Raw genomic sequence first — 214,156 nt, 5'->3', positions numbered from 1 at the left:
TCACACCCCCTGAAGTGGAATGAAATATTTATGAGAACACGGCGAAGATAACAATGTTGAAGCGTGGTGGATATTACTTTCGCCGGGTCGCCCTGCATGCATATCACTCTTCCATTTTCCAAACTGCCCCCACACTTATCGCAAATAGGTGGCGCTGTCAGTCAAACGTAACCATCGCTATATAAGGGCGGCGCAACTGTCATGACAGAGAGAGACGGTCGAGGTCAGGCAGTCAGATTTCAAGAGAGGCGAGAGGGAGAATTGAATTAAAGTGACTGCAGGCGGCGACGGGGGGGCTCTCGCCGCCGCGTCTTTATGGCGCCTGTGGATCTTCTGATCACCAATTAAGAGACGCCAGCAGCCAAATGTTTCTCATGCGAGTCACTTTGTGGCACCGGAGTAAATGTTAAGAGGGGATGTGGGAAATAATCAGCACGCACACCGTTCCAATAGAGGAGAAAGAGGAGCAATGTTTCAAATGTGGCTGAAGCTCATCAAGTCGTAAAAAAAAAAAAAGCCCACAGTCACAGCCTTGGACGGAGGAGGGGAAATAATTGAGATGACATTTAGATCAGGCCATCAGCTCTTTCTTGTTCGGGGTTCTAATAAGCGACTTGCAGGAGGTTTCAGCCGCAGGTGTTTTACTGCCATTAACCCCAGCCAGTCCCGGTCGCCCAGGAAGCCCACTGAGCCGGTGGCAACACAGTGGAATGTCAGCACCTATGATGCACAAGGTCCCTCTCTGTCCTCCCCTGCAAGTGACCCAGTGGGTCAAAGTAATGTCCCGTTGATAAAGTGGTTGTTTAGTGAGGTTTCACGGCTCCCACTGCAGTTCACTGCTGCTGAAATGCTACGTCTGGACGTGCCTGGAGAACATCTTGTTTAAATAATGTCAAAGTGTCGTATGTTCACTCTAACTCGAGCAGCATCAGTGCAGCAATGTTAATTATGGCTTGTTGCCTGTTTGCTGGATGGCCGAAGTTGAGAGGAAAAATTCTTTGTATTTCATTGTTGAAAGTCAAAATCTGTTTGGTTGATGATGATGAAGCTCTTTCTCAATAGGTTTCTCTATTTTTTAAAATCCAGGAACTGATGGTCCAAAATGTTTGTTTTTTTAAACCTGCAAATAGATCATCAGTCAAACACACCAACCCTGATAATCGGCAAAAATGCTTATCAAAAACTTGTCATTTCAGTTGACAAATGGGGTAGATATGAAGATAATATCACAGGTAGACAATGCATAGACCTCGCGTTGAAACAACCAGCTGAAAGTGTTTGAAGCTGCCTGAAGTTTAATAAGGCAGCAAAACCTCAAAACACAAGCGCCAAACATCTTTGAATTATCACAAATACAAAGTCAAGAACTTATCGAGATGTTGACAGCTGCACTTTGTGTCGCAGTTTACCTGTACATCAATGCGTACTGTAATTAGCTGCAAGACCCTTATCCAAACAGCCAGGTCCAGACACGTCATGAAGTTCAACTGAAGGTCCCCATTGAAAAGCACAGCAACATTTTTACACTAATAGAGATACCAAAGCAAGAATCATTTCCTACGTTCCAGTCCCATTCACAAAATAACCACTTGAGGACCTTGAGACAGAACACCAAATGTAATCAACCAATCAATCAGCTCAGTCTGCTGCAGTGAGCTCAGTTAAACATTCAAAATTGCGGAAGCAGCATAAAGCATCAGTGAAATTGCGCGGCAGCAGACGGTTCCAAAGATTCAGGGGCACCGTTTCTATTGATTTTTGCATGAAAGATGCATAAAAATCTATTGCGAAACTGTGGGCAACAAGAAACAGTTGATGCGTAAGAGTCCGTCTTGTAAAAATATACCGACGTGTGAATGAGGAAAAATAAATCAATAAGTAAACACTGATATCACACATTTAACATAAATGCTGACGGTCATGGTTTCTATTGACAAAATTTCAAAATTACAAAAGATGTTGTGGAGCCAAAAGAGAGTTCTTAAAATGAATCAAAAAATGTGTGGAAGCCTACAGGATATATCTGTATCCTGTGCCCCCCTTTGAACCTCTGAGATCAGTTATTAGGGACCCGAGGATGGTTGCCAAGGCGGAGAGGCTAATATTTGTTTTGCCCTCTGGGTACTTTCCAATACTGCTACTGTTTCCACTGTGCCAAATGGTTTGATATCAGCGAATCCTTTGCTGCCTCCAATAGCATCGAGCAAAGATTGGGTTTTGAGAAACAAGCTAAGCAGAGAGGTGATGAAAGGGGGGGAAAGCCGGACCCTCGTACTTTAAAACTATTTTCTTTCTGCCGAGTCACGATTTCAAAAATCTACATTTCCTGCAAGAATGCGCTTTGAGAATGTCCAGCTAGCGGTGTGTAATAGGTCTGTGGGATTCGGGCTGGCGTCTGTTTGCAGCCCCGTCGGAGGTGTAGCAATTGATGTCGCAGAAATAACACACGTTTCTCAGGTCTACCTGGGATCACTGCATGATGAATGGAGGGGAAAATTGCCTTTAGCAGGAACAAAAGTCGGCCGAACGGAAAACACCCGCTCGGAAATATGCTAATTCTGTTTGTTTACATGTAAGACTGCCACAACCTCTGCAGGTTTGATGGTGTGTGTTATTCACAAACCCAAACTCTGTCATTGACTTCTTGATTTAGTGGCAAAAAAAAGTCCCCTGGCAGGCAGATTTAAGGAAGCAGTGCTTGAGAATGAAAGAGCTGAGCCTTTTATTTAAGCCACAGCCGTGTTTCTTCAACATTTCTGTTTTTCCTTCCTTTTATGACTCATCCATTGTTGAGGGAAGAAAAAGATCACATCCAGCATTTAAGCAAAACACAGAATGCAGAAATACATAAATGATATGTTTCAAGTTGGTCGAGGGCCCGCTTACCCGTGGACAAATGCTTCAGTGATCAAAGTGAAAGAAAGAGAAAATTGGTCTCACAAGGAGGTGGAAACAATCTGTCTCTCTGCCTGTGTTAAAGCATGCATCATCGTTGGAAGTCAAGGCAGAGAGAGGCAAGCAGTCGCAAGATGGTAAGGTGTGAACGTGCCTTTCTTCTACACACACACACACGACAGTGTGAATTTTGAATCACAAAATTATAACTTCATACATAATTTATACACACCGATAACTTTATCTTTCACTGGAAGTCACATCTGCATTTTGTGACTCCTTCAAAAACGACAGTTTCCTGTGGAATTTCCTCAGTCATCATTCATCAGTACTAATATTGGATTATTGCCGTTGCCCCTGAAATATGGTGCTCATAAAATAACAGAAAGTTGTCCCTGACAGCCTAATGGCGTTGTTGATGTGTCGGTCAGGGTGAAACTGTCTTTGCTGGCAAGCCAGAGGGAACTTTTCTTCAATAATTTGAATTTATTTCATATATCCATCTGGCAGAGAGCCCACTGAAAGCTGATTGGGTGAACCGTCGGTCAATAATGCTCACTCAGAATCGTTACTGCCGGCTTTAGGCCGCCTGTCGCTAGCGTTTCTTGAACTGAACCTCTCGTCCCTTTAAATCAAAAGGCAGGTGGTAAGACCATAGAAAGCTGATTTTGAATCCATGCACATTTATTTTCCTCTGGTGGTAAACTCTCTGGTTCATATTGTCAGCTTTTTCAGTCACTTGTGTATTATTATTATGCCCTGCACTGAACACTGCAGCTCGGGCTGCGAGCGGGGCTTTAGCCTTGTCTCACTGTCACACCAGCTGTTGCCCCTCTTCCTGTTGGCCATAACAGTCTCACAAGGCTATTAATTGGCAGTCCTTCAGCTTGATTAAAGGACAACTGCTTGCCACTGACAGCCGAGAAATGCCTACAGGTGAAGTGCTTGTAGCAGCAGATGGCAGCATGTGTTGGCTTTGCCCCTGCTGTTGTCCCGGCTAATGAATTAGGCTTGTCAGCTTATACTGGAGACAAACCAAACCTGCATGAGAAAAATAAATAAATAAATAAATAAAAAAACACACATTCCACAGTGTTTGTGGATGCCTACTCTGAGATAGGTATGAGGCAGAGACTCCTTGGGAGTTTGGAATTTCTTTAGCTATAATCAATTAATAAATTTCACAAATATAATATTATAATTTCAAGAGTTTGTTGTGCATATATACCATCCACTGAGTCAGACTTTGGACTATAGTGTGAAAATAGTGAAAAGTCATCTAACTAAGTTTCATTTTGAGGGAAAACAAGTACAAATGATGGCAGCATTCACAGACACTGAGGCCTCCAACGAGGAAGATAGCAGCCGAAGAACTTCTCTGATAGTATTTGAAAGTGTCCCACCAGTATGGCAGGCTCATTAAAATGCCAGCACAAAATGCTTGTGAACATTTTCATTCTTCTGATTGTATCTGTTCTCCTAAACCATTCACCGGCTTTCACTGATCCATTATGATTTGTTTGAGACCGTGTATACAGTAATGTTGTCTGTGGAAATCGATACATACTTAACACTGTTTTTCTTTTGTCTGAAGCCTTTTCACGTGTCCATGTTTGCTCTGCTTGTCTATTCACACGCAGAAGCACTCCATTATTTCTCGGCACTTTCTATCACCCTCTGCGAAAGGCCAACCAACCTTCTTTTTTGTCTGTTCAATGGCCATCGCCATTGCTTGGCGTCATATTGGAGCAAACTCATCCATTCGGCTGCATTTAAAAAAAAAAATAAAAAAATCATATTCCTAAATCTATGTGGTACACTTTTAAAAGTAATGTACCACTTTTTTGTGGAAATGAAGCATCAAGGACAAACAGGAAGCTCCTAATCTAATTTTGTGGCCTCAGGAGCACGCACGCACGCACACACACACACACACACACACTCACAGATCTGCTTAAGCCAGGCAGATATTAAAAGTAAAATTGTCAAAACTCTCTTGTGAGCACACTTGCCTCGTATGTATGATAATGAATGACTGTCTCAGCAAAACAAACCCCGAGCAGCAGGAAAGTTGAAAGGCCAGAGGCTCAAATGAACCTCGCAGTCCCGGGAGATTCGCCCCTCCTCTGCCTCCTCGATGCATTTCCTCATCCTCCTTACCGTTCTGATATCTTCTTAAGACAGAAGTCAGCGTTTGCAACAACATGGTTCGTCAACGCTCGCTACCTCAGGCAGCGTGTTTGTGTTTTATTTAGTGTGTTTGAGAGCCAGTGGAGATAAATATGTTTGTGGGCGCGTGAGCTTTGTCCTCAGTTTGAATGACAAGAGACAAAAAAAAAAAATAAAAAATCATAATGCCAGCTTAGCACATTGTTATCTTATTATTCAGAAAATGAAACTTTTAGAAAATTAGCTATGTAAACGCAGGGAAATGCAAAGCATGTGCATTCAGCCCAACTTCTGCCCCTTGAATGCTTTTCTACTGCACAGATTGTAAAGCGCCGACTCATAATAGACTCTGTTGCCTTGGTCCTTGTATGCAAATACCGTATGGAATCTTTACTGAATCCTGTGGATTCACACCACACATTTATCTGAGTAGAGCCCAGAGGAGGGAAGAGTTGGCCTCATAAACAAAAAACAACTGCAGGTGGTAAGTGGACTCATTTTACACCGATCACCTTACAAGCAGACAAAATATTTCCTGATATTTGAGACAGGAAGCAATAGCTTGGAGTTTGCTATAAGTAAACGGGATGACATTACACAGCTGATGCTCTCACACTGAATGATAAGGTGCAGTGGTTTTGAACAAATTCAGTTAAGTAATCTTCAGTCAGCTCAATCAACTTCTATTTGTACAGCGCTAAAACACATCCAAAGGAGTCTCAGAGTGTTTGAACTGAACTGAACACTCCAGAGTAGAACAATCTTACTATATTTTCATTCCTTAAAATGTCTGAGCTAGAAATGCGTGTTTGTAGACTGGAGTTCTTGGCTTGAGTTCAGGTTGGTGGATTGGAAACTGGTGGAAAGAAAGCAGGGCTGAGGACTCGGTTGGTGGCAGGAGCTGGGAGTGACCAAAGTCGGAAAATGTGGACAATCACAACTTGCAGAAAGTAGATGAAGCAACAGCCTGGTGAGATGTTCAATGGAGTACGATGGAGTGACAGTGGGAACCAGCTCCTGTACATCAAAACACCATTTTCAAAGCCCGTCCCTCGCTAATATATCTGTCAGCTGATCTCCCAAGAGTTTCCAGAAGCCGTTTAAATGTTTTAAAAGTGAACAACACAGACATCCAAGTATAGATAACTGAAACTAGTAGATCAATGGACATCTGAATCCTTGGAGAACTGATGAGTGGACATTTTGCACGTTTGTATAAGTTTATCAATACACACCGGTATTGTGGTTGGCAAGTTATTGTTTTCCCAGGAGATAAAAAAAAGTTTCCATGAGTCCTTGATAGTAAGTAAGATTCAAGCTACCAAATTTCAACTAAATAAGGCGAGCCAAGTTTAACATCGTATGCAATGACGTAGTCACAGTCTAAGAATGTAACTCATCCTCCAGGTAAATTGTCAAAAGGTGTCTGATGTTTGCGTTCAATGTTGCATCGATGTTCATGCATTTCACAATACTCTGCAAACATGCAACTTCATCCATCCGTCGGTCTTCATCATCTGCACTTAGGGTCACAAGGGCACCGGATTGAAGCCAAAATCTCTACTGCAGTTTGTTTTTGATGCAGAGAGTCATTGAGTCCCGAAAATCTGCTGCCTCTGCAGCATCCACACTAGACTTGCAAGTTGCCTCCTCCTTTATTTGTTCCTTGTCTTCTATGGCTTTAAATTTTTGCTTGCAGCTGTGGATCCCTGCTAAAAATGGACACTACCGTAATTAGTTTTGAAGTGAAAGGACTGCAACCCTGGAACTCTCAGCAATACAGCTGCCTCGCAATGTTTTTTTTGTGAAAAACAAGTTTAAGCACAAAGAGATCAGCTCACTTTTCTTCAACAAAACAATTTTCGAACTAACATGGAAATACAGGCCAAGACTATCCTTTTAAGTGTGACTTTGACTTTGACTCTGTTGCACAATAATCGACAGCTCAAAGTCAATTTAGGATTAAATCCTGAAACAGCCCATATGGCCCAAATGAAACAATATGCTGCAATCATTAATAATTTCCATCAAGATGGATAAAATGACTGTGTAAATATAAAAGGGGATATGGCTAATGATGATTTACCACACAACGGTTTAATCGCTTTGGCTCTGTGAAGCCGTTAAAAATCTTTTCCCCTGCTAATTTTTACACCCTAATCTGAAATAAAGCATCAGCGTCAATGCCTCCAGATGCTAAGAGCTGATTGAATTCCAACAATTTAGTGTTCAACCTTACATTAACTACCTACTTAATGCACACTCATGAGCAGTCTTCAAGGTGATCACACAAGGTGTGAAGGTTCATTGGCTTCAGTCTTTAGTGTTGTACCCTCACATGTCAATCAATAGCTGCGCAATTTTTACCCCTAGAATTGCGCAAAATCTAAATATCGCAATAAAAAACTGGTAATGGAAACGCCTAAACTTGGAAAAAAAAACTCTCAAATATGACTAAAAGGTTTTTACGCTCTCATGAGATGGTTTTTCAGACGTATCGCTATAGAGGTATATGTCAAAAGTGTCATGGAAACACCTTTTTCGCTTTTACACGTCACCGGACGTGACGTATGGGTCACTTGACCAGATCACTAAAAGTGAAAATGGCGTGTTATGATCGGACGAAGGAGGAGACAGAATATTATTAATACAAGTCATTACGAGAAAAACAAAGCAACTTGACAGCAAACAAACATAAACAAACAAGAACAAACATAATTCTCGTAAATGTTACGAGACGAGATTTTACGAGAATTACGTTCCACGCGAATTACGAGAATTCTCGCGGAACGAGATTTTCTGAGAATTACGGCTTATGTGTTTCACACCATTCAATGGAAAGACCTGCAAATCGCAATTGTACCTTGTCGAAATTCTAGAAATATAGCTTTTATTTTTTTTTTCAAAAAACTGTAATGGAAACACAGCTACTGTCTTAGATATTGGGACTCACTGTTTAGTTTCTGTTTGCCAATAACCTTTATTTCGCTTGACGCTATACTTCCAATTTCATCAAAAGTAATGCAGCACAAGAGGCCTCGATGTTATGATCCATGGTTTCCATTTCCCCACTAGCACAAAGTGATCAGAGTGAAGGCTGGCAAAGTTGCCGCCATGTCTACTCCATTGTCTCCTTGGGAGGTTTGGCACCAGATGTGTCTTCTTTTTTCGAAAGCCACTTGTATTTTCAAATCAGCCTTTGGGATGTTCTTCCAGATTGGTTGTCTTGATGGGATATGGGCGGTGGGTGGCTTGAAAATATCTGCGTTTGGTCTTTTCGAGCATCTTGTCAGTAAGTGGGTCTCGGCAGTTGTGCCGGGGAAGGCATGAATGTTGCAGGATTTCGTGGTGGGAAAATCGTTTGTGTCACAATGGGGTGATGACCGACCCCAATGGCAAACCATTTTCCTGTTGTTGGCAAGCCCTCCCGGCTTTCATGAATTTCAGCAGAAGGCTATTTTTTTTTTTTTTTTGCAAACCAATGTTGTACACAGCTGTGAGATAAATGAATACTGTCCCTGTCATTAGTTTGTGCTCAAAACCACTTTGAACGAAAGTTGTTGACCAGGCCTGCAGAAGCAGGCCTGGTCAATGCAGAGAATCTCTTCTACTCTTGAGGATACACGTTGCAGTATAAAGGGTTTGATAATTTGGAGTGGGACCGACTGTATTTGTCTAAAATTATATTGTAGTTTTGTTTTGATTTTTGTCAAGACAAGGGTCTTGTCCCTTCCCTTGAGCCTTGTCTTGAAAAAAGAAAAAATTAAAGTATGAAAAACAAAGACATAATGAACATAATTGAACTATTATGAAAAAAAATATACATTACCAAATAAAATTGTTCAAGTTAGGACCTCCATTAGGCCCATAACAAAGCAACAACTCTAGGTTTCCACTCTCACTTTGACTCTCAATTGGCAGTGGGCGGAGCTTGCGCGCGCACGTGGATGTACATACATCTGGCTGACTGACTCAGTGATTCAACACATGTAACTCCTGTTGCCCGTCATTAATGCATTGTCACGTGTTGTCTTTATTATTGCTGTTGTTATAATATTGTCGTCGAGCCATTGTTGTTGCTTGTTACTGTGGAAGACAGATGCGACATCTGCTCTGCGCACCCATCTTGAATTGGATCATGTGTGTGTTGGCTGTGCAAAAGCACCGAATGATCAAACTCGACACAAAGGAAATTATGGGGTCACTTAGTCGCAGTCTGCTCTTTGCTTTGTGCCTGAAAATACTAATGACCAGTCAGTGCTGCTTTGCTCCAATTATCCACACAAACAAATCTGTGTCTGTGTCTAGCGTGCAGAGGACCTTAAGTCATCTGAACTCTTAAGCTTTGTGTAACAGGCAATTGTTTAACTCAGAGGAAGATGGTCCTAGAAATGACAATTTATAAATGGCATCGTCGCAAATGTCTTGTTCTGGTTAATCCTTTCAGAACAGCAAGAAATTCTATTTATCCATTTACATATGCAAGTAATGTGGATCTGAAAGGACAAGTGTAGAATTTCACAATTCAAATTAATCCGTTTATTTAATATTTTACTTTGTCCTGTCGATGGCATCGTTTTTTCCTCCTTTATTCCCGACTGCACAGCTGTTGTTTTTTTTTACCCTGCTACGTAACTGATGTCTTTCGTTGAATATAAATTACAGGAATTGTTCCAGGTTGCTTTATTTATTATCTATGTTTTGAATAATGAATAATCTGGAGACACTTTGTGAGGCTGCCGTGTATGTGCACACCGCATTATTGGAATCATTAAAATGTAAATAAACAATCAGTCCAATAGATTATATGGATATTTGATTTGCTCTCTTGGCTAGCCAGCCATAAACATGTGCATTTGCTGCTGTCTTTAAATTACTGCTTGAGCTGCAGTGTTTTATTGGTTTTCCTTCAATGCATTCATATGTCACCATGTTACCAGGTTTAGTATATTTAGAGCGCTAAATTCCTTTTGCACTGCTGCTGTAATATTGAAATGATTGAAAGAGGAATCCCTCTGTGGTATGAGAAAAAGTTATTGGATTTCAGTTTTAAATGCATTGTTCTTTATGCAAATTATTTGTTTTCAATTAGTGACAAACAAAGGTGGGGAAAATGACAATAATAATAAAAAAAAAAGAGCGGGCTAAAAGAGAGAAGCATAAGGCGAGAAATTAATTCAGCTTGATTAAACGATCGTCTGCGAGCCACTGGAAGCATTGAGTAGGATGTTATTTCCCCCACATCCCCTTTTTAAATAGCCTTTGTCTTCACACATTGCCTCACATCCTGCTGCACAGCTGCTGTTTATAATATTGAGTGTGTTTGAGTCTGATTTGGCCCTCTGTTCCTGCAGATGGGTCTTTTCAGATACGCACTTCATCCATCTCAGGGCACAAGACCTTGTTTTAATATTTTGTGAGGCTTGTTTGCCTTCTCGGTCCGTGACTCACCTGCGCACACGCACACACACGCACACACACACACACACACACACACACACACACACTCTCTCTCTAGCCTACCTACAGACCAGCTTGTTCCCAGTGATTTTTTTTTTCTTTTGAAATATTCCACGATGATATTTGGGATTGTGTAGAATGTGAAGGTCGTCTTTTTTCAATGTTAGTGGCCAGAGGAGTGAGTCACATGTGTAAAGGCGGTGCGAAGAAAGACATAAGATGTCATATATCTGATTTAACATCCGATCAGATTATTTTACAGACAACTTTGTTTGTTGGCTACCAGTGTTGGCGTGAACATCGTCATACTGGCTGTCTTAGGTGACAATGACTTAAAGTTTGGCAGGCAAATGGTTTATTTTTTCTTAATGTTTAGATTGAGAACTCGACATGCTTGTTGCCGAGGACCTCCTTTTTGCTGCGCCACAAACAACTTTGGTTCACTGGCAAGTTTGTGGAGTGGGAGGCTGAGGGAAGAAGAGCTGCAGTCTGAAATCTGAGCCCTGAATGGAATAATTTTACAAACTGTACTGTTAATGTGTCATATAAATCTTTTTTATTTTTTATTTAATTTTTTTAAATAAGTAATCTTAATTATAGTATTTTATCACAGTATTCCCCATTTGGTGCAAAAAAAATGAATGTATGTACACTATAGGAAAAAAAGTTAAACGATTGGAATTTGAAGATTTTGACCATACTTAAAAAAGTTACAGTTTAATATTATTTCCCATAATTGCCAATAGATCCATTTAGCAGGAAGGGCAGCATGGTGGCTAAAAGGCACTTCATTTGCCTTTTTCTCCATCCTCGATGACCCCAAACTGACTTGTTTCCCTTTCGAAATCAAACTTGAAACCATTTACTGCAGAAATTACATTTGTTTCTCATTAAGAAAAAAAAAAAAAAAAAAAAAGCAGTGACTATACACAAAGACGGATTAATGCTTGTGGAGACAGACAAGACGGGCTCTCATTGAAACGTACATAAACACAACATGCTGTTAGTGGGGTCGGCAAAAAAAAGGACACTGTAGCTATCAACAGCTCCCATTGAGAGTTTTTTTTTTTTTTTTTTTAACTGGTGTTCAGACTTGCTAACAGGGTGCAGCGGGAACGCAACACAGGGCTAAAGACTGCAAGCAATTTTCGCAGCAGTTCATCCAGTTAAACTACGTCTGTCGGAAATGTTGTTTTACTGTCTTGCTTGAAACAAAGCTGAGTTGGAGTTTTCATTGTCTTAACCTGAAATTAACTTTGTGTTTTGCTTCAGCGCAGGAGGGGAGGAGGAGGGGGACGGGGGTCCTGCACCGCCGAGCCGACCCCTCAACCCCGGAAGCTACTCAACGGCGGCGCATCTTCAACGGCTTTTGAATGGGAAATAGCGGCAGCCACTGCACGTCTCTCAGCTTTCGGTTTCACTGGAGCTCCCCGTTTTTGCTTGAAAAAAAAAAAAAAGTTTTAAAGGACTTAATTCATGCTGAGCAGCCATTCAACCACACATGCTGTTGCTAGGCTACGGCGGCGCACTGATGCGCTGGGTTGAGCGGGAAGCCAGCGGTCACTCCTTGTTAGAGATCTGTCACATTGAATTTCTATAAATGTGAAATATGGCCGCAGAAGTTAAATGTGGGTGACGTGCTTTACAAAGAACACATGGTTGAAACATTAGGCCGAACAAATGAAGTGTGATTCAAAATGATTTTTTTTTTTGTCATGTAGACTTTATTTTCAATGTACTGTAATGAGCAGGTTAAGGCTGTGAGCCTGTTGCTGCAAATCAATCCATTTCCCTGCTGCCCCTGCCTCAGCCTGTCTACAAGGGAAGGGCTGGAGTTGCCATCTGATTCATCCCGTCAAGAGGGGGCGCTCACTTTAATACTCAGGAATATAAAACTCAACAGCCGGGGTGTCAATAGGGGAAATGAATGGTGCCGTCAACTTTAACACAGGCGATTAATGAAAACAATTACAGCGTTGCTATTTTTGAATGGAAATTAATCACATGGCTGCACTCCAGTAGCAGGCGCTGTTGCAAAATGGCTGCCGAACGCTGCTAAACAGCAAGAGAATAATAGCTGGTGGGGTAAATACAGGGGGAAAGATGGAAGAGAGCGGTGCGCTGAACAGCAACATCCTGTACCAAAGGTTTCCAGATGGGCACTTGGGTTCCCTGCAGCCAGCAAACGCACCGCAACGTCAGAAAACACATTGCTGCTTTATTGCCTCTTTAATTAAGCTACACTTTGTCAGAGACAGTGTTTTCCTGTCAAAGTGTCTGCCACCTCGTTTTGTCAATTTTAATCAATTGACAGCAATATTAAGAAGATCATTTTTCATAGGTGACTTTTAAACAGTTTCAATTTTAGGTTAAATCTGAGAATATAAACTAAGTTATTCATTGTTAAAAATAATCACACTGATCATATTCGCTAGGGCAGCACAACCTCCACTGTAATATTGGATGGCATTTACATACGATTATTAGAGACAACAGATTATGATGGTAATTTTTCTCGATCAACACAGTTTCATCAGTGGGTCAGAACCTGACAGTGAATGTGACAGTGGGAGCAAGTTTGTTAGACAAACTGTCGTTTCAGGCCCCAATTATTCACATATTAGCAGGTCTAATGGAGAAGGTATGAAGGTTCTCCAATCCTTGATGACAGATTAAAGTATCAATTAAATTGGTATATTAACCCATTTGTCTTTTCTTTCCAATTTTATCTGTCCTACTGACAATTTTGCCCAATAATATTATTATTTCTACATACTTTAGTTATCAACCTCAAGGCTTAGACAGCATTTCCCCCCTTGCCCTTTGCCACCATTTCTGCTCACCAAAGATAAGAATAACGTTGCAAATATCCTCTACCAAACATTATTTTTTCCACTGTGGCAAAAGACTGGAGGGGAAGGGGAGAAGATGTAAGAGGCACGGTGACAGAGAGACAAATGAGCGTTGATTAGCCATTGTGAAGACCACCTCGGTTCTACCCTCTATTCAAACGATTTTCAATGCTGCGTGCTGATGCCGTAAAAGTGTATTCAGGGTTTTTTTGTTTTTTTGTTTTTTTTTTAATGAGCAGAGATTCACTTCAATGGGGCCTGTGCACTTTTTCATAATCAGACTTTGGCCATTGTGTTGCCAGTCACTGCAGCAACAACAGCGGCAGCAGCAGCAAATCCACATTAAAGACTGACGAAATAACATAAGAAAAACTGCATACCTGCTGTAGGACTGACTGGCTTTTGTGAGGCGACGACAGGTTGGGATAAATTGTGTAATAAATCACGTTCTTCGGACGAAAAAGTGCCTCGAACATGGACACACATAAACTACCGAGTTAACACAAGTCTGCGTTGTAGCTTAAATGCGGGAGCTTGTGTAGGATGATAGCAAGTAGCAACTGCTACAGGGGAAAACACTTGTGTGTGTGCGCGCGCGTGCGTGTTTCTATTCTTGAGTGGTGCACGAAATCTCAACAGTTCATGAGCGACACCGAATACGACCTGACTGTGATACGGTCACAGGCCCCCACGCTGCAGGCTAAGTGATTAAGATGTTTTCAGTGGATAAGATAATAACTGTGATTTGTTCCTTCCTTTATTTAATGAGTCATTTTGCTCCCCAGCACAGATCACGGGAAAACCTGGGGAAAGAGTCATCACGCAGACTCTTAAAAGTGCTATTGGACTTTCTGTCAGCGCTTGTGAAATGCCTCTTAACCGTTGTATATGTAAACACATGCTGTTGAAGTCATCGGGTTTGGATGTAAGTACGGCTCTGCCTTGAGTTTTGGGCTTTTAAATTCTGTGCTCCAAGGACACATGAAGAGTAAAACCCGCTGCCGGGGACCACTAATGACCTCTTGGCGCTCTTGGAAATGTAAATGCAGGAAAAGTTCAATAGGGCTCCTTTATAAACAACATGCAAATGACCAATCAGGAACATAATTTAAAAAAATATATAAAAAATCCGCCCTCGCTGCTGATTGCATGTTTCTTCCGCCGCCCCCCCAAAAAACTCAGGAAAAATAATTTGATGCTGAAAAAACAAAAACAACATCAAATTTGAGACGAGTGTTTTAACCTCGCTGTGGCGGCGCCGATTTGCATTTCACCGAGGAGGAGCAGTCGCATTTCATGGCTTACAACTGAGGCATGTTAATGCCAGGTGCAAATCAGGTAGCGTTGTTGTGAAATGAATCTGGTTACAGACCTTGGCTGACAGCACGAACCCTCCCGGCACATTGCTGTTTCGTTAATAGTTGCTGTTGGGACTGAGAGTGACCCGACACCCACATTCTCACCCCAGTCTCTGATCTGGAATTTGCCGGCAGGCGGCCTTTTCTGCCCGTCTGCGGCGAAGGCTGCAGGACAACAAGCACTTTGAACAAGGAGGGCTGTGAAGGCAAAGTGGGAGCGCGTTCGTCTCTTCTCTTTTCCAATCTCCGCTTGGGATCGGCTTCCCCCATTAGCGCCTTTCCGTGAAGACTTTTAAGAGCCCATGAAGAAGAATATCAGATGAGAAGATTTGCTGAAATGTTACTCAAAATACTTTCCCCCGATTCTCAATCAAGTTAACTCACTCCTTCAAGGTCATCTATTTTGAATATCAAACAAAGCACAGAATATTTGTAAGGAAACAGACTGAATAAACATAATGACAATCTGGCATAACAAAAATTCTTCCTACAGGACCTCTGTGCTATTTCCGCTGTTAATGCAGCATCCAGTCACTGCCACGGTCAATACCAGCTAAGCTACAAGAATACTTACAAAGTGTTTATTTCTAGACAGTAATTCTTTCTGCGGGTTTTTTGTTTCACGCCGCTTCTTCCAGTATAGCCTCATAGCCCCGTCCTAAAGACGTAACCAAGCTCTACACAGCCTCATCCATTTGCATCGGTTTTTAGTTTTCATTTCAAGCAACTTTTCTAATGTTTGCTTGAATGGGCAGTAATAGTTTGCCCAAACAGTTTACCTACAGCATGCCAAATTGGAGGAGGCATATGGCTTGGCCCGACTTGCAATGGCTGTCTATGAAAGAGCAACACAAGCAGTTGAAAATACCCACCAGTGGGGTTTTTTTTCACCACTAGAGGGCAGAGTGGAGCACAGCACGTAAACCAAAGCATCTCATCTCGACGAACATCTACTGAGCGGGTAAGTTGATGATGAAAGGTTGAGTGATGATGCAAGTATGTAACATCACAAGCACGTGACCTTGGAGTGAAAGGGCTAGACATGCTAATGTTCGTTAAAAGTAAGCAGGACATAGAACCCTGAATCCAGTTGCCTTCTGCTGCCAAAGCTCTGCTACCAATTGGCGTTTCCAAGGGGACCGCTATCGGTGACAGACATGCCTACACAGAATTCTGCGACAGAACAGAACAGAAGGCGACGTTCCAGATTGAAGAGCCTATGCAACATAATTCTAGCCCAATGTCACCGTTCATTTGGAGCTTGTTGAAGGCTATTCACACGTCTGCGTGCTACTCAACACAGGAGTTACTGTCAACTCAACATCCCACAAATCAATATTCTCAGTATACACGCTTCTAATTGTCCTATACATAGTTAATTATTTTCCTGATTGCTATATCATCCCTTTGCTAAAAGACCTCACCTCATCTTCTTCATCGTCAGCCTTCTGTTGGCAGAAGGTCATAGGACCGTTTGCATCTCAACTCCCTCCAGCTATGTAATATTTGCCAGAGTTGGTTTAAAATCCCTGGTCTTATTGAAAGTCATAATCTTGTTCAAACAAATAATATTGACCCTAATTCAACCAAATCCAATATATATTTATCCCTAAAAGCTCTAAGATAGCGCCACACGGAGAAATGCAAGGAGAAGCTTTCGCCCTGCTAACAACGAATAACAGTGTCGTCCTGTCTGTGGCAAAAACAGAACAGCTGTGCACTGGGCAACTTTTAAAACGTGAAATTGGTTACTTGGACACAAGTACGTACACAAAAATAGGGTTCGGGACGGAATAAAAGATGGCTTTGTTCGTCCAAATAGCGTGATATTCATTATTAGTTCAGGCACAGCCCTTGTTTTCAGGAGTCGCTGTTTGGTTTGTGGTTTGTGTGTCTTTAGACAAATTCTTTGGCACACACACAGCCAGAGGGATTTGGTTAAACACTGAGACTGTGGGAATTTTCATGTCATTAATCTTCAGCCCGGGAAAGAGAAGCCATGTTGGAAAAGAATGTAATAAAAGTGAAATGGCTGATTGGTTCCTGAGCTGGGGACACCCAATGACTTGAATTTATTAAAATTTGTTTATTTTTTTTTCCAGCATGTAGAACTAGAAGTATTTCCTGTTGTTTCAATTACAACTATTAAAGTAGCTGATGCAGTTGTACAACGAGTTAGGGCCTTCGGGACAACACAGCAAGCATACATGACCCTTGCGGTCGATCAGTGTGAGTCACAGAAAATTCTCTAAACACAAGCTTGCAGTTACAGTCCGTGTTTTGCCTGCCAACGATTAGAAACCTTTGGCTCCAAATAAACATCAGATTTTTCTTGCATTTGTAATTCCTTGTTTTTTCTTCCAATATGATTTCATCCTCATCCTTCCTTTCAAAGCCAATGGGGCGTACCATCAGTAGTGAGTAATAAGGCAAATTATACATATATTTATATATTTTTTGCTTTTATATTCCCCTTTGTGATCTTTCCATGGTCTTTCTGTTGCTTGGAGCTTAGGTCTCTTGGGTTTTTTTTTCACACTTGGTCTTTCACAGCCCTCAAAGGGACCTCTGACCAATGAGGGAACGCTCACACCAGGCAATCCGTATCGTGCCCGAGCAAGTTTGATGCCTTAAGTACGGTTCGCTTGACTAGTGTGAGTACTTTGTGCTGTGTTTTCCTTGTTATGTTCCTTGTTCATAGGCGAGACCTAGAGCAGGGGGGAGGAAGCAGTGGAGGTGAGACGAGCTCTCCAGCAGTGAAGAAAATTGCCTGTAGCCACTTTAACTGAACCATACATCACAAACAGCTTGGAAAGGCGGCGACACACTTACGAAACCAGTAAGTGTGCCCCTACTTTGACCCACCGCCCCATCCACACTGTTCTGGACCCCTACGGTGCCTCTTGCCTACGGTGGACCCACAAGGGGGAAGACCGATGTCCCGGCTTTGGGCTGGGCCCGACTGAGCCCCATCCGCACGGGCCTGACCACCAGGTGTCGCCAGCCAGCCCCACCCACAGGCCTGGCACCAGAGTGGGGACCCAGTAACCCTCTGGACAGAGGTCATCTCAACTGCTCTATGTCTAGCTCTTCACCCAGGACCAATTTTCCACAGGAGACCCTACCAGGGGTGAAATGCCCCTGACAATCAGCTCCTAGGATCCACGAGACACTCAAACTCCTCCACCAGGGTCAGGTTAGTTAATATTGATTAAGAAAAGTGAACAGCATAATATTTTGGAAGTGGTATCACGCTGATTTGCTTCCGATTCACACATGATATGTGATATGACTACAATTTCCTTGCCATCTCTTCATTTCTGTGCGTACATGACTGAAATAAATGACCAATCCAATCATTCAGTCAGTCCTCAGACAGCGACAAGGGCAGCAGCTCTAACATTACCTGACCAGAATAGCCCCTGTTAGAACGGGAGAGCCAGAGGACAAAGCAACAGCTGATGCTCAGGAGCTTCTTGGGAGATGGCAGAATAATAGTTTAATAGAAAAACCTCAAGTGAATGTACAAAGTTTGATACAAATTGGGGGAAGCTTATTGCAATTACTAGAGTTTTATAATAGGTTTTGGTTTACTCTGATCAGCAACCATATATATATATCAAAACATTAATACAGAGTTGTGTCACACTGGGGAGTATGAATATAAAAAAATAATATAATCCCAAAATAAATATGCAAACTGAGATAGTGTCTTGTGTGCCAACCAGTCCTAATCCCTGTTTGCGCTGGAGAGGAACAAAAAGATAATAATGATAAAATATTAATTATACTTTTTTTTTTTTGCATGAACAAATTAATCAAAAGTTCAGAACTCAAATCAATGGAGAATGAATTCAAACAGCCGAAGAAAGGAGAAAGAAACAGACTCTTTATTGAAGTTACGACTTGCGAGTGATGATAGACTGAACATTCATTTGTCTGTCAAGCAGAAAGGACGTTATTCTGAGCCCAGGCAACACCTGCCTACCCAGCCACAATGCAGACACCTGCTTTGGGTATTTTTCATCTTTGCCAACAGTTTTTAGCTAATTACTCAGATGTGCCTCCGTTTTTGCAATATGCTAACTGAATAAACACAATGAAAAATGATCGAATCATCACCTCGCCACCTGTTCACTGCAGCGTGGGGAGAACACAAAGAAAGTTTTCCTTCCCTCAAGTTTTATGAGAGCTTAATTGTAACAGCAGGGGTTCTGCAGGTGGGACAGACTGCTTCATCTTTTATTCATCCAACGTGAGCGCTTTTAGCTCTTGCCTGCACCCGTGACGAGGCTGGAGCACTTTATCAAGTTTGAGCAAAGTTACAGTTCAGTCAGTCTTTTCTCATTCCTCGAACAAATCAGCAGCACAAGTGTTCAGGTTCTGAATTGAATTTCAATTTTGAGTTCTATTTAATCGTATTTCACTCGGATTACCCTTAATGCTATTTTCTTATCTTCGTATATTAAATACAGAATATATAGTACTATAAGGTCTTGTCGCATCTTGTTAGGGGTTCTGCGAAATATATATTTGTGGCAAAATCAAAAGAAAAAAAAATTGTAATCTCATATTTTCATGTTAAAGTGGTTAAATATCCCTCTGGTTATCTTCAGAATTATTTTGTTTTCCTGTTGGTCAGAATTTCAGCAGGCTACGTTATCATTCATCCCCTGCAGCAGGAGTGCGTCAACAATTCTTTTTTTTGGAGGCACAATACAGGCTGGGCGGTCCAGTAAGTAAACAAGGAGCAGGTAAACAACACATTGGTTTCTGTGATCTCACTTTGTGCTCTAGATATCATGGTGCAACTGTATTTTGAGGCACTCGCAGCTCCTTTCACTACGGAGCTGCATTCTAGACCGAAAAAAAGAGTAGATTCTGTCAAAATGCAGACTTTACCGCGCTAGTTTCACAATGACATGGAAAACTTCCAGGAGACTTTAAACGCTTTTGCATGAAAGACGGAAACCATTGCAGCGCCCTGATGAATTAACTCCTGTCTATCGCACTGCTTCAAGGTTGCAGATGTTGTGTGGTCAGGGAGGTTGTTCTGCACACCTCAGTTTTTACCAGTGCTCATTTGAGTCACCGTGGCCTTTCTATGATATCCACCCAGTCTGCCCATTCTGACCTCTGGCAACAAGGCATTTACCTTCACACAGCTGCCACCCGCTGGATATTTTCTCCTTTGGTCACCTACAAAGTCAGTCAGTCTGCTCTCTGATGCCGACTTTGAACTTGAGTCAGTGGTCTACCTGATGTCCGTAATTCTGATTGCATTGAGTTGCTCACATCGTGACGGACACCGGCCGGTAATATGGGTCAACTTGTCATGACAAAGTATTGCAGAACTGTTCCGATGGTCCAAACAGAGCGGTTCACGTCGCTTGCTGAAAATGATGCTTAATCTGATTAAAACACAAACACAAAAAACAAAAAAGACAAAAAAATAGAAAACATTAATTTTGAAAATATACTTTTTAATCAAATGATTTCATCTTTCGCCAACACGTTTATTTATCCTGGTGTTGGGACTTTAATTTGATTGAATTGATTGATTATAATTAAATTGTATGTTATGGTCTTCATAATTGATCTTAATTGATGCCTTATTGTGTGGGAGAAAGGGTGAGTGGGTGAACGATTTAATTTCATATAAACGCAATATTAGACTATTAAATTATTCAGTTGTGCCACAAACAGAAGGTAAACTTTTCTACACAAGGCATCGACACACAGGGCCTTCAATTTGATTCCATTTTTATTCCCACCCTGCGCTCAGAGTCAAGCATGCATAAGCTCATTGTGGCAGATCAATACTAAGTGTGCGGACGGCTCCTTAATGGCCATTTAATAGCTCTCGTCTTTATGAGGGAATTAATTGGGTACAGTACCGTGGGCGCTCTTCAGAAAGCAGCCAGCACAACGCTTGGATCGCTCAACCTTTGAATTCCTCATCTGTGACATTAGTTTTCTGTCCTGACCTGTTAGGCATATAATAACGCTACTGCTGCAGCCTGACTGGCTTTTATCGTCGCGTGCTTTTAAAGCCTATGTATGCATGTGGAATCACTGATGCAAACACAAATTTCCAGCCGCTAGCACACAACTCCGGGGTCGATTTATAATCTCCAAGATGACTTTCCTATAGTCCGCTGCTCCGCTTATTGCCCTTCCATGTAATTTGATATCAGGGAAATTAAAAAGTGATTGCACTGGGGTTTTGCTGCGGCCCACCGATACACACAGACACACAAAGAAGGTGCTAATAGTCTGGCGTAATCAGCTCGGAAGATGATGATGTGATGTTTCTGTTCGCACCCAATCACTTGATGGCGCCTCATTTCAGTTTCATGGCCGAGGACGCGCAACTGATGGAAATCACATTTTAAAATCAACCCGACATGTTTGCACATTTCATCGCCGTCATAATTTGGGGTTTATTGATGACGTGAAAACCATTCTGCTCCGACGGGCTGAGGAAAATCCGATGTTTAATTTCCTGTAGATTGTGATGTCGAGCTTGTGCGGTGGTGGTACAGCAGGTTAAGTCAACTGCTGAATGACAGCGTAAATTACTCTTCCGGCAACAGCTGATGACTGTTCAGATACGGCCGGAATATTCTGCCTGTGCGTTTCCTTTAAAATAGTTGAAGTGCGGGTGTGCACTTTTTTTTGCAATTGAGTAAACATCTGGGAGTGGGAATGATCTTTGGACATTGCTGTCCATACATTGATGCTGCTACCCTTTTTCTTTCCCTTTCCTTTCCTCTTAAGACACAGTGTAATCTTCATCCAATGAAAAGAAAATATGACCGCGGTAGGTCTTCATCTGTCTCCTCCTCCTCTAGCTGTTCCCTTCAGGGGTGGCCGTAGTGGATCCAGGATCCTCTGCCTCCACCTCAACCTGTGATTTACTTCCACCATCTGACGCCATCTTCTCCTTCACTGAATCCACGCGTATCCACTTGGGTCGTCTTCAAGGCCAACTATAGAAACGTTGAATAGTGTTTGCTCTCGCCAGCATTTTGTTTGTTTTCCTTGGAGTTGTATCAGAGGTCACATACAGATATGTAAACATACACACACACACACACACACTTTGGGACCAGTCTCTTTAAACCCTACAGATGGCAATAATGATATGGTGCCTGCCTGGCAGCAACAACCATGTCATGTTAAAAGTCACTTAAATCCCCTATTTTCATTATGTTGCATTCTTCTGCATTGAGTTACTGACGTGTGATTGGCGGATTTGCCATTTGCGTTAAATAACTAAAAATATTACTGAATATAGTGGCCACAGTTGAATCAAGCGGGCATATTATCAAAGGAATGAAATCCAACATCAAAAACACTTGAACGCACCACAGAGAGATTTAAATGTGATCTAATAATTTACTCTTTCATTTTTTTTCTATTATGTCAATGCTCACATCACTGCCGTCAGCAACAAGCAGACATGTTTTTCCAAGAGTAACTCTGGGGGATCAGAGGCCTGAAGGCACCACGGCAGCAGGATGCAGGAGCAGCACCTTGTGTTAACTCAAGATGATCTGAGTGGCAGTTAATGTTTGCTCCAGGTCGCTTGTCTCTGACCTTTTCCTCTGCTTTCCATCATGAAAGCTGGGCGTGCGGTGTCTGAATGTCAATCATCAGTTGAATCCAGTTTGATAAATGTCATGTGTTCCTTATCGGTTGTTTGTTTGCCTTTGTACACAGGCCTCTGGTGGAGAATCTGAGCATTCTGTCGCGGAGAGAGGACAGCACAGATCCTAATCTGTGACTTTCATAATGTAATCTTTCATGTTAAGGTGTATACAAAGTCTCTGTATTGCGAAATAATAATAACAATAATAATAATAATAATAATAATAATAATAATAATAATACTTGTGAATTAATTCCAACAAATATTGAACAAGCCAGTTATATATTTTAAAATCTATTTAATACCAACAGTGGTGGAGCCCTTACTTCTTCTACAGCGTTAAAATGAAAACGGATGCTTTACAAATGCAATCTCATCTCATCCATCATAAATGTTAAAGCAGAGGCTGTGTCTACTGCCAGTCTCTCTTTGCCAGAGGGCCCCTCCCAGCCAACAGAACCTTTTTTTTTACGCTGGTTGAGGAGGCCGAGGAAGCATGAAATGTTACTGCGCTGTCAACAAAATGTCCAGCGTGAGGAGGTCTGAAGCCTCTGTGCTACAGCGCTGCTGCCATTGAAATAGAATAGCTGCTGGGTCAATAAAGAACATTATCTAATGCTTAGTTGTTCCTGATGGTGAAGATTGACGCATTGTCTTTCAGTGTTTTTTTCACGTTGAGCGTTGTGTTTTTGGCACATGGACTCACCGTGCTGTTGAGTTTTACACGTCATAGCCGCGGTAATAATCACCCTGGCGCTTAAAATGAAATGTGTGACCCACATATATCTAAACATGATCGTTGGCTTGGCAGACACACTTGTCGTGATACTCTTGACGCACATAATAGACAATAAATTGAGCAACGCATGATAAAATCAAACTTTAGATATATACACCTAACCACAAACGTGGCTCCTTTGAATATTTTCTGCACGCCACGTTGTCAGAATTTATGAGATGTCAAATCAACTTACACGTATACAAGCAGTCTTAAGCAAATTGATTGGGAACTTAATGTGTTTTGACGTGTTCCAAGATGAAAACTCTGCACGCACTAGCCTAACAGCAGGCTAATGGCCTTGGGGGTTAGCAGCTAGTCGCTAGACCAATCAGACACGCTACCTCGGCTACGTGCTGCCCACACATGTAGCACCGCCTGTACACACTTGAACAAGGCCCAGCCAATTTCATGGCAATTTGGCAACGGCATATTTATAGTTTGTAATAAAAATAAATAAATAAATCCCTGCTATTTATGCTTTTTGTTGTCAATAAGACTGGAGGTCCTTACAGACCGGGAGCCAATTTGCGAGGTGAATAATTATCTTTTTTTTTTTTTTTTTTTTAAGAAACCTCTGGAAAAAGCGGCCATAATTTTTTTCACTTGTGTCGAATTTTGCGGAGGCGAAAAGGCGAATGGCTGGCAGCTTAATTGTATATTGAGTTACCTGCAAGTAACTAATGATACACAATAGCACAGCCATCATTGACTGCTGTCTAGTCCTTGCAAGTCCAGGAGCAACGGGTGTTTGTTTTTTTCCCTTTTCCTTTTGGAAAAAAGGGAAACGTGCAACAGTGCTGCTGTTTAACGGAGCCTGAAAATAAACAGGATGAATGAAAAACTATGTTTAAAGGCTTCAAAATTGGAGTGGGATCGTAAAACTTTAACATCTTTAGGCCATAAAAGTGCAGTGAAAGCCGTAACCATTCAGATTTACTGTTTAATCTACTTCCATTGAACTGCGTTGTTGCACGTGCACTGGCAATAAAGGCATTCCGTTCAAATCATAGTACTAATTTACCTCAGTGCCTCTCTTTCTTCATGTTCACTCATTTCTAAACTCAATCCAGTCTTTGCTTACTGCAACTCCCAACTCGAGCCTTCGTCCCTTCTACTCTCTCTCTCTCTCTCTCTCTTTTTGCAACTTGTTTCCCTCCTCTCGAGGACGGCCAGGACCTTCAGATTCTCCAAACATGCAGGCGTTTCTGAAACTCGCCGGAGCGTTCTCTGCCAAGTGACCTTGTCTGCACTGCGAGGATGGCAACGCTCATCATAGCGTTGGGAAAAAAAAGACTTTGGATATAATTCAAGGTAATATTATCCCCCCAAAATGCTACCCCCTGCTCTCCCTCATGATGGGTGCCACTGATTTGCATAGCGGACACGCAGGTTTCCGCCCACAAAACTAACAGACTGCATTCAAATGAAATCCCTCCATCCCCGTGTGTGTGTTTAGCATTTGTTTAGCTTATTTTTGCCGCTTGCTGTGTGCGAAAGTACAAACGTATCTCCGGCCTCCAATGGTGCCTCGCAGGCTGAGTGCCTTAAAAGCCCAGCGGCACTCATCACAGCCGAAGCTGACGAATGAATGCGGCCGACTGTCTGGCGACGCATTGATTGCTTTTTCACCACGGGCGCCCGCGAGCGAATCAAACTTTCCTCACGGAGCCGATGGGGAAAACGACCAAGCGCTCCGTTCAGCCATGCCAGGTAGAACCACGTGCGTGAGTAAGTATTATTAGGCACGTTAGCAGCGTTAGCAGCTCTTAGCTAACCCTGCACAGGTACGTGCCTGGAGAAGTCCAACCTGCGAGCTTCGCAAAGCGGGTAACGCGGGCCGACACGAGCGCACGTGACGGATATCGACGCGCACGCGAGCACAACGCGGCACAGCTGCTGCGGCATCTGGGCCATTAAGTAAATTAGACGTTTTTAAGAGAGTTGTGGGAAGGATTTTTCGGCACTTTAAGAGGATGTTGACAGCTTGAACACAGAGACGCACAGGAGCAAGCAGAGCGTCGGAGTCACAGGGAACATCGCACCCAGTTCACAGCCAATCCATCCAGGCCAAGCGGAGCCTTCCACTGCAATTAACACCTTCCATTCCTTCCAACTCCTCTTCTTTTTTTTTCTTTTTTTCTCTGCTGATTGGCTTCATCTGGCGGCAGATAATTGCATGTTTGACTTCTCGCCGAACAACTAAGCATCCATTTCCAAGCGCCGGAGCATTTTGGTTGTTTTCATTGCTCCTCTATAAAGTCTTGTCCAAAAATCCTTTCTGTGTGCGTGTCAGTGCTCTGCTGCTGTGTGAGCAACAGCGCAAGAATAAAATGTACTTGTGTCGCGAGTGCCTTTGGGGAGGGTTCGAAGATTATCCAAAGAGTAGATGGTACGGAGAGGCATAAAGTATAATATGAAAACTTTGGTATTAGCATCTTTTATATGGACTTGTGCAAACTTTTGCAAGCTTATGTCATTGCAACCATTTTTTAATGAATTGCACTTTATAAGTTAGTCCAATTACACTGCAGTTTTTTATTATGTATCCCTGAAATATATGCAGGTTAAGCAGGCGGAATAGTCTAAAAAAAAAAAAAATGCAGAGCTTGAAAGCTTAAAAATACTTTTTTTTCCTCTCACAAATCAATAGAGAATCAGTTTTTAATAAACACATATATTTCAAAAAAATCAAGTGTCCCTCAGATTGCAATTCAAGTGTGGGATCTATGGAGCCAAATAATTATCGATGCTGCACACGCCCTCGTAAATGCACCAAAATAGAAGCAGCTGACATCAGGCGACATTTCGCAACTTTGCCTCCCCAAAAGTTCCCAAAATTTACTCTTTCTCCTTCGGCCACGGCTTCCCTGCCGGTAGCGTTCCGTTTGCCGCCCCCATCCCCCAGTGTGCCGCCTCCGGTCGGCTGAGCTGGGCTGAGAGCTCTCTCCCTCAGACTCCGAGGCCTTTTCAGATCTAAAATCAACTTTAAACAGAATCATATGGAGCGTTGATGGGAAAATAAATCGCACGTCGAGCGAGAAACTGCACACTTCACAGAGAATGTGGCAGCTCATTTGCTGCAGATGCTCCAGAGTTGTCGGGCCGGAACAGACGGACGCGTCGCTGTGAGAATCTCCCCTGCTCGACATTCCCTTCACCTTCCCGCTGCACTGTGACTGGCCGCCGAGAGAGACGGCAAGGGGGGGGGGGGAAGATGATCGGTGATGTTATCAGAGAGCAACTCTGTCGAGGCGGAGAAGATGTCTCCACGAGCGTGACTAAACTCCATCCACACAGGGGATATCTTCAGAGGGGCCTCATTAAACTCTGCTTATGTGTCCCGTCTCAACCGCTTCATCCCACGGAATATTTCTCTACACGCAGCCGTTTGGAAACATGGTAATGCATGAATGATAATGAAAAAAAAAAGGTTGACAACTTATTTTGCTCTCCTTTACTTTTTCATCGGCAGCAAACCTTCCAACACGGAAGTGACAAAAACTTGCATTAGTATTATTATAACCATTGCTAACATCAGGTGCTGTCCAAATGTCCGATTTTTTTTTTTTTTTGGGGGGGGGGGGGGGGTTTAAAACGGACCAGAAGCTCACCTTGACCACTGACCTTGAAACTTCAGAACAGGTATCCACAGACCAATGGGTGACGTCAGGTTGACTCCAACCATCTTTATAAACACCCATTGATTTCTACACACGCATCACTGGGTGACTGAATGAGTGAATTGAATGAACCTGATTCTTTTCAGGAAGTGACTCAAATATATAAAAGCTGCTTTTGGACCAAAACTGGCTTAAACTGGAGGAAAACTGAACAGAGGTCAGCCAAGGTCGGCTAAGATAAAAACCCACGCAAGTAATTCCTGCCGTAAACATCAACAGATTCGCTTCTGAAGAACCAGTGCAGCCATGTAACAGTTTAAGATCATCATTGATCAACCTTAATTATAATATATGTCCATGTTCAGTAAAAAAAAAAAAAATATCTAAGATGATTTGTTGCAAGGGATAGTCCAACCATTTCTGAAAATTCCACTGTTGCAATAAACCATTTAGTCATATGAGTAGGTACATACCATTTAATTACCAGTGCTTTCTTTTGCAGTAATTAAAGTACCACTGCTTACTGTTACATTGCTTATTTTAGCAGTCAGATGAGCTGCTGGTCCAACAAGGTGAAATCTGTTTGACATGCAAACTCATATAAAAAAAAGAGGAATCGAGGGGGGCAGCAAGGCCTCCAGGGTGCAGACACAAGTCGCTGACACCTGGCAGCTTGACAACAGCACATACAGGACGGTTGCACCAGCTCTGAAGAGGACTTTGCCTTCAGGGGTGACAGGACACGCACCAAGGAGAAGAAGAGAGGCGAAGCGGCGGAAGAGCCAGACAGAGCCGGGCCGCCGCCGTGAGGAGGGATGGTGGGGGGGGTGTCGCGATGGAGTGCTTCGAAAAACGGGCGGCTGTTCCCATCGCTGAAATTAAATGAAATTCAACCCAGCTTTTCTCATTTCCCCCAGAGATTAGTGAGCGAGGCTCATCAGTGTCCACAGCGTGTGTTCTCAGCTGTCTCGCAAGAGGAGCAGCACTTGGATTTATTTTCTTGTCGTCTTTCTCACAAGAGGTGGGGGTGGGGGGTGGGGGGTTCGGGGGAGGGAGGGCCACGTCCTTGCGGAGAGATGAGTCACATGTTTAGCCAGTCGCGGTAAAGTGATACTCAAATATTTGTCGTCGACCCCTCGAGAGATTCAGCGGCTGTGATTGATTTTCTCAGACTCTGACTTCACTTGGCATCATGGGGACACAACAGAATTAAAAAAAGTAGCAATTCATTGATTCCCCCCCACCCCACCCTTGAAACACACCACAAAGAGTGACAATAATTGGGATAAAGTACATTTTCAAGGGATTCCAAAGACTTTTTTTTTCCATGTATAGTTCATTTGAATGATCTGTATGGTAACTGTGTGTCACACGCCTGTCAGTCTTGCCTGCTGGGTCCAGTGTGCCCTTGGCTGGCGCGGAGCTGGGGCCCGTTTCCACCTGATTCACACACCTGCACACCCGTCCCTGGCCATGAGCTTTAGCCTACTGTTGCTAACCGACGCAAATAAATCCTCCTTTCTTATCCATCTGGTGTTGCACTTGGGTCCTTACCTGACATGTTACACTGCGGTGATGGCACCTGGGACTGATGGTGTAATTGATCGAAACTGTGTCAGTCGCATGACTCACCTTGTGAGTCCAGGTCTGAGGAAGGAACGTTATCATATTTTAACCGATTGCCCATATTCGATCAATTTTTCAATTTGTTTGTAAGTTAAGAGAAAAATTGAGCCAATGGATTCCTTATGAAAAAAAAAAATGTACCCAAAAACCTGGCATGCCGGATGAACAATTTCACCCTTGGGATGAATCATTACGCATATGAACCCGGAGAGAACATTTGTAAAGGGGAGGAGGAGAGGAGCGAGCTTTTGTCACACGTTCACACTGGAAACGTTGGAGAGAGGAAGAGCTGCAGGCGATTTAATTGTCAGCCGTAAATATCTCATCTAACATCTTCATCTAATCTATGATTGAAACAAAAATTGACAGTCTCTCGCAGTGAGCGCTGCCCTTTTCAAACCTTCGATCTATCTCGCCTCAGATTAAGGGCAGCACGGGGGGGGGGAGGGAGTCCGTTATCATCTCTTGACATATTGGCTCGTGGGAAAGCAGGCTGATCAAACACACTTTGAAGGCTCTGACCAGAAAAAAAAATAAGAAATAAAAATTGATTAAAATGCTGTGAAATAAATACACTGACGAGCGGACGGGTAGCAGCTTTGCACGGGGCCGGTATCACATAATTTTTCTTTTCACATGAGTGAAAGACTGAGCAACAGTCACTGCCCCGGGCTGATGTCTAAACGGTGAGAGATAAGTGTGCGTATTCAACATTTTGGGAAATTACACTGACCTGACCTCTTCAAAACCACATCCACTGATAATTAAAAGTTTTTAATTATCATAGCAATAGGCAAATTTGCCAAAATGTTCAGCAGCAAATGGAGAAACATTATAGAGTTAATATGCAGTTCAGCGTTAAAGCTAAATTCTTGGTAAACACAATCGGGGGGTGGGGGACACACAAGGGGAAGCTATTTATGTTACGCTTGTTATGCTTTTCACATTAAAATGCTGTCAGCCCTGATATATTGCTGTTGGAGCTGAATCAATGATAATTTCTTTAGCAGCGTGCATTGTTTGCGACTCATAGTTGCCTCCTCCTCGCAGTCTTCAAAGCAGTTTCCAATAGTTGTTCCTCACAAAGGTTCACCCCACCTCTTAATCCATAACGGAAGCTGATTGGCTGTGGAATCCAGTGAGATTATGCAACTAATTTGATAAGCAGCCTGGTGGATGTTTTTCAAGGGGCACAAGCTGTGTTTCAGAATTGGTCTCTGGGAAGTTTGGCTGCAGAGTGCCACTCTACAGTGGAATTAGTTAGTGTGCTCGTGTCTTATTTCCACAAGTTAACATTATGCTTCTAGGGGAACCTGAATCATTATCACACTTGTGTTACTTCTTTTCTTTTAATATTTACTTCTTTTTTTTTAAAGAATTGACACTGGAGAAAAATTAATTATTTGCATAGATTTTAGACTGTGCGCAAAAAAAAAAGAACATTTTCTGCTTGAATTTATTCACACAACAACTAGGTGCTAAAATGACTACACCATTTAAAGCTGCGTTTTTATCACTGAGGTTTCACAGCTTTTGAGGTTCTTGTCATGTCATGTACTTTGTAAACTTGCTTGTTGCCTGTTTGTCATTTTTTTTATTCTGATTTTCTGAGTGATACTGCCTTTCGGTTGTTGTTATCTTTAAAAAAAAAAAAAAAAATTGGTTAGGCGGAGTCACGGATGGTAAGGCTGTGTGATACTATATAATTTGATATCAGTCAGATACCTTGCATGCATGGACAGTATCACCAACACTGGTTCTTTTTTATATTGCCACTTTCTATATTGCTTTTTGTAGTTCTTGCTGATACAGTTCAATGCACTGACATAACTACTCACATAGCTGCGCAGGTTGAGAGGATCCGTGAGCTGGTAGATAATGTAGCAGGATGACGATGAGGCTCGTTGTTGTCCATGCAATCACACAGGTCCAGCACACCGAGCCAAGTCCGTCCATACTGGTGATTGTAATCCCGATTTGCGTCACCATTCACCTTCAGCTTCAGTGGCTCCTCTTTTCCTCCTTTGCCTCAAGTGACAGCTGACTCCTGGCTTTTCCTGCAACTGCCCTTGCATTCGAAAGTCCTTAAAATACTTTTCCATGTCTCAAAACTGATAACAAATGGGCAAATATTATGTAACCGGGTGTTAAACGTTTGGTTCTTCTTTTTATTTTATTATGTTGTTGTGGATAGCTGCCACCAGGCGGCATTCTACCGTTCGCTGGGTGTTGCAGAGTTCTTTTGTTCTACGTTTTTCTTTCTTTTTTTTTTTTAAGATACGCGAGCAAGAAAGGGAGATGAGAGTTCGGTCATGAATGTCAAAGTTGCGCCATGTGTTCACGGAGTCGTGACGGCATAAAGCAAAGCCAGTATGGTCATCAGGAGGTGAGGTTGCCCTGTGTATGAGTGAGTGTGCGTTAGCCCGTGTATAAATGCTAAAACGGCTAATCGTGGGAGCTAAGCGTGACTCTAAGTGTTTGATATCTTAGTTAAAGGTGACTGTGTCGAGTGGATGAAGCATCTCCACGAGTGACTGTAATCCACACAGTGTAAGTCAATTTTTTTTTGCATTATTTATGGAAATGTGTTCTGCATTCTGCAGTGTGTGAGGGGATTGGGTTTTGATTGTCTTTCTTTTTATGTTTGTCCCTCTCCAGCCACTGCCGTATTTTTTTTTTTGTTTGTTGTATTTTTTTCTTTTTCTTTTGTGTACTTTTACGACTCTAAGAGGAGGCATTTTTTTGGTTGCCATTAAAATATCAAAGACACACCTGTCCCCTGATTTTTTGTTGTACGTCGGTGCATGCAGTTTTTGCCGGCTACATTAAAAAAAAAAAAAAAAAAAAAAGATATCAATAAAGCAGCACTTGCAACACTGCGTTAAAATATGTGTCAGCAAAATGCGAGGAATTTTTCCCACCGCACCACAGCCCACACTCGTCACATGCAGGTGAGGTCACAGGTGAGTCCACTCGAGCAACCTCTCCTTTCATTCACTTCAACTTCAGTTCCATCCGCAAAGTCTCTTCCAATTGGCCCATAGTTCATCAGTCAAACAAACTTAAACTACATTGGCTCCTTCGACAGGAAGAAAACAACAACAGATAAAGCAAAGGATTCTGGGTCATGTAGTGTTCATTTACTCACAGGGAGAAAATGCAAACCCCACACAGAATGGCCCCAGGCCCGGGGTCCAACTGACCACCTTCTTCTTATTCACCCCCAGATGTAAGTTATATGAGTTAAAGGTCCAGTGTCATCTAAAATGTAACCACTTGATGGCACTGTTTCTTTTCAAAATCTCCAAATATTACACACTTCACCTTTAAAGCTGAGATGATTGATGAACTAGTGCTTTGTATGACAAAATACAACCAATAGTGAGAGGGATTAAAACTCATTGCATATACAATGGCCCTCACCCATATTGATATAAATCTTACCTGTTGTTCAACCTATGGTGGCATTACTCACAAATGTAAAAAAAAAAATAAACAAATAAAAAAGCCTGAACTTTTGTCCATTTTGCAGTGTAATAAAATGACAAAGTTGCCTGATTTTGATTTGTTTGCTGTAATTATTTGGTTTTCTTATGAAAAGGCACTGGCCAATACAGGCGTTGGCAGGACTTTCTGCAAACAGATTATACTCATCACTGCTGAAACAAACACATTTTCACTTCAGATTCGCACCAGCTGCCAACTCGCTTTTTCAGCCGCAGAGTCTCTTTCCAAACAGCGGCTCTAACTGCACTGGCACCTCCACCCTCGCACTTTGTCATATCTTGTTATGCAGGAAACATTGGTGTGTAATTGATTGTTGGTGCCAATCAGTACAAGAGTAAGCCCCAACAAAATGTATGTTGTTGTTTTGGTTTTTTTTGTAAGAGAAAGTCTTTTTTCTTGTTTTTGCCAACAGGAGCATCATTTTGATTCACAATCCAACCCCAGGCTGAAGTCCAAATGACAGAACCTAATGAATTTGTATTGAACCAGCCCTGCGGGCTCTAAGGACTCAGTGGTGGCTGTTTATTTCTGTGCTGATACCTCGCTCGGATACTGCAGTCATACCAACATAGCGAGTTCGCTGGGTAAATACCAACATGGGTGTGGAGAGAGCGATTTCTCACCTTCTGCTGCTTTCATTTTTTAGCTTTCAAGAATCTAATGTGTGCGGTTTTAGTTGAATTGAATGCAGAAGTTTAAGGGATGTGAGGCAATCCGTAAGAGGCACAAGTATGATCCAGTCCTCACTCATCCAACCCCTTTGTGACAGTAGCTCGTACATTTTCTGTGTTTATCTCATTTAGTGAAGCGCAGAGGCAGGAAACATCTCCCTGATTTATATCTCTGAATTTCTAACACCCCAAACAAAATAAATAATTCACAATTCCTCCGCTGGGATTTGATTTGAACCATCAGCCATTAGGTTCTCTGTCATTATGGACGAATCCTTTGCAGCAGTCACACAGAACAACTGGGATAATTGTTGTGGTTTTAATGAAAATGGCAGAGGCCTGCCAGGTTCCATTTCATTTAACTGCTGACTGCTGAAACAATACCAAAGAAGAAGAAGGGCCAAAACCAAACATTTAGAATGCCATTCCAATTCCGTGCTTTGTCTCTTTGCGGCGGCGGCACAGAAAAAGCTGAACACACAATGGCCGAGGCACTCAAAAGCTATTCACATACAGAAATGCCGTCACCGCTGAGCAAGCGCGCATTATTGAAAGTATGGAGGCTTCAACGCAGTTGGTTTGGTAATAGAATATAATTCAATAAAAGTGCATTTCAGTTTCACAATGGCACAAATTTGAATTGCAGCACCAAATGATAGAATGCGATGCACTTTGCTGTGACGCTCCCTCCCCCGCGTTGTCCGCATTGTCATCACGGTCACATACGTTTCCCAAATGCGATTTCACTTTGGAGCTGGTGGAAATCACGCGATGACATCCAGGCCAATCAGAGAGCGAGAGATCCATGCACCGGTTTGCTTCTGCTGGTGGCTCTTGCTCTCGTTAAAATGCACTGCAGCTGACAGATGTAAAACACAATCAAAGCAGAGCAACAGAAGTCATCTCCATTGTGACACCACTGATTTGACTGTTTGTGTCTCTCAGCTGAGTCATATTGCTCAATGCTCAGTGGCCTCTGCCAAACACCCCTCAATGAAGCTGTGGGAGGACCAACATCTTCCAAACTGATTCCAAGACAGGCTGTTGTCAGACCGAGCTCCAAATGTTGCGCCTCCTAGCTGTCAAAGCCAGTGAAAAGTCGATTGGAGTTGCGAGGGAGACCCAGCGGGGTCAGTTCATAGCCTGACACAACACTTCAATATAAAGTCGGTCATAGTCGAAACATCACAGGCCACTGGGACCCATCAACTATTTGGATGTGCTACTTGCGCTGGCAGTTCATGCATTTCACACCCAGGCCTTCGATAGCTGTGTTTCCATTATAGTTTTTCTCAAAACAAAAGCAATATTTTTAAAAATTTAAAAAGTAAAAATTAGACTTTTATAAGTGGATGGTGAAGTCCCAGCTGTTTTTTCATCTGGCATTTTCATTGTTTGATCCAGCAGGCCTTCACAACCTTGGGTTCCCCAGATGATGGATAGCCGTCGTGGCAGAAATTTAATGACTATGATATTTTTGTCTTGGTTTTAAAACAGAAGCTGTCAAGCAGTTTCAAGGAAGCCTGATTCATCACGGTCTTGGGACCGGAGATAGTTTGCTTGAAAATTCTGACAGTGTCAGAAATTTGGGACGAACGTCTGAGAGTGCGGCCTAATGACACACTGGTGCTGGACCCAGACAGACAGTTCCGTTTGCCATGGAGGCAAAGCGCATCAAATAAAGACATATGGGGTGCTGAGAAAGTGAACAACCTTGTGGAGTTAAGGGCAAGGAATCCATCCGTGCTGAGCTTTCATTTCATTTCTTGCCCGACCGCGGCGGCTTAGATGGACGGCGCAAGCTGATGACCTTTTGTTCGTGTGCATTGACGTGGAGCCGTGTAAGTCGAAGCCTTTGGGTTTGCGCCTTCGTCTGCGCACGGCAAACTTCAGCTCCCACCCAAGTTCATTAAATCCATGTAGCTTACAGTCGAGAGAGAAAGAGAGCAACATTCACTCCAACTTCTGCTTGGTCCAAGTGAATTAGTTTCTTTTTGATTTGTGCTCTTTTTTGCAAATATTTCAATATGAAAATGTTTAGTTGTTTTTTTTTTTACATTGTTTAAATAACCATATGTGAATTTAATCCTAAATCCAGTTGGTTGCCTTCTGTTGCCAGAACTCCACCTTCATTCCACTCCTTCACAGTGAGGACCGCTATAAATGACGGACCTCTTCTTATTCGACAAAGTAAAATTTGCATATTTTAGCAGTTCTGTGTCTGCAGGTCTGTCTGTGATGTTCTTTCCCAAGGGTGGCAACCCTTGGAAACACAACACGGTAACAGAGTTCTGGTAAGCCTCCAAATTCAGGGTTAAATCTAGCATAATGTTAGCTAAAATTAGCATATCCAACTCGTTTACTCAGTGTTTTTTTTATCTGGTAGGAGGCAATGAAATAACACCACTATCGAGCTTCACATAACAATTTTTCGCCTTATATCTGACAATTATTACCCCTTTCTCTTCTAAATGTTCTGAAAGATCTACAATTTTCCAGTTTCCAATTGACATTAGTATCATTTGAAAAGAAATTTGTGAGACACTAAAAAAAAAGTTTTACTTTCTGAACCGGCGCTTCGGGCTCACGCACTGATCCTAGATTAAGGCGTATCAGTTCAAACAGCTCTAAGCCACTATTCTGTATGTCTTCGGGGTGAAGAGCACTCTGTGTGTTGCCGCTGCCAGTGGATGTGATGGATCCTTCCCTGGTGGCATTCTAAAGAAGCCGTGACTCTTTGATTGCGAGGCAGTGGCATCAAAACCTGACATTCACGTCAGCGCTTGATGTCTCTTCACAGCCCGTCGCTGTTTAATATTGCTAAAGTGTTTTTGGGCAACTTTTCTTTTTTTTCCTTCCCGTCAGGAAGTACCAACATTCAACGCCTGATCAAGATCAAGATGACGCACAAAGCATGCCGTTTCATCTCCTGACGGGAACAGCCGAAGGCGCGTCACCAATTTCCGTCTGGTAAGATGTTTGTTGACTCTTATGACTTTATTAAGACTTCACGTACACAGACGTGCGCACGTGCAGCCCAAGAGTAGGGCCCGAGTGGAAAACCCAAGGCTACGCTCAGTGATTTATCTATTCAATAGCCGACAAGATGATCATTCTTCTCCATTTGGCTGCGTTAGCCCTGAGTGAAACACTGTCCCGCAGAATAGTAAATAAGAAATGAGGAACGAGGGAGCGGAAAAAGGAGTGGAACTACAATACTGGGTGTGACCTTCCACCGGCTGACGACGCCCATCGCCTGGTGGTGAAAATACGCAAGGCACATAAATCATTTCTCCGTGCGGAATTTACAGGCCGATAGAAACCAGGTGGGGAAAAGAGCTGAATGAGAAACACTTGTGTACATCTCACTTTTTTAGGGGGGGGGGGGGGGTCGTCTGTCACAGTGCCATACTGCCCCTCCATCCCTCATCCCTCACCTCTTATTCCTTTGTTCCTCTGACTCTGCTGTCTTGTCTTCCAGCCTTTGCTTTGATCCACCCTCAGAGACTTTCCCCACACCTGTTGTATGGAAAATGTGTCTCTTTGCTCTGCCAAGATGAATCTCTTAACCACTGCGTACTGCTCTTAACATGAAAACCCACAAAATGCATTAATGTCTGAGTCTCATTTTTCTTTTAATCTGTGCAATGAAATCTCTTGTGAAAAAAAAAATGATGTATTTCAACTAGATACCAATGAAAGCGAACAACCCCGGATTAACTCCTGCACAGACCTGAGAAGTTTACAACATTAGGTTTTATTGCTCCAATCAACACGCAACTGTTTGAATTCATTTCATTTGTGTCACTTTAACAGCCATGAGGTATAGCGCTCTGTTGTGAAACCTGCTCTCTGCAGTTGTGAGGAGCTTTTAGGAGCCTTTGTGCAACACGTGGACACCAGACCCATGTCCTCTTCAGAGCATTTGGCCAAATGTTTTGGATTATGTGAATCGCCGGAGCACTTTGAGCGGCAGTGATTTCCAGGAAATTTTCAGATGATCAATTCCCAATCTATTAGCTATTTTTGACTATATTTTGATTACAGAAAAGTAGGACACTTTACCTGGTTGGTATGGATAGAAAAAAAGTTTTTTTTTTATTATTATTATTATTTTATCACGTTTTATCAAGAAACGCATGACGCCCAGGGCAGGATGTGAATGTCCCGGTCACCCAACAACTCAACATGTCTATTTCTTTGTCGACAGTTCGTATGCTAGGAGGGAAAAACTGTCACTTTCCCTTAAAATCCTAAACGTCTTTTCTGTCCGTACAGCAGATTCAGCAAACAGCTTCGCTAACAAGGATTTAACAACAGTAATAATAAATTGTTTGTCCCCTGATTAGCATCTCTGTTTTCTGTCAACAACTCAAACTCAACTGAAGCAATATTCATTTTCTTTTCTAATTTATTCATCATGCAGAGTAGGAACAAAAACAAGCACAAAACAAACTCCTCAACAGGCTCACGGTGGAATAAAAATTATAATAATTATGATAATTGAGGTTAATTAGGCACAAGTCAATCATCTTCCAGACACAATTTCACTTTAAATCTGTGTCTGTGTACACTTTGAGCATTAGTAAACCATCAGTGAACATTTGGTGAATCTTTTCTACATTACTATATCTAGCTACTACATCTATCAATTCATTTATTTTTTTGAAATGGTAACACACATACGCTACACACACTACACACACGACAACCGCATTGTAGAAATTCACAAAATTGTTTTCTGTTTGCCTCAGGGGGGTTTTATCACAATATTTAAATGTTGATAAAAGAAATGTTTTTTTGTTTTTTTTGTTGATGTCGAATTGAAACCTTTGTATTTTTCATTATAGGCGGGACACACTTGTACCTGGCGTCTGTCCTGCTGAAAGCCTCCATTAAAAAAAACACTGATCCAGAGCTCTTAGTGCTTTGTTTGGTATCCATGTAAATTCTGCAATGGTTTCTCATCATCTACCAATATCCCCTTGGTGCCCGTCACCTTTTTTCTTTGTTTACTTGTATTAACCGTCATAATTGCCTCCAATACGCTGTCTCCCATTCACTGGCTCTCCGCCGCGCTGCCGCTCCTCTGCCCCCGAAAACAGCCATGAATCAATGCGGCGATAACATCGATAGGTTCTCACTGGGAGAGATGATTCGATTATGTGTGCAGCCGAGAGCAGAAAATAGGCGTAGAAGTTAAAGGTTGAGCTACTGGTCGCTGCCGCGGCTCGGAGCCGGAGAGCAGAAAGAGCAGAGGGAGGCCAGTTCATGTGATTTAGAGGGGAAGCCGCGGCACTTGGATGTAATTCACTTCGCCCTCTCCAGAGGAATCTATTTACCCCCTTCCTGCAATTATGGAGCCGAGTTTCCTCTCCCAACACGTTTGGCTGCCTTGTGTGTGTTTTCGTGCATGCGAGAGCTCACGCAAACACACGAGTGCCACGAAGCCACTACGCTCTGTTATAAATCCCTCATTAAGTGCTCTGGTGTTTTTCCTTTCTCCCCCTCCCCCCAACCTCCGCTATGTTCTGGCAGTCGTGGATGTTTATCCTTGCGCGGCATTATTAGCTTTGAGTTGTGGAAACAAACATGGAGCCTCATTCACCCCCACAGCTCACAGAGACACGGGGAGCCAGAAATACAGAATAGAAAAAAATAACTCAGACCAAAGGCTGTTGTTTCTGCTTTGGAAGACATTTCTGCTGACAGACATCAGACACAGTTGATTGACTGATTTTATTTTATTTTATTTTACTTCATTAGAAAGGAGGAACTGAAAAAGGACCAAAAATCTGACCTCTGACCTTTTGGAGTTTCTTGTGTGTCTTCCTGCATAAAAGCCTCTAAAAAAGCGTTTGGAAAAGAAGCTTCAGCTTTAATGGGAATTCAACAAACTCGTATCGTATCCCATTTAAACAAACCAATCAGAGTTTTTACTGCCTGTGAAACCAGGTGACACTAGCTATGGGGCTATCATTAGTTTGAGGGGTGACACATTATCAACGTAGTGTGAGCCCTGATGCACCACATTAAGTAAACTCTGCTTGGAGTGAATTGAAAACATAGTGAAAAGCCTCCAGTGTTGTTCTTTGCTCTTCTTTCAAAATAAATGTAAGAAAGGCCTCTATGACAGCATACATGCTAATATTTTAGCATTAGCTAGGCCGGCTGTCACTTCCTGCTTTCCAGGAAGTGGTTGCTTCCTGATTTGTAGTTTTGATACAGCCAGAGAGAAACTGATTGCTGATGAAATTCAATGCAATCCTAAAATTGCTTGACAACACTTTGTAATGGGAAATGGCAAGACAGATGAGTGAAACTTTGTAATTTTCTAGATCCACCTGATATACAGGTCGTGCACTAGGACATTTATGGAAATAGATGTAACTGTTATCTAATAGCAGAGTAACAAATGTTTTCAATAGGCCCTTTCCCAGTTCCATATGCAGGGGCGGGGGGAAATCCACTCAAAGCATTCATAAGCTCCTCTACTTCTATGTTTTTCTCTTCTTAAGTCTTTGGGTAAATAATTTGGGTAAAAGCCAGCCAACCATGAAATGCATAAGCCGTCATTTTTAATAAATGGTGTGTTCATTTGCATGGCAAGAAATTGAAAAGGTCACTTTTTCTAATAGGGCTCCTTTAATATGTGCAATCAGACTTCGTTATTGAACCCTCAAAAAGTTTTTCTTTCTTTTTTTATGCCACCTTGGCCAGTCAATGAAGTGTATCATCCTCGCATTACAAGGCAATGCAAGTAAGCCATTAGCAGCAAATGTTCCCCTTCCTGTTGCTCAATAATTAAGCCCTGAGCAGGAAATCATTAGAGAGTCTTAAAGGTTGAGATTGTGGAAAACATTAGCATTCTGGTCACAAACAGAAGACAGGCAAGAGGGAGTTTTTCCCTCCGCCAGCCACTTCAATGGCAAAGCTGGGGTCAGAGCAGCAGGTCAAATGTGAAGTTTCTCTTCTCCTTTATCCGTGACCCTTTTTTCGTGGGCTGTGTTCCATCTTCCATTTGGATGATCACCCATTGCTACAACTGCTGGTGACTGTGTCTTCATTCTTCCATGCAGGAAGACTGTGCTTGGCTGAGTCGTACGTCTAGATTGCTTTTATATCTACCACACATTGTATTTTTGAATTGCAAAAAAAAAAAAATACTAATACTAATGATAAGACTGGTAGCTTGACAACGCACACTTTTGTTGGTGGTGGACTCTCAAGCTTTACAGTTTGTGGATCTGGTTGTGTTTAGAACACTTCATTTTATGTTTGGAGCACATCGTAAACCACTTTCAGATTGTATCCAAGGGTTGTTCAACATGACTACATACCCACAAAAGGGAAAACATATTTTTGAGAGTATATGTGCCAGTGTTTTAGAGGATAAATGTGACAGTACATTGAAAGAAAGCAAAAGTATGGGTGTTTTAAATTGGTCTCAAAATCAAAACATTAGAAAGATGTGAAAGAACTGAGCAATGTGAACCTCATACCAATTCATGTATTTGGATCATTTTTTTCTTAGTTTGCATGAGAAGCAGCTCTAGCTCTGTCTCTCTCTCTCTCTCTCTCTCTCTCTCTCTCTCTCTCTCTCACTCTCTCCCTCTCTCTCTGTCTCTCTCTCCCCCGTTCTCTCAAAAATATAATCTAACTTTTTTCGACGTGACTGATTGAAATGAAATTTAGGTTGACTGAACGTGTCATAAATAAGAAAGGGGTCGCAAAAAAGCCTTTAGGTTTTTGTCTACATTCGTTTTGTTATTTTCAGTCAGAGTACAAAAGACAATGAAGGAATATTGTAATGTTTTAATCATGGATGCACGGGAAAATGAATAAGAAGCAAAACTGAGCCGGGCTGAACTGGGGTTTTTTCAGCATGTCTTCTTTGCCGGAGGCGTTGTGAATTTGATTTCAGCCTTCTGGGAATCATGGGGACAAAAACATTTCTGACAAACTTGATCTTTCAATAGATGGAAACAACTTGAAATCATGTGTCACTATTTGTTCATCAGAACAAATTTAAAGTTGTGAATTGAATGGGGGCAGGGGGTATTATATAGACAGAGAAATATGTTAAAATTTCAGTGGAGGACTGTGACTCAATCACACACTAACTCCATTTCTGCCCCTCGGGGACTCACAGTCTTATCTGTTATACCAAAATATAATCTGCAGCTGCTCCACTGACAAAGAACATGAGCCTGTGTAAACTTCAACTTTGTGTGAACTGTATGGGAAGTCTCAGCGGGAGCGGAACACTGTGCAGTCCACTTTGCCTGACTGCGAGTATTCTCTATTAGTTTCAATTTATGCCTTTGTTTGGGATTATCATGGTTCAGTGTCTTCCGTAAGCAGTAAAATGTGCTCGGCTGTTTCATTCATTGACAAATAACGACCAAACGAAAAAAAAAAAAGCCCTCACGTTAGCAGCACCAGCAGCCCCCCCAACCCACCCCCATCAATATACAAGCTAATCGACACAGCCAAAGCAAGCCACAGAACCAAAATCCAATTTAGACCTTGCCCGCCTCACACATACTTGTAAAGATGAAAATGATGTTCGCAAAGTAATGAAAAGTTTAAATTGCAAAAGCCCTGATAATATTGATTGGTTGCCGTTCCCTCAGCGGGGCGTACTTTACGGGGCCGGTGGCTCTTGATGGCTTTGTTATTCTCCCCCCCCCCCCCCCCCCCCCCCCCGTCTGAACTCCAGCGGGTCAAAACGTGGGTGTGTGAATGGCAGTGTGCGTTAGTGTTGCGGCGACCTCCTAAACAGCCCCGCCACGCCGTCCCACTGTAGTAAAATATGTGACCCTGAAAATGACTGCATGTCTAATGAATATAAATGTTCCCTAAAAATCCTATCAAGTGCATTAATAATCTGGCCGACTTCTCCTTGAATTGACCATATAACGGAATTCACCGAGGGCGTCAGTCTTTGATTAATGGCAAACCCCTCTATCATGTGCTGTTTTGTGCTCGTAAGCGCGCCTGTGTAAACCATTGCGTGTCCATAAAGATGGATGTCATTGGGGCTCATTTAAAGTGTCGTAAATTTTGATCGTACCGGCGTGGCAGGTTGCAGCATTGAATATAAACCTGGCCTGTGTGTGTCAGCAGACGAGACCAGCCGAGCTAACGCCTTGTAGTTATCGTAGGTCACAGTGGCAGCCGTAGCATTTCACGCCCATGTCCGACTTTGTCCTACCTGAATTAATAAACCTCATATTACCGTCGATATAACACCATGGCTTCAGAATCCATGCAGAGTCACACTTATACATTACATCGCCTTTATAGAGGCTAGTAAAGCGACACTTTATATCCAGGGCTTATAAAAACCTCAATAAGCTCACATTCACAAGAGTAGGAAACTAAGAAGGGAGGATACAAAAACAAAAGGCAATTATAAGAGATTAGTCGACAAAGTTTTAATGAGTCTGCTAAAAGTGTGCGACGTGAGCTTGAACAAGTTTGTCCACTGTTTCCTATACACGCCACACAACAACGAGACGACAACGGAATAAACCGCTCGTGGAAAATCAAAGTGAGAAAAAAATCACCTGCGACTACAGAGAATAACTGTATTATCATATAAACGGTAAAAAAAATAGATATACTTATTTGTATTTTGTATGTTTAGGTCTCTGGTAGCTCACAATATGCCGCTCACTGCCACTTGAGGTCAATCTGGTCTTTGAGTGAAGATCATATGTGCATTTTATTGAGATTTATGTGCTAAATAATGGTGTGAAACATTGGCCAAATTTGAAATACATTTTGAAAATATTGAGATAGGAGTCGGCGTCAAGTCACTTGATGGAGTGCAACAGTTCCACAGGAATGGACTTGAAAATAGAAAGCATTAAAAAAAACAAAAACAAAAAAAACAACCCCGGATAGATGAGGATGCCAGTTGGCACCAAATCACATTCAAGGAGGAAAATGATTGACAGCTTCATACTGGACCCAACGGCTGCAAGGTTCTGAAACTTTGACTTCGAGTCATCAGCACCATCGCGATCGATGGCGTGATATCTCACTGATACTTCAGACACGTCGACCGTCCTTGAATAGGTATCAGTTGTGCAACCACATGGATTGTGTGCACGCTGGTTGACAATGAGAGGTAATAAATTAGCACCAACTTGCAGGATCGCACGTACCTCGCTGTGCAGCCGGCGGAGTGCAGCAGCAGCAGCAGTCAGCCTCCAGCTGAAGACACGGCTCTGCGAAAATAGGAGAAAAAGAAGTGCTGGAGAGGGTGATTGATAGATGAGATGCGTGCAGTAATAGAGGGGTGACAATTGAAAAGTTGGTGTGTGTGTGTGTGTGTGTGTATGTGTGTTGCCAGGGAAGGGGAGTGGTAAATGGATGCAGCCCTCAGGGGTTTTATAAGAAAATATATCTGCTTTACACTGTGCTGTCAGAGAAGGGGACAGAGTGGCAGTAACATGCTGCCAGTCAGGGGGCCCGTGTTGACACTGTGGAAGTAATTACAACATCGTCCAGTGTTGGGTGTTGTTTAGGAGAGGGGAGAGTCCACTATCTTCAGCCAGCGTGTTACACGCTGTACGCTTTGCAGTTGACAAAATCGAAAAAATCGCTAAGATTCGGACGTCTTGGAGCTGCGCGTCTCCGTTTACCGCTCACGCATGAACCAGAAATGCCCGCTCACGCATGGACCAGAAATGCCCGCTCACGCAAAAATGCATGAAAGAGTGTGACATAATCTGGCTTTGACATTATTTTGACTTTCCTGAGGACTCCGTGAGTCTGTGAGTCCCACAGTGCCATCTACTGGTGATGGGTTTTTGGTCTCTTTTCGATGGGGCCACAGGCCTGAACAAAAGAGAGGATTAATAGATATTTCCAGGCCCTGCTGTGCTTCAGTACGCAGCATTTTAGATATTAGCCAAATGCGTCAATGTTATTATAGAAGTTTTGCTCCGTTTGTTTTTTTTAATGTTGACCTTGTAGTGCAGTACTCGCCACAAAAGGTCCTTTGTTCCCACTGAGTAGGAGGACTTTGAAGAAGATAGAATCAAAATAGCAATATGTAGCATTGTCAAGCTAATGAAACTAAGGACAGATTTCCATTTACCCACTGCAACAACTGCACTGAACTCCCTGGTTGTGTGTAGAAAAAGCAAGACATACACAACTGGGTTGCCAACAAGGTCTACATGCACTTCAGACGTGAGAAGTAGGCCAGCTGACAGGGCCTGACAGAGTCACCCATGGGAGAAACAGGAGGAGCCCGGTTTTAGTGGCTGGATCATTGTAGCAGGACAGTATCACCCTCAAGGCTGGTGGCCAAGTCAAGGGTTTTGAGTTTATACAGCACTTTCTGTGTGTGTGTGTGAGACTCTGACCATCAGACTGTTTCCAGAGCAGCTCACCAAGGCTCAGAGGACGGGCACGTGAAGACAATCGGAGGATAACGAAGGACACGTTTAAAGTGAGAAATTGCTTCGGGGAGTTTCCATTGTGACGGAGGACGGTCACGGGGAGGTAGTGAAGGCAGGGCCAGAGTGCAGACGAAGATCGGGTTGCAGTTGGAAAAAAAATGAAATGTTTATTTCAAAACAGAACTTCACACAAAGTGTCCTCGTAGGGGTTGCAAAAACAAAAATCCTCACAAAACCAGACCACGCACCCGACTTTTACACAGGCTGTGGGAAGCAGACGACCCGACACAAACAAAGTGAGACAAGGACTATTTATACAAGAGGGCAGGGGACCGCAGGTCAGAACAATCAAGGGCAGGACCGACAACGATGCGCAGGTGAAACTCATGCCACCAAATAAAGAGGGAAAACGTCAACAGGAAGTAAATTTCAGGGAACACAAGGGGAGACGAGACTATTAAAATAAAAGAGGGAAACACTAAAACAGCAGACCGGGACGGAGACGGCATTCATTTTGTGTCCTCTCTTGTTATAAATCTAGGATCTATGAGTTACAGCAGAATAAAAGTATTGCCCGGCGACTAATGTTGGGGTGGTTGTACCAGGTCGGATGAAGGTCAGTCATGCAGTGCGCCTGTTTAGAAAATAATGTGATATTATAAAAACTGTACAAGTTTACTCTCTTATTTAGTTACCATATCATGTTGTCACTTTAAAAAAAAAAAAAAAAAAAAGACGTATCAGAGTGCTTTGGTTGAGGTTAGGGGCTAACTGATCTAATCTGAAAAAAAACTGGATGTTGTCACTGGTGATGTGAGTCACCACCTGGAGCCGGGCCTCTTCCACTGTAAAGTAACACGAGGCGTGAAGATGTGATGGCCTCTGCGCTCCAGGTGCTCCTTGCGTGCGACGTCTGAAGATGATTTAAGTGACACATAAAGATGACGGACGTCTTTCAGCGGGTTTTTGTACACGTCGGTCCAGCGATGAAGGGAAAAGGAAACCGCAACGGGAGAGAAACAGTAGCATCCTCCTTGTGAATGGGTTGCGCAACGGTGTTGCCTGCAGCGGATTACGGTTTTGAGCGCAAACTCCAAGGAAACGAACGTGAGTTTGCGTGGAAAATAAAAACTGACGTTCAAGACAACGTAGAGATACAGGACAGACTCCGTCCCGTGTCGAGTCAAAACGGAATGCGCCGTTCCATTGTCAAATACGGCACAATCCTGTATTTCAAGGGACGCACATTCACATTCACGTTCAGGGACTAAAGCCGCAGGTGTCCAATGACGCCGCAAGTGCGCCAGCTGACGTCATTATCCGCTAAGCTAGCGAAAACGCTCTCCCCGCTACGGCGTCACATTTTAATCATTCCCCCTCTCCTCTCCTCTCCTCAATATAGAACTGTAATTACAGTGTCTCCTTTTTCTTATAAGCAGATAAGACTTTCATAATGGCTCCCCAGAGAGCCTGTTCAAACTTAATTAACGCTGGCTAAACAGTCCTCTCTCTCCCCCAGTCTCTCACATCCTATATCTCTCTCTACCCGCATCCCCCTTCCTCCCCTTTTTTCTCTCTATTTGTCTCTCTTCTTCTTATTAGACAATGGCTGCTTCTGGGGGTAGGAGGCCGTCTGTCATTGATAAGTGCTAGAAAGCCAGCGCACGGGAAAATGAAAGCTAGACTCGACATGGGCTTGATTTATAAAGAAAGGCGGGAGTGGGGGCTGGGGGGGGGGTGTTCTTGTTGGCCCCCAAGTGTGGGTTTATTTTGTGTGTGTGTGTGTGTGTGTGTGTGTGTGCGTGCGTGCGTGCCTTTTGTGCAATTCCTCTGAGCAGTGTAAGCCCTGAAATCAGGCCCTGATCTCCATTTGAGTAGCCCGCTCTTTTAATTCCCATTTGTTTGACTTAGAGAGATTAGCCATTAATTACTGGCTAGAGAAATTTCAGCACACACACAAAACCACACACAATGTGCGTTCATTAAATCTGCGCTACCACACGGACCAAGGCAGAATACCACGGAGCTGAGAAAGCATTGTCCAGCAGGACACACACACACGCACACACACACACACACACACAAGCTCACTGCAGGCTGGAAGATGCTGTTCTGGGAGAAAATTGGCAGGTTTTAGCTGAGTGTAACATCAAGCTGCAGCATGAGAGCACGGGGGTATTAGCACAGACAGACAATCTGGCCAAAGCCGAGGCAAGTTGAAGACTATCACAAACACAAGGCACCTGAGTAAGCAGAAAACAGGCTGCTCGGGTGTTTGCACAGAGCCCGTCGGAGCTCTCTAAGACCCTTTACATCATCCCCTCCTTCTGTTTTCAAGGTCCAAGCGAGCCCCCCCTGCTCCCCATCTCCCCGAGCCCAGAACACATCTGGCAAAGATAAACGTAATCTTGCTCGGATTAATTTTTACCTCTTCACAGCTGATTGAATTATTTGTAAAATCCAGAATGATTTTGTTTGAAGGGAAACACTTGAAGCCACAAACAGGAGCTCCGTATGCAGAAGCTTGTCGCTGATTGTTTTCCATTTAAAGTGCTGCTCAATGGACAAGAAGAATGAGCGATTGGAGTTGTACTCACTCGCATGGCTGTAGCAATTATTGCAATTGCCGAATTCACCAAAATGTTGAACTATACCTTTACGCTGGATGATTTGCAATTATGTGAAAAAAGGGATTTCGAAGGCAGGGCCTTGCTGACATATGAAGCACATAGTTCGCTACAGAGGGTAATGCTGGTAACTGTGCCTTGGCAACTGTTGTACTAAAGCAATATCACACTCAAGGTTGTTTTATGTTAGACTGAATATCAACACACTGTATCAGCACGTTCAACATTCCTGATTATATTCTCAACAACACTCACTCAACATTTCTTTTCTTTCTTTTTTTGCTCCCGGTCTTCTCCTGTGATATTTCGTCAAGGAGACATTTATACAAGGAGTCTGCACCATTAATATAGGGCAAGCGTTTCCTTGGCAGAAATCATTCTACCCACGTTTTATATGTATTGTTACTCGTGTATCAGCAAATGAATATGGAATAATAGCAAATAAAATGTCAACGGGGCTGCAGGTCCACTTGTTAAAGGGTCGTTGTACAAAGCGCGGTCAAACAGTGATGGCGGCAGAGCGTGAGAAAGATGTGCACTGCATGTGGATGCTGCCCTCTTGTGGTCAAAAAGCTATTCACGCCTCTTACAATTTTGAGGCCTTTTTTTTTTCTAACTTGCAATTCAAAGGAGAATATTGTAATTATTGCATAACATAACACATTGGTAACACAATGGCGTGGTGATAAATACAAGGTGGACTGTGTTCTTGCTCCCTGTTGGTCTGTCGCTTTGTTTTGTAGGTTTTCTTGCAATAAATGACGTTTTTACTCTGTATCATGTGCTATTGACTAATGAGAAGTTCCTCACGACTGTCTTAATGTCCAAAAGAAAATTAATGTTTATAAATGAACGAGGGAGGGTGTGTTGAAAAGTTCTTTGACTCTGATTTTGTGTCAATTTTTATCACTCAGTCACCTCTTATATCCCGTATCGACACAGTGGGAGTTATCACGCTCATTTCTCATTAAAGTATTACGTTTATTTAAAAAAAAAAAAAAAAAAGTGAAAATTTAAATATGTTCTATTATTGTTTTTCATGTTGCGTTATAACACTGGGTGTGTCTTTTGGCCCCCCCCCGCCCCCCCCCCCCCCCCCCCCCCCACTCTGTGGTTTCACCCATTTAAAACCCCTCCCCAAGAGGATAACGGAAGCACAACGCAAGCACTCGCGAATTGTCATTTTTCTTTATTGTTTTAAAGTCACCAAAAAGTTTTCTGCATAACTACATCCAATAGCATCCACTGTTGTCGACACGGCGACCTCATCCACCACCGAGTGACGACAGCGTGACATCATCGGCGCCACCTTTGATGAAGCGGCTCAAACGGCAGTAAAGAAACTACTACTGACAGCCCGTCCGTCCCCGCCCCCCTGGAGTCCGTCGCCAATAAAAAGCGTCTCGCCGCTACCCGTGTAAAGCACAAACATTGCACATCAAATGAGAGCAATAGCATCACGTCTCCTTCTCAACACTGCTGCTTGCTGCTCGAGGAATCCCGCCCAGCCCCCGGCCCTCTCTCCGACGGGAAGGTAAACAAAATGAGTGTCTCGACCACCACGCATGGCTTTATACACTGAGCGATGGGGTAGAAGTGTGACGGCTTACTGCAGGTCCGTCGTGATGAGACCAGTCGAAAGCACCAATAGCACCGAGTCACGTGACGCTGCAGTTACTGTCTAATCTCACCTTTGCGTCATTTGGCCTGGAAACCTTACACAGTGAACGTCGTCCTTGCACTGGCCTGCGTCTGAGGAGCAGTTTGAAAAGGCCGTCAACGCCCCCAACCCAAAAAATAAATAGATAAATAAAAATCTGTGCTTCTTCTCACTTCTAACGTTCATGTCTGACACAATGCGACTATTAAATGTGTTGTCAAAGCCGGCAAGTAAGCGGTCTACATTGCTTTTGATTCCTTTTCGAGATATTCAAAATTCAAAAAATACACAAGTACAAAGTGATCCGTTTCAGCCCATCCCCCCCACCCCCCGACCTTTAGAAACGTTTGACCGACCAGCTGAGTTGTCCACTTTGTTTCTTTGAAGATTCTCAATACATGTAAATCTACGTACAATGCCATTTAAAAAAAGGAAAAAAAAAAAAAAAAAAAAAAACTGTTTTAGAAGTGAGGCCCCCAAAACTCCACTTTGTATCACTGTATGTATAAGATGTCAACTCCAATTGCCTGAAGTTCCTACGCTAAAGCTCGACCCGGTTTCGCCATAACCTAATCTACATGGGATCTTTAATACTATATATTTTGCTGTCTTTTTTTATTTTTTACTGGAAATATTTTTATTATTTTATTGTCATTTTTATAATTGTTTCTGGATATAAATCATCTGCACATTTGATGATCTAAAACAGCTGCATTTGGCTGCTCTCTGCCGCGGTGCTGGCTCCTCATGAAAGTGCTCGTTTCAAGTTACACTATACTCTATAGACTATATCTCTACATTGCTATCTACGCCCGGCCTCGTCCAAAATACTCTTGTTTGGTATCATCTGCCACCGTTCGCAGTCACACTTGTTTGTCTCGGCTGTACCTACTTCCACTTGGTGAAGTTCATATATGGCTATAATCTCCCTTAGATCCACCGAAACGATGGAGAGGTGACATACAGCATTTTCTCCCAGATCCCCAAAATACTCCTCAGAAAAAAATGAGGCTGAATAGAATTTCGGCTGTGACATTCCTCGTACTCGAAACAAACAAATAAACCCCCCAAAAAACACCACTATTTCGACTAATATGGCTACAATATATTAGATTTTTTTTTTCGAACGTAAAGAATGTCGTCGCGGCAGCTTGACGAGAGCCTTCCCGCAATCCGACGCTCCTTTGTAAAATTTTACCTGCTGTGTGTTTTTTTTTTTTTTTTACCCCCTCCGTATTAATATTATATGCAAAAAGATGATGCGGACGATACATACAGATATGTGCGCGCATGAGAGGGGGCCGGGAAGTTCAAGGGAAACTCCCGTTTACACAGTAAGGGAAAGAAAATCAGCGGAGGGGAAGGGGGGGGGAAGAGCGGAGCAACGTCAAGCTGAGTATCCTTCCCGCAGCACTTTGCATAAATCTCGTCATTAAATCATCTGCTATGTACAACAATACGTTAAAACCGTAACATACGCCTCAGCTGAGCCCAGCAAGTCCCTTGACCCTTGACCCTTTCTTCACCGAGACCAAACTAGCAGAAATCTGAAGAAATCCTTTCGGTAGAATACAGTGAGACACCTTTCAAGTAAAAGAACTGCTTTTCTCTGGAATACAGCTCACGACAGACCCCGGTCGAGTTGAGAAGACCGCTTTCTGCTCCGGCGGACCCAGGTCTGTCTCTTTTTCTGCCTGTCTGTCTGTCTGTCTGCCTGTCTGTCTGTCTGTCTGTCTGGCGGCTGGCGGACAGTGATGGACAGAACATGGAGACAAACTCTTGTTTTCGTTGCCGAATACGATGGAGGAAGTAAAGCAAACAAAGTCATTCCTTCGGGAAAAAAGTACAGAAATGCCATCATAACCACAGACAACTAAGCCGCTGATTTCTCGCTGAAAGTCTTTTTTTTTTTTTTGTCTGGAAAAAAAAAACACTGCTGGAGTGAGAGGTAAACACCCACAACGTCTTTTTTTTTTTTTTGTACAGTAACCCCTTTGCAATAATCAAAGCACGTAAATAAAAGACGAAAGCACACAAATACTGAAGAACTAAAATTAAGACGGCTCAAGACGAGAATTTTTTTTGTTGTCGTCGTTCTTACATTGCTTTTTCGCACTGGAGTTTAAAGTACACATAGTAACCAGCTGCAAATGGGGTTTTACAAGGAATTTAGTAATCGTCAGAAAAAAACAACAAAAACAAAAACAAACAAAAAGCACAGTTTTAAGTCAGTCCAGCTTTTCCTGGCTTCACGGTGGACATTTCCGATAAAGGAAAGTCCGGGACGGTCGCGAACGGACCAGTTCAGAGAGAGGACACTGCTGGCCGTGGCTGGGCCCCTGCTGTGGTCGGAGTGCAGTCCGCCGGCGGGAGCTGAGAGGGGAGCGCGGCAGAGCGGGTGAAGGCCGCCCTCGGTCACGCTGTTATCATGTGGGCACAGCTCGGCTCAGCAGTGTGAGGGTGGCCTGTACAGTGGTGCTCTCCACAGAGGGAGCTGGCGAGGGCCACACTGTCAGTCACTCCAGAGTGAGGGGGGGAGGGGGGAGGTAGGAGAGGGGGGAGGTAGGGGTGGGGACGGAAGAATATTTGTACAGGCGGAGGGGCTGAAGCAGGGCCTGGAACCAGGGAGGAGGCGCTGCTAAAGATAGAGGGGCTCAGGACCAGGAGGAAGGAAATAGAGGCCAAGCCAGGAAGGATCAGGGCTGGGGGTCCGCAGGGGATCGAGGTGGAGGTGTCGGGCTGAAGTGAAGAGGGGGAGATAAAAGCCCAAGGGGGATTTTTTTTTTTATTCGATTTTTTGGGGTTTCCCCGAGGGAGGAAGGTCAGTTCTCTGCCCGTCCAAGGAGGAGACACCTGAGGAGAGACACACAAGCAGCGGATCAGATTCAGGCTGAACTTGACGGACGGCGGTGTTTAGAACAGGAATGTTTGGAACGTGCCCATGCACATGGACGCACGGACACACACACACACACACACACATATACACACACACTTGCTGTTAAGGCTGTCAATTTCCCCCCAGTGGGATGAATCAATGTCCATCTAAACTCCCCATGGCCACCACATTTACACAACATGTATTTTACATTATATATGCCATATTTCCCAGCACATTGACAAAGGGACTGTGCTATTTTTTTCCTCCATTTGTACAAATGCATGTAAAAGTCAAATGAATAGCACACGTAAGGCAACAAGACGAGCTGATCGACAAAGGAAACACGATTGCAACCACATGTCCAGGACTCCAAACTGGCTACTTTTTGGCAGCAGTAAAAACAACCAGAACCTAAAATACATTTAAAAAAGAATAAAAGAAACAGTCCTTGAACGCTGTTTTGTTGAAACATTATTGTGCCTTGTTTTGGTGTTGCGTTCCCTGTTGTAAGGCATTTCATTAGGAGAGCAAAAGCATGATTTGTGCGACAAGATCAATTTCTGCTCGCAGCAACACAACAGAACACCTGCACTGAACAAACCCCCCCCCCAAAAAAAAACAAAACAAAACATCATAACTGAATCTCTCCAGTGTGGACATTAAAAGACAAGCTTGTAATAATAAGGCAAATTCCATTAGGCACCTCTGAATTATCTATTAGTCTTAAATAATTCATGAGAAGAAGAAAAATGACAGCGCAGCCCATCAAAATAATTTATGCCCACTAACTAGTTGCCTGACTGGCTCGCCAGTAATTCTTGTTCTCGGTGCAGTTCGCTCACATTTTGATTAAAAATGGAACAAAGAAATAAAAATACAAAAAAAGAATGAGCAATTGGCTCTTTGGAACACTGGACTGTTTAGCAAGAAAATTAAACACAGAACAAACACACTGTTGATAGGAACACGCACGAGATACAAATTCAACCGATAGATTCTGTGGAGCTCATTTTTATTGACTGTGCTGACAAATTTGTATAGACAGAGAGTGCAACACTAGCCTACGTGCCAATGTTTGCTCGGCACACAAAGTAGAGGCAGAACGTGGAGGCGATTAAGATTTTGTACTGGCGGGCTAAGCCAGGTAGCTACAACTGCCCAATGCTGCTGGAGCTGCATCAAAATTGCTTCAGTGAAATTTCTGTCGGGCGCAAAGTGAAAACGAGCCGCCTAATGAAAAAAACCCTTCTCGTGCTTTGTTTTCAATGTGAAGTCGTCATCTCAGTCTTCTCGATAACACTGCTGCTACTGCTGCATAGATATGCGGACGGATCTATTTTAACACAGCCGCTCTCTCCCCCTCTCATCTCATCTTTTGTCTTCCTCCGGGGCTTTTTAAGGGCGTCTTGCAGCAGTTGCCTTCTGCTTCCTGCGCAATTAAAGGGAAGCCGACGGACTCTGGAAGCCTGAGGTGGATAGAAAACGTCTTGCGTCGGGAGTCGCCAGCTCTCCCGTCGTCGTCGGTTCGATTATTAATCTGAAAACATTATTACACGACGTGATTGTGTAGCTAAATATGGCAGCTCGCTTGAATCTGACCAAAGCCCTCATCTTATTTGATTTGATTTTAGATTGCAAGGCTCATTTGCTCACCCTCCCTCTCCCGAGCTTGCCAGTGAACTACGGTGGCCTGCGCACGCAAACCTGCATCTACCTTCTTCTTCGTTGGTTTATCTGAGGACGCAAGCGTTCACCCTAAATACGAAACGCGCTGGCTTGTCCACACTGGGCTCCCTTAGGAAATACGACGGTGCAAGATGGCAAAACTGGGAGCAAGACCCTTAAGCTTATCTATTCTATGGGCAGAAAACCAAAAGATTTTTATTGTACTGCGAGTGTGAACTTCAATAGAAACAAGTCCTTAAAGTTCCCTTTTTTTCTTTGAGCTCAGTGCCTTTAATCTGCTTAATCGTCCTGCTGGAATCAGTTTCATCTGTTGCTCAGCTCGGTTAGAAGGTCGCACGACAACATCAGCGACAACAACAACAATGACCACGACAACACGAAGCAGCGACGTTGACCCACCACGCTGCTGGTTCCCACTCGGCGACGGAGCTTCAGCAGATGGTTTCGAGATGGCGCGAGTTCTGTTGGGAGAGGGGGAAGAACAGCTTCACGCACCCGTCCAAAAGAAGGAAGAAAAACAGGTGGTTAGGAGCAGTGCGTGCGTCTCACAGGCGTGTCGTTCCACTGCCGCGGCAGGTCCTCCGGCTCGGGCGGGTAGGACATCCAGGAGGGGCTGCGGTACGAGGACGGCGGCGACATGACGAAGTAGTCGGAGTAGCCCGGGCGGTTGGCCGAGATGGCGTAGACGGCTGTGATCGGGTTCCCTGCGGCGCGTAAGGGGGGATTTAACCCACAACCTCCCAGCGGAAGTCTGGCGTGCGGCGGCGCCGCCTCACCTGAGTAGTTGGTGATGGACTGGTCGACGGTGACGGTGGGGAAGGGCGTCCTGGACAGCGGCAGGTAGGGGCCGCCGTTGTGCTGCTGGGCCTGGAGGTCGGAGGCGTCGGACACGCGAGGCTTCAGGCTGACGTCGGGGGTGGAGCTGTGGAGACAGCGAGGAGAGTCCGTCAGTCCGTCAGTCAGTCAGCGGCCGTCCTCCACGTCTGCCTCCGTTTCACCTCTGCAATCTCTTCATGTCCTCTTTCACTACGTCCATAAATCTCCTCTCTGCTCTTCCTCCAGGCCGTTGGTTCTCAACGGGTGGAGTCGCATAGTCCTTATCATGAAGTTTCTAAAGGTGCACCTAAACATCTCTAGACTTTATGTAGACTTCCACTCATATATTAACTCTCCCCACTGTGTTCATGTCCAAACCATCTCAGCCTCTCTGGCTTTATCTCCAAAACCTCTAACGTGTTCTCATGTCCCTCTCATGTCCTCAGTCCTGATCACGTCCATCCTGGTCACTACCAGGGAGAAGCTCAATGAGATAATAATCAGAACGCAGGTGTGAGATAATTCTACTCTGCATCCAAAGATTACGCAATATAAATATCAACAGTCGTGCGCTTGTTGTTCCAGAGCAGTTTTTGGAGCCCGGCGAGGCAGCGTTCCCCAGCCTTGACGTCAACATCTATTGAATAACAGTTTACTGCAATCAATAAATCGGTGATGTGGTTTTATCCAGCACAACACTGTGATTCAATCCAACTAGATCGGATTCTGCCTGCCATTTACCCCCTGGCTTGCTGCACCCGGAACAAGCACGCACCTGCGATTTCATCAGGGCGACGCAGCGAGTGATGTAACAGCACCATAAATGACAAGCAGAGAAAGAGGTGTTTGTCCTGCAACCAGGTGGAGGCCGACCTCGTGCTGGGCTCTGGTTATTACGCTCACTGGAGGCTCAGTTCGGTCTTGCCGTGCTGTAAACTCTTTTTTTTTTTGACAACCCTCTACATATTTCTGGTGTACTGACAACACGTTACCATGTCTGTTTCCACTACTGCAACGCTCGACAGATAGATAGATAGATAGATGTACTTTATTGAACCCAAACTGGGAAACTACACTGTAGCACTAAAAACCATCTCTGACAGAATTTTTGTATTTTCTGTGAAATGCTTTACATCCCATTCCCCCTCCTCTGCGTCTGCAGGCTGTAGGCTTGAAACCAGCTGCAGCAGGAGACTGGAGGACAAATGACGACACGCAGATGCACGCTACAGAGGAATTGGAAATTTGATTGCATCACCCTCCCTCTCTCAGAGTACAGAGCACCAAATTAAAATTAAATTAAAATAAACGTACAAACCAAATAAATCACAATTATCAATATTCACAATAACAATAATTCGATTTTTTTTAATTTTTTTTATTCCTGTTTCAATTTTTTTCTTTCTCTCTCTCTCTCGTCACTCCAACTCGTCGCAGCACGTCAAACGCAGTTCGTTCACAGTCTGCCCGCTAGGTGGCGATCACCTCCCTCTTTTTGACGCACAGCGGCGGAGCTGGAGCTGTCTATCGCTTCCCGCAACGGAGAAGTGCCCAGCAACAAAGCGCGCACAGGCCCTGCATTTAAATAAGGAAGCGGCTCAGTTCAAACGGTGCAGACTAACATAAAAAACCTGAGAGAGAGAGAGAGACAGGGAGAGAGGGAGAGAGGGCGGGATGTGGAGGGCAGCAAGTTCAAATGATGCTGATTAAAATTCCGCTGCTCCCCCCACCACCACCTCCTCCCTGTGTTCACTCTGTTTGCACAGTTAATATTTTCATCCGGCACCGAGTTTAGTCCCAGCTCTGCATTTTTGATTGGTTGAGGGAAAATGCAGAGGGGCAGTTTCAACTCTTCTGTGTGACCGTTGCCTTTAAATTTGACCTCTGTGAGATGAGTTCCCTGCTTCAACCCACTGAGTGGATGCGTGTTGGTTTGTTTTTCAACCCGTGTAATCAGAGACTCCATCTCATTCACACAGATGACACACCATGTAATTTATTTATCTATTTCAATTTCCCCTTCCCCCCCCCCCCCCCCCCCCCCCCCCATTTCAGCTGTAGCCACGTTGTCAGTATGTTGATAGCTGTACATTCAACTGTCCATACGATGTAAATATCTTCATTTTTATTTTTATTGCCGTATTTCTTTGAATCAAAACAAATTTTCATCTTTTTTTTGCACAATACAGTTGCTGTAATTATGCACATTTCCCCACTGTGGGATTAATAAAGGCATTCTATTCTATTCCACTCTAGTCTATTGATTTGTGGGGGTCTTACCGTCGTAGTGAGGTTCCAGGGGGTGGTCCCGGTCTGGAGGGGATCAGAGGTGGAGGAGAGCCGATACCCATATCAGGAAGCTGTGTGAAGCGGAAACCCTGCAGGAGGCAAAGACACACACAGGGTATAGATGCGACACAACACTGGAAATGCACAAGACGAACGGACGGACGTACCGGTCCGTGCGATCGCGCGGATGTCTGATTTGCGACAGAACGACAGAAACAGACTGAAGCCGCGCAGGGCAATTTTTTATTTGCTGCTGTGTGTTCAGCCTCTAAACACTATAATCCCTGCAAAGCTGCTCCCTCGCTGATGAGCTGTTGACAATGCACCGACTGACAGCACTAACTGCAGCTCTCAGGATCTGAAGCTATATATGTGTGTGTGTGTGTGTGTGTGTGTGTGAGTGTGTGTGTGTGTGTGTGTGTGTGCGTGTGCGCGCTTGCGTGTTCTGAAATATATGCAAAAGCCAAATACCGACATGCTCAGAGAGGTTCTCTGAGAGTGTGTGTGTGTGTGTGCGTGTGTGTGTGTATTTTTAACCAGTACAAACACTTCTTTTAGTCACATATAACCTTGCACACTCACCCTGCTGTTTGCTGTCTCTGAATTGGGCTATTTAATTGGGTAAACCTTTAAACATGAAGTAAAAGCTCCTGCTGGGGGTAATAAAATAATCCGAGACAAATTTATATAAATATACATATATATATATACATATATATATAAACTCTGATGCCTTTTTTATTTCATTTTTTCCATTGTATGAATATTTAAAAGGAATTAAGAGAATAACGAAATAATACTGTTAAGATTACACTATTTCGAAACGGTTTAAATTTTGAAATAGTTACACTTCCATAACATTTCCAACAGGGGAACTTGTAATTGCTCATCTATTATATCTATTCATACTCTGAACTGTCAACTCACACTGTACTTCTACCCCCCCTTTGTTGCTCACCGGTTTGGGCAGGCTGCACTGGTGCATGTCCTCGTAGCCGACGCTCCTCTGCCTGCCTCCGCAGGGATGGTTCATGGTCCCCGGGGCGCTGGTCACCCCGTCGCTGTAGTGGCTGGTGTGGGACGGGTTGTAGGCCCTGTGGCCGCGGTGGTGGTGGTGGTGGTGGCTGCGGAGAGAGTGAGAGAGAGGAGCGTTAGCAGGAACTGTTAGGCCCGTCGGGCATTCTTGAGGTTGTTTTGGCGCCCTCTCTGGCAGCCAATGGAAAATTGCACCAGAGGGTGGGTTGAGGGCCTGATGTGAGTTGTTGCATGTGTTTGAAAGCATTTGCCTGCAAGTTGTTTACGTCTGTATCATTGCTGCACATGTCACATGATTGTTTGTCAGTATCTAACGGGCTAATGCTAATTAGCCATTGCCATTAGGGTGGGTGTTTGTTTTGACATTTTGTCGTCATTTTTACAGCACTGTGTTCCATGTTGAGTGTAGAAATAATACACATTTAATATTGTTGATATCATGAACATTAGTCATTCATTGTAGCACATCATTTGTTCATTAAATGATATAAGCAATAAAAAAAAAATCTAAGTTTGGGAGCCAAAAGAGCCACCGGCTCTTTTTAGTGAGCCGAGCCAAAAGAAACGGTTCTCTGAAAAGATTCAGAACTCCCATTATTAAAAGGAATAAAAAGGAAAAAAAAAAAAAGCCAGGCATGCAAGCCCAATATTCAAACAGACAATGTTGACTTTGTTTTGTTGCGAACAAGCCCGCGGTGGGGATTTGAAAAATCACTGTCGGGGCTCTGAACTCAAAGAGAACTACAGAGAAGTTTACTTGGTAGGGGGAGACGGGGGGTCGTGGTCCGGAGGCGCCAGGCTGAAAGCGTTGCCCAGCAACATGTGCATCTGCGTGCGGACCTCGTCGATGGACGGCTGCGAGCTGAGCGAGGACGAGTCGGAGCCGCGGTGAGCCCTCACGCCCAGGCTGCCGGTGCCGGTGCCGGTGGACCCGGCGCCGTAGCCCAGGGAGCTCATCAGGCGGTCCACGTTGGTCTCCTCGTAGGGCTCCGGTTCACCCTGCGAAAAGGCAGGCACGCACGCGCGCAGACACACACACACACACACACACACACACATAATGTCAATTTAGCATTAATTTACTAAGAGCAAGTGCTTAAAACATATTATTGCACAAACCACCAAACGTCTTGATCAAGTCACTATGTCGAGATGATCAGAAGCCCAAGGCCGCAGAGTTTCACCTTGACAACTAAAAAAACTACATGTGGGCAATAATTGTTGTATTTAACGTGGTTGGGTACAGAGGTGGGAAGAAACAAAGTACAAATACTTTGCTAACGTACTTCAGACAAAATAGCACACTGCTGGAATGATGTGAGGACGTGGATGGTTTGTTACGATGTCACTGCAGATCCCTTGTGTGAAACCACGTGTGGCCTCTCCCACATCGTTTGTTATAAATGTCAAGGAGATGTTAAGGAAATGTAATTCAAGATGTCAGTCACATTTGATTGTCAATCCCATTGTCGTTAACTGTAAAACTATTTTTGAGACAGTATGAATGGCATTAACTAAAATGTAACTTGGGAACTAAAAAAGCAATGTGACTGTATTGGCCGGCAGCAACTCTGTATTTTTCTCGTTAATTTTGCTGCTGTTTTTTTGTTGTTGTTTTTTATGTAAGTTTGTTTGTTACTAATAAAAAAAAATAAGCTTGTAAAATGATTTCTTGTGAGACAGGGGCAGATTAATTCAGATTATTCTTCTTTCTGCTCCCTTTCATTCCAGATGATGGAAACCTTTTTTTTTTTTTTTTTTTTTACCTTAATTTGTTTTGTTTTTTTATAAATTAATGAAATAAACAATAAACTTTTTTTTTTTTTTTGTCCTTGTTGATTTTCTTTGGGTTTTTTTTTTTGTTTGTCTCATTTGTTGTAATCTGCATGCCGGCCATCGCAGTAACAACACACGAAGAACTGTATAATTGGCTTAACAGCATGAACAGAAAATAATAATAATAAAAAAAAAAAAAACATAGCTGCAGAAATTGTTTTAACGAGCTTGCAAGAATGACCTTCAGTCAGCACCCGAAAGAATTGTAAAAACATTGTGTGCTTGTCCTGACAAAGAGGTAGAAACCAACTCCGCCCCACACACACACACACACACACACACACACACACACACACACACACACAGCCAATACCGACGCAGGGAACTCGGCGGGAGGCTGCGAAAACAGAAAAGGGCGCCAACACGTTAAAAGGGAGGGCGATAACATTTGAGCTAACGCAAACAGACGCGCTCTGTTCATCCTTGTTGCCACTTTAACAGTTTGCTGCATCCAGGCCTCCGTTATCCAGTCCCCATCGGAATCCATGAGCAGGCTGTAATCATATTCACAGTCATTGACATTCAGCAAGGTAGCGCCGCCACCGCCACTACTGCGCTGCCGCAGCGGCATAAAGATCTCTCTCTCTATCCCTCTCTCTCTATCCCTCTCTCTCTCCTCTCCCTCTCTATCACTTCCCATTTTATCTGCAGCTCCCTCACTCTTTCTCCCTCTCCCCACCGCTGTTGCTGCTGCTGTTGCTAAAATGGAGGAATCACTTCCCTCTTATCTTTTTGTCCTTTTTCTCCCCCTCTGTCTTACAACCCCCCCGCCCCTCCATCCTCCTTTATCTTTCCGTTTGCCGCAGATTCATAAAGTTCACGGAGGGGCGGCTCCGTTAATCCTCCCCCCCCGCCCCCCCAGCCGGCGCGAGCTGGGAGCGTCACGGCGACGGCGGAGGAGAGGATTAACGTTACAGATTCTCTCGGCAGATTACGTTATTTTTTTTATTATTTCGAACAACCGACGCCACGTGTTAGATCGGGGGGTGGCCAAACTACAGTCCCGGGGCCATATGCGGCCCGTTAAGCATTTAATCTGGGCGGCCGAACTCGAAGAAATGACATTAACAGTGAGTAAGTCATAAAATAGCTGCATTTCATCATGAGGTGGGTTCACCAAAACACTCCATCCATCTGCTCCTGCTCCGTCCCCCCTCTGTCACATTTTAGAACCCATTGTGGCCCCACCAGTCAAACAGTTTGCCCAGCCCCATGACAGATTGTCGTCACTCTCTGTGTTCGGCCGGGTCAGAGGTCAAACGTGAGCTCCCCCTGTGTCACAAAGCATTCTGGGTAAGCCAAAGACACTTTGCACGTTCCTGTCCAAATTTCACGCAAAACGACACACACACCTGTAATTTGGCTGCATTTTTTTTTTTTTTTGTTACTCATTGTTTTTTTTTGTTTTGTTTTTAAGGCACAATCTGCTTCGGGCATTACTTGCGCTTCTACTCACATCATAGCCATTGTTCCGGATGCCCCTCCTGGACCTCTCTCTCAGCACCAGCAGGTCCATCTCTGTCTCCACGGGACTCGGGCTGCTCAGGGACTGCCGGCTCCAGTAAGTAGGCTCCCTTGGGTGGGAGTACCTGAAGCACACATGAACACGTTTTCAGACAAGCGGTTGCAGTTGTAGCTTCACAGCAGCATACGTTTGCGCACACATAATGTGACGTGGTGGCAATAAGCGAAACGTAAAAAAAAAAATTAAACAAAAAAAAAAATTTGATGTTCAGGGAACATCAGGTGTGGCAGCTTTTTAAAAATACAGTGTGTTGGCCAAGAAAAGTGAAAACAGAGTTTCAGTGTTGTCTATATCTATCCATCTATCTATCTATCTATCTATCTATCTATCTATCTATCTATCTATCTATCTATCTATAATCACATCTCATTATATCTACTATTCTCTCATTTGTAAAATGGCCATCACAATATTTCCACTTATTTTTTTTTTTAGTTGTTGCTTTTTCTCCCCCTAAAGTGTTTCATTAACTGAATCGCAGGAAAAGGCAAAAACACAATTTGAACAAAGGTGCAAAGTTGCACATTTTATTCCGACGACGTCACACGTTCGGAATGCTGATCCACTGCCGCCTCCGGCGACAACCTCCCACCGCTCCTAGTTTCTCACCTCTTGTGGCACCCGGCGAACGAAGCCCTCTTCTCCTCGGCGGTCATCGGCTCTTTGACTCCGCCGTCGTGCCGACCGTGCCGGCCGTCGCGGTGGCCGTGGCTGTGGCTGCCGCCCTCCGACAGCGAGAATTCTCCGTAGCCCTTCCTCCGGGCCTTCTGACGCAGTTTGTTCCTGTAGTGCTCGATGTCCGACTTCTGCTTCAGCCCGCCATGGTTCGCCTGCAAAACGGCCCAGCCGAGCGTGAAACCCGAGCAGACAACGGCGCTGGAACGACCGAATGAGCGCCGCATTAAATGTTGTGATTAATTTAGCTTTCAAGTCGAGAAACATTTCATGGCTAAAGAGAAAAAAAAAAAAACTTGGGGGTGGGGGGGCGGGGGGGGAGGATCCTTGTGGTCTCACAAACATTCCCCGCAGCTCAATAGTCAGACTGGCTGTCACGCAGTAAACATGATATTTTCTGCTAATGTGCACCGATCAATTACAGATGAAGTGGAAAACCGGAGAGTCCCTGAGGGGATTTAATACGTTCAGGGATAATTTATCAGCAGCCTGTCTGTGCACATGTCTCAGCTGCAGAAATGTCCCGTTGGATTCAAGAGGGCAAAGAAGTCCCTCTTATTCCCCAAGCCACGTTGTGAGGCAATGTTTTGAAACTTTTGCGATAACAGTTACTAGCTGCGTTTCCATTACCCCTTAGAATTGCGCAAAACCTAAATATGGGGGGGGGGGGGGGGGACTGTTAATGGAAACGCTTTAATTTGGAAAAACCTGAGGAAACCTGTCATGGAAACACACTTTTCGCATTTACACGTTACCGGACGTGACGTACAGGGGTCACGTGACCAGTTCACTTCAAGTGAAAACGCTAAATGTTTTTCTCCCCCACCCTCCTCAAAGTAGGATCTCCGGGGGACGAGATCTTTCGAGAATTACGGCTTATGCAGTTCACGCCATTCAATGAAAACACCTGCAAATCGCAGTTCTTAGTTTGTCGAAATTTTAGAATTATCAATGGTTATCAACACAGCTACACATTTAAGCACAAGTGCTTCCAGTTTGGCGACGGCCGTCTGCCGGTAACGAGACTCTCCGGCCTAGTCAGTGAACTGCACACAAACCCCTGACAAGTTTTTTTTCTTTCTTCGGTGGCTGAAAGTGTGTGCCAAGACCAGCTTTCTGCAAACTGGGTCTTCCCGATGTCACAACGTGCACTGCAGCCTCACCTCCCCGTTGAGCACCACCGAGTCCTGGCTGTGGGAGGAGGAGGAGGGGTAGGAGTAGGTTGGCTGTGCCGTCATGGGCTTGATGGTGATGAGACGCAGGGAGCTGGAGTGATCTTCATAGGGGTCTGAGGAGGACAGAGCAAGAGAAATAGGTGGAACACACACACACACACACACACACACACACACACACACATTAGTCACGAGACAGTTTCATCCAAACTTTAAATTTCTGTCAGTCACGAGGGGAACACCCGTCAAACAACAAAGCGCTTTCTGCCATTCTGCCTAAATTGATTTCATTTGACTGCGCCGAGCGCTCCTTATTTGTTTATTGTTTTTAAGAAAGAAATGGAGTTTTGGGGGCTGAGGGAGTTTGGGATTTTCATACAGCGGCAAGTTAAATCTCTTGCCTTACTCCCACGCATGATGTTTGCCTTATTTAGTTTCAGCATTGCGACCGACAGACACGTACAAGGGAGCCGTTTGCTCCCCATCCCGGCAATACCCGAAACTACTGCTCTAATTAGTGTCTCTCTTGCTTCAGTTTACGCTCCTACCGACTGTCCTTGAACGCCATCTGTCCCTGGTAACGTTTTTCCAGCCTCTCGCCATCTGATCTGCTGTTTTAATGGCTTTGAAATTGTGAATGAATCGAATCCAACACGGGAGATTAAACCAAAAAATGTATAAATACTACATTCGCGAGCACCAAACAGCACTGCACTCCCAACTGCAACATGGGGTGCAGCAAATCGAATATTGACTACATTTTATATGAAGCTGCTGGATTATGGAGGAAACAGATGTGAGAAGATGATATGATTCTTTCTGAGGCAAAAATCATCCCACGTTTTCCTAACATTGCTATGTGCAGCTAAGTCCACCTTTTCTCTAGTTTTTGAAAGTTTGCGCAAACAGTTTCCAGAAATAATTCTGGAAATTTTGCCCTTTGTGATGTCACAAAGCAAATCAATGTCACTCTGACACCTATTCAAGGATAAGAGACCACCTAATGCGCCTAAAGCTAAATACTCTGCTTAGCAATCAACTGAGATTTTAGGATAGATAATGATGCCAAACTGCGGCACTGGAGTCCAAGATGAAAATGAAAAATGAAATAGACATGATCGCCGTTCATACATTTTAACAGTCAAAATACGAAGTTAGCAAAGTTTTAATTTTTTAATTTTTTACGTTTTACGAGAAAATGAAAGTCTTTGTGGCGATGCTGCGGTTATTGTGTGGAGCAGCAGATGGACAGACATTGTTGTGTTGCTCAGCGTGACTCAGCGTCGGACTGACATCATACGGCAAACAACTGTTTGGTTTGTGGGGTCACAACAGTGTTGCTGTGAACTCCCCCTCTGAACCCGCCGCTGTCACCCTTCATCCCGGCTGCAGCGGGAGTCAGGTGGGTCAGCGGGGGTCAGCGGGGGGTCAGCGGAGGTGGCGACACGCGAGCAGCGCAGGCTGCGAACCGAACTGGGAGCGGCGACAATGCATGAAAGTAATGTGCACTCAGAAACAAGTGGCTGCGCACAGGCCACGGAGAGAAGCCAAACGCAGGCGCTGCTGTTTTAAAGGGAGAGTTCCACATTTTGGCAAATGTTCAACATTTAACTTATTGCTACAATGCCTATAGTCATAGGTATAGGTAGTATAGGTACATACATTAGATCCCCTTTGCCAGGTTCCCACAGCCATGGAAAAGCTGGAAAAGTTGTGGAGTTTGCAAGTTACATTTTGTAGGCCTGGAATTTTGTAAAATCCCTTAAAAGTTTTGGAAAAGTCATGAAATTTGACTGTGCCCCTTGTAAACTAGCAGACTTTGTTTGTTGTTTGAACCCTTATGTAGGTTATGCTCCAGTGCCGTGAACACAATGAGCCTAGCTGACGATCACCATTACTAGCGAACACTGTCTGTATTTTTTTATGTTTTAAACAATCTTTGTACAATGAGGTAATTGACAAAGGTTCATATGTTTTTAAGTATGAAAATTCTGTACTTATAGGTAACGGAAGGTCGTGGAGAAAAAAAAAAGTTTTTTGAAATTTTGTCAGTGGAAAAAAGTGGATCAAAGCAGGGTACCTTTGATCATCAGTGGCTGTTGTTTTGAGGTCCGGTCGGGGGCAGAGACACCAGCTGCTCTTTGAACATATTGGAGGTGAACGGTTCAGGTCTCTCCCCCTCAAAAACTCATTAAATACACAATCCAGCAACTCCAAAACTCGTGGCCATGCTGTGACCTGCACATTCACCACACTATGAAATAATAATGAGTGATTGTTAGGACAGGGTTGTTTTCCAGAAAAATGTTTAGCTGGAACGACATTTTCAGACATGCCTGAGTGATTTCAAGAGCGCAACGCGTAAGTGCAGCTACTCCCGTCATTAAAACAACATATATTGTTGATTAGATTGTTTATGGTATCCAGAAACCAAGTGGCTATGGCCCTGTCTGAGGTCTGACCCCCCCCCCACCCCCGGATTTGAAAACACCAGGCACTGACAATTAAAGGGAATCTACCGACTCATGTTCAACTATCCCTTTAAAACGCATCAAAGCTGTTTTCCCTGAAATAGCCAAGCGCAGTGAACGTCTCGCTTCGTTCGTGTCAACAAAATATACATCTTTCAATTGCCGGAAATAAATCAAGCTCACTCCGCACAAACTGTAACTAAAGGCAATTTGTTTGGGCGCACGAGGAGATAAACAGTGTGACTCAAGCGGCAATCTGCTTGCTGACACGTCTCTGGCTTTACCGCTTCACACTCGTCACGATAATAGAGATGAGTTCAGGTTTTTTTTTTTTTTATCTGCAGCGCTCACAGCATGGATGCGAAGTGATTAAGCTGGCCCCTTTTCATGAATACATTAATAAACAAATAAATAAATAAATGTACGAATAGAAGGCTGCAATGATGAGAAATAAAAAATACTCCCCATTTGCATCACGTGGCTTAGTTTGAGGAAGTGGTTCTCAACTGGTGGAGTCTTCAGGACCCAAAAATTGATAAAAAAAAAAAAAAACGCGATAAAAAAAGAAGCTAGTTCAACTTATATTGTTTCATAAACACTTATTTATATGTCAGCATTATGTACATAACTGTAAATAATACAACTGTTCATACAATGTAAATATCTTGTTTTCTTGCCCTACAAATATTTTATTTTATTTTTTATTTTTTTATGTTTAATTAATGTAACTTTTCCCTCTCATTTGCACTATTTTTCTTTGCTGTAATTATGCAAATTTCCCCAATGTGGGATTCATTTCGGCGTTCTATTCTACTCTATTCTATATCTAGTAAATCATTTATTCAAATTATTTAATTGAATTGTGTATCCAACATTTTCTGGGGGGGGGGGAACTGGGCACGATGCCGCGACCCAATCAAAACTCTGAAATGGGTCGCGATCCACCAGTTGAGAAACGCCGGCTTAAGGGATGAAAATCAGGCGACTTTTTTTTTTCCCCCTCCTGATTTGACAATGCTGCTGCTGCTGCTGCTGCTGCTGCTGCTGCTGCTGCTGCACCTCGTCAGGTCACCGAATGTTCCCCCCGAGCCGATAAGACGCGCCGCCTCATCTCAGACACATTGTCTTGACTCGCTCGCTCGCTCGCTCGCTGGCGGGCGCCCGACGTCTCCCATTTTAGACCTCCCCCCGCCTGCCCCCCCGCGCCCCGCAGTGTCTCCTTGCTGCTGATAGTCGGGCCGGGCCCTAATGAGTTTCACCTGTGTCTCGTTACCTGTCTCCCGCTGACTATATATAGTCGTTGTCGAGCTCCGCTTTTCAACCGAGCCCTCCGGCTCGCCTCCCGGTGAAATCCTCCTCGCGATTGTCAAACTCGTGTGTTTTATGCTTTTTTTCTTTCGCACAGCAGATTTGCCGCCGCGCTGTCAAATTTTGTTCACGAAGCGCCCCTTTTTTTTCTTCGCGGAAGGAAAAGCGTCACAACAGGGCCGCCGGATTCGTGTTTTAAAGTAGCTCGCCTTGCCGCGCATTAATAGCAGTGTCGGGGTTACATAACGACTAACCATGTTACTTCATTTAATCAAGATTTTGTCGACCTCCAAAATTTCCACGTTGAACCTCAAGATGCATCTGACATCTGTTTTGAGTACTGTCGGAAACTGAGCACTGTCAAGTTTAAACAGCTGAGATCGCTTTTCTAAAAATTTAAAGGAGTAGGCAAAATGTAATTAGTTACATCATTTAATGATATAAAGCAATTGAAATAGTTATGGTAGCGCTGTTGCCTCACACAGCAAGAAGGTTGTGGGTTCGATTCCGGGCCTGAAGTTCGCATGCCCTCCCTGTGTCTGCGTGGGTTCTGTCCGGGTTCTCCAGCTTCCTCCCACAGTCCAAAAACATGCATGTGAGGTGAATTGGAAACTCTAAATAGTCTGTAGGTGTGTGCGAGTGGTTGTCACCCTGCCTTCCCCCTGTGACTGCTGGGAGAGGCTCCAGCAGACCCCCGCAACCCTGAGCTCAGGAAGAGGCGGGCATTGAAAATGGATGGTTGCACAGGTCGGTTGTAACTGGTGGTTACTTGACTTATTGTCTTCAATCACACTGCCAATTCTGACCTCTGACCCCTGACATCAACAAGGCACTTTTCTCCACATTGGACCATTTTCTCCCTACTGGAAGCTTTCTCTGCGAACCCTCAGGATGGCTGCGCTGGTTTCGGGAGATACTCAGACCAGCTCGTCCGGCATCAACAACCAGATTCAAAGTCACTCAAATCCCAATTTCTTCCCCAATTCCGAGATTCACTTCAGCGAATCATCTTCAGCACTTGTAAATTCCTAAACGCTGCTGCCATTAACACTGCACCTGCTAATGTGGCTGATCAGATAATAAAAAAGAAAAAGATAATGTTCCCTTAGTTCACTTACACACACACACACACACACACACACACACAGACACACACACACACACACATGCTGTGAGAACATGACGTTACCGTCGGCGTTGGGGAACTTTTTTTTCTTGCTCTCCCTGAGCGACACGCCGGTGTAAATAATAAGGAGAAACCACTCAGCTGCGCCCTCCAAATGACATAACAGCCATCGTGAAAGCAGCAAGAAAAGTTCCTCTGCCGCAGGTGAGCGCCTGAGCAAAACTCTACCTTTGACTCGCAGGAGGTTGTTGTTGCACATCGTCGAGAATTGCCGTGTTTCATACCTCGTTTCCGTTTCTCCTGAGCTGCACTTCACCTTCGTTGGGAGTTCTTCTTCACGTTGCATTTCATCTACGAATTTCAAACCTTTCAAAAGTCTCCCTTTTTCTCCAAGCGCTGTAAGCTCCGCCCATCAACGCGGATTCGCTCTTGCAAGCCAAAACCGGGTGACGTCAAACGTGACTTTTAGAATCCTGGAAAATCGAAGTGAACGCAGCAGCGGAGGTGCAGTGTTGACAGGGGGCTCGGTGAAAAGTGAATGAGAGGTCTCCTCGGGGGATTATTGATGGCCAAGAACCACGGCGGGCACGAATCGACGCGCCAACGGTCATGAGGACAAACAACGCGGCAGCGGCAGGCAGGCGTAGCAATTCGTTATTATGTTATGTTATTTCCACCGTTAACCCGGGGACGTTTACAGTGATTTCTTTCAATTCAATTACTCATCCGTATTAAGACATTGATCACGTTAATGATTCCTCACAATTATTATCAACAATGACTGAACGAGGTTGGACACAGAGAATATCAATATTCTTTACTTCTATTCATCTCAGCCAACGTTTGAATTATCACATGATCACTTCAACAACATTTCTGTAAATATTTGTACTTATTATATGTCTGATCTATTTTATCCATTTGAATTTATTTTTGGCAACACCATACCTTATTGCTATACATTTTGTTGTATATCTTATACAATGAGAGTGAAGGCTATCTATCTATCTAGCAATCCATCCATCCATCATCCATCCATCTGATAGGAAAACTGTCCTAGTGTAGTTAACCTAAGCTTCTCCAGACTTCATGTATAACAAAATATTTATGATTATTTTATTTTGAAGATATTGTCATTTTCAAATAGCCCGAGCCACCGTGTGTGGTGACCCTTGATTTAAATATTATAATTCTGAATGATTCCCTGTTTACTGAAATAAGAAGATCTCAGGAAATTTACATGAGGCCTAAATTCACTCTGGCCGACGCCGCGCTAACATTTTCTTTCCAGCGCCGCCCGTGTTTGACAGGGACCCAGGTGATGCCGACTGAGCGCAGTTTCAGAGACGTGACCCCCGCGGTTGTTTATTTCCGTGCAGACACTTCCTCTGATGGATCCCTTCTGTCAGCCTCAGCTCATCCCTAACCTCTCCCGATTCATCGTCCACCTCCTTCCCTCCTTCAATTCATTCCAATACTCTGAATATCTGTCAAACGAGACGCCGGCGGTGTTTCATTTTACCGGCTGGGCTTTCGGCTGGGCTCCGCCGCCGCGTCTCCTGACTGAATAATGGGGACGAATCTGAGCGCCGCTGCTTTGACGGCGGCCTCGTTATTCCCGAGTACGAACCGCATGCTGCGAGTTGTTTTTTTACACCTGATGTGACGCGACTTTCCTCTCCGTCTCTTTCATCTCGACCGTAAAGTGCACCCGCCGCATGTCGTTGCTTACCGATCCCGAAACGTAAATTAAAATGAAGTCTTGTCAGGTTAAAAAAAAAAAAAAAAAAACAGCACCGTTAAAGAGACACAGGCGAACCTGGAACCGTTTCTCCCCCGCTTGTTTCGTCCGACATTCTTTGAGCGCGTGTGACAGTAGCGAGTGTGTTGTTGTGCGTCATCGCCGGCCGTCCCACAATGCAGCAGGCTGAGTCACTGTGGGAACGAGTGTGTTCCTTCACATCGTCAGCTCGCATCAATAGTCATTTTGAGCAACGCCTCTTTGGAGATTTGTGTTCTTTTTCTCTTGATTTACAGGGTTTCAGTTGGGCGGGAACTTATGTTCTTGACATTGTTTCCGGTGGGGCTCGCTTTAGCTGAGGTACCGGCCTGCTTTCTAAAACTAGGCTCCCCGAATCCAAGATGGTGGCCCATTCATTTGAACGAAGTTGCTAACCCAGCGCACACGTGAAACAGTCTTTGACTTCTGCATTAATGGGCCCAGAGAGCACTGCCCAGTAGTGTCACTTTCCATCATGCCTCTGTAACTCACATAATCTATCAATTATTTTTAAGGACGCCCACCTGACAGTGCATTTCGTATTTAGGGCAGCTAACTAGAAGCAAGACCCCTGCTCTGTGTATCTTCTTACACACGAAATCCAAGTTACTATTGTTGCACTGCGAGTACACACTTATATCCATGTCATTTATGGACAATGGACATTGTGTGAAGCTTTTACTCATCTAAAAATCATAAAGCAAGCCAAATTTTCCAACCTGGACCTTTAAAAGACCAAACAACGCCACAGCGTCACTCTGGCTTCCTGCTGTAGGAACATATTTCTGTGGCGTCCTCGCACTATTTTAATAGCAGCTGCACTTCCATTGTGTTCCATTACACAAGTACACTTTGTACACACGTTGCATTGTTTACTTGCTGAGAGTTTTTTTTTCTTCTTTTTTATGTCACTTTCTTCACTAGAGAGACGAAAAGAAGGAGAAAAATTCCTCATACGTGTCGCATACTTGGGGAATAAAGCTGATTGTGCACCTCCTCCTCCTCCTCCTCCTCCTCCTCCTCCTCCTCCTCCTCCTCCTCCTACACCTACTCCTCCTCCTTACCGTTAGCGCTCCTCTTGTGCAGCTCCTCCTTGCCGTTCTTGCTGCTGCCACCCGTCGCCGTCCTCCGGGCCGACGAGCTCTTGCTGGTGTTGAGCTTCCCGGAGCCGTTGCTCGACATGGAGCCGTCCTCCTCGCTTGGCAACCGCCTTCCGTATCCATGGCAACACAGAGAAGCGAGAAGCAGGGAGAGGAGAGGGGGGAAACGATAGGTTAGCCTCAGAAAAAAAACAAATCATCAGGCACATCACCTCGCAATGAATGCGAAGCTGGAGAGCCACTTTATAATAATAAGAAATCTGCAGGAGAGTGAGTCGTTTGCTGCTGTAATGCGGTTTAAAAAAAAAAAAAAAAAAGGCAAATCAAACAGTAACAGCCGAGACTGAAAACGACCTGCTCAACATGGGCCAGAAGGTGACTGTTGTGAGTTGCGTGTCAGAGTTGTGATCACTTTGAAATGTGGAGCTTTGCTGTGAGTTTGGCCGCTCTGGTCAGACCTCCAACCACTTGTGATTCTGTCGCTGTTGTTGTTGTTTTGTTTTTTTTATCTTGCGTTCAAAGCTTGAATCAAAGCGATTCCCGCTGTCAGCATCCATCACTTGTTTATAAAGCCGTACTGATGATGGATAATCTGTCTTCAAACAAGTTAAGCCGCTCAAAGTACTCCGGAGTTATTGCCAATTTACTGAGAGCAAACACCACCGGCCCTCCGGTCGATTTGATTTGTGCGTCTGTGTGTGTGTGTGTGTGTGTGTGTGTGTGTCTGTGTCAACTTTTGATCTCTTTGCAGTTGTTGCTAGTGCGGCTTTTTTTTGTTTTTTTCCAACCCTAACCCTTTTTTTTTAATCGTCTGTTGCAATGTACTTTTGCAAGACTTTTCCAAAGGAGGAATTCTTTTCAAGGGGATTATTATAGAGACCAGCATTGAAGCAGATATATTCTCCAATTCCCCTATTGTTTCATAAAATACACGATCTGTATTTGTTTCTCATACAAAGTGGGTGAAGTGGGGGGCGTGAACATAAAGACATCTTGGCTCCTCCAACACAACGGCAGGTGTGTAAAACTGAAGGTGCACGAGTCAAAGGTGCACAAACCATCATATGACTGCTGTATGATTTTGTCTTTCCTCCTGCTCAATACTACCTGCTCAAAAACAACAACAACTTGTGGATAATTTGACCAACGACGCAGGTGCAAATGTGACAGCATGGTTAACGGTCTCTCGGTGCAGAGTTTCTGCTCCGGAAAAACATTAGCAGAAGGCTCAATTAATAACAGAGTGATCCCCACCAATAAGCCTCCCTGCCACCTCATTTCAGGTGGAGGCCACTGGAGAGCAGCAGCGCCACCTTTCTCCGATTAAGGGGTCAAACGTGCTCAAGTGAGCTTAAATTGCACTCACCTCTTCTTACTGTTAATGTGGCATTTAGTTTGCAGTTGTGATGACTCGACTAAAAGTCGGTGGGGAGGAACAAAGCGACAAACCTGCTCTTTAGTCTTGTGTTTAAAGGATACAAATAATGTTCGCAGTAACTCCTTTATTATATTGTTATAGTTGCAGTTGCTTGAGGCGAAGATATTTATTGTAGTTCAATATAAAAGTGGATGATATTTTAGAGGGAGATTATTTGGCTTTCAGGTCACTGTTCAGTTTGTTTTCAACACAGAGAAAAATAAAAACACTGAGAATATTGCTTCCAAACATCCAAAAATGGTTCAGTGCTCATCGCTAGTACAGTTTGGCTGTACTGCATTTGAAAAAAAAAAAAAACCCACTATAGTATCATGTAGCAAAGCTGTTAAAATGGATCCAGGGGCTCATGCAAGACCTCCGGTCAGTTCAGCCCAGATTATTCTGTCACAACTTTTTCATTTTTGCATCATCAAACAAATGTGTTGTTTTGCTAATGGCAAAAAAAAATGTAGTTTTTACTTAAGTACACTTCAGAAATTGTACTTCCTTACGTTTACTTTAGTAAAGGAAATGGATTCGTACTTTCACTTTACTTCAAAAATTCTCTTTACCAAGTATCTGTCATTTCAGGTAGAGAACCTGAATACTTTAGCCACTTCTGCTGTACTGAGGCGGAGGGAAATATATAGGACAAACGCTGAGCAGCGACGGTGATCTCATCCAGCCTGATCTCATCGGGCAGGTTGTTCGGCAGCCTGGACGGAAAAACCCTCGGATGTGTCTGAACAATCTCACGGAGACACGTGCGCACACTCGACTTGAAGAGCAACAACAGCGATGCAACAATGTGACAACGTGTGAAGCGTGAATGCCGCCGTCTTCGCTCCTACCACACACACACACACACACACACACACACACACACACACACACACACACACACACACACACACGTAGACACGCAGAAGACAAATGCAGGCGCGCGCTAACACAGCCGGGAGGCACGTGAGCCGCAGCGGTCACACGGCCTGACAGGCTCGTCCACAGGTGGTGTCGGAGGCATCGGCAGCAGTGGACACCGGGCCGTGGGGCAGGACGGCACCTCACCCACCTTCGTGAGAGGGGGTGGAGCACACGCACGGTGGAGCACGCGCATGCAGCAGGCGGTCAGCAGTTGGCGCGGACTAAAGTGTTACATTACCCAGTCTCTAGCCCAGGGGTGGGCAAACTTTTTGACTGTTGGGACCACAATGGGTTCTGAAATTTGACACAGGGGCCGGAGCAGGAGCGGATGGATGGAGTGTACTGGTGACTAACATCATAGGAGGAAAAATATATCATGGGATCAGTAGAAAACATGTGGTTTAATGTCAATTGAAAATGAACAAAAGCATTATAACAAAATGTGTCTTAGAAGCCCCACGATATTTAGCTCTTTATTGAAATGACTCTTCAAACAATGAAAAAAATAGATGAATTATTGTTATTTTATGACTTACTTACTATTAATAGAATTTTTTCAAGTTTGGCCGGCCGGTTTTAAAAGCTTATCGGGCCGCATATGGCCCCCCGAGCCGCAGTTTGCCCATGCCTGCTCTAGACCAGGATGGGGGAGTTGGAGACGGTGCCTTCAGTCATTGCTCTTTCAATGTATGCAGTCAATAATTCAGTGACTGCAGCAGAGACCATATGGATCCGCAGTGAAAGTGAATTAGAAGCTTTCTGGGACAGAGAGAACTGCAAAGGAGGAATTTTTAATTTTTAAACTGACTTTAAGCAGTTTAATTAGCAACTGTGTATACGTATGATTGGCTCACAAAATACAACACGACATGCTGCATGTTTCACGGCATTCACCCTAACTGGCTTGCTGTATGTCATGCGGAAGCGAGCTGCGTGTGCCTAATGGGAACGGCTGCACTGTGTCAGCTGCACATACAGTATGTTGTCCCATGCAATATGTACTGTATACGTCCAAACCCACAAGCTGTGCTGGCAGCGAGTGGAGCTTCCACCTGACAGGAACTGACCGGGTCTGTCAGTGCATCATAAAGACATGATCTCTGTGTAGCTCCTTATAAAGAAAGTACAACTCTGTCAGATCTGTCTTTGCTTTAAAGATTTTTGTACTTATACAGAGAGGAAGTAGATTTAATTTATTTTAATCATACATTTAATGCATTTTTATACTCTCAAAAATGTATCGTTTGTCATTATTTCAATCTCAATTTAATTTCAGTGAGTGTGGTTCAATAAAAAGCCTCTCTCAAGAAAACGGCATCATTCGAGACAGCTTCTATTTTGAGGAAAACTTTGCACTCTCACTCGGAGTAATTTTAGCCATTTTCTAATCAGAGCAAAAAAAATATACAAAATGTGTTATGGACAACGTGACCAGTTTGTGTCGTCCTGGGTGTTTTGATAAGGAGCGGGGACAAGTGGCCCCTGGCATTAACAGATGTGTCTGGGCGGATGATGAGAACAAAATGTTCCTCGTCCTCATTTAGCGCCCCCCCCCCAAAAAAAAACAAAATCTCTTGACAGTATTTCATGAAATCCTCTCTCCGTTCTTCAGCTGGTTTGATCACCGCTGTTTTTCCCAGCAGACACGTTGTGCCGTCCTCTGATGTAACTACTTTTTATGTGGCCTCGTGGATTTGTTTTTGGACCGGCTAACTGAAACGCGGCACTAGAATTTTTATGTTTTTTTTAATTTTTCATAAAGTAAATTTCCCAAAGTTTTAATGGTTCAATAAGTACATACTTCAGTCGTTTGTCACGCTTCGACCCGACTGGTTATGCAATCCACTGCACACAGGGGATAGCGGAGATGATGAGCAAGATTTAATAAGAGAGATAAAAATCTGACGTGCAGGATTTAAATAATCAATGTGTTTTGGCTGCAGCGTGCACATGTGCAGCCATTGATCGGTTTTAGTGTAGAGTCATCACCACTTCCATGGTTTCTGTAATGTAATATGATGGTGATGTGCTAGATTGTTTCCTCATTAAGGATGCATTCATGAACGGGCAGTGAAATGGCGGTTCAATCATCAATAACACATTTACAAATGAATTGTAAATGTACAGAAATGTCTTATTCATAACCAGGTTCCTACACAGTAAGGTGCATGAGCTGATGATGACTAAGTCACATACAAACAATGTGGACGCAGCATTTAAAAAAAAAAAAAAAAAAAATTCAATCATATATTATATCAATTATATGTTTACAAATGTATACAAATGTTTATTCATGATTTTTTTTTGTCAAGATCTACTAATAGCTGATAAATGTTTTGCAATTGAAGCTGTAATGTATTGAATAATCATTTACAAATGTACATATTTTGTTTATTCATGATTAGTTGATGATCCACTGCTAATGGCTTATGTGTCATAAATGCTGGTTATTACTATCAAGTGCTACCAGAAGGAAGTGCAATGAGTCGAGGAGAAAGTGGCATCAGCCACAAATCTTGTTTTCACCAAGACGCTTCACTCTGCTCTCATCTCCTGGCTATTTCTGACTTCTGGTCTTATTCCCTGTTCAGTAACTACCGCAGTAGCCCTCGCGCAACTGCATCCTTTGTAGTTGGTCTGCTTTGAAAAATAAATACAGACATTCAAATAAAATGCTTCCTAACGTTCTAATTACCGTCAACCAAGGGGAGTTTTTTTCTTTGTTTGTTGTTTTTTTTAACCTTCACCGGCTGCTCTGAGAGGGTTTTAACTGGCTCAGCATTACTTATACAATACATACCTATATATGACGAGGTTGCTGAGGCTGATTATCGCACTACCCCTGCAGGACTTTCTTTTTAATTCACTTTCATCATTGTTACACTAAAATGCTCCCTCTGGCAGGGCCGTCGCCAAGACTCTGAATATTCATGTGTTTATCCTCCTCGAGAAGCAGAGCACAACTAATTCCACCTCCATTCATTTAGCGGCGTGTAAATATGACGCCGTGCTTATCCGAATTAGCATTTCTGAGAAGGGGGCCATGATGCATCTCATCTGTCACTTCCTTAAGGACTGACGTCCCCCGCTGACTGAGCTTGAGCGGGTGGGTGAGCGTGTGGGCGTAGCCTGTAGTAGAGAAACGTCTGGGGATGGCGAAAAAGTTAAGAAATTCAGTTTCCAACATTCTGCTGGAAATATGTTTTTTCACTGTGGCGCATGGCTCAGATAAATACAGCTAATCCCTGTGCAGGCTACGGGGGATAAAAGTGTTTTGCACATTTTTGGGTAATTTAAAAGTGTGATTCTGACAAACGCACAAAAACATTTTCCCTCCGCCTGCAAACAAAGGACCGTTGCGTCGGAGAAGACGCAGAATAGAAGGGGAAGAAAGATGCGTGGTTTGAAAAAAATAAAATAAAAAGCCAATCTAATGAAATCTAATGAAAAAATGTGATTGGCTGCAGTAAAATTCTTCTACAATATCCATCGTCAGTATTTGCTATGAGATCACCAAAGCTGGATAATCACAACAGCACAATACGCCTCAACTACAAATCAGTTGTTTTTCTGCCGACTCATTGGTTTTTGGTCTGTTTGCACTGTTTGGAAGTGACTTTACTTTGACATGAAGCCTGAGTGAGGTTAGGTAAAGGCAGGCTCGGGGGAACTGGGTCACTTGTTTTATCCGGTGCCGAAGAAACTTTAAAAAAAAACAAGAAAACAAGGATAAATCCTCTCACGGCACCTTGGCGACGTGTCTGCACTACAAGGTAAAACAGGCAGAATGAAACAGACACAATATTCATAGATAGATACCGCAATACCACAAAATGCAAGCAATACGTCCATATTTGTGGCATTTTTTTTTTTTTTGTGACGCTTTTATGAGACAGAGGAGGCATTTGACAAAAATCAGAGAAAAACAAAACATACAGTTTTGTTGTGTTATTTGTTATTTGTCTTGTAGTAAAGCAAAACAAACAATGGTACAAATTTATTATTTTTTTTAAACCTATTTGTGATGATTGATGACACACGACAGCGCGTAATATAATAACATAGAATTTACACATTTAAACATTGTTTGTTTGTTTGTAACCTGCTAGAATAAATAAAACATGGTTCACACTTAACTGTTTTTTGTTGTTGTTGTTTTTTTTGTTTTGCTTTTGCAACGTCAGCGCTGCGCCATCGAAATTCCGCTTTGCAGAAAGAAGCCGAACGTCATTTGTAATTCCAAAGATCAGTCCCAGACGTCTGAGGGGCCGTTTTCTTTTTGCCCTGGGCGTCAGTGTGCAATGAGGCGGCGGCGGCGGCGGCGGCGGCGGCGGCGGCGACTGATTGTGCCTCCGCCTCAGTTCCAGCTGGCATCCGCTCTGAGAGGGTCGGACGACGCCGAACCCAACAGTCAAGCCGACGACAAAATGGTACCAGGCCTCCGTCACGGCTCCCGCAGGCCCTGCGTCATTTGAACTGGTAAATGTGCATCATCAACCCTAATGGCCCCTTCACTCGCAGCGGGATCTTCGGGTGCATTACGTCTCTCAGATCTGGACCCGCGTTAAATTCTATCGAGTGCGCCTCCGCCGTGCAGACGGAAGAGCCATTTGCATGTACATCCTGTGATGACGCCGCACATCGTTATTCCGCTCGCAGGCTTGGAGGACACACGCGGTCAGACCGGGAGGGGATTTGGCATCGATCACGGCTTGAACTTTCTTTGCCTGTCTGTCCTGGCGGATCTCCTTTAAACGGCCAAAATCCCCCTGGGACGCCCGTTGGTCTGACTGCATTATATTCTTCGATGCGAGGCATTAGGAGAGCGAGTTAATCCCGTTGTTACTTTTCTCCCGTTTGTTTCCAATCGGGTTTAGTGCCGTGGCGGTTACCAATTGTTCTGGCGGGAGGAGGAGCAGCAGCATCATCGGGGAGCGTCTGTGCCATTAAAGGATGATGTTTGATGGGCTGTGCAGTTTTCTCTCGACCGATGGTTTCATTTGATTTCTGTCAGAACTGTAACCGGGACCCGAGGGGGTCAGGGGTGGGGGATGAAGGGATGAGAGGTTTCCGGCATAATATGTCCATAATTTCATCTGTCACATTCAATGCTGGGCCTGATCGATGTGTGTCACAGATAATAGGTGTTACGTAACCTTTCATGCCAATTCCTGGTTCCTGTCTGTGTTTAAAAAAGCTGTCCATCTGGGAAACAGCCAATAGAAAGCTATTGGCGGTCCCTTTAAAAAATAGGCCAGTCAGATTTTAATGACAATGGGAGCACTTTATGCTGTAGCAAAAGACGACAACAACTGCCGCACTACTCTTGTGCTTTACTTTGAATGAGGAAATAATGTCTCATTCTGAGGAAGTTGATGCTTTGGCTGAAGCCATTCTTTTTGCTGACTGTTCATGTTCTGACTATTGACTGTTTAAAAAGATGGGCAGAGTCATCGTGGTGAGTTAATAACAGTTCTGAAGCCGAGAACAGAATGTCATTCTTCATTCTCGTCTTGAGTTTCCGGTTCGCCCTGGAAACTGGAAGATTACACCTGTGGTTGTGTGGGTGACACCATGAGTGCTGTAAGCCGACTACACTTGGCGACTAAAGTAGAGATATGAGGATATGAGGACTTGCTTATATACATACTTTTTTTTAGATTTAGAGCAACAAAAAAAAATATATAACTGTCAAAAAAACAATAGAAAAAAACAATTGAACCAGTTTGTAAAGGTATGAATTTAGTGCTGGTTCATTATTGACACTGTCACTTTTAGTCTTTCCGCAACCAATTTTGGCGGCCCCTGCTGGCCAAATGATAGAAGGCATGTTTTAGCAGTTTCACATTGGCATCGTTCTTGAAACCGCAACCTCTGTCCATCTTTTAATGCAGTCAGTGGTGTGGTTTCTTGAGTGAGTGCTTGTTCACCTCACAGAATCACTTCATACTGAAAAAGTGTGATCCTTTGAAGTGATGTGCGAAATAAACACAGGCTTGTAAACTATAAAAGCTTCCCATCAGTCACTGGTTCGGACCAGTTAAGCCTTCCTTTATACACCGAAATGCTCCTCGTTGTTTCCCCTTTTTGTCCCCATTGCTTCCCCACCGGCAGACACGCGGCACCGGTCTCATGAATCACAGCCACGACGAGCGGCGTCTCCAAACAAGTCTTCCTTGTCACTGGATTTGTCCCCCCGATCGCGTCAGTCAGCCTGAGCCCACGCTGCTTACCGTCGGCTTCTCTCTGGCTTAACCAGCAAACAGCGCCTGCTCCCGCTCAGAATCTCGGGGTTCTGTTCCCCGGCTTGTTCGCTGATTGAAACAGCTGCTCGGGAACTTTGCGGTGCCCTCCCTCCCTCCCCCCGCCACCGCGACGAGGCCTCCAGCTGAGAACAGTATGTTCGCCGGGCTCATTACCGCCTGTGCGTCCCTGCGCAGAATCACAAGGCTGCCGGGGCCGAGGTTCAGCGGGCGCTGCCAAAACATCCACGTTTACACGGGACGCCCGCGTGCGGACAGTCGGCGCTCTGTGAAAGTAGCACCAGCTGCGCTACACAAGTCTGTCAATAGCACGCAGCGATAGAACTCGATGTGCTTTCTGCACTCAGCCTTGTTCACAATCTCCAAGCTGGCTCACGCTGATCGGGACGATCTGTTAAAAAGTTTGTCTTTTTTTTTTTTGAAATTGCTGGGGGTTTTTTTAGTCAGATGAAGAAACTCACATTTGTCACCCGACTCCGGCTCTTTCCAGCTTCACGCAGTGTTAAAGCCTCTTTAGGCATCAGTTCTCCTGCCAACTTGGTCGTCAAAGTGTTTTCAGCACCAGTAGGCAGCCGTTCATTGTAAAATAGCCCTGGGACATACTGCGCTCTGCCTCGCCAGCACTTATCGACAGACGGCGTGAGCAAGAATTGGACAGCTTTGGAACTTAATCACTCGTGAAATGAGCAAAACTTGTATTTTTTCATTCTTTAAATTCTGTTGTCTCAGTTTTGAGATGACGTAGTGATCATCGCCAAACACAAAATAAAGACATAAGGGCACAAAGAGCGAAGCAAGTCACCGGCGTCGCTGTCTTACCCTCCTTTGTGAATGTCTGCAGACGGAGGCCTCTTGATGGACGCCCCGTCCTGGTGGACCTTCTTATCCAATGACAGCGACAGTGGAGCGTCTCGCACCGGCAGCCCCAACACCAGAGTCTCCTTGGTAACAGAGACCGAGTCATCACCGGTCCGGCCCATGTGTTTCTTGGCGTAGTCAAAGCCCTGGACAGGCTGATAGGGGAGAAAGAAGAGAGAGAAAAATACACATATTAGACATCAAACTGGAGATTTCAAAATGTTCCACTGATTGTTCAAAGGAAATAAGTTGCTGTTTTTCCAAGTGCACGTCGGACTGACGCCACTTGATGCATTAAAACAGCTGGCTAGCAGTTCCCTGCACATGAAGCGCATGCAAGAGCAGCAAAAAGGCATCACGTGATATAGTTTCCCCCGGCACACTGCAGCTTCTTTTCCTACATATCACAGGCTGATACGATGGGGAAATAGTGCAAGACAAGGCCATGAACAACCAACAATACAGAGCAATGACGGATGAGGCATCCAGCACACAAGCACACCACACGAGGCTTAAAGTAAACCACGGCAACTGATGTGAGTAGCATCCCAATGGTATATTTTGGCATTAACCACCAATGACAACTGAGCAATTAAAGCCCCGGGGTGTTAATGTTATTCTCCAGGAAAATTCCGAGAAAGCACTAAATATTAACAGCAACGTCTTATTTTTGGGAAATTTCAGGTGAGTCGTGTTTTTTTTTTTTTTTTTTTTTTTTTTAATATAATAAATTTAATTTGTGTAAATGAGTGCATTATCTGCGTTTCAATGAAGGTAAAAGCAAATTTAAAGGCAACTGGTGAATCACAGTCAGGGATCACAAAAACAAAAGTTTTGTCGTGCATCATTACTTGTGGTTGCAGATGCTGGGCAACATTTACATGCCAGTCATTAGCAACACGCTGACATTACAAGACAGTCAGATCATCTTTCTGCAGGAAAAAAAAAAAAAGAAAGGTGATTTATAGATTTATATTACTTGTTGTGCTGTTGTGTATATCTGTGTTTTTTGTACTTGTTTCTTTTTTTTAATATGGACCTGAGTCTGGAATAAAGCATAGCATATTATATATTCTGTTTAACTGTTATTCTGGCATGATGAGTCTCTATCTATCCATCCATCCATCTTTCTATACTACAGTGTGACTAATGAAGAATGGATTGCAGTATGGTTGAGGATTGGATTGTCTTTCAGCATGTAGTAAAAAACGAATTCTGATTCATCCATGTTTTCATATTTGCATGAAAAACAACAAATGGATTTTGCCAACACTGATCTGATCAACAGCTCCGCCACCACAGTGAAGCATTCTCAGAGATCTCATTTGCCTTGGCTAAAGCACAGGGGAGCCCAACACAGCACAACTGATGTCACACTTGCACGTACACGACTCGCTCTCCTGAATATTAAAGAACAAAACCCAGATAAGTGTTACTTCCATTTTAGATTAAGGTAATTGGATGGACATCCCTCCCAGAAGCAGGATTTATCTGCGTGGGCGGCATAATAGAGGGTTGGAAAAAAAAATAAACAAATAATCAAGCTGAACAGCACCTTTGAAGTCGAGGGGCCTTTGGCAAAAAAAAAAAAGACAAAGAGGGAAGCAGCAGAAGACGTGTTCTGCTGAAGCCTCCCAGGCCGAGACACATTCACTGGGAGACTAAACGCCTTTCGACGGAAAACGAGGAGAGAAAGACGGTGTTGACGTTACACCCCCCCCGACCCTTGCCGCCGCTGGATTCCCTCCCCTCCTCCACCAATCCCACCCCATTTCTATTTTGAGCGGGCTCTGAAATGGGACGCCCATAACGCGCCTGACAATGCGAGCCCAACTGCGGAGTGCATGTAAGGTTAGGGCGGCGTGGGCGTCCAGCTGACGGCCCATTTTAATAATTCATCGGCCACGCACCCCGCCGCGCCGTCGAGCAAAGCTCTCAAGCGCACGTGGCCCACGCCGTGGACGGCTGTCCGGGCGCGAGGGGAGGCTGTTAGGCACGCTCGCGTAACCGACACACGCGCGCACGGGCGGTTGGGGGTCGGACGTGAGGGGCGGTGTCGGCACGGCGGGAAATATGGCGGGGGTCGTGCTAGCATGCGAGCAAAAGTGTGCATCCTTGAGCGGCGGGCTGACGGGATGTGCGGCGACACGGCGGCTGTGTGTGTGTGTGTGTGTGTGTGTGTGTGTGTGTGTGTGTGTGTGTGTGTGTGTGTGTGTGTGTGTGCGTGCGCGCGGAGAGCAGGGAAAACGTCCATTAGCCTCGTAGCGGTCGCAGGTCGTGCCTGTAGCCTGTGTAGCTGCGGTCAACGACGCTGAAGTTGGCACCACATTGGCCGCGGTGCTTCTTAGGTTTCGAATCCACTCAACTTTGTCCTAGAGACGTAGGGCCACTTGATTTGTCATCAGGATCCCTCAAGAAGCGCCCACACCAAATTTGGGGCTTCTAGAATGTGAGGAACCCCTCACCCTAATTTCAGCCTTAAGCGTAACCCTAACCCTAATTTCAGACTTAACGCTAACCTTAATGCCATACAAGTCTGTGGGGGTCAAAGTTCAACTTTGTCCTAGAGACTCTGTGACACTTGCTTTTTCATCAGGAGCCCCCAAGACACACCCACGTCAAATTTGGGGCTTCTAGCGCGTGAGGAACATTTTGGACTCCAAAGTTGACAACTTTGCCATTGACATCACAGTATTTTTCAGTTTTTCAGGTGGATTATTTCCAAGGTCATACAGTAGAAATGGACATGTGAGGTATCATTGTAAAGCATGGGAGCTAGGGTCAATGGCAAAGTTGTCAACTTTGGAGTCCCCCCAAAAGGCCAATAATGATTTCCCTTGAAATATGTCACCTGATTGTGATAGCAGAGCATTTCTACTGTATCATTTTGGAAAAAATGTTCCAGGTGGAGTCGAAACCTAAGAAGCGCCGTGGAAGCACCGCGGCGAATGTGGTGCCAACTTCAGCGTCGTCTGCGGTCATCTGTGCGTGTGTCTGCGACGTGCCGATCGACGGTGGGATGCAAGCGAGACACAACCAACAATGCACACCACACGTTTAAAGACATTGGTGAACATCATTGATGAGTTTAACGTCCAGGTCGCGGCCGTGCTGTGTCAGTGCTAGTAAAATTCATTAATTGCAATTCTTTGTGAAATTAAGGGTCAGTAATCATTTAGGGAGTCAAAAAGTGAATCGATTAATCTAAAAATATAATTGCTAGCTTATCATTTAAAAAGCAACTGTTTTGGCAAACCTGAATAAATATGTACGTTTATTTCCATTTACTTGACAATGGGCCTGGATTTTGTTCTTGGGGAAACAAGGCGCTTCGAAGAAAGTGAGTGTAATCCGAACCCTACGGCAGTAAGAACAAGCAAGTGTAGGTTTATCTATATTAACATTGGTGAAGATTTCCTATTCTCTAACTCAGAGGACTGATGGAAGGTCACACAGAAAACATTAAAGAAATGTAAACGACTACAGTAACAATTTAGAATAAAAGCAGTCACGTGGACATCTCAGGTGATAACTTATCGCCGCTCCTATATGTGAGTCATGATCTCACCCTGGCTCCGCCCCTGGGCCCGAGAGATGACCACGCGATGCGTCACCCGGTGGCTGATGTGTCGCGTACACGCGGCAGTATGGATTCTATGGAGCGACAGAGCCGGAGGGCCGTAACCTTGAAAAGCGCGGCTGACATTTCACGGCTCTCCTCTTTACCGCAGCGGCGGCGGCGGCGGCTGCTCAAGGTCTGCTGCGTCGCTTCTCCTCCGCCACTTGCTCTCACACGTCCACCTTTTGCCTTCCTCACGTTCCCCCCTTCAATCAGCCCCCCGCCAAATGCACGCCGACTTAACAAAGGGCTGCGTTTCATCCTGCGTGAGTGCTTCGTTTTAATGAGGGTCCGGGCTGCAGACACAGCCGGTGCCGTGGCAAGACACGGGTGTAGATTTTGTTGTTTCGTTTTTTTTTACGTCTTTCCTTTTCCTCTGCACCGTCATTTAGAAACTAGAAGCCGCTGATAAAGGGTTTTTTTGTTGTTGTTGTTGTTGTTGTCTTTTTTAAAGTTCCACAGGAGGACGTAGCACCAGCAAATGGTCTCCCTCTTACTGCGTCCCTTGTTCGGGCTATTCAACGGAAGCTTGCGCTGGGGTCTAATTTTAACTCGGAGCAACAGACAAACAGCAGCTTGATGGGGTAGAGCAGATGGATGAGATATGCTCAATTCCCCCCGCGGCCACAGTGATTTAAATTCAGCTCCGGCAGGGTGACTCGAGGAAGCACGCGTCCAAGGAGCACGCGTGCTTAGATGCGGGGGGGACGAAAAAAAAAACCCTGGATATTAAAATCTAAAGTGAAGCTGGCTGGCTGGCTTGCCCAGCAGCACGGCGCTCGGCCAGAAGCAGGTGGAGGCGATGACGCAGAAGAAACACAAGTTGCCTCCAGTTCAAGAAGGTGTCTTTCATCTCGTGCAAATGAGAAATTGATTTTTTTTTTTTCTTCTTTTTTTGGACCTCGACCATTCCACCAATTGAACACCGTTATCGCATGAGAACAACAAGGCAAAGCGTTCAAAGCCATTCAAAAAATAATAAATAAATAAACGGACAGGCTGTACAGAAGTCATGACAGGTAATGAAGTGAGTCCAGGTCTGCAAAATGACTCCCGAATGCCTAAATCCACATGCAGAGACAGCGAGTGGCCCCGTATTGATCGGCAGCTTTAGCTGTCCTGCTCGCTGACTGATAAGCCCAGCGGTTTAGTGACGCGTCTCTCCCTCTCTCACACACGCAGTAGATTAATATGGAGTCACAAGTCAACAAGTCAGCATTGGGTTGGTCTTTGGTCAATATTCCTACCCTGGAGTTTGCATGTTGGGCACTTCTGAGGAAACTGAAAGCAGGTCAGGCCAGGTTTGGCTGACAATTCCGTCATATTGGCAACAGGGACAAATGTGTTTATCTTTCCTGATATAAGTAACCGTACGATTGTTACTGTATCTGTCTATAGAAAATGCAATTTATCAAATTATTATTATTACAATATTGTGTGTTTCTCTTTCTTTTGCACTGTGCACCTTATGCTTCATATGCACCATCTGTTTGTCTGTAACTGTGTTACCAGTGACTAAGGGACATGCACAAGAATTCTAGTGCACCCGTTTTAACCCGTTTTTAACTTGACCAATTGGCAATAAACTCTACTCTCGGTCTGGTGAATTTGGCTTGGTTCCTATGGATGTACATTGACTTTGGGGCATTAATTGCGGAGACTAACTAAATAACAAGCATTGTTCTAGATATGACAGAATTCAGTTGAGGCTGTTTATTCTGGCAAGTTCCGCCGAGCACCTGAGAAAGACGAGTGCAGCCTCCAAATAAAGCAACTCCACAAGCCACTAATGACTGGCGAAGGGGGAGCCATTCCCTAAATTCGACATTTATTTACATTCCCCTTTATTACTGTCTTACGGCTCTTCACACTGAGGAACGATGCTCAATACAAGCAGAGGGAGGCGTTGATTTCCAGAGGTCTTACAACAGCTCTCCAGGGACAAGCACGGGAAGAGCTTTCCTTAAAACGGACACAAAATCATTTCACCGACGCTCAAAAAAATTCATCTGCCTTTAAGTTTGGCGTGTCGCCACGAGCCCTTCCCAAACTAAAACTAAATGCCCGAGTAAATTATTTATCTCGTTTACTCATGCATGCCACCGCTGGAGACTGGAAAAAAGGATAAATACTGGCGCGGTTAAGAACAGCGATCGCAAGCCTCACGGCGCCACTCGTGAGATCATTTCGGAGTCTGTGAATATTTCATTAAGCCCCCCCCCCCCTTTAAACACAAGACAAACAACACTGCACGTTCGGAGATGTTTGTTAGTTCTCGTAAAGTCCACACGGCGTTTCCAGGGACGGACTAATAAGGCGGCTGCGTATCTCGTCTTTCACATCGCGCTCCGTCACCTGTCGGTGAAGTCCCGCCTCCCATCATCCATCACATCGCTCGCCCCGCTTGACCTCCCGAGGGGACGGGCGAGGCAAAAATAACCTACACATCTGCTCCCACAAAGCCGCAAGTACCACGGGGGACGAAGGCGTCTGCATTCTCCTTTCCCATTCTGTCGCCACCGCTCTTCTTTTTTTCATCTAGCCATGACATAGCAGCCGTGCCGTGTATGAATATTAAAGAAAGAAAGAAAGAAAGGAAAGAAATTGGGTTGATTGTCCATACAGGGCTCCTGCTGTGCCACCCAGGGATGAAGTGGCTACAGCAGAGAGGATAAAGGGATCAGCTTGAAGGAGAGAGGAACTGGCACACAGGCAGTCTGGGCTGGTGACACAAGCCTGAGTCACTCACTCGCGGATGCTGCAGCACAAAAATAGACTCTGGTTCGGTTGTGCAGGTGTTTCGGTGACTCAATATTGCGAGACAAAGGCAGAACTCAGCTGGTACCTGTTTGCATTGGCCTCTCTATGTTAATTCAGCCCATTGATTCGAACCGAAGAGACAAAGCTTTTATTCAGAGCGTGCAAATGTTGCACCCCCCCACCCCCCAACACACACACACACACACACACACACACACACACTTCCTTCCTGGCTGGCCTCTCTCTCCGTATTGATCTCTCGTAGGCCGCTGGAGATGGTGTTTGCAGCACGAAACGCCCCATGCAAGATTTTTCTCTTTTTTTTTTCCTTCTTCTTTTTCTTTTTTTTACCCAGCAACAGCCACAGGCAGCAACACACAAAAATAAACAGCCAACAACAATGGCGATTGGGCAGAGTTTGATGCACACAGCCGTCCAGCCGCTAAGTCATTCATGAATGTGCCTGGCCGGAGCCTTAGAGAATACCTGGTGGTGATAACTGCCCTCCCTTCGATAGGAGGAGGTCTAGACGGGGAGAGAGTCAGAGGGACAAGGTCAGGGAGGAGTTAGTGATGTCATAAATAAAACAGGACAGAAACAAGGCAGACAGGGTAGGACACGGTGCAGGACAGTTTGGTGCGGTACAGTAGGGCGTCACAGGATACATAGACACACTGATAAAACAGGATAAAGGCTTTAAAGGGAGGGGGGGGGTTAGTAAGTGCACATGAACCTCTGCCTCTCCGTCAGCAGAAATATTTGTGTTTCCAAGGGGACACCTATCAGTGACGGACCTGCATCCGACAAAAGAATTCTGCTAAAAAAAAAAATGCAAGCGGTTTCGATTTGTTTTAACCGGATTTGGATGAATAACATTAAACAGTATTCAGGTGTAGGCAGCCAGGTCCATCACTGATAACGGTCCCCCTGGAAACACGACATGGTAACACAGTTCTGGTAACAGAAAGAGACCCTTCAGATTTAGGATCGTGTCCAGCATAATTTTAGCGAATGTTAGCATGTTAGCATGTCCAGTTATTGAAATTTTCAAACAATCCCAATTTCTTTTGGCTCCTATTCGATGGTGAAGTTTTACAATCTGAATCACTGCTGTCAGATGTAACTTTTATGCAAAATATGTTTTACTCTTTGCTATTTTGTCTATTCACTAATATTTTTGCATTGAAACCACAAAATGTGTAAAATTATTTATTTTTCTCTTGCTTGTCTCCTTGCTTTGTCAAAGGCATAAGTGCAGACACTACAAAAAAAAAAGATTGACTGGCAATACCCAAAGATGTTTTATATTAACACAGTGTGCGGTTAGAAGTTCAACACACCATTGTATAAACAGCATCAGGATAAATTTGATAAAATTGTCAGAAAGGGGCCTCTTAGGCTGCAGAACTCAGATCCTCTTACGTCATTTTCCAGCGCCATACACAACCCAGAGCAGCATACTGGGTTTGTTTTTTTGAAATCAGTCCACAGAATGCCTCAGGAACATCAGAAACATTGCGCGGACATTTGTGAAGCAAGTTCTGCTTCTGCTGCTCAGAGTGAGGGAGGAAAAAAAAAAAAAGTGGTCAAGTCTTTGATTTTTCTTTGATCTGGAGACAAAAATATTCTCTCTGTTGATTTATTCATTGCTCCAGGGTGCCCGGTATCAAAAGTTTGTGTGCAAATGTTGATCTAAGATCACACTGTATCCAGAGCAGGATTAATTGGACGGTTTTATCAAAGTGTGGCAGGACATGTTTCTGCGGATAAAGGCTCATCATCACGGGATCTGATGCGAAACACACTTTGAGAGAGACGATTCTGAGCAGCGCTGAGTCACAATCGCAAGTCCACTCTGAGCAAATGAGGCTGCCAGCATGTTGCTTGTTTGCCACTTGACTGACCGCAGCTCCACGGGCGTCTGTTGTGCTGGCATTGTGTGTTACACAATGTCCAAGTACACTGTTCGACCCGACTGGAGCAGCTGGGAGCGATTTCATCGCTGCCATCATTTAAAACCATTGATTTTTATTTAATCTCAGATGAGTTAATGTTCAGTGAGCGCCATTATTGTGAAAGGGTCAACGTCACCCTAAGGTTCGCTTCCAATTCACTTAGCCTGTTCCATTTCATCTTGGCCGATTAGTCTTTGCTGCATGCTTGATTAGCAATGACTGTGGAAAGGGGGGTTGGGGGGGGGGGGCGGGGGGGTTGTGCAGTAAGAAAATGAATGGGTGAGCTCCACCCCTGCAGGGTTGCATTATTCTGACGAGAGGGAGCGACTTCAACCCAAAATGCTTCTTCTGAATTCTTATAAACCGTTTTTAAAAACCAAATTCTGATGTTTAATTTGCAATTCGGAAGCCACGAAGAAATAAAAACGATGTTGAAATGAAAGAAGTTGAAGCGAGGATGTGGAAAACAAACAAGGTGAAGGAGTTACCTTGGAGCGCGCTTTGAACGTCCTGAAGGGGCCCGTTTTGAAGATGACCCTGTTCCTCTGGCAAAAGATGAAGGCGACCATCCCAATCACCACCAGCAGCAGGAAGAGAGGCGTCAGAACAGCCATGATCCACAGGTTATCCGGAGGCGTCTTCACCACAGCTGAAAGTAGACCAGGTGTCATTTAGAGCAGACCCCGCGGGGAAAAAAATAGTCGAAATGAAAACGAAAAAAAAATCACTCTCACACCGTTTTATTTGTTAAATCTAAATTAGCAAAAAAAAAAAGATGCTTTTAAGTATAGTTTGCTACCTTGTGGCCTTATTTTAAATGCCGTGTAGTAAGAGCAGCAGTAGAGGACACACACCTAGTTGTTCAATAATGAATCCAAATCTTGACATTATGTAACGGTCTTAAAAGCTGAATTTATCAATAACGTATGAGATCTCAGAAGATGTCTTGATTTTGCTGCATTAGGGTGAGACGGGGCCATGAGTCTCAGGCATATCTGGGTTAACTCCCCTGTAGCTGTGCAAATTAAATAAATAAACACATGAATAAATAAATGATGCACACCAGTGCGTTGCGCCCAAAAAAGCCAGTAGGCGTGTTTTTTACCTCCAAAAAAATACTATTAATGTATCTAAAGAAGAAACGATGCAGTGGTTCTCCTTCTTGTTCAAAAAAAAATACTTTAAAGGACCACATTGAAAAAAAATGTTTTTCTACTAGTAAATCGTCCCCCAAAAAAGACAAAAAAAATCAAATATGCTGATGATATGTTGTTCTTTCAGTTTGAATTACTCACACTCTTTGTTACCACTGAGCATTGAACAAAACGAACTGCACGACGCCGCACTCAGTTTCGGGTTGAGCACGGAGGAGCTGCCATGGTGATTGGCCGGCCTCCAGTTTGGTAATTACAGATTGCAGGGAGATGCGCGGGGTGAAAGTCGAGAGGGAAGCACTGTCCCCTCTGTCGACTGAAGCCTGGCCACTGATCTCCGACAGACATTACAACAAACATTAGCGCACGCTAACAACCGCTTCCAGCCGGGAGCCTCGAGCCAAGCGCTGATTTTGAAAGACTTTGGTTATTTCTTTTTTTTTATTATTATTTTGTATCGCTGCCCTAAAGCACTGCTGATTTTATAGGGGAATTATAGAAATTATGGAGATTTATGGAAAACCCCGATGCAGTAAACTGAGACTGTCACGCTTCAGTTCAGCAGATAAACCCCTGAAGAGCAGTTCAACCGGGACTCTTCTGAGGGGTTTGTGTGTCGCAGCAGCAGCTGCCGCTGAATAGAAAGTGCAGAACCATATGAGCATGGATATGATTAATTACTGAAACAACAAAAAAAGAATTCATAATAACTATATAAACATTTCAATGGAAAAACAGAGAACTGACACTGTGCACAGTTTCTTTTCAACTCATTAAGTCTCGACTGAATGCAGGTGAAGTTTTACCACGAGAACATAAATGATTCACGTCAAAAGTCATAACACCTGTGTGTGTGTGTGTGTGTGTGTGTGAGGGGGAGAGATTAAGGTGAAATATGTCTTACAGTTGAAAAGAAAGAACATATAGTCTGACATTTCTGACACCCTTTTACCTCCATTTTGACTGCCGGGTCAAATTGACCCGAACAGTATCTATGTAATATAAACATGCAGGGGGTGGTTGCAAATATGTGAGAAAAAACATTTTCATATTATATGTCGTTTACACTAATTAAGGCAAGCAGAAGAAGTTTCATACTGAGAAAATATTTTTAACTGTATTTCCCAGATCCTCAAACTTTAAAACGGGTCAATTTGACCCGTAACATAACAGGAGTGTTAAGTACACAGCAATCTTAACCTCATGTTTGTTGTCTTCCCTCTACAATCCCAGTTCGCACTCCGCTGCAATCGCTCGCATACAACTGTAGCATGACACCTCACTAGAAGAGCAAGCTTACGTTCAGCCTGCACTTGCACAAAGTAGCCCAGGGTCAGAGCCATGGTCTGGGAGTCCAGGCTGCTGAGGGTCTTGGCAGCGTTGGTGCCGCTCAGCGGCGCTCCGTTCTTCTGGACGTAGTAGGTCATCTCTGCTGGGTTCTTGGGACCAGGAAGACGCCTCATACTGACCATCTGAAGATGACAGTCAGTGGTCACAATCAAGCAGCTAGTGGTCTGGCTGTGTCTTAATACATATATATATAAATAAATACATACATACATATATACATGTATTTATATATAAGTACATACGTATATGCATTTATACATGAATACATCCATATGTATATACATATCTGTATTGTGCATATACATATGTGTATTTATATAAATACATGTATATACACAAATACATATATATACACACACACATACATACCTATGCACATATACATATATATGCGTGTACATATATATATATATATATATATATATATATATATATATATATATATATACACACACACACACACAAAGCAACATTGCAAGATTTGTATTGTATATACATACACACACATATATATATATAGATATATATATGTGTGTATATATGTATATATATAAGTATATATATATATGTGTGTATATATATATATATAGATATATATATGTGTGTATATATGTATATATATAAGTATATATATATATATATGTGTGTATATATAGATATATAGATATATATATGTGTGTATATATGTATATATATAAGTATATATATATATATATATATATGTGTGTATATATATATATAGATATATATATGTGTGTATATATGTATATATAAGTATATATATATATGTGTGTATATATATATATATATAGATATATATATGTGTGTATATATGTATATATATAAGTATATATATATATGTGTGTATATATATATATATATATAGATATATATATGTGTGTATATATGTATATATATAAGTATATATATATATATATATATGTGTATATATAGATATATAGATATATATATGTGTGTATATATGTATATATATAAGTATATATATATATATGTGTGTATATATATATATATATATATATATATATATATATATATATATATATACATATATACATATATATATATATATATATATATATACACAATACAAATCTTGTAATGTTGCTTTGTTGCTTTGTGGATGTATTTGTTAAAGGTCAACACAACAAGTTTCATCTCCTGCCAGATTAGATTTTGAAATTGTCCATCTCTCCTGACCGAGGCATTCAAAGACCCTGCCGTGTCGCGCAATGGTCCGTCACATTTACGAAACCGGCGCCGCCTCAAATGACCGCAAAGAGTCGTCAACCTGCGAGATAACTGCACTCGGGCAAAAGACACTCAAGGATAACTGAGTCATTTGAAATCTCAATTTCCTTTCATCGCACATCGCACACAATTTTCTTCCCTCTAATTTGGCAAACACATCACAGGGTTTAATCAAGTTCTGGTAATTTGATTTTGTCATAAAAAAAAAAAGAAAAAAAGATGGGGCAGTGCGTGGCATTACAGGCTGGTTGATTCCTCCTCACACTGCGAAAAAAAATCACCCCCTCCTCCTCCCATATCTGGAGCCTCTCCTCCCCCGTCTCCTGCTCCTGCTTCCATAAAATTAGTCATCTGCGACTTCCCATAAAACCACAAGGGTGTAAAAGGCGTAAAGCCCAAGAGGAGTCAATCGCCGTCTTAATTTGCGCAGCATGGAACAGTAAGCAGAAAGGGGACGAAACATCCACAACATATGACCTGTCAACTGTGCCAAAAATACAGCCTGTCCTAAATCTACGTGGAGCGCTCAATGCGAGCAGAAACGCTGACGCTGCATGCTTTGAAATGGCCTGTGCCTTAAATCAAACGCATGTGATTTGCACGCACGTTTCTCATCGTTTTTACAATCGAGTTGTCATTCGGGTGAGACGGGCGGTGCTGTGGCTTAAACAGCTCAAAGCAAGAAGGTCGTGCCCTCGATGCCTGGTCCTTTGGTCATTCCTGTATGGAATTTGCAGTGGAGGAGGAGGAGGATAACAGCAAATATTCCAAAGCAGCAGAGAACAGTGGCCTCATTTGTCTTTAAATGCAATGTAAAGTGTATATATGCAGTATATATAGAATCTTAATCTGCATTATTTGATGTACTGACAAAAAAAAATTAAGTAAAAAAAAAAAAAGCACTAAGCCAATCGTTGATTAATGACTTCAAATAGGATGGCAAATGTTCTCGAGCGGTGGATTTTAGACTTAGGAAAAATAAGAAACTTTTATTTTGCCCAAAATAATGGAATAATGGTCCACCTGATGTGAACCTGTGAATGTCAGTTGTTCACAGCAGCCAGTTTGCAGGGGGTAATGACATTACCACAAAATCTGTGGCGGTACTTTCATGCGTGCAGGGCTCGCTAACGCGCGCAACCAGGCCAATGATCCTTGTAAACATCACACCTGCTAACAACATCTGCACGTTTGACGCAGCGGTGGGTGGCGGCGGCGACATGAGCGTTCAGCCACGAGCACGCTCATCGCGTCGTTGGAGCCCGCTAAAGCGGGTGAGAAAAAATGCGTTCACACGTGCCTGCACGGTGTATCCTCCCACGTTGGTGGCCCGGCGAGCTCGGGCCGTCCGAGGGCCCTGGCGACCCGCGACCAGGAAGAGCTCGGCCAGCCGCTGCTCCATCAGGCTGGCGAAGCTCTGGTAGTTGGCCTCCAAGGAGGAGCTGTCGACGTCCTGGATCACTGTTGAGGACAGGCGACAATGAACAGAGGTGGGATTTAGAGGGGGTCGAGGATGGGGAGCCTACGATACGCATTGCTGCCACGCTAGAAAAAAAAACAGGGCCCAGTATCACGTTATAACATGAAACTATCACGATTTCACATGACAATTTTTTACGTTATAACGCGATACTATCAAGTTATTTCCTGATCATTTTCACGTTTTTTTGTGAAAGTTTCACGTTATAAAGTAAAAAAAAAAAAAAATCTCGTAAAAATGTGAAACTATCACGTTATGTCGTGATATTCTTCACGTTATAACATGATACTACCACGCAATGTTCCCATTTTTACGGGAGAATTATCATGAAAGAACATGACAGTATCACCTTATAAAAGGAAAATCATCACGTAAAAACGCAATAGTTTCACGTTGTAACGTGATACTGAGCCCTGTTTTTTTTTTTTCTGGCAGCAATGCACTTCCGTAGGAGGGGACGATTGAAGGAATAGAAAAAGAAGGAGGGTGAAGAGAGAACATTTTCGTTCTTTTGGGGGGAAAGTATGAAGGAGTGATGAGGATGGCGAACAACAGTCGGGGGAAGGAGTGGGACGCTGGGAGGGACTGGATGAGCATCCCTGCTATTTTAAAGCTGCTCATTCAGAAACCTCAATTATAGCAACAATGACGCACATCTCCTGCTGAAATGAACACACGCACGTACGCGCGCACACACACACACACACACACACACACACACACTGGGGCATCAGTCACACACATGATGTGATGTGATGTGAAGTGATCTCTATTTTCTGCCCCAGTCAGGGAGCTGTGAATTATACATCAATGGGTTTTTCGCAGGGAAAAGTAAAAGGGCCAAAAGACATTGGGAGCGCGGAGCACCAACAGCGTTGGGCTGAGGGATCAGTGCGGCTCGAGATAAGGCCCCGGTCGGTCACCCGGCGGCAACTTTCGTTTTGTTTTTGTTTTCTGTTTTTTTTGTCCGTGCACACACGAGCGGAAAGCAGCAGAGGTTTACCTGTTATCACCCAGTACTTCTTTGTCGCCATCGACGTGTTGAGATTGTGGTATTCAAGGGCTGCAGGGAAGAGCAGACAGAGAGGGTTTGTTAAACTTGACTCTGAGATAGATAGATAGATAGATAGATAGATAGATAGATAGATAGATAGATAGTCCTCTGACGATGCTTCTGCTGGGACAACAGCGCAAGTCGAGTGATGAATTATTATTTGTTTGCCTTTCTCCCTGCATGAATGTATCCTTCAATGTGATGAATCATATTATACATCATATTAGACAAACCAGTCTGTCTATTTCAGCCAATTTTGTCACGGAAGGCAGCTGCTCCGATATTTTGTCACGGACAATTTGAAACACTGCCAGGTTCATTTTTCACTAATGAGACCTTATAAAAGATGAACTATCAAATGTATGAATGTTGCGTTTTTTTTGATTTTGTTCGTTTTTTTAAGCGCTCATCACCATCATTTTCATTCCCTCATCTTTTACTCCCACCAAAACAACTGATAATGATATTCCAACGGTCCAATTTAATGCAAGCTGTTGTCTAATGGCTCATTAAAATGCCAATTTATGAATAATATAACACAGACAAACACTCTGCTTTAATATTTATGAATTAGTGGCCGGCCTGTACAAAATGACAAGCTTGAAATTGGATAAATTGTCCAAATGGATTCAGATACAGACTCTGTTTGGTATGAAACACGATCTGATGGATGACATGTTGTTTTTGGACAATTACAGAATCAGAAGCCACCCGCACAGCTCGAGACTGGCATGTGATGTAGGTGACTGTACAAAAAGAACTTCCACTTGGAGACTTGAGAGTGATTCTAAATGCAGTCTCCGTAGTGTTGCACTCATTTTTGCCCAAGATCTTTGGGCAAAGGTCTTTTTTTTCCACCGCTGTACGTTAACAAAAACACTGTTTAAAGTCAGATAAATGTGCAAAGTCCAGTCCATCAAAGTCTGCATCATTATAAAGGCACCTGGGTTAGCACATCACTCTTAGGTCTCTGTCGCAGAGAATATGATCGGACCGTCAGTGGGCTTCGTGGTGAAGTGTAACCCAGTCGGCTGAACTCTTTGTGAACTCAGAGTTGGTTGTCGTGTACGTCACTAGCTTGCTTTGACAGCCTGTCCACCACCAGACAGTGGCGCGTGGGGCTTTGACTGAGCCACCGAACCAAGCGATAACGCCAGTATTTCATTGAGTCTACTGTCTGTCTGGGATCCTGTAGTGTCAGGACAGCCCCGTCTCCCTCCACAAGTCCAGGGGGCAGTATGGAGCAGGAGGGTGAAGAAATAGTCAGCCAAAAAAAAGCTGAATAACTTCAATTAGTTGATTTAAGTGAATGAATAAAATCCTACTGTTTGCAAGGTAGATAAGCGCAGACTCACTTTTGGGGTGTAAGAAAACTCTACTTTTATTTTTTGTTTATCAGCAGCTTTCTCCTTCGCACCTGCCTCATTACCTGTTTCCCTGTCAGCCAATTTATTCCTTCCATTGCCGGTGACTGTCTGCTTCTGTCTCTATCAGCTCGCCGTCCCCTCAGTCTGTTGACCTCTCCGGGTCCCAATCATCTGTCAACCTATCTTTCTTTATTTCCCATCTGCCCGCTTCACCATCTGTCTCTACGGCTGTCTCCGAGCCGACTGTCTGCGAGCGACGAGCGATCGGCTCCAGTCGGTGGATGGGCGGTTAATACCAGCCGGTGTCTGCCACCACCGCCGTCACCGCCTCGTTCCATTAAAGCAAACACGCTCACGCATGATGAGTTCGTCCGCAGCTGGAACAACCTTGCTGAAAACGATTTAGATGAATTGGGCGCCATTGTTAAAGGGATAGTTTTGGCAACATTTTTTGGCAAATTCGCCTATTGCTATAATTCCCGCAGTCATGGTAGAAGGTAGATTCCGTTTCACTATCAGTGCCTGATGTTCAGATATCAGGGGCTTGGAGCAGAGACACACAGTCTAAAACAAAAAAACACAATCCAACACTCTTGTGGCACTCTTGTGGACAAGCGGTGACCTGCAACATTCACCACGCGACGAAATAATAATAATGTAACATTACGAGACTGAGGTGTTTTCAATGCGAATGCAAAGCCGGAGCTGCATTCCAGGTGTACCTGGTGTTTGGTGCAGCTACAACAATACAATACGTTTGTTGAGAAGAAGTTCACGTCTGATCATGATAGACATTGTGGTGGATAGTGAAGATGATTTCTTTACCGGCCGAGACCCAGGCTGTTTTGATCAGCCTGGGTCTCGGTGATCCTGTGCGGTCACTGCAACCCCACCCCCCCCAACTGCACCGAGACATGACTGGACAAGTCACGGGAGTGTCTGTGTTTGTTTACGGCTATTCTTACACTGCCCATTAATCTTCATCTTTCCACCTTCCCCAAGCAATTTTCTGAGTGTTGCGCCATTAGTGTGAGGGAAACTGTTTTAAGGGGGACCTGCAGGGATTTTTTTAGAAAAAAAAATTTGATGCCAAGTGGGTTTGGATGTGACCATTTGACATGTGATGTTAAAAGCCCTTCGGGTGTTGAGAGCCCGCGCTAATACATCCTAATCTAATCCCAACAGGCTAAAATTAGCTCATTCTGAGGGCACATGCAACGGACTGCCTTTGGTGTGATTCAGATGATAGGAGCTGTACAGCTGTTGGCCCTTTAGAAAATCTCACAGATGTCAGAGTCAGAGTGGAATACACCCAGAGCTGAGGCGACGTATTTTATTCATTTATATTTTTGTCTGTGTTCTTCCTATTAGTCACGCAGCAGTTTTGGATACAGTCGGAAAATTTGTCTAACAGGTACAGAAGGTCGGTGGTGTCCAGAGGTTTCAATGTAAAATTGCATTGAGGTTTCTTAGTCTCCAGAACTGATATATATAGTTGCACAGTGCAAAGGGCAGAAGGTTCAGGTTGTAGTTGTAATTTTCTGAGGCCTGATGTCACATTTTACTATGTCAAGCCTTTGCTTATCTGGAGGCTGTGAATACATCATTATAGGTCCTGTATCTTACCCCAGTCTCCCATGGCGCAGCCTCCCTAAGTTTGAGAACCACTGTCCTAATGCCATGCAAGTCTATGGGGTCAAAAGTCAACTTTGTCCTAGAGACATGGGGCCACTTGCAGGTTCATAGGGTTCCCTCAAGACACAGCCACGTCAAATTTGGGGCTTCTAGCATCAAATTTTTTCTTCCAAGGTGGGGGCGTGACAGAGAAAGTTTGAGAACCACTGCTCTACATGAATCAGGTCAAACATCCGGCAAGTCATGATTTATTTATTGTTCTGCATTGGACCTCAGTGTTAAGAGCATTTGCTCTGTGCTTACAAAGAACAACTGTGAAATCAACACGTATAAGAGCGACTCACGTATATTAAATGTAGTGAAGTGAATTGAACGCTTAAAGTTGTCCAGTTCTGCAGTTTGAACAAGCAGATGGGTTCAGTTCTGTCCTTTTCAGCTGGTCCAAATCTCTCTTTTCCTCCTTTGTAAATATTTAAAACTCTTCCACTGCACTGCTGGCCCTCCTGCGTCTTACCTCCCACCTCTGTCTGAGGAGCGCCTTAAGTCTAAAACAAAGCTTGGCAAGCACACTTTCTTCGGAATCGAGATCCTTTCTGTACACTTGTTCCCTGCCTGGTGCCTGGGAGATAACAGACCACACGGAGCAGGGATTCGGGCACAGTTCTGACTCTTGTGTTTCCAAATCAATCTTTGGAGCCGGAGGGGGAAACACTGACGTTTGCTGAGAAAACTGCATTCCACATGCCACAGCGCATTACTGTGGTGTCTTCTCTGAAAAATATGCAGCAACTACAGCAAGAAGATTTGTTTTTTTTAAACAAAGAGAGCCTTTTAATATTCTTAATCTGAATCTAAAAATCACTTTTATAATAAACGTAACCTGATTTTATTTGGTGGCTTTTTGAGTGTTGTTGTCGTAAGCAAAACCTAATATAAACACGAGCCCTGTTTTCCAATGCACTTTAAGACCATTCAATAGAAACACCTGCAAAAAAGGGAATTGTACTTTGTCAAAATTTTAGAAATATCACTTTTACTTTTAAACTGTAATGGAAACGCAGCTATTGTTGCCTTAGAGATACATCAACCAAATGAGCCCAATAGGTATAATAGACATTTCTGTCCAAGTTCTGGATGGGTCAATGCCAGCCAAGTATCCGAATTTGGACTGTCTTCGCTTTTATTTGAAGGATAACAGACAAGCTGAAGGTGAGGGACGAGCACCGACATCCACTCCTCAAGCGCTCGAATAAAGCACGAACAAAAGGCCATTCCGCTTAATGTGCCCTACCGCATTCTATTTCCGTGTGGTCAGTGCACATCACGAAGTTTGAAGCGTATTTCCCGAATGAAAAAAAAATCTTTATTGAGGTTTGACTTACGCTCGGCGATGACCAGAGGTGGGTAGAAGAGGAAGTATCCCACGAGCTCTGCCGTCAGCTGGTTGAGGAGGCCGCTGGAGATGGTCCCGTTGAGGAGCACGTCCTGGTTCTTCACCACATACACCAGAGACACTGACGGAGAGCCTTCGTCCTGGGACACACTCTGAATCTACACACACACACACACACACACACACACACACACACACACGGCACTGTCTTAATATTTAATCGGAATCACCTCAATTTCATGGTACAATATAACTCTATATCTCGCGACTCTTCATTTATGGCCACAGACTGCGACGAGCGCATCCATAATTCAGCCGTTCATTCAGGGATATCCAACACTATCATACCAAAAGTCCTGGACGCCCATGAAGAATGCATGGCCAGACACAATATGACTCTTTGAACGAACAACCTTCTTTTTTTTTTTTCATTCTATAATAGGACTCGTGGTGCCACTCTGGACGTAGTGCGTCTGAGTCACCATAGTAAAGTGGCTGACGAGACGAGAGACCAGGAATTCCCATCACATTCCTGAATGAGTGTTAATATTTCAGAGGATGAATTATAAATGGGCCCTGTACATCGGCCCCTCGCCTGCTGAGACCTACTTATTACGATCGCAATGCTCGCTGCATCAATATGCGGCAGTGACGAAGAGTACCTTGACAGCCGGAGTGCAGGAGTAGGAAATAAATACCAAATGAGAAGGAAGCTGAGAACAATGAATGCAAGGTCTGGACCTTTATGACAAAGGAAGAAGAATGGGGGCTCATGAGATGTAAAGATGTGAGGCCGCTGCGCTCACTTTTTTCCAGCGGGCGCCTCATTCTGTTCGACCATTTCCGCCTTTATCAACAGTCGTTTTTGTGTTAATTAGCGCTATAACACAGCGTCCCCGTGGCCGCACGCTTCCAAATTCTTGACATTTATAATTCACATTAGCCTGATTAGCATGCAGCGTGCAAATGTGACACACTTGGCTGCCTTCATTGTGCCCTATAAATAGCGTCCTAGAGGCCATATTGTACCTCCACAGTCAGTTTACTGTAGGTCTCCAGCACTTTGTCCTGAGCCTCGTCAAAGGCGTTCTCCAGCCGCCGCTCCAACATCTGGACAAAGCTGCAGGAGTAGATGTGGTCCGTTGGGCCGACGAACCGCAACACTGTGTGGGGGGGGAAATAAAACAGTTATTTAACAATGTTTTCAACTTCACTGTATTTCAAAAATAAAACAACTGCCATTCAAACATACAATTCAGTATTTTTACCATTGCATTATATATATTTTGTTGTTTAGTGGAGTTTAAAAAAAAAAAGGGGGTTTGATCATTTCCATACACATATATAACTTTGAACGTACTTCTAGACACCACAATCTCAAACCTTATCAAATTGTGCATGGAAAAATGTAATTTAATATTGCTGCCGTGATTGTATCTATTAATATTGTGTGAGCGAATATATGACACTGAATGTGGTCCCCCTTTCTTCCTTTTTACGAGGATGATTTTTTTTTCAAGAGACTAATTAAGCCAATACTGTCAATTCACATATTTAAGATTCTGTGAATTTGTTTGGCTGTATTCCTGAATGCATTGAAACAGCCTTGAAACATTTTGAAGGCAGTTATGCTGTTTTGGTCTTTCTGCCAAAAACAGCAGAAAGACAACTTCCACCTGCCAACTATTAACAAACACAATCTTCTTAATGTTTTTTTTATATGTACATATATATGTATATTTATGTGTGTGAGTGAGTGTGCGCGTACATATCTTAAAAAAAAAAAATAAAACCTTGTTCATTTAAACTGTGCTTCAGTTCAGACGAATAGCTGAATAAAATAGAAAAGATAATAACTTTATTGATCCCAAATTAGGAAACTACGCTGTCGCAGCATTAAAAACTGTCCCAAAAAAACCCCACACTATTCAGTAATTACGGTAATGACTGGAAACGGTCAAATCAATCTATACACAACAAACAAACAGATTCTCCAATAACGCCACACTGTTCAGGAATTAAAGGCAACATCTTCAGTTTAAATGCGTCCATTTTAAACAATCACGAATAATAACAATAAGCTGGTGTCGGGACTCCACACTGAAGGCAGAGACGACTCCAGGCACTCGGGAACAATCAGCATCACGCGGCTCTATCTGGAGTGCCTATCTCGGGCTGCGTTTCGGGTATTAACGAGCGGCGCACCGGAGACGGATGCTGGCCGATAAAGGAGAAGAGGAGCGGGATGATCGCTCCGCGGAGGACGAGATCGGCGGGTGGGGTGGATTTCTCCGAGACGCCAGTCTCCTCGTGGGAAGAGAGCGGGGGTGAACCAACACCGAGTCGGGCAGATTAGGGATAACCTTGTTAATGCTGTCTCTGTGCTTTGACCACAGTGGCCCTGCCTTCCCTCACTCTCTCTCTCTCTCTCCCCCTCTGTCCTCGCACTGCAATAGGAGCGTCGGAAGCATAATCTGACCTAAATACAAAAAAATGTTGTTGTTTTTTTCATTTTTTCCCCTCTCATCGCCCGCAACCTAACGCAGACACACCCGACCGGCGCTGACCCACTTGGTAGTCTTATGCAAACTGGATGGCGAACAAGCGTTCCAGCAATGAGGCCTTGGTTTGGATTTTTTTGTTTGTTTGTTTCTTTCTTTCTTTCTTTCATTCCAAGCACCCACTCCACGTGCAGCTGCGCGCCGACGTGCAAAGTGTTTACCGCAGTGTCGCCCGACAAGCTGCACAACATGTCGCTTGAGGCAAGGGCACGCGTATTTGTGGTAATGGTTTATTACCGTTTATCAGAGCTCCTCTATCAAAGGAGCGCACGTCCCACTGTGATTGTAGCGGTAAAGATGTATTTACTGCCAACTGAATGCCCCCTCACGCACTGTTTAATTACAGATTCAGAGGAGCGGCTGTAATAAAGTGGACAGAAATGCAAATTTGAGGCCGTTCTGTTTAGTTAGCCCGTTGTGTGCACTGTATCTGTATGTAATTGTGTTTATTAAAAATACAAAAAAAAAAAGAAGAGCTGTCTGATGCTGCCGTAAACAAGGCATTTGTTTGAGAGCGTCAGATGAAGCAGGACCTTTTGGAACGGACAAGAAAAAAACAAAAAACTTTCTTTGGCAAATATTTGATGAGAATAATTGTGATTGAGTGAAATTTTATGGGTGTCCGAAAACTTTTTTCTACAACTGCACATATGCCATAGATAGATAGATAGACAGATAGATAGATAGATAGATAGATAGATAGATAGGTAGACAGATAGGTAGATAGATAGATCGATAGATAGGTCGATAGGTTGATAGATAGATAGATAGATAGATAGATAGATAGATAGATAGATAGATAGATGGATAGATGGATAGATAGATAGATAGCATTATAAAAATATGTTCTGTTATAATGCTGAGAATATTTAACCAAATCAAACACTGGCACATCCAAAAAAAAGTCATGTATTTTCACTCTGTGCATACACCAAATTTATAAATGACATTTAACTTCCCACATTTGCCTACTCTACTACTGTTCCTGCCAGTCGTTTGTGCACAGTGTGTGTGTGTGTGTGTGTGTGTGTGTGTGTGTGTGTGTGTGTGTGTGTGTGTGTGTGTGTGCGTGTGTGTGTGTGCGTGTCTGTGGGAGTTTGCGAGTGTGCGTTTCGTTAAGAGGCTTAAGAGGCCGACTAAATGAATGGACCAATTTTCCTTTGCTCCGCAATCACTTGGGTTTGTATGGGATTTAGGGTATCAGAGAAGAGTAAAGGAGAGCAGACATGTAATCAGAATTTTCTAATTTGGTCTCTGCTCCACTCGTCCCCTGTGTCTCCCTCCTGCGCCGCTCCCGCTGCTTTCCCTTTCAGTCGGCCCTCCCCTCACGTGTTCCCCGCCCTCGTCCTCCTCCACCGGCGTAACTCTGTTGTTTTTCACCCCTCTGCTAGGGGGGTGTGACACTGGAAAATTTTTCAGCGATCCGTACTCAGTAATTAGAGAGCCAGTATCCTTCGTACCCGTTGTGCCAGGAGTAGCAGTAGCACTTTAACATTTTATTACTAATGAGTGAGGATTGCACTCCATTTTCTTTCCCCGCTCTGCTATGAACTGCTCCTAAAATGCTGCCCCCACCTGGTGAGACGAGGGAGAGCAAAGCGATGAAGGGGAGGAGCAAATGTGCAACACAGGATGTGAAAGGATTCTTTGGCCTAGACAAGTATTGATCTCATCACACTAATATCGATCTGATACCAATACCAACATTGGGTTATCATTATCGATATCTGGATTAATCCGCCCACCTACTACTTTTGATTTTCACAACATTGCGTCATTTTGATATCACACTTTGACTCAAAGCTAGTGCTGGGTATCTTTAAAAAAAAAAATTCAACGCAATGCCAATTTCGACAATACCTTGCTTCCGATACTGCTTCTTGAACGCTATCGTTCGTTTTGATACCAGATGTTTTAAAAGCCAACAAAAACACGCTGCCATTACAGAAAAACCAATCGCCAGCAACTTTTGATGACAAATGGTAATTGGCTTGCAGATGCTGCAATTTACTTTTCTTGGATATCTGAATTTGGCGCCAAAAAACTGAGAAATTTTCCCAGATTCTTTACGGTGAGTTCGGTACCCAGCCCTACCCCAAAAGCACCGTCCCTTCACGTTGCCCATCGGCTTCGCTCACCTGTTTTCAGTTGCAGGTGGATGCTCGGCACAGGCACCCACATCTCCACGGGAACCAGGACCGCCTTGACCAGCGGGGTGTGCTGCCGGATGTCCGACAGCAGCCTGTCGAAGCCGTAAACACTCAGGGCCTCCACCACCAAGGAGGCGACGTAGACAGTTTTGCTGCTGGTCACGTAGTAACCCAGCGTCACGTTGTGTGGGCCGCAGTCTTCGCGCTCCACCTGACGAGACAGACGGAGGGAGCAGAGGGAGAGGGAGAGAAAATAAAACATTCACGCCGTACCCTTGATTTTTCACTGCGTCTACATTTGTTGCATTTGTTGGTTTTTTTTTTGTATGCTGGAGGCAGTGGAGGCAGCCCCCCCCCCCCCCCCCCAAAAAAAAAATTGTGTGTTCTCGTTTCAAAGAACACAGGCTGCAGAGGACAAAAAAAAATAAAAGGAAAACAAAAGCGAACAGACAGGAAGTTGGTGTTGTGGGGTTCAGCGTTCTCGGAGGACTCTGTTGGGAATGAGGTGGGAGCCACACGCCTCTGACATGTGTGGTTTTAGTGCGATAGGTTGGGAACACAAAAGCGGCGCGCTAAGAATAGCGATAATCCCCCCCCCCCCTTTTTTTTTTTTTGACTCCCTTTCAAGTTAAATCTTCCTCGAGGGCCTGTTTTTTTGGGTTGGAGCCTTTCAAACATCCGCAAATCTCACTAAATTTGTCCTGGAAGGACGCACACGCGAGGCAGCACAGACAGCGGTGAGTCAACGCCTGCTTTTCCGGAACGAAACGCCGCCCACCTTCCTCCACCTCGAGCAGCTGTGGCCGATGCTACAGCCTTCCATCGGGCTTCCTCTCTTCTCCTCAACACAGAGTCACGTATGGAGACGTATGCAGATCCATGTACGTACAGAGACGCTCGGAGCTTCTTGTCCTCTTTTCTTTCTCCCCCCCACCCTTGTCATCGTTCAGCGATTCTTCATTTGCGTGTAAATGGACCGTAACCAGCCCACTCATCAAACAGGATTGGTTTCAATTGTGCGCAGCAAAGTAGACTTGAATTCTAAAAAAAAAGAAAGGCACATTTGGGGATTACAGTGCATTTTTTATATATATATTTTATGTATGTGTTTGTTTGTTTGCGTGTTTGTTTCTTTACAAATGGGTTTTATATCTTTGTGTTTTTGGGATCCAAATTTGGCTCCCACAAATCCTGGGACGAAAGGATTTTCAAACTACTGCTTTGAATCAAATGCAATTTAATTTGATTTTATCAAATTTAATAAGTTGTTCTGCATTTAAATTTTCATTTATTTTTTTCTGGCTTAAAGGCCAAATGTCTGACATCAAGGCATCGACTGCCATAAACTGAATTAGAAAATAGATTTCAACGATTTTGGTTTCAATCTGAAGTCGCAACTGTGCTATTTACTTGGTTATTAACTTAATTACCAAGAGCCACTAACAGGAATTCCATTATGTGTAGGCATAATTCAATAAGTATCCTGATGATGGAAAAAAAACTCTTGTACCTTAATTTTGCATAAGCAAGCATGCTAAGGCAAAGTCTTTGAAAATTTGCTTTGAAAATGTGAAGTCATGCCCTGCATGAACTGGCGACTTGTCCAGGGTGTCACCCTGCCTTCGCCCTAGATGCTCCAGCAGAACCCTGTGACCCTGAGCTCAGGAAGAAGGGGAGTGTATTGGAAATGGATGGATGGATGGATGGATGTTAACTCATAAGTTAAATGATAGGACACTGCTGTGTAGACGATGTAAGGAAGCAGAGGTGAACAAACCCAGCTGAAGAATGGGGGGAGGATTTTGGAGAGTTTCAGGAGTTACTTTACTTGTCGACGCAAACAGCGCAGGTAACTTGAGCTTGATATTTACTTAATTCAGCAAAACCTGTTTTCATGAAACGTTTTGGACATTCGCTCTGATTAGCTTCTCAAATTAGCTTCTGAAAAAGGAAAAAACAAAAAAAAAACACCTCAAGCAACCAAACTAATTTCATACATTCATACAGAACAAGCTCTGGAATAATGCTGTTCCCCGAGTGCAAATTTATTCTTAATGCACATAAAGAGGTTTCATGGACAGGCAGTAACAGTTGATAATACACTCTCTCATAAATAGAAGAAACTGATTTTTTTTTTTTTTTATATATATATATATATATAATTTGCCTGTAAATATTGCTTTGGCAAGGACATAAACACACATTTTACATTACAGTGAAATTACATTACATTACAGCCTTTTTATTGCGATAATCCTGAGCACCCTGCAGGTTAATGCCACTTCCATTCCATTTTTTATGAGCCCGGCAGAAGCTGCTTGTTTGTTTCCATCATTCATTTGTTTTGAATCGCAATTGAAAAGCAGTCTGCTACCTAATGCCACACTGCTTTGCCCTCACCGTCTGCTTGCGACTTCTGCCTCACTGCCACTGTGCTGTTGCAGTAAAGCTGACAGGGCTTGACAAGCAATTAGGGACAGGGGGATATTTAATAATGGAAAAAAAAAAACCCCGCTGTCACATTCTAATCGCATGCCCTTTGACAGGGTTGTCTTTGGTAAATCCAGTACCTGTTTGCTGTGCTGATGTGCCAAAATGTCTTTTTAAGCTCAGGCCAATTTTACAAGTCATTGCTGCCACTGTCTCTCAGTAGATCCAGATTGCAGGATAATGGTCGACATTATCTGATGGAGAGGATGAGCGTGTGTTTGTGTGTGTGTGTGTGTGTGTGATGGGTAGGACGTGAGGGGGGGGGGGGGGGTAGATGAAAGTGGACTGGAGCTTAGAGAGACTGAGTCATTCCCTGTGCAGGCGCACAAACAACTGGATAAAAATAGAAAAAGAAGGAGATGAAGACGGAAGACAGACGCAGAGGGAGATGAAGGGAGGCAGGTGGACAGACAGAGGGGAGGGTTAGGCACAACAGGGAGACGAGCCGACAGCAGAGACGGACAGGTTGGCAGAAAATCAATCGACTTAAACCGAGGGAGCAATCAGATGGAGGGGATGGGAGAGGCAAGAAATACAAGAACTGTAAACATTGGGAAAAATACACGGAAAGTGTTTCAGAGTGGAGAGTGAGAAATGAAGACAAAAAGAAAAAAATAAGCAGGTTGAAAAAGAAATATGAGAGCGGAAGCACAAAAATAAATAAACCTATCTGAACACTGACAGCAGTGATGCAACAATGTAAAAGCAACAGAATCAATTGATGTGTATTTTTAAATCTAGAATGTGTGTCAGACAGTGTGTGTGATCACCTCTCTCCGCAAACTTGTTAAAAAAGGTTAAAATTTGACATTCAAGCATGGTCTGCATTAGTCACCTCACTGTCTGTCTGCAGCACAACTCACGCGAGGCTAGTGGGTGATCGGGCAGGCGGAGCAAAGAATGAACGCTATGGAATAGAATCGCTTAAAAGATGGAATTACTCTGCACGTGAGAGCGGGAAAGGCTAACACCACCAGGTTAAGCTAGGGCTAGCGAGTATAGCGAGAATAGACACCGTGTTGCTACTATGCGATTTATTTTTTCAAAATATGTCTAAATTTATCAAGAGCATGGCTGTATTTGGTTTGTGGGAGAAGCAGCAGTCAGAGCTGAACTCCTTCCTTCCCTCCTCGCCATGAGGCCAAGCTTTGAACAGACAAATAACTCAGTTGCTTACACTAGCTAGCCTGGCCCCGCTCACAAAATGAACAAATCACGCATTACTCATTTCTCACCGGAGAAAGAGAGAAATAGCCACGTTTCCCCTTGTTTATCATTGACCCCTTTTTCATGATGAAACTGATCATTTTCCTGTTTTGTGGTTTATGTGCGCAGGTGTACTTCCCCACACCCTTGGTGATTGACGACATTCTTTTTGGTGATTGACTCATACGAGTCTTCTGAAGAAACATCTCAAGACTGTGGAGGAAATGACTATTTTGGGACAACCAGGTGATCTGTGTTTCCTGATCTGATCCCCGACTTTAAAGGAGCTACGCGCAGAACTGTGGATGAGTCACTAGGTGCCTCAGTCGTGAGCAAAACAAACAGGTGCAGGAGGCACAACGTTCCCCTTATACTGACTCTAAATCTCTTAATTAATTCAGGGTAAAAAAAAAAAAAAAGGTCTAAAAGCTGCAATGACTCGAACCCATTTACCCTGATTTTCACTGTTTTCATAGACTGTGACGGTTGACTGCAGGGGACACTGACCTGTGCGTGGACAGTGGAGTCGTTGAGGGCCCTCTGCAGGGCGTGGCTCAGACCCTTGGAGAGGTTCTGCTTCAGTATCAGGTCCAGCCGGTTCCTTCGCAGCTCGATAGACAGAACTGCAATGAATGAGCAACACCAAAAAGAACAGAAGTCAGTAACCTCGCTCTGATTAAATCAACCTCATCTACTCGCTTAATCAATCTCACATTGGCTAAAACAAAACTTGCTGCCTGAAATAATTAATACAGCACATCAAACGTCTTCAACCCCCCCACAAAGCAACTGCGCCGCTATTAAGGATTTAATATGCTGCCCAAAGACACGAGACCTGCTGCCAACCTCTGTTAAGGCCTTATTAGTCTGGTAATTGTTGGAAAGGTTAGAGCCAGCAGCCCTCATTATGAAATGTTTATTCTGGAGGAAAATGTGATCTTTCCTTCGTGCAAGTTCAAACGTAATATGTTTCAATGTAATTACATATTGCATTCATAATTACATATTGCATTTTAAGATGTTTTTTGTGATGTGTGACTGACGACCGTGCCGTCTATCAGTTATTTCATTAAATTTATCAACAATTTTTTTTAGTAAATACAGGAAATTTCAGAGAAAAACTGTTTGCCTCCTGTAAACTACAGGGTCAGAGGTCTTTGGCTCATTCATTCACTCATTATTAAAATTTCTGTGAAATAAATGTCTTTCTGTAAGGTTTTCGGTACATGAACCTCCTACCTGTTCTGACCCAGAACCTCTCGGTGATGTTGCACGGGACGTTGCTCTCCCCGGCAGTGGTGCTGGATGGAGGTTCGGTGGTTGTGGTGGGAGGCAGCGTGGTGTGGGCGGGGACGAACACAGTGGTGGGCGGCGGCTCGGTGGTCGTGGTCGTGGCTGCGGTCGTCGTCGTTGTGGTGGGGGCGGCGGTCGTGGTGGTGGTGGTCGTGGGCGCAGGGGTGGTGGTGGTGGTGGTGGTGGTGGTGGTTGGGGTGGTGGTGGTGGTGGTGGTGGTTGTAGTGGTGGTGGTTGGGAGTTCAGTCGTGGTGGTGGCGGCGGTGGTGGTCGGCCAGGTCGTGGCAGTGAAGGACTCTGGCAAAGTCGCGGTCGTCTCGGCGGCGGTCACAGTGGCGGCGGTGGTGGAGGGCGTGGTGGCGGCCGCCGTGGTCAGCCGCCGACCGTCGTCCTCGGTCACGTCCCGGCCGGGGTTCGGCTCGAACGCCGCACCCTGCGTCCGGGCCTCAGCGGAGGACAGCGGCAGGGTGGACACGGTGGTGGGCGACAGGGACGGGCTGACGGTGGTGGTGGTGGTGGTGGTGGTGGTGAGCCGCGAGGAGTTCCTGACCGGCACGGGCACGGTGGTGTTCCACTGGTGGGTGGAGAAGGGGCTGGTGATGTTGGCGGGCAGCGTGATGTCATGGTCGCCCACGGTGGACAGGAGCGACTCCGGGACGGTGGGGAGATCCCAGGCTGGCAGGCTGCTCACGGACTCCTCTGCCAGGGGGGGAAGACAGTTCAGAGTTAGATCAGACCATCTTTCATTCAACAATCCTCTGCTTTTTGCTTTTGTTTTCCGACGGGCCAAACTGCGAATTGAGGCTTTGAGCGAGCGTCCCGTGTGTATCGTGTATTGTGTTTCCTTGTTATCATGAACACACACAGTGTCACGGTTGGGGTCTATCTCAAAAAAACATAAAAAAAAAATAAAATACTGAACGGGCCGCTTTCAAAACAAACTGGATCAAACGTGTGTTGTTCAGAGACAAGTGGCCAGAGGCCCAGTTGACTGTGGATTCCCACTTTGAATAATGTTTCCCTTGCAGTCTGTTGTAGAAAGGTCAGATTTTGAGAGTGGGGAAAAATGAGCTGGTAATGGGCATCGTGTCGAAGGCAAAAGAGTCCATGCAGTGTGCACACAATGCACTGTTCCTGGAAGCAGCAGACCAATACTAGCATGTATAACATCAGATTAACTGGATGTATGGCCACCTAAACGTGGAAGGAAATGCAAATTATTCCAGCATTTCCAGGTCAACGTCACCTTGTCAGAACTGAGACTATGTGGATAATTTAGTGATAAAGGAATAAGGTTGCGACAACCACTGCACCGCGCTGCATTGAGGGTCCTACTGATGTGCCAAGACAGCAGAGCAGTGGGAAAAAAAACATACCCAAGCTGGAGTTGCTGTTGCTGTCGGAGGAGCTGTTGTTGACAACGACCAGAGAGACGTTGTCCGACGCCACCGTCTGACTCTCGACGCCACTGGCTGGAGAGGAGGAGGTCGTGGTGGAGGGAGGCAAGGGGGCGGACTTTGTCGTGAAGGAGGACTTGGATGAGGACGAGTAGGAGGAGCTCCGGGTCCACGCGGCTTTCGACAGCAGTCCGAGAGGTTTCCCCAACGCCGGTGCCTGCAGCTCGGTGGCGACGGACGAGAAGGCCGGCTGCTCTTTCTTGCCCGTTCCAAACGTCTGCAGCCTCTGCTGCTCCAGCCAGGCAGCCGGGTCCCTGGGCAGGCCGGGCTCGGCGTCCCCGGGCCTCCACTGGGTCCCGACTTGGGCCCAGACGCCGGTTCCGCTCATAATTCCAGTCTCGGCGAAGACCTTGCCAGCCTCGGAGCGCAGCCCTGCCTCCGTTTCCGTCCAGACCGCCGCCCCGGCCCCGGCAAACACTTTGCCCTCGGGCCAAGCTCTGGGCTCGGCTCCTCCGAACACATCTTTGTCATTAGCCCCGGCTGTGTCTCCGGTCCCGGGGGTGGCTGAAAGGTCGGAAGGCCACGAGGGATCCAGAGGCGAGACGCCACGTCTTGGTGACTCACGGTGACCCTGCTCAGCTGTGGGACACATGAGGGAAGGGAAGGCGGGGAAGGGGGTAGGGCGGGTGGGGGGGGGAGAAGCGGAAAGAGCGTTTAATTAGTAGTTACGGGCAGCACAGACGGCGTCGACCCATCCATCCCAAAGGCTGATTTACATAAGTGTAAACACATATGCAGTCATGGCAGCGCACAGCTGCAGTGCTCCGAAACGTCAGTTTGTCCTTAAACCAGAGTGGCTCAACTGGCCCGAGGGTTTGAAACTGCTGCACTCACACTTCCACAACACACTCGAAATGAGATCGACAACGTTGCTGGCCCTCGACTCGCAGGCACGTACACACACCTCCCTGAAAGGATTTGCAAAAATAAAGCACTAAAGCTGCAATTGTGGGGGAAATAGTAATAACGTCTGAAGTAGGTCACTTATTGGCGGATAGAGCATAGGGAATTTATTTAGATGTTCGGGAGCGTACCAACTGGGACACACACACACGCACGCAAGCTGCGATTTCCAAGGCACTAATCTGATCTGTGAGGTTCGCCAGTAGCCGTATATTATATATTATATATAAATTAAACAGACGTGCACTTCGGGCCGGTGCTGATCTCTGATCTCCCGGGCAGAGTTCGCCTGAAGCGGTGACTCTCATCATGAATTTGACGTCGCAAAAGTCTGAGACGCATTTGCACAGCAACTAAACCCCAATGCTGACTTCTATTCAGTTCAGCCGGGCTCTGGCCTTCAATCCCATTCTGTGAACCGACTTCGCTGCGGCTTCGACAAAGGATGAAGGTTTTGGCAGACTGAGGCGATTATCCTGCCTAATACGTTACAGTCTCAAAGGCACCTTTGCTTTTGGCGCGGCTGAACGGTGAGAAAATAACGAGGCCAACCGACCGGCCAACCGACCGGCCAACCGACCGACCGACAGATCCCGACGTCAAGTTTGTTAGTTCTGAAAGCAAAAAGTTGTGACACGTGTTGAGTGTCATCGACCGGGGCATGAAAACCCCTGGAGATCCACAGAAAGCGACGAGCGCCGCGTCTCATTTCGGCGCTCGCTCCGATTCCAGGCACCAAACATGCAGAGCGCGCACGTTTTTTTTTTTGTTTGTTTTTTTTTTCAAACGCTTCCCGCACTCCTCGTATCTCCACCGGGGGGGATTTGCTTAATTAAAAGGTTTGACTTTGCGCACGCCAAGGCTGCCGAGATCCAGCTCCAGTCACAGCACCTCAAATACTCTGGGTACCTGCTGTAAAGCTCCTCAGCCCTCTTGCCATTAACCCGGCACCGCCGAGCAATCTGTTTCTCATTATAGGACGTCGCATCGTATATATTCATGAGAGGGAATGAACGCGTTGACAGTTCGTCCTGTATACGGGATTCTTCGGGGGGGCCTCTGCGTGCGTTGCGAGAGCTCCGCTCGCTGGTATAAGAGGGTGAGAAACGACGGAGACGGAGATGGCTGGGCCAATTACTCGGGCTCCGCGGGGAGGAGAGGATACGCGCTTGTTAAACTCCGCTAAAATCTACCGCTTCCTTCTGTTGTCATGTCCAAAAAGGCGCCTCGAGCCTTCTCTTTCTGCGCATGGTGTTTCCTCTCGGCGCTCCGAAACAGACGCTGGCTTGACATGTTTGGAGTTCCGTCTCGAGAACAAAAGCCGTCAACCGACACCGCGCCCAGAGAGATCTCACTGCTCGCGGCTGATTGAGGTTCACTCCTCGCAGTGTTACCGGTGTACAGGTTAGGCCCATGATGGCTTTGTTTTTTTTCGTCTCCACGTGGGAAAATGTCTTCGCTGATCACAAATGAAAGGTCGGCGGAATCGTCAGAGCTGCAACTGCGTCGTCAATCTTTGTTGCGTGAATCTTTGTTGTGTACTTGGGATCATTTCGAAAAGACAGATGCAGATGATGATGTTCCTGCGGCAGAAGAACACGGGGGGTGGGAAGTCGGAACGGCTGTTACCCTCAGAACGTGCACGTCTATGCTGAAGTGGTTATTTGAGTTGCCTTGCAATCATCTCTGTCTGTCCAGTCAAACCAGTCTGTCCATTTTTCTCTGACCTCTCGCATCAACAAGGCCTTTTCAATCGTACAACTGCCACTCCCTGGATATTTTCTTTTTCTGACCTTTCTCTGTAAAAACCTTGGACATGATATTGCTTTCTTCCCTATTCTGATGGAACTTCCACAAGTTGTCTTCACCACGTCTACATGCCTAAATGCATCCAGCTGCTGCCATGTGATTCATTTAATCAGCTATATGTTTAGAAGCAACTGAACAGGTGTACCGAAAAAAAGTGACCAGAGTGGAGATACGCAAAAGCAAAATGCTTTTTCTTGCTTTCTTTTTAATCCCTTCTTTTTATAGACCTGCTTTTCCCCCCCCCCTTCAGTTTAGCAGACGTTGCTGTCGACATTTCTCTCTGGCAAACTGGTCGATTCAATCAAAACCAATGCGCAGCTATGATGGACCAGAGGCCACATGTATAGGTACCACTAGGAGGTAAAAAGAACATATGTGTTGGTTAAGTTAATGGGAATCAATGAGGCCATTGGGGCACTGAAAGGATGAATGGAATGGAATGGCTTCCGGAGGGAACTGACCCATATGTTGAACTGTTAGTAGTATTTTGGGTGTTTTCTTCTCCAACAGCTAGCCACCTGCTCTGGTGGAGCGCGACATATGCGACTCCAGCATCGGACCCCTGGCGGAACGCTAGGAGAGAGGAGCCTCTGCTGAGAACAAATATGGGCAGGATGATGGTGGATGGTGGATGGCTGTAAAAACAGAACGTGTGGATTAAAGATGGATAAATGTGGATCAGAGCAGAACTGACCCGCTTTATCTGCTTGGACAAAACACACGGGGCGTTTTTTTGCCTATTTCTGTTTGAGGACATTCAGCTTATATGCAGATTATGAGATTCATTGCATGGAAATGCTGACACAAAGCACCATTGGCCATTTACATATTTACACAAGCTTTGGGCCGGAGTTATGGTATGTATTGACTATGGTGCTTGGCCAGCTGGCACAACGCATCCTGGCACCCTTCTGAAAGACCGACACAGTCCTGCAAAGCGTTGCCAGGTTGCTACCAACGCCGTGACCTAGGGATTAAGCAGTCCCAGGTGTTCGAGAAAATATAATTATACACATCCTTACGGAATGTTGGTGGATTTGTCCTCCCCAGCCCGGTGTACAACACTAGCAGCGCGGCTAAGCAGCTTCCGGCCACACTGCCACGCCGACCATGAGCGAGACAGGTGGTCAGGAAGTGGGTGAATGGTGGCGAGCCAATTGGTTGTCAGCCCGGCATGGGTCAGAGTAAGTTTGGGAGTGAGCCAGCCAGTTGTCTTTAACTTCAATTATCTTCTCGCTTCCAACCGGCGTGTTGTCAATGCTACTAATATCTTCAGTGACAGCAGGCCTGGTCTGTGCTGCAGTGAAAAGTCTCATGACAATAAATGGTAGCACAGTAGTGATTAAGTCTTATCATGCAACAGTGGCGGACCGTGCAATTCATGTCTCGGCCTACAGTCATACTTAGTCTTACTTCTATTGATAATACCATCAATATTGTAAATACTCAAAAAAAAAAAAAAAGGCAATACATTTTATCAACATATTTACGGGGGGGGACAAGATGTTTAGACCGGCAGAGAAAGCCTTGCTGGCTCTGACAGTTTAAAAATGGATGTTGCTCGCAAACTACCATCACTTGTGGATGTGTGCAGTGTGACCTTTTCACCGGTAGTACATTTATAGTATAATTAATGCAATCAAACATTTATTGTATAATTCAGAGACTAGAGCAGGCCTGGTTAACCACACACAGCACCACTCAGCTAAAGTCAACAAAACGGCTTCAAAGACACAGCTTCTCATTCCCTGCTAAAAAAAATTCTGTATAAAGTCGTCCAAAAAAGACTCGATAGCACAAAGATAGCATCTTGGAAGAGGTATGTTTGGTTTTTTTTTAGGAAATTCGAATTTTGCACAAACACAGCCCAACCTCTATGGTGTTTTCTTTAACTGTGTATTTTCCATCATTAAACAGGTAGATTTTAGTACTATTCAATGCGTGCGCACTGACAACATCACATACAGTGACACAGTTTGGCAGACAGCAGATATAAAGCTGATTTCATTTTGGTTCCGACTGAGCTCAACTGTGAAAGTTATACTCAATATGACATTTTCTTTCCTTCCATTGTTTCCATCACTTGACAAATATTTGAACACGTTTTAGGTTGAGGTAATGTTTGGAAGATGAGAACAGGAGGAGTATGTTACTGCAGAACCAACAAACAGGACAATTTCTTGTGCCAAAGAACACTGGTTTAAAAACACTGAACTATTTTCTCCTTGGAGATGTAAAACTACTTCATTTCGAGTGGGAGTGCCGGTGGTGAGAAAAGAGTGGGGACATTCTCGACGTGGTGAGGAACGCGGTAGGAGACGCGGTGATCCGACGCCAGTTGGTCTTGTCCAAGAGAAGGAGGCCGTCCAACAGGATGGACATGTAACCATTTCCTGGTACTATTCAGGGCATCCATCTGTCCGTGCGGAGGCGAGAGAGCAGGAAGCAATTTGGATGGATTGTCAAACGGATGAATGATCAGGTAAACAGAACGGTGGTTAACAATGAATAAAAAAAAAAAAAAAAAAAATGCTACTCAACGACTTTTCTGGAAAATGAAAGCATTTTCATGTGGATTTTGGAGGGAGTTTTAATCCTGGCATTTGTGCGGCTTTGTATTTGCCAACTGATTAGCGCGAGCGGGGTTGTCGCTTTGACAGGATCTGGGAGCATCAAAGTGGTTTTCGGAGCGTCCATCTGTTTGTGCGAGATGAAGCAGAAAGGATGGCAGTCACGGTGCGGCGGCGGTGGCAGCCGCAGGGAGCCGTGACATCGGACAGCATCACTACGATGGCACCTGTGCGCTTGAACCGTGTCTCTCTGTGCGAGAGCGAGAGACCAGCGTGCCTCCTTTTCCCGGTAGCGCTTCTGAGAGAACTGCCAAGTGTGAGGAAAAACTGCCTGGCAACAACAGTTTTTTTTTTTTTTTTCTTATGTGTGAACGGACTGCGACAGATCTTCAGCGATTGTAAGAGGCGAGAACAGTTTTTAGGTCAGAATATCGCAACTGAAAATGGAATACTTGACAATGGGAAAATATTTTTCTTTTTCGGCCGTTCACATTTAACGTGGATATATCAGTGGATTGACAATGAATGAATGGATGGATGGATAAATGGTTGGCAACAGTCTTCTGAACCTATTTCCATACTTCCAATGACTTCCAATGTCACGTTTCTAATATTTGAGCGGTGCGGAAACAAATTATTGCTCATCCCCTGTTGTCACTCTCTCCTGCCGTGTCAACTTGTACGCGGTGCACTTTTTCGATGATGTACGAACCTGACTGAACAATGTCGTTCTGATCCGTAAATCCACCCATTATCCGCTGCTACTTCCAGCCTCCTGGCTGCATCTACAGTTCACCCTTCGAGAAGACCTTTGACATATGTGGGGCCGCGCCCGTGCAGCAAGTGTGTCTGGCGCATGTGTCTGGCACATGTGTGTGTGTGTGTGTGTGTGTGTGTTGGTCCTTGGCCGGACGCTACGGGGGCAGAGAAGCGTAAAAAGTCACAAAATGTCAAGCTGAAATGTCATTTTTCACAGCTCTTTGTACAAGCATTCTGGGTGTGCCGCTGGGCCCCCCAGGCCCAACATAAAAGAAGTGCCCTGTCAGTCTGCGCCACAATAGTTGTGATACTACCTTTTCCGAACAGAACGTTTTCAAGGGCGCCAGCAGAAAGGATTAATTGTTTCCTCTCTGGCTGTGTAGTTTTAGAGAAATTGAATTTGGGGGAAGGAAAAAAAAACATCTTTTTGAAGCACCGGTGTGAGATTGGATTCCAGGGTACCTTTGGCGAAGCTCCTCTTTGATGGCTTAATGTACTCAAAGCAAAAAAGACAAGGTAGGGGGAAAAAAGAGAAGTGTTATTATATGCTAATTATAAGAGACCGCAACACCCTCAGTTTGTACTTGCTCTACGGTTTCCAGCACAAACCCAGACAAAAAAAAAACATGCCTTTGAAATGCCAAAACAATTACTCAGTGGAAAGGAAGAAAGGCGGCGGCTGAAACTATCCGAGGTATCGGTGAATCAGTGGCATCACTCGCCGCGGCTGGCTGTCTGCAGGTTACCGTTGCCGTGACAGATAAAGAGGAAAAACAGAGCGACGCCTGTCCCCGGCCGCCGCGCTCCCGTCTGAGTCACAGCCGTAGTGGCAGCGATGAGGCGCCGCAAACGTTATCAGTCAATTTCACGCAGCGACTCGCAAGCGCGTCTTTGAATGCGAGCGGAGCACAGGAAGCGAGCGCGTCGCTTCATTTACAGGAGGGGAACGTTTGTGACGGCGGTTTCGTTTACAGAAGGAAAGTGTAAACAATGGTTCAGCAGAGTTCTGGGCAAAGTAGAGGGAAGTTATCGTAGATTGATATCTGATTATGTCCATCCCATAGTCTAATCACACCCTGCACTCAACGCGGCTTATGCTAAGGCGGCGCCGGCATTGGATGTTATTTTTAATGGCAGGATGAACACACACGCACACACAAAGGCTTAACACACGTCTGGCAACAGCTTAAAAGAGGATGATTAACTTGACCCATGAAAGTGTGTAAATCTGTCATGATAAAAAAAAAAAAAAAATCACGATTAGACTCCGAAGAAGCAACGAGGCAAAAGCCGAACGTCAGTTCACTGCAATGGCAAAATTTAAAAAACGGAGCAGCGAGCCGAGGACGGAAGATCTGAGGAGTCGGCCGCAGATTATATTTCGAAAAATACTATACAGTTCCGTGTTTGATGTGCAAAGAGCCAATGAGCTCAGTGACACCCCCCCACCCATCACCACCACCAACCCTCCTGCTGAGTGACCTACATCCAAACAGCCAGCCCGTCCTGCAGTGAAGCAGCCTCTCATCGCGCTCTTAGCGCTTCATGAAATAACACTTTTCCATATGCGGGCCGCGCAACAGCCACCAGGATGTTCAACGCTGATTAGAATATGATTGATTCTAGTACAAAGTCATCTGCATAATAGGTAGTATTTCAAAGTTCCGCTCCCTCCGCCTCACCTCCTCCCCCACCCCCCACCCACCCACCCCCCCACTTTCCTTGGCTTAATGGAGTCGACTCATAATTGGTTTTGATATAAGGAATGACTGTGAGAAATTGGTTGAGAAACTTACTTTAGAGGCATCAGATCAAGACTGGACGAAATGAAGTCTTTATCCGAGAGGCCCATTTAAGAATTATACTTTTTTTTTTGTTGTGGGAGCCAACTTCGAATATGCGCAATTCTCATGATTTTGGAAAAACCGGCGAACCCACAGGCAGAGCACAAAACAAAACAATACTAACTGGTGTTCTGGCAGCTGGAGAGAATTCCAGCGTTAAATGGATGCAGATTTATTTGAATTGTTCAGCCGCGGAACAGAGGGGAGGGAGACGTCCTGTTTCCACTGCACTTTGGCTCGCTACGTTCTGCTTTTACAATGAGAAGCAGGAAACAAACCTTTGATTTTGAAGCGCGCTCAGCGACAATGTGAGAGACGCTCTCATGACTCACTCCACGACCTCACTTTGCCGGGCGTGAAGCAGCATTACAAACTGATCTGATCGCAGCCGTGCGCGTCCTTTCCGTCTCTCGTTTAGCATTTTACCAAAGATGCCGTGAACCTGAAATAAATGTTCGTCATTGGACATTGTAGGCTTGCTGTGTAAAGCGGAGCGGAAGCAGAGACGCCTTCTCGATTCACACTCATCCAAATGGAAACATGTCAGTGTTAGGATGGTGACACGGCAGGCAAAAACAAACACGGGTGTCAAACAGCTAATGGGAGATTACCATATTGCCTGCGGGAACATCAGCACGTTGGCTGCAGAGTGAAAAGAAAAATGACCTCAAAATCAGTGCCAGGTGGCCACGAAACCGGAAACGAACCGAGGTCAAGGTCAAGCCGCTGGCTGGCGGCGTCAAGCGACGGGGAAATAATCCAGTAGATCAATTTGTTCCAAATCAACCTCCCACCTGTGCGGTCTGCGCAGGTGCACGCAAGCGATACGCATCGGGAGAGTTCCAATCGCCCTTTGGTGCGTTGCAGCGGGATTTTCAGCAGCAATCTCCGAGGCAATAAGTGGAGCACAGGGGGCAGCATATAGTCACCAGCGCTAGCTGCAGGTTTAGGCCCCAGGAATGAGGAGGAAACATGGTGAAGAGGGGGAGATAGAAAAGGAAAGGTGCATCAGTGCAAACACGCGCACACGCATTGGCATTGTGCATTGTTTATACACGAGTATCGCAATAAATTTCACGACTTTCAACATACTGTTAAGTCAGACGTAACATTGTTACGTAATTTAATTTCAAAATGAAAATATTTGTGATCAGTTAGATTACTGGAAAAATGATGGTTACTTTTGGAATTATTATTAATTATCATTATACAACTTTAATTACACCTGACCCATTTATCAAAAAAAAGGCTGGGCCTTATGTTGAATTAGTTCATCCTACTCATGGTTTTCTTGTGTACTGGCTCGACACAAGCACCGTCCTTTTCTGCTTCTCCCCTCAGATTCCAGTTTGATACTATTCTGATGCTTCTGATTGGTTCTCCTGTCACAGTTGGGAATTGCAGCGCCCCCTACGGCTCGCCTGCCAGTTGAATTGACTCTCTGGAGCGCAGCCCGAGCAACTTCCGCCTCCATCCAACCCTGTCCTCTGCATCCTCATCCTCTTCTAAACCCAAAATCTCCCCTTTGCTCTTCCTCCAGACCTCCTGGCTGCCACTTCCAACCTCAGCACTGATAACTGATATATTCACTCTGCCTCCTCTGACTGATGTCCAAACCATCACAGTCTGGCCTCTCTGCTTCATCGCAAAAAACATCTAATATTCACCGTCCCTCTGATGTTCTCATCCCTGATCTTGTCCATCCGGGTCACTCCCAAAGAGGAACTCTGCGTTTTAATCTCAGCCACCTCCATCTCTGCCTCCTGTCTTTCCCTCAGTGTCTCTAAACCAGACCACGTCGGCGCTCTCACCACCGTTTTTTGACTACACCTCTACTTTCATTCTTGCTTGAATCTTTATCACACATCCATCCCTTCTATCACTCGCTTCTTCTCCTCTTTTCCACACCCTCGATTGCTGTGACTTCAACGTACGCGGTCACGTTGCATTAGCGTGCTTGTCAATCTATAATGTTTGGGATGGCGGTTGTTCCCCGGTAAAACCCGATCAGTCGGGCTTGACTTGCAAAGCGGAAGAATTGTATGAAAGCCTGTCGAAAAAATCAAACAAGGACACACAAGTAGGTAACACATCAGTAGGGCAGTAATTAAGCAGTCATGCAGTAATTAAGGGAAGAAAAAAAAAAAGAGAGGGAAGTAGGCAGAAGGCAGCATGGCGCCTCATCTGTGCCGCTCCGTCACATGGTCCCGTGTGACTGGCCGACCCAGTCATGTGACGGCTGCGGGGCACAGGGTAGGTCAGCCACTCCAGCGGAAACAGGACTGGGAAGACTTCCTGAGCGGCTGTGACGTGCACACAACATGCACTCAAGCGTCCGGACCTTAATCGACGCATCCAAAGTCAACACACACGCAAGTCGACACGACAGCAGACGTCTATTGTGAGGCTGGAGGACGACAGTCAGCCACTCAGACAGGCTGAAATATTCAGAGGCAGAAATAGACGCACTGCTGTAAACACGCCGACTTTCCACCGCGTCCCGCGGGACATGAACACACGCAGACACACCTGAAGCTTCACTTTGAAGTGCACGTGCACTTTACGGGATGTGCTGGTTCCGAAGGCCCTGATAACCGAGACGTAAAAAACAAAGCCTGGCAACCCAGTCAGGCAAGAGAAGAAATCTGGAAAAACTGTCATTATATCTTCAATTAATCAGAACATGAGGGAGGAAATGGAGATGGAGTTGGAGTTGATGTGCACCAACCTGCTCAGAACATCGACTGCCATCACCAGCATCACTTAATTTCCCCAGTGCCCGTTTTTTTTTTCCCCTCTTGCTGGTTGGTTTTCTACATTCCAAGTTTCACTCAGAGCATCACCACACGCCTCAACCGTGTGACAGACTGTGACTGAAACAACAGAAAAGTGTGTGCACAGCGCTGCCTATTGGTAATGTGTTTGAGGGCAGTCAAATTTGCAGGAAAAAAAAGCAGTAGTTAAGGTAATATTTCCTTTTTGAATTTCCTTCAAACCAATATATGATTTAAATGTCATAAAGGCCATATTTCAAGACACAATATGACTGCCGACAAAAACAAATATAATTTCAAGCCTCAATAATGGAGTTCAGGTCTAGTTGAGGTCTAGTCTAGTTGATGCAAGTTTAAACACAATCAATATGGAGAAGGCCTGCAACGAAGGCCTGCAGTTACTCATCGTGTCAATGGAGCAAAATTGGCTTTTTAACAATTTAGCGTTTCGCTACATTCAATTCTATTTGAGGAGTCTCGGTTCAGACATTCAGGCATCCGTGATTTTGCTCGCTTTGTCACTCCTTCACACACACACACACACACACACACACACACACACACACACACATAGAGGTGTGAAGGCTCGGGGTGCTGCCTGCCAATGTGATTGGCTTTAATCCTTGTTCCACACATTACCAGCAATTTTAATTTCACGTTAGCGAACACTAGCGCAACACGAAGGGGCCTCACTCCGACGACAACACAACCTCAGATTACACGGCAACAACAGCGGATGATACGAGCTTTCTTTGGCAAGGGAGACGCTCGCCATCGATGATCAACCTGTGCGCGTAGAACTGGCCGACCCGGAGCCGGAGGTGCCCTCTCTTTCGTTCCACTGAAAAATCCAGACACGTCCATTTCATTAGCGCCACTGCTAGAAACCCATCTATGGCCCCGCAGAAAGTCATCATGCGCCCTCCGTCATTAGAGAGCTGTTACTCACGCCGCTGCCGAAAACGGGAGCGGCAGAGGTCAATTGATTAGCGCCGTTATCTAATATGCAATAATCCTCTGCCAGTCGGGGAGTGCAGACGTGCAGAGAGCGCAAACTAAAGCCCGGTGGGACACACTGGCCAGTGTTGCACACATTTTGACCCCAACCACCCCCCCACGGCAACAGAATCGCTCAACGACCAAAGGTCACTCATCCATCTTGCCAACCTCAATTTCTACAAGCATGTTTAATACGTGTTGAAATTCAACTGGATGGGGAAAGGTTAAGCTGAGACAAAAACAATTGGTCACTACTTGAGCCTGCCATGCCTAAGTGCCCAGGGGGAGGCCGCTTGGATACAGCAGTCGTAGGAATTGCACGGCTTATTAGCAGAATGAAGAAGAGCACCGGAAGCTCCTCTCACTGGGTGACACGGCTTTGTTGCAACACTGACTGATTGCGTCGCCCCCAGCCCTGATGCAGCCTCTATGCACCGATGGGAAACGTGATTGCTGAATTAAGGCGTCGTGATCAAAATCAAATGTGGGACAAAGGTTCCCATTCCTGACACCGCACTTTAAATAATGAGGCTATTATTTCATTCATCATCATCGTCATATTATTAAACTCATGCTTTTAGCTCATGAGGAGTGGCACCAGGGGGAACAAAAACTATTACATCATCTGCCTTGATCTATTATTCAGACACACACACACAATAACGCGCATCCACCCATGACTAGATGGAGACAATGCTACCCAGGCATAATCCTTGTGAGTACACAAAACAGAATAACTTTGAGTGACACACACACACACACACACACACACACACACACACACACACACATACAAAGAAACATGAAGCACAAGAAAACACGTAAGAAAATATGCACATCCAACACACACACACACACACACACACACACACACACACACCAGTTCCGATCCCATCTCTCGCTTCATTTCCCACAGCCGACCTGGTGCTGCTGGGGCTCCGCTTGCGTGACCAAAACGTTATGATGACAGATGACGACGGTTCACTGCAGAGATGTGCGCGTGTTTTTTTTATGGACGAATATTGCCAAGGCCTTTTCCATGGCCGTAAAGCGCCGTGGCCTTTTCAGTGTTGCTCAAGTAACAGCAAAGGCATCTGACACTTTGGGATTTCAACAGGAATGCTGCTGCAGAACGTCGTGATGACGTGACGAAATTTAGTTGCGCGCACCAATACGACGGCGATGCCACCTGGCACTCACTGACACGCAATCTATCACAGTGCCAGCAGGGGGAGGATTTTTAAGAATAACACCGAATTAAGAGCGTGTAAACAGGGTATTAATTCAAGGAGAATTCTGTTCGAAATGCTGGGAAATTAAACTTGCCGCACACGGAGACACATTACGTTTCTAATGAACTGGTGAGGGAAAAAAAAAAAATTGCCCTCGAAGAAGACAATACAAGAGTCCGTGGGCGTCATGGGTCAGTACATTTCTTTTCCCCCCCAACACCAAAATCCCAGAGGATTCACAAAGCAACTATTGAAGCAAAACCAGTGGAGTTGAGGAGTCAGAAAAAAGATGCATCTCTAAAGTTTCAAGCAAACCCCGAGGAGGTTTAACTTTCAGTTTCAGCTTTCTAAACCAACATGCACAAAACGTGGAAAAAAAAAAAAAAAAAAATTGTGTTTAAAATAGAAGAGGCAGAACTTTGTCAATTGTCCAATCAGGCTGCTGGGTTGGTAAATTCTCCTTCCTCAGCCGTGAAAGTAGAATATAGTGTGGACAGAGTTGGGCAGGGGGGCTTAAACGTTAACAGCGCACATGTTTAAGTGCTACTCAAATAATGTTATTTAGATTTAATATAAGCTTTCAGGAATGATATATTGCTGTCAGTCTATCTTACCCACATTTTTCTGTCCTGCCGGTGCATTATTAAATGTAAAATATAAAGACAGTCATTGTACTTTTACAGGTTTTTTTTTTTACTGTATCCTTACAGATTATACTGAACCAGTGAGTTTTTATTCAGCACACTTTAATATGCACTTGTACAGCGAGTTGTTGTTCCTTCAGCTGAATATTAAAGTTAAAAAGAATACAAAAACTCTGCTGAGGGTGTAGGAGGAATTAAGTAGTGGCACTGCTTGAGGAAAAAGCAGCAGATATTTCTGTAGCTGATGCCAGACAGCAGCTGCTTGAACTGGCCGTGGCTGAGGTTGGTGTTGTGTTTTAGTATTCTTTAGCTCTGTGAAAAAACTTTTCCTCAACTAGTGGAGCTTTTTTTTTTTTTTTTTTTTGTATTGTTCCTCAGGAGATGCCAAGAAGAACTTGGCAAAGGAATTTAGTCTGTGATTTGTCTTTAGATTCCTGATAAAGTGAAGTTGTTTCTCTCCCTATTTTCATAGAGTCTTTAAGCGTTATTGCATTAACAGGAGATGGTAGCCGAGATCGGTTTATCAAAAATTAACATTGTTCAAATTTTTAGAGAGGGCCTTCATTAAAATTGCTTTTAAAAACATACTGTTACATAACAGCAAATACGAACTGAGTGACTCCCAGCTTCTTACTGACTTTGATGCCTTCAGAAAAATTTATAGACACTTTCCAGTGTCTTGCATGCGTCACCAGACGACCAAAAGTGTCTTGGATCAGCTTTTAGTGGTTCTCTGCATCCGCACGATGGCCAACAGCAGCAGCTGTTGTTGGGGGAGTTTTTTTCGGGTCAGATGGGGAGTTAGTAGCCATCAGCGTAAGTGGAGTCTCTTTCTGGAGCGGATGTCTGTCACTGGGGGTGAATTCAGCCCAGCTTTATTGAATCTACGACGATTGCCGCGACGGCCGTAATAAAATAGTCTGAGGGCCTCGATTTCCCCTCACCCAAGGGGGGTTCTTAAACTTTGTCTCCAAAGAGAGGGGATATAATGAAGGATGTATGAAAAGCTTTTCGGTCCATAAATAAAAGATGTTCTGTTCTTTTTCTCACATTTGTAGGATTTTGACAACTGAAAAAAAAATAAAGTGATTTTAAAAAAAAATGTTTTTACAAAGTCGGAAATGGAAACTGGAGGCTCAACAAATTCACTTTACAGTCTTTTCCCTGTTGGTGTCATCCAATGATGGTGGACTGAACGGAGGAAACGGCTGAATCCTGAATGCAATGTGTTTTTTTTAGTATGTGGATTCATCATTTTAAGTTTCTATACAACTGCCCTGTGTTTCTACAGGAAACTATTACAATGAGTCATGGGCTATGAAGCCCCAGCCGTAAGATGCTAAACTGCACGATAATCGGTGGCAAAGTGTAATTAATCTCATTGCGTAACACCTTCACATTATTCAAATTGCATTGAATAATATGCTTAGTAGCAATATACCATCAAATGTGGGTGTGCATTGCTTGGTAAAATCAAAATGTCCAGGTTTGCGTACTGGATTGCGGTGCTGCATTAGGTTACTGGTCTGTTCTGGTCTGCGAGATTGGAGACTACGGCTCGGTCTCACCATTATGTTTTTTTTGCTACGTTAACTCACATGTGTGAAAAGTGTCTGTTGTGTGTTTGTAATCAGCCCACTTCAGGTCGGGTTTTCACACAGCGTGCCTGCCAGCTGCTTGGCGCTATCTTTCCTTTAAAAAATTTTTTTTTTTTTTAAAAATGCATGCAACAAACAAACACCGTGCAAAGAAACCAGCGCAGCCCTCACGCATCAGAAATAGGGAATGAAGCTCAGAGCTGTAATTCTCTTCTGATTTCCTATTAACTCAAGTGTGCCCTCTAAACAAACCGCATCGCGCCGTCACATCCGCGCACACTTGACGAGGGAGCGTTAATCCTGACGGCCCGCTGGAGCTCTTTGACTGATGATTTTTAATATTGCGTGCAGCAATATTGATTTTACACTCGTGCATATGCAAAAAAAAAAAATAAAACAACGGCTCCGGAAAGAAGGCCATGTGACTTTGTGCACAAACCAGGAGTGTGAGCTTGTTTTTTGCCCTTGCTTCGTCCCCTGAGGTGTCACATGTGTGTGTGTGTGTGTGTGTGTGTGTGTGTGTGTGTGTGTGTGTGTGCGTGTGTGTGCGTGCGTGTGGTTTATAAGACACATATGGCGGAAGCACATCACACGGACGGCAGCCGTTGATCCGATTAAGTCTTCGTTATCCCTCAACCGACTCCTGCTGCGTGAGACGCCGCCCTCCCCCGCAGAGCTGCTGCTGAGACGACGACGAAGAAGACGGAGATGTTGATGAAAGTCTCCGCAGTTTCCTCTTCTTTTTTTTTTCTTCCCTTAACCACAATAAAGAGAATACAGGGCCCGCGCTAATTAGTCCCACGTTACGTAACCGTCTGGGAGGCGAAAAAATCGGGCTGGTAGGAAGACGCGGCGGCGCACCTCTGAAGTCTGCAGACGCGAGCGACAATCTCAAGTCGTCTGCAGCACTTTAGCTGAACACAAACTCGGATTTTTTTTTTTTTTTGCCGCTGACTAACAATTTAATGTGGGCTGCCGAGCAGCTCACGGCCACCCAACACCCAAACTAGGTCCCTGCGTGATTATGCATAGTCATGAATGTTGTGGCCTGACTTTGATCAAACAATTTTTTTCTGTTCATACAGCAAGAAATTGTTCTGTTCAAGTGAGTGACGGAACGTCGGGCCGGCATGCAGGTCGTAAACAAGGAAATTGATTTACTTAATTGACTGTGAATTTTAAAGGTCCTGTATAGTAAGAATATACATCGAGGAAGCACTGCCGTCTGACAGTGCGTTTCATATATAGGCTGACTGCTCGCGTCCTCAAATAAACAAACAAAGAAGAAAGTAGATGAGATTTGAGTGTGCAGGCCACTGTAGTTCACTGGCAAAGCTTGGGAGAGGGAGGGTGAGCGAATCATCGCTGCAATCTAAAATCTGACCGCAAGATGGCAGAGTTTTACACACTGTACCTTTAACCCGCATCAGCTCAAACCGTATTGCAGTCGGACCGCCGTGCCTGCACAAATTGATTTATGAATACTGCTGTTTGTCCGCCGTCCAAAAGCGTGGCGGCGCGAGTGAATGGTCTTTGGAAGGTGCTCAGATGGTGGCTGCTATTTACGTGGGCCGAACGAGCAGGCTGACAGCCAAAAATCCTGACTGGGGTCACGGTAGCTGTCTATGTGCGTTTTCATATTTTCGTGACAAAACGAGGGTATTTCTAACGTCGCTATGGAAACTGAGGAGGCATGAAGCAATGAGCGCAAGCTTGTCGAGTGATTTAAAAAAAAAAAAGTCAAGCGACTTTATACTAATCTGGCAATACAGCAGCTGCAAATATTGTGAGAATCAATCACATTCAGATGATCCTTTCAGTGGAAAGATCGTGCATCACGAAGCGACGTGGAGCGGGAGCACGAGGAGGTCGGGGTGAGCGCGGTCTAATGCACGCTGAAGTTCACACAGCCTGTTCCAGCCCAGCAGATCACTTCCTCTCCATTAACCCGTGGCGTGTTTGCAATAGCTAAAATATGGCCTTCCGTGGATCATTAGCGTCACTGAGGAGCTCCTGAGTGGAGCTGCTGATCTGGTGGTTTCCTGTTTTGATTGTGCAAAGCATTTTGAGACCCCTCTGGATGGGATTTCGAGCTTAGAAATAAACCCTGGTTGATGATTAATTGATTGATATATATATATATATACATATGTACATACATATATACGTATATATATGTATATATACATATATATATGTATATATACACACACACACACACACACACACACACATACATATAGACATATATACAAAAACATATATATAAATATATACATATATAAGTATTTAGACATATTTTTAGTTTGTATATACTAGATGTATGTATGTGTATGTACATACATACATATATACGTGTATATACACACATATATAGGAATGAATAAACAGAGGACTGAGTGTGTGAACAAAATTATTCCAACTACATGGGCAGCAGTGTATTTCATGGCCGGACCATGCAACTTTTTCGTCACTCACGGCGGCCACCATGTCAGACTTCACATAAAGTCATTCTGTGTCTTGTACCGGCGGGAGGCCACACAAGGCCAAGCAAGTACTGCACTCGCCCCTGCACTGCAGCCCTGCCTAGCACGGGTATTCAGGGAGGCGGGACAAGCACCTGTCGGGCTTATTTACTTATTCATATGTTCACCGGGACAAAAACAATGCGCCGCAATTGTGAAAGACAACAAAGTGGTTTCTGGTGCACACACAGCTATAAAACTAAATCCGTGACCTAACAGCCCCTCGGAAATAAAGAATCCCTGGACAGGCGGGCTCACGCGGTGGCGGAGGGAAGCGGGGAGGTGAGCAGCTCAGCGACACACAGTGAGTTGTAGGAGGGGAGGCCAAGCAGCTATAAATCCTCCACCCCTCGCAGTCAACCCTTAAGAAGCAGGGGCCGATTAAATTTTTATTCTGTCCCTCGCTTACCTCCCCCTCTTCTCCTTCTTTCAGTTTTAGACGGAGAGTAAAAATAAATCTCAGCCGTCTGTCGTTGCCCCGTTTGGCAGCTGAAAACGAGCTCTTCTGGGTACGCGGAGGGACAAAAGGACCCAAACAAAAGATTTTTATCCCAGTCATTTTTGTTCTTTAAAAAAAAAGGGGGGGCAAATCAAATTTAATAGTGCATTTCAGAGGATGACCACAAAACACACCTCACAGGAACGAGGAAACAACTCTGCGATGCAGTCGCCTCCCTTGAAAAATGATGGTATCACTGTTGCATAACCAGCCGGTGACGAGGGCAGAGCAGGATTTACAAGAGAGGTCAGCTCGGCTGTGAAACGAGAAGAACACCAAAATGATGCTAAAGAGATTAGCGCCGATACTGCAGTAGCCCCAGTTTATCAGACTAAGGTAGTATTTAAAAAGAGAAAACATTTCAAAGAAATAACAAAAGGGTTTTTGCCTGCTGGAAAAATATGCGTATCATTTACTTCAGCAGCAAATACAGTTTAGTACTGTAGTCTATCACTGCTTGGCAAAAAGCCTTGACCTGTTGCTGACAGGAACAAGGTTTATTAAAGTTTTTCTCGCTTTTTCATTGGGCTTATCCCTTTCCAACATTTGTATAGACTCTCTCCCAACTGGATTTGGATAATAAATGGATGCGTTTGGGGAAATGTTGTACACGGCGAGTCAGGTTAGCATGAGAATGGATGAAGAAAGTAGACGATGTTAAGTCCTGGACAATGAAGGGCATTTCAGAGACTTACTTTGAGAAGTAATTATTCTTTCCAAGCATTTCTGAATGCCCACTTTCAAGTTTCTGCTTTTTTGAACACGGCACCTACACAGCCTAGGATGACAAAAGTGACCGTGACACTGGCACTGACAGTGACAACAGCGCCGTCACCGAAGTGAACGCTACACATTTCACACATTGTTTCCATAAATCTAATGGAGCGAAGAAGACATGTCGCTCCCTCTGGGCTTGTTTTTTCCCTCCTCACCGTGTCAGCGTTTACCACATTTGAGACCCCGTCGCCTCTTCACTTCATATTTAACCAATCAGGATGTGAAGCTCTCCCGGGTTGCTGTTCAAACGTCACACATCCGGCGGGGGAAATTTCCAATCCCAGAGCCGACACTCCATCTCTGGAGTTGTTATTACCGAGGACAGAGTGTGCCCTCCATCATTCCTGAGATATTATTTGTTGCCGGCGCCGGCTGAGGCTTCTCCACCACCTCATGAAAATCCCATCATTATTCGGGGTCACACTTCTTTCAGCTCTTTCAGTCGCGACCGAACTCCAGAAAAGTGAACTAATCCGCAAATGAACATTGATTTTTTTTTTTTTTTTTTTCGCCCCTTTCCAAATTTCTTATTATATTTCTTTATATAGTTTTGCTTCAGCAGGAAACTAAGACGGCCATTTTTGATTTGAAGTTTTGGCAGTTTGTTCCATCGCTATTAAAGCTATTTGCTTGTGACGTTGCTTAGAGTGGCTTAGGTCCAACTGCTATACAGCTTTAAATTAAATGAACATAATTCATGGCATCTGTGCGAATCATCATTCAGTCATTGTGATGCTTTTTAAACCATCGCACAGAGCCACAAGCTTGACCTATTTCACTGTCAATGTCATGCAATTATTTATTGTACTATTCATCAACAGAAGAAGCCAAATTACTTGTCTAATCATTGTAAGGTATGGCCATAATTCCTGAGCACACAGCTGTGTGATTGTAACAATCAGACACATATGATTACGTAATACATATTAAAGGGATTGTTCAACATTTTGGCAAATTCATCTATGGCTGTAATCCCAACAGCCATATGAGTAAGATTGACGCAACCCCTTCCCAGACGTTATGTATTGAGATGGATATGGACGTGTTAAAGCAATTCAATTTTTACGGCTGGTTTCTCAAACAACACAGTGGAGAAAATATTTTCTCCTCTACTAAAAAATACAGCCCGGAGATCCTTTGAGATGATTTGACCTCTGTGAATTTACATTCCTTTATCGGCACCGACAAAGGGGGTCACTTAAAACAGCGACGCGTCCCTTTACGTCACGCTCAGTCACGACGACTTTGCGACGGTGAATCGGCGTGACTGGTGGCAGGACCCTCCCTGCAGCTAAATGGAACCCAGCCATCACTCACTTTTTTATTATTTACAAAAAGTGATAAATGATAAATGAACGTATTGTCCCTCACGCACCCTTGCAGCAATTCTGGCGGCGGAGAAGACGTCAGCTACGCACGTACGTGTTACACAATACGGCCAAGAACGATGTGCACCATTTCACCTGCAGCGCAGTTCTACGTTACCGCATGTAAGGTTGCCTTGGAATTTTGTAACGACAATAGGGATCGTCATTATGTTTCATCGTTACGCCCAAGCAGAAAGAAGAAAGAAGAAGCAATGATTAATATTTGAAATAAACGCAGGTATCGCGAGCGTCAATGATAGAGAGAAAAACCCTGTTAAAATTTAGAATTTAGAACAGTCATTGCCTTATAGGGCTTGATGCAAGTAGAAAGCATGTTTACTGCCACAAAACATCAGCATTTCAGAATAATATCAATCCTCAGGGCCGAGACCACTACTGTGTATCTCAACAGTGAGGAAGGTGAGAGTTGTGTGTGTGACCTGGCTGGCGACTGGCCTCATTTCAAGCGATACGCAGCGTCTTTCATGCAAGCTCACGAACATCTGGAGGAGGCGGCGGCAACTCGCTCGTGCAGATGTCCACGGCAACCTGCACGGAAGCCGCGTCTCCGCACACGTTTGGCAGCACCGTTGAGGAGAAGGAGATTACAAAAAAAAAAAAAAGAGAGAAACCTCTCCAGACTTCTGCGCCAACGAAGCCGTCCGCTCTCGGGAAACCGAGCATCGCACGACGAAGGCATCGTGCGAGTGAGCTCCGGACGTGTGAAGTGCTCTCGTGTTCTCGTGCAGAGGCGAGGCGCAGAAAATAATTAACCCCCCCACCCCCACCCCCCTGGAAAACACACGGCGGGGAAGAGAAAGAGCTCCGGCAGATTAGAGAAATACAAAGTGTGGGTAATTGGCATTATATGAGGGGGGGGGGGCAATTTATCCAAGAGGAGCTTCTGTCGACCCCGTGTGATTTGTCAGAAGGCCAGGCCATGCATGAAGAATTGAATGTGCGAGCCGTGGAAATATTCATGATACTCTGCATATGAAACTCTCTCCCCCTACATCTTCTCCCCCGACTCCCCAGTCTCGTCCTATATCCCCCCCCCGTGCGACACACGCACGCGTCCCAGCGACGGTTATCCTCCTCGACGCGCGGCCAAAGCAGCCAAAGTCAGAAGTGACGGGGAGACAAGTGACACGAGGAGCGGCTCAGATAAAGACTCCTCGGAGAAGCCAGAACATCGCAAGGGGAACAAAATCACGGCGCCAGGAGAGCCGGCCGTCCTTCCTCCTCGTGCGTTTCTGCCCGGCAACAGCGAGCAGAGCGGAGCAGAGGCGGCGCCTGCCAGTAAAGACACCCAGCGCGGCGGCAGGCAGGCAGGCAGGCAGGCAGGCATCATCGCGAGGCCTTTTTTTTTTTTTCTCTCTTTTCCCGGCAGCTGAAGGGGAACCGAAGTCTCTGAAGTACAGATGTGCCGTTAGCGACAGATACGGTAAACTGCGCCGACAGCGCCGGCGCGACAAAATGGAGGATGAGCAATCTATTATGAAACGCCGTCGTCATTAGCAGAGGTTTTTGTTTAATTAAAAAAGCCTTCGCTGTATGAATTTGGAGGGAGACGCAAGCGGAGGGGGTGGTGAAGTCCAGGCGGTGGTACGGATCTGATGAAGAAAACCTCCACGTCCAAGGCCGAGACATTTTCGAGCCCAAAAAACAGGAGTATTACATGAAAAAAACATAGATTATTTTTTAAAAATTCATCCGAATTTAAAACATTAAATACAATTTCTCTCATCTACGTGGCCCAACTGTCAGATTCACGCCAGTAATGAAAGCGTCGCCATCCTGAAAACATGTTCAGTGTCCAATCAGAATCTATGAAGTTAAGTGGCTCATCCGTTGGTTTGGACCTCATCAGTCCAGCTGAAGGCCAAGCTGTGTGTCTTAGTTTCAGAGTGAGGGGTGTATTGGCCAATAACGGCTTGGTAGTAAGGTGGGCGGGACAACAACGACAACAACAAAATTTTAGGGCCGCTGTTGGTTTTGCAACCAAAGAGGAATGGTACATTTCTGTCTTTTTACCAGTTAAGTGCGAGATTTCTATTGAATCTGGGTGTTTTTTATTCGTATATTGAGTGGGGGAAAGCCTTTCATGGGACAAAATTAAAACATCACAATAATAGTGCTCGGTAGTATGTCAGTTGACAGCTGATGACCCTCCTTGCCTGGATTTGATACTCTGTCAAAAGCACTTTGAACACTCAAGCAATGATTGCAGTCTATCGCTTTCAATTCATCGCATCCCCCCCCCCCCCCCCCCCCCCCCAACGCGATGATATCACTTGTTGGCGGTGAAGGGTGAAGGTGAAGGCCCCAGCTGTAGCACCTTCCGCTCGGTCGCAGCCTTGGATCACTTCCAGGCAGGTCGTCTCTCCCCCTCTGATGTGCGGCCACACCTCCGACTGCCCTCAGTTCCCTCGGTGACACGAAGAAAGAAGGACGGCCGGGTGTGTGCGGACCAGCGGCCGGCGTGAAATAAAGGCGCGGTATGAAACTTTAATCAGCATCGATCGCACTCTGGGCCTCCCTCTCAAGTCAGGGTGCTGCTCCGACTCGTGTCACTCAACTTGATGAAATGTACCGGAGAGTGTGGAGAGCGAGGATGAGGTAACCAGCCAGCGCGAACCTCAGGCGGCTGCACGGGACACCGACACTCAATCATCTGAAATATTTCGTCCCATCTTTCACTTTAACAGTCTGTGGGAAATTTACACGAGCTGAGAATGGATTGACTATTCATGACCGGGTTGGGCCAATTCACACTTAAAAATCCAATAAATTACACAGGTTTTTTTTTTTTAACGATGATTACACATCAGATGTAGGGTGTAACGGAACTGAACTAGCGTATAGGTTCTTGGTGTCATTTGAGATTTTTTGATGTGATGCCAATTCCGATACCTTGGTTTCGATACCGGTTCCAAAGAGATACTTTGTTTGATAGCAGGTGTTTTCAAACCCATTTGAAGAACAATCGAAATGCATTGTCATTACAGCACAAAACTTTTCGCATTTTACCGGTGATTCAAATCAGGATCTCCTCCAAATCAGGTTTGTTGTATTCATCCAACATCCTTGGCACAAATGTTGCATCTTGCTTTATTTTTGATCCACCTTAATGAAGTGAAGACGCAGTTTAATGTTTGGCATGGCGCTAATTTTCACTCTAACATAATCAAGTTTGCAAGTGTCTTCGGTTCACGCCTCTATAATGTCAAAGCTAGCCGGCAGCGACTTCAGATCTTGATGCCAAATGATAATTGGCTCGCAGATGCAGAGATTTACTTTCTTGGGTATTTGGGAATTTGGCACCGAAAGTTGATTCATTTTTCAACATTCAGTGGAATTGGAGCATTTCAGTCGGTGCTGCGAGTTCGGTACCCAAGTCAAAGTTGAATGTTTGTGGCAATAGCTTCAATGACTGATATGAGCACACTTTTGGACAGCTGCCTTGTCCGTTTTCTGTGTCCAGGGGACGGAACCTGCTGAACCGTCCGCCTCAGATGCTAAACGTTTCCATTTGAAAGGGGCGAAAACATAACTTGGCTTTTACCGCCCTCGCTGCCGTATCCTCCGATGATTGGCGACGGATCCCCTCCAATACGTCGTGGAGAAACACGACACGACACGAGATCGATTGAGCAGAAGTGAACTGTGAACCGCTCCGGGAAGCTCTCGGAACAAATCGCCGGGACGCCGTTTGCTTCGCCGCTCGGAAGAAGACGTGGCAGAGGGAGCGAGCGTTGCTGCTGATGGTTCAGCCTGACGAGGCTTTTCTGAACCGATGAACTGAGCGGCGCCAAGCGGCTGACATTAAATAGAGCAGGTTGTAAACGCGGCAAGCGTTCTCATCTGTCATCCATCATCAGGCTTCCCAGAAGCCTCACATTTTGACAGCTGGCATGCATTATACACAAGCTTGGTGCTTAAACGCACTATGGACCCAGTGCGACTGGCTGCAGTGATGAGTCAAACCTGCTGAGAATCCAGATATGCAGAGGAGTGCAAATTTGTTTTTTCACAGCTAATAAAACTCCATAACAAAAATTACGCAACATTTTTTTTTTTGCCATTGAATCTGAAACAGCTGGTAGTTTTGCCTGTAAATGAACTTCAACGGTTAGTGTATAAATAAATAAACAGTCACCTGCAAGCAAACCCATTCTGAGCAACCACAGCGTCACAGTCAAATGCAACATCTGACTTGCCATTTCTGGCCGAATGCACAATTCCCGTCTTTCCTCTTGACAGCAATTCTGGTTTATCTCGGATAAGAAACGTCACTTGAAACTTTTTTTGTTGGGGCGGTAAAGACAGTAAACTGTCTTAATCAGATTGTGCAGGAGGCCCAGAGCCACAGATCAGATCTGCGGAGGAGGGACGGACAGGATTCCAGACCACAACGTCTCTAATCAGACCCCATTGATCAACTTTGATCAACGACAGCGGGAGAAGCTGGAGTGAAGGAGAGAATTTCTCAGTGTGGTAGTACAAGTCAATTCTTCACTGGTCCACACAATGCTGACCGAATCAGGCAGTTTATCGGATTCTCTGATTTGAAACCTCCACTACCCAAAAAAAAAAACAACGCTGCAATGCTTCCCCTTGTGGTGAAACTTTTTGGTTTGTTTTGCTGTCATCTTGAAACACAAGTGAGAAACATTCATGACTGGTTTTCACATTGAAATTATTATTTCATTCTATTTTTTTGCTATAGACCCAAACACGTCCACAGCCTAGTTGAAACAGGATCATTCAGCTGTCAAGTGTTTTCCCTGTGTCTCACAGGAGACTGATGTATTTAAGTATGTACGAAAAAACTTCACGTGTCAACTCCAGAAAATGTAGAACTCCTGTGTTTTTTAAACGCCCGACATCTGTTTTCATTGAGGCAAAAAGACAAGACAGCGTCAAATAAATTAATCATCCATGCTTATAGGGCTGCCAGCGAAAAATCATCATCCATTAAACCATAACTGTTGAAATGTGACAAGGTTTGCCAAGGGGGGTTATTTAAATGCACTTTCAAAGCCTTTGATTATTTATTTATTTATTTATTTTTGCCATGGCCCGAAGAGAAGAGTGTTGCTTTTGTGAAAAAGCAAATTATACGGAACCATAATCAAACACTTCCAAACCAGGGAATCCAAATACGAAAAAAAAGGGAAAAAATACCTGACGACTGTGTGTGTTGCAATAAAAAGATTGATTTTCTTTTCCATCGTCACAACTCCATTCTGAAATCTCACTTATCCATCTATCTATCACTGCTTATCCTAGCAGTCTCGATCCAGGGTTGCACCCTGGACCCTGTCAACAATTTATCACATGGAGACAAACAACAATCCACACTAACGTGCAGAATCCGCACAGAAAGGCAGGCGACCCGGAAATCGAACCCACAACCATTTTCCCAAAGGAGCTTCATTCAAAGTCATTTTTAGGCGAGCTTATGTTTGGATAAGTAGTTAGCATAATTTAGGCTCTGGCCGAAGCAATATACTGCTGCATGTCCGCACTTTTTTCAAAATCCAAAGGAGACCAAGAGGAAGAAGTAAAACAAGAAGAAAACAACAGCTAGAAAACAACTGGCTGTTGTTTATGAGATTTGCCCAAGCGGTGCATTTTCAGCAGCTTTATGAGAAGGCTGTGACATTTTGACATTAAAAAAAAACAGAAATGCTGGGGGGTTGTTTTTGCTTCATGCTTTAGTTCCTTTCCATCTGTCTTTGCAAAGAGTCAAATTCAGCGTCGCACTGTTGTTCTACTTGGAAGCAAAATAGTCTATATGGAATAATTCCAACACATTTACTTCATACGTCCGTTATTGTTGATGGTTACTGGACCCCTTTGCGTTTGCTCTCATCCGAGCCACGCAGACCTCCCCAACTAAACACGGGAGCTGCAGCTCTGCTGTAACTGCCCATTTTCATATAATTATAAGCAGATATCAAAAGACAAGACACTGTCCACTGTCTTGCCACATGCTCTCGTTAATTTCGGACAAATTAGTGGCTGGCTGCGGTCCAATCTTTTAATCTTCGCACCATCCCCAGGGTGCTCTGGACACTGGCGCTGCCTCTAATTTGCTAAAATGAATGCTGCTCTTTTAACTCCAAGTGTGTGAAGTAGAAGTGAGAGAGGGGTCACATGCGCGCATCATGTTCACTTGTGAAGAAACAGCACCGGCTGCAACCAGAGGGGGTAGTCGAGCGGCCCCACCAAGCCCCACCGCGCTGCCCAGTGTTTCATTGCTGACCGACTGTTATTCGGGAGAAGACCCGGCACTCACTCAGATACGTTATTTCAGTGCCTGACTGACAAACACGGGGCGCACGCCAGAGAAGTACTCGCTGCTGATCTGTTCCCATGGTAACGCGGACCAATAGATCTCAACTGTTGACTGAGGATGAAGATCTCTGCGGGCCCATTAAAGGGAAGCACCTACAAATACTCGCTCACACTCTGCGAGCGCCCGCAAGACCATTCACACTCGTACGCACATCAATCAGACACACCGGCGAAAGCGCGGCTTTTGGTAAAAAAAAAAAAATAGAGGTGGTGGAGATAACCAAAATACAACAGGGGAGTGTTTTTGTTTTTGGTTACTTTTGATCAAAGAACCGCAGCAGCCGCATGCTTAAGTCACCAGGTGAGGGGAAAGTCAAATCTCCTTCAGCCACGCTTGGAAAAAGCAGAGGACAAGCAGTTTCATATAAAAGGATATGTGGAGCGCGAGTGGGCGATTTACTCTGATCTAAATAGGGAGGCAGGGCACACAGATCTGTATTTTTTTTTTTCCCACATTCTCTGGCAACCCTCTCCGGTTTCTCTGCTCTCCTTCCGAAAAAACATGAGCCAAACGCACAGACATCCATTTAAGAAATTTGAGCTAATCGCCGGGGCCGCGGTCATCTGTTATTATGCTAATGCGAGGAACTGAGTAATGGTGGCATGTTTTAGTAAGACGGGGCAGGATTTCATTAGGCTCCAATGTGAGAGGATAATAAATAAAAAAAAAAGAGAGAGAGAGAGAGCACTGCACTGATAGTGATGAAGTGCTCCTCAGGCTTTTGACACTATAGGCGTTCAAGGTATTTTATTGCCTTTAACTGTGAAATACTGCCGGCAAACTAAAGTGCCAAAAGTACCAAACTGTTGTCAGTATTAAGTTGGAAATAAATGGCAATTTGTTCTGAGAAAACCTTTACATTTTGTTTCTTTTTAACATGCGTGAATGGCAATGAAGTATCTGATCCTCATTTTATTTAAAGATACGTTCATTCATTCATTCATTTTCTATACCCGCTTCTTCCCAAGGTTAGGGTCACGGGAAAGATACACATGATGTCATTTCAGTAGATGTTCATTGTGACTTGTCGTCATTGTAGTACAGCTAGACGAATGAGTGAGTGAGGCGCAAGACTTAAACCATTGTTTGTTTCCAAACTGCATTTTATTGTTATATACATATGCATGCATTGCATGCATAAAGGGCTTTCTTTCTCACTTGCACCAGCACATTTGTCACATTTTCCCGGTTGCTTTCACTGTTTTGCTATTGTTACGACGGTTCATTATTACTTTTTTATGCACTCAGCAGCTCCACATCACGTACAGGAAAACACCCTGGGTTAATATGGAGTCATTATCCCTGAAAGGAGAAGAGACATTTGACATTTAGAATTTCCAAATGTCACCCTCATTGCCCCGTTCACATGTGGATTGGTGTAATAAATCTGAATTTCAGCAGAATCTTTCTCCTTGACAGATGCAGCGTGGAGAAAGATTTCTGCTGATTTATTCAGTGTGCTTTTATTTTGTTCAGCTCTTTGACCCTTTGTAAACTGCTACCCACCATGAGGCAAGTCTGCCCTTGGCTTTTGAAAAAATGAATAGGTGTAGCAGCTGTGTTCACTTATTCCTTTGAACTTGGTTGCTTTTTACTATATTATGATATTATTTGCTCAAGGCTTATTAAACCACAAGACAGTGTGTGTGTGTGTGGGGGGGGGGGGGGGGGGGACCTTGACACTTAAATGAAAATCCTAAAAATAACACTGATGTATTCATGTCATTCGCAGTGAGTTTGCTTTCTTGCAGCCTAAGAAAAATATTATTACAGTAGTTAAAGAAGGGGGAGTCAGGTAGTGGAGGGAAAAGAGTGAATTATGCCAAGCAGTACTAAAATGGGATGCTGTTGTCATGTCACATCATCTGAACGTGGGGTTACTAAAGTGCAAAATGCGTCCTCGGTCAGTGCTGTTGTCAAAGCAATATGATTGAAATGTGTAAGAAGAAGGGAGAGGAGGGAGAGGAGGGAGAGGAGGGGGGGGGAGAGAAAAACCCTCTTTGCTGCTATTTCCTGTTTTTCCTGGAGCGGCTGCGAGGACACTGACTGTGAATTATTTAGCCCATCCAGGCAATGAAACGTCCCCCGATGGACCCTCGTCGAGGTTGGTGACCTGAGGGCTCGTCGAGTAGCTTCTCTGAATGAACACAAAAACTTCCCATATGACAAGGGGACGCGGTCGCGGTTGAAGGAGGGCTCGATCTGCGGCGCGTCGAAGCGCAGCGCAGCGCTTCGGCGCGCCGCGGGGGCCGCTTCCGTGCGCTGGGTTGGGAGAGACGCGCGCGGCGTCGGTTGTTTTCTTTTCGGAATCAACCCGGGGCCACTCGCACGGAGGAAACGACTGATCGCACCGACTGAGAGGGGCCGGGGGGGGGGGGAGAAAAACAAACAAAAGCTGTGCATTGACATCGGAAACACACCGACGACGTGCCGCTTAGAGCGCGTCAAAAATGACTCGCTGCGCTCCAGTCGCTGTTTATCGCGCATTCACCCAACAACTCGTTACGTTTCAAATCACCCAGTGCGTAAAATGATCATCAACAGAACAATGCTGAACCCTTTAACGGCGATAAATGTCATCTGACGGTGAGGCGTAAACGACCCTTCACACAGGTTGAAGGTAAACAAGGCAGCCGTGTGTCTTACCGTCGGCGGCGGCCAGGCAGCTCTGCAGCATCAGTAGCATCAGCATCAGCACCGCGCTCACGGCCACAAAACACCGTGCGGGTGTCCCTCTCGGAGCCCGCGCTCCCTTCACGTTCCTCGGCGTACAGGCGGCCACCATCCCCGCGCCGAGGAGCCACGGTGAGCAGCGGCCGTCTCCCCCCTTGTTTATTCCTCCGGGTCCGAGTCCGAGTCCGGGGCTGGAGCTGCTGTTGCTGCTGGAGAGGAGCGCATGTTTGGGAGCCATTGGTCCAAACCAATTAATCCCGAGCGGAGAGCATCTAAGGGCGCTGCTGCTGCTGCTGCTGCTGTGGTGGTGGTGGTGAAAGGCATCCGATCAACGTGCCACCGGTGCGGACAAGCGGGGCTCCGCTCTCCATGAGCCTGCTTGGAGGCTGCTGTGGATGTGGACACAAAAGAATATTTAAAAAAAAATCAAAAAAAAACGCGCGCGCGCGCGCACACACACACACACACACACACACAAAAAAAAAAATGATTATTTTTGTTTTGTTTTCTTCGCGCGTCTCTCTGGATGTGTATCGCTGTGTAGTCGCGCCGTCCTACCGTGTCTGACGTTCCTACTGCGACCGCAGCGCGCTGCTCTCCATCACCGCTGACAGCCGCATCAGTGCGCCGCTACAGCACCGGAAACACCTCGTTGTTTCATTTCGAAATAAACGCCTTTCGATTTGTCTGTACATTTGTAGGTTCAGTTTGGATACTAGTGAGCGAGCGCAGCCTTTGTTTACATTGGAAAAAGTCCCATGGCACACTACCAAACAATATAATATAGAACAATATATAACAATACAGTCTCTTCATTTATTATACTCACTCAGTATGAAACCTGGGCCTGGGAGGAAAATAGGCTTAAGTTCCTTGTAAAACACAGTCAATCAACAATGGAATGTTTTAAGACCAATGAAATGAAAGTAATTAATGAAAATGAATGAAAGAAGATATCTAAATAAATCTTTAAAAAAAAAACTTAAGGGAAATTGGATAATTCTTCACGGCACACCTGACATTGTTTCATGGTACACTAGCGTGTGGCAGCGCATTGGTTGAAAAACACTGGGCTTGTACACTCAATTACCAAACACTGCTCAGTTTTGTTTGGGAAAGTGCAAGCTCAGGTTGACTGACGTAGACTGCATATTTTAAAGATGACATACTTTATCTATTGAAATTGCCTCAAACAAATTTGTTGTTATGTTAAAAAATAAATTCCAAGTGAAGCATCAATTCAAACTAAGTCTACTCGTATCGATCCAGTCAGTCAATGTAGTGCTTGGTATACCTTTTGTTGTTGAAGTAAACTCTACTTTTCCTTTAAAATGAGCCGAAATCAATGTTTTATAGTAAAACAACAAGCAAGTTTCCGTCTATTGACTATATTACCAGTCTATTGTTATTATTATATTTATTATATTGTATTATAGTTGAGTTTTTACGGCGCTAATAGTCTTTCACAGAAGAGAGTTGCTCCACTTCCGGTTAGCTAAAATGCTTTGTGACTTGACGGAGCTCCGCGACGAGCAGGTAGAAACGAACTGCGCATTCGGTGTAATTATAGTGAACATTTCTGGAACAGTGTGCTCATGCGGGGGCCAGTATTCACTCTGTCCCCAGACCGGAAACGCGAGAGAACAGAACATCGCTTGTAGCACTCCACGACAGTGGGCAGTGTCTGCGGTTCGATTAGAGAGCCAAAGAAGCCGCTCTGGTCTACATGCGTTCAGGCGTTCAGCTGGAGTCAGGCGGCCCCCTCAGGGAGCGGTGGACATTTCAAATTTGGAAAGAAACACGACATTGGGTTTAGTTTGAAGAGCTCAACGTTCTCCCAGTGTGAATTGGTTTGAGCCTGCCATGACATTTAGAAAACCCTTTTGTTGTTGTTCCACTTCACTTAGTTAGTTTGCTCTTCTTCTTCTCTTTTTTTTTTTTTTTTTTTTTTAAGTTTAATCTAAACAACAGTCAACAAATACAGTACATGAGAGTTATTCAACAATTACAATAGACAAAATGCAAGAAAAACATTGATATGATATTAGTTATAAGAGTAGTAAAGGCCGCTTAGTTCACATGCACAAGCAAGCGTGAAGCAGATGCGATGGCCGTGCCAAAAAAAAGACAGAAAAGCCACAACTTGATGAGCAGTGCTTAAAAAATACATTATATTACAAGAGCAAGGTTATAAGCTGTCGACTGCAGCACGGTAATTCCTTATTAGAGTCACTCTCACAGCTAATTATGAAATAACAAATGAAGATAAGGGTGCAACATCACATCCCAAAATTATTATTCATAACAGGCCGCAGCATAGGTTTGCAGAGTAGTTGGCGCTGTGTATCACGTTTATGAGCGTTCCCAGATGCTGGGAGCACCGTAAATTCAACTTTGGTTGCAGGCCTCACACGTAAAATTTGAAAGCAGAAAGTTGCTTCCGTCCTTGCCATTCTCCTGGTAGCCTGACCTTTAATAGTTTTGACTCTTTGAAACAACCAGCGATCGATAATTCACCACCTCTATTGCAGATGGCGTGTCAAGACAAGCCTCCACATCATGACCAGCAGTTTGTTCACATACCAACACCAGCAATGTGATTAAAAAAAAAAAAAAAAAAGCTCTACATCTTGACATTAGTGCTTGTTGTATTTACCACCTTTGGATTCATCTGCTCAGAAACAAAAATATGTTTGTGCTGCTGAGTGAGAGACACCTCAGACTGCAACGGGACTGGATTTATCTATACCGATTGAGGGCAAACATAATCCTTCATATCAGATGAGCCTTGTCCCAACCCTGACCACCCGATCACTCTTACTCGATTGGAAGGTCCTAAACAGCGCTCCACTGAAGGGGCAACCAGGAGGCCATGGCCACAATTTGCTGAATTGAGGGGCATCTCGGTGTGAACTCAATCGCGCTCAATCCACTGGAAAGGCAACCCGAGGGTACTTAGCAGGTTTTTGTTGTCCTCTGGAGAAGAACCCTAAAGGGCGCATCATCAGGTTTAATCTGACATCTAAAGAGGGCACCTTTACGACCTTGTTCTCCCCCCCCTGACATTAAGACAGCGGGATCATGGATCAGGACCTTTTACAGAAATGGTTCCGCCCTGTCGTTTGCTTAAATGTCAGGGATGAACCGAGGGGATAACCCCTCCAGCACACAGCAGTAATTAACCTTAAGCAAAATCTTGTTACGACTAAAATTCAATGGTTGTGGCTGCCTATACATTCTGTTGAGCTTGTCAATAAAGTACGCGTCATCACAAATCATAATACAGAGGCAAAAGACAGGTTACTGAATTATTGATCAGCCATATTCAGCGTGACACGATCGCATGCAGTGGGTTCCATATATTTTAGCTGGTTAGACTGCCACCTGGTGGAGATGCCTGTGCTCAACCGTACCACGTACCTGGAGTTAAAATTTCGCAACACATTAACACAGTAAGTGTAAAATAAAACCAAAAACACTTGAAAATTTAAAGTATCAAAATACTCAGTGCAAAGTTAACCATCAAAACAATATATTTCAGTCTTTGTTTTTTTTTTAAATGCTAACAAAATAATATAAATACGTTTTTTAAATATCTTTATTTCACGTTTCCAGACCTGAACCTCGTCAATCCACATGATGTTTTTGTTTTGCACACTTCTGTACCGACATTATCGAACACGTGGTTGAACTCGTCTTGCCAAAAAAAAAAATCTTGTAATGGAAATGTGCTCTTAGATCATACTCCTACACTTATATCACTGTTAGATGTGCGTTATAAATTAAATGTATCATCATCATCATCATCATAATTCTTATAAGTGCATGAACCCAGACAACACTTATTGAAGCAAAAGATCTTTTTAATTCAAAGTGAATCTTGACATAGAACACCATCAATTCATAATTTGACACTCACTAGTAAAGAGTCACCAAGAAGGAACCCGCTTTTTGTGACAAAGTACATAAGGCTTGGTCACACGAAACTCACTGAGAACTAAAAAGGGGGGAGGAGAGGGGGTGGGACTGCAAACTTTAAGAAGACACATCATTACATCCAAACAATTAACTTTTTTCCCCAGTCCTCATCTTGTTGTATATTGCACAGTGCAGTTGCTACATGTCAAACTAGTGTAGCATTTAAGAAATAAAATCAAATACAAAATCATATCGTCACAAAGACCTACACATATTTAGTACAGTAACAGTTTCAATTTAGCAATCATGTCTACATATTTGTGTCTAAATACAATAAATGTCAACCTGATTATTAGATTGTATGTCGTATAAAAATCGACCTTAAAATGTGTCTTAGGTGTCAATGTATTTTGATTCTCAGCCCCAAACGAGGACCCAAACGAGATGCTCCACACCGATGCTCATTATTAAGGGGTTGATTTCGATTATTTCAAGTCCCAATCTGTAAAATACTGACGTACACAAACCAGAGCTGGTTTCAGCTTATCGCAAAAAAAAAAAAAAAAAAAAAAAAAAGATCTTTCGTAAAGAGCAACAGCGAGAAGAACTCTCACTCTAACGTTCAGACTGGTCACGAGTCCTCGGGTGCGGGGACTGCGAGACCCTCCGGTGAACTTTGTGGGGCCGCTACGCGCTTTTGAACCCAGAGGTGGGACGATGTCGACAGGGGACATCGCAAAGGTGGCCAGTGAGTTTCATCTCATCGCAGAAGGCTGTGCTGACAGAAACCAACCCAAACAAAAGGGGGAGAGGCTAATGAATCAACAGGTCGCTCTCCATCAAGGCAGAAGAACGCGTCGTCGCGTCGTCACAAAACACCAACCAGGTACGACGCTGAGGTTCGCGCGACAGTGTGCGTGCTCCCGTTGGCCTACGTACGGTCAGCACGGTAGCATGTTAGACAAGTACAACAAAATACACTCACCGTTACAAGCGATATAGTCAAAACTATTACAACTCGAAGCATAAAGTAGATGAGACCGGCCGTGTAATACTGCCACCGTGACAAAAAAAAAACAACAACCCTCGACTTGTCTTCTATCACCTTGAAACAGGCCATTTCTGATCATTTTCTGTTTTCTTTTGTTTTTTTCCCCCCAGCTAGCTGCCACAATCGGATTTATTAGTTGAGCGGAAGATAAGCTGCCGACTTTGAGAAATTTCGATGATTAATTACGAACGTCATTGGGTTTTTTTTTTTTTTTTGGCAGCGCACGAGCCAAAGATCTGCTGGTTCCAGCATTCTGAAGTGAAGTGAAGTGTGATTTACAGCTCGGCTTTGTCATTTATCGCAGTGAACGAAGAGTCTTTGGACCGTCGCTTTTTAAACAGAAGGGAGCAAGACTTTGTGCTTTGTGAAAGATTTCAATGGAAGAAAAAAAAAAAAAACATCCGTTTGACTGTCAGCCAGTCATGAATAAGAATAATCAGCTGATTGATGAAAGTGAAATAATGATGGCTTCCCATTGCCACCGACTATGATTCTTTAATAAATTAACAGCTTCAACAAAAACGATTTCCAAAAGCTCTTGAGGAAAATACACTCGGTATTTTTTTTTTTCTTCTTCTTTTTTTTGCCACAGTGGCAGCCGCGGGCTTACACAGATATAAACGGGACAGCTTTGGACCTAAAAACTTTTAAGAGCATGATTGATGAATAAAGCATTTTTGACGGAGCCCCCTGACTACACCACGTGATTACGTTTACCTATGGTAATAGCTGCATAATAAGTAGTATCAAACAAATCCAAATGACACCAAAAAATAAAATAAAAAGGAAAGCGCTGTGTGTAGCCATCAGGAACGCAACAACTACCGTCGATCATCGGCGAACTCAAAAAAACGTCTCGTCTTCCACAAATACATTCAGGTTGTGGGGATAAAGCTTTGCATTTGCGTACGTTCAGGCCCTATTGTGTTTTGCGAGTACTGCACGGTGTTCTCCATGAGCGCGATAAAACATTCCCTGATTTGTATTTTCTTAGGATTTCGAAGGAAAAAAAAAAAAAGAAAACAAATACGATTGGTTTCAGACCAGAACGTCAGTCTTAGGAAAAAAAAAAAAAAAAAAAAAAAAAAAAAAAAAAAAAACTTTGGGGGGGTGGTGTTTTTTTGTTTTTTTGGGGGGGTGTGAACATAGGAGGTGATCCCACTCAGGAACCTGTCTTAGAAATTTTCTGACTGGTCTGACGTCGCCAGTCAGCCGCTTGTCTGAAGAAAGGCACTAGTTGTACAGTACAGAGAGTCGCAGGTACAGTCTAAGGAAAAAGAAAAAAAAAACCAAAGCAATAATACATCAACACACGGTTACAGAATCCAAGAGTGAACCCAGCCTACGTCTGAAATACTGATGCTAAATACACACGCACACAAAAAAATAACACGCGCGCACACACACACCAAAAAGCAACAGAATTTAAAAAACGAGAAAAAACAAACGAGAAAAACAAAACTTCCATTACAGCAGTTTTCCAATCACTTCAACACAACAAAGCTAATATACAGAGGCACTAGAATATGAGAATAGCATTCAGTATACTTTAAAGTAAAAACCCACCTCTATTTGTATCTAGTCGTTGGAACTACAATACAGAAGAGAGGACGCAGATTAGAATGAGATTAATCATCTAAAATTCACAGCTACGAAGTGGCGGAAAATCATAGCAGCTTATTATTATCTATACATTCCATATACAATTTGCCAGACATAGCTCATAAAAATAAAACATCAACCAAATCTTTTTTTTCTTCTTCTTCTTCTTCTTCTTCTCCTTTTTCCAAATAGAGATCTCACAATATATTCCATTGGTGACAAAAACGCAACAGTTTTGCCAGAGGTGACGAGAGAAATCCTATCGACCGAGCTTCAGAAATGAAGGATGAGCAGTCTTTGGTTGCCGGTCGGAGTCAAACGCCGGGCTCCGCTACTACACACACACATACACACCAAACGCAATTTTTTTTTTTTTTTTTTACGCGAGTCAAGGCTGTGCATCCACCCTGAAAGGAATGTAGCAAGACTGAGGAAACGGGCGTCGGCAAAGCGCTCGTCCCACACGCGGATGTGCTCCCGACAAAACCTCTGACGCACAATAATAGCCCAGCGATGATACTGTAAAGTTCATAGGTTATTTCAAACACTGAGAAGCGTACGGAAGTTAAAAAACAAAAACAAAACAAACAAACTTAAAACTACATATCTTTTAGTCTATATGCCACTCCCAAAAACCTAGAAAGTAAAAACGCGTTAATGCAATTCTAGCCTAAATGCAAAAAAATAAAAAATAAAAACACAGCAACCCAGAGGCAAATCTAGATTGTATTGCAGTTACAGTAAACAGTGACAATACTGTTATCAGTTAAGTACTATAGTGAATAGAAATTGATTATTAAAATATCAAATCACTCTTTCTGTACATAAAAAGCTCATTCAGTCAAAGCCCTAAAAAGTGCAGCCTCTAGCTAAAGTAAATCCATACCAAGTTAGAAATCAAACTCAAGTCAAAACATATCCAAAAAAACAAAAACAAAAGGGAACCACAAGCAGTGTCGCGTCTTTCCCGACGAGCCCGTCACATAGTCAAGAGTCTCGAGGTTAAGTGCTGCGAAACCCATCGAAAAAATGTACAATCTACAAGCTCCTGAAGTAACGTCTTCCACTCTGGTTTTTCTTTTTTTTTTTTTCTTTTAAGGCACTGGGAGAAAGAAGGCGGCGATGAGCTCTGCCTCCGACAGCAGACGTGGAGGCGGAGGAGGAGGAGGAGGAGGAGCCTTCGATCCTGGTTAATACAGACTGGGATGGCTTTAGAAAACAGGGTCCGACCGGCGAGCGCGACTCACGCTTACAAGGCAACAGAGATAAAGGGGAGGGGGGTGCCCCGAACCGAGACGACGCGTGATTCAAAAATTCCAAGAATTCAAATTCTCTGAACGCGAGTCAAATAAAAGACAGACGACTTTGACGGGGAGGTAAAATCCAAAGGAAAATGTTCTCGATTCCTCTTCATCTTGCGCCGCTTCGCCCGTCCCCGGTAAAGCTTTCCATGCTCGGCGTGATTGTGTTGCCGAGCCGACAGACAGACAGACAGACAGACAGACAGACAGACCAAACCCTCGGCGTGAATTTGGGGATCACACAATTTCCTCAGCAATGTTCCTCAGTCCTCCGTGATGCAACAACCTTTTCGTTCAAACTCTTTTGGACCGCGTTCTCTTCATCATCATCATCATCATCATCACCATCACCATAATCATCATCATCGTGGTCGTCACCACAAGTGTCCGTATTGTGCTCTGCCGCTGGGCCTGCACGCCCATGTCGCAGCCGCCCACCGCTGGCCGCCGCCACTCCTGGCCAGGAGGGGGCGCTGTGGCCCCGCGCCGCCCCTCAGATGTAGGAGAACTGGGGGTTGTGGCTGAGCTTGGTGGGGCTCAGGGGGAAGCCTGTGTAGGCCGCCGGCGAGGCCATGTAGGGCTGGTGTGGGGGGAAGTGAGGCTTGAAGGGGTGGGGGTGGGGGGCGTAGCCCGGCTGGGGGTGGGAGAGGATGGTGGGCGAGGGGAGGATCCGGTGGTGCGGGTGCGGGTGGTGGTGGGGCGGCGGGTGGGCGCTGATGCCCAGCGCAACCTGGTGGACAAGGGCGCCCCCCTGCGGATGGGAGAGGCCGTAGCCGTGCTGCAGGAGGGGCGGGGCCCGGGGGGGCAGGATGGCCGGGTGGTGGGGGTGGGGGTGGTGGGGGCCGGCGGCAGGGGGGTAGGACAGCAGGGCGTGCGTGGACAGGCCCGGGTGGGGGGGCGCCGAGGTGTGCGTGGGGCTGCCGTGCGGCAGGTGGGCGAAGGTGTGCGTATGCACCATAGGAGGGATGTAGGCGTGCGGCCGCAGAGGCCCACAGTAGTTGCCGTTCCACTCCTTGCTGCCGCCGTGGTTCGAGGTGTACGGCGCCACCTGTGGCAAAGGACATAGGGGAAAAACGTACTGAGACAGAGGAAGAGGAGGAGAGGCCTGAGTTGGGGCCCGAATGTCCACAAATGCAACGACAACACGTTTTTAGGTTCAACAGTTTAATTGTTTCGGAAGAGAGTGAGGGCCACAAGAAGAGACAAAAAAATACTAAGAAAAAAAAATGTTTTTCAAGTTGAAATTTCGCGAATAAAATTGAAATTTCGAGAATAAAGTCGAAATTTCAAGATTAAGTGAATATTTCAAGATTAATGTGGAAATTTCGTGATTAAAGTCAAATTTCCGAGAGAGAAAAAAAGATGTTGAGAACAAAGTCAAAATTTCATGATTATTAAGAGGAAATTCAAGAAAAAGTCGAAATTTCAAGAGTAAAGTCAACATAAATAAAGTTGAAATTCCAAGATTAAAGTCAAAACGGCTTTTCGCCAGTTTCCTGTTTACTTTATTCACGAAATTTCAACGCAAAGGTAATTCTGCTAAATTCATCGTGTCGCATCAACACACTGTAAAAAGCAGTAAAAAAACAAAAACAACTGACCTGCCCAAAGCCCATGGGGTGCTGCTGGGGCTGCCCAGTCACCTTTTGCTGTCGGGACAGAGAAAGGGCGGATGTGAGGAGGGAGACGCTGTGTTGTCCGGCAAGGCTGCAGCGCCCTTTGGGTCGGGACCATGAGTCTGAGGCTGGGTGAGACATAAAGAAAGGAGTGAGTCAAAATCTATTAAAAAAATAAAGTTTAAAAAAGAAATTGGTTGGTCTACATGAGCTGGCAGGTCCAAACAAATGCATGCATACATTAGAAATAGAAGACTCTGTAAAACTGAAAATGTAGTACATGTTAAACTGAGACGCTTCACTTTTCAGGGACGCTGCATGTGAATATGCGGAGGCCTTTTCTGTATTGCCAGCTAGTTAAACTAATAAACTAATTAATTAGATTACGGGAACTAATTAATCTAGTTAAACTAGCCGGCAATAAATAGCACTAAATGGTAAAAAAGTGCACAGTCTCCACATGGGAAGACTATCTTCCAAAAATGGTTCACTTACAAAAACAAAACATTTCCCGATTCTCTGAAAGTGTGAAGCAATGGGTTTGAAAAAAAAAAAAAGAAAAAAAAGATGAAAATGTCGAGTCATCAGCTCTGAATAAAGATCCATCAAAGCAGCCTCAAAGACAAAAGTGAGCCGGTTTGAGTGCTTCTTTCCAAAATAAAGAGAACGCTGATGAACACATTCAGAATATTAAGCTGTGAGGACAAAGCGGTGACGCAGCAAAACTGAACTAACTTTGAAAAAACTAGGGCAAACAGATGATTCAACACCTTAAGCTCGCCGTGCATTCTGATTACCCAATGAAGTGGTTGAATCACAACTTGAGCAAAGCATTTATGACCTATCGATTGAACGTTTCTTTACTCCGACTTCAGTCTAAGACCGACTGCATGCCGGCCGACAGTAGCACAGGTCAGCAAACACGCAGTCAGCGTTTGAGGATGTTTACACGGCTGAAGGAAGGAACTCAGTAAACAGACAAAATAGGCCTTTTCTTGAGAAGAACAACGTTCCAGATAAAGTAGCGTATTGTAGCTGCTAATGCAAAACGGAAAATGACAGAAATGTAAAAGTAGGCAGACAATCCAATCACTTTCTGGAATGAAAAACAAACTGCTGGCACTCAGAAGAGGCACCGCGAGTCAGAGTCGATCCTTGGGCGATGATCTGTGCACGTTCACCAATTTACGTTGCACCGACTTGGGGAAAGCGACGCCTCGTTTCGAAATTTTCTGAAGATATATTTTCACATCGGCGCCCAAGGGACAACACTTGTTGCACAACAAAAACCAGCAGGAAAAGGAAAACCACGGATTTTGGAATCAACACCGTAAGAAATGCATCCACCTTTCTCTCCAGCTCGATGAACCAACCAACAGACTGCCGATTAGGAAACCAGCTCATTTTTGTCATGACGTGACGCGAGCCTCACTCTCCATTGCAGAACAAGAAACATGCATCAGTGGCGGTAAACTATTAAAAAAGTCATAAAAAGAAAAGAAAAAAACGGATAAATAAACAGAAAAAAAGAGCTTGAATTGGGTTTAAGCCATAGGTGTCAAACTCTAGCCCGCGGGCCAAAGTTGGCCTGCAGTGTCATTATATTTGACTTGCGAGGCCAATACAAATCAACCAATCACTCACTACTAGAGCTGCTAGAACTCCAAATCCCAGAATGCGCTGCTGGTATTTTGGCGCATCAATCAGGACTAGGCGTTCTGAAGGTTTGAAGGATATTATTTCTAAATTGGTTAGTTTTTATTTTACCATTTCATTTTTAAATTCATTATTAGTCAGTGGAAAAATTGTTCTGTCGAGATTTAAATTGATTTTAATTACATTTTATTTATTCTAAAGATTTTCTTTTGAAATTCGATTTTGCATGTGTGCAATATGAAGTTATTTATTGTATCGTATTAAGCTTTGCCATATAAAAAAGGTTCACTGCTCTATCAGGCACCCCTGGTTTTTAACCACTCTGTTGTATTGATGGAGAGAAAGCTTTTAAAAAAAAGGGGGGGGGGGCACGCTGAAGCAATGCCAGCATTGCTCATACGGATGCATTCCATTTAGGTGTTGCTTGAACACGAGCCACTTCTGCTGGTCTCTCAGTCACCTGTTAGCACCTCTATGCACCACCAGGGGGTGGTAAGCCCCTACTCCGTTTGTGTGACCTGGAAAGCAGACACCAACCAGGGCACAGGTGACATACCTCATCACAGGTGGCGGATACGAAACACATTTACGGTGGGTAAGTGGGTGGAGGGGAACAAAACAAGCTCCCATGTCGGCTTAAGTTGTAATTTCATCATGAAACCTCTGATACGCAGAATGAAATGTACCCAAACTATCACACCCAACACAGAAAAAAAGGCGCGACCGACGGACCGACCTGTTCTCGGAACACCCTCCTGCGTCCCTCGAGTGTTGTGGTTCTGCACCCTCATCGGCGGGACCACCATCGTCCTGACGCCACGGGGGCTCCGGCCCTGCGCCGCAGGGGACGGCAGTGGCACGACCATTGCAGCCAAAGGCGGGCGGTTGTTGTTGTCGAGGTAACGGTACGGACCGTTGGCGCGCGGGGACGCCGACGCGTCCGACGCCGGCGAGCCCTCCACCGTGTCGCAGCCGCTCTCCGGACCCTCGTCCTCGGACATGCTGGAGAACAAAGAGGGGACACGGAAAGGCGTTTGCTTCGGATGCCGTCGGTCATTTTGACACGCGGCCTCAAAAGAAGAAGAAGAAGGAAAAAAAAAAGTAAGACTACCTGTTGGGTCTCTTGCACGGCGAGACGGAGGGGCTGGACTGCAGCGAGTTGGAGGCGAAGGAGCTGGTGCTGAGGCTGCTCTCGGGGCTGCTGAGCGAGCACACCCTCTCCATGGACACGCTGGTGTTTCTGCACGCCTCGCACGCGCACTCCGCTTTACACCTGCGGAGAGTGCACGACGGGTAAGTATTGCCGAAGCAGAGAGCTCCACTTCAACTTGGTGCACACGAACAAATAAAATAAAGTGAAATATTCTGACTTAAAGGTCCAGTGTGTGAACTTTGGCTCGATTTGTGGTTTATATATTGGTGAAAGCTTAATATAAAGCCCATAAATACATAATTAAAGTGTATACTCGCAGTACAAGTATAAGTCACTTATTTATATATAAGAACATATATAGAGCAAGAGTCTTGCTCCCAGTTAGCTGCCATCTTGCACCGCTATATTTCTAAGGAAGCCTGGTGTGGACAATCCAGCTGCCTGACAGCACGTTTCATATTTAGGGTGAATGCTCGCGTCCTCAAATAAACCCAACAAAGAAGGAGGTTTGTGTGCGAAGGATACCGTAGTTCACTGGCATGTGTGCAAGTGTGTATAATATAAATCATATTTTAATCAATAATATACAATTTCCTCCGTCGTCAGACCCCGATATCTTCCGTGTCGCTCACCCTCGCAGATGAGCGTCCTCTTCGTCCCTCTCGTCGTCTCCGTCGGACAGGTCGCTGTGGATGCTGATGACACTGGGGGCGGGGCTCGGCGTGTCGGCCATCAAGACGGCCACGTCTCGCTGCTGCTGGCTGGATAAGTTCAGCTGGCCGCCACCCGCCGGAACGACCTCTTTGAAGCAGGTCACCTCGTCTTCCTCTTCATCTGCGTGTCGCACCTCCCGCCGGCCGCTCTCGGCCTGCGGTGCCTGTCTGGGAGGCTGCTGCCTCTGGGCCACCACCTGACTGACGGCGTTGGCCATCTTGGGGGTCCGACAGGCTGACGTGTGGAAGTTGCTGAGGTGTGGCAGGTTCCTTTCAACAGAGCGGTTGGTGATGATAAAACTGTTGCGCTTCTTTTTTTTTTTTTTATTCGAAAAGCGCCGAAACTCACCTGTTCTGACAGTTTCTGTTCCTCTTGTTGGCCGGCTGGGGCCACACGACGTGAGCGATGCCGACATTGATTGGTGGATGTGCAGAGAGGGCTGACATCTGATTGGCCAGAAGAGGCTGCTGCATCACTGAGCCAAAGTGGTTGGTGTGGGAGCGCACTTTCCTGTTAAAACGAATGGTAAAAAAATATATAATTTAAAGAGTTTAATTTATCTTATTTAATCTGAAAATGGAATATAACTTACATTAAAAATAAATCAATGTTTGGGATTTTTCGGCTTTAGATTTTTGGATCAAAACTAAAATATCTTAGCCCTTTTCTTATATATCTGCCGTTTCTTTGTCACTGAAAAGCTAAAAAAAATAAATAAATAATAAAAAAAACAAAATCAGTAAAGTGAACTATCTTATTAAGTAATTAAGTGATTCCACGTTCATGGTAAGTAAAAAAAAAAGTAAAGTCAAACTTTCCAAATACGTAACTAAAGTGTTTGCGTCAAAGTGACTCACCCCCAGTCGCCGATCCTCTGCGGGCCAACCATGCTGTCAGTGGTGAGGGAGGCTGGTGGTGGTGGAGGTGGGTGGGACGGTGGAGGGCCCACTGTAGTCATCTGCTGCCAGGCTGCTGGTACAAGGAGCTGCTGCCCTCGGCTCGACCACGCTTGCTGTAATTAACATTTAAATGTATTAATTAAAGTTGCCAAATTGTACCTGATGTACGGCTTGAGCCGTCAAACTGAAATATTTGGAGTCTTACCTGAGCTATTACGCCAGCTCTGACTGGCAAGGGCTGAATGGGAGGGGCCTGAGTTACCATGGGAACAGTATACGCAGCTGGCTGATTGAGGTTACCTTAGGAAAAAAAAAGAACACGAACCAGACCTGGATGTCACTAATGATCGAAAAAAGGGCCGTGGCTTAAAAGCTGATGACACCTCAATACACGAAAGCACTCTGGTAGGAACTTTGTATGGAGACAGAATTAACAAATTATCAAAAACTTTCACAAAAGGCTGAAAAATACTTTAAACACACAATCCTTGAGGTACAAAAGCTTCCAAATGCTGATAAAGGGCCATTATGTAATCTTTGCAGGCAGTATAAAGTCTACATACCTTGCATGGTGGGAGGACAAAGAAGGACCGCAGGTGGGAATGAGTCACTGCACCCAAACTGACCATTCCCGGTCGCAAGAGCAATCCCGGGATGCAGCACAGATGAGGCCGACTGGCTGAGAGTCTTTGGTGGAAAGAAAGAGACGTCAGCGCAATGAATCGAGGACAAAGTGGCAGGCAGAGGGGAAAAATATGGGAAAATATGGAAAAACATTACAAAACGATTTGCAATATGAAAGTATCAAGAGACGTGCGTCATATGAATGACCTTTCAGCAAACGAACAGTTTGGAGAAAGATAATCATTGTCTGAATGAGCATCTTTGCAGAAGCAGAAGACGCAGACTTGAATTTGAGATGTCCATATTTTGGGCGCTCTTAAAATGTTTAAACTAGCGGTCGATGGAAAAAAAAAAAAGACATTGCTTCTGCATTTAGAGAAGTTTAAAATGTCTTCAACAAAAGGGGTAGCACTTAAAAGGAAAAACTATACTCAAGCTCGGCAGTATTAAACCCCTCAGCATCATCATGTGATTTAAAACGAACAACTGGCAGCACCGTCTCACCTGAGTGTGGACTGGCATGTTGCCGTAGCTCAGCGGAATGGCGGTGGAGGGGCCCGGGCCTATTGGAGGTCTTGAGAAGTGAATGGTGTTCTGATTCAGGGCATCAACAATGGCGCTGGTGGGCCGACTGTGGCACATGTCCATGATGCGAAATGATGACTGCAGACTGCGGAGGAGATAAAGAATATTTTATGAATTTAGGTCAGGTTTGTTTTTTGTTTTGTTTGTTTTTTTGCTCGCGACATCATTACGTCAGATTGAATGGGAAATAAAACCACATCGTGCACATGCTTGCAGATGCACCTTGGAGACAATGGGCTTGTGCAGTGCGGCAAACACTGGAATGTGCTTGTGCACAAGTCCTTTTGTTACACAATCACTTGTCTGTCAAAACTTATTTTGGAGCCTTATAAAACCATCATCAACTGCAGAATAAACATATCTATATCTGTATCTGTATTTGTAAATTCCAGATATGTTTATTATTTCAGTACAAATCTAAGAATGTGGATTACGGCCAAAACACTAAATACTTTGGTCGTGTCTGACAAACAATGACAAAGCGACTGGTAGCGTAACACGCTTGAGAAACAGCCACATTCTACCAGGGCGATCCCTGACTGACAGACTTTCACCAGAAGTCTAGCGTGCCAGAATTGCACAACTTCCTGTCTAGTGTGACATCTTCTTCAACTGCATGTTCAGTGGCATTGACCAACAGGGTGATTTGACTTCTCCTTCTGCCTCTTTTCCTCCTCCTTCTGCCTCTTCTCCTCCTCTCAGTTGTTCCATACAGTGGGGATGGATGCCAGGGAACCATCTGCCACCATCTGCTGCATCTCTACCTTCTGTATCTTCTTCTCCCACACTAACTACCTTCACTACATCCATACAGGTCCAAGCTTCCGAACACGGCAAATGCACCCTTCAGCCTTTTCAATGTTGTTGTCCGGCCTCCATTGTGACCTAGGGACGCCTACAGAAAATGTTGAGCAACTATTGGCAGAACTGCCAGTCCAACTGGCAACTGACCCGACCAGGCAAGAATTTACACCAACATAATGATTTTATTCTTCTCTGATTCTTACCTTTAAACCTCACAGTCTGATCCAGGTATTAACTGTCTTTGAATTGTTTTCTTTTGGTCACACCTACTAACGCACGCAAAGTGTGAATACGTCACAATCCGGATTTAACAGTGCGGTGAGTAAAAAAACAAAAAAAAAAACAAACAGGAGTGGGCCGGGCAACACATTTTTTTTTTTTGGGGATCGACAAGTTGTGTTGGACTCACTAGTTGCTGTGTGGGTAGTCCAGCAGATGAGTCATGGTGAGGAAGGGGTGACTGAGTACGCTGGCGGGAACGGTGCGCTCCTCGGCGGTGATCAGCAGCATGCACTTCAGCAGAGACACAAACTCCCTCCTGTCCACCTTCTCTGCCTGCATGTCGCTGTTGTCGTGACTCAGGACCAGGTTCACCTGTGGGACGGTGAGAGTCAACAGAGACCGAATATGACTGGGAGTTGAATTGGGGCAGTGCTTTGAGGTGTGCTTGTGGTTTGGCTTTGGTGAGAGTCATCCAGCGTGTTTGAACCCACATGTGCGATGTCATCCAGACAGCTGAAGATGTACTTCCTGGCTTCTTTGGATTTCAGTCCTGTCTCTTTCTCGTGCTCCTCTGTGGTCTGCGGAAGCAAAAGGTTAATAAATAAGAAGCATTATTTTTTTGACACGTATCTTGCGCACGTATTTTGTGCACCAGTCAAAAGTTTGGACACACCTTCTCGTGCATTTTTTTTTTTTTAAATCTCTACAACTTTCTACACTGCAGACAGATGCTGAAGACATCAAATATATGAGCAAGCTATATGTAATTATGCAGCAAAGAAAAACAAAGGATTCCATGTGTGTTCATACGTAGTTCTGGTGCCTTCAGTGAGAAAAATGCAACGTCAACAGTCAAGAGAATGAAAGCAAAGACATTCAATTCATAGGGTGTGTCCAAAATTCTGACTCGCAGTGCGTGTGAAAATCATTGCTGGGCTAAAATACAGTTGAAATTACTGAGGAAGGATCCGAAAGTATACAGGTGAATATTTGGTTCACATCCATTTGTAATTATTTAGAAAGGTCGCCGGAGCACAGCTTCACATTTCCTTGAGATTTCCTCAGGGAATGTCGGCTTTATCCTGTTTAGAAAAGCTTATACAGCTGTTTCCTATATAGAATGTGCTGCCAGGTCTTTTTTTTTTTTTTTGTTCCCCTTCACTGCCGGAGGGGCTGTTGAACCTCCCGTGATTAGCGTCTTATTTGCCGATTTAAAATGCACTCGACTGCACGAACCGCACTACCGACACGGACTCGAGACAATGTGAATAACACAGTTCAGGTTCCGGTTGGCTGTTTAAAATGCTTGCGAAAGTGCGACTGTGTCGTGTGCATGCGTGCGTTGATGTGTGCAAGTACTTTGAGTCTCCAGGAAGCGTAGGGAGAGTCGGACTCTTTGGTGAAAAAACGCATGGTCTTGGTCCCCTTGTTGAGCAGCGGCTCCGCGGGTAGGCCCTGAGTCTGAGAGATGTAACGGATCTGGACAGACAGAAAGCAACATGGGTTTTAAAAAAAAGAAAGATCAACTACAGTGAGATTTGGTGGTTAGAGGGAGAGAACAGCAAATCATTTAATTAGCCCAAAAACCCTGATGAGGAGTCAAAAACGCAAAAGTCCAAGAGTTAAAAGACAATGTATTGAATTATTAATGAACTGTCGTTCGTTCTCAACAGCAGAATACCATTTATGGGAGGAAAAATAATCCACCCACAAACCCTCTCACAAGTAAACTTGTTCTTCTCAGCACATTTTGTTCTTCAATCTAACACGTTCGTTCATTCCTGCCCTCTATCCCCAGCTGCACTCTACACTGAACAAACATGACCCAAGCAGATGCAGCACACAAAATAAATTAAGGAAGCAGTAACGTTACTGCCAAAAAATACTGCTTATGTGTCGGTTTATTGTTGAACGCCAGGAGATCTTGTCTGGATGGAGAGCGTAAACTTTGAGAAGTGAAATCTTGCAGGAACTGCACATAGACGCAAGCGACCGGATACCCGTGACAGGCCACCAGAGTTGCATGTTAACATTTCGGAAGGCTGACAAAATAAAATACAAAGGCTCACAGCATGAGTGAAGTACTTAATTGTGTTTATTGAAACGTCAACGCTGCTGAGCGCAGTCAGCAGCCACGCAGGAGTCGCCTCGGTTCGCTTGTCCGTCAGCGAGATCCGCCGACATTCACGGCAAGTGGCGTGCGGGGAACAGCTCGGCCGTGCACGTGAACAATCGGCGCTGCGACCGGAGGCCTTGTGGTGGTTTCCCAGACTTTGCCTTCGCAGCCTGCAGTGCAGTTTGCAGAGAGGGCATTTCAGGGCGCTTTACAGTCCCGGCGTGACATAAAACGCCGACGCACGAGTCATAAAAGCATTTATGAAACAAGGCAGCGTGTCGGACGATAACGCAGAGACAAACTGTTTTCTTCTCCGCGAGGTGACGAGCGGAAATGTTGGAGCGGCCCCGGGTGCGAAGCCGGAAGAGTTGCATGCGCAGAGTTCTGTTCAATAAACGTAGCTGTTGAAATAATGGAGGCGCGATGCTACGGCAGAGTTGCTCCATAGGAAACACTGTTGGCACCATGGCGAGAGCAGACCATGCCCTTGATCGTTTTTACACCCCTATCAAAGTCCCATAACCAACTGAAATCTAGCAGTGATTCCTTTTACCGCCTGTATGTGTGTGTGTGTGTGTGTGTGTGTGTGTGTGTGTGTGCGTGCGTGCGTGCGTGCGTGTGCATATTTACAGCTCTAAAACGTACACACACAAGTTGGCAAGAGGTATCCTGGACTGAGAACCTGCTGATGGAGCACTGAACGTTCACCAGAGTCGGGTGCGCGCGCGTGCGTGTGTGAGCGAGTGAGTGAGAGAGAGTGTGTGTGTGTGTGTGTGTGTGTGTGTGTGTGTGTGTGTGTGCGTGCGTGCGCATGTGAGCACACGTCTACCGTCAGGCTTATGTTTAAAAATACATTTTGCTGTGTAGAGTGAAACTGCAGCGAGCCTTGGCATACGACAGCATAGTTTTGGAAGCGCATCAGCGTGCGTGCGTGCGTGCGTGCGTGCGTGCGTGCGTGCGGGAGCGCGTGCGGGCGCCCTGGCACGGCGCTGTGGCACAACACAGCGGAGCCGCTACGTCGGCCCCGCGCGTGCCCAAAAAGCTTTTACGGCCGCCTGGTAAAAGTGGAGGAAAGAAACCGAACGAAGGAAAACGCAACGGACAAACGGTTGAATGACGTCCGGCGGCGCTAAATTCTTTCAAAACAGGGTTTGTTTGTTTGTTTTGTGTGCCGGCGGGCGGTAGCGCTGGGAGCAGACAAATTCTTAATATTTGTTGTTGTTTTTTTTTTAATCCAAACAGATTATGGCAGACAAAGCGGTTAACAGGTCATTACAGGGGTGTGGCAGGATATACACACACACACGTATATGCAGATGACATAACCATCTACAAAAAAAAAAGGAAGGGGACGGTGAAGCTGTAGTCAAGTATTACATCAAGTGGTCTTCGATCATTTTAGGAAGTCTTTTGGAATACTGAGGAGAATATCTAATGTCGCAAGGTCTTCCAGCCGCGATGCATGGGCTGGGGGTAAAGCAGGGCTGGGCAAACCTTTTGACTGGTGGGGCCACAGTGGGTTCTAAAACGTGACGGAGGGGGCTGGAGCAGGAGCAGATGGATGGAGCGCTATGGTGACCCACCTCATAGGAAGAAAAATATCATGGGATATGTAATGAGGTAATATTTAATTTAATGTCATTAAATGAAATATCACTGGGTTTCAGTGTCTTTGAAGCCCCACGGTATTGAGCTCTTTATTGAAATGAGTCTAAAAAAGACTGGGGGAAAAAAATGGATGAATGCCATTTTATTAATTATTTAATATTAAGTTAAATTTCTTAATGCTTAACGGGCCGCTTATGGTCCCCAGGGCCATAGTTTGCCCATGCCTGGGGTAAAGCATCCTTCCACCTCAGCAAAACAACCTCTTTTGAGAGCTTTTCAGGCTTCGCCTGGGATCAAATATCATTTTCTCCCAGCATAATAAACAAGAGGGGCGACCGACAAACGCGCGCGGGGGGGGGGGGTTCGCAGCTCAGACGGCGAAAAAACTTTAAACGACTTTTAAAACCTCGTCAGTCCAGCGGGGTGAGGGGGGGGCTGTGAATGAGTCGTGGGCCTTTTCCCATGCTCCCCTTCCCCCTCGCAGAGGGACTGCCTTTAAAGTCCCAGTTGCGTAGTTTGGACCACACAACCCCTGTGGGAAGATAATCATGCGTCGCCAAAAACAATTTCCTGATCGACTCGGCTTAGTTCGGCATTAGGTGGATTTCATGACGGATTTGCTGGACTTCGGTCATAAGGGGGAGTTGGGAACAACCATAAATAAATAAAGGTTTAACAGAATAATGAACTTTCTGTGTTGTTTCGGGCTGCCGGGGGGGGGCGGGGGGGCAGACACCCGGGAATTAGAAGTATCGCCCCGCGCTCGCGGTAATGTGTTTGTTTTGCGTCCGGCTACTCCCTGTTCCGACGGATGCCTCTTCGGGGTTTGCCGCTCCCTGCCTCGAGGTGTGTGGGCTTTTTTGACAAGTGTGTGTGTGTGTGTGTGTGCGCGTGCGTGTGCGTGTGCGTGTGCGTGTGCGAGTGTGAGTGAGAGGGAAAGGAATGCTTACCTGGTCGTACTCCAACGCTCCGGGGTAGAGGGGCCAGCCCAGGAAGAGCTCGGCTATCACACAACCCAGTGACCACATGTCGATGGCCTCGCAAAATGGCAGGCCCAAAATAATTTCTGGAGCCCTGCGGAGAGGAAAGAGACGGGAAAGGTTACGGCCCGAGTCGCGACACAAAAGGGCAACGTTGGAGCGAAGTGGGTGGTGGTGGTGGTGGTGGTGGTGGTAAGTGGTGGTGGGTCTCGGCAGCTTTTGTTGAAAGCGTCAAATTGAGTGCAAAATGATGGACACGACGTCATGGTGAGAGAACATAGAGAAAAAAAAATAATGACTTCCAAAGACACGGCTAAGCAGCGACCGTTCAGGCCTTTGTGTTGCTCCATCCGTCAGTCGAGTGATTCAACCTCTGCTGCTGTCGGTGCAGTGCAAAACGGCCACAAAAAAAGCATCTTTTAAAAATTCTCAATTTTCAAAATTGAATTCACAAAATTCACCAACGACGGCGATCGCTCAAGACAGGCGTGTCTGCTCGGGCCAGGCACCGGACTACCATACATTTGTAGCACAGACCGAAATGAAAAATTTGTCGTCTTTCTGTTCCAAATTGCGACACCCAAGAAAGTAAATTGCGAGGTCCACGAGCCAATAATAGCTTGACATCGAAATATAAGGTGGCTGCCGATTGGCTGAGACATTATAGGTGTGAACTAAAGACACTTGCAAACTTTAGTTTGTGAGATTGAAATGAAGTCAAAATGCAACATCAGGAATACAACAAACTTGATTTCAATCACCAGTAAAAAAGGACATGAAAGTGCTTGTCCACTAACAGCCGTGTTCCTATTGTTGTTCAAATTGGTTTTTAAAACATCTCGTATGTTAAAATAAAATAAAAAAAACCTATTGAAAAAATTCTGTATGATACCCAGCCATAGCTTCTGTAACAAACGACTGACGACGACAACAACAACAACAACTCCAGACCGACAAACGATCACATTCGCGGCGTAAAAGCAACTTGCAACCTGTGACACGTGTATGTGTGTGTGTGTGTGTGTGTGTGTGTGTGTGTGTGTGTGTGTGTGTGTGTGTGTGTGTGTGTGTGTGTGTGGCAACACAGAAAAACAATGGACTATTAAGCCCTGGACACAGCAGCTGAGCAACTGCTCTGCAAATAGCAACCACCGCTGTGACGACCACAAGGGAAATGGCAGTTACCAAGCAACGGCCGGACGCAAGACCATAACGTAACAGCATATTAAGGGCCAATAAACGGGGCCATAGTCTATCGTCCAGAGTCTGTAGGCGCTCGCGTGTGCATGTAGACACACACAAGTGCAGGTGTAGTGTGCGTGTGAGAGAGAGAGAGAGAGACACGTGACAGCCTGTGTTTTCTGAATGGGGGGCGGGGGGGGCGGCGCACTGTATGATTTTCAAATGTTGCGTCACAGCAAAGGCGGCCGATTATGCAATACAAAACCAAACCACCGGGGGCTCCGACACGCACAAAAACGTGTGACAGTGTAAACGGAGATGGAGCGGTACAAGGGCAATGGTGCTCACAAACAATACTGCCATACTGCAAACGCTCCAACACCAAGTAAGTACAGGGCCAGTATTACCGATAAATACTGCTCAAGTGATATCTAATGATCGTTGAGCGGATGCGATTTTGCCTTTGAAAATGTAACTTAAGATGTAATTCAAGAAATGTAATCCATTTGAGAACGTTAGACAAAACCTATTTAAATAAAGTGTGAAAAATATCGATCCCATCGCAGTAACCACGGTATCGATGTTTAGATCCATCTGCCCTCCGCTGACAACACGCCGCATTCTTTTACCATCAGTTTTGCTCCATCCAGCACAGCAGAATCTCTCAATGGTTGCGTAAAACTTGAAAGACATTTTATCCGCCCTGATTAGAGCGCAACTCACAGAAACTCGTCTGAACTGAGAGCTGAAGACAAGACAAACAGAGGGTTTTCCCACCGCGTCCTGCTTTCCACGCCGTTTCATAATCAATCTGTCCCGCTATCGTTCAGTGTGCGTGTTTTAGTTTGCTCCTGCTGTACAGGCAGATAAAAAAAAAAAATAAAAAAAAACCTGAAGCCACTGCCCCAGGTTTCCAGAGCTGTAACAGCTCATCACATAACACACAGACGCATGCACGCGCACACACACGCACAACACGCAGCGGCAGGTGTTTGGCAGCCAGGCCAGTTCCAGAAGCAACCAGTCGCAGTGCAGAGCGCCGTCGCACCAAGAACAAACGGCGCAGACTGGTCGCGTGCGCACAATGGGGACAACTGTGAGCGCGCACAAAAAGAAAGGAAACGTTCACAGAAAACTACAAAATAAAAGAATAATGCGCCCCTTTAGAGGGCGTGACGAAGTAAGCACGCTGCAGCGCGAGTTCATTGATTCATTACTTCGTCTTTCATCGGAGTTAATTATTGGGTTCCATTCCGTCATTGTATAATCTTCTGTATTAGTCTCGTCCTGTTTCTTAGAAATCGGCATTCTTAAAAGTCAATTCTTAACCACCAGCTCTTTCTTTTGGCAAGCTAGTTGTTTTTTTGTGGCTTTTTTTCCTTTTTAAATAAGCGAGTACTGATAGATCGGATAGCATCCCTGTGTCTGCGTGGGTTCTCTCCGGGTTCTCCGGCTTCCTCCTACAGTCCAAAAACATGCATGTGAGCTCAATTGAACATTCTAAATTGTCCGTAGGTGTGCGTGTGAGTATGAATGGTTGTTTGTTTCTATGTGGCCCTGCGATGAACTGGCCACTTGTCCAGGGTGTCACCCTGCCTTCGCCCTAAGACAGCTGGGATAGGTTCCAGCAGACCCCTGTGACCCTGAATAGGAATAAGCGGGTATAGAAGATGGATGAATGAATGAATGAATGAATGCATTTGTAATAGTAGTATGTAAAACCGGCTCTGAATAAACGTGTGACGTGGTTCGTCCGGCGTGTCGGGTCGCGCTTGGAAGTTACGCAGTGCAGCTCCAGCCGGTTATTAATCGGTTATGTACCGCTCTACTGAGTTTGGAATCATAATTTTATGGTCGAAAAGTTACCTGAAGAGTGAACGCACGCACAATGAGCCAAAACGTGGACGCCAGCGGCCCGAACCGACCGACCGACCAGTTTGAACCGACTCGGCCGCATTGTCAAGGCCTCGAGCGCCGGGTCGAGTTACGCGAGAGCGACACCGGAGAGGTAAAGCAGCGGAACAGAGACCAGAACAAGTGGTCGCCTTTTAAAACAACACTTGAGCGCTATTGCGAGCGTGGAATTATTTAGAGAAATGTTCGCAGTCCCTTGCACAGAACAGTCGGGCTAAAAAAAAAAAAAAAGAGTCAGAAACCCACATTTATTTAAATAAAGAACACTAAGAAATACAAATACATAAATAAGCGAGGGGAAACGTTTTTAAACTGAGATCTCACACACACACACACACACACACACACACACACACACACACACACACACACACACACACACACACACACACACACACACACACACACACACACACACACACACACACACAGAAGTGTATTCCTGGCGAAACACGGCTTCTATTTCTTCAACTTGACTTGTTCATCTCTCACGCTCAACTTTGCAACTTATGTTCAGTTTGCTACACGACCAGTGACCGGTATAACACAATGCTTTTCATATTTTTGAACTGCGAGAGTAGCTTAACTTATGTTACAGCAGGCATGGGAAAACTATGGCCCGGGAGCCATATGCGGCCCGTTAATGTTTTTAATCCGGTCAAACTTGAAGAACCTATATTAAATTAATAGTAAGTAAGTCCTACAACGCACTGCATTTCATCCATTTTCCAGTGCTTTGACAGTCATTTCAATAAAGAGGTGAATGCCGTGGCACTTCAAAGACAGACAGAACAGGTTTTCTACATATCCCATGATATCACCAGGATGATCACCAAAACACCCATTTGCCCACCCCCTGTATTAAAGGTCTGAAGAAGTAAAAGGCTGCGATCATTGCGTAACCTGGTGTTGTGTAACGACCACCAAACGTCCTGTTATTTTTTTGTTTTTTTTTTATTTACACAGCGTGCGCCTTTTAAGTTTATGTGAAGGAAAAGAGCAGCGGAAAGGGGGAGGGAGGGAAAAGCTGCGCTTGCACACGTTTCCCACTACGGCTCTGGACAACGTCGGGCTCCCGGGTTTTTTTTTTTTTTTGGTGTTGCGAAGCCGCGGTGGCAACTACTCTTTCAAGAGGCCCACATGAGGACTGCAATTAAGCTGACTGGATCGCTGGCGCACGTCATGCATGCGCACAGACACAAACACGGCAGAACAGACAGTAAATAAAGAAATAAAACCAAAGCAGAGGCAAACGGAAAGAAAGAAAAAAAAACGTTGACAGATGTTGAAAAGCATCCGTGAAACGAGACGCTCCTGCTGGGCTTCTCGAGTATGGAGGGCATGAAGGTCCGGGTCCACGACACACACACACACACACACACACACACACACACACACACACACACACACACACACACACACACACACACACACACACACACACACACACACACACACACACACACACACACACACACACACACACACACACCTTTTAAACACTTGGAATGTTCGAATAAAACGCCAACGTTCGACAAACATTCAATAAAAAGTTTTCCTCTCTTTTTTTCCTCCGTGAAGCAATAAGAACGGATCAGTCCAACGTGACATAACCTCAGCAGATGTTCTCTCTTCCCGAAAGTGCAACACTAACACGCTTTAAACATGCGATTTCGCTGGCGACTGCTCCGCACGCTCTCCCCGCTGCTGTCCCTGCCACTGGCTGTGTTAGCGTATTAGTGCAGCGCAGACTCGCTTTTCTTTTTTTATTAATAATAAATCAAAGCGTTACTGCGGAAAATGAACAGCAGCAACAGAGCAGGCTGGCAGAAGACATGAGGCTACTCTGGTAGGGGGTGGGCAATACTGGGGGTTTTTGGTATCCATCCGATATCCTGTAAATGCAGGGCTGGGTTATCCAACACGGATACCGTTTGCTTGAAATGTGAGGATTATTGAATAATAATGATAATAATAATTGTATGTTTTTTTTTAATGAGTTGATTATATGGTCACAGTAAAACACAGGACAGAGAATTCAGGCAAATGAATACAATTTTTTATTAACCGACTACAATACAAAACTATTTAACTGTATAAAAATAATACTATGCTAAGAAAAAAAGTCACTAGCGCAAAATAACAACAAAAAAAAAAGCAATCTAACAAAATATAATAAACCTTACAATGTCAACAAGGCAACTCAAACTACTTTTCATTAGAGATATAGACGTCGATCTCTACCGATACTCCCCTCAGTAACAATATTTAGATCATGCATGGGAAAACTACGGCCCGGGGGCCATATGCGGCCCATTAAGCTTTTTAATCCGGCCCGCCAAACTTGAAGTAATTATATTTCTTCAGTGTTTTAAGAGTGTTCCTTTTTAATTGACATTAAAGCGCATGTTTTCTGCACATCCCCATCATGTACTTTTTCCTCCTGTGGGGTGGCTCACCAAAACGCTCCATCCATCTGCTCCTGCTCCCTCTGTCGAATTGTAGTCAAAAACTCCCCCCGCCCCTCCCCTGATCCAGATCAGTGCACCCAGCCGTAGAATCTGGTGCAACAACAAACTATCAGACTAACAGCTGACTTGCGTGTAGCGCCATCTCACACGCCGGCGGTGGAACCCAGAAGAAGCGGTGACACAGAAATCACACCTGGATTTTAGGAAAAGCCGAGCAGAGCCTCGTTATGGCTGCGTGCGTGCATGCGGAGATGAGAGCCGCCTTCCCAGCCACCCGATCCACTTCGCTGAATTATTCACCAGCAGCCCGGCGCTTCGTTTTTCTTTGTGGGAGGTGGTTTGCGTCACCGGCACCCAAAGGACATAACAGTCACCTCGGCCCGAGGCCTGCTGTGTCACGCTACCATGGCAACGACACGTCTCTGCGTGACGGGGCTGCAGCGACAGTCCTCCCGCTGCGGACTTTGTGACGACGCCGTTGGGTTTTTTTTTTTTTTTTTGCAGATGCAACAAAAGATTAAGAGGTGCGAGGCGACTAGGGATTGGTCGAGATAAAAAAAAAAAAAGTCAGCGCGATCACAAGGCTGGTTTCTGTTGACTGAAAAGTGCAACGGAGGTCCGATCAGGAAAACACACAGGCTTTTTTTTTTTTTTTTTTTTTTTTTTTTAAACTGCACCCCAAGTGGCTGAAAAACTTGTTTGTTCCCATCAGGGATGAATATACATCTGCTCTAAAGCCACCACTCTACATGCAAATGAACCCGGACACATCCGCTCGGGAAGCCCTGGCGCCTTGTTGTGGTTGCTTCTTAACTCCGCAGAAGGCAGCTAAAGCACGACACCGGATTCTCATCAAGTGAAGAATTGGAGAAGATACGGAGCAGGCAAACTCAAACGAGACACAGCTGAGCGAGACGTACCGAGGAAGTCGCTGAGTGCACTGCCAGTCACAAGTGTGGAAACACCTTCACATGCAATTTGTTTTCTCTTTACAACTTTCTGCACTGCGGATACAGGAGACACTTGAGACATAAAATATAAGAGCGAGATATATGGAATGATGCAGCAAAGAAAAACACGTTCAATCAACTCTAAATGTGCTTTTTATGAGAGGTGGCTATTTGGAAGAATTTAAATATGGCTAAAAATGATTGTATTTTACACTTTTATTTTACAGTTTCCTACGTAATTCCATGCGTGTTCATACGTAGTTTTGATGGCTTCAGTGACAAAACTGCGATGTCATGAGAATGAAAGAAAAGACATTCAATTCATAGGGTGTGTCCAAACTTTTGGCTAGTAGTGTATGTCGATGATGGGCTCTTGTTCATGCTTCATGTTGTGGGCAGAACTGGCTGACAAGATTTAAGAAACAACCTGAGATGACGGAGGGAGCAGCAAAAGGTGAATGCGACTTTCATTTCTGCTCTCACGGGGCACAAGTGTCTTACACTGTGTGTACGACCCTGGTAGAAACCTGCTGTGCTTAGTGTTTACGCTCATTTTGCAATAAAACCCGAAACCAGGTGTCACTTTCGTAATCATTAGCCATTTAAGTTGTTGGAATACAGATGCATACAACGAGCCCCAAAATGCATGTGGATCCGTGTCGTCCTGCCAAAGTTGAAAATTGACTCCAGTCAAAAGTTACGACTGAATAGTTGGTTCATTTTTAACCGTGGCACCGACAATATTATGAATTATCCAATAGTATTCAATTATCCCACCACTGCATCAACGACCAGGCCACACAGACCATTTCATTTTAAAAAAAAATCTATATGGACGTTAACCCGAATGAACACCCTTGAGGAGGAAACGCCACAATAAATACTGGGCATGTCACCGCCTGAGCTGCAGAACGCCCTCTGAGTCAGGGAATTACGCAAATGCCGTCGAAAAAAGCTGTTTAATGCAGAGCGATGTGACACAGGAACCGAGCTGAACAGGAGGGAACAAGCAGGCGTCGGGTCTTTGAATTCACAGGTCGCAGCGATTCCAGTCTTACAACATTATGTGTCAAGCCCCGCAGATGGCCGTGCGTGAAAATCCCTATTAAACTGCAATTTTCTGAAATAGTCAGTCCGACCGGCCCAACTGGCGCCAACAGCCGGGCCACATTTGAGTCACTTTAATCTCCTTCCTTTCCTCATTCTGATGAATTTCAGATTAACAGATGAAATCAAATACATTTCAACTTTAACGGATCATCTTGCCCTTGAGTAGCTGTATTAATAGATAGGGCTAGCGACTCTAATAAAGCCACTGGTTTTTGTTTTGAGTGTGCTCATTGAGAGCCGACTGCTGTGCGCACAATCCATCGCTAAACAGCGACTTCAGCGCCGCGGCTGTGTTTCATAGTTGCGGAAAAAAACCAGGGAAAACCCCAAAAGCAGAAATGGAAACCCTGCTGCAGCCCTCGGCGCTGTGGCGAGACTCGCATTTTTTGACAGCATCAAATAGCAGCCATTACGCAACCAGGGGGGAGCAGGGGTGAGGAAACACAGAGTCCCCAAACAAGCGATAACCTGATGACCCACACACACACACACACACAGATTAGATCTACTGAACTGAGAGTAAGAGGCATATTTGCTGGAAACGCACAGCTTCTATATCTTCAACTGGACTCGTTCGTCTCTCGAGCTCAACTTTTCAACTTATCTTCTGTTTGTTATGCAACGATTATCTCACAACGCGTTTCATATTTTCAACCTGTGACTGTAGCTTATTTTATATTACATCAGGCAGGGATGAATTTGACTTTTGACTGTCTTTTGCACATCTGCTTTGGTTGTTTGTTGTACATTGATTGTGTAACTACCGTTTATATGCCGCACTGTTTTTTCAGTGCTGCAACAGTGTAGTTTCCCAATTTGGGATCGATAAAGTAAATCCATCTGCCTAATCCGGCCGGCCGAACTTGAAGATTTTTTTTTTTTACAAAATAAAAGCAGTAGCTCTAAAAGCACAATCGCAATTTGCAGGCGTTTCCACTGAATGGTGCGAATGAAGCGCGAGCCGTGATTCTCTGAAAATCTCGTCCCGCGAGACCACACAGCGTTTCAAAGCATTTCTCCTTTGTTTCCCTCTCTAATTCCTCGTAGAAATCTGCACTTCAATGTCATTTGCAGTCACGAATGGTCGTTACATTTTTGATTACTTTTAAATAAAATATTCCACGTCCTCCTCCGTCCGAACATAACGCACCAGTTTCACTTGAAGTGAACTGGTCACGTGACCCACACGGTCACGTCCGTTGACACTTTTGCGATGTGCCTTTTCATATTGGCACGTCTGAAAAAGCACCTCACGAGAGAGCCAACACCTTTTGCGATATTTGAGAGTGTTTTTCCCGACGTTCAGCCGTTTTTTTTTTTATCACGATATTTAGGTATTTACGCATCCAGGAAGTGAGTGGCTACGCGTGCGTCACTCAACTCAACCCGCTTGTTATACGACCGCAAGCGACCTTTTCCATCCGCAAAGAGCCGCCTCGGTGCGTCTGAGTCGAGTCGTTCCGAAGTGCACGTGTATACGGGTGCGTTGAGACCCCCGCTACGAGCGCTGCGGCGTGGATAGGGGCACGCCGGGCGAGCACGCCCAGACACACACAGGAATGTCTGGATGGTGTTTTTTCTTCCTTCCCCTGGATCTCGATGTGGGCTTTTTTCGGATTGTCGCGTTCTTTCCCCCCCGCGCCGGCCTCGTCCGCGTCCTTTGTGACCTCTCGAAAAAAACATTTTGGTAGCGCTAGGCCATTTTTTTTATTTTTTTTTCAAACTGCACTGTGATCTCAGCGCCGGCGCCACAACTGCTCCAGCACAAAGCAAACACACACACACACACACACACACACACACACACACACACACACACACACACACACACACACACACACACACACACACACACACACACACACACACACACACACACACACACACACACACACACGAGCGCAGGAACACGCGCTCGCACACTTAACCAGGTCAACAACAGAGCAAAGCCTTTATGTTACGCAATAGCGAAGCTCAACCCTCCTCCACCTCCTCCTCCTCCCAGTCTGTGAACAGGGGGGCCTCAAAGGGAATTCTTGCTATGTGAACACCGACACGCTGCTGTTCTTTTTATGTATATGAGCGAATGCGACAAGCAAAGTGTCGGGTCGCCTCGCCACAGTTGCAAAAAAACAAAAAGTCAGGAGTAGCGGCGCTGGGTGTAGCTGTGCGTGAGTGTGTGTGTGTGGAGACCCAGCGTCCCTTGCGCAATGTTTCGACGTTGCCCAATCTGATCAACTGTGCTGAAACAGGAACGAAGGGCCGTAAAACACGCCCATCGAGCCGCGGTAAACAGCCAACAGGCGGCAATCAACCAACCAATGACTTCCCCGCACTCGAGTGCAGACTGCAGACATCACAAGTCACTGTACATGACTGTGTCCAGATAAATCCCATCTGTATTTTCCAACCCGTTACATTATATAACCCGATATGTGCAATGACAATAAAGTTGAATCTAATCTGCAAAAAGTGGAAGTACAGGTGCGGTGGTGAAGTCCTTTCTTACACAACATTGAACTCATAATAAACATTTTCAAGGTCCAGTGTGTGAAATTTACACACTGGACCTAGAAAACCAACTAGGAGCAAAGACCCTTCTATGTATATATGAGAAGCATTCTCAGGGAAGGAAAAAAATAATTATACAGCGAGTTTAGATTTTCATGCATTTATAAGCAGTACACACACACACACACACACACACACACACACACACACACACACACACACACACACACACACACACACACACACACACACACACACACACACACACACACACACACACACACACACACACTTCCTCTTTTAAACATCTCGGTTCCTGCGAGAGTTACGCAAGAGCAAGCAGTCGAGTTCTGGAGAGGGGGGGGGTGACACGCGAAGCGCCGATCAGATTTACGCAGGAGCGGTGAGGGGTAAAGGAGGGCGGAGTTGGAGAGGGAGGGCTGGCAGGGGGGAAAGACAAGAGGAAGGACACAAAGTGAAAAGACAAAAAAAAGAAAAGGCTGTCGCGAGCAGCGTTTGCGCCGCGAGGCTTTCGCCGCGGGTGCACAGGTTCGCGGGGAGCGCTTGATTTTTTTTTTTTGTGTGTGTGTGTGCGTTACGTAAGAGCACAAAGGCTGGACATGTAACTGGGAGTGACGCGCTGCAAATTACCGCAGGAAGCGCAGCCGCTAATGTAAACAGCCGTCACTCGTCATAGAGTCGCTCAACTATCCGTCACGGCTGAGAAAGTGACGCTTCGCCTCCAAACGTCATTCATAAAGACCTCAAATGCTGCACTTCGCATTCCTGAACATTCTGTACTAGGAGGACAGAATGTTCAGGAATTCAGAACCACTGTGTTGTTTTTCCAGGCCTTTTTCAACTTTTTTTATTTTTTTTATTCTCCGTTTCTGTTGGGACCGTTGCCACGGTTCCACTGCTTTCAAACGAGATGCAATGAAATATATCCTGCACTGATGGGACATGAAAGTTTGGGAACAGCAACTTTTAAATGAGGAAATGATAACCATCCTTTTTTTCTATTTTTTTTTACAGCCCTTTTATCTTAGCTGTTAAAGTGACTGCGCTTCCACCACGTCAAAAAGTCTAGTTTAATGTCCTTTTCTAATAGTTGGGAGTCGGACGTGTGAGCCACGGCCGGAGCGTGAGTGTTGTGAAAGTGAGGGAGGCTGACAGGTGTGCTTGTCTCAGTCATTAAACATCGACAGTGACGGTGATCAAACGTCCCGCCCTCACCTGTAGTATCTGGACTGCAGGTATGTCGAGCAGACGGCCTTGGACACGTGGCTGGCCGAGCCAAAATCAATGACTTTGACTCTGTAGGGCTGCCTCGCCGGGTCCACCAGCATAATATTCTCTGGCTTGAGGTCCGCGTGGATCAAACCCAGAGACTTCAGCTTCTTTAAGGCCGTTGCAACCTTGAAAGAACGAAAAGGATTGAGGGGAGTTTAATGTTTTGAAGTCCAAACGCGGCCGGGTCGTCACCCGGCAACGGTTTCCCAATGATTATTGACACTGCTGCGTGCGTGGGGATGTCGTTACCTGTTGCAAAACAGGCCGTATAATTTTGAGCGGCAGCGGACTGAACTTGTTCTGCTTGAGGAAGTCGTAGAGGTTTTGCTCCAGCATTTCAAACACTAAGCAGGTGTGACTGCGGTGTTGAAAGCACTCCAGGGCGCGCACCACGTTGTGCTCGTCTGCGTTCTCGCTGCTCAAACGTGCCAAGATCTCCACCTGGGCGAAGAAGAATGAAAGAAAGTTTGGTTAAAGAGGCAAAAAGAAGAAGATCTAGCGAATGGAGGCGGACCCTCTGCGGGAATCCGTAAAATATCGACAGCAGGACCTAAGAAATAGAGGCGTGGCCATTAGCACAAAAGCACCTTGTTATTGTGTGTAAAATTTTAAGGACAATCATAGATAGATAGATAGAGACAAATTTTCTTTATAGAGTTTATAGACTTTTATTTCATGTATTTATGAGCAGGATGTTAAGCTTTCCTCAATGTAAAGAGGCTGCAAACAAGCCAGATTTTACACACTTGACCTTTAAGGTATAAAACACACACACACAGACACACAGACGGGTGTTTTCACCACAAACACACACGGCGTCTCACCTCGATCTGCCCTTGCCGTGCGTAGGACGGGTGGTTCTTCAGTATCTTGACGGCCACCACGTCGCTCGTCCCCCTCTTCCAGCACTTGACCACCTGGCCGAAGGTTCCCCGGCCGAGGAACTCCAGCACCTCGTAGGTGTTCTTCAGGGAGCACAGCACCTCGTGCTGCACCAGCTGGTAGTCGCCATCTCCCGATCCAGTCCTGGTGGCCGCGGCGCCGGCCGCCCCTTCCTTGCCGCCCTCGGGCAAATTCTCCGGGCCGGGCGCTGCCCCGATGCCGCCGAGCGCGTCTCCGTTGTTCCCTTTGCTGGTTTGCAACATGGCGGCGGGTGGAGGATGCGACGGCAGGACGGGCGCTTCCTCCACTATCTGCATGGCTCCAACGCTGCTCCGATGCTCTCCACCTTCGCCGGCCCTCTGCTCACATCCCTCGGCGGTGGCGCCGGCGTCCGCAAGACCCACGCGGCCCCCTCCCGCGAGGCCCCCTCCCGCTCGACCTCCTTCCCGCTGGGCTCCGCCGGCCGACAGACTTCCTCCTCCGCCTCCTGCTCCTACTCCTGGTCTCTCCAACGCTGCGGCCTGCGACGGCCGTGCCTCCCTGTCGCCTCGCTGCGGCCCCCCGCGCCTCGCTGCGTCTGCCCCTACCGACGACGGGACCACGTTGTTGGGATAGGCGATGCCGTAGTTGACCCCAATCACATAGTTCTTGGGCGGCGGTCGGTGCTGGAAGGCTTTGCTGGTGCTGTGACTGCCGCCGTGAGCTTCTTTGTGTCTGCTGGTTGCGCTGCTGCTGCTGCTGGTGCTGGTTCCTAAGGCACTTGTTTGAGTTGAGGGCAGGTGTGATGGGTAGACCAAGACTTGTGAGGCCATACCTAAAAATACATATGAAAAAAAAACAAAAAAAACAGGTTGTATATGAAATAAACGAGGATCATAATAGCCGTGTTTCCATTATCCCTAGAAGTGCGCAAAACCTAAATATCGCAATAAAAAAAACTGTTAATAGCGTTAATGGCGTTTATGCTAAACTTCAAAAAACAAGGTTTAGATTCTCTCATGAGGTGGTTTTTCACACGTATCGATATCGATGTATATCACAAAAGTGTCATGGAAACACTTTTTTCGCATTTACACGTCACCAGCCGTGACTTGCGGGGTCAAAATGGCGCGACACGTTTTTTTCCAAGTGATCAAAGCGAAAAACATAACAGCCATTCTTGACAGCAAACAAACGTAAACAGTCGTAAAATCTGCATGTTAAATTAATATTTTTTTTGTTCTAGACTGATTTAAGTGTTTTCATTTGTTCTTTTGTTTCGTTACTTATTCATGTTTACTTTCATACTTATTCATTTTTGTTTTTTTTGTTTTTTTTACTCACATGTTTGAAGTAAAGCCTTCATTCATTCATTCATAAGAAACCCAGTATTATAACAGCAGCACGACTATATTCTCAAGCTAAGTCAGAGGTGACGTATCTAAATAGTGAGAACAATGTATGGCGACGACACGGCTGGGCACAAATCTTTGTAGGAACCGCAAAGTGTTCGATACCAGGCAGCTCCCATTTGTCAACAACGTGCCAGCAAAGTCAGCGTTCCGGGCACGGTCGCGGTACAAGCTGTCAAAGTTTCAACGTGAGCGGCCACGTCAGCCGTACCGAGAGCCCGAAGCAGCTAAACTGTAAGAGGAGCCGGGGGAAGCCCACTGCATCTCAGGCTCCGCCCCCGCACGCTGCTTAGAAGGGTCAGTTTCACAGCGAGCTGAAGTGCAAAGCCAGCAGGACCCCCCGGGGGCCTCTAAAGTACAGGAGCAGCTCTCTCTCCGCGACTCTGTGGGGGGGGGGGCGAAAAACACCTGCGCACATGCACTCCCCGCCTGGAAAACTCCTGAGACGGAGGATGTGTAAAGACATCCGAGACTAGACTGAGAGTAAATATATCCATACAGTATTTACCAAATTGAGATTTCAGAAAAGGAAAAGGGAAACGGCAGTCGTCCGAACAAATACCGAGGCTCAGTTGTAAGTCATGTTTACCTTTATTGTATAAATCTCCAGAATTAAGACAAACTGCACTGAACTGTTTTATCATCAGAAAGGCAACAACAGTGTCCGGAAAACCTCAGGATCAGCAAAGGCGTTGCAGTGACCAGAATACCAACACCTGTGTAGTTGTTTTTAGCAGTTATCAAGTCAGTCAACAAGTAATTCAACTGAAAAATGTGCAGCTGTGCGTATGAACAGTCAGTATATTTAGTTTGTGGTACGTTTTGCTTTTTCGTCACCTGGGTTTCGACCGGTACAAAATCTCTTTTTCTCAGCTCTTTTTCATATGTTTTTAAAAAAGCAGACTAGGATTTAAGAATGTGATAAAAATAAATAAATAAATAAATAAATAAACTCAAGTTAAAACTTTCACCTGTCAAAGTAGTTTTCTGAACTTCCAACAGAGACACACACACGCACGCACGCACACCGAGTTCCGAGCCACACAAACTCGCCCAACGAACAGAGGTTGGCACATCAGGAAGTAAGTGCTTGGCCACTGGCCTTCATATCTACCAACAGTCACACACAGGCTCAGACAGGCAGAGGGGTGTGGTTTACCTCAGTAAGTCTAAGGATAATAAATGCTGCTGCAGACAAAAAAAAAAAAAATGGATCCGACGGTATTGAAAGGCAAAATACAGACGTCACACGGTCGCAGCTAAGAACACAGTTTAGCCTTTGAGTGCACAAACTGGTAGTGTGATATCTCACACGGTGGGTGACAAGATCCAGGCCTGAAATGGAGAGCTATGGCACAGGCGTGTGCGTGTTTTGGTTAAACGCCTAGAAAGAATGGCAGCTGCACAAGCAATTTGTTGCTGATCAGTCAAGGAGACAGTTAACTGTGGGTAGGGAAGGGTGTGTTTGAGCGTGCGTGCGTGCGTGTGTGCGTGCGTGTGTGTGTGTGTGTGTGTGTGTGTGTGTGTGTGGTGCGCGCGTGTAAGTGTAACACAACCCTCGACACCTGTTGAGTCTTGTGTTGTCAGTGACAGGGCAGGCTCATAAACCGTTTGAGTGCGAGTATTCGGAAATAACCAAAGTTAGATGTTCCCGAAAACTCGATTTATATGAGAACTGTGACGTGTAGTGTTGTGCGTTTCGTTGTCGTTATTGTCGCTTTACATAATTAAAACTGCGATTTTACACAGTTACCAGTTATATTCGTAGACGCACTTAAAACCAACTTAAAAATAACAAAACAAAACAAAAGTGAACAGGCTTTTAAAATAGCACGGAACACACTCGGGGCGCAAACAAAGTGTTAGAATGTCAACACTTTTCTAGCATTGGTAACCAAAGTTGACTAGCTTCACAGTTAGCATACACGCTAGCTGGGCGCATTTAAAGCGTCAAAAAAGCCCAGACAAAACGTGACAAGTGACGAACAAAAAACTTCTCAGACAGCTTCTTGACATAGAATGGGAGCCATACCTTCATTGAGACGTGTAAATTGTTTCACACAGAGCGTGGAGGAACGGGCAAGCGTCAAGGAGCCGCACCACAGTCAAATCCTGCAACGCTGCTGCTGCTGCTGCTGCTGCTACCGCCGCTGCTGCCATCTTGTTCAACGACGAGGAGAGACCGAGGGACTTTTCGCACATTTGTAGCTTCAAATTGACGCAAATCACTGGCTTCTTAGGAAAGCCAGCGGCGGCCCATGGTTTCGACGGTCGTCTCAAGTTTCGCCCGGCGCTTCTCTTGCCTCTACTCGGGACAAGGGTTCCGTTTTGTAAACTTTTGCATGATATTTTACGCCGCTCCTCCCGACACAGACGGACAGCCCCGCTGGCTGCTAGCGTTTAGCCGTCACTGCTGCTGCCTGCTGCTGCTGCCTCGGTAGCTTGTTGCTTCTCCGCATGTGTGGAATGTTGGGGAGGGGAGAGGAGAGGAAGGGAGGGCCGTCTATATATAAGTGTCTCAACGTGACAGCTGAGTGAAAACATATGACTTTCATGTTGTTGTTTTTTAGACTCCACAGTAAAACCAAGCCTCGTTTCAAATTCGACAAATGCGTTATCAGTCGTTGGCCTGGAAATAGTAGGAGTTCTTTAATATTATAATTACCACATTTTTGAGTAAACTTTTCTCTCTCTCTCTCTCTCTCCTCTCTCTCTCTCTCTCCTCTCTCTCTCTCTCTCCCTCTCTCTCTCTCTCTCTACCTTTTGGATTTTTTTTGTTTAACTTCACTCCTTTCAACATTGTTGATACATATTCAAGACATCTAATATATGAGCAATATAAATGAAATTATGTAAGCAAAGGAAATGTTGAATAACTAAATGTTTTATATGAAGGGTGGCTATTTTGAAGAAATTAAAATATGAAATGTTTCGAGTTATGTCACTTTTTTGTGTACAACATACGACAATATATGTTCGTTTATTCATTAATTTGATTATTTTAAGTGAGAATCTATGTAAATAGTCATTAAAATGAAAGAAATATAATGCAATAGAAATATAGCACCCATAAATAAGTTTTTATAAATATATATTTTTTTTAAAAAAAAAAAAAAAAAAAAAACTGGTGTGAAAACGTTGGGGATGACAGCCTTTAGGATTAGGATTTTCGGTCAGAATTTTGTCTTTATTTTTATAACCCTGACTCCAGCCTTGTGCTATTAATGAGCAAAAAGAGCCAAAAGTGTAGAAAAACATATTTGTCCCTCTATTTCGGTCAATATCGAAAACTGTTTCAGTTTCCTGCTAAACCAGACGTTTTTTGTAACTTGTGTGAAACTGCTTGTTTTTTTCAAAAAAAAATTATGGATGGGCTTTTTCCGGGCAAGAGTGAATGTTGCTAGACCAGGTCAGCTGCTCATCTGCTGTCAGTCTCACTTTTTCTGCTTTATTGTCTTGCATAGCCTGTAACATATTATCACAGGGTTAATTACGAAACTAAATATTTTAATTTGGGGTTTCCCTTTGATTTCATAAATGACCCTCTTTTTTAGAATTACAGTGCCATTATTTAGGTTTATGGTTTTAACTCGAAGGCACTACTCTAAACATTATCTATTTGTTGAATATATTATCTATACTTTCCATATTTAAAGCAAATGAGAAATGAAAGTATTGTCACTGAAAGTGGCCATCGCACAGGCATCTATGTTGACATTTAAATTTGTTTAAGGGAAATATATATATACATATATATATATATATATATATATTTATTCATTTATTTATTTATTTATTTATTTTTAAAACATTGACCTGTGACCCAAATAAACACAATTTGGTGTTTTGTTTTGTTCTTCAGGTTACCCAATAGCATATTGGCTTCTGGTTAGACAACCACAATTTCCTCGTTGAATTGTGACAATTTTATTTTAGCGTCTCTTACATAGGCTGAGCCGTTACGTCAGAGTGCACGCTGGAGATCTGTCGCCACCTTCTGACTCAGAGGTACAACTGAACACACGCGCCACGTTGTCGAGGCGATGACGGTGCCTTTCGCTTTCTCTCAAATTATATATAAATGGTTCTACGCAATGAGAGCAGTAAGACACTGCCACGCGGCTGTGTGCACTTAGTTACCTTCCAGGTTACACATGTAATCCCCCCCCCCCCACATCCTTTGTCTGTCAGCAAATGCACCATACAGAGTCTTTTCCTCTGTTGACATGAAGTGATCAAGTCAATTCACCTGTGAAAGCAGCTTTAAAGTGTGTCTCTCACACCAGAACGAAAGTGAACATAGCATCTAAAATCTCAGAAATAACAATGACTAAAAAAAAAACCACCAAATAAATAAGATGAGAGCATGACACAGACCATACGGCGTGTAACAACATTGCTTTATTGGCTTGTTGGATGAACATTTTAGGAGAAATGTCAGTGTAAGTCAAAGACCTTTTTATTCACTTTGAGAATAGGGCGACATTCTGTAATCGCCCCCACAAAAAATGCTATTCTTTCAGTACACTTCTTTATTCGTTACTTCGTTATTTTCCATCTCAAGATATGTTTCTAAAACCGCCTCAAAGTTTCCGATGTTTCCATTGAACAAGTTGGTACAGACAGACTGCACACATTTTCATGTGGTGCCAATGTAAAAACATGTAGAGTTAAAAATGGGCAACGCTAAAAAATGGTGGTCTAAACTTAATCTGCAGTGTTTTGGTTTGCCCACTCTGCACTGCACTTGACATAACAGGGAACACTACTTAAAACACTTGTCTCGTCTCGTCTTAGTCGCAGCAGCTCTTTATCTTTCACATCTTCTTGTGCAACATTTTAAAAAATCGACTTAAATTAAACGGCGTTGTATGGACACGTTGTGGCTCTACACACAATAAACAGCGGCAGGATTGGAAGAGCGAACACTTCTTTGCTGTGCCTTTGTGAATATCTTGTGTGCTCTGAGCCTTGGAATGTTCCTTTTCCTGACAAGTTGGATCTCCCACATAACAAAATGCCTGTGACACAGTGACGCAACGTGAGCAAATACGCATGCAGACTGCAGTCTGTTCAGAAAAAACAAACCCAACATCAAAGGTGACATCAATGACATTGCACATAATATGGAGTTGAAATCCCACAAATTGCAACCCCCCCCCCCCCCACACACACACACACACATCTGAAGCCTTGATTTTCTCAAACACCTAAACAAACTTTGAAGGAGAGCAGTGACTTTGCACTGCGGCTTTAGAGAAGTAAAAATACTGCTTTGTCATAAACTTTATCGTTACGAGAAGGGGGGGGGTGGTGGTGGTGGAGTGGAATTGTGAGCAACACAATGAGCTTTCAACTCAGTCTCTTTCATATGGGTATGTGTGATTTTAAACAGACCTGACAGTTTTGTGAAGATTCAGATATGAAACAACAAAAAGTATAGAATCATGATATTCCTCATACAGGGTTGTTTTCAGCATTCTGTCAGTTGTTACCCTTCTGTTAAACAGAGTTTAAAACAGTCTGACAGGAATTCATTTCAAGCACAAAAAGAGACAATTTAGTATGAAAGCTAAACTGTAAAAACAAAGTTTCTGTGTCCACTGTACCATCTTTCTCTGTAAAAGCAGCATAAAACGCAACACGGTGTCCTCTGCTGCTTCCCCTTCCACGGCACTGAAATGTCACACACCGAGTCAGCCAAAAGTATGGGAAACAGTTAATGTCTTCAATAAATAAATAATAAAAAGCTACAGAATGAAAGACCCAGTTTCTTGTTACAGTTAAAGTCATGTTACAACAATCCACAGATAAAGATGGAACCTAATTTTTTTTGACATCTTAGATGGAAGATTTGCTTAACACTCAAGAGCAATGTCAAGTCACTCAAGGTAATCAAGGGTTCTCTTAGTGGTTTATGCGTTTATGTATCACAGGTGGACCCACATTTAAAGCCGTTGTGACAATCATAAAGTTGCTGTCTTTTGAGAATGAATGTGTCTCTTTAAGGCTTAACAGCGTAACATGGGTTCTTCCTGTTCTTATCTTTGTGCTGCTTCCATCATCAGATGAAAGGTATCAGCTGATAACGCAGCTCCAAATTTAGCCATACTTTGGCAAAGATGACACAATCAACACTGGTAAAATACGAATGATCCATCCCCATGTCCTCCGATACAACAGTCCTTTGTCATTCACGCCCCATGTCTTTGACATGAGGGACGATCACGTGGTGTGTCTGCACTGCTCTGGACTGCAGCAGGTAAAATCACACCCGTCTAGCCAAGAACAGGACCACTACTGTATAATTTGCCGTATAATACAGAGTTTCATTCAATCAGCAGAGGTAATTGCTATGTTCAAGTGTCACATCAGCGACTTTAAGACACCTAGAGACAATACAGGTCTGTCTTTACCTACTTACCCTGTAATAAAGGGAGGACAAAAACTATTTGGCCAAATGTCAAATATTCTTTTAAAAGTTTCCTTATGATGCACCTTTTCATGTCTTTTTTGGTCAGGGACCCTCGAATATCTCAAAAAACCAAACTACTAATCATCAGAACTGCAACAGAAATATGCAAATGAGCATATTTAGCACTCCAGTAAAAATGCTTAGTTCTATTTTCCTGCTTAAAAATAAAACTGATTGTTTCAAATTGACTTGAAAGGCCCGGGACAGATATTATTGAATAGAGAAAACACTTCTACGGTGAAATTTGACCTTTTAAGTGCAGGGACGTCATGATTACTCTTCCTCCATGTAAAGTGCTTGTACGTGTTTTGCCCCAAACCACACTTTCCGACAAGATTCCTGCAGTGCGTGAGGCAAGATAAGTACAAGTGTTAGAAGTCACACTTAAGACTTGTTGGCCGAGGATGACCGACGTCTTTGCGACAAACAACATTAGTAAGTTTTTAGAACAGCATTCCAATATACCATCCCAGCCTTAGTTTTTCCAGTCCTCGTGATTTCTATAGTTTGAACGAATGGTTACATTTTTTTAAATGTTTAATTATGGCCCTAAAACACAATCAAGTCTCGCCAGAAACACTGGACACAAAATGATAATCGATGGCTAATGGAGGTTCTCACAATTATGAGGCCTGAGAGTTTATTAAGCAACACTGTGAGTGAATGCGATAGCAACTGGGTGTCTTTTCATTATGCCAGCATAAGGTGCATAAAAAGAAGCCGTCATAATGTTCTCCTGACACCGTCTCGCAGCTCCCTCGTCTCCTTTTCTCTAAATTGTAGCTATTACTTGCAAAGGAAAAGAGCAAAGCCACAGACCACTGCCGCTGCACCACGCTGGCGTTTAGGTCTCCTCGGCTCCAGTGAGGACTTTCTGGAGAATCTTTTGGTAGAAGGGGGAGAAGACCAGCTTGTTGTAGTTGACCAGGCGGCTGAAGCGAACGGCGAGCTCCTTCAGCTCCTTGCTGACGGGGAGCAGACCGCCGGGCAGCGGAGGAGGGGTCTTGTGTTGACTGGACTCCAGTGTGGCCAGGAAGTAGCTCTGAACGCGGGAGTCTGAGAGGAGGCGAAGGGGACAACGGGCCGTCACGGGAGATTCAAGGTGCGGGATGGCAACTGTTGCATGCGTCGACGTTCTTACCCATCAGCTTGCGGACCGTGTTGCCCGGCTGCGCGATGGCGGAGACTTGACCCCTCAGGGCGTCGCTTCGATCGGCCGAAAACGGAGAGAAGCCGTGTTGGCTCACGCAGCGACTCAACTCCACACACAGCTTCTCGCCGATGGTTGCGAAGGCCTCCTCTGCATTGAAAGACCTTTGGATGGGCGAAAAGGGAAGTTTTCAAGCTCAGCGGTCACCACTCAACGAGCAGGATTCATTATGTCAATATTGTAAGACAAAGTGCTGCAATTTCTCTTGCAATTTGATTTATTTATCATCATTCACAGGACATCAGGTTGAAAAATTTCCTCATAAACAAATAAATCTTCAGCTTATGCGTCATTTATGACTGTGATGAGTTGTACTAAGACTTGGACTCTGAATTCAGATGCCTCATGTTTCACAATTGTGTTTGCATTTTTCAGACGGACTGAATAATATACAGCGTCTGTATTTTAAGTGAAACAACACTTCCAGCCTATTGCAGAAACTAATTTCGTCACAGCTTGAACCAAAGTCTACAAAAACTGATTAAGCAGGGCACAAAACTGGAACAGCGGCCATTGCACCATTACGTGACCCAGTCTCATAATGTTGAACTCACTGCGAGTGCACATCTGCGAGCATGACATTAACAGTGTTTTTCAGAGTTTCCATCAGCTCAGGCAGGCCAGTGATGGCCTCTCCCGTGGTAGAGTAGACGACGAGGAGCACAGAGGAGAGCAGAACGAGCTGTTCGGTCTCCTGCTGCATCGTCTGGAAGCGGACCAGGTCCATCAACACCGTCTACACACAGAGAAAGAAGAGTCGCGGGAATCAGGAGCGACAGAACTAATATGAAAAAGCATGCACGGGACTGCATGTCTGGCTACGGAGCCAGAGTTGTTTACCTCGGGGAACGGGTCTGAGGCGTGGTCCCACTTGAGAAGCCGTATGTAGGCGTGATTGTGCACATTGAGGGGAAGGAGTGTGGGAAGGTCCGACGAGGCAGCGCTGGAACCGTCTGCCTCAGCTTCATCTCTCAAGCATCTCAACGTGTCCTCCAGCCACTTCTCTGTGTAGTCTAAGGCATCTGGAGGAGAAAACACCGCATGTTTTAGCTGCTCCAAGTTGAAGTGGGCCCTGCTTTTAGCAAACCTCCCCATTTTTTGGGGGGGGAGAAAATGTTGATAAAGCATTCCACTTTAAAGATTAAACCCAAAAAAACAACACATCAAATAATGAATTTACTTGGTTGTTTCTCCAGAAATTCCTGAAACTTGCTCCTCTCGTACTCAACAGACTGCTGCACCAGATGGGGCCTGATGCTGTTGACAGCAAAGTTCGCCATGTCCAGCTTCATCAAGTCAAGCACTGAGAATATCTCCCTGGAAGCAGAGGAGGAATATGTACATGGTGAAATTTGATCTATTCTATTCTATAATCTCTAAATATTCTGGAAAAGTTTGTAAAGACCGCAGCGCTTGTTAACGTCTGCATTAACATCTGGGATTTGCACTTCAATCAATCAAATCTTATTTGTAAGTTCCGAAGAGACAATTTGCCTCGGAGGGCTTTTCCCTCTGAAGATAACGTGATTCCACTGCCATAAATGTACCAGAATTAAATTACGCAATCTAAAAATAAACTATGACTCTGGACTCATAGCGGCCTTGGCTTTGCCTCTTGGCTTACTTCAGCAGAGGCACAGTGTCGGTGATCTTCATGAGCTTGTTGATATCTGCGTCTCTGCAGGGGGCACACAGTGAGCCCATCATCGAGACGATGAATTTGGAGAGTCGGCCGATGTCGAGCGCTCCGTTTTCCGCCTGCTGCTGGATCAGAGGCAGGTCCAGAACCTCCTGGATGTGGGAGCGCAGACGGCCGTGGCCGGGCAGCAGGAGGGACAGCAGAGTCTGGACGGCGAGACAAATACGAGATGACAAAATTGAAGGGATGTGACTGCAATTCCCGTACGAAAAACACAAGACAGCAGCAGGACATTTCCAAAAACATGAAGAAAGGATAAACAATTTACTGCTCTGATTAAAAGCTTCACCGCACCTCTTTGATCTCAGCCAGCAGTTTGATGGCGTGTGTGTAGGTCGGCGGATCGCCCTTTAACTGATCCTCCAAGTAATCCCAGAATGCTTTGTGCATGATCTCCTTCACTTTGTGCTCCAAACTGTTATGGGGGACAAATAGAACTTTGGACCTTTGCGGCAAGAAAAAAAAACAAAACCTCACCGGAAGATAGAAGGCAAAGCCGCTGCTCCGAATCAGAACTCTCACCTGCCCTCCGGAACCTCTGCGGGTTTGACTTGGAACGCCTGGTTGACCAGGATTTCGTGGGCCAGCGTCATGTTGGTGACCCCTTTGGCCGTCTCCATCAACTCCTCCACAGAGACGAACCTGGGCGGGCTGGCTGTGAGACACACATACAGAGGATGATGGTGGGATCTATTTTAAAATGATAATCCGTCGTTGTCGAATGCAAACAAGCTAGAGATTAATAATGTATGGACACAACAGCTGAAGGAGTTCATGCCTACAGTAAATCCCTTGACAGTTAATGGGTGTGGTCTGGTCAGTAACTCGGCTCTATTTCTGTCTCTTGGGACGGCATCCAGCTTGGTAGGTGTTTACAGTCATGTGTGCTTTTGAAACAGGTCAAAGGCCTTAGACAGAGGAGTGCCCTCATTTCACCTTCTGTGCCGATCGAGAAGATTGCTGCTTTTCATATTTTCCCAATGCCGTCCCAAACTTAAGCCTGAATGTCTCAAAGATCCATTCAGAAGAAAAATAAAAGGGACAGAGGCAAATAAACAGCCGTGCTGACTGGAAAAGCCCCTTAGCACGGCCCTTAGTTGGATGATGCGTGCTAAATAATGTAGAAGTGTTCCAAGAGAGCGAGAGCAGAGGATGCAATGAATGAATTGAACTGGAGCCACAACAGATTTCTCTTTGACGGCGTTCAACCCTAACCAGCAAATATGCAGACGCCAAAAATATCAAGTCAGCTGATTTCAAGCCTTTTTCTTAACTTTTAGAATTAGAGTTGCCAACCGTATCTGAACGAAAGTGGCCAACACTATTTAGAACAACAACCTCGAGAAAAGAAATGCAAGAATATAATCAATAGAGTATCAAAATGAATGAAACAAAACAAGAAATCAAACTGCATTGTGATTTCGATAACAATGCAATTGCTTGCTGTGCATTAGACACAGAGAAGCCTGGATACATGAATGACCTCCTCGTGACTACAGCGTGTCTCACCTTGAGGCGTGTTCCCCCTGTGAGGACTTGGAGTGTTGGCACGGACCCTTTTCCTTACTGTCTCCTCCACAGCATCTTGGCTCCTTTCCTCCTTCGAGTCCTTGTTGCCTTCATCCTTAGGATGGTCCTCCTCCTTTGGCATGCTTAGGGGCTTGATACGTCCACGCTGCCCTGTATGCGCCTAATGCAAATGTCACGATTGCTGTAAGGTCAGTAAAAATAAATAAATGAATAAACGGATAAATGCCCGTTCATTAAAACACAAACTAACATGTGACTTGCATGCAGTTGTGCCCAAGTGTCTCTCTATCGGGTTTGACGGAACCTAACGTTACAAGCAACGATGAGGAGTTTACAGCTGTGGTCCACACATGATGACATTCTGGCTCTATTAGCAGCGTCTGGCCCGGGGGCACAGTACATTCAAACGCAGCGAAGCTTCGCGGTACGGTAGCCTGTCTGTCCACCACACGGATGGTGTCACTCCGCTTACCTTGTATGAGAAACACTGGTTAGCTTCTCGGCTCACTTGTCAACAACAACAGCAACGAAGCCTCACACACACACACACATACACACAGCAGCAGCAGCTTCTGGCCACGCTAGAAGTATCGGCGACAGAGACGTGCTACCAGTGTCAGCTTTTCTTCTTTTGTTCCGATAGAGAACCGGCCTTTGTTTACCTTCGAATAATTCCAGTTTGCTTTTTAATTTGCTTTGCTTTGTAGCGTTGAGCCGAGCGGTTCTTCCTGGATTGGGTGGGGCTTTGATGACGTCACAGCCGAGCCTACCTCCAGGCTATAGCAACTCCCAATGCTAATTTTGAGCGTTCGAGTGAACGCTCTCTGACTCAAACTGCTTCATGTCTTTTATTTTTATTTCTTCTTCTTTCTTTTTTTTTAAAGCCGTATATCCAACTGCAGTTGGTGGCGCTGAAACCCAAGTCGCTTAACTTTAACACATTAATTACACAATGGCATCTCAGGCAGAGGTATGATTGAGAAATAGCATTCTCACATATGCATTTTTGTGCTCCAGCCGTTTAAGTTACCTAAATAAATTCAAATAATAAATATTACTTTCCTGCTTCTCCAATATATATTGTGAATAAATCAATGTTTTCAAAACATTTTAGGACATTGAAACTTTATTTGTCAAAAACAACGTGTAAAGATCAAGTCTACACACATTCACTACAATGGCAGATCTAAATATAAATTTATATTCAGACAGTCTAAATTTATGCACAGCAACTTTGGTACGCCTCTCTCACTTTTCAGGGTTAAATAAACACATGCTTAAATATATAGCTTCACCACGGGGAAACGACAATTAAAAGCAGATTGTACTTTCACTTATTTATTTAATTTTTATCAAGGCCGCAAATTAACATTTTAATTCATGATCATGATCTACGATCTTTGACCTGTAATGTGTGAAAGTGAGAAACAACATGTAGCAGTAAATCCAGAAACGGGCTACATTACCAACCTACACCACACTTGCAGCAGATTCACCAAAGTACTGGTTAAATATTTCTGGGTGGGCTTGATAAAACTGCCCAAGGAGCCGCTTCCTCTCCTTTGTGGAGATCTTGGTGTCCAGGTGGATGCCGCTTAGCAGTTTCCACAGTTCTTGCTTGGTAGTATTGTTTGTTATTGTAGACCCCGCATTGGAAGGCCTGCTGGGGTCCGGCTGATAGTACGTGGCTCCTCAAATAAAGAAGGGGGGGGGGGGGGGGGGGTTAATTTGATGTAGTTCCTCATACAGCAGTTATTTTAACGTTCATTCAAGGGCAACTCCAGTGATGAGGTGATGCCAAATTAAAATTTCTGATTTTAGCAACAGAAAAAAGAAGAAATGTGCAGAAATCTTTAACATTTGAATGGAAACATGAAAGCCAAAAGATTTACACATTTGGAGGTTGAGACATCTTTTCTCTGTAAATCAAAGAATTACGTATTAAAAACTGAAATTAATATTAATAATGAAACAAGGTCTGGCATAAACAAGTTGTGTTAACTTTTTCAGAAAAGTTATCACAAACCCTAACCTATGGATCAGAAGTTTTCATAAAATAAGTTTAAACAATAAATGTTTTTTTACTTAAAAAACAAGAAAAAAAAAGAGAATCTGTTGCCTCTGTGATTTAAGTGGCAAGAAATCACTGTGGGATCAAAAGTTTCTTAATTTTCCAACGGATTATTTTTAACAATAGCTACTGATGAATCCCTGCTGCGTCTTTTGTGGTGTATCGAGAGCGGACGGAGACTTTTGTAACATTCTCACACTGTTTTAAATTCGTGGCAATTACCGGTTACGTCGGGCTGCTGTCCCTGAGAGAGGCTGGCCAGCTTGTCACTCACTCCTTTGTGCAGGGCTCCTGGTATCTGGGGCAAAGAACATTACGTTTTTGTGGCATATAACTGCACGACATCAAAAAAAAAAAAATAATAAAACAGCTTTTCTAGTTATCAAACCACGCAAGGAAAAATCTGTGTTTTTCCAATTCAGCACCTCGTTTGTGTTTTTGATGTAACGCTGCTTCCCCCCCCAAAATAGAATCTAAGTAATGTCAATGTTACAAAACGCTATGCAGGATGGGTTACAACACCACCGGCTGTCAATGCTCCACCAAAAAACTGAAATTAATTCAGATTGACAGATGCAAGAAAAAGACCAGGCAGAAATGTTCACCATGTTATAATTTAAATTGGTGTACATTTAATGTGTATACCAAACCAATTGTATTGCCGTTTGCTTTGCTGCAACTGTTGTAATTTATGCGTTTTGTGGCACAACACATATTTGAAGCGGAAAGACGGACATACAGCCTAACACGCCCGTAGCGCGAGTAGAGACTGTCGCATTTCGCAAATACCAATACCTGTGTAGCCTATGGAGAGAGTGCCATCGTACTAAATGACGCACGTACATACAGAACAAGACAGAAGCTCCGGCTGAGTCAAAGTCATGTCTGAACAAAAAGGAAAGGTATAAACTTTCACAACCGCTTTTCTTTACCTTGAAAATTTCTTTGATGTTGCACAGCATAAAGACCACCAGGAGATCCTCTTTGTCCCTTGAAAGAGCCTTGTTGTGGATAATTGCCCGAGAAAAAGACCTCTTCACTGCTGCTCTGTTCTCTAGCTAAGGGTGGAAAGAAACAAGGGGAGCGTACCAACAAGCAGGTGCGGTTCAAAACCTTCAACCAACATATTTTGTCAAAGGCAGGTGGAAGTATAAAGTTCAATACAAAAAAAGAAATTGAACTTACTTTACGAGAGAATAGACCGTAATGCAAATAATATTGAAACGCTAGAAGAAGAAACACTACAGGGTACCTCCTTATCCAGTTTGATCTCTTGAGGGTCAGCGGCCAGAGCCGCAAACGACAGCAGCCGGCGCAGCTCGTCTCTGCAGGCAGGACGCAGCAGCTTCAGACACAGCTGCAGAGCCTCAAGAGCCGTGCCCAACTTGGCGCTCACTGAGAGGGCAAGGGAGACCCAGATTGATGAATTTCTGGGTTAAGAAAAGAAGGTTTTCTGCCAATCTATACTAGCCTCGACCCAAAGTATCTGGATCATTCAGTCCTTGGGAGTTATTTTGAAATTACCATAATAGGTTTACTTAGAATAGAAAAACAACCTCCAACCTGGCAGGTATAGTCCTGTAAAAAAAAATTCAGAGGTAATTTCTGGTCGATTTTAAATCTAGGTCCATGTGGTGCCTGCATGCTGTGACAATACAAGCGCTTAAATAGAGGGGAGGGGGGGAGGGGCGGGGAGTATGTTTGTTCTCGTCTCACCAAGCAGGTCAGTGATGGCTGTGTAGATGTCAGTCATTTGCTGGGGAAGCAGCGGAGGCCTCTCTGCGTGGCTGTAGTGCTTCACCAGGCTTCCATACAACAGCAGCTTGAACTGGAGCAAAGCGCTGTGGGAGAGGTGGGATTGCTCATTGCCTGTGTGGGACTGTGCACACTGGCCTGCAGGAAAAACCCAAACAAACAGACAAAAAGGTTTATTTAAATATTGTTGACGGTGGACATTATCTTGGAGCCTGAAGTTACAAAACCTTGTTGTGAATTAATAAAATAAACCGACTGAGCAGATACAAAAGCCACTTTAAGCGAGTTTGTCAGCAGACGTTTCTGGAGGTTTAGTTGTAGATTTTACAGATTAAAGGGTATTTAACAAAAGATAGAAAATACCTAAAAAATTCCTTCTTTCTGAATTTTTTCTACTTCTTTAAATTCATGTTGCAATGCTGTCTGGAGTAGAGCAAAGGTATAAAATATGACGTTTCTTTTAAGTAGAGACATTTATAAAGAAAAGCAGTGCAGGAGGTGACCTTCTGAAAAGGAAAATGTCAGGATGACCGCCACTGAACTTCGCTTGGAGCAACAAAGAGCCCCAGAGCGCAACCTACAGCTCTGATGTGCAGTGTGACACTTTCCTTCGCCTTGTGATTTCTGGCCGACGGGAAGTTGCTCGCAGTGGTCCTGGTCTTGTTGAAAACAGTGAGAGAGCTCCCTGCTGAGGTCCACGACGAGCTGGTCGGGCAGGAAGTCCAGGCAGTCCAGAGCTGCGGAGAGCCACTCGTCCTCCCTGAGGGACCACATCAGAGGAGCAATATACAAAATGGTGTCACTGCTAGACGTGCTTGGATGTCTGCCTTGGTAAATTTTTTTTTTTGCCTTCCTGTAAACTACATATTTTGAAGGTCATCTGATCATTAGCTTGGAGATATGTCCACTCCGTGTCCACAGCACGTAGCACAGTGAATGATGAATTTTTCACGTGGCTCTTTTTAAGCTTAACTCACTGTGAATCCTTGAAAGCCTCGAGGACCTGCCTGTCTAGATGGTTGCTGCTGAAGATTAGGTCTGGGTTCCTGTGAGCTGGCACGGTTGAGCGAAGAGGAGTTGGTGGGCTCTGATTATACTGCAGGACCCCTTCCAGCAGGGGGAGCTCTACCAGGTTCAACAGCCTGTTTAGGGTCTGCTCCCTCCACACCTCATTCACAACTGGAGAGGGGGGGGGGGGGATCATAGTGGACTATCCCACGTTAGGCTTGACTGTGTGCATTTTCTTAGAATTACAATTTACAATGACAAGTGTCTAAATTTTAAGCTGTGGGGATTCACATCTTTGTCTGCTGTTGCATGGATCAAGTTCGCCACATAGGAAATACGGCAAAAACTGAAATGAAATCCACACAAGGTCACGAGTGTCTTACTTGATTGTGGTAAAACGGTGTCAGTGGTTGCTCTGCTGGGACTCACACTGTCCGCCATGGGCCCCACAGACAGGCTGCCAGCTGCAGCAGAGTCTAACAGCTCAGCTTTGACAAGAGTCTGAGGCAACTTGACCGGGGTGGACATATGAATGTGGACATCGGGAGGACACGTCTGCTCATTCTGCCTGAAATTCAAGAGGCGTGGCTGCTGAAAGCTCAAGGTGAGGCGATTTTAAATCCGGTCTTGACAGCATTCATTTTACTAAAAAAAACCTCCAAAATAACCCAAGACACACAAGCCAATGTAAATATTAAATAAACAACATGTACATAAAGTCATGTTGACATTACAACTAACATTCCAGGATTTGACCTGTGATCCTAATGTGAGCTTCCACGCATGTTCAGTCCCTTCCTTAATTTTAAAAAAACTCCTTACCAAAGCTGTTCACAGGTTCTCTGTCACTATTTCACCAATTAACCAAATGAAGAGGGAGACGTGTTAAGGTCAGGACAAATCATTCATCAACTCGAATGGTTGGTTGATTATTTACTGTGCAAATGCACAGTTTGCACCCCACATTGAATCTTCACATCTTTAGTTTAAGCACATAGAAAAGGGTTCTGAATTAGACCGCATTAAACTGTAAACAGGTTCTGTGAAATGACAATTTTTAGACTCACTCTGAAGAAGCAATGCCAAAAAGCTTTGGGATCCCATTTGCAAGCACACCTCTTTCCAACTCATCCACTGAAGGTGTGCATGTTACAAACCTACAAGCAAAAAAAACAAAACAAAACAAAACCTCAAGGTAGCCTCTGTGGAAATCGCAAAAATATTGTTGCTCTCAATTTTGACTCACCTGTACAGCGCGCTCTTGCTGTCCTGAAACACGTCGCGCTTGCGGTCTTTGCCAAACACTTTGGTAGCCACGGCCTCAAACACATGGCAGTCCAACAGAGCCTGGCAGACACACACAACCTTGTCCCGTGACACCGTGGCACCTTTATTTCCAGTCAAATAGAGAGAAGGAATGATCAATCAGATGAATGAGAGATGAATAATGGGAATTTACAGAATTTGATCACACACACACACACACACACACACACACACACACACACACACACACACACACACACACACACACACACACACACACACACACACACACACACCTTCCATGTATTTGACGCCTCTCAAGTGTTCTGCCCCAACATCCACGGCCTCTGAACCCAGGAAACAGTCGTTGTGAGTTTTCAGGTGGACTCGACGGCGTTTCGCGGTCACAGAGGACCTCAGGTGAAAGATGAGACCGCTCCAAATCAAAGAGGACTGGACCGGTTTGTTGCTTGCTCCGCATACTGAGTCGGGAACAGGAAAAGAAACAGGCGCGGCACGGTTACAGGTTAGCCGTGCGAGGCGGGAAGTAAGGCAAACCATTCTGATGAACACCAAAACACGCAGCACCAATAACTGTACCTTGTGGACGCACACACAGTTTTCCCGCAAGGTTTAGCGCCGCGGCCCTTTCTTTAATTGTTGACATGTCCGCCTAAATGTCTGTGTCAAATTTGAATTCAGCCGAGTGAGCGCTTTTCAAACGCCAAAGTACGTGGAGCATGCGGTGTCGGTGCATGGCAAGAGGCCTTGTTAGGTCCGTAGTTGCCATTTTAAAGGTTGGCCACTAGATGGCACTAATGGCACAGTTACTCTGCACTTGTTTTTATTGACGCAATGTCACTTAGATTGCTATTTATTTAGGTTTATTGATGTCTTTTTTTTAATTTATCTTTTTAAATTAACGTGTTCGTTCAGTACCAGTAATATAGCTCAAGTAGTTCGGAATTAAATATCGGAACCTGCAGACTCACCAGCAGAACGTTTTCTATTGCTTCACTGGCAGGTAGTGCAAGTAACTCACACGGAAAAGACATAGAAAGTTTATGTATTTCAAAGAAATGGAAGGTTTAGATACGCCGGTGAAAGTTTATGACTTAAGGGAACATGTTTCATGCCCAACACTTATTTGTCTCATTTGTGTATCGTAGGACGTGTTACAGCCACACGGTGTGTTTTGTTTCTTAGCGGCAGTGGACGCTGTGGGGAATCTGTCTCAATAACTGGCTAGCTTGGCTCGGCTAATTCGTGGCTAAAGGTAGCTTAGAAAATGATTTAGTCACCAAGCTAAAAAGCAATACTTTTGTGGCCACAACACAGTAGATGTGAAAAGTAGGGCTTTCTTTCTTTCTTTCTTTCTTTCTTTCTTTCTTTCTTAAACTAGACAGGGTGCAATATTAAAAGAAAAGTACTTTCTTCGGTGGCTTTAGCAACATATTTTGGCTGTGGAGAAGAGTTAAATCTCTCAGTAAAATAAGTGCTGTGATATGGAATGCAAGTTTGTGTGTGTTTGTGAGTCACTCAGATAATACAAGAGCAAAACCCTCACATTTTGAAAACACAATTCACACATTTTTTCCTTCTACCACAGGACGACTTGTGGTCCAGCATGTCTTGTGTGCATGCCCTGTGTAGTTATTGTACAGCTGTTAGTTACTTTGACCAGCCATGGTTTACCTGCAGCTCCTCCGTTGTCTCCCAGCAGAACTCACCCGAGGCCCCTGGGCCAGGGGTCGAAACAGACATCATGTCTCTTGATAGAAATGTCCACGCGTAATAGAAAGCACATCTTAAAATTTGTCTTTTTCATGGCTTGGTTATGGTGGTTAATACCTGGTCAAGTGGATCACACCGGGTCCAAATCAGACTTCTGGTCTACTCCCTTACCCCCACGTACACACGTTCACACATTTACACTTCACACAATAACACACATCCGTACACCCGCTTTCTGCCTCAGCCTTGGGGGGCGGGGGGGTCACGCTGTCATTTTATGATAGTAGCTATTTCAAGCAGGGATCATTGAATTCTCCAACATGATTGATATCAGCATTGGGTAAATGGGAGAAAAAAGCACTGTTCTATTAAGAGATCAGTGGCTAGTGGAGACCTCCCACTTAAATAGTCATATCCCCCAGAGGCGTGTGTGTGTGTGTGTGTGTGTGTGAGAGAGAGAGAACCACATTGGCGGTGATGTTGAGGGGACACAGTTAGTGGCACAGGACCATCCACAGGTCAAATTAAATAACCCAGATAATTTAAAAAGCATTGACAGTGCAATTTGTCCATTCATTGTTATTGCTCTGACCCCTATTAGTGTCAAGGGCTAGTTCATTTGAACCTAGATGGCTTATCAAGGTGTTATCTCCTCAGTGCAATGGAATTGGTGTTGAACAAAGAAAAAAAAAAAACAACTAATGGTCATTTCAAAGCCATTAGGTTAGATTGGAGTGATGGAGAAACATTACGAGGCTTTAATGTACCAGTCTGTTATTTCCAATAAAATCATTAAGCAGTAAAATTGCAGATGAGAAAGTAATTATAAGCTTTTTAGTCAAATGGAAGATTATTACGGCTTATTAAACGGCCAATTCTATTAACCTTTTTTGACACGATGTGATTAACAGGAGGCTCGGGCCCAGTGAGACCTTGACCTGTCTTGGAACGGCGCAATGGATCACAGTACAGACTCCAGGACACTTTGCACTTCCACCACGGTGAGTAACTTCTGACAAGTCTGTTTTTTGTTCTGAGTTTGTATTCCTCGCGGAAGCCAATTTAAAAGCTCAAATAAATTCAACTCATCATTAACAGATTATTTTCATTTCTTTGTCTGTTTTGATCTTCATTGAGGCTCTGACGCACAGAAGTAGACATTTCTTCTGTGTTCTTATGCAATCATTATCAAACCTGAACCAAAACAGCCTCTCTTGTGAAGCCGTTCTCTGATGGTTGTCCACTGGGAAAGTAAAGGCACGTCTGGTTTTGCAGGGCGGAGGATCTGTGCTGGAACCAGAGCTGGAGACTCTTTCCGGAGACCGTCGCCAAAGCTCGTTCACGGAAGGCACTATCTTGCTGCAGTTGGTGGAATTTAAAACTCATCTCGTCGAGGTTGTGGAGGAGCTCCATATTCGGCGGGTACGCTCAACGTCGTCACAGTGGTTTCTGCACAGTCAATCACAGTTTTGTTCACGAAAAGTCTCCAAAGGCCTTCGCACAACACCTGAAAGCCATATAGGTTTTACATGTGAGTCATCAAACCTGCGTCTGTGAATATGTATGTAAGATCCGTCGATGGACAACTGTCAAATATTTAGGTAGTGAGAAAAAAAAAAACACCTATTTGTCATCACCTGTTTATTTTAGAATCTTCTACCTTTTCTTTTAATCTGCCTCACACCCTCTTTTCCCCAACAAAAACCTTAGTGGTCATGCATGGCTTTCTGTTAATCAGAAGAGCCGAGGATTTCATAGAAAAAAAAAAACAGTAGAGGGGTTTTTTGTTATTTCACATCCTAGCAGGAAGCCAGCCGCCCCTCCTGGCTGGGTGGACAATAAGACTCTGCTCAGCTTAATGCGCGCCCTGTCAAGATCGGGGTCACATTGACCGTCTGGCCCCTGATCAAAAAGTAAAGAGGAAATTTGTTTGTGAAAGTAGGAAAAAAATAAATAAGGTTTTTAACCCTCAGGCGACTGATTTCAGGCTGACATCACATTCCCAGTGTGCTTAAAGGTTAGGGAGGCCAAAATGGGTCGTTGGCGCTTTGTTCCCATTTCGTTTTTATTGTTATAGTCGTGTTAACGGCGCCGCAAACACACGACTGCGTGTCAGTCTTCCTCGGGCACCGCTGCCATTAAAGTGCACTGTGCGGCTGTGTTGTTGCTGGGGTGAAGAGGTTGGGGAGGCGAGAGGATGTCATGATAGTGCCAGAAATTCCTCAGCAGGTCACATTCCAGCCTTTTTTCTTTCATACGGTGCAAGTAATTTTTTTTAAAAATATATATATATATATTTTGTGAGAATGGGGAACGAAAATGTCAGCGGTGAGACATTTCAACTCAGTTGACCCGTATTTTTTGAAATATTTATCTCACGGTAATTGTAATGTCAATTAAAAAAAAGGTAAAAAATTGTTTTTTATTCAAAGTTTTAAAAAAGAAACAAGCAAAAACGAAAAAAAAATAGACACACGCAACGTATTGAAAGTCAATCATTTTAACACAGTCGGTGGTTTTGAGATAAAACTAAAAGTGCCACCAGGCCTGCTCTTCAGCACCGTGCTTTGATTTACGTGAATGACTGCGTTTAATAACGCTTTCAACTACATGCAGACACAATTATTCCTCGGCGGGGGGGGGGGGGGGGGATAACAGCTTTATCTCCTGTGCCTTCCTGCTTTTCTTTTTTTTTTTTTTTTGGTCCTTTCTTTTTTTCTTCAAAGTGCTGTGCCATGACGCAGGTAGCACAGTTTAATGGGAACTTATAAAATAATCTGGGTGAGTTCGCCAGCTCCCACGTGGACATTAAAAAGTCCAATGGGTATTGACTTTTACCTGCCTCGGCCAGGAGGAGAAGGGAGGATAGGGATGACTCTCCACAAATATCGCCTCCCTACTGATGCTCCTCGCCTGGTGTGGAAGAAAGCGAAAGGGGAGCGGAGAAACTTAAGATCGTTTGCCACTCGGAATGACTTTTAAAGAGTGATTGGCCTGCAAAATAAATAAAAATATATAATGAAAAAAAATGTTATTTAGGATTACGTTGTGACAGTTATTGATCCGTCTGAACCCACTTTTTTTATTTTGAAGGGTTGTCATAACCGTTCTGATGTGAATCACTCCTCGTATTTTTCGTGTGAATGATATTTCTTTGCGGTCCAGGATGCAGAGACTCGTCTGGAGGATCAGATCAGTCGGCTGGTGCTGGACAAACAGGAGCTGGAGTGGGAGAAGGTACGACTGGGCCTCGCGTCAGCGTCCCCTCGTCAAACTGACGCTTCTCCTCTTCCTTCTTGTCTCCGCCCGCCTCGCGTCAGGAAAGCCTTCAGCGTCAAACTGAAACCGCGGCAAAGCAGCACGCAGAGTCGCTCGTCGGCGCCAAGAAGCAGGTGCGCGCTCACCGAGTCAAGCAGGCCCACGAGAAACTTGAGATTTGTAGAAAGTGTAGAAAGTGTAGATAATAGACTTAAAAGCCTCGTTTCTTCTCTCAAGTTTCAGGCCAAAATCAAAAGCCTGGAGGAGGAGAAGGTACGAGGAGGCCAGGCCCAAACGCTCCAGCGTGTGTTTTATACCTATTTATTGAATTAACGTGATTGAGGGCGGCGGTAAATCCCCTCATCTCAGTTGCACACTCTTGGCCCGCGCAGTGGATTCTTTGCGCTGCGCTGTGCTATTTATTGCTTTTTTTTCGACACGCTATGATGATGTAAAAATTGCAGGGGAAATACCAGGTCAGCGTTGAGCTGAAAGACAAGGAGATTAACAACTTGAAGGACGAGCTGAAGTCGCTGCAGGTACTGAGACGTCTCCTCTAGGCTACCGTAGTGGCTACCTTTGTTTACTCGCATCTGTAGTTGTCCAAGCTACAGCAGATGTTAAAACCAGGAAGTGATTCCGTATGCTGCCCTCGCCACTGCCTGTTCGTAAATATTTATTTTCCGAAGTCGCGTACGGCATGCACTTGTCCCGTTTTTGTAGCATATTTAACCAGATTTACCCAAAATATTCAAATCGAAAATCGAGTTTTCAGAGAAAAAAAAAAAAATCTGGATTTTATTTTTGTCCAAAATGGCCCAGCCCTAGTCTGCTTTCCCCAGTCTTCCCAGTGCTTGTCTCCGCAGAGGTGATATACAGCTGTCCCCCGCGCTCCACTGCATCCTAACAGCCCCGCCGCGTGACACAGACAATAGAGAGGGGCTTTTGATATTCTATCTGGGAGACGCCGACCGCAGTGTTGGGCTTTGTTAAGACCCAGTCGTGTCCATTGTTCGGCCACGGTCTGGTGGAGGCCTTTAATTTAGACATTGCTTCGCATCAGCGGCACTGGGGGCTGAGGTGATTTAACTGTCGTACCGAGATGATCTGCAAAATTGCTCGTTTGTGCTCGCTGGAAACAAAATGGCTCAATTATTTAATGATTAAAACCAAGTAATTTCTAATTGCGATCATTGATTATTTTTTTTTACCCAGGTCATTTACATATACATTAAAATATAATTGAAATTTAATTCAGTTTCCATGGCTTAAATCTTAATATTCTGGAAAAAAAACATTGATTGAAAAATTTGAAAATAAGTCAACAAACAGGTGATTCATGTGTTTCCTCTCAATTATAAACCAAATAGGTTATATAATAAAATGTATATTAATAGTAGAACCAAAAAGTACCTCATTGGGAACTGTAGTACTGGCTGTATACACTTTGTATTTTTACAGAACAGCCAATTATACCGCTTAAAAAATGACCCTTTTCCAAACAGCGGTTTTAAAAATAATCATTAGACTTTGTCGCAAGTCCTCTGTAGCCTCAGGTAGCCCTCATCCATTTTACTATTTCCCCCCTTCGGCAAACAGTTGCCTCGTGACGCTTGTTTTTTGTCTGAATATCGTTCAGCTTGACGCGCAACTTTCCACTTGCGAGCCTCTAATTGCACTTCTTCTCCTCTCCATCCCCTCCTGACAGCTGCTGAAGTACAACTTGGAGAAGAAAACAAGTGAGCTGGTAAGGGAAGAATTTTCCACTTGTGCAAATAGTTGACACAGGACGGGTGGGAGTGAGAAAAATTAAAACAGGGGGCGGGGGGGGAACGGTGCGAAGGCGAGATGGAAGCTTAGAGGGAAGGGAGTTCATCAGGAGTATCGGATGGGGAGTGCGTGACTCTTTGAACTGCCGGCGCAGCAGAGAAAATATCTCCATTAAAGTATTTTATAACCGCGCCTCGCTCGGTTTAACCTTCCTCGCATCACGGCGAGAGGGAGGCCGGTCGGGAGGCGGTGGGGAGGCGGGAGTGAGGATGAGGCTGAAAGGAGTTGGAGGAGTGGGGGTGGGGGGAGAGAGAGAGAAGGAAGGAATCACCCGGATACAGACAGTCAGCTTGAAGAGTTGTGTCGCCGAACTGAATGAACGGCAGTGTTGTCGCCAAGACCGCACCACCCGTGACCAAGACAGTGACGTGACGATAGAGTATCGAGATCGAGACAAGTCCAAGACTTTATGTATGAAAAAAACGTAACGACAAAACGGAAAGAAATGAGCGGTGTCTTTCTAAATTGATCATTCTAAATTGAACAGCAACATCTCTTTTCAACAAGGTGTCTTTTAATCATTTTCTTTAACATTTTGCTGCTTTGCCAGCTCTTTTGAACCCTTTTCAAAAGAACAACTTTGCTTCATAAAATTCAAGAATAAATCAACTAGGAATAAAGGGTCTGTGTCACTCTGGGCGTCACAAACAGAGCGTAAAACGGCAGCAGCTGCATTCTTTCCCGTTATTATCGTGTCATTGCAGTGTTGGCTGAGTCTTGACCGGTCTTGATCAGAAATCCCCAGTCCGCCCAGTCTGAGACTCAGACCCTTAATAAGTGGTCTTAAGACCAAGACTAATCTCGGGTACTACTACACGACCTAACGGGACGCTGCCAGCGTTGCAGCACTTTGACTGAAGGACAAGCAGCGTCCAAAGGGAGGCAGCAGCCTGCCGTCTAGAACCACCACTACATCTCTAACCCCCCCCCCCACCTGCTGCAGTAAAACACGCACAGCCTTTTGTAGCTCCATTTGAAAAAAATCCAACAGTGGTCTCCTCTCCGTAGGGGGCGCTCACCTCTCTGTCTGCGTTTCTTGCGCAGGAGCAGAAGCTGGCGCTGCAGAGCAGGTCCAAGGACAGCCACTTGAAGCAGCTGGGGGAGGTGGAGAAGCGCTTTGGCGTTCTGTCCAGGCAGTGCGCCGCCGTCAAGCAGGCCCACGAGAAACTGGAGCAGAACGGTGACGAGCGGACGACGCGACAAAAACGCGCAAAAACTGGGGTTGCTTCTGTGTTTACATGCAGTCAGGCCCATAAATATTGGGACGTCGACACAATTCTCATCTTAAACAGCTTACTGTGAAAGCAACCAAGAGAGGCTTTTTTTTTTAAAGCAGAGAAGTTGAATGTTATGCAATGGCCAAGTCAGTCACCTGACCTGAATCCGATGGAGCATGCAAATGACTTGCTGAGGACAAAACTGTAGGGAAAATGCCCCAAGAACAAGCAGGAAGTGAAGACAGTTGCATCGCCAGGGATGAAACACAGCGTCTGGTGATGTCTCTGCCTCCCAGACCTCAGGCTGTAATTGACTGCAAAGGATTTGCAACCAAGCATTAAAAAGTGAAAGTTTGATTTATGACTGTTACTTTGTCCCATTACTTTTGGTCCCTTTTGGGAGGCACATATAGAAACTGTTGCAATACCTACACCGTTGGTTTCATTTTAAATCCATCGTGGTGTTGTTTACAGCCAAAAAGATGAGAATTGCGTCGACGTCCCAATATTTATGGACCTGACCGTATGTTCCCGCAGATGGGCGACTGTTTCGTTGGATTTGACAATTTTATGAGCCGCAGCTGGAGAAGATATTGGATCGGAGAAGTAGAACTTCAGCTCATAATTATGAATTAGGTTGATATCGTGTCTTTGACTGCGCTGTATTGTTTACTTTCATTGCATTCGTTTGCTTTCAATCGTCAACTGGATGTCTGCAACTCCTGCAGTTGACGAGGCCTCAAAAAGAAACGAGACACTGACTTCTGCAAAGGCAAAACTGGAAGCGACTATTGTGTCACTGAACGAGGTACAGTATGTGACGCCGCGCCAACAGCTTCGTTGGTAACGTTTCACCACTTCGACACGACCGTTTGCCTCAGTCGAATGCGAGTTGCATTCGACTGATAGAGAGCCGCGTGCTTTTTGAAATGAGAGGCTTTGTCTGTTGCACTTCAGGAGCTGGAAGATGCGAACATCAAACTGATAAAGGCCAAGGTGTCATCCACCGTCAAAGACGAGAGCCGCAGCTCCGCGGGCAGAGAGCTGCGTCTGCAGCAGCTGCAGCAGCGACTCCACACAGTAAATGAAGATCTGCAGCGTTTCCTCGCAGCCGCGAGGTATCCATGACTGTTTCGGCCACGTTTTCTTGTGTCTGCGTTCAGGAAGCCGAAGTCAACGAGGCTCTGATGGAGGAGAACGTATCTGCAAGAGCGGAGAAGCAGGTACACGCCGGACCAACGGGACAGGAAGGGAACGCAGTTAACCCGTGTCAGCGTCAGCGTCAGTGTGTTGGTCTTTAGGAGGTGATGAGGCGTCTCGAGTTCACCCAGCGGCTGCTGTTGAGTCAGACTCAGGCAGTGAGCCGAGTGGAGCTGGAGCTGCAGATGCAGAGAGAGCAGCACCAGGTCAGAGTGGTTCTGCATTTCCCCCCCGTGGACCTTTGAAGTACATTTCAGTCAACAGATGAACTGGGTCAATCTCACCTACAATACAATCGTAGGAATACTAGTTTTCTTAACAAGAGGCAGAACATCGTCTTTAGATGGTGGCTTACACGTGATAGGATAACATGTCAAAATTTAGCAACGGAATTGCGGAAGAGCGTAAAAAAACTCAGAAGTGTTATTCTGAGAACGCGTGGGGGAAAAAAAGCGACACCGCCAGCGCGTTTTTGAGCGTTTAATGATGAATAATCATAAATGGCTTTAAAATATTGTAAGTAAATCATTTTTGCTTTTTTAAGCAATACCACACGCTTAAAAAAAAAAAATTAGAAAAATTAGAAAGCCTCTTGAAACTGAAGCTGAATTTCTCAAAAAGCAGCGTGTCTCTGAAGTGCACCTCTTCGTCTGTGTTCTTCCTTAAGTGAACCTACATTAGAGGGGATTTTATTTGTACCCCTGGGCGTATTTCTAAAGGTAAAAACCGCGTTCCACCCATTTGTTTGAGATAAACCAGGAATTTTTCAGCCCGCATTTAAATGATTACAGAGGAAATTTATACACGCGCGGAAATAAATAATGGCCGGCGTTTCTCCTCATAAACGTGATGAATGTGGTGTCGCGTATCAGACCACATGCATTAGTGAAGACGGTCCCCGCCGCACCGGAATGATGGCTAGTGTGTGTGTTTTTTTTTTTTTCCTCCCCCCCATTCCCCTTCCCCCCATTTACGGCTTTTATGGTTTATTATTCTCTCTTCTTCCGTCTGTGCCCCCTCCTCCGCCCCCTCCGACCATTTCACTTTTAATTCACCTGTTCATTAATTTATTAAAATCATTATCAAAATGACACAAGCCGGCTGATTTGTATTAGCGGGGCCGAGCTCTCTCTCTCTCTCTCTCTCTCTCTCTCTCTCTCTCTCTCTCTCTCTCTCTCTCTCGCTCGCTCCCTGCCTGCCTGCCTGCCCCGTCTGCCCCACTCGGGGACCCCCCCCCCCTGTTCACCTTAAATAAACACATAAAAATTTTAGCATTGCATTAAAAAAAAAAATCCCACGGGTGATTAATTTTACTGCAGGCCCTTAAGCGGGAACACGAGGTGGCGCGCGACGGGAGCAAGGCGGCCCAAGACAAGCTAGCCCAGCTAATGGAGAGCCTCGCTGCCGCCAGGACCAGCTGGGCCGAGGAGGTTAGAGAGGGGGGGGGGGGCAGGGATGGCGAGGTAGGGCAGCCGATTGTCGTCCTTGTCCTTTCCTGTGTGGAGCAGAAGGCGGAGCTGTTGGGCGGCGTGGAGGCGGCGCAGCGGGAGCTGGAAGGTGTGAACAGGGCTCACGACGAGCTCCGCTCGCAGGCCGCAGCTCAGGCCCGGCTCTTCTGTGAGCTGGAGGTACACGCAGAAGCACCGACACACACACTCACACACGCACGCACACACACACGACGAATGCAAGACGTGGATAGATTTAAACGAAGCCTTGTGCAGCAGATTGTGGCCACATCCCGCCTCTTTCTTTTCTTCACACAGAATAGAGCCAATCAGGGTTGCCATGTTTGCTCCAATCCACCCACGTCCAGCTCTGAGGCCTTGAAGCCAGAAAGTCTGAGCGAGACGGGAGCCGGAGCTTCGCCTGCTGCCAGTGGAGCAACTGGAGGTCAGCCAGCTAAATATAAACACGGTGAAGTCGAGGTTGTTGGGTTTTTTTTTTCACATGCTCGTCTCGGAAGTTGAACCTCCTGATACACAAAACACACATGGATTCAAGGATTGAAGGAACTTTATTAGCTGTTGCATACAAATGTAAACGACAGACTTAAAGGCAAAAACATAAACAACCAGAGCAAATATATAAATGAATAAACACAGGAGCTGAAATTAGCTAACAACTACAGCGATTACACGTATCTTTTTTCCCCCTGAACTTGTATGTTTGTTACGTTTCAGGACAAGATGGCCGAGTACCACAAGTGCAAAAACAGCAGCCACCAGAAACCGAACAGCCCTCAGATTCATCGGACTCTCCGGCCAACAGCAAAAATGAACGTGGCGCTCTCCCACCGCCTGATAGCTGCCGAGCGAACGGCGCCTGCCGCGTCACCGACGCTCTCAGCAACTCGGCCGCAGGTCATCCTCCTGCCGACGACCGCGATGGTGCCGGAAGGACCGAGGGACGGTCAGGTGATACGAAACCAAGCGTCCGAGAGCGCGAAGAAGGCGAGGAAGACGCTAATTGGGGCGGTTGCGACGACGGAGCGGAAACAAGAGGAGACCAAACCACTGATAGGGCGGACGGGCCGGAGGACGGCCAGCGGTCAGCGGGGGAACCGGAGGACGGCGAACAGACCGGAGGAGCGACAGAAGACAGAGTGGTGGGAGCGGAGGGAGCGGCGGGAGCGGGGTCACACGGAGTGGAGGAGAGAGGAAAGACAGAGCCGCTCGTCCCCCGGGCCCAGATACCGACCCAGACGGCTGCTGCCGATACGGCGGCCGAGAGGGGCGACGCGCAGCAGGTTGTCGACCTCGGGGACACAGGAGGAGGAGCAGCAGGAGGAGGAGCAGGAGGAGGAGCGGCAGGTGGAGGAGGAGGAGCAGGAGGAGGAGCAGCAGGTGGAGGAGCAGGAGGAGAAGGAGGAGGAGCAGGAGGAGGAGGGGGAGGAGCAGCAGGAGGAGCAGGAGGAGGAGAAGGAGGAGGAGCAGGAGGAGCAGGAGGAGAAGCAGGAGGAGAAGGGCTGACGGCGACCCTGCCGGCTGTCCCCGTATCCTCAGATCAATCCGCGGGAGAGTCTAGGACAATATGGGGCGACACCGGGTTGCCCCCCCGTGAGGCCGAGCAGGCGCAGCCGACCAGCTCGCCTGATGTCGGCGGTGTCACCGAGCACAGAGAGGAAACCGACGGCGGCGCGTCGGTGGAGTCGGCGGTCGAACGCCAGGTGTCACCCGAGGCGGGCGAGGGCACCTCAGAGCAGGAGCGCCAGCCCGCAGAGACTCCAGCGGCTCCCCATCACGACTCCCAGAACTCTCCGACGTCGGAGAGCGGAGCAGCTCGGTCAGACCCGGGCCAAGGCGGCGGCCAGCACAGAGCACAGAGGCCAGACACAGAGGAAGACAGTGGCAACGCAGGATCAGGTGTCTGGTTTGTTTGTTCTCAGTCTAGAAATCTTTTCATTTTATTTTCATTTTATTTCTTTTTAATCAATATAATCTCCATTCTTTTCTACTGTATTGTTGCTGTAATTATGCAAATTTCCCCAATGTGGGTCAATAAAGGCTTTGTCTCCTTCTTCTCCTTCTCCTTCTTCTTCTCCTTCTCCTTCTTCTTCAGAGAAGGGAAACGAGGCCCAGAAAAGCCAATGCAGGGCAAGCTCGCCGCTGCCCGCCACTAAACGCAGTGACAAGACGCCGCTCGCCGGCGACAAGAAGCCGTTCCCGAGCAGCGCCGGGGCGTACAGGTTGGCGTTTGACTGGCGCAGCGTGCAGAGAGAAGCGCCGAGCCCCAGGAAGTCACACGTCCCCGGCCTGCGCAAGTGTGTTCAGGTACAACCGAGGGCCTCAGCAGCTTTTTGAAAGGTCCAATTTGTCATTGTGTCATTTATAATAGAGCGATAAGCAAACTGTTTTCTACACCTGTGCAAATATGTATGCTATATTTGCAGCATCTGTTAGTTGAATTAGTAATACATTCAGAGCTATTTAACAGCGTTAAGCTTTTTTTGTTTTCGTTTTTTTTAAAAAGGGAAACGGCCACGAAGCTGCGACCCAATCAACCCCAAAGTGGGCCGCAACCCACCAGTTGAGAAACGCTGTTCTGGGTTGTTACTGTGACTTGATAAAGTATTTATCATATAATTACCAGTTTTGCCACAGTAATCCCATTACATGACTCCGTTACTCAAATAGTAGTTTTATTACAGTGGTGGATTACTGAGTAATAGATTACTCGCCAACACTGGTCAGTTACCGATGCCATCAAAAAGTTCTCCATCTTCAGTGACGGATGACGTCTGAAAGAACGCCAACGAGCCCCGACCGTGCGCTGCAGGCGGCAGAGGTCACGGCAGCGCCGGTGTCTCACGTTGCCCCCCCCGTACCCCCCCCCGCCTCGTCATTTATCAGCCGTGACCTCAGCCTCAGCGCGGAGCCATGTGGAAAATTTAATTGCGGCGCGTTAAAAGCTGAGCCGCACCCCACCCCCCCTCCCCCCAAGCCGACATCCTCCTGCGGCCGCAGCTTGATGCTGAGCAGAGGGGAGACGACCACACGCTGATGATCCGCAAAACAAACCAGGAGGAAGTCGGAGTGAACTTTGCTAAAACGCTTAAAGATATAAGAGCGCGTTGGCGTTCGGCCAGGTTGACTTTGAGTTGTGCTCAGTCGCACCAACGGTAAATAACACCTGTGTTGACCATTTTAACTGTGTCATCCAAGAAAAAAAAAAAAGAAACTGGAAAGGCAGAAGGTTGATTTAACTCCGTCCAGTGAGCGATCAGGCTACACGTCAGCATCTGCATGGATACGAAGACACAATTACATCTGATGTCATGGTTCACTCTTTCATAGAAAGGAAGGACTGACAAAACAAATCAACTCTTTCACCACAAGTCAAACACTTCATCAGAAATTGCGTGACAGGCCATCCACTTAATAATGAACAGACATCTTTTACACACTCTTCACTCAATGTTGACATCATTCCATCACAGAACACCAACCACCGATGTCCATTTTCCTTTTCATTTCTCTTATTTTGGCCTTTGGCACCTCGAAATACACAAGACATCTCTTCAATTCAATCTTGAGAAGTTTCTTTGTCGAATATTTGTGAACTGACAGCGGGGGAGGGGCAGGGGTTGAATAAGATGAGATAAGAGAAGATCAACTTTATTAATCCCCAAGTAGATTCTCCTGCCGTATGGCCCCAAAGTCACAGAAACAGTATGATATATAATGCAGCAGTGGGGCATAGAATAAAACAACACTTACATTTCCTCCTAGGTAAACTTAATTTAGCTCCGCGCATCGTTTCGTTATATCACTGGATCTTTGAATTTTCATAACGTGTGATCGTGCAAGCGGCGAGGGTCGGCGTGTGCGCAGCAGTCGGCCTCGTTAAAGAGTCGCGTGGCTCGTTTTTTTTTTTTTTTTTTTTTCCTGGTTCAACAGCGGCGTCGATCCCACAGACTCCCCCGTAGACGGACGGACGGACGGACGGACGGACAGAATGAAGGAGCTGCGGGAGGAGAGCCGAGCTTAATGGTCTCACTCACTCCGTCTCTATCCGTCCGCTCGCTCTCCCACTCCATCATCTCTCTCTCTCTCTCTCTCTCTCTCTCTCTCTCTCTCTCTCTCTCACTCACTCACTCACTCTCTCTTCCTCGTCCCGCGCCTGTTTTTTTTTTTTTTCTCCCTTTTGTCACCATCACCGCAAACTGTCACCCTGCGCTTTTATAAGATCCAGGTGCCGGCAGCCGAGGGGGGACGGAGTGCAGCGCTTGTAAAAGTATGAAGGGGTAGGGGTCGGGGGGGGTAGCTGTCTGGGATAGTTGGACGAATCCTATTTGCTTGGTGCAGATGGTGAACAGTGGGAGCGTCACCCAGAGTTCAGCCCCCCGGCTTGGCAACCTTCCCTGCGTCCATACATCATCTGCTGAGGAAATAGGGGTAACCACGCCCCCTAAACTCACACAAACCCATTTGATTGGTCGCTGCAAAGTCTCTCACTTCCACCTCGACTGCGCCCCACCTTCGGTGGCTGAAGGATAATCACGTTGATTGTCCGCGCTGTCCGCGCCACAGGCAACAGTTTACTTTAAACCAGGGCTCACCGACCTTTCTGAACCCGAGAGCTGCTCCGTGGGCACCGAGTCTTAGCAAGGGCAACTTCAATGATCTGAATATTATTCCGAAAGGTTTAAAACCCCCAACATTGGCTGCATACCTGAGCGGGTGAAATACTTTCCCATCACTGTCATCCCTGAGCAGCATCGAACACCAGAATCAAAAACATTACAATATTACTACTGACACGCTGCCCATGTGCTGTCGTCCATGTGGCCCGAAGACATGATAGTCCAACGCCAACCTGTTTCCTCCCTGATGTCTCGTCAGTCTGAGTTGGAGGCCCCAGAATCAAATTTTCTTTATTTATTTTTTGTTTATAGCTACCATGGGCATCAGTGGAGTGGAATTCTTACATTACAGTAGTAGTAGTAGTAGTAGTAGTAGTAGTAGTAGTATTGTTGTTCTTTTATTAGTAGTAGTAGTTTTTTATTATACTATACTTTATATATATACTTTACTGATGAAGGTTTATTCTATTTAGTTCTATTCTGTTCTAATACAGGAACACAGCGATTCTGTTTCCACCAGCTCTGTTGCGTTGCCCAAATCCTCTCTGGCGTATAGCAGACCACCGCCGACCACATCGAGGTACGTTCGTTAAAACCAAACCCTATTCAGTAAAAATCCATGTTCTGGAGGCACAGTGAAGAGAGGCACGCCAGCACTGTCAGCCTCACAGGTTGAACCCTTGCAGTTCACCGCATGAGTTCACCGCATGAGTATCTCCAAGAGTTCTAAAGCCAGTCTCTCCTTCAAGCAGGCTGAGCAGAGCTCCTCCTTCAGCTGTGCTGAGCAGCTCAGACGCGGAGGTGTCTCTTTCCCAGGAGGAGCAGGGAGACCCACAGTCATCGCTGAGGGCTCAGATCTCCAAGATCGAGCACTTCCTCAACACCGAGAGGCTCCGTTCAGGCAAACGGCCGAGAACCGACAGTTAAAACACCCAAAGCAAGACCTGCTTAGGAGTGTTTAGTGGCAAAAAAAACACTCAAACTTAATGTCAATCACATTGGCACTGGATGAGTTTAAAAAATACATACATTTGTTAAGTTAAGTTATGCAATTGTTTTCAGTTTTTTCAACACATTTACTGGACTGTTAAACTCCTGTATTACATTTTATTTCATCGCATGTTCAAAATCCCTGTTTTATTGTTGTATTTTAATGCATTAAATTTGTCTCTTGTTCGGATTGGCACTGAGTAGCTCTTTAAGCTTATAGGCCATGTGGTTTGTTTCCCAGCGTCGACATTAAAGCTGTGTTAAATACCACAGTTTTATTTCCCACCTGCGTGTTGTTGTTTTTTTTATGGACTGTCTCATGTTTGTGAGTCATGTAATTAGAATGTGGTCAAATAAACAATGGAGGCCAAGCCCCACAGTCGGTTTAAAGGGCTCAACGGCTCACTGTTAACAACTCTAATTAACATTAATTAGCTTCACGGCCAATCAGGGTTCTGGTTGTCTCAGAGGAGCTCTTTTAGCCGCCGCCGCCGCCGCGTTGTTGTTGTCGTCGCATATTAACGTAAATTAGAAGGCAACAATTAGCAAAGCAACGCTGCAAATTAACACAATCAATTAGCGAACGCTGGCTCCAGTTAACACGTGCTAACACAGTGCCTATCGTTAACTTTATGTTCCCCAGGAGCGCGACAAAGCGGAAGGGCATATGGCGCGATCTGAGCCGCAGACTGCTGGTTTCTTCTTCAGGGTTTAAAGGCCGCTTTTGTTTGTTTGCGCTTGTTTGCTGTCAAGAATGGTGGTTCTGTACAGTTATTTTTATTGCGATATTTCGGTTTTGCACAATTCTGGCCGTCATGGAAATGCAGCTACTTACATTTATTGAAAAAATCTTTCTCCAGGTATAACAGTGAAACTTTTTACAAGGACCCAGACAAGTTTTGCTTCAACACTGTATATGGAGCATAGCAACGCTTAATACGATTAAAAAAAAAAAAAAACTTTATGTCCATGCAAAATCAAATTCAAGTTAAAAAACATTGACAAAAAAGAAATCCCGCACACGTGGCCAACATGAAAACTTTTTATTGCGACGTTTCGGTCGTACACCTTTTTGGTCTATGACCCAAACGTCGTGTGCGGGATTTCCTTTTTTGTCGGTTCGGACTTTGTTCGCACCATCCGACACAGCGGCCGTGTCAATAGATGTGCGAGGATTTTTGCCTCTTTGAAGTTAAAAAAAAAAAAAAACGGAATAAAAGGTAAATACAAATTTTATTCCTTTTTTATTTTTGCAGTCTTTTGATTTAAATTTCAACAGTAGCCTTTTTAGCAGTTTAGCAGTGCTGCTGCTAGACCTCAGCGCACTGGGAGGCCTCTGCTGCTGCTGCACAGGTGCACCTAGGGGAAGTTTCTGCAGATATTCAGCTCACGTAACCAAACAAACCGGCTCCGGGTTTCCAGTTTGGGCTTTCGAGTCTCACTTAACGCTCGTGGATAATGACTGCACCTGACTGTTAATGCGCTCATAAAGAAGCCCGGAGCGTTTGAGTGGCTCTGTGCCCACCGCCGCTGACCCTTATCCTTGGGAGGAGGGGAGGTGGGGGAGGGGCGGGCGGAGGCGTGGAATATAAAGGAGTTCATTTTAATACACTCGCATACACAAACACGTTTGTGTTGGCTTTTCTTCTCTCGCGCTCATCCAATATCAGTCTTCACACACACACACACACACACACACACACACACACACACACACACACACACACAGAGGCGCAGAGGGTTATGAAGTGTTGGCGCTTTGAAACAGTCAATTACTCTCCTGGCTTGGGGAGGATACCTGCTGTTAATTACAGCTCAGACTTTTTTATATGAAGAGTAAATAAAGAGACCGCTGACATTCACATTCCATCAACGTGTCCCCCCCGCCCAATGCACACACACACACACACACACACACACACACGCACAACACATGCATGTGTATGTATTTCGGGGTTTAAACAAGTAAAACAAGCCTTGAGTGAATGCCGGTGCAAATTCTAATCAGATTCCTCTCAGGTGTTATTTTTCATAAAGGTCCAGTGTGTAAAATCTTTCGTATTTAGGTCCGTGTCAGCAGGGCTTTCTTTAAAAAAAAAAAAAAAAAAAGAGATGAAAACAAAACAAGCAAACACACACCACAGATTTGAAAACACTGTTTTTTTTGGGGGGCATTTTCGATGTTGAAAGCCTACTCGCGCACTCCCGTTTCTCAAAGCAGTTGAGTAGCCAGCGCGCAGGCAGGACCCTGGATCCAACACTGAGGCCCCCGTACAAGAGCAGTCACAAGTTCTGAATCCCCGGGCCTGATTTACCGCTCCTTTTTATTGAAACCCTGTACAGGAGAGGGGGAGTGGAGCAATATATTTGCCAATCCTCCGGCTAAATGGCTTCCACCGCTAAACATTGTGGAATATCCCGGGGTTACGGGGGCCACGTGTTGTCATATTATACCTCTTTGCCTCAAAAGCCATCACAGTAAAAGTGGAACCCCCGGGGAAGGTGGTATTAAAAGGCGGCGGTGGACGGCTGCCGAGGACGGAGGTTGAGTGCAGTCCTGGCACTCGGACCGGACGGCGCAGTCTTAACGGTGAAGCGCTGCAGCTGCTCCTCGGGTCCCTGTGAAAGCACTCCAACGAGCAGATTGTCATGGATGGAGCTCAATCTCCTCCCTTCAACTCACCTCTTTGTCCTGTGCTTATCAGCTTTGCTTTGCACAGCTCCTCTCTGAGGCCTGGATGCTTCTGTTCGGGAGGCGCTAAGAGCGATCAGCTCAATTCGCTTGAAGTGATACTTCAGAAATTGAATTTGAAGCGTGTGTATGCACACTCTTCTACAAGTGTGTTGAGCGTTGTAACTTAGCAAGAGGCATCAAACTTATTCCTACCTGCCTCACACGGCGGTAACAGAAAAGCAAACTATCAATACCACGAATTTGTCCAATGCTCTTCCAGGTTTTTCGGTGAATGGGTCTGATACAGTACAGGTCAGATTTACCAGATGGAGCTTCTCCCACGTTATCAGAAAAAAATTTAGTGCAAACTAAATTTCAAGCATTTCGCGGACACATCTGGAAATGTTGCGCAAAGTGACAAAACAGTGACATGTCATGTCCTCATAATTTGCACTCCCGCGCGGGACGTTTCTCAAGTCCCTTCATGACAGAAACCCGGTGTGTTTTTTTTTTTTTTGTGGGTTTGTTATTTCCCCCCCGATGCTGCTGACTGACTGGGACAGATTTATAAATCCACAGGTAGTGTGGGAAGAACAACCTGCTCACTCTTAATCATTTAAAATTCATAGTTTACAGTTCCCTTACCATTCCAGATGATTTTACCTGAAAATTGAGAGGAATTTCTCATTCCTTTCAGAATCTCTCAAATAACGTCATAGTTTCACGTTATAATGTGAAAATTATCACGAAATTGCGTGATAATTTAATGTTTTTACGTGATAATTTTCACATTATAACGTGAAACTATCACATTATGTCGTGATGATTTTGACGTTATTTCGTGAAACTTTCACGTTATAACGTGAACATTTTCACGACATAACGTGATAGTTTCACGTGATAGTTTCGCAGCTTTACATATAAACTACGCAAAACTATCAAATTTCTTTTGTGATAGTTTCACGTTATAACATGAAAATGATCGCGTTAAAACGTGAAAGTTTCACGCGAGCCCTGTTTTTTTTCTCGAGTGTGGCAGCAATGCGCTTCCGTAGGCAATAAACTTCAAAATAACCAAAATGAAAACAGCGGTCAAACTAAAATCGCCTGTGCTTCCCTTCTCTTTTGCTTCCTGTCGGCGAGCGCCCGCTATTTGAAATACCGCCGTGCACTTTGTCTTCCGCGGTCGCTCTCGTACCTGCGCAATTTTTTTTTTACTGCGGCAAGGCCTCGGCCAGGGCTGATGAATAACAGGCTTCAACCTTTCCTTCGCGGGGGCTTAGCGTGACTGACTGCCCTCGGAGCCTCTCTCGGAACAGTGCGCGTCCTCAGCTGTGAATCACTCGCACCTTAGCGCGCTCGTCTTTCACCCCCGCGAGGAGGGAGGGAGAGAGGTAGGGAGAGAGAGAGGGAGAGAGAGAGAGCTGGAGCGGAGGAGATAATCTGCGAGACGTGGCCCCGCTGTCAAAGGTCGGCAGAGTTCAGGGGTCGCCCTCCACATCATTTATAGGCTCTTAAATAAGCCCCCCGCCTCCTTCTCCTCCTCCTCCATCCCCCGACCCTCACGCTCTTCCCCGTTTTAAAGCACTTATCACACGTTTCACATTATGAATGATCTGCCCTGATGTGCATCCCTGCGAAAGCAGGAGATGGAGGGTTCGAGAGCGAAGGGGGTAACCACAGGTGATCCCACCGCCAACTTTTTTTTAAAAGTGGGTCTGAGGTCTGTTTGCGCACTGTTGACCGAGCAGCTGTTCCTCCAGTAACAACCGCTGGAAAACCTGTTGATAGGATGATTTATAACAGCCTCGAGTACAACTTGCAAGGTCTCTAATTGTGCTCCTGGCCGTCATCCCAACCTCTGACGGACGCTCTCTGCTGGGAAAATATAAGAAAAATACTGCTTTTCACACATTTTATTTATACTTTCATATACTTATGTATGATATGTGCTTTCTTATCCATGTTGCAAAGAAGATACTCTTTGAAAGAAATTGATATGAATGACCTTAAAAATGTATTTTTTTTATGAATCAATTGTTTTTGTCTACTTATTATTCGATATGTCAGATAATCTCTAAAATGACAAAACGACACATATATGGCAAAAGTATGAATCTGAAATTATGGGGGGGGGAAGTGCACTGCAACTCATTTGAACAACAATGGCTTAATTTAGCAGAGGAATTCTAATATGTCATTAGAGGAGGTTTCGGGTGCTGGGGTGTAATGGTACTGCCTTGTTAGGAGTTTCCGTTCGATTAAACTCGAATCATTCACTGCACTGTATGTCACCACTTCTCCTGCACTCCCGGCTACCTTCAGGGGTGAAGGCGGGGTTACACCCGGCACAAGTTTCCATTATATCGCGGACAAATTCGACCAGTTGTCCTCACGCCTATGGACAAATACGTTGCCAGATAGCGAAACGGAGCGAGCCCACAAAGACGACAGGGGGGGGAATGTGTGCAAACTTCCACGTCTTTCCCATCGTCTCTCAGAGCTGAACCATCTTCGTCCTTTTTGGTCAAGCAAATGTAAAACATTTCAACAAAAGTTAAAACAGGGGCCCTGCAGCTTTAATCTTCCTCCACACTCGAATGCAAATGCACCATTTTGCACACCTGTCTCTGGTCAAAATGTGACTTTTGTAAGACTTCTCTTAAAGCCGTAAAAAACAAACTCAGCGGCGTTGACTGAAGTCGATGGGCGCGTTTTGACCCTAAACGACACTATAATCGGCAATTAAAGTGCAGGCTTTGACTTCCAGGTGGGCGTTTTCCAGACCAAAAGTAGCCTCAAACGTTACTCCAATGCCGTATGACCTTATACAGTAGGGGGCCCGTGCCATAAAAAAAACAACGACCCTTTGCGATCCCTTAGAAATGTGTCAGAAACGCAGGCAGGAGAGAGGACGAGGGAAGCAGAGATGGGATTAAGTGAGAGATAGCGGCGGAGGCCGGCGGCTCAGCGGCGCTCGGCCGACCCTGGTCATGACAGCATTATCCTCCGCGGAGGGACCACCGTGTCGGCACACATACGTTTCTGATTTCCTGAGGAGGCTTTAACTTCTTATGGGTACATGGTCCTCCCACAGACCAACACTGTCACTGATGCCTATATATCTACCGGAGCGTGTGTGTGTGTGTGTGTGTGTGTGTGTGTGTGTGTGTGTGTGTGTGTGCGCACTCCACTAGATGTAGCCCTGTTGTTATTGATGGTTCTTGGGGCCTACAGCTGTGGTCTGGGTCACGCATGCACACACACACTCACACACACACACACACACACACACACACACACACACTCCATCGGGCGTCAATGCGTGAGACCCTCCCTCAGCGGGTTGCTGTGATGGAGAACCCTTCTCACTCCAGGGGATCCTATTAAACAGTCACAACCATGATATTTTATTCTGTATTTTTCCCAACTCGGTCTGTCCGTCCGCTCGTCTCGCCTGGTCCTGTCTCCGTGCTCTAGTTCGCCGTTGAAAAGCTGTCAGATGTAAGAGTGAAGCTACCAGTAAGGTCGAGTGTAGAGAGTCGTTTCTCTCCGTCAGTGTCTCACACACTAAATCACGCCGACTGGAACGACCTGCGAGGCTCTGACGTGGTTACAAATGGTTTTAAGTTACTGGTTCAGAAATGCCAGGGACCAAATGGAGGAGGTATAATATTAGAAATAATCACTAACTAGCTGCTTAAGCAAGTATTTATAGCTTGCTAAAATGTTGAAGGATTTTTCAATGTTTGTTTTTGCAAACGATCGCTGTACCACAAAAAAACCTACTTGTGTGGTTGTATTAGTGCTGCTATCCCAACTCAGATAAGCGTAACCCCTTGACAACCTGTAGATAGAATGTTATCACCGCTTCAGCGTTGAAGTGCATGAACAAATGGGTTTCATTGACCTAAAGTACCATAGTAAGAAATATGAAAACGTAATGTGAAGTCGTAGTATAAATACAATAGTGATAGAGTTATAATATGACAACCAGTTCCATAGCGTAGCAGTCGTGGTCTTAAAAGGGACTTTTAGGAGGCGAACCTTATGAGAACCTTACGGGAGGTAATACGTACATCCATACATATACTGTATATGCATATATGATGTGTACATACATCAGAAAAAGAAAAACTTGCATAAATATTTCAATACCAATTCTATTCAGTCATCACAAGATTAATACAAGTTACCTTTGGCCTCTGCGATCACAACAGGTGCTCAAAGTGGTGGCCATTGGCTTACACACATTGACGTGTCCAGCGAACTACTGCTTGTTTGTTACCACACAACAACACTTGTTGATGCAACATTCATGAAGCTAATTCTGTTGGGAAAACATCGTACAGCAGTACGCAGTGTTATCGTGATTCATCTTACTTCGAAAGAGGAGGCATCTATATGTATCAAAGTACTTGTGCAAATAAATGTGTATGCAAGTTTCTCTTTCCCTGATGTGTGCATACATTACTTTGGCTGACTCTTTATATGCAAAAGGAATCAAATGGCTGAGAACTTGAGATGCTGTGACATCATTTCCCCCACATACAATGCAGAATCCGAGCATCGCAGCCTAAAAATAAAAATGTGGCCCTTGTCATCC

At 44.9% G+C, this 214,156-nt stretch overlaps 4 protein-coding genes and 1 long non-coding RNA gene across 11 annotated transcripts; 1 reads left to right on the top strand and 4 right to left on the bottom strand.

The window, feature by feature from the left end:
- Nucleotides 1–50,856: 50,856 nt before the first annotated feature.
- Nucleotides 50,857–140,641, bottom strand: kiaa1549la (KIAA1549-like a). 6 transcript variants are annotated; one of them, XM_076042770.1, is made up of 25 exons: nt 140,290–140,637; nt 138,969–139,384; nt 109,578–110,237; nt 108,148–108,900; nt 107,416–107,531; nt 103,201–103,423; nt 99,531–99,664; nt 98,491–98,659; nt 94,056–94,115; nt 92,873–93,033; nt 90,254–90,425; nt 88,288–88,448; nt 86,331–86,369; nt 79,427–79,620; nt 69,968–70,113; nt 62,207–62,331; nt 60,978–61,198; nt 60,300–60,432; nt 57,765–58,006; nt 56,931–57,096; nt 55,964–56,061; nt 53,644–53,789; nt 53,417–53,556; nt 53,267–53,328; nt 50,857–51,153 (listed from the first exon to the last, which is right to left on the bottom strand). In XM_076042770.1, the coding sequence occupies exons 2-24, from the start codon at nt 139,231–139,233 to the stop codon at nt 53,299–53,301; spliced, it is 4,554 nt and encodes a 1,517-aa protein (XP_075898885.1). In that variant the 5' UTR covers nt 139,234–139,384; nt 140,290–140,637; the 3' UTR covers nt 50,857–51,153; nt 53,267–53,298. The 6 variants fall into 6 exon arrangements, with proteins under 6 accessions (XP_075898885.1, XP_075898883.1, XP_075898884.1 ...); XM_076042768.1 differs by having other exon boundaries at nt 53,417–53,571; nt 140,290–140,636; XM_076042769.1 differs by lacking the exon at nt 140,290–140,637 and adding an exon at nt 139,554–139,690 and having other exon boundaries at nt 53,417–53,571.
- Nucleotides 140,642–142,837: 2,196 nt separating this feature from the next.
- Nucleotides 142,838–176,020, bottom strand: LOC142899335 (homeodomain-interacting protein kinase 3-like). The gene is made up of 18 exons (XM_076042877.1): nt 175,581–176,020; nt 172,100–172,971; nt 171,525–171,716; nt 171,219–171,400; nt 159,815–159,938; nt 156,500–156,619; nt 155,632–155,718; nt 155,328–155,512; nt 154,034–154,199; nt 153,469–153,592; nt 153,111–153,205; nt 152,864–153,018; nt 152,355–152,516; nt 151,925–152,275; nt 151,251–151,412; nt 150,876–151,141; nt 148,469–148,611; nt 142,838–147,915 (listed from the first exon to the last, which is right to left on the bottom strand). The coding sequence occupies exons 2-18, from the start codon at nt 172,967–172,969 to the stop codon at nt 147,361–147,363; spliced, it is 3,939 nt and encodes a 1,312-aa protein (XP_075898992.1). The 5' UTR covers nt 172,970–172,971; nt 175,581–176,020; the 3' UTR covers nt 142,838–147,360.
- A 1,911-nt stretch (nt 176,021–177,931) lies between these two features.
- On the bottom strand, nt 177,932–185,243 carry tcp11l1 (t-complex 11, testis-specific-like 1). 2 transcript variants are annotated; one of them, XM_076042646.1, is made up of 10 exons: nt 185,125–185,243; nt 184,442–184,643; nt 183,455–183,587; nt 183,227–183,347; nt 182,858–183,078; nt 182,414–182,550; nt 182,074–182,255; nt 181,788–181,969; nt 181,165–181,337; nt 177,932–181,079 (listed from the first exon to the last, which is right to left on the bottom strand). In XM_076042646.1, the coding sequence occupies exons 2-10, from the start codon at nt 184,581–184,583 to the stop codon at nt 180,868–180,870; spliced, it is 1,503 nt and encodes a 500-aa protein (XP_075898761.1). In that variant the 5' UTR covers nt 184,584–184,643; nt 185,125–185,243; the 3' UTR covers nt 177,932–180,867. The 2 variants fall into 2 exon arrangements, with proteins under 2 accessions (XP_075898761.1, XP_075898760.1); XM_076042645.1 differs by having other exon boundaries at nt 184,935–185,215.
- Nucleotides 185,244–185,570: 327 nt separating this feature from the next.
- LOC142899173 (DEP domain-containing protein 7-like) lies at nt 185,571–191,342 on the bottom strand. Its single transcript, XM_076042647.1, has 12 exons — nt 191,163–191,342; nt 190,859–191,044; nt 190,543–190,684; nt 190,364–190,453; nt 189,680–189,864; nt 189,266–189,467; nt 188,870–189,048; nt 188,250–188,402; nt 187,786–187,928; nt 187,466–187,591; nt 186,756–186,831; nt 185,571–186,153 (listed from the first exon to the last, which is right to left on the bottom strand). Exons 1-12 carry the CDS (start codon nt 191,227–191,229, stop codon nt 185,933–185,935), a joined length of 1,770 nt encoding a protein of 589 aa, XP_075898762.1. The 5' UTR covers nt 191,230–191,342; the 3' UTR covers nt 185,571–185,932.
- Nucleotides 191,343–206,260: 14,918 nt separating this feature from the next.
- Nucleotides 206,261–206,847, top strand: LOC142899227 (uncharacterized). The gene is made up of 3 exons (XR_012928707.1): nt 206,261–206,299; nt 206,345–206,466; nt 206,639–206,847. It is a non-coding gene; the product is annotated as an uncharacterized LOC142899227 (long non-coding RNA).
- Nucleotides 206,848–214,156: the final 7,309 nt, after the last annotated feature.

Source organism: Nelusetta ayraudi, unplaced genomic scaffold (genome assembly GCF_046127955.1).
Source record: "Nelusetta ayraudi isolate G7.1 ecotype Tasmania unplaced genomic scaffold, CSIRO-AGI_Nayr_v1 ptg000071l, whole genome shotgun sequence".
Lineage (NCBI taxonomy): Eukaryota > Metazoa > Chordata > Actinopteri > Tetraodontiformes > Monacanthidae > Nelusetta > Nelusetta ayraudi.
The sequence above is the reverse complement of the archived record's forward strand: the minus strand, read 5'-3'. Positions and strand labels throughout refer to the sequence as shown.

Excerpts from the sequence above, each read along its gene's own strand:
- kiaa1549la (XM_076042768.1), bottom strand. The coding sequence starts at position 139,233 with ATGGCTCCCAAACATGCGCTCCTCTCCAGCAGCAACAGCAGCTCCAGC. Across the intron at positions 86,370-88,287 it reads CGTTCAAAGCGCGCTCCAAG|ACCTCCTCCTATCGAAGGGA; the intron begins GTAACTCCTTCA and ends CTCCCCGTCTAG. Across the intron at positions 70,114-79,426 it reads GCAGACATTCACAAAGGAGG|GCGGTTGCCAAGCGAGGAGG; the intron begins GTAAGACAGCGA and ends TGGATACGGAAG.
- LOC142899335 (XM_076042877.1), bottom strand. The coding sequence starts at position 172,969 with ATGGCCTCACAAGTCTTGGTCTACCCATCACACCTGCCCTCAACTCAA. Across the intron at positions 155,719-156,499 it reads ACGCTTCCTGGAGACTCAAA|ACCACAGAGGAGCACGAGAA; the intron begins GTACTTGCACAC and ends TTGCTTCCGCAG. Across the intron at positions 155,513-155,631 it reads GTCTGGATGACATCGCACAT|GTGAACCTGGTCCTGAGTCA; the intron begins GTGGGTTCAAAC and ends ACCGTCCCACAG.
- tcp11l1 (XM_076042646.1), bottom strand. The coding sequence starts at position 184,583 with ATGCCAAAGGAGGAGGACCATCCTAAGGATGAAGGCAACAAGGACTCG. Across the intron at positions 182,551-182,857 it reads GACACTGTGCCTCTGCTGAA|GGAGATATTCTCAGTGCTTG; the intron begins GTAAGCCAAGAG and ends CTCTGCTTCCAG. Across the intron at positions 181,970-182,073 it reads CCTCAGACCCGTTCCCCGAG|ACGGTGTTGATGGACCTGGT; the intron begins GTAAACAACTCT and ends CTCTGTGTGTAG.
- LOC142899173 (XM_076042647.1), bottom strand. The coding sequence starts at position 191,229 with ATGTCAACAATTAAAGAAAGGGCCGCGGCGCTAAACCTTGCGGGAAAA. Across the intron at positions 189,865-190,363 it reads TTTGGCATTGCTTCTTCAGA|GCAGAATGAGCAGACGTGTC; the intron begins GTGAGTCTAAAA and ends CTTGAATTTCAG. Across the intron at positions 186,832-187,465 it reads ACATCAAAGAAATTTTCAAG|ATACCAGGAGCCCTGCACAA; the intron begins GTAAAGAAAAGC and ends TCTTTGCCCCAG.